This window comes from Zophobas morio, unplaced genomic scaffold (assembly GCF_036711695.1).
Source record: "Zophobas morio isolate AGI-343-1 ecotype UQ-CSIRO unplaced genomic scaffold, CSIRO_AGI_Zmor_V1 ptg000014l, whole genome shotgun sequence".
NCBI lineage: Eukaryota > Metazoa > Arthropoda > Insecta > Coleoptera > Tenebrionidae > Zophobas > Zophobas morio.
In genome coordinates, this window is record NW_026972119.1 from 23,952,922 (window position 1) to 24,207,577 (window position 254,656).

The 254,656-nt window shown below is 30.9% G+C and overlaps 5 protein-coding genes across 5 annotated transcripts; 4 read left to right on the forward strand and 1 right to left on the reverse strand.

The window, feature by feature from the left end:
- Positions 1-35,363: 35,363 nt before the first annotated feature.
- On the forward strand, positions 35,364-184,958 carry Psgef (Protostome-specific GEF). Its single transcript, XM_064055984.1, has 23 exons — positions 35,364-35,606; positions 44,311-44,514; positions 65,979-67,455; positions 73,239-73,297; positions 86,790-86,971; positions 114,812-114,866; positions 132,111-132,658; positions 132,718-132,949; positions 145,616-145,795; positions 146,069-146,437; positions 160,343-160,456; positions 160,504-160,714; positions 160,762-160,939; positions 174,525-174,648; positions 175,414-175,770; positions 175,820-176,188; positions 183,167-183,513; positions 183,562-183,718; positions 183,776-183,985; positions 184,067-184,335; positions 184,385-184,437; positions 184,507-184,535; positions 184,584-184,958. Exons 1-23 carry the CDS (start codon positions 35,364-35,366, stop codon positions 184,659-184,661), a joined length of 6,045 nt encoding a protein of 2,014 aa, XP_063912054.1. The 3' UTR covers positions 184,662-184,958.
- A 6,913-nt stretch (positions 184,959-191,871) lies between these two features.
- LOC135129048 (uncharacterized) lies at positions 191,872-193,975 on the reverse strand. Its single transcript, XM_064056127.1, has 2 exons — positions 192,180-193,975; positions 191,872-192,134 (listed from the first exon to the last, which is right to left on the reverse strand). Exons 1-2 carry the CDS (start codon positions 193,825-193,827, stop codon positions 191,893-191,895), a joined length of 1,890 nt encoding a protein of 629 aa, XP_063912197.1. The 5' UTR covers positions 193,828-193,975; the 3' UTR covers positions 191,872-191,892.
- Positions 193,976-194,007: 32 nt separating this feature from the next.
- Positions 194,008-195,098, forward strand: LOC135129049 (uncharacterized). Its single transcript, XM_064056129.1, has 3 exons — positions 194,008-194,090; positions 194,136-194,272; positions 194,317-195,098. The coding sequence occupies exons 1-3, from the start codon at positions 194,048-194,050 to the stop codon at positions 194,998-195,000; spliced, it is 864 nt and encodes a 287-aa protein (XP_063912199.1). The 5' UTR covers positions 194,008-194,047; the 3' UTR covers positions 195,001-195,098.
- A 6,353-nt stretch (positions 195,099-201,451) lies between these two features.
- LOC135128690 (myosin light chain 1) lies at positions 201,452-203,231 on the forward strand. Its single transcript, XM_064055704.1, has 6 exons — positions 201,452-201,542; positions 201,989-202,016; positions 202,228-202,368; positions 202,415-202,669; positions 202,740-202,792; positions 202,973-203,231. Exons 1-5 carry the CDS (start codon positions 201,540-201,542, stop codon positions 202,763-202,765), a joined length of 453 nt encoding a protein of 150 aa, XP_063911774.1. The 5' UTR covers positions 201,452-201,539; the 3' UTR covers positions 202,766-202,792; positions 202,973-203,231.
- A 9,317-nt stretch (positions 203,232-212,548) lies between these two features.
- LOC135129050 (myosin light chain alkali-like) lies at positions 212,549-213,387 on the forward strand. Its single transcript, XM_064056130.1, has 6 exons — positions 212,549-212,599; positions 212,645-212,672; positions 212,748-212,885; positions 212,940-213,110; positions 213,160-213,246; positions 213,296-213,387. The coding sequence occupies exons 1-6, from the start codon at positions 212,597-212,599 to the stop codon at positions 213,352-213,354; spliced, it is 486 nt and encodes a 161-aa protein (XP_063912200.1). The 5' UTR covers positions 212,549-212,596; the 3' UTR covers positions 213,355-213,387.
- Positions 213,388-254,656: the final 41,269 nt, after the last annotated feature.

The following is a 254,656-nucleotide window of genomic DNA, read 5'->3' on the forward strand; positions in this document are numbered from 1 at the left end:
TTCCGATTCTTGGTTTCATATTCCCTCAGATTTTCTTGGATTCTCTAAGATTCTTTCAGATTCTTTCCTTTTTTTAAAGATTCGTCCTTTCGCATTCCTTTGGATTCTTTTGTATTATTCCGGATGCTTTTGGAGAATTTTTTCCCGTTCTAAATATTCAGATCGTTTTAGAACCTTACAGATACTTTCAGATCCCTGCAGACTCTTCTAGTTTTTCCAGATTTTTCTAGATTTTTCGAGATTCTTTCAGGTTCTCACAGATTTTTTCCGAATTTCCTAATTTCTCTCAGATTCTTTCAGATTCTCTCATATTCCTTCAGATTCCTTCAAATTCTTTTCGAATCTCCAAATTTCTCTCAAATGCCAACAAATTTCTCCAGATTCGTTCAAATGCAATGAGATTCTTTCATTTTCGTTTTTTTTTCTCTTTGAGATTTTTCCATTTTTTTTATTTTTTACGATGCTTTCGGATTGTTTCCAATTCTCTGAAATTTTTTAAAATTCTTTCGAAGACACCGTAATGAATCCTCAAGATTCTTCCAAATTCTTCCAGCTTTTTTTTAGATTGTTCTAGATTTTTCTATATTCTTCGAGATTCCTTCAGATTCTTCCAGGGTATGTGAGAGAATCTCGAAGAATCTAGCAAAATCTAAAAGAATCTAGAAAAATCTAGAAAAGTCAGCAGGAATCTGACAGGATTTGTAAGGATCTGAAATAATCTGAACAGAACTGAAATGTTTAGAAAAATCTTGAGAATTTCTGATGGTATCTTTGAAAGAATCTGAAAAATTCGAAGAAATCTGAAAAAAATCTTGAATTCTCTCAGATTCTCAGAATTTTTCACCTTTCATATCGTTTCAGGTTTTTCAAGATTCTTCTCAATTCTTCGAAACAGCTAAGATCCATCTACCAAGTTAAGAATAACAACAATTTTTCACGTTTAATTTTAAAACATTAGAAAAAAAACTTGATGGATGATTTTGTTTCTCAGTTATATTTTAGTGACGAAGTTATCCCCAGTCATTTTAATTATACGTACCGCCACTGAACATTTGGCTGACAAAGACAGAACTAAAATCTATAGTTGTACTCTAATAATTACATGTCTTGATGACACTGGCGATACCACCCTTAGCTATCTAAAAAATCTAAATTACACACCGTGGGAATTTGTACGGTTTGACGAAAACACCCAGTTTTGATTGTCTAATTCACTAAATTTTCCATATTTTCTCCTACGACAACTGAATTCTTGCGAGTGAAGAAATCGGCGCAGTTCTGCTCATTTCACCCCTTGCGGAAATGAGGCTTATTACCATTATCCGAGTAAAAATCGCAACGCCCCATGAATGCCGGCTCTGTGGGCGCAGGCTAGAGCTGGGAAGTTGTCCATAAAGGAAGTTCACTCGAAATAATTTAAGAGCGTCAGATCTTTATTAAAACGTCAACCTCAAACGCCGCAGTAAATTAGGCGAACGCAAGTAATCATTCATTAGTTTTATGATTTAGTGGCGTGTTCGTTCGTATCACGTGTGTGCGTTGACGGGGTGAGTAATAGTACCGTTGGCTCGTTTACATAATTTGCGCCAATCAGCGAAGCGCTCTGTCTTGATGCGAACCTCTATTTATCTTGTCTTTTCGGTGTAGTTAAATGCCACATCTGTATCTGTCAGCGGGGCCCAACCATCCGGCTATATTTATAATAAAGGATAAATTGCGCGAATAGTTCGGCTGGGGTTAATAAAAGGAGAGCGGTGGACTGGACGGAGGTGCGGAGGACCACCGTCTGGTCGAACGATCGCACAATGTAAAAACCAAAGTTTTTTCGTTGTTTACGCTCTTTTGTGTGGATATTTACCAGAAATCTGCTTTCATGTAGTTTTTTATTGAATGTTTGTATTTTTCTGCTTCTTGGTAGTTTCTTCTATGACTATATTTTCTATTTAGTCTGCTGTAGTTTTATATAGTTGTTATAAGAGGTTTAAGGCATTGTAAATTTGCAAAATTGAAGAAACGAAAAATTTAAATTGAAAAAAAATATTAAAATTGGAACATGAAAAATTGTAAAAAGAAGAAAATAAAAAACCGAAACAAGAATCTAAAGTTTGAAGAAATGAAAAAATTAAAAATTGAGCAGTCAACAAATTCTAAATCGAAAAATTGCAAAATTGAAAAATTCTACCTGAGACTAAGTTGGTCACTGAAGAAACTAAAGAGACGAAAAATTCTAAAATAAAAACTGAAAAACTAAAAACTCGAAAGATTAATTGAAAAATCGGAATAATTGAAAAATCCAAAAATTGAGAAGATTGAAAAATTGAAAATTTGCAAAATTGAAGAAACGAAAAGTTGAAAAACTGCAAAATCAAGATCGAAACACTAAAATTAGAATAACAGAATAATTAAAAACACTTGAAATTTAAAATTGTAAAACCGAAAAATCTACAAAATTAAAAATTAAAAAAATAAAAAATCGTAAAATTGCGAAAACATAAAAATTAATAAAGAGAAAATCGAAAAATTGAAGAAACTAAGTACTGAAAAATTAAAAGTCGAGAAAAGAAATATTGCAAAAGTGCAAAACTGAAAAATGGAAGAAAAAAAAATTGAAAAATCGAAAAATTGCAAAATAAAAACCGAAAAACTAAAAAACAAATAATGTAATAACTGAAAATATGGAAAATTTAAAATTGAAAAGATAAAAAATCATAAAATTTCGGAAACGTAAATGCGAGGAAAGAAAAAATCGAATAATTAAAAAAGTCAAAAGTTGAAAAATCGAAGAATTGAAAAATTAAAAGAAAACTAATTAAAATTGAAAAATCTCAAAACGAAACCGAAAAACTAAAAATTGAATAATGTAGTAAATGAAAAATCTAAAATGGACAAGGTTTAAAACCGAAAGATGGACAAATTTAATATTGAAAAGATAAAAAATCTTAAAATTGCTTACAGAACATAAAAATGGAAAAAACATTAATTAAATAATCGAAAAAATAAAAAATTCAGAATTAAAAGAAATCGAAAATTGAAAAATTAAAAATTGACAAACGAAAAATTGAAAAATTGAACAACGAAAAAATTCAAAATTGAAAAATTGCGAAATAAAAACCGAAAAACTAAGAATCGAATAATAAATAATAAAATTTAAAATTGAAAAGATAAAAAAACTTAAACTTGCGTACAGAACGTAAAAATGAAAAAAGAATAAATTACATAATCGAAAAACTAAAAGATTCAGAAGTAAAAAAAATCGAAAAATTGAAAAATCAAAAATCGGAAAACGAGAAATTGGAAAATCGATAAACGAAAAATTGAAAAATTGAACAATGAAACAATTCAAAATTGAAAAATTGCAAAATAAAAATCGAAAAACTAAAAATCGAATAATGTAATATTTGAAAACATGGAAAATTTAAAATTGAAATGTTAAAAAATTTTAAAATTGCGTACAGAACGAAAAAATGAAAAAAATAATAAATTAAATAATCGAAAAACTAAAAGATTCAGAACTAAAAAAAAATCGAAAAATTGAAAAATCAAAAATCGTGAAATGAAAAATTGGAAAATTGTAGAATGGAAGAATTCAAAATCGGAAAATTGCAAAATAAAAACGGAAAACTAAAAATGAAAATTAAAAATGGAGAAATTGAAAAAATCAAAAATCGTGAAATTTCAAAAAGTAAAAATGAAAAAAAAGAGAAAATCGAAAAATTAAAAAATTCAAAGATAAAAAACTGACAAATTGAAGAAATGAAGCACTGAAAAATTAAAAGTCGAGAAACGAAATATTGCAAAAGTGTAAAACTGAAAAATTGAAGAAAAAAAAATGAAAAATCGAAAAATTCCAAAATAAAAACTGAAAAAGTAAAAATCGAGTAATGTAATAATTGAAAGCATGGAAAATTTAAAATTGAAATGATAAAAAAATCGAAAAATTGCAAAAACGTAAAAATGAAAAAAGAATACGTTAAATAATCGAAAAACTAAGAAATTCTAAAGAAAAAAATCGAAAACTTGAAGAAACGAATATTTGTAAAAAAACAAAAAACTAAAAAAATTGAAAAATAAAATATTTAAAAAATCAGAATAATCGAAAAATCGAGAAATTGAAAAATTCAAAGCACTGAAAAATTAAAAAGTTGAAAAAATTGACAAATTCTAACATTTTGTACTTTGCTCTAGTTGTGCAATAAACTAATTCTTATTCTTATTCTTATTCTTATTCAACTTTAAAAATTGAAAAAATAAAAACTCGTAAAATTTTGAAAACGTAAAAATGGAAAAAGAGAAAATCAAAATTTGAAAAAATTCAGAAGTTCAAGAACCGAAAAATTGAAGTAATGAAGAAATGAAGAACTGAAAAATTAAAAGGCGAGAAACGAAATATGCATTAAATAATCGAAAATCTAAGAAATTAAAAAAAAGAAAACAACGAAAAACTGAAGAAACGAAAAATTGTAAAAAAAACGAATAACTAAAAAATCGAAAGTTGGAAGATTTGAAAAATCAGAATAATCGAAAAATCGAGAAATTGAAAAATTGTAAACATTGACAAATTGAAAATTTGCAAAATTTAAGAAATGAAAAAAAGACCGAAAATTTAAGAAATGAAAAAAAACCGAAAAACTAAAAATCAAATAATGAAATAATGGAAAACAAGGAAAATTAAAAATCGAGATATAGAAAAATTAAAAAGTTAAAAAATCGAAAAACTGACAAATTTAAAATTTGAAGAATTAAAAAATCGTAAAATTCTGAAAAAGTAAAAATGGAAAAAGAGAAAATCAATCAACAATTTTAAAAAATTCAAAAGTTAAAAAACCGAAAAATAAAGAACTGAAAAATTAAAAGGCGAGAAACGAAATAATGCATTAAATAATCGAAAAACTAGGAAATTAAAAAAAAAGTGACGAAAAACTGAAGAAACGAAAAATTGTAAAAAAACGAAAAACTAAAAAATCGAAAGATGAAATATTTGAAAAATGACAATAATCAAAAAATCGAGAAACTGAAAACATTGAAAAATTGAAAATTTGCAAAATTCAAGAAATAAAAATTTGAAAAACTGCAAAATAAAACCGAAAAACTAAAAATCAAATAATGTAATAATAGAAAACACGGAAAATTTAACATTGAAAAGAAAAAATCGTAAAATTGCAAAAACGTAAAAATGAAAAAAGTATACATTAAATAATATAAAAACTTAAAAATTCCAAAGAAAAATAATCGAAAAATTGAAGAAACGAAGAATTGTAAAAAATGAAAAACTAAAAAATCGAAAGATGGAATATTTGAAAAATCAGAATAATCGAAAAATCAAGAAATTGAAAAATTTAAATCATCGAAACATTGAAAATTTGTAAAAATTTAAGAAATAAAAAATTGAAAAACTACAAAATAAAGACCGAATAATAATATTAATAATAATAATAATAATCGAGATACAGAAAAATTGAAAAGTTGGATAATCGAAAAACTGCAAAAATAAAGGGCCTAAAATTTCGAAAACGTAAAAATGGAAAAAGAGAAAATCAAAAACTTAGAAAGTTTAAAGGTTAAAAAACCAAAAAATTGAAGAAAGGAAGAACTGAAAAATTAAAAGCCGAGAAACGAAACATTAAAAAAAATGAAAATCTAAAGAAACGAAACATTAAAAAAAAAGGAAAACTAAGAAATCGAAAGATGGAATATTTGAAAAATCGAGAAATTGAAAAATTGAAAATTTACAAAATTTAACAAATTGAAAGTCGAAAAACTGCAAAATAAAGACCGAAAAACTAAAAATTAAATAATGAAATAATTGAAAATGGGGAAAATTAAAAATCGAGATACAAAAAAATTGAAAAGTTGGAAAATCAAAAAGCCGAAAAATTTAAAAATTGAAAAAATAAAAAATCGTTTAAATTTCCAAAACGTAAAAATGAAAAAAGAAAAAATCGAATAATTAAAAAATGGAAAAATTGAAGAAATAAAGAATTGAAACATTCAAAATCGAAAAATTGCAAAATAAAAATTGAAAAATGTAATAACTAAAAACATGGAAAATTGAAAATGGAAAAAAAAATTCAAAAAAAAATCGAAAAATTGAAGAATCGATAAATTGTAAAAAAGACAAAAAACGGAAAAATCTAAAGAAGGAATTTTTGAAAAATCAGAATAATGGAAAAATCGAGAAATTGATAAATTGAAAATTTGCATAATTTAAGAAACGAAAAGTTAAAAAATTGCAAAATAAAGACCGAAAAACTAAAAATCAAATAATGAAATACCTACTTAATTGAAAACACGGAAAATTAAAAATCGGGAAATTGAGAAATTGAGAAGTTGCAAAATTGAAATCGACATATGGGCAAATTTAAAAATTGAAAATATAAAAATTCGTAAAATTTCGAAAATGTAAATGGAATGAAAAAAGAAAAAATCGAATAACTAAAAAATCTAAGAATTGAAGTAATGAAGAATAAATACATAAAATTTGAGAAACGAAAAATTGCAAAACTTCAAAATGTAAAAACTGCAAAACAGGAACCGAAAAACTAAAAATCGAATGATGTAGTAATTGAAAACCTGGAAAATAAAAAATAGAGAAATTGAAACATCGAAAATGTCAGAATTGTAAAACCGAAAGATCGACAAATTTAAAATTAAAAACATACAAAATCTTAAATTTTATTTTTAATTGGTTATATCCAAAAAAATCCAAAAAATTGAATAAGCTCAAAAAGCCCAAAAGCCCAAAAAGTCCGAAGAATCCGAAAAATCCGAAGAATCAGACGAGTCCGAAGAGTCCGAAGCGTTCGAGGAGTCCGAAGAATCCGAAGAATCCGAAGAATTCGGAGAACCCGAAGAATCCGAAAAGTCAGAAAAGTCCTAAGAGTAGGAAGAGTCTAAAGAATCCAAAGAATCCAAAAAATCCAAAGAATCCAAAGAATCCAAAGAATCCGAAAAGTCCGGAAAGTCCGAACAGTAGGAAGAGTCTAAAGAATCCAAAGAATCCAAAAAATCCAAAGAATCCGAAAAGTCCGGAAAGTCCGAACACTAGGAAGAGTCTAAAGAATTCAAAGAATCCAAAGAATCCAAAGAATCCAAATAATCCAAAGACTCCAAGAAAATTCGAAAAATTCGAGAAATCCAAGAAATCTAAAAAGTCAAAAAGTTTAAAAAGTCCAAAAGATCCAAAAGAACATTGTAAAGTTTCGAATTTTCTATAAACTCTCTGTCTATTAAAGTTTATATTAATAACATTATTGCTAAAAGAAAACCCAAAAAATAAAAATCAAATAATGAAATATGTATTTGAAAACACGGAAAAAATAAAAATCCGGAAAATGAAAAATTGAAAAAATAAAAAAAAAGAATTGAAGAAACGAAAAATTGCAAAACTGTTAAAATGAAAAATTGCAAAACAGAAACCGAAAAACAAAAAATCGAAAACATGGAAAATTAAAAATTCAGAAATAGAAAAATCGAAAATGGCAAAATTGTAAAACCGAAAGATAGACAAATTTAAAATTGAAAAGATAAAAAATCTTAAAATTACGCACAGAACGTAAACATGAAAAAAGAATAAATTAAATAATCGAAAAACCAAAAAATTCAGAAGCAAAAAAATCGAAAAATTGAAAAATCAAAAATTGAAGAATGTAAAAATTCAACATCGACAAATTGCGAAATAAAAACCGAAAAACTAAAAATCGAATAATACCATAATTACATGGAGAAATTGAAAAAATGAAAAATCTTAAAATTGCGAAAACGTTAAAAAAATTAAAAACCGAAAAATAAAGTATCTGGGGGATGCCGTATTACCAAAAATATTGTTGTGGAGTTCTATGTATCCCTCGGGATTATCCAGTATATGGTAAAGTTTTAAGCAAAATTTGCCTGTTTATGGTCATCAAAAATTTGATGACGTGATCTCAGACTTTTGACAAGTAAACGATTTGAAGTTTATTCTTTCAGTTTAATTTTAAAATTCACATACTTATTTTTTTACCCAAAAAAGTGATAAATCTGTAATAAATTTAAAATTCTAGATTGTAGTCCGATTTTTTTAAATATACTGATTTATTTGGAAAAAAAGTAAATGAGTTACATTTTTAAATCTTAAACAGCCACTCATAAAAAAGTTTGATAAAATAATTAAAAGTTCAATTAAATATTTGTAAGCCCTGATCTTACACAAAATGAAAAATAGTTGGTTTTAATTTTTCGAAAAATAAAGTTATATTTAAAATAAAAAGGGCGGTAACTTGGAGGCGGGTCTACACTGTTGGGTGTTTCTGTATGTCCTTCAACATGCCAGTAAACTTGGCTTCGATTACACATTTAGCCTCCACCAGTAAACATTTTCCAAGTTTGTTGCCATCTGAAGAATTTTCCGCCTAGAACTGACCACATGAAAATTAAATTAAAACATTTTTTCTTTTGACAATCAAGCAAATCAAGTTCAGAGTGACCTGTTCCTGAGTGGGTAATCATTAATCAACTGAATTTGAAAAAAGCCGAAAAACATTCTGGCTCCATTTTCCGGTTAAGCATACTAGTACGATGACTCCTCCGAACGTATTTTTGTTGCAATATTTTTTGGTGACATTGTTCTGCGTCTATACTATTTTTGCATTTGGCTGTGTCTTCGGCGGACACGTGCATGTCCGGAACAGCCGCCTTGGCGCTGAACATAAAAGTTTTGGAACGCCCACTGTCGGTCTCTCGGACTACCAACAAAATCTGTCAACAAGTGTTTTTAGATGAATTGAATATCTCACAAAACCAGTAACATGTAGCATACTTGTTTGCGGCGTAACATCAAAGCTCGACGTTATCGGCCACTTTTTTCGGGCTTTTCATTGAGTTGCAAACGTCATTCTCATTTTCGAAAAAGTTAACACTCGCTTCGGGGGTGAGAGAAGTGGAATGTAGGTGAAATAATGGAGTGCAGTGAGTGGATGCGACTGAAATGGCACCGGTACTATGTTTCTGTTACGTTATTAATTTATGGTTTCGAAATGATGCGGGTATCTGTATTGAGGTTTATTGTAATAATAGCTATTTTTTGTTGGATGAAAGGTGTGCTATATTTTGTAAAAATTGGCACGTGCGGGGCCGGCTGCTAGGCAGTGTGCGGTTTCCATTTGCATGTATGTCTGAATAACATAATTATGCCAACGAACATCCATTTTTACGTTTACCTACTTACACAGCTTGTTTACACTTTTTTTAGAACTTACCTAGATACTAATTTAATTTATCGAATCTTAAAATGCATTTGACATATACAACATTGACACAGATGTATCGCGGAAAATCACAAATTTTCACTGAAAAATATTGGGATTTACACACCAAATTGGAATCCTTGCGCTAATTTTATTAGGGTGATGGAAATGTTGGTTGAGCTCCTTGTTAAATGCACAAATTGTGGTCAAAAGCCCAGTTAATGTATCTCGTTTGCTGAAATTTAGCACCGACAAAGTTGTTTAATGAGTAATAAATTGAGATAATTTTATGTGACAATAAATACTTAAGTGTGTGTAGAAGCATCCTTCAGTTATAAATGTTATTTATGACGAGTTAGTAGTGCATGCCGAAATAACATAAATAGCTAATCTGGCTAATGAATGGATTAATCAGACGTGGGAATTTTAATTGTTTTAGAACGTCAACTCAAAGCTTAAGGTCATGTCAAATAAAATAAATCATGTTACAACAGCTCAGCTTCCTTTGAAAAAAATTACCAACCCACAGTATTTTAAAATCAAAAATTTTAGCCTTTTATTAGCACAACTTTTTTGTTAATTTTTCAATCCACTTTCACTAGGCTTTTCTGACATGAAGGTATTTTTTTCTACAGCTATATTTAGTTCTGCTTTGAAACATGGCGAAAAACGCTTAATTCATGGTATTGTACATAACTGAAATTTCCCGAAGTTGTCGAAAAGCGTTTATTCTATTATACGAAAAGTGAGGTTAAGTTGTAGGGTTGTATCATTCCTCATTGTCAGCTGTCATCGATAAATTTTAGGTTTATTGTAGACATAATTTACTACGTTAAATGTTTTTTTTTAAGAAACATTCTATATATTTTACATATTTTATTGATCACTTAAGTTTTATAATGAAGTATTTTCCACAATTAAATTCGATAATTCGGAAAGTCCGAAAAATGGGAAAAGTCCAAAAAATCCAATGAATTTAAATAATCAAATAAAGTCCGAAAAGTGGAAAACGTCCAAAGAATCCAAAGAATTCAAATAATCCAAAGAATCCAGAGAATCCAGAGAATGCTGAGAATCCTGAGAAACCAGAGAATCCAGAGAACCCAGTGAACCCAGATAACTCAAAGAACCCAGAGAATCCAGAGAACCCAGGGAACCCAGTGAACCCAAAGAATCCAGAGTATCCAGAGAATCCCGAGAATCCTGAGAATCCCGAGAATCCAGAGAAGCCAGAAAACCCATAGAATCCAGAGAACCAAAACCACCCAGAGAATCCAGAGATCCCAGAGAATCTAGGGAATTTAGAGAAACCAAAAAATCCAAAGAATCCGAAGAATCCAAATAATCCACAGGATCCACAGAATATAAAGAATTCATAAAATACAAAGAATCCAGAAAATCCAAAAAATCCAACAAATCCAGAAAATCCAGAAAGTTCAGAAAATCTAGAAAATTCAAAGTCTAAAATGTCCAAAAAATCCAGAACATCCAAAAGATCCAAAAAATAAAAAACATCCAGAAAAACAAAAAAAAATCCGGAAAGTCCTAACAGTCCAAAATATCCAAAAGATCCAACACATCAACAACAATCCAAAAATTCAAAATATTCCATAGAATACAAAGAATTCAAACATATCAGAGAATTCAGTGAATCCAGGGAATCCAGAGAATCCGGAAAATCAAGTCAACCCAGAGAATCCAGAGAACCCAGAGAACCCAGAGAATCCAGAGAATCCAGAGAATCCAGAGAATCCAGAGAATCAACAGAACACAGAGAATCCAGAGAATTCAGAGAATCCAGAGAACTTAGAGAACCCAGATAACCCAAATAACTTAGAGAACCCAAAGAATCCAGAGAACCCAGAGAACCTGGGGAACCCAGGAAACCCAGAAAATCCAGAGAATCCAGAGAATTCAGAGAATCCAGAGAAACCTAAGAATCCTGAGAATCCTGAAAATCCAGAGAACCCAGAGAATCTAGAGAATCCAGAGAATTCAGAGCACCAAGAGAATCCAGAGAATCCAGAGAACCGAAAGAATCCAGAGAATTTAGAGAAACTAAAGAATCCAAAGAATACAAATAATCCAGAGAATCCAGAGGATCTTGAGGATCCAGAGAATCCAGAGAATCCGGAGAATCCAGAGAACCCAGAGAACCCATAGAATCTAGAGAATCCAGAGAATCCAGAAAACCCAGAGAATCCAAAAAATCCAGAGGATCCAAAGAATTCAAAAAATTCAGAGAAGCCAGACAATCCACAGAATCCAGAGAATCCAAAGAATCCTAAGAATCCTAAGAATCCTAAGAATCCTAGAAATCCAAAGAACTCACAGAATCCAGAGAATCCAGAAAATCCAGAGAATCCAGAGGACTCAGAGATGCCAGAGAATCCAGAAAACCAAGAGATCCAGAGAACCCAGAACACCCAGAAAATTCAGAGAATTCAGAGAACCCAAAAAATCCGGAGAATCCAGAGAATCCAGAGAACCCAGGGAACACAGGGAACCCACAGAATCCAGAAAATCCATAGAGTCCAGGGAATTTAGAGAAACCAAAAAATCCAAAGAATCCAAAAAATCCAAAGAACACAAAGAATCCAAAGAATCCAGAGAATCTTGCAAAGAATCCAAAGAATCCAAAGAATTCAAAGAATCCAAAGAATCCAGAGAATCATCCAAAGATTCAAAGAATCCAGAGAATCCAAAGAATACAGAGAACCCAGAGAACCCAGAGAATCTAGAGAATCCAGAGAATTCAGAGAATTCAAAGAACCAAGAGAATCCAGAGAATCCAGAGAACCGAAAGAATCCAGAGAACTTAGAGAGACCAAAGAACTGAAAGAATACAAAAAATTCAGAGGATCCAGAGAATCCAGAGAAACCAGAGAACCCAGCGAACCCAGACAACCCATAGAATCCAGAGAACCCAGAGAATCCAGAGAATCCAAAGAATCTAGAGGATCCAGAGAATCCAGAGAATCCAGAGAATCCAGAGAATCAACAGAACACAGAGAATCCAGAGAATTCAGAGAATCCAGAGAACTTAGAGAACCCAGATAACCCAAATAACTTAGAGAACCCAAAGAATCCAGAGAACCCAGAGAACCTGGGGAACCCAGGAAACCCAGAAAATCCAGAGAATCCAGAGAATTCAGAGAATCCAGAGAAACCTAAGAATCCTGAGAATCCTGAAAATCCAGAGAACCCAGAGAATCTAGAGAATCCAGAGAATTCAGAGCACCAAGAGAATCCAGAGAATCCAGAGAACCGAAAGAATCCAGAGAATTTAGAGAAACTAAAGAATCCAAAGAATACAAATAATCCAGAGAATCCAGAGGATCTTGAGGATCCAGAGAATCCAGAGAATCCGGAGAATCCAGAGAACCCAGAGAACCCATAGAATCTAGAGAATCCAGAAAACCCAGAGAATCCAAAAAATCCAGAGGATCCAAAGAATTCAAAAAATTCAGAGAAGCCAGACAATCCACAGAATCCAGAGAATCCAAAGAATCCTAAGAATCCTAAGAATCCTAAGAATCCTAGAAATCCAAAGAACTCACAGAATCCAGAGAATCCAGAAAATCCAGAGAATCCAGAGGACTCAGAGATGCCAGAGAATCCAGAAAACCAAGAGATCCAGAGAACCCAGAACACCCAGAAAATTCAGAGAATTCAGAGAACCCAAAAAATCCGGAGAATCCAGAGAATCCAGAGAACCCAGGGAACACAGGGAACCCACAGAATCCAGAAAATCCATAGAGTCCAGGGAATTTAGAGAAACCAAAAAATCCAAAGAATCCAAAAAATCCAAAGAACACAAAGAATCCAAAGAATCCAGAGAATCTTGCAAAGAATCCAAAGAATCCAAAGAATTCAAAGAATCCAAAGAATCCAGAGAATCATCCAAAGATTCAAAGAATCCAGAGAATCCAAAGAATACAGAGAACCCAGAGAACCCAGAGAATCTAGAGAATCCAGAGAATTCAGAGAATTCAAAGAACCAAGAGAATCCAGAGAATCCAGAGAACCGAAAGAATCCAGAGAACTTAGAGAGACCAAAGAACTGAAAGAATACAAAAAATTCAGAGGATCCAGAGAATCCAGAGAAACCAGAGAACCCAGCGAACCCAGACAACCCATAGAATCCAGAGAACCCAGAGAATCCAGAGAATCCAAAGAATCTAGAGGATCCAGAAAATTCAGAAAATCCAGAGAATCCAGAGAACCCAGAGAATCCAGAGAATCCAAAGATTCCTAAGAATCCTAGGAATCCAAAGAATCCAGAAAATCCATAGAATCCAGAGGACTTTGAGAATCCAGAGAATCCACTGAATCCTCAGAATTCTAGGAATCCAAAAAATCCAAAGAATTCAAAAAATCCAAATAATCCAAAGAATTCAAAGAATCCAAAGGATCCAAAGAATCCAAAGAATCCAAAGAATCAAAGAATCAAAGAATCCAAAGAATCCAAGGCATCCAAAGAATCCAAAAAATCCAAAGAATCCAAAGAGTCCAAAGAATCCAGAGAATTCGAAGAATCTGAATAGTCCAAAAAATCCGAAGAATCCAAACAATTCAAAGGATCTACAAAATACAAAAGATCCAGAAAATACAAAGAATCCATAAAATCCAGAAAGTTCAAAAAATCTAGAATATCCAAAGAGTCTAAAAAGTTCAAAAAACCCAGAACATCCAAAATATCCAAAAAATAAAAAACATGCAGAAAAACAAAAAAAAATTCGGAAAGTCCAAACAGTCTAAAATAGTAAAAAGGTCCAACACATTAAAAAAAAAATCAAAAAATCCAAAATATTCCGAAGAATCCAAAGAATACAAAGAATCCAAAGAATCTAAAAAATCCAAAGAATCCAAAGAATTCAAAAAATCCAAGAAACCCAAAAATCTCAAAATATTCAGAAAATCCAGGAAATTCAGAAGATCTAGAAAATATAGAAAATTCAGAAAATCTAGAAAATATAGAAAATCCAGAAAATCCAGAAATCCAGAAAATCCAGAAAATCCAGAAACTCCAAAAAATCCAGTAAATCCAAGGAATCCAAGGAATCCAAAAAGTTCGAAGTGTCTAAAATGTTCAATAAGTCCTAAACATTCAAAAGATGCAAAAGATAAAAAAACATTAAGAAAATCCATAAAATAAAAAAAATCCAAAAGGTCCAAAAAGTGCAAACCAACTGAAACATCCAAAAGATCAAAAAATTTATAAAAATATAAAAAATCCCACGAAATCCAAGAAACTCAAGAAGTTAATAATCAAAAATCTACTGTCCAAAAAATTAAGGATATCCAAAAATAACAAAAAAATTCAAAAAGCCAAAAAATGTAAAAGATACAAGAAATCCTATAATTCTAAACCGACGAAAAATCCAAAAACCCAAACGATCCAACGGCCCAAAAAAATATCCAAATAATCCAAAAAATCCGAAATATTCCAGAGTCCGAAAAATCCGAAAAATCCGAAAAGTCCGGAAAGTCCGAAAAGTGACAAAAATCCGAAAAATCCGAAGAATCCGAACAATCCGAAGAATCCAAAGAATCCAAAAAACCCAGAAAATTCAGAAAATCCATTAAAAGCAAACAAAAACACAGTAAATCTAGAAAATGTGGTAAATCTGTAAAATGCAGAAAATCCAGAAAATCCAAAAAATACAAGAAATCCAGGGATTCCAAGTTCTAAACATCCATAGATAAAAAACTTCCAGAAAATTCAGAAAACAAAAAATCCAAAAAGTGTAAAAAAACTTAAAGATCCAAAAAAATTCAAACGATCCAAGAACTTATAAAAATACAAAAAATTCCATGAAATCCAAGAAACTCAAAAAGTCAGTAGTCAAAAAAATCGAAACCATCCAAAAAATTAAGGTAATCAAAAAAAAATCAAAGAATTTAAAAACCAAAAAATCTAAAAAGTACAAGAAATCCTATCCAAACAATTCAAAAAATCCAAAAGATTTAAAAAATCCAAAAAATCCAAAATATCCGAAAAATTTAAAATATTCCAAGAAAATGAAAATAGCCAAAAAATTCAAACAAAAGAAGGAGAATTTTAAAAATCCAAGAAATCCAATAATTCGAAAAATCCAAAAAACTGAAAATAACGCAAAAAATCCAAAAAATCAGATAATAAAAACAAAGAAATTAAAATTGCCCAAACAATCTAAAAAATTGAATAAACTCAAATAAACCCAAAAACAACAAAAAAGTCCAAACAATCCAAAAAACCAAGGAAATCCAAAAAAAAGAAGAAACTCATGAAATCCAATCATTTTAAAATTTCATTTTTTTTTGTAAATATAAAATAACTAAATGGTACGACAAAATTTCGTATGTACCACTGGTACTGAAGTTTCCATACTACGTCATAACACCCTTGATACATAAATAACTAATATTCTCTCAGTAGGTTATATAACCACAGCTAATTTTTGAAAATCCGTTGCGACGTTGCCACGTTGTTTCGTTTTCCTTGATTTTGAAGAGATAAACAAAGGTGCGTACTTTACTCAGGTATTCATTAAATAAAATTTCAATATACAGAGTGTTTAAAAAAATCTGTAGACGTTACAATTTATCAACTTTAAATATAGAAAATATTGAAAAAAAAGGAAGAGAACAAAAAACAGAATAAGTTCAATTAATTAAATACAGGATGAATAAGATTTAATTTTATTTACATCACAACAAAATTACCCTTTCTTCCAAAAATAAATGATATTAATAAAAAATTAATAAATCCCTTTAAGTAGGCATTACTAGCAACATTTTGAAATGGTCTCAAGAAATTTTTAGTGGGAATGATCACACCAATCTAAAATTTCACAACAATCAGTCCAGTAGTTCCAACTTTTTCGTCTTCTAAGAACTACCGTGTTATCAGAAAGTAAAATTTACGAAATTTGTTTGTGAAATAATTAAATTAAACTTTCATTACCGAAATTACCTGAAATTAATTTACAAGTACTTAGAATATATTAGAAGGATTGAGCATTTAGTTTTAAAAACATTAAGAAAGAGACTTGGTTAAATTTAAGAACTGACATAATATCAAAGAGTTGCAACCTTTTCGCTTACCCTGAAATTACCTTCTTCTATTATCCTAGAGAAAATTCTACCTGCACTTTTTTGGGTGTCTTCAAACCGGTATCCACTCGTAAAAAATGATAGTAAACGGTTTTGCTATTGTCGCGGAACAAAAGACGCAGAATTTGCCTCTGTTTTTTCAAGCTGTGGGCTTCTAGTTAGCATTTTTTATAAACTCCCCTAGGCATAAAAACAATACTCTTTAAAAAAAATATCTACAACTATTTTATCCCCTTGAATTCCAATTACTTGTTTCAGGATTAATGATAATTTGCTCTGTGATTCATCTCAATAAGCCAAGTTTTTATTAGATTAAACAAATTATCAAAATCAGCTAGGAATTTTTTACTCAGAGCAAAAAACCGTTTCTTCCTCTTGTTCGTCCAGCGACCGCTCCGCTCGTTTGTTATTTTTTTCTTCTAAATAAATCGGCGCTTGGGTTTCATTTTTGAATAAAATCATTTGTAAAAAGCGGAATGTAAACATTGGCGTTTAATGTGAAGGCGCCAGTTCGCGGATCTGTTTGAAGTGGAAGCGAGGGCGACAGGTGCGGGGGTTCACCTGCTGCTTCTTGTCAATCCAACGTCTTTGGTAAACTGCAGAAACCCCACACCACATCACAGACAACGATGACTAATTACTACATAACATCCTTAGTACCGTAAAAAACGAGGATGAAATTTTTCAGCGGTTTGTTTGTGACAACTGCACCTCAAAATACGGACGAATCAAAGATTTGATTAATCGAACGGCGGCGGATCATCTGGGCTTAGATCGGGGTAACACGCTGGAGCGACACGTGGCCGCGTTATTTCCGACGGTAGTCGTATTTTCATAACACGCGTCCTGTCGACGCTAAATAAGTATTAATTTTCGAATTCGAATTAGTAGTAGTAGACTGGAAACTGCGAAAATACGACCGGGTGTTTTTGTGCTCAACTTTAATATATTTTCGAAATTAAATTATAGTTTATTAAAGTTGTTTTCCGACATTCCGGGAGCTTTATGGCTTATCATGCGAAGTCATGTCGAGTTTATGGCCGATAAAAATAGCGCAAAAATAGGTATTAAGAAAATATAATGTAGGATTACAGCAAACACATTTATTGCGGTGCGAACTTTGGTCTGCGATTTTGTGGTAATTAAATTTTCTAAAATTAATCTTGCTAAGAATATTTACCAAAAAGAACTAAAGCGGAACGCTAGATGACAGGCAAGTTTGAATTAATTGACTAATTAAATATTATTGATTATCATTAGGTTTTTATTAAGAAAAATATTTTTTTTGACAAAATTGCCGAAAGTTCCATAAAAACTTATGTTTATGTTGTGCTTGAAATTCAATTATTTTTTGAAGTCTTGAAAATTTCCAAAAAGGGGCCAAAAATTTCATAAGTGATATTGAGAAATTGAGCTTTTGATAAAATTGCTTGAAAATTCGCGGGGTGCTGATTCTTAAAATATAGCCTGCTTATGGTCCCGGAGCAACATTGTCGAAACATTCGATGTGAACATCAAAATTTTTGAAAATGTTTTTTTTTTATGAAACATCCTATATATTTATACATATTTTATTGACTTACTTAAGCTTTATAACGAAGTATTTTCCACATTTAAAATCGATAGTTATTGCATTTTTTTTCTTTTTAAAAGACACACCGACAAACTGAAAGAAAGAAGTCCATAGAATCTAAAGAATCCAAAAAATTCAAAGAATCTAAAAAATCCAAAGAATGCAAAGAATCCAAAGAATCCAAAGACACCAAAGATTCCATAGAATCCAAAGAATTCAGAGAATCAGAAGAATCCAAAAAATCCAAAGAATTAAAAAAAATCCCAAAAACCCAAAAAACTAAAAAATTCCAAAAATCTAGAAAATCCAGAAAATCCAGGAATTACAGGAAATCCAGAAAATCTAGAAAATCCAGAGAGTCCAGAAAATCCAGAAAATCAAGAAAATCCAAAAAATCCAGAAAATCCAGAAGATATAGAAAATCCAAAAAATCCAGCAAATTAAAAAAATGCAAGAAATGCGAGGATTCCAAAGAATCCAAAACGTTCAAAATGTCTAAAGCCTCCGAAAAGTCCAAAACATCCAAAAGATCCAAACGATAAAAAAATCCAGAAAATAAAAAAATCCAAATAATCCAAAACATTTAAAATATTAAAAATATTCCAAGAAAAACGTAAATCCAAAAAATTAAAGAATTTTAAACATTCAAAAAATGCAAGAATTCTAAAAATCCAAAAAATTTAATATATCCCAAAAAAGAAAAGTCCCAAGAATCTAAAGAATCCAAAGAATCCACAGAATCCATAGAATCCAAAAAATTCAAATTATCCAAGGAATCCAAAAAATCCAAAGAATCCAAAGAATCCAAAGAATCCAAAGAATCCAAAGAATCCAAAGAATCCAAAGAATCCAAAGAATCCAAAAAATCCAAAGAATCCAAAGAATCCAAAGAATCAAAAGAATCCAAAGAATCAAAAGAATCCAAAGAATCCAAATAATCCAAAGAATCCAAAGAATCCAAAGAATCCAAAGAATCCAAAGAATCCAAAGAATCCAAAGAATCCAAAGAATCCAAAGAATCCAAAGAATCCAAATAATCCAAAAAATCCAAACAATTCAAAAAATCCAAAAAACTCAAAAAATCTAAATATCCATAAAAACAGAAAAACCAAAATATCCAGAAAACTCAGAAAATTAAGAAATTCCAGAAAATCCAGAAAATCCAGAAAATCCAGAAAATCCAGAAAATCTAGAAAATTCAGAAAATCCAGAAGATCTAAAAAATCCAGAAAATCCCAAAAATCCAGAAAATCCAGAAAATCCAGAAAATCTAAAGAAACCAAATAATCCCAAAAAATTTAAAATATTAAAAATATTCCAAGAAAAACGTAAATCCAAAAAATTAAAGAATTTTAAAAATCCAAAAAAAGAATCCAAAGAATCCAAACAATTCAAAAAATCCAAAAAACTCAAAAAATCTAAATATCCATAAAAAAAACAAAATATCTGGAAAATCCAGAAAATAAAAAAAAATCAGAAATTCCAGAAAATCCAGAAAATCCAGAAAATTCAGAAATTCTAGAAAATCCAGAAAATCTAGGAAATTCAGAAAATCTGGAAAATCCAGAAAATCAAAAAATACAGAATTTTCAAAAATCCAAAAAATTCAGAAAATCCAGAAAAACCAGAAAATCCAGAAAATCTAAAGAATCCAGAAAATTAAAAAATGCAAGAAATCCGAGGAATACAAAGAATCCAAAACGTTCAAAATGTCTAAAACTTTCAAAAAGTCCAAAACACCCAAAAGATCCAAAAGACAAAAAACATTACAAAATCCAGAAAATAAAAAAAAAGTCCAAAAAGTGAAAAAGATCTAAAACATCCAAAAGTTACAAAAAATTCAAAAGATTAAAAAAAATTATAAAAATACAAAAAATCCCACGAAATCCAAGTAACTCAAGAAGTCAATAATCAAAAAAATCGAAACTATCCAAATATTAAGAAAATCCAAAAAAATTAAAGAATTAAAAAGACCCAAAAATTAATAAGTCTAAGAAATCCTATAACTCCAAACTGTTCAAAGAATTCCAAAGATCCGAAAGTTCCAAAGCTCCAAAAGATCCAAAAGATTCAAAGTTCCAAATATCAAAAAATCCAAAAAATTAAAAATATTCCAAGAAAAACGAAAATCCAAAATATTAAAGAATTTAAAACATCCAAAAAATCCGAGAATTCCAAATATCCAAAAAATTGAAAATATCCCAAAAAATAAAAAAGTTATCGGAAAATAAAATACAAAAAATTAAAATTGCCCAAAAAAGGAGATTCCGAATAATCCGAAGTATCCAAAGGATCCAAAGAATCCAAAGAGTTTGCAGAATCCAAACAATCCAAAGAATTGAAAGAATCCGAAGAATCCAAAGAATCCAAAAAACCTAAACACCAAAAACCCAACAAACCCAGAAAATCCAAAAATCCGAGCAATCCAAGGAATCCAAGGAATCCGAAAAGTCTAATGTCTAAAAAGTGCAAAAATTCCAAAACATCCAAAAAATAAATCCAAAAAATCCAGAAAGTAAAAAAAAATCAAAAATGTCCAAAAAATGCTAAAGAACTAAAAGATCCAAAAGATCCAAAAAATGTATATAAATACAAAAAATCCCACGAAATCCAAGAAATATAAAGGATCCCAGAAATCTTATAATTCCAAACAGTTCAACAAATCCGAAAGATCCAAAAGATCCAAAAGATTCAAATATCCAAACATAAAAAAATCCAAATAATCCAAGAAATTCAAAATTTTAAAAACATTCTAGGAAAAAGTACAATATCCAAAGAATCCGAACAAAAATATAAAAAATCAAGGAATTTTAAAAATCCATAAAATACATAAAATCCAGAATATTCTATAAATGCAAGAAATCCAGGTAATCCAAAAGGTCCAAAACATCCAAGAGATCCAAAAGATAAAAACATCCAAAAAATCCAGAAAATAAAAAATATCCAAAAGGTCCAAAAAGGGCAAAAAAATCCAAAAGATTAAAAAAAATCAAAAGATCAAAAAAAATTGTAAGAATACAAAAATTCTCACAATATCAAAGAAATTAAGAAGTCAATAATCAAAAAAATCCAAACTATTCAAAAAACTAAGAAAATCCAAAAAAATTGAAGAATTTAAAAAACCAAAAAATCTAAAATATTGCGAAGAGTTTCGACAAAGAATCCGAAAAATTCGAAGACTCGAGAAAATCCAGAGAATCTAGAGTATCCAAAAAATCCAAAGAATTCAAAGAATTAAAATATAGAAAAATCCAGAAAATCCAAGGAATCCGAAAGGTCCAAAAAGTTTAAAAAGTTCAAAACATCCAAAAGATTAAACACATCCAGAAAAATCCAGAAAATCAAAAAATCCAAAAAGTGCAAAAGAACTAAATGTTCCAAAAAAAATTTAAATGATCCAAAAATTTATACAAATATTAAAAAATCCAAGGAAATCCAAGAAACTCAAAAAGTCAATAATCAAAAAAATCGAAACTATTCAAAAAATTAAGGCAATCAAAAAAAAATCAAAGAATCTAGACAAACTTATGTGTATGTTGTGTTTATGGTCCCAGAGCAATAAAGAGTTTTAAAAAATACCAAAAAAGGACCAAAAATTTCAAAATTGAGCTTTTGATAAAATTCACAAAGAAATCAGGTATATTGATCTCGACGTGCTGATTCTTACAATATGACCTGTTTATGGTCCCGCAGCTGTCGAAATATTCCATGTGTACATCAAAATTTTTGAAAATTCTAAAAATTGCAAAAATATCATTGGCGATTGGAGAAATTGTAAGATTTTTTTTGAAGCCGAAAATAACTTCTGGAGGTCGAAATCTTCGAAAAAATATCCTTGGGTAATTTCTGATGATAGTCAAATTAAGATCAAAAATTTCATAAGTGGGTAGTGTTGGAAAATAGAGCTTTTGTTAAAGTTGCCTAAAAATCCTCAAATAATTCAGGAAAATAGTGATTTATAAAATATTACTCCTAGTATTTATGATTCCGGCGCAACATTTTCGTAATATTTGAATTGCATATTGGAATTTTTAAAAATTTTAATAATTGTCAAATTTCGTTAGCGGTTTTGGAGAAATGGAAGGATTTTTCGAAGAAATGAAACCGAAAATAACTTCTGGACGTCGAAATATACATAAAAATTTCTTTGGGTAATTTCTGAAGATGGTCGAAAAAAAACATTTCATACGAGTATATGAGGAGTATTGAAAAATAGAGCTTTTGTTAAAGTTGGTTAAAAATCCACAAATAATTTAGGAAAACAAATCTGGAGGTACTGATTCATAAAATATAGCGCGTTTATAATTCCGGGGCAACATTTTCGAAAAATTTGATTTTTATAGTATTGAAATTTTTTAAAATCGTAATAATTGCCAAATTTCATTCACGATTTTGGAGAAAGTGGTAAGATTTTTCGAACTGTTTTCAGGGACTTAGGACATGAAAAAAGCTGCAGTTCGATTACAATACATCTGTATTAATATCATTTTATCATAGAAAAGAGGAAGAATTTTGAATTGATGAATTTCTTCGTCGATTCTACCTGTCGACACAATACTGCGATAAAAGTCCTATTAATACTTTTTTAATGAGTTTGAAATAGACCGCGATTTTAATGCCGCTTTTACGGCTTAATCACCGTGTTTAACATCGATTTCCGAACACCTGAATTGCTTTCCTTTGTTAGACCGAATCGCGACTAGTTCCGGTGTGAAAATTCGGTTAAAATGTGGTCGGGCGAGTTTCGGAAGTGCGTTTCTCGTCTTATTATTTTCCAGTTCTGGTCGTCCGTATTTGTGTACGATATGGGAATATAATTGGCCGGACCCTGCACAATGCGCGAGAAACCAGGTATGGTCGCTAAATAGCCAATTTCCCTCATTATTTGCGGATTATAAGCATGACCGTTGATGTGCATAAAGTAAATACGTTGCAGGAATTCAATGTGAATGCGGCGTCTTTGCAACATGTGGTCCAGACTTTGTTGTGCGCTAACATCGTCATTTATCTTGCTTCCAAAAAAAGATGCTTGTCGGAGCTAAAATGGGATGGAATTAAAGGCTAATTAGGGCGGATTGTCTTAATTAATGGTGGTAGGATTTTTAAATTAAGTGTTTTGTTACGTCTTTGTTCGACGTTTGATAACTTTTTATTGCGATTTTGATTGCGAATTGCGACGAAGTGTTATTTTTATGTTGATTCCATTCCTCTGTTTAATAAATGTAAATTTTCCAACAAAATTTTGTGAATGAATGATTTTATTTAATTTTCGAAGGTTTTCGAAAATACATGAAATATTTCATATTTGTTTTAAAGTTGCCGAAAAATCTATAAAAACTTATGCTTTTGTTGTGTTTATGGTCTCAAAGCAACATTTACCAAATATTTGGTTTGAAATTCAATTGGTTTTTTAAATCCTAGAAATTGCCAAAAAGAGCTAAAAATTTCATACTGAAAAATTGAGCTTTTTTAAAGTGGCCGAAAAATACACAAATATTCAAGGATGTAGATCTCGATGTGCTGAGTCTTTATGGTTCAAGAGTAATATTTTCGAAATATTCGATTTAAACCTCAAAATTTTTGAAAATCCTAAAAATTTTCAAGTTTCATTGAGCGATTCTGAAAAAATGGTACGAATTTTTCTAGAAATAAAGCCGTAAATCATTTCTAGAAGTCGAAATCTATATAAAAATCTTTTTGGGTATTTTCCAAATATGGTCAAAAAAGGGTCCAAAATTTCATAATTGGGCGTATTGAAAAATTTACCTTTTGATAAAGTTGTCTAAAAATCCACAAAAAAATTCAGAGATATAGAATTCTACTTGCTGAATCGTAAAATATAGCGTGTATATCGCCCGAGAGCAAAATTTTCGAAATATGTAATTCGAACATCGACATTTTAAAAAATCCTAGAAATTGCCAAATTTCTTTGAGCGATTCTGAAATAATGGCAGGAATTTTCGGAGAAATAAAGCCGAAAATAATTTCTGGAGGTTAAATCTAGAAACAAATATCTGGGTAATTTTGAAAGGGACTGAAAAAAGGTCGAAAATTTCATAAGAGAGGAGTACTGAAACATTTTGAAAACAAATTTCTAAAAATTTTCAAAATTCTAAAAATTTTCACATTTCTTTAGGTGATTTTGGAAAAATTGTTGGAATTTTCGAACAAATTAAGCCGAAATTAACTTCTGGAAGTCGAAAACTATAAAAAATTTCTTTAGGTATTTTTCGAAAGAGAAATTTTGCCAAAAAATCTATAAAAAATTCTGGGGTGTAGATCTGTATGTAACGATTCGAAAAATATAACGTGTTTATGGTTCAAGAATAACATTTTCGAAATATTTCATTTAAACCTCAAAATTTTTGGATATCCTAAAATTTGTCAAGTTTTATTGAGCGATTCTGGAAAAATGGTAGAAATTTTCCTAGAAATGAAACCGAAAATAATTTCTAGAAGTCGAAATCTACATAAAAATCTTTTTGGGCAATTTCCAAACATGGTCGAAAAAGAGTCCAAAATTTCATAATTGGGCGTATTGAAAAGTTTACCTTTTTATAAAGTTGCCTAAAAATCCAAGAAAAATTTCAGATATATAGATTTCTACGTACTGATTCGTAAAATATAGCGTGTTTATCGCCCGAGATAAATCTTTGGAAATATTTGATTCGAATATCGAGATTTTAAAAAAATTCTAGAAATTGTCAAATTTCATTGAGAGATTCTAAAAAATGGCAGGAATTTTCGAAGAAATAAAGCTAAAAATAACTTCTGGATCTCTTTGGGCAATTTTCGAAAATGATTGAAAAAAGCTCGAAAATTTCATAAAGGAGAAGTACTGAAAATTTTTTAAAAAGTTGTCTAAAAATACACAAAAAATCTGGGATAAAAATGTCGACGTACCGATTGGAAAAATTTAGCGCGTTTGAGGTCCTGGAATTCGACTAATTAAACATCAAAATTTTTTTAATTCTAAAAATTTCCAAACTTGGCGAATTTGGAAAAATAATTGGAAGATACGAAGAAATAAAGCCGAAAATAACTTTTGGAAGTCGAAAACTATAAACAAATTTTTTTAGGAATTTTTCGAAATTGAAAACAGGTTAAAAATTTCATGAGGGTAGTGAAAAATTTTGAAAAAATTGCACAAAATTCCATAAAAAAATTCTGGAGTATAAATCTCTAATAAGAATAAAAAAAAGTGTGTTTAAGGTCCCGGAGTAAGATTTTGGAAATATTCGATTTGGACACTGGAATTTTTAAAATTTTAAAAATTACCAAATTTTTAAGGCAGTTTTCGGAAAATTTTAGAATAAATTAAGTTGAAAATTACTTCTGTGTACAAATCAGCAAATATTTCAAGTTTATAGATCTCGACGTGTTGACTCGTAAAATATAGCGTTTTTATGGCTCCGGAGAATATTTTCGAAATATTCCATTTGAACATCCAGAGTTCCTACAAATTGCCGAATTTCATTGAGAGATTCTGAAAAAAGGCAACAATCTTCGCAAAAAATAAGCCGAAAATAACTTCTGGAGGTTGAAATCTAGTAAAAATCTCTTTGGGTAATTTTCTTAAGTGATTGCAAAAAGTCGAAAATTTCATAAGAGAGAAATATTGAAAAATTTTGAAAAAATTGTCTAAAAATCCACAAAAAAATCTGGGATATAGATTTCGATGTACCGACTCGAAAAATTTAGCGTGTTTGAAGTTCCTAAACAAGATTTTGCAAATATTCGACTTGAACTTCAAAATTTTTTAAAATTCTAAAAATTTACAATTTTCATTAGACGGTTTTGGAAAAAGGGTTGGAATTTTCGTAGAAATAAAGCCGAAATAACTTCTGGAAGTCGAAAACTACAAACAAATGTCTACGAATTTCTCGATAATGAAAATGGCCAAAAATTTCATGAGGAAGGAGTACTGAAAAATTTTGAAAAATTGCCAAAACATCCAAAAAAATTCTGGAGCGTAAATCTCGATGTAAGAATTCGAAAAATAGAGCGTATTTAAAGTCCAGGAGTAAAATTTTTGAAATATTCGATTTGGGCATTGGAATTTTTGGAATTTTAAAATTTATCAAATTTTTTGAGGCGGTTTTAGAAAAATGCTAAGACCTTTAAAATAAATTAAGCTGAAAAAACTTGTGTGTAAAAATCAGCAAAAATTTCAAGTTTATAGATCTCGACGTGCTGATTCCTAAAATATAGCGTTTTTTATGACTCTGGAGAACATTTTCGAAATATTCCATTTGAACATCCAGATTTTAAAAAAGTCTATAAATTGCCAAATTTCATTTAGCGATTCTAAAAAAACGGCAAGAAATTTCGAGGAAATAAAGTCGAAAATAACTTCTGGAGGTTGAAATCTAGAAAAAATCTCTGGGTAATTTTCGTAAGAGATTGGAAAAAGGTCGAAAAGTTGGTAAGGGGGAAGTACTGAAAAATGGAGAAAAAATTGTTTCAAAATTTACAAAAAATCTGGTATATAGATCTTGATGTATCGATTCGAAAAATTTAGCGTATTGTAGGTTCCGGAACAAGATTTTCCACATATTCAACTTGAATATGAAAATTTTTTGAAATTTTAAAAATTTCTAAATTTCTTAAGGTGATTTTGGAAAAATGGTTGAAATTTTCGAAGAAATAAAGCCGAAAATAACTTCTGTAAGTTGAAAACAAACAAATTTCTTTAGGTATTTTTCGAAAGTGACTGAACATTTTTGAAAAAATTTCCCAAAAATTCATAAAAAATTTTGGGGTGTAGATCTCGATGTAACGATTCGAAAAATATAACGTGTTCATGGGACATCCTAAAAATTGTCAAGTTTCATTGAGCGATTCTGGAAAAATGGTAGAAATTTTCCTATAAATGAAGCCGAAAATAATTTCTAGAAGTCGAAATCTACATAAAAATCTTTTTGGGTAATTTTCAAACATGGTCGAAAAAGGGTCTAAAATTTTATCATTGGGCGTATTGAAAAATTTATCTGTTGATAAAGTTGCCTAAAAATCCACAAAAAAAAACAGATCTAAATTTCTACGTGCTTATTCGTAAAATATAGCGTATTCATGGCCTGGGAGCAAAATTTTGGAAACATTTGAGTACAATATCGGGATTTCCAAAATTGCCATAAATTGCCAAATTTCATTGAGGCATTCTGAAAAAGTGGCAAGAATTTTCGAAGAAATAAAGATAGAAATAACTTCTGGAGGTTGCAATCTAGAAAAAATCTCTTTGGGTAGTTTTCAAAAATGATTGAAAAAAGCTCGAAAATTTCATAAGGGAAAAGTACTGACAGATTTTGAAAAAATTGTCTAAAAATATACAAAAAGTCCCGACTTGAAGATCAACATTTTTTTAATACTAAAAATTTCCAAATTTCTTTGGGCGATTTTGAAAAAATGGTTGGAATATACGAAGAAATAAAGCCGAAAATGACTTTTAGAAATTTGAAAACTACAAAAACATTTTTTTAAGAAATTTTTCGAAGTGAAAAAAAACCAAAAATATCATGAGAGAGGAATACTACAAAATTTTGAAAAAAGTGCCCAAAAATCTATAAAAAGTTTTGGAGTGTAAATCTCGATGTAAGAATTCGAAAAATAAAGCGTATTTAAAGATCCGGAATAAGATTTTTGAAATTTTTAAAATTCTAAAAATTACCAAATTTTTTTAGGTGGTTTTGGAAAAATGGTAGGAATTTTCCAAGCAATGAAGCCATAAATAAGTTTTGGAGGTTGAAATCTAGAAAAAAAATCTCTTTGGGTAATTTTCGAAAATGACTGAAAAAACGTCGAAAACTTCGCCAAATTTCTTTAGGCGATTTTGGAAAAATGGTTTGAATTTTTGAAGAAATAAAGCCGAAAATAAGTTATGGAAATCGAAAACTACGAACAAATTTCTTTAGGTACTTTTCGAAAATGATTGAAAAAGGGCCAAAAATTTCATAACAGAGGAGTACTGAAAATTTTTGAAAAAATTGCCCAAAAATCCTTAAAAAATTCTGGATTTACCGATTCGAAAAATATAGCTTGTTTAAGGTCCCGGAGTAAGATTTTAGGATTTTTAAAAATTACCATATTTTGGGCAATTTTGGAATTAATTAACCGAAAAAATCTTCAGCAAAAATCGAAACATTTCGACGTGCTGACTTGTAAAATGTAGGTGTTTATGGCTCCGGAGCAACATTTCCGAAAAATTCCATTAGAACATCGAGATTTTTAAAAATCATAAAATTTTACAAATTCATTGAGCGATTCTGAAGAAATGACAGTAATTTTCGAAGAAATCAAGCCGAAAATAATTTTTGGATGTCGAAATCTACATCAAAATCTCTTTGGGTGATTTCCGAATGTGGTTGAAAAAGGGCCAAAAATAAAAGAAAAAACGAGTTTTTGATAAACTTGGCCTAAAAATTCATCAAAAAATCTGAGATATAAGTGGATCTCGAAGTGCTGATTAAAAAAATGAGCAAGATTTATGAAATCAAAATTTTCAAAAATCCTAAAAATCACCACATTTCATTTTTACGATTCTGGAAAAATGGTATGACTTTAAAAAAAAAAACGAACCAAAAATGAATCAGAAAAACACTAAAAAATTGAGTTTTCGGTGAAGTTATCTAAAATTCCACAAAAAATCCTCTCGATAACTTGAATCGAAAAGCATAATAAACATAGATTTTAGAACTATTCAGTTTGAAACAGAAAATAATTTATTTAAAAATTACAACAATAGTACTAGAAACTATATTAGACTAATGAAGAGAACTGCAGAAATGTATTTATTTTTTATTTTGAATTTAATATGTATAGAGAGATAGAAATAGAGGACAGGCAAACAGAAAACAAAATATAGGCAGGAAAACAGATAGAGAAAAAAAAGTATAGACGACACGGTTTTCGGGTACTTAAAATCGGCGTTTACATGACCAACTATACAGCGATTATGTACAAAATAATTCCGACTCGAGTGGAAAGGATTTGACTAGACTCATATTGTCTCAGTGACTGGATTCCACTGGCCGTGTTCCGATTTACGCTGGATATTTCGCGATCGAGGTTATTCTGGAGAGCCCATCGCGACTTCCGCTTCCAGGCTTTGTATGGGTTTATTTCGTAACAATGACGTGTAAACTTTAGTTTTTTTAATCAGATAGGGAGAAAAACGTACTATTCAATTATGATTATTCGACGATAAGTAGTGGAATTGATATTGGTAAAGTCCACTCGATCTTTTGTGCTCTTCCATCCCCAAATAGCGTCGCGCACAACCGTGAGAGTAAAATTCCTGGAAGCAGTGACCCGGAGAGCTCACAATAAGTCCGTCTCCCGTTCGCAAAGCGCTCGTTTAATATCAGCCAAAGAAAAAACTCAAAGGCTTACAAATTAGCCACAGGTGTACACGCCAGATTTCCTTCGCACAATTAATTTGTTTATAGTAAAATGCCGTACGTAATCCCGTCTAATAAATAACGCGGTTGCATGCCTCGCTGCCTCCCGATGCTAATTATTCTGCTCGAGAGCTCCGCATATGTCGAAGTCGAAATTCGACCGTTCGGCCCCGAAACGACCAACTACAATAATTAAAAGGCATGTTAACCCAGGGAAAGAGTTAATTCGCTTAACTCGTGACATATGTGATTTCGATTAGGAGTGCAGCCGTCCGCTACTGTTATTAATACGTTAAAGCGTGGAGGACGCGTGCTCTGGAAAAGCTCAACATTTATTGTTGTGGATGGTTAACGGGATGAGTAGTTCACGAATTACGCTCTGGGGACACTGCCAACCGTATTGCGACTAATAGCTTGTGTCATAAGCTATGACGATTGCTGGGCCAATTATTTTCGAACTAATTCACCGGTTTCGACAAAAACAAGTCGGGGAAACGGGGCGCTAATTATCGATGCGCATCTGGGAAGCTTTCGCTGGGTGTTCGAGTAGTGCGCGAATTAGTTTAATTGCTGGTGTCTGTTTTGACAGTTTGTGCGCTTAATTGTATATAAACAGTCGTGCTGCTTTATTTTAACAACGACAGTTTAACTTAAACTTGTCTACAAGTCGGTCGGAGCGACGAAGATCGATCACTTTTATTTTTTGATGGCTAGGACGCTGTGGAATTAGTTGAAACATCCTGTGCCATAATGAGCGATTCTTTAGGTTGTTCTACTCTAAAAACAAAAAAATATTGGTTTGTGAAATATGAATAAGAAAAAAAAAATTAGTCTACGCTTGATCGTTATGAATACTCTGAAGTACCGACGTACGTTTTCTGAACCACTGCCAATTGTGATCGTGAATTATTTTGCTCACCAGTTATCGATCGTCCATTATTGTGTACCGATTTCTGTATGTTTGTCTGTTTTCACTTGTCTGTCTTTTTTGTCGCTACTTGTTTTCCATTGTCTGTTTTTGTCTGTCAGTATGTCCTCGGACAATTTGTCTTCGAGACTAATTGATCTTTTACTGATTCGGGTCTCCTGAATAGGAATCCGGGTTCAGAATTAACTACTTAAATTTCTTTTAACTTTTTTTAATCGCATTTTTGTCACCTTTCTGTTGCTCTTTTGTCACTTTTTTATAGTTTTTGTCGCTTTTTGTTTTTTTGTTGTTGTCTTCTGTGATTTCCTTTTCCTGTTGCCTTTTTTGTCGTTTTTCTTCTCTTTATTAAAAAATTGATAATATCACTGATTACAAAATTTCATGTATTCGTTGTTTGAAGTTCAACAATTCAAACAACCTTATTTTAACTCGTATAGAAGTTATTACGACAAAAATAAAAATAGCAAAGTTAAATTTCGTAATTTATCCTTGAAACTGGATTAAAGTCTTTCTGGAGTGAAGGAAGTTCTGCCTGTATAACTTTTTTAGATCAATTTTTCCACTTTATCTGATTTTTAAAAATTTTGACTTTCAATATTTCACAAATCTTGCTCATTTTTTAATCAGCACTTCGAGATCTACATCGCAGATTTTTTTATGGATTTTTGGGCCAACTTTATCAAAAGCTTTTTTTTTCTTTTTTTACCTTATGAAATTGAGCTTTTTTCGACCATATTCGGAAATCACCTAAAGAGATTTTGATGTAAATTTCGACATCCAGAAATTATTTTCGGCTTAATTTTTTCGAAAATTCCTACCATTTTTCAAAAACGCACAAAGAAATTTGGGAATTTTTCGGGTCTTCAACAATCTTAATGTTCAAATCGAATATTACGAAAATGTTGTCCCGGGGCCATGAATACATTGTACGTTACGAATCAGCATGTCGAGATCTATAGACTAGAATTTTTTATGGATTTTTGGCGACTATAAAAAGCCAATTTTTCAATATTTCCCAGTTATGAAATTTTTTACCCTTTTCAACCACCTTCAGAAATTACCCAAAAAAAAATGTATTTAGATTAAGACCTCCAAAAGTTATTTTCGGCTTTATTTCTTCCAAAATTCCAACCACTTTTCCAAAATTGCCTAAAAAAATTAGGAAATTTTTAGAATTAAAAAAATATTGATGTTCAAGTCCAATATTTAGAAAATCTTGTTCCGGAACGTTAAACACGCTAAATTGTTCGAATCGGTACATCGAGATCTATATCCCAGATTTTTTTGTGGATTTTTAAACAACGTTTTCCAAATTTTTCAGTACTTTACCCTTTGTAAAAAATTTTCGACCTTTTTCCAATGACTTACAAAATTAGGATTTTTTCTAGATTTCGACCTCCGGAAGTTATTTTCGCCTTTATTTTTCCGAAAAATTCGTGCAATTTTTTCAGAATTGTTAAATAAAGTTTGGCAATTTGTAGGATTTTTTAAAACCAGTTATTCAAATGGAATATTACGACAATATTTTCCGCAGCCATAAAAACGCTGTCGGCACATCGAATTTTTTCCAGCTTAATTTATTCTAAAATTCCTATCATTTTTGCAAAACCGCCTAAACAAATAAGGTAACTGTTAGAATTTTAAAAATTCCAATGTTCAGATCGAATATTTCAAAAATCTTACTACCGATCCTTCAACACGTTTTATTTTTCGAATTCTTATATGGAGATTTACACTTCTGAATTTTTTTCAGGACTTCTCCCTCATGCAATTTTTGGCCTTTTTTCACTTTCGAAAAATTCCTAAAAAAATTTTTTTGTAGGTTTCTACTTCCAAAAGTTAATTTCGACTTTATTTCTTCGTATATTCTAACCATTATTCTAAAATCGCTCAAAGAAATTTGGAAATTTTTAGAATTTTAAAAAATTTTGATGTTCAAGTCGAATATTTGGAAAATCCTGTTCCAGGACCTCGAACAGACTAAATATTTCGAAGCGGTTTTCAAAATTTTTCACTACTGTTCTCTGTAGTTTTAGATTTCCAAAAGTTATTTTCGGCTTTATTTGTTCGAAAATTCCAACCACTTACTTTTCCAAAATCGCCTAAAGAAATTTGGAAATTTAAAAATCTTGTTCCGGATTCTTAAATACGCTAAATTTTTCGAATCGGTACATCGAAATCTTTATCCCAGATTTTTTGTGGATTTAAAGACAATTTTTTCAAAATTTTTCAGTTCTTCTCCCTTATGAAGTTTTCGACCTTTCTTCAATCATTTTCGAAAATTACCTAAAGAGATTTTTTCTAGATTTCAACCTCCAGAAGTTTTCGCTTTATTTCTTCGGAAATTCCTGCCATTTTGCGAGAATAGCCAAAATCAAAAACGGCAATTTTTGGAATATTTAAAAAATCGAATATAAGTCTCAATTTTTCCAAAATCTGGCTCTATTGCGACCAGCAGGGTATATTTTTCGGTTCAGCTCGTCCACACATATAGCCTAGAAATTTTAGTGGACTTGTAGGTAACTTCACCGAAAGCTCAGTTGTTCAAAAATTTGAAATTTTCGACAATTTCTTGAGGGATTGCGAAATTATTTAAAAAGTTTCTTTGGTTGAAATTGACCTCCAGGAGTATTTTTCGGCTTCATTTCTTGGAACAATCCTACGATTTCCCAGACTCGCCAAAATTATATGCAATAACTGAGATATTTTCAAAAATTGATTGAAAGTGAATATTTTGAAAATCTTGATCCGAGACCATCAACAGGTTATGATTTTTGATTCAATTTGTGTATATCCCAGAATTTTTTATGAATTTTTAACCAAATTCGCCAAAAACTGAATTTTTCAATATATGAAATGTATAAAATTTTTGACAATTTCCTGAGCACATTCGAAAATTGTTTTAAGAGTTTCTTTTTTTGATTTCGATATTCGGAAGTATTTTTCGGCGTAATTTTTTTGAAAATTTCTACCATTTTTCTAGAATCGCCAGAATGAAAGGCGGCAATTTTTGGGATATTTTAAGTATTCGAATTTGAAACTCAATTTTTCAAAAATCTTGCCATACACAGGGTAGGTTTTTCGATTTTGCTGGTCTATTTTCCAGAATTTTTAACCAACTTCGCCAAAAGGTCAATTTTTCAATACATGAAATGAATATAATTTTTGTTTTTTTTTGGGCATCTTTGAAGATTATTTAAAGAGTATTCTTGATCTCGATATTCTGAAGTCTTTTGGCGTCATTTTTTTGAAAATTCTCACCATTTTTCTAGAATCGCCAAAATGAAAAGCGGCAATTTTTGGAATATTTTAAGTATTCAAATTTGAAACTCAATTTTTCAAAAATCTTGGTCTGGAGCTATCTTTTCGATTCTGCTTGTCTACATTCCAGAATTTTTAACCAAATTCGCCAAAAGTTTGATTTTTCAAAACATTAAATGCATATAATTTTTTGAATTTTTTGAGCACCTTCGAAAATTATTTAAAAAGTTTCTATTGTTCATTTCGATATTATGAATAGTTTTTCGGCTTCATTTGTTTGAAAATTCCTATCATTTTTCTAGAATGGCCAAAATGAATAACGGTAATTTTTGAAATATTTTAAAAATTTTAATTTGAAACTCAGTTTTTCGAACATTTTTTAAAGATTTTCTTTAGTTGATACTGACTTCCGGGAATGTTTTTCGGCTTCATTTTTTCGAACATTTTTACCATATTCCCAGAATCGCCAAAATGACACTGTAGATACTGGAACATTTTGACAATTTGACTGAAAGTGAATATTTCGAAAATCTTGTTCTTTGTTTTAACTCATCCCACATTTGTTTGTGGACTTTTAAGCCAATTTTTGGGATATTTTAAAGATCCGAATTTGAAATTCTGTTTTTCCAAAATCTCGGTTTAGCACCATCAACAAGCTATGTTTTTCGATTCAGCGTGTTCAAAATGGGCATAAACATTATTAGTATTCTTTTGTGGGGGTAACACGAAATCTAACCAACGATAATTTTGACTTTTAAAAATGAAAATGAATCTTTGTTGAACATGTAATGTTTATTCTTTTAGTTTAATTTCACTTTTTCAATCATAAATTTTTGTGACTACGCCACCTTTACTTTTATTTACAAAGAACTTTTCTCAAGAGCATAAATTGTAAACATCCTTGTTGGGAAACACGTCAAGTCTGGCCTGAATGGGTACCGCCTGTAGCGTGGTATTTACAAAATCTCCTTTAACACCACTGGTGTTACATACATACAATATTTTACTTTGAGGGTATTGTGAGCATAAAATCTTCTGGTTAAAATTCAAAAAAATGTTAATTGTAGCAAGCCATTAAAAATAATTGGATCTAGATTTCCAACAAGAGTCCCAAAATCGGGGTGTGTCTGCTTATCTCCGGTGTGTAAATACGGTTTGACAAGAAAACATCCTTAGTCCAGCCCTTTCATAATAAGTGTAGTGTTACTTTTTATGCAAGAACTTGTCTAGGAGGCGAAGTACATTTCTAGACCACATGGCGTCCTGTAACAATTGTCGGTAATAAGCGTAATTGATGGGTGCTTAGGGCGTGCATTTGAAGATTGTAACAATGCTACTGTTACACTAAATACAAGGGTTGAAGATGTGTGCTACTTTAATAATCATACTAATTTGAAGTATTTGTGTTGGCTATATTTATTGCTCTTTTTGTATCACCTCTGACGTGGCGCCATAAACATCAACTCAAGGGTGCATTTAATCGTAATCAGGGAATTTTACGAATATGTACGACACCAAATTTTGTAGCTGAGTCCGCCAAAATTTTCATAAAAATCGCACCTCCCCAGTAACAGCCGTTCCGAGCTCCTGATGCGGAACTTGGGGTTCCTTCCAGATCTGCTCCAAATTTCTTTATCCGCATTGTCCCTTGCACAATTTTATCCGGCTTTCAACACAAAACTGGCAGTGCGTTATGGCAAATCAATATAAAAACACCTGGTCTTGGTTTCTTACGTAACAGTCCGTCTTTCATACCAGTCTGCAGTTCGTATTGTGCTCGGCACACAAAAGGATGTTTGTATCAGGGTGAAAATTCCGCCCTGAGTGCGCCAGGAGTTCGGAGGCGCGCCTCGACGCCGTAGTGACATTTCATCGTGAGAGAGTGGATGCAAGCGAGGAGAAGGAGCCCAGAAGGTCTTTGTCTGCAGCATGCGGAGGACCGAGAACCGGGTAGTCGGACGGCTGAAGAGAGAAACGAGCACGCGCCGTTGCATTTCCGTATGGACCTACATATCATTATCTCACGACGGAAATTTTGCTCGGGCCTATTGTCTGCTTTGAAGTTATTATCATTGAATTATTTTACACGGAATTACGGTTGTACCAAAGCGGGAAAGGACGTCGCCAAAGTACGAAGACAGATACAGAAATTTGAAGTTGATGGCATGGATTGAGGAAACACATTTTGGTGTTTCACGCCTTGTAACGTTCTGTACCTGGATAGGACAGTTTAAGGATTCCCATCAATCTTATAAGAAATTTCTTTACAAAATCTTGTTTTTACTTTTGTAAGGACAAGGCTTCACATTTTCGAAGAAAATTTCTAATTTTCGAAAGATTGAGCTTTCGTCGAAGTTATCTATTAATTCACAAAAAAATCTGGGTATATATGTATCTTGAGAAACTAAAACTTGGGTCCCTGATGTTTCTAGATTAAAATTTTCGAAATGTTGTGTTTTAGAGTCAAATTGTTAAGTTATCACAAAAATTACAATGTCTCATTTTTACGATTCTAGAAATATGGTAGGAATTTTCAAAGTAGTCAAGCTGAAAAGCACTTCACAAGGTCGAAATCATTAAAAGAAACGATAAACAATTAATTTTTGGGAGTGCTTAGGAAAATGTAAAAAAATTTGTATATTACGTTTATCGAAAAATTGAGCTTTTTCGAGATTGCATCAACATTCACAAAAAAAATCGAAGATATAGAAAAGCTGATTCGAAAAACTTGTTTTTTTAAGATCTCAAACCAAGATTTTTTAAATATTCAGTTTCACTAAAATTTTGGAAATCTTCGACAAAATGACCTTGCTATTTTGGCGTTTCTGGGAAAATTGTAAGAATTTTGGAAGAAATGAAGCCGAAAAACAATCAGCACTCACGAAAATCGATATAAACAGAAGGGACTTTTTAAATAATTTTCGAAAGTGCTCAGAAAATGATCGAACATTTCTAGTTTTCGAAAAATTGAACTTTCGTCGAAGTTATCTATTAATTCACAAAAAAATCTGGGTATATATGTATCTTGAGAAACTAAAACATAGGTCCCTGATGTTTCTAGATTAAAATTTTCGAAATGTTGTGTTTTAGAGTCAAATTTTTAAGTTATCACAAAAATTACTACGTTTCATTTTCAGGATGCTAGAAAGATGGTAGGAATTTTCAAAGAAGTCAAGCCGAAAAGCACTTCATAAGGCCGAAATCATTAAATGAAACGAATTAAATAATTTTTGGGAGTGCTTAAGAAAATGACAAAAATTTTGTACATTGCGTTTATCGAGAAATTGAGCTTTTTCGAGATTGCATCAACATTCACAAAAAAAATCGAAAACATAGAAAAGCTGATTCGAAAAACTTGTTTTTTAAAAATCTCAAACCAAGATTTTTGAAATATTCAGTTTTACTAAAATTTTGGAAATCTTTGACAAAATGACATTGTTATTTTGGCGTTTCTGGGAAAATGGTAAAAATTTTCGAAGAAATGAAGCCGAAAAACACTCAGCACTCACGAAAATCGGTATAAACAGAAGGGACTTTATAAATAATTTTCGAAATTGCTCAGAAAATGGTCGAAAATTTCTAGTTTTCGAAAAATTGAGCTTTCGTCGAAGTTATCTATTAATTCACAAAACTATCTGGGTATATATGTATCTTGAGAAACTGAATCATAGGTTCCTGATGTTTCTAGATTAAAATTTTCGAAATGTTGTGTTTTAGAGTCAAATTTTTAAGTTATCACAAAAATTACCATGTCTCATTTTTACGATTCTAGAAATATGGTAGGAGTTTTCAAAGTGGTCAAGCCGAAAAGCACTTCACAAAGTCGAAATCATTAAAAGAAACGAATTAAACAATTTTTGGGAGTGCTTAGGCAAATGACAAAAATTTTGTACATTACGTTTATCGAAAAATTGAGCTTTTTCGAGATTGCATCAACATTCACAAAAAAAATCGAAGATATAGAAAAGCTGATTCGAAAAACTTGTTTTTTAAAGATCTCAAACCAAGATTTTTTAAATATTCAGTTTCACTAAAATTTTTTAAATCTTCGACAAAATAATCTTGTTATTTTGGCGTTTCTGGGAAAATGGTAAGAACTTTCGAAGAAATGAAGCCGAAAAACACTCAGCACTCAGGAAAATCGATATGAACAGACGGGACTTTTTAAATAATTTTCGAAATTGCTCAGAAAATGGTCGAAAATTTCTAGTTTTGGAAAAATTGAGCTTTCGTCGAAGTTATCTATTAATTCACAAAACAAAATGGGTATATATCTATCTTGAGAAAGTAAAACATAGGTTCCTGATGTTTCTAGATTAAAATTTTCGAAATGTTGTGTTTTAGAGTCAAATTTTTAAGTTATCACAAAAATTGGTGTCTCATTTTTACGATTCTAGAAATATAGTAGGAATTTTCAAAGCAGTCAAGCTGAAAAGATCTTCACAAGGTCGAAATCATTAAAAGAAACGAATTAAACAATTTTTGGGAGTGCTTAGGAAAATGACAAAAATTTTGCACATTACGTTTATCGAAAAATTGAGCTTTTTCGAGAATGAATCAACATTCACAAAAAAAATCGAAGATATAGAAAAGCTGATTCGAAAAACTTGTTTTTTAAAGATCTCAAACCAAGATTTTTTAAATATTCAGTTTCACTAAAATTTTTTAAATCTTCGACAAAATAATCTTGTTATTTTGGCGTTTCTGGGAAAATGGTAAGAACTTTCGAAGAAATGAAGCCGAAAAACACTCAGCACTCAGGAAAATCGATATGAACAGACGGGACTTTTTAAATAATTTTCGAAATTGCTCAGAAAATGGTCGAAAATTTCTAGTTTTGGAAAAATTGAGCTTTCGTCGAAGTTATCTATTAATTCACAAAACAAAATGGGTATATATCTATCTTGAGAAAGTAAAACATAGGTTCCTGATGTTTCTAGATTAAAATTTTCGAAATGTGGTGTTTTAGAGTCAAATTTTTAAGTTATCACAAAAATTACAATGTCTCATTTTCACGATTCTAGAAATATGGTAGGAATTTTCAAAGTCGTCAAGCTGAAAAGCACTTCACAAGGTCGAAATCATTAAAAGAAACGGATTAAACAATTTTTGGGAGTGCTTAGGAAAATATCAAAAATTTTGTACATTACGTTTATCGAGAAATTGAGCTTTTTCGAGATTGCATCAACATTCACAAAAAAAATCGAAGATATTGAAAAGCTGATTCGAAAAACTTGTTTTTTAAAGATCTCAAACCAAGATTTTTGAAATATTCAGTTTCACTAAAATTTTGGAAATCTTCGACAAAATGACCTTGTTATTTTGGCGTTTCTGGGAAAATGGTAAGAACTTTCGAAGAAATGAAGCCGAAAAACACTCAGCACTCACGAAAATCGATATAAACAGAAGGGACTTTTTAAATAATTTTCGAAATTGCTCAGGAAATGGTCGAAAAGTTCATGTTCTCCAAAAATTGAGCTTTCGTCGAAGTTATCTATTAATTCACAAAAAAATCTGGGTATATATGTATCTTGGGAAACTAAAACATAGGTTCTTGATGTTTCTAGATTAAAATTTGTGAAATGTTGTGTTTTAGAGTCAAATTTTTAAGTTATCACAAAAATTACTGTGTTTCATTTTCACGATTCTAGAAATATGGTAGGAATTTTCAAAGTAGTCAAGCCGAAAAGCACTTCACAAGGTCGAAATCATTAAAAAAAAAACGATTTAATCAATTTTTGGGAGTGTTTAGGAAAATGACAAAAATTTTGTACATTACGTTTATCGAAAAATTGAGCTTTCTCGAGATTGCATCAACATTCACAAAAAAAATCGAAGATATAGAAAAGCTGATTCGAAAAACTTGTTTTTTAAAGATCTCAAACCAAGATTTTTGAAATATTCAGTTTCACTAAAATTTTGGAAATCTTCGACAAAATAACCTTGCTATTTTGGGGTTTCTGGGAAAATGGTAAGAACTTTCGAAGAAATGAAGCCGAAAAAGACTCAGCACTCACGAAAATCGATATAAACAGAAGGGACTTTTTAAATAATTTCGAAATTGCTCAGGAAATGGTCGAAAATTTCAAGTTCTCGAAAAATTGAGCTTTCGTCGAAGTTATCTATTAATTCACAAAAAAATCTGGGTATATATGTATCTTGAGAAACTAAAACATAGGTTCCTGATGTTTCTAGATTAAAATTTTCGAAATGTTGTGTTTTAGAGTCAAATTTTTAAGTTATCACAAAAATTACAATGTCTCATTTTTACGATTCTAGAAATATGGTAGGAATTTTCAAAGTAATCATGCTGAAAAGCACTTCACAAGGTCGAAATCATTAAAAGAAACGAATTAAACAATTTTTGGGAGTGCTTAGGAAAATGACAAAAATTTTGTACATTACGTGGATCGAAAAATTGAGCTTTTTCGAGATTGCATCAACATTCACAAAAAAAATCGAAGATATAGAAAAGCTGATTCGAAAAACTTGTTTTTTAAAGATCTCAAACCAAGATTTTTGAAATATTCAGTTTCACTAAAATTTTGGAAATCTTCGACAAAATGAACTTGTTATTTTGGCGTTTCTGGGAAAATGGTAAGAACTTTCGAAGAAATGAAGCCAAAAAACACTCAGCACCCACGAAAATCGATATAAACAGAAGGGACTTATTAAATAATTTTCGAAATTGGTCAAGAAATGGTCGAACATTTTAAGTTCTCGAAAAATTGAGCTTTTGTCGAAGTTACGAAAAATCCAACAAAAAAAAACGGTATATTGTCTCCACAAATTGGATCATAAAACATAACCACCTGGGTGTTTCAGAAGAAGATTTTCGAAATACTGGGTTTTAAAGTAAAATTTCTAAAATTATCTTAAAAATTATCGTTTTTCATTTTGACGATTTTAAAAAAATGGTAGAAATTTCGAATGATGTGACTCCGAAAAGTACTTCAGAGGATAGAAATCAACAACAAAACTCTTTAATTTTTGGGAATGTTAAGGAAAATGTCAAGAATTAAGTACATTTATTCAAAATTGAGGTTGAAGATGCCTAAAAATTCACAAAAAAATATAAGATATACAAAAACTGAATCGAAAAACAACCTTTTAATGGTCGCAGATCAAGGTTTTCTAAATTTTCAGTTTCAGTAAAATTTTGAAAACCCGATAAAATTACTAGATGTCATTTAGGAGTTTCTGGAAAAATAGTAGGAATTTTCGGACAAATGAAGCCGAAAAATACGTACGAAAGTCGATATGAACAGAAGAAATTATTTAAATAATTTTTAGAAATAATCGTAAATAGTTGAAAATTTCATGTTCTCGAAAAACTGGAGCTTTTAGTTAAGTTATCTAGAGCTCCATAAAAAAATTCTGGGACATAAATATATCTCGACAAACTTACTGGATCCTAAAACGTCGCCTCCTAATAATTCCACACCAAGGTTTTCGTAATATGGGTTTAAAAGTCAAATTTTTTAATTGTCCCAAAAATGACCTTATTTTGTTTTTACGATTCTAGAAAAATGTTAGGAATTTTCAAAGAAGCGAAGCCGATGAAAATCAAAATCGACAGAAATAATTAAATAATTTTTGTAAATGCTCAGGGAAACAAAAAATTTCGTACATTTCATTTGTTGAGAAATTGAGCTTTCAACGAAATTACTTAAAAATCACAAAAAAATTGGGATATATTTTTAAATTATCACTAAAGTTAACGTATTTCATTTAGATGATTCTAGGAAGATTGGTAGGAATTTTCAAAGAAGCAAATCCGAAAAGCTCTTCAGAAAGTCGAAGTCAACAAAAGAAACTCTTTCACTAATTTTCCAAAGTTGTCAGGAAAATGTCAAAAATTTCATGCATTTCATATATTGAAAACTTGACCTTTGGCAAAGTTACCTAAAAATCTATAAAAAATTTTGGGATATATATCTCGGCCAGCTGAATCAAAAAATATAACCTATTAATGGCTCCAGATCAAATATCTAAAAATTGTGTTTCAAATTCTAATTTTTAAGATTTCCCAAAAATTACCGTTTTTCGTTTTGATGAATTTTCAAAGAAGTGAAGCTTAAAAGTACTTCAGAATGTGGAAATCAACAAAAGAAATTTTTAATCATTTTAGGAAATTCTCAGGAAAATCTCGAAAATTACATTTCTGGAAAAATGGAGCTTTTTTCGTAGTTGCAAACAAAATTCATAAAAAAGCTGAGATCGGACCAAGATTTTAGAGATATGTATTCAGATTCACCAAAATTTTTAAAATATCCGAAAGAATACCGTAAATCAATTTAGCGTTTCTGGGAAAATGGAAGAAATTTTCAAAGAAATGAAGCCAAAAAACACTCACGGAAGTCGATATGAAATACTCCTACTTTAAATAATTTTCGAAAACTTCAAGTACTGGAAAAATTGAGCTTTTGGCTAAGTTACCTAAAAACCCAAAAAGAAAGTCTGGGGTATGTATCTCGACAAACTGGATCGTAAAACGTAGCCTCCTAATGGTTCTGGACTAAGATTTTCGAAATAATCAGTTTCTGTAAAAATTAAAAAAAAAAAATTAAAAAAATTACCATGTCATTTTGGCGTTTCGATATCAACCAAAGAAATTCCTTAAATGTTCGGGAAATGTCGAAAACTACAAGTTTTTAATAAATTGAGCTTCTGGGATATATATCTCAACAAACTGAATCAAAAAACGTGCTCTGTAATAGCCCCAGGCTAAGATTTTCGAAAAATTGAGTTTCAAATTCGAATTTTTAAAATATCCCAAAAGTTGCAGTATTTCATTTTGGAAATTCTAGAAAAACGGTAAAAATAAAAAAAAAATGAAGCTGGAAAACACTGAAATATCGAAATCAACACAGGAAGCTCTTTAAATATCCAATTTTCGAAGGTGCCCATGAAAATGTCAAAAATTTCATAGATTTCATGTAACGAAAAATTGAGCTTTTGGTGAAGTAGATTAAGAATTCATATAAAATTCTGGATAGATAAACGGAATCGAAAAAATAACCTGCTGATGATCTCCGAGCAAAATTTTGGAAATATTCAAATTAAGTCAATTTTTGGAAATATTTCAGTTATTACCACAGGCCATTTTGGCGATTCTGGGAAAACTGTAGAAATTTTCGAAGAAACGAAGCCGAAAACACTCCTGGTGGATATAAACAGAAGAAATTTTTTAAATAAATTTTCGAAATTACCTAAAATCTAGAAAAAATCTGGGATATATATATCGAGAAATTGAATCGTAAAACAAGCCTCCAGATGGTTCCGGATTTTTGAAATATTGGGTTCTGATTTAAGATTTTTAAATTATTACAAAAATTACGGTATTTCTTCAAAATTTCAAATTTCCGAAAAATTGAGCTTTTGGCGAAAAAAATCTGAGATCTCGAAAAACTGGATCCTAAAACCTTACCTTTTGGTAGTTCTAGACTAAGATTTTCGAAATATATATTGGGTTTTAAAGTCCCATTTTTAAATTATCCCAAAAATCACCGTTTTTCATTTTGACGATTCTAGAAAAATGGGAGGAATTTTAATGAAGCCGAAAAGCACTTCAGAAGGTACAAATAAAAGAAACTCTTCAAATAATATTTTTGAAAATACTAAGAAAAATGTCAAAAATCTTGGACATTACATTTATTGAAAAATGAGCTTTTTTCGAAGTTGCATAAAAAATCACAAAAAATCTAAGATATAGGCACAAAAGTTGAATCGAAAAACATAGACGATTTTATGGTCTCGGATCAAGATTTTCGAAATATTGAGTTTCAGTAAAATTTTGAAAATATCTGAAAACATTATCATATGTTATTTCGGCGTTTCAGGGAAAATAGTAGAAATTTTTGAAGAAATGACGCCAAAGGACCCTCCCATAGGTTAATATCAACCAAAGACACATTTTAAATAATTTTCGAATATGGTCGGGAAATTGTAGAAAATTTCACTTTTGAAAAGTGAGCTTTTCGGCGAAGCTACATATAAATCCACAAAAAATTCTGTGATATATTTATATCTTGACAAGCTGAATTGAAAAATATAGACTGTTGATGCCTCCAGACCAAGATTTTCGAAAAATTGAGTTTAAAATTTTTCTTCTTTTGGTTTTTCAATTTTTGATTTTTTTTAATTTCTCGATTTTTCAATTTTTGATATTTTTACTTTGAAACTTCAAGCTTGTGGTTTTCCGATTTGCAATTTTTCGATGTTCATCTTGAATTATTCGAATTTTTAATTTTCATTTCTTAACTTCTTCACTTCTTCGATTTCTTAATTTCAAAGTACATTTTTAAATGTTTTAATTTTTCGCTGCTTCAATATCACAATTTTTTGATTTCCCGATATTTAGATTTTTAAATTTTTAATGTTTCAGTTTCTCGCTTGTTCAATTTTTAGTTTAAAATTTTTCGAGTTTACGAGTTTAAAATTTTCAGTTTCTAGATATTTTAAGTTTTCGATTTTTCATTTTTTCGAATTTTAATTGAAGCTGAAAAGTACTTCAGAAGATCGAAATCAACAAATGAAACTTTTTAAACAATTTTCGAAAGTGCTAAGGAAAATGTCAAAAATTTCTCATACTTATTTAAAAAAAGCTTTTGGTGAAGTTACTTAAAAATTCATACGAAATTTATTCCATCATTAAATATCCACTGGGTGTCCAAAAATTTTACGAAAAAATTATTTTAAATCTAAAAAATCAGAAAAAAAAGAAAACAAAACCCTCTACTCTATCTTCGCGCCATTTTCTCCCCCACCCAACCACATCAACCAACCCCCAATCATCCGTTACATCGTCCCACCTCCAACCTCCCGCGACAGGTTTCGTCAACCTGTCGCCCGGACCTCCTCAGCACTCGGGTCCGCGTTTCGGTTGTCTCCAAGAGCAAAAATCGCGGGATCCGGGTGCATCCTGCCACTTCCACAAGGTCAGCTCTTGCATCGGTGGTGGGGAGTCGGGTCTTAAGCTGCGGCCTGTGCAACGCAGGGGGTGACAAGGGTCCAGACAACACGAGGTCCGACCAGGTACGTACCCCAGGTAAACGCAACGGCGCGCCAGACACTTGCCGGATGGGTTCGCGCTAACTTCGGCTCCGGTCTTGATGCCATTACGCTGCCATTTAAATGGAATAACGCGGGAGAAATGCTTTCGGCGAGATTTTGTGCTGCTGTGTTGTGTGTTTGTGGAAATTGGAAGTGTTTTTGGTAAGTGGAGAGGTGGCGGTTTTGGGGGTTGGGGGTTGGCGGCGGGATTGGGGGTTGGAGGTGTTGTGGGGACGGGTAGGAGATAACCTATATGTCAGAATACGGGTTCGTTTTTGAGGGAAAATTTTTAATGTTTATCGTTACGTTATGTATTTTTTTGTTTGTTTGTTTATTTATTTTGTTACATATTTTATAAATAGTAGGTACGTTGTTGCTAATAATAATTAATAATGATGTTGCTACTAGTCAAATGTAGAGTGTGTTGGATTTTCCGTTTATCATTATTTTTTTTTTTTTTGTGTGTGTGTTAAGTGTCTGCTTAATTAGCATTACCTACTTCAAACAGGAATTTACCTGTTGGCCTTCAAACTTCATTAGTTTAAATTCAAACGATGGTTAGTCCGAATCATCTGTCCTAATTTACACTTCTTCAGTCGTTTGGTTACACTTAGCACTTAATAGTCAAAATACACACTGACTGTCAAAATTTAAATTTATTAATTGCTTCTGGAGTGTTATATATATTTTGTGTCAGTGATATATCCAGCTTTTTCGAACTTTTGATGATGATCTTCCGTTTATTATTATCGACTTTATTTATTTTTACGTTTACGGCAGCTTGAATTAACGTAAAGAGCTTTTAGGACATTATTTTATTCATGAACTAAGATATTTCTTCAGACCAATTTGACTATTACCCATGAAATTCAGAATTTTAAGAAAAATTATTATATGAAGAGAGATCTTCAAATATTTAAGCATAATTAAGATATTATTATCCACTAAACAATTTCGTTAATTTTTGACGAGCATTTTCAAAACAAAGTTTTTTTTGTTAATTTTTACTTTTAACCCAATATTTTGACTTTTTTTGTGGATTTTTAGATAACTTTGTCGAAAGTTCAATTTTTTAAGAATTTGAAATTTTCATTAGTTTCCCGAGCATTTTTGATAACTATTTAAAAATTGCTTTTGTTGAAATCGAAGTTGGGGATATTTTCAAAATTTGGCTGAAACTGAATATTTCGAAAAAATCTTAGTCCGAGACCATCAACAGGTTATATTTTTCGAGACAACTTGTCTATATTCCAGAATTTTGTATGAATTTTTGACAAACTTTGCAAAAGCCCAATTATTAATATATGAAATTTTTGAAAATTTTCTGCGACCTTCGAAAATTATTTAAAATTATTTTTTGGCTTCATTTCTTTGAAAATTTCTAGCATTTTCGCAAAATCGTCAAAATAACGTATGGTGATAATTGAGATATTTTCAAAAATTGAATTTTTAACCAACTTTTTCAAAAACTCAATTTTTCAATAGATGAAACAATTAATAATGAAATATTTTACTACCGCTTAGATATTATTATCTACTAATCAATTTCGCTGATTTTTGATGAGCATTTTCGAAAAAAGTTTTTTTGTTAATTTCTAATTTTAAGAGTGTTTTTGAGTCTCACTTCTAACTAAACTCCTAACAATTTCTAGAATATTTTAAAAATTCGACTTTGAAACACCATATTTCGATTTTTTTGTGGATTTTTAGATAACTTCATAGAAAATTCAATATTTGAAGAACTTGAAATTTTCTACAGTTTCCCGAGCATTTTCGAAAATTATTTAAAGAATTTCTTTTGTTGAAATCGAACTCCGGGAGTGTTTGTCTTTTTCTTTTTTTCTGAAAATTCCTACCATTTTCCCAGAATCGCCAAAATACCATCATGGATATTTTCAAAATTTGACGGAAACTCAATATTTCGAAAAAATCTTGGTCCGAGATTATCAACAGGTTATGTTTTTCGAGTCAACTTGTCCGTATCCCAGAATTTTGAATGAATTTTTAACTAAATTTCCCAAAAGCTCAATTTTTAGTAGATGGAATTTTTCTGGGAGCTTCGAAAATTATTTAAAATTATTTTCCAGCGTCATTTCTTTGAAAATTCCTACCATTTTTCCAGAATCGCCAAAATGAGAAAACCAATTTTTGGGATATTTTAAAAATTCGAATTTGAAACCCTATTTTTCGAAAAACAGGCTATATTTTTCGATTCAGATTGTGGAGATATAAATGTCAGATTTTTTGTGGAATTTTAAGTAACTTTGCCGAAAACTCAATTTTTCAAAAACTTGAAATTTTGGACAACTTTACGAGTACTTTCGGAAATAATTTAAACAGTTTTTTTGGTTGATATCGACCTCGGGCAATGTTTTTCGGGCTCAGTACTCCGAAAATTTCTACAATTTTCCCAGAATCGTCAAATTAACATATGGTGATAATTGAGATATTGTCAAAAATTAACTAAAGTGAATATTTACAAATTCTTGGTCGGAGACAATCAACACGCCGAGTTTTTCGATTCAGATTCTCTGTATCCCAGAATTTTTTTTGAATTTGTCTATATCACAGAATTTTTTATGAATTTTTAACCAAGTTTTTCAAAAAGTCAATTTTTCAATATATGATAAAATTATTACATAATGAGATATCCTCAAGTATTTTAGTACATATCATTAAGATATTATTATTCACTAAACAATTTCGTTAATTTTTGACGAGAATTTTCGGGAAAAAGTTATTTTTGTTGATTTCTACTTTTTAGGCGTTTTCCAGCTTCACTTCTGACTAAATTCCTAACATTTTCTAGAATATTATAAAAATTTGACGCTGAAACCCAATATTTCGATTTCTTTTTTGAATTTTTAGATAACTTCGTCGAAAATTCAATTTTTTAAGAACTTGAAATTTTCAATATTTTCCAGAGCATTTTAGAAATTTATTTAAATAATTTCTTTTGTTGAAATCGAACTTCGGAAGTGGTTGTCTTTGTCGTTTTGCTTGAAAATTCCTACCATTTTCCCAGAATCGCCAAACTAGTATACGGAATATTTTCAAAATTTGACTGAAATTTAATATTTCGAAAAAATCTTGGTCGGAGACCGTCAACAGACATGAATTTTTAACTAACTTTTCCAAAAGCTCAATTTTTAATGTATGCAATTTATAAGATTTTCCTGAGACCATCGAAAATTATTTAAAATTATTTTTCGGCTTCATTTTCTTGAAAATTTCTAACATTTTTCTAGAACCGTCAAAATGAAAAAGCAAATTTTCGGGATATTTTAAAAATTCGAATTTGAAACTCAATTTTTCCAAAAAACCTGGTCTGAAAGCATCAACAGCCTATATTTTTCGATTCAACTTGTGGAGATATATATCTCAAATTTTTTTTATGAATTTTTAAGTAACTTTGCCAAAAAAGCTCAATTTTTCTAAAACTTGAAATTTTGGACAACTGTACGAGTACTTTCGAAAATAATTTAATAGTTATTTTTTTTTATTGATATCGACCTTGGGCAGTGTTTTTCGGGCTCACTACTCCAAAAATTTCTACAATTTTCCCAGAATTGTCAAAATAACAGATGGTGATAATTGAGATATTGTCAAAAATTGACTAAAAGTGAATATTTATAAAATCTTGGTCGAAGACCATCAACATGCCGAGTTTTTCGATTCAGATTGTCTATTATATCCCAGAATTTTTTATGAATTTGTCTATATGGAAGAATTTTTTTATGAATTTTTAACCAACTTTTTCAAAAATCTCAATTTTTCAATATATAAAAAATTATTACATCATGAGATATCCTTAAATATTTTAGTATCATTAAGATATTATTATCCACTAAACAATTTGGTTCATTTTTGACGAGAATTTTCGGAAAAAAGTTACTTTCGTTGTATTCTACTTTTTAGGCGTTTTCCAGCTTCACTTGCGACTAAATTTTTAACATTTTCTAGAATAATTAAAAACTTCGACGCTGGAACCCAATATTTCGATTTCTTTTGTGAATTTTTAGATAAATTTGGAAGTGGTTGTCTTTGTCGTTTTGTCTGAAAATTCGTACCATTTTCCCAGAATCGCCAAATTAGCGTAAGGAATATTTTCAAAATTTGACTGAAATTGAATATTTTGAAAAAATCTTGGTCCGAGACCATCAAGAAACACAAATTTTTAACTAACTTTTCCAAAAGCTCAATTTTTAATGTATGAAATTTATAAGATTTTTCGGAGGGCTTCGAAAATTAATTAAAATTATTTTTCGGGTTCATTTTTTGGAAATTTGATAGCATTTTTCTAGAATCGCTAAAAATAAAAAGCCAATTTTTGGGATATTTTAAAAATTCAAATTTGAAACTCAATTTTTCCAAAAAACTTTGTCTGAAAGCATCAACAGGCTATATTTTTCGATTCAGCTTGTGGAGATATATATCTCAAATTTTTTTTATGAATTTTTAGGTACCTTTGCCGAAAGCTCAGTTTTTCAAAAACTTGAAATTTTAGAAAACTTTACGTACGAGTACTTTCGAATATAATTTAAAGATATTTTTTGGTTGATGCCATTTCTTCGAAAATTTCTACCATTTCTCCAGAATTGTCAAAATAACATATAGTGATAATTGCGATATTTTCAAAAATTGACTGAAAATTACTATTTATAAAATTTTGGTCAGCGACCATCAAAGTCCGAGTTTTTCGATTCAATCTGTCTATATCTCAGAATTTGTTATGAATTTGTCCATATCGATTTTTTTATGAATTTTTAACCAACTTTTTCAAAAACTCAATTTTTCAATGTAAGAAACAGTTAATAAGTTAATAATCAAATATTTTAGTATCACTAATACATATATTATTATTATCTAATAAACAATTTTTTTCTTTTGTTAATTTCTACTTTTAAGAGCGTTTTTCGGCCTCACTTCTTACTAAATTGCTAACATTTTCTAGAATATTTAAAAGATTCAGATGTGCAACACAACATTTCGATTTTTTTGTGAATTTTTAGATAACTTTTTCGAAAGTTCAATTTTTAAGAACTTGAAATTTTCAACAGTTTCCCGAGTGTTTTCGAAAATTATTTAACGAATTTCTTTTGTTGAAATCGAACTTTTTTTCGGAAAATTTTCCCAGAATCGCCAAAATGACATACGCATTATTTTCAAAATTTGACTGAAACTGAATATTTTGAAAAAATCTTAACCCAAGACCATCGACAGGCTGTTTTTCAAGTCAACTTGTCTGTATAAATTTTTAACCAACTCCAAAAGCTCAATTTTTAATATATGAAATTTATAAAATTTTTGATATTTTTTTGAGCACCTTCGAATTTCTTTTGTTGATTTCGACATTCTGAAGTGTTTTTGGACTTCATTTTTTTGAAAATTCCTATGATTTTTCTAAAATCGCCAAAATGAAAAACGTCAATTTTGGGGTATTTGAAAAATTCGCCGAAAGCTCAATATTTAAACACTTTTCGACAATTTATACAGCACTTTCCAAAATTATTTTCCGCTTGATTTCTTCTAAAATTTGCATTATTTACTCAGAATCCTTCTTTCTCACTTCCAACTAAATTTATAACATTTTACAGAATATTTAAAAAAATCGATTTTGAAAGGCAATATTTCGATTTTTTGTGGATTTTTAGATAACTTGGTCGAAAGGTAAATTTTTTTAAGAAGCTGAAATTTCTTTTTTGAAAATTTTCGAAAATGCTCAAGAAAATGTCAAAAATATATTTCATATATTAAAAATTGAACTTTTGGCGAAGTTACTTAAAAATCCACAATATCATAAAATCTCGTCGATAAATCGAATAGAAAAATATTTTTTTCATTTTGGCACTTCTAGAAAAATCGTAAAAATTTTCAAAGAAATGAAACCGAAAAACAATTCAGAATATATATAGAAATCAAGCAAAGTAACTCTCGAATAATTTTCGAAGGTGCCAAGCAAAATGTCAAAATTTTTGTACATTTCATATTGAAAAATTGAACTTTTGGCAGTTGTTTAAAAATTCATAGAAAATTCAGCCATGTCGACAAGCTGAATTGAAAAACATAGACCGTTGATGACCCCAGACCAAGATTTTCGAAAAAGTGAGTATCAAATTCGAATTTTTTAATTAAGTATTCCAAAAATTGCCGTTCTTTATTTTATCGATATCAGAAAAATGGCGAAAACTTTAAATTAAAGCCGAAAAACACTTCAGAATATCGAAATTATAAAAAGAAAGTTTTTAAATAATGTTTGAATCTGCTCCGGAAAATGTCAAAAATTTCATACTGAAAAACTGAGCTTTGGACAAAGTTGGTTAAAAGTTGTGGTCTAGAATCAAGATTTTCAAAATATTTACTTTTAGTGAATATTTCAATTATAATGCGTTATTTTGTGGATTCTGGGTAAATAGTAGAAATTTTCGCAGAAATGAAGGCGAAAATCACCACCGGAGTTGATATCAAAGAAACTCTTTAAATAATTTTCGAAAGTATTCCAGAATTTGTCGAAAAGTTTTTGAAAAATTGAGCTTTCGGTGAAGTTACCTAAAAATCCACATCAATTCTCGGACACATGATATATCTCGGCTAGCTGAATCGAAAAATAAAGCCTGTTGATTGCTCCAGATAAAGCTTTTCGAAAAATTGTGTTTCAAATCCGCATTTTTTTTAATACCTACTCCAAAAATTGCCGTTTTTCTTTTTGGCGATTTTAGAAAAATGGTAGGAATTTTCAAAGAAATGAAGCCGAAAAACACGTCAGAATATCGAAATATTCAGTTTCAGTCAAATTTTGAAAATGTCCCGTATGTTATTTTGGCGATTTTGGGAAAATGGTAGGAATTTTCAGACATAAAGAAAAAGACAAACACTCCCGAACTTCTATTTCAGCAAAAACATTTTTTTAATAATTTTGAAAATCCTCGGGAAATCATTGAAAAGTTTTTAAAAAATTGAGCTTTCGACGAAGTTATTCAAAAATCCACAAAAAATCAAATATTGGGTTTCGAAGTTGATTTTTTTAAATATTCTAAAAAATATTTAGAAGTTAGAAAAAAGGATTTTAGGTAAATAGTTGAAATTTTCGAAGAAATGAACGTGAAAATCACCCACAAAAATTGAGATTCAGATTCTAATTTTTCAAACATCCCAAAAATTGCCGTTTTTCATTTTGGTAGAAGAAAATCATTAAATAATTTCGAAGGTACTCAGAAAAATATCAGAAATTTAATGTATTAAAAATAGAGCTTTTACACAAGTTTACTAGAAAAACATAAAAGAAATTCTTTAAATTATATCAAATTTTTTTTTGTTGGATTCGATATTCTGAAGTGTTTTTCGGATTTATTTCTTTGAAAATTTCTACCATTTTCCAAGAATCGTCAAAATTTGGGAAATTTTAAAATTTCGAATTTGAAACTCATTTTTTAGAAAATCTTGGTCTAAAGTAATATTTATAGATTATTATTTATCTATATTTTTATGAGTGGGTTTGCACACAACAACCCCCGTTTGATACGTGTTATTACGGTCGTTAAAATTAATCCGAGGGGTGTCTTCCGAAAAGCCCAATGACGTAGCGATTGCCTAATCAAAACTAGATCTTCCCGAATAACTTATCGTCCTCAAACGGGCCCTTTTGTCGTTGGAGGGGTCCCAGGAAAGAAACCTGCCGGACACAAAACCTATGGGAAAAGTCGACACGGTCCCGTGCAAGGGGCGATTTAACTTCAGCTTACCGCCCGAATCCGTCTTGCGAGGCAAGATATCGTGTAAAATTCGTTCCCCTAAATCAGTTTGACGTTTCGCGGCGTTAATTTGGCGCGTTTTTATGGCGGCGCTGTCCATTAATTTTGCCTTAATTCGAGGATAGTTGATACCGAGGCGATTATTAACGGTGATGGAAACGCGGCGGATTTGCACACAATGCAATCGAGAGCGCTTAATTAATTTAATTGGGCTGGAAATGGGCTACGTGTAGCCGAATGCGGGTTTAATGAGTGTTTGCTGACGATTTTTACGGTTATTAATTTCCCCGAGAAGGGTGGCTAATCTTGGTATCCTGTTTGGTAAATACAATTGTTACACTTCGGGGTAAATCCGCTCCTGAATAAATATTTGGGAGCCGAGAGTGGAAAAGAGATTTAAGCTCCGTGTTAAATATAATGGCTGCTTTTTGGTTTCAAAGACCAAGCAAATCGAGTTTTTTTAGTTCGTGTCGACTTTGTAACTTTTTTCACGCCAGAAATGGTAATAACGCAAATAATATTTGTGTTGATTGTCATATTATGCAATATCATTCACGTAAATCAGATAGAGTAAAGGGCCCAAGATTGATCCTTGTCTTTAAGTTATCATTCAGTGATTGATTTTTGTTTGCTTGATTTACTTAAATTCAACTTAAACAAAAAAATCTTGATATGGCTGAATTTTTTACGAATTTTTAAACAATTTCGCCAAAAGTCAAGTTTTCGTTACGTTAAAAATTTTGACATTTTGCTTGGCACCTTCGAAAATTATTCAAGAGTTGCTTTTGTTGATTTCTATATTCTGAATTGTTTTTCGGCTTCATTTTTATGAAAATTTTTACGATTTTTTTGGAATATCATAAAATGTCGGTCTGGAGGCTATATTTTTCGATTGAATTGGAATTGAAATTTATAAAAATAAATTTATCCGATTTTTTGTGTATTTTTAAACAACTTCGCCACAAGTTCAGTTTTTCAATATATGAAATTTTCTTGAACATCTTCAAAAATTTTTAAAAAGTTAAAAATTTCAGCTTCTTAAAAAATTGAACACTTTCCAATGTTTATCAATATAAAACCTCCTTTTTTTCATTTCCATCTAATCAGAATCTTAATCTTGAATCTTGGAATCTATAATTTAGAATAAAGAAATCCAGAGTCTAAAATCTTGAAATCTAAAATCTTAGAATTTAGAATTTTGGAATCCAGAAAGTTGGACTCTTGAATCTTGGAATCTAGAATCTTGGAACACAAAGTTTTGGAATCCAATATCTTGAAATCTGGAACCTCGAATCTAAAATTTCGGAATCTAAAACCATGAAATCCTGTAATCTATAATCTTGATATCTAGGATCTAGGAATCTAGGATCCTGAAATCTAGAATCTTAGTATTTTGAAACTTGGAATTTCAAAACTTAAACGTAGAACTTAAAATATATTACACATTAAGAATTCTGGATCATAGAATTCAAAAATTTGGTGCTTTCTAGAATCCTGGCGTCTGGAATCCGGAAATCAAGAATCTCTGAAATTAAGATATTAAAATCTAAAATCTTAGAATCTAGAATCTTGGAATTCAAAGCCTTGGAATCGAAAATCTTGAAATCTACAATTTGGACTTTCGGAATCTAGAACCTGGGAATTAGAATCCACTAATGTGGAATATCGGAATCTAAAACCTCGGAACCCTGTAATCCATAATCTTGAAATCTAGAATCTTGTAATCTATAATCTTAGAATCTAGGATTCTGAAATCTAGAATCTTAGTATTTAGAAGCTTGGACTCTGGAAATCAAGAATCTCGGAATTTAGAATTTTTGAATCTAGAATGTTGGAATTTATAATCTAGAATATTGGAATTCAGACTCCAAAATCTTGAAATTCAGAATCTTATTGGAATTCAGAATTTTAGGGTCCAAAGTCTTGGAATATAGAATTGGGACTCTCGGAATCTAGAACCTCGACACTAGAATCCAGTAATATACAATATCGGAATCTAAAACCTCAGAATCCTGTAATCTAGAATCTTAGAATCTGGGATCCCTTAATCTAGATTCTTGATATTTAAAAGCATGGAATTTCGAAACTAAAACGTAGAACTGACAATGAATTTAGAATTCTGGATCATAGAATTCAAGAATTTGAGACTTTCTAGAATTTTGGCATCAGGAATCTTGGAATCTGTAATCGAAAATACTGGAATCCAGAATCTAAAATCTTGGAATCTAGAATCCTGAAATTTTGAAATATCGGAATCCTGTAATCCATTATCTTGAAATCTAGAATCTCGTAATCTATAATCCTAGAATCTAGGATCCTGAAATCCAGAATCTTGGTATTTAGAAGCTTGGACCCTGAAAATCAAGAATTTCTGAACTTAGAATCTCAGAATTTAAAATTTTTTAATCTAGAATCTTGGAATTTATAAACTAGAATATTGGGATCCATACTCTAAAATCGTGAAATCTAGAATCTTATTGGAATTGAGAATCTTGGAACTCAGAATCTTGGAATCCAAAGTCTTGGAATCTAGAATTTGGGCTTTCGGAATCTAGAACCGCGAAATTAGTATCCTGTAATATAGAATATCGGAATCTAAAACCTCAGAATCCTGTAATCTATAATCTTGGAATGTAGAATTTCGTAATCTAGAATCTTAGAATCTGGAATCCTTAAATCTAGAATCTTGATATTTAGAAGCATGGAATTTCGAAACTAAAACGTACAACTGAAAATGAATTTAGAATTATGGACAATAGAATTCAAGAATTTGAGACTTTCTAGAATTTTGGCATCGGGAATCTTGGGATCTAGATTCTTGAAATCTGTTATCGAAAATATTGGGATCCAGAATCTAAAGTCTTGAAATCTTGAATCCTGAAATTTTGGAATATCGGAATTTAAAACCTCGGAATTCTGTAATTTTTAATCTTGAAATCTAGAATCTCGTAATATATAATCCTAGAATCTAGTATACTGAAATCTAGAATCTTAGTATTTAGAAGCTTGGACTCTGGAAATCAAGAATCTCTAAACTTAGAATCTTGGAATTTAGAATTTTTTAATCTAGAATCTTGGAATTTATGATCTAGAATATTGGGATCCAGACTCTAAAATTTTGAAATCTAGAATCTTATTGAAATTCAGAATCTTGGAACTCAGAATCTTGGGGTCCAAAGTCTTGGAATCTAGAATTTTGATTCTCGGAATCTAGAACATCGAAACTAGAATCTCGGTTATAGAATATGGGAATTTAAGACCTCAGAATCCTGTAATCCATAATCTTGGAATCTAGAATTTCGTAATCTATAATCTTAGAATCTGGGATCTTATAATCTAGATTCTTGATATTTAGAAGCATGGAATTTCGAAACTAAAACGTAGAACCGAAAATTAATTTAGAATTCTGGATGATTGAATTCAAGAATTTGAGACTTTCTAGAATTTTGGTATCCTGAATCTTGGGATCTAGAATCTTGGAATCTGTAATCCAAAAAAATTGGGATCCAGAATCTAAAATCTTGAAATCTTGAAATTTTGGAATATCGGAATCTAAAACCTCGGAACTAGAATCCAGTAATGTAGAATATCGGAATCTAAAACCTCGGAATCCTGTAATCCATAAACTTGAAATTTAGAATCTTGTACTCTATAATCCTAGAATCTAGGATCCTGAAATCTAGAATTTTAGTATTTAGAAGCTTTGACTCTAAAAATCAAGAATCTCTGAACTTAGAATCTCGGAATTTAGAATTTTTTAATCTAGAAACTTGGAATTTATAATCTAGAATATTGGGATCCAGACTCTAAAATCTTGAAATCTAGAATCTTACTGGAATTCAGAGTCTTAGTATTTAGAAGATTGGAATCTGGAAATTAAGAACCTTTGAACTTGGAATCTAGAAATTTTTAGTCTAGAATATTGGAATCTATAATATAGAATCTTGGAACTCAGAATCTTGGGATCCAAAGTCTTGGAATCTAGAATTTGGACTCTCGGAATCTAGAACCGCGAAATTAGATTCCTGTAATCCATAAGCTTGGAATCTAGAATTTCGTAGTCTAGAATCTTAGAATCTGGGATTCCGAAATCTAGAATCTCGATATTTAGAAGCATGGAATTTCAAGACTAAAACGTTGAATTCGAAATATATTACACACTAACAATTCTGGATTATAGAATTCAAGAATTTGAGACTGTCTAGAATTCTTGCACCTGGAATTTGGAAATCAAGAATCTCTGAATTTAGAATATTAGAATCCAAAATCTTGAAATTAGAATCTAGAATCTTGGAATTCAAAACCTTGGAACGCAGAATCTTGGGATCGAAAATCTTGAAATCTACAATTTGGACTTTCGGAATCTAGAACCTCGGAACCAGAATCCAGTAATGTAGAATACCGGAATCTAAAACCTCGGAATCCTGTAATCCATAATCTTGAAATCTAGAATCTCGTAATCTATAATCTTAGAATCTAGGATCCTGAAATCTAGAACCTTAGTATTTAGAAGCTTGGACTCTGGAAATCAGGAATCTCGGAATTTAGAATTTTTTAATCTAAAATCTTGAAATTTATAATCTAGAATATTGGGATGCAGACTCTAAAATCTTGAAATCTAGAATCCTATTAGAATTCAGAATTTTGGGGTCCAAAGGGTTGGAATCTAGAATTTGGACTGTCGGAATATAGAATCTCGAAACTAGAATCCCGTAATATAGAATATCGGAATTTAAAACCTCAGACTCCTGTAATCCATAATCTTGGAATCTAGAATTTCGTAATCTAGAATCTTAGAATCTGGGATTCCTTAATCTAGAGTCTTGATATTTAGAAGCATGGAATTTCGAAACTGAAACGTAGAACTGAAAATGAATTTAGTATTCTGGATCATAGAATTTAAGAATTTGAGACTTTCTAGAATTTTGGCATCTGGAATCTTGGGATCTAGAATCTTGGAATCTGTAATCGAAAATATTGGGATCCAGAATCTAAAATCTTGAAATCTAGAATCCTGAAATTTTGGAATATCGGAATCTAAAACCTCGAAATCCTGTAACCCATAATCTTGAAATCTAGAATTTCGTAATCTGTAATCCTAGAATTTAGGATCCTGACATCTAGAATTTTAGTATTCAGAAGCTTGGACTCTGGAAATCAAGAATCTCTGAACTTAGAATCTCGGAATTTAGAATTTTTAATCTAGAATCTTGGAATTTATAATCTAGAGAGAATATTGGGATCTAGGCTCTAACATCTTGAAATCTAGAATCTTATTGGAAATCAGAATCTTGGGGTCCAAAGTCTTGGAATCTAGAAGTTGGACTCTCGGAATATAGAACCTCGAAACTAGAATCCCGTAATATAGAATATCGGAATTTAAAACCCCAGACTCCTGTAATCCATAATCTTGGAATCTAGCATTTCGTAATCTAGAATCTTAGAATCTGGGATTCCTTAATCTAGAATCTTGATATTTAGAAGCATGGAATTTCGAAACTAAAACGTAGAACTGAAAATGAATTTAGAATTATGGATAATAGAATTCAAGAATTTGAGACTTTCTAGAATTTTGGCATCTGGAATCTTGGGATGTAAAATCTTGGAATCTGTAATCGAAAATATTGGGTTCCAGAATCTAAAATCTTGAAATCTAGAATCTTGTAATATCGGATCTAAAACCTCGGAATTCTGTAATCTATAATCTTGGAATTTCAGAACTAAAACGTAGAACTTGAAATGTGTAACACATTAAGAATTCAGGATCATAGAATTCAAGAATTTGAGACTTTCTAGAATCTTGGTATCTGGAATCTTGGTATTTAGAATCTTGAAATCTGGGAATCTAGAATCTCTGAACTTAGAATCTTGGAATTCAGAATCTTGTCTTCAGAAAATGTCTTGGGCATTAAGAATTTAGGTCATATATTTAAAGAATTTGAGAGTTTGTGTTTAAGATGCATTTTTTTTGGGTTAACGCATTTGACTGAAAATTCAATTTTTTATAAGCCTAAAATTGTGGATCTAATAATTCAGAATGGTAGCACTTAAGTCTTAGAATTTGGAATCTTGGATTTCAAAATCTTAGAACTCTTGGAATTCTAATTTTAGAATTTTTGTAAAAATTTAGACTTTACACTACTACCGATCTGACTTAATTTACCTAACAGAATTCACGTGATCTAAACTAACCTGACTTGACTTAGGCTGAACTTTTCTGACCTGACTAAACTGAACCCAATCAAATTAAGTCAATGAAATTCAAAAGCGAAAGTTAATTAATTATTGGTTATAAATGACTGTAGAAAAAGTTAAATTTAGCCCCACCCACCTACCCATTCTCTTTTTTTTTGTTTTCTGTAATAAGAAGTAAATCTTATAACAAAAAAGTTACAATTGCTGTTTTTCTACTTCTTTATAGCATAAGTTCTATTGGTTCCCACTAATTTTCCATAGAAAAATTAACTACCACCCACCCACCCCGCCTCATTTGACTGCTTAATTTTGTTACACCTAACACAAATAACTTTTGTCGTTTGAATGAGATAAGGGCGGGTGGGTGGGGCTAGTACGTGCTACGATAAGACTGATTTTGGCAAATTACATACCCTATAAAAATAAAGAGTGGGTGGGCGGGGCTAGTACTTGCTAAGATAAGAATGATTTTGGCAAATAACATATCCTCTGAGAAAATATAGAATCATTTGTGTTATCAGAGATCTAAAACTCTTCTAAAATTCCAGTTAAAAGCCAAACACTCGTATTAAAAAATGTACAATATCAATGTTCAGGTACACGTATTTGTAAAAATTCTAGAAACCCCCGATGTTATCTGGCCTTGTATCCCGTTCCCTAAACGCCAATAAAACGCTTTTTCATTACGCCGCACAATACGCACTCGAAATTTATGTTTGCTCCATAGGGGCGTACTCTGGTTTCGGGCCGGTCTCATTACACATACACGGAATTAGAACAAAACGACCCTCGTGCAGGGTCCTCGGACTCGAACTGGACAAGTCACAACAGTATCGATTTCGCCATAGTTTGTTCCATCAACATTTTTTCCACAGCCAGCCCCTTACATGTCGCTAATTTTGTAAAGCTCCCACCCCTGTCGCCTCTATGGCAATCGTTACCGTTCGTGAGAAAGTGATTGGTTTCAAAATATTCATACCTTTTTGTAAGTATTGTGTTATTTAAAATTAGATCACGTATTGTTAGCGCGCGAGGGTAAGAAGGTTAGGTCAGGTTAGCTTAGACGAGTCCTATCACCTGGTATTCTGTCGTATAACCCTCTTTCTTACGGAAGTCGCCATAAGGGCTCTTATTCCTTGAACGAGGACCGGAGGCTGCTGCACTATTGAAAAAAATACCCGAGAACAGTTGCAAAAACTGCACTCTTTTATTCCTTCCTTGCTCTTGCGGAACTGTCAAGATTTCCGTTATGGAGAGGATGGGATGGGGCTTACTCACACCCGACACGAAATTTCTTCATTATACTAACTTATCAATTAATTAATTTTTTTGTGACCAAGTGCGCACTTAAAGTCGTTAATTTAAACCAACTTACCGTAACAACAGGAAAATTTAGCAAAAGTTCCAAAAGTGCTTAGGGAGGCATCCGCCAAATTTCATGGTGCTTAAGGCACGTGTTTCTAACGTCTTCCACATGTTACAAATTTAAATTTACATATCTGAGACCCCTATCGAAATTGTCTTCGACGTTTTCGGCCCTCTAATAAATATTTATTTAAGTGTTTTACTGTTGTCGCACTCAACAGAACATTGAGTTAGTGTTAGAGGGTGCGACTATTTTTTTTTTAACTAATCGATTCTGCATAACGAGTTTCGACATGTTTCAACTCTATCCGTCAATAATAATTCAACGGGAATGGTACCATATGGCATGGGCAGCTACCATTACATCGAGATATCGCCGATTTAACTTCTATATGTAAATTTGTATCACGAAACGTTAAGTGCCATATGCCACAGGAATATTAATTGTACCGAAAACCGTACAGTGCATTTTAAACGTGCATGTAGATCGCTTATCTATAAAACGCATAATCCACCGGATTTATCCAGATTTTGGCTCTAATTTTAAATAAAAAAAATCTCCAACAGAATTTTTTTTCACTGTTGTAGATAATGTTATTATAGGACGAAGTTCCGGGGTGGGCATTTTAAATATTTGACTAGACAAATTAATCTCTTAAAGTCTCTATAATTTACTAACAGGTGTTGAATAGAACACGAATCACCTGTCTGAGTTAAAAATTCATTAATGTCGGGGTTGTGCTATTGAAATAAATGAGGAATAACAGTACAAATGGACGTTTTAGCAGCCGGTTACACTTCTGTGCTGTTGACTTGATTTAATGAGGGACGTTTGGAAATTTCACCCCTTTTGTATAATTTGTAAAATGTGAATAATATGGGAGTAAATGCATTTAAATGGGAGTGAATGGGCCAGCAGGTGGCTAGGAAGTGGATTTAAGGACAGCTGCGCTAAATCTAACATCAAACACCCACGGTCGGGGCAATTATATTAACTACCAGAATATTATTTGGGGTTTTTTAGCTAAAATAATTGTGTAATTTTTTTATTGGAGCGAAATTTGTCTGATTGTCGACCGACAATGGAATAATGTCGTCTGCAAATTTTGCAGAAGTAAATGTTAGTTAAATTTTGTAAAAACATTCTTCACTTGTAGTCTATGCATCCGTGTTGAATTTTTTTTTTTCTCAATTTATCAAATTTTCGATTCTTCGATTTTATTAAATTTTTGATGTCGCAATTTTCGGATATTTCAGTTTTATGATTGTTTAATTTTTTGATTCTTGTGTTTTCGAGTCTTTATTTTTTGTTTCACTTTTTCGATTTTTCAGATTCTTGATTGTTCAGTTTTTCATTGTTCGATGTTTTCGTTCCAGTTTCTCGTTCTCTTAAATTCTCAATTTTTTCACTTTAAATTTCTTAATTTTTCGATTTCTATTTATGGGATTTCTGTATTTTTCTGTTTTTGGACTTTTTTTATTTTAGATTTGACCATTTAAAATTTTTCAATCTTCCAATTTCTGTCTTCTGATTTTTCTACTTCTTGGTTTTACAATTTTCCTGTTTTTTATTTTCTCGATTATTATCGGTTTTTCAGTTCTTCGATTTTTCATTTTTTCGAATTATTAAATTTTAGACTGTTCAATTTCCAGATTTTTCCAATTTTCGATGTATAATTTTTCTTTTTAAGTATTCAATTTTTCAATTTTTTATTTTTCGACTTAGAGGTATCTGATTTCTGGATTGTCGGACCTCTCGACTTTTCGATTTCGTGATTCCTAGATCTTTTCATGTTTTGATTACCAGTTATAATTTTTAAATTTTTTGATTTCTAGGTTTTTCGATTTTCCAATTTTTCGATATTTTAGATTTTTCGGTTTACGATTTTAATTTTTTTGTGTTTAAATTTCTCGATTTTTCGAATATTCGATTTCTGGATTTCTCGATGTTTCAGCATTTCAGTTTTGGAAACTTAACTCCTGGATTTTACAAATTTTCGATTCTTCACTTTCTCAGTTTCTCAAAATTTCGATTTCTTAATTTTTAAAATTTTCGATTTCTTGATTTTTGGATTTTTCAGTTCTTCGATTTTACAATTCATCCAACTTTTAAATTTTAGATTTTTCGCTTTTTTGATTTATCAATCTATGAATTTTTCGAACTTTCAGTTTTAGGATTTTTTAGTTTTTCAATTTTTATTTTTTCGAATTTTAGGTTTTTCTTTCCATTTTAAATTTTTCAGTGTTTTGATTTCTGTATCTTCAGATTTTTCTACTTCCCTGTTTAACATTTTCCGGTTTTTTAATTTTTCGATTCTTAAAATTTTTGATTTTCTTACTTTTAAATTTTTTGGTTTAATTTTCGGATTTTTTAGTTCTTCGATTTTTCAATTTTTCAAATTTTCGGATTTTTCAATTTTTTTAAGTTCTTTGATGTTTTGGTTTCTCGATCTTTTGTTTTTTCGACTTTTCGGTTTTGGATTTTCCGGTTTTTCAAAATTTCGACTTTTAAAATCTTTAATTTTTACTTCTTCGCTTGTCGTCTACACATCCGTGTTGAATTTTTGTCCTGTTTTCAATTTTCTTCAATTTCTCAATTTTTGAAATTTTCGATCTCTTGATTTTTTTTAATTTTTGATGTCACAATTTTCGGATATTTCAGTTTTTTGTTTAATTTTTTGATTCTTATGTTTTCAAGTCTTAATTATTTAGATTTTTAATTTATTAATATTACACGTTTCTAAATTTTCGATTTTTCCATTTCTCATTTCGCGATTTCTCGATTTTTCAGTTTTTCAGTTCTCTAATTTTTCACTTTTTCGATTTTTCGGATTCTTAATTTTTCAATTCTTCGATGTTCGTTGTTTTCATTCCAATTTCTCGATCTTTTAATTACTCAATTTTTTCACTTTAAATTTCTCATTTCTTCGATTTTTCAATTTTTCATTTTTTTATATTTTCGATGTCATGATTTCTCCATGTCTGAATTTTTTTGGACTTTTTTTAATTTAGATTTGACCATTTAAAATGTTTCAATCTTTCGATTTCTCTACCTTCAGATTTTTCTACTTCTTGGTTTTACAATTTTTCTGATTTTTCAATTTTTTGGTTATTTAATTTTTTATTTTCTCGATTATTACTGATTTTTCAGATCTTCGAATTTTCAATTTTTCGAATTTTTCAGTTTTAGACTTCAAAATTTTGATGTTTCGGCTTCCTACATCTACATTTTGACCTTTCGATTATTCAACTGTTTAATTTCCAGATTTTTCAAATTTTCGATGTATATTTTTTAATTTTTCGACTGTAAGGTATCGGATTTCTGCATTTTCGGACCTCTCAGTCAAAAGTCTTTGTATTTCTTAATTTTTAAAATGTTTGATTTCTCGATTTTTGGATATTTCAGTTTTACAGTTATTTATTTTTTTGACTTTTCAGTTTTCGATTCTTCAATTTTCGATTTTTCAAGTTTTTGATTTTTCAGTTTTTCGATTTTAGATTTTTTCATTTTAAATATTTTAATTTCTGGACTTTTCAGTTCTTCGATTTTTCAATTCTTCCAACTTTTAAATTTTAGATATATTGGTCTTCGATTCATCAATTTATGAATTTTTTGAACTTTCAGCTTTAGGATTTTTCAGTTTTTCAATTTTTAAAATTTTGAAATTTTAGGTTTTCCATTTAAAATTTTTCATGTCTGTATTTTCAGATTTTTCGAGTTCTCGGTTTTACATTTTCTAGTTTTTCAATTATCGATTCTTAAAATGTTTTGCTGCTTTTCAATAGTTTGGTTTAATTTTTCGATTTCTCGATTTTTGGACTCCTCAGTTCTCCGATTTTTCAATTTTTTAAATTTGCGGAATTTGCGGTTTCTTGTGTTTTTTCGACTTTTCGGTTTTGGATTTTCCGGTTTTTCAAAATTTCGATTTTTAAATTCTTTGTTGTTTCAATGTTTCAATTTTTCGGTTTTTCGATTTGTCAATTTTTCGTTTTCAGAGCTTTTCAATTTTTGCATTATTGAAATTTTTACACTTTTCCATTTAAAATTTCTCAATGTTTTGATTTCTGCATCTTCAGATTATTCTACTTCTCGGTTTAACATTTTCCGGTTTTTCAAATCTTCGATCTTGAAAATTTTTTGATTTCATATTTTTCAATTTTTTGGTTTAATTTTTCGATTTCTCAATTTTTTATTTTTCAGTTCTTCGATTTTTCAGTTATTCAAATTTTCAGATTTTTTAATTCCTTCAGATTTATTGATGTTTTGGTTTTTGATGTTTGTTTTTTCGACTTCTCGGTTTTGGATTTTCCTGTTCTTCAAAATTTCGATTTCTAAAATCTTTAATTTTTCATGTTTTCGGTGTTTCGATATGTCAATTTTCGGATTTTTAAAATTTTCGATTTCTCGTTTTGAGTTTTTCAATTTTTGAATTTTTAAATTTTTCCATTTTTCCATTTAAAATTTCTCAATGTTTTGATTTCTGCATCTTCAGATTATTCTACTTCTCGGTTTAACATTTTCCGGTTTTTCAATTCTTCAATTTTGAAAATTTTTGATTTTCACATTTTTCAAATTTTCGGATTGTTAAATTTTTTCAGGTTTTTGATGTTTTGGTTTCTTGATCTTTGTTTTTTCGACTTTTCGGTTTTGGATTTTCCGGTTTTTCAAAATTTCGATTTTTAAAAGAGTTCATTTTTCAATTTTTCGAAATTTTGATTTTTCAATTTTCCGATTTTTTAAATTTTAGATTTTTCGATTTTTCAATTTTTCGTTTTCTTGGTTTTTTAAATTTTACGATTTTTGACATCTAGTCTTTCGATTTTTTTTTCTTGGGTTCTTGGGTTCAAATTTTCCGGTTTTTCAGTTTTTTGATTTTTCTTCGATTTTTAATTTTTGATTTCTCGATTTCCCAGTTTTTTAAATTCTCAAATTGTTAAATTTTAGATTTCTCTATGATTCTTAATGTTTCGATTATTCACTTTTTCAGTTTTTCGATATTTTAATTTTTCAATTTGTCGATTTTTGGATTTTTTAGTTCTTCTTTGTTTTTCAATATTTTTCAGCTTTTTGGTGTTTCTATTTCTCGATCTTTCCAATTTGGACTTCTTGGTCTTAAATTTTCCATTTTTTCAATTTTTCGATTTTTAAAATTTCCGATGTTTCAATTTTTCGTTTATAGAGATTTCGACTTTTCGATTAATCAACTGTTCAATTTTCAGATTGTTCAATTTTTCAATTTATAATTTTTCGACTTCTCGATTTTTCCATTTCTTCATTTTTCGAACTTTTCATCTTCCTATTTTTCGAAGTTTTGATTTTTTAATTTCCCGATTTCTCTTTTTTATTTTTCCGCTTTTGGATTTTTTAATTTTACATTTTTGGATTTCTCGATTTTACGATTTTTTGATGTTTCGATTTCCAGAATTTTAAATTTATTAATAAGTACTTATTTCAATTATTGCAATTTTCGATTTCCCGATTTTTCAAATTTTCAATTTGTTAATTTTTTTATTTTTCTATGTTAAATTTATCAATTTTTCAACGTTTCGATTATAAACGTTTTCAGTTTTTCCTTATTTTAATTTCTCGATTTTTGTAATTTTCAGTTCTTTTTTGGTTTTGAATTCTTCGAATTTTTAAATTTAAAGTTTTCAATTTCTCAATCTTTCGATTTTTCGATTTTTCGTCATATATTTGATATTGTGGGCATTTGTAGAAGTGGGATTTATTGAACTTGTACTTCAGGAGCGAGGAAAATTCTGTGGAAATACCTTTCGACCAATTTTTTATTTACAAAAAGAGCCATCCAGTAAACTTGTGTGTTTTTGCCACAAAATGTCCACATTTAGGGGTTATTTATTCACCGATGTGATCAAAGTTCCACGCTCCGAGACGCTTTCCTTTTATAGCATCAGCCATATCAGTTATCTACCGAAATAGTGACTGTGATGATATAGAATGGGGTCGTAAATATCACCGAAAGAAACCGCCGGCGATTTTATGTCCTTTATACGAGTGCTTTTATCGTTTTGTCTATTTGTGAGTCGATAGAAAACCACGTCTAAACAAAAAACCTCCGTTTGAAAATTTTTAATCTTCACTTAGTAAGTAACGAAATCTTTTTTATATTCCAGACCCCAACCATGTTGAAGTGGACTGTAATGGCGCGTCGCGACGCCGCCACCCCGCGCCGCTCGACGGCCGACCCCGCAACCACTCCCAAGCCCGCCAAACCCAAGCGCCGCCACTCCAGCGGCCACCGGCGCTCCGGCGGCCGTCGCCCCAGCCGCCTCAGCCTCGACCTGGCCATCGACAAGGAGAACCAGTTCACCTCCACCCCCATCAAGTCCTTCGAGCACCAGTTCGACGCTTTACGCGATGTGAGCAACCTCACCCCCCAGGACTCCGCCAACCGGCGCGTCCTCTCGGCCAAGAAGTGCCGCCGCAGCGCCTCCCCCTCCTCCCACAGGAAGCACAAGAAGAAGAAGCTGTGCCTGGACCCGGCGCACAAGGACCTGGGGGAGGAGCGCAACTTCTTTACGCCGTTCGAGAGCGTGGACTCCCATATCGGGGGGGTGCTGGTGGAGGGCGCCCATGGTGCCGTCAAACGAAGGGTGGAGGAGATGTACGGAGCGACGTTACCCACGTTCGCCATGGAGTACTCCCCGTGCGAGTGGAAGGGGTTGAGTCCCGTGGGGTACTTAGGGTTGGACCAGGAGGGGTTGTGCCCGCGCAAGAAAGCAAAAATAGAGCACGTAGGGGAGTTCCTCCACAAGATTAACACTGTGGAGGACGAAAAGCTGGAGGTCAAAGTGTCCCCTCTAGTCAAAAAGTTGGTGGATTTGAGGTTCAGTCAGTTGGGTTATGACTCCAAAGGTAACAATTCTTCACTCATCAATGACCTATCTCTAGACCAAATCGTGGACGCCATCCTCAACTCCTCCATCGAGAGCACGAAAGAATCCAAGTCGCAAACCCAAGAAGACAATCTGACTACTCAGAACGAACGCCACACTTCATTCGACTCGGGGTTCAAATCCACCACTGACTACTCCCACCACCTCGAAGGCAACTTCCAGTGTAAATGTAAAAAAACCTCCACCCCCAATCTCGTCCTCCCTGACAAGACCATCATCAACATCGACGAGACCTTCAACGAGCGTTGTGTCGACGACGCCATAAAACCACGAAAAAGAGCGTCTTCTGCCTCCCGAGATCCCGATAATAACCCCAAAAGAGTCAATTTGGAGGACGATATAAACTTCACCCTGAAGCGGCAGCGCTGTATTCGGCGTAGGAGGACCGACGATGAAAGGAAAACGAGTTCTTCTAGGGGCAAGATTACGCGGAAAACGGATTTGTTTGACGATTCGTTTGATTCGTCCAATATTGTGGAGGATAATGGGAGTACGCCGCTGAAAGTGGCGTCGTTGAATGAGACTTTTACGTTGACGCCTGTGGAGAATAACCGGAGGTTTCGGAGGTGTTTGTTGTTCGAGTCGCCCACGTCGTTGTCGGAGAGCGCGTCGACGGCCAATGGGAGTCTGCGGGAGGTGCGGGGGTGCATGGATTTGAATATACGCTGCGAAAACGATGACCTGTATGTTAATGGTGAGTGTACGATGGGGAGATTGGGGATTGTCTTGCTGTTATGGCAGCTTTCCAAATATTGTTCGAGGGTGATTTGCGTGCTTGGGGGTAGTTCATATTCGGGTTTATTTTAGAATAATCATTATTTACGAAAATAAACACAACGTTTTTTGTTCCCGAGCGTAAGCTATTGTTATTTAAATTTTATAACAAAAAATCAAAATTATGTAACATTTTCCAGGTTAACTTTGAAATTGCAATAGCGGATGCTTTGAAATCTTGCAAGCGTTTTATGGTCAGCGTATTGAAATTTTTTAATCAAAATTTATTCGTTTATTACCCCCCATTTTCGACTTCTCTATCTTCCGATATTTCAGTTTTACGATTTTTCACTTTAGTTTTTTAAAATTTAAGTTTTTGACATTTTCAAGTTTTAGATTTTTCGATTAATCGATTTTTTGATTTTTTACTTTTTGATTTCCCTATTTTTCGACTTACCCACTTTTACATTTTAGAATTGTTTGATATTTGAATTTTCCAATTTCTCGAATTCTCGATTTATCCATTTTCAAGTTTTCAAATCTTCAATTTTTCTAATTTTCAATTTTTCTATTTTTCAAACGTTTGGTTTTCCAATTTTTCGATTTTTCAAGTTTTCAGTTTCTCAATTTTCCTGTTTTCGATTTATTGATTGATCAATTCGATGTTTGAGTTTTGGCATTTTTCAACTTTTCGGTTCTTTCATTTTTTGGTATTTTAATTTTTGGATTTCTTAAATTCTAGATATCTCGTTTTTTTCATTTTTCAATTTTTCGTTTTTAAATGTTATATTTTTCAATTTTTCCATTTCTCGATTATCCAATTTTTCGATTTCTCATTTTTGGGATTTTTCAGTTTTTCGATTCTTCGGTTTTTTCGATTTTTTCAAATTTTAGATTTCTCGATTTTTTATTTTCGATTTTTTCATTGTCCGATATTTCAGTTTTACGATTTTTCAATTTTTAGATCTTTCAAATTTCCGATTCTTCAGTTTTTCGATTTTTAAATTTTTTGCATTTTTCAGTATTTCAGTGTTTGGTATTTCGATATTTTCGATTTTCCCATTTCTAGATTTTCAATTCTTCAAGTTTTGATTTTTCGGTTTTTCGATTTTTAGATTTTCAAATTTTCGGTTTTTTGGTTTTTTTGAATATTTCGTTTTATCTACATTTTGATTCTTGGATTTTTCGATTTTCAATTTTTCGATATTTCAATTTTTGATATTTCTAAATTTTCGGTTTTTCAATTAATGGATTTTTTGATTTTTTGATGTTTTCGACTTTTCTTTTTCTCGATTTTTTGACATTTAGATTTTTCGATATTTTGTTTTATCCCTTTCTCGATTTTTCGATTTTTCAGTGTTTCGGTTTATCGAAATATCATTTTTAATTTTCAGATTTTCAATTTTTCGAGTTTTCAGTTTTTTGAATATTTAATTGATCAATTTTTCGCTATGCGAATTTTCAAATTCTATAATTTCTATTCTTCATTTTTTCAATTCTTGCATTTTTCGACGTTTCGCTTTTAGAATTTTCGATTTTTCGACTTTCGATGTTTTCAACTTGTTTCTTTTTCGATTTTCCTATTTTTATACTTACGACTTTTCGATATTTCGAATTTTCGATTTTTCCAATTTTCACTTTTCGAAATTTCGAATTTTTTATTTTTGAAATTTCAATTTCAATATTTCGATTTTTCAAATTTTCGATTTCCCATTTTTTTTACAATTTTAGATTTCTCGTATTTTCGATTTTTCAGTTTATCGATTCTTTAATTTTTCGATTTTTCATTTTTTATTTTTAATTTTTCAATTCCTCAATTTTTCTAATTTTCATATTTCAATTTTTCAAATATATGATTATTTTCTATGTATTTTTCGATATTTCGAATTTTAGATTTTTCAAATTTTCAGTTTTCGAAATTTCTAATTAATTATCAGTGTTCGAAATTTCTAGTTTTTCATTTTTCGACTTTTCGCTTTTAGAATTTTCAATTTTTCGACTTTCGAGATTTCGTTTTATCTACATTTTTTTTTCTTGGTTGGGTGTTTCGATTTTTTAAAATCTCGAGTTTTTGATTTTTCGGTTTTTCGATTATTAGAATTTCAAATTTTCGGTTTTTTGGCTTTCTGGATTACTTGATTCATCGAATTTTCGATTTTAGACTTTCGAATTTTCGGTTTTTCAAATTTCGAAATTTCAAATTGGAATATTCGAAATATCAGATTTTCAATTTTTCGACTTTTCGCTTTTAGAATTTTGAATTTTTCGACTTTTGATGTTTCGTTTTATTTAGTTTTCGATTTTCAATTTTTTAATTTTAAATTTTTTGGCTTTGTTTTCTCGGATTTAAGTTTCTTCGAACATTTAATTTATCGAATTTTCAATTTTTCGACTTTTCGCTTTTAGAATTTTCGATTTTTTGGGTTTTTCAATTCTTCATAATCTCGATTTTCTAATTTTTAATTTTTCGTTTTTTCGATTTATAGATTTCCAAATTTTCGATTTTTCTACTTTCGAATTTTTGGATTTTCAAATTTTCAGTTTTCAAAACTCGAATTTTTAATTTCCGAAATTTCTAATTTATATATATCAATTTTTCAATTTTTCGTCATTTCGCTTTTAGAATTATCGATTTTTTGACTTTCGATAATTCGTTTCATCTAAATTTTGATTCTTGGGTTTTTCGATTTTCGATTTTTAAATTTTCAAATTTTCGGCTTTTTGGTTTCTCGGATTTTGTTTTTTTCGAACGTTTGAATCATCCAATTTTCGATTCTTCGGCTTTAGAATTTTCAAATTTTCAGTTTTCGAAATTTCGAGTTTTTGATTTCCCTTAATTTCTAATTTTCAATATTCGAAATTTCCAATTTTCCATTTTTCGACTTTTTGCTTTTAAGAATTTTCGATTTATCAACTTTCAATACTTCGCTTTATCTACATTCTTATTGTTAGGTTTTTCGGTTTTTTAAAATCTCGATTTTCGAATTTTTGATTTTCCGGTTTTTCAATTTTTAAAATTTCAAGTTTTCGGTTTTTTGGCTTTTTTGAATACTTGATTTATCAAATTTTCGATTTTTAGACTTTCGAATTTTCGATTTTTCAAATTTTCAGTTTTCAAAATTTCGAGTTTTTAATTTTCGAAATATCAGATGTTCAATTTTTCGATTTTTTGACTTTCGATGATTTTAGTTTTTTAATTTTCAAATTTTTGGCTCTTTGTCGGATTTAAGTTTCTTCGAACATTTAATTCATCGAATTTTCAATTTTTCGCTTTTAGAATTTTCGAATTTGCCATTTTTCGATATTTCACTTTTAGAATTTTTGACTTTTTGACTTTCGATATTTCGTTTTATCTACAATTTGATTCTTGGGTTTTTCAATTCATAAAAATATCGATTTTCGAATTTTTGATTTTTCGGTTTTTCGATTTTCGATTTATAGATTTTCAAATTTTCTATTTTTTTACTTTCGAATTTTTGGGTTTTCAAATTTTCAGTTTTCAAAATTTCTAATTTTTTATTTTCAAAATTTCTAATTTTGTTTGGAATTTTCAATTATTCGACTTTTCGCTTTTAGAATTATCGATTTTGTTTTTCGAGTTTCAATGATTCGTTTGATCTAAATTTTGACTTTTGGGTTTTTAAATTTTCGATTTTTAAATTATCAAATTTTCAGCTTTTTGGTTCCTCAGATCTTCGTTTTTGCGAACGTTTCATTCATCGAATTTTCAATTTTTCGAATTTAGAATTTTCAAATTTTCAGTTTTCGAAATTTCGAATTTTTACTTTTCCTAATTTCTAATTTTGAATGTTTGAAGTTTAAAATTTTCAATTTTTCGAATTTTCGCTTTTAGAATTTTAGATTTTTCGACTTTCGACATTTCGTTTTTTCTACATTTGGATTCTTGGATTTTTCGATTTTTCGAAATCTCTATTTTGCAATTTTTGATTTTTCGGTTTTTCGATTTCTATCTAAGATTTCAATTTTCGAGTTTGTTTTTTTCGATATGCCGAAATTTCAATTTGCTTCTTTTTCGATTTTCCGATTCTACAAGTTTTCAGTGCGTTGATTTTTAAAATTTTCGATTATCGAATTTTCAATTTTTTTATTTTTTCATTCTTCAGTTTTTGGACATTTCGATTTCTCAATTATTCAACTTTTAATTCCTCAGTTTCTCAGTTTCACAATTTTTGAGTTTTCTGATTATTCAATTCTTTAGTTTCCTGTTTTATTAGGTTTTTGACTTTTCAGTTTTTTGAATTTTCAAATTTTTGATTTTTAATTTTTTTCCTTTTCGGTTTTTCGTCTTTGCGATGACTCGATTTTTCAATTATTCGATGATTAAGTTTTGTGATTTTTCTATTTTTCGATTTTTCAATCTTTCTTTGATTTTTCAAATTCAAATTTTTGGTTTTTCGATTTATCAATTTTTCGATAGATGAGACTTCAGATTTTTCAATTTTTTAAAATTATGAATGTTTTGATATCTCGTTTTCTCGATTTTTCAATTTTTAATATTTTTAAATATTAGATTCTTCCAGTTGAAATTTTTAATTTTTTTTAGATTTTTCGGTTTCTTGATACTTCGATTTCTCAGATTTGGGATTTTTCAGTTTCACGATTTTTGAGTTTTTTTATTATTCCGTTTCTAATTTTTCAATATTTCCATGTTTCTATTTTTTTAATTTAAATTTTTTCGATTTTTCTGTTTTGATTTTTCGACTTTCGATATTTCGTTTTTTCTACATTTCGATTCTTGGATTTTTCGATTTTTCGAAATCTCTATTTTGGAATTTTTGATTTTTCAGTTTTTCGATTTCTATCTAGGATTTCAATTTTCGGGTTTTCGAGTATGTGATTTATTGAATTTTGAATTTTTCGGTATACCTAAATTTCAGTTTGTTTCTTTTTCGATTTCCCGATTCTACAAGTTTTCAGTGCGTTGATTTTTAAAATTTTCAATTTTCGAATTTTTGATTTTTTAAAGTTTCAATTTTTTAATTTTTTCATTCTTCAGTTTTTAGACATTTCAACTTTTTACTTTTCGATTTTCAATTTTTCTGTTCTTCAGTTTTTCGATTTTTCAATTATTTTACTTTTCGATTTTTAATTCCTCGAGCTTTCGATTTTCAGTTTTTAGATTTTTAATTTTTTTCTTTATTTGATTTCGAAAACATTCAATTGAATTCTTCAGTTTTCGATTTTTCAATTTTTTTGTATTTCGATTTGTCGATATTTCGAATTTTTGATTTGTCAAATTTTTAGTTTTTGAAATTTCAAATTTCGAATTTTCGAAATTTTGAATTTCCAAGTTTGGCTATTTCAAATTTTCAGTTTTCCGACTTTTCGCTTATAGAATTTTCGATATTTCGACTTTGGATATTTCGTTTGATCTAAATTTTGATTCTTGGGTTTTTCGATTTTTCGAAATCTCTATTTACGAATTTTTGATTTTTCTGTTTTTCGATTTTTAAGATTTCGAATTAATGGGTTTTCGAATATTCATCGAATTCTCGATTTTCCGATATTCGAAATTTCAATCTGTTTCCTTTTCGAATTCTCGATTCTTTGATTTTTTGACTTTCCGGAAAATTTTTTTTTTTTTGATATACGAACTTCCGATTTTTCGTTTTTTTATTTTCCGATTTTCCATTTTTCACAAAATCAAACTTTATAATTTATCTAAGTTCTTGAAATATCCTTATACCAATTTTTGATATAAATAAATACTTGAATTGACGTATAATTTTTGTATTTTTTCAGTAATTCGTTGCAAGGACCTCTTCAGGCCGGCCGGCAAACAAATCAACGCCTACGTGAAGGTGAGTATCGAAACCCCGTCTTTCAGGGGTAAAAATAGGTACCTCTATTTGGCCACGTCGGGCTCGAGTGCTCTTTGTTCATAATGGCGATATTTCACCGGGGTGACAGCTGCTCTATTAGAGCGGTTTTGATTGCGTTATTTGGCGCTATGTAAGTACGTGAAAACACTTTTGTTGGAAGATATCGCTCTAAGTGGTTACGTCCCGCGTTATTGTTATTGCAGTTACTCTCTTAAGGCGCCCTTTTTGCGTCTATCAACGCGAAACAAAAAAGCCCACGAAATGGAGCCATGCAGCACGAACGACGAATTTCTGGGAGACGGAAAAAACTGATACTCGATATTTTCACATAGCGTGCAGATCGGTAGACAACATCAGCTGGTGGGATATGTTTCTCAATGTAATTGCCGCTGACAGACTATCGGTTACGGCATCTGAAACTGAAAATATGCTCGGCTGGATTCAAGTCTGCGAGGCATGTTTTCATGTTTATTCAATAACATCTTATTTCCGATGTCAACTGTGGAGATGTAATCGGTCGTAATCGAAAAGGGGCGCTTTCGGAGGCTGTATTCGTCGGTTAACGTTGACTCTAAAGAAACGTAGTGCCCTCATATATTTTCTCGATTTTTAGGCGCCGAGCGTAAGACAAGTACGTGTCTGTCTGTCTGTCCGTCCGTCTATCTGTCCGTCGACTGTGTTGATTTTTATTAGATAGATAATGTTCGAAATTCCAAATTCAATAATAAATGTTATTTAAATTTTATAAAATAACGTATTCCCCACTTGTAGTTTATGAATCCGTGTTGAATTTTTACCATAAACATCCAGACAACATTTTACAATTTAGCTTTGAACTTGCAAAATCGAATGTTTTGAAATTTTGCCAACGTTTCCTGGTAAATCGTTAACCAAAATTTATCCGTTCATGAATTGATGATTCATCGTACAAACTATCAAATAATGTTATTCAAATGTTAAAAAGTAGTTTATTTTTTCTTGCCGATTTTTGGAAAAAAAAATCAAAATTATAGAACAAATTTTCGATTTTTCTGCTTTCTGAATTTTAGATTTCTCTGCTTTTCAGCTTTTGCATATTTCGATTTTTAGTTTTTCAATTTCGCCCATTTTCCATTTTTCGATTTTTTAGTTTTTCAATTTTTCGATTTTTCAACGTTTTTTATTTTCGATTTTTGACTTTCTCGCTTTTCGGTTTTTCGTCTTTTCGATTTCTCGATTTCGCAATTTTTCGACGATTCAGGTTGGGATTTTTGGGTTTCTCGATTATTCAATTTTCGATTTTTCAATTTGTGTGTTTTTCAGTTCTTCGATTTCTCAATTTTTCGATTTTAGAAATATTCGATGTTTTGGTTTCTTGATTTCTGGATTATTAAATTGTTCGATTTTTTAAATTTCAAGTATGTACTTCCACTTTAGACTTTTCAATTTTGCAATATTTTCATTTTTCGTTTTCTGAATTGTTGGATTTTTCGGTTCGATTTTTCAGTTTTACAGTTTTTCGAAATTTTAAATTTAGGTTTTTTCAATTTTCCCATGTTTTAAATTTTCGTTTTCTCAATTTTTCAACTTTTAATTTGTCAGTATCTCAGTTTCATAATTTTTGAGTTTTCTTTAATTTCCCGATTTATCAGGTTCTTGAATTTTTAAGTTTTCGATTTTTCAATTTTTCTGTTTTGATTTTTCGACTTCTCGATTTTTCAACTTTCGATTTCTCATTTTTTTATATCTTAGTTTTACTATTTTTAAGTTTTTTATCCAATTCTTTAATTTTTCGATTTTTCAGGTTTCTGACTTTTCAATTTTTGATTTCTTAAATTTCCGATTTTTGACTTTTGACTTATCGGTTTTTCACTTTTTCGATTATTCGATTTTTCAATTTTTCGATGACTAAGTTTTAGGAATTTTCTGTTTTTCGATTTGTCAATTTTTAGATTGCTAAATTTTTTAGTTCATCGGTTTTTCAATATTTTAGTTTAGTAGATTTTTCGGTTTTAGATTTTCCGGTTTTTCAATTTTTCGATTTTTCAATTTATCGATTAAGCCTTTCGATAATTCCGTTTTGGGATTTCGATTTTTTAAACTTGGGAAGTTTTGATTTCTCGTTTCCTCAATTTTCAATTTTTCGACTTTTTAAATATTGAATTTTTCATTTTATACTTTTTTAATTTTTCGATTTTTCATGTTCCGATTTCTTGATTTTTTAATTTTTCTATATATTTTATGACTGTCGAATTTTTAATTTTTTCGATTTTTGAATTTTTTTGCTTTAGATTTTTCAATTTCTTATCGGTTTATCAATTTTTCGATATTTGAGTTTTGGGATTTTTCAATTTTTTTAAATTTGGATGATTGGATGATGATTTTGGATTTCGATTTCTCGATTTTTGAATTTTTCGACTTCGTAAACATTAGATTTAACTTTGTATTTTTTTAAATTTTCGGCTTTTTAGAATTTTAATTTTTCAATTTTTGACTTTTAGGTTTTCACCTCTGATTTTTCGACTTGATCAATTTTTCTTCAGTTTTTTCGATTTTTCGGTTGTTCGATTTATCAATTAATCAATTTTTCGATGTGTAAGTCTTAGGATTTTTCAATTTTTCGATTTTGAAAGTTTTTGATTTTTCAATTTTGTAATTTTTTTAATCTTCGATTTTTGTCTGTTCTACTTTTCGGTTTTTCATCTTTTCGATTTCTTGATTTCACAATTTTTCGATTTTTAAAATTTTAGGTTACTCCAATTAAGATTTCTCAATTTTGCCATATTTTAATTTTTCGACTTTTCAATTGTTGGATTTTTCAGTTTTTCGATTTTTGATGTTTTGATTTCTCAGCTTTGGATTTTCCAGTTTTCCAATTTTTCGATTTTTATTGATTTTTCAATTTTTCCACTTTTTAAATCTTAGATTTTTTCATTTCATATTTTTTCAATACTTCGATTTTTAAATGTTAGATTTCGTTTTATATTTTTTAAATTATTCGGCTTTTTAGAATTTTATTTTTTCAATTTTTGACTTTTTGACTTTTAGGTTTTTCACATGCGATTTTCGGATTTTTTAATTTTGCAATATTTCGATCTTGGGATTTTTCATTTTTTCAACTTGATCAATTTTTTTCGATTTTTCGGTTGTTCGATTTATCAATCGATCAATTTTTCAATGTGTAAGTATTGGGATTTTTCAATTTTTCGATTTTTTAAATTTTTGAATTTTCAATTTTTTGAATTTTTTAATTTTCGATTTTTGTCTCTTCTAACTACTTTTCGGTTTTTCGTCTTCGATTTATCGATTTCACAATTTTTCGATGATTCAGATTTGGGATTTTTCAATTTTTCGATTTATTATTTCTTCGATGTTTTGATTTCCCGATTATTCAATTTTTCATTTTTCGATTTCATCAATTTTTCTTCGATTTTTCCATTTTCGATTTTTCGGTTGTTCGATTTTCTAATTTATCAATTTTTCGATATGTAAGTCTTCGGATTTTTCAATTTTTCGATTTTTTAAATTTTTGACTTTTTAATTTTTCGATTTTTGACTTTTCTATATTTCGGTTTTTCGTCTTTTTGACTTCTCGATTTCACAATTTCTCGATGATTCAGATTTCTTCGATGTTTTGGTTTCTCGATTTCCCGATTATTCAATTTTTCAATTTTTAAAATTTTAGGTATTTCCACTTTGGTTAATTTTTCAATTTTGCGATATTTTAATTTTTGGACTTTTCAATTGTTGGATTCAGTTCTTCGTTTTTTGGATGTTTTGTTTTGTCAGTTTTAGATTTTCCAGTTTTTCAATTTTTCGACTTTTCTCGATTTTTCAACTTTTTAAATATTAGATTCTTTCATTTGATATTTTTTCAATTCTTCGATTTTTCAATGTTTCGATTGTTGGATTTTTAAGTTCTTTAATTTTTGGTTTTAGGTTTTTCAATTTCTTGATGTTTCGAGTCCTCGATTTCTCGATTTTTCAGTTTTTCGACTTTTTAAATGTTAGATTTCGTTTGATATATTTTTAATTTTTCGATTTTTCAGTATTTTAATTTTTCAACTTTCGGTTTTTCGACTTTTAGGTTTTTGGTTTGCGATTTCTCGATTTTTTAATTTTAGAATAAATCGATTTTTGGGATATTTCAATTTTTCGATTTCATAAATTTTTATTCGATTTTTCCATTTTCGATTTCATCAATTTTTCTTCGATTTTCTCATTTTTCGATTTTTCGGTTGCTCGATTTATCAATTTATCAATTTTTCGAGTCTTGGAATTTTTCAATTTTTCGATTTTTTTAATTTCTGATTTTTCAATTTTTCGATTTTTGACTTTTCTATATTTCGGTTTTTCGTCTTTTTGACTTCGCGATTTCACAATTTTTCGTAGATTCAGATTTCTTCCATGTTTTGGTTTCTTTTTCGATTTTTTTTAATTTTTCGAGACTTCAGGATTTTAAATTTTCAATTTTTGATTTTTCGACTTTTAAGTTTTTGGCCTGCGATTTCTCCATTTTTTTATTTTACAATAATTCGACTTTGGGATTTTCCAATTTTTCGATTTCATCAATTTTTCTTCGATTTCTCCTTTTTTCGATTTTTCGGTTGTTCCATTTATTGATTTATCAATTTTTTGTTTTTTAAATTCTCGATATTTAGATTGCTTGATTTTTTAATTCTTCCATTTTGCAATGTTTCGATTTCTCGATTTTTCAATTTTTCGATATTTTCATACTTCGATTTTTTGTGTTTTGTAGTTTTCAGTTCTTCGAATTTTCAATTTTTTCATGTTTAAAATTTTAAAATTTTAGATTGTTCAGTTTTTTGATAATTCGGTTTCTCGATCTTTTGATCTTTCGATTTCTCGGTTTTAGATTTTCTGGTTTTTCAGTTAATCATTTGTCAGATTTTCGATATTTTAATTTTTCTATTTCTAGATGTTTGAATTTTTCACTTCTTAGATGTTTCAATTTTTCAATTATTTGAATTTTTAGATTTTGGATTTTGAATTTTTGATGTTTCGATTTCGCCGTCTTACGATCTTTTGGCTTCTTAATTTTAGATAAATTTTTCGATTTCTTTTTTTTTTTGGATTTCCCAGTTCCAATATTTCTTTCTAGTTTTCATTTTTCGAATTTTTAAATTTAAGATTTTTCAATTTTTTGATGTTTTGACTTCTCAATCTTTCAATTTTTCGATTTCTCGCTTTTAGATTTTGCGGTTTTTCAATTGTTCGATTTTTAAAATTCTTGATTTTTCCATATTTCAATTTTTTTATTTTTCGATTTCTTGATTTATCAACATTTCCAAGTATCCGATTATTCGACTGTTCAATTTCCAGATTTTCAATTTTTCGATGTGTCAATTTTATTTATTTAAAATTTTTTAATTTTTAATTTTTTTACTTCGGGCTATTTCGTTTTCTCGATTTTTCGACTTCTCGACTTTTCGAATTCTAGATTTTTTCATGTTTCAACTTTTCGATTTCTCGATTTTTCAATTTTTCGATGTTTTGATTTTTCAGTTGTATTTTTTGAAATTGTAAATTTCTCGATTTCTCTTTTTCTTTTTATTTTTTGATATTTCGGTTTCCCGATCTTTAATTTTTTAATAAGTACTTATTTAATTTTCCAATGTTTCAAGCTTTCAACATTCCAATTTTTGGAAATTTTCAATTTTTCAATTTTTCGATTTCATCAATTTTTCTTCAATTTTTCAATTTTCTTCATCAATTTTTCTTCGATTTTTCCATTTTTCGATTTTTTGGTTGTTCGATTTATCAATTTATCAATTTTTTGATATGTACCTAAGTCTTGGAATTTTTCAATTTTTCGATTTTTTTAATTTCTGATTTTTCAATTTTTGGATTTTTGACTTTTGTATATTTCGGTTTTTCGTCTTTTTGACTTCGCGATTTCACAATTTTTCTATGATTCAGATTTCTTCCATGTTTTGGTTTCCTCTCGATTTTTCAATTTTTCGACTTTTTAATTGTTAGATTTCGTTTTATATTTTTTTAATTTTTCGAGACTTCAGGATTTTAATTTTTCAATTTTTGATTTTTCGACTTTTAAGTTTTTGGCCTGCGATTTCTCCATTTTTTTATTTTACAATAATTCGACTTTCGGATTTTCCAATTTTTCGATTTCATTAATTTTTCTTCGATTTCTCCTTTTTTCGATTTTTCGGTTGTTCCATTTATTGATTTATCAATTTTTTGTTTTTTAAATTCTCGATATTTAGATTTCTTGATTTTTTAATTCTTCCATTTTGCAATGTTTCGATTTCTCGATTTTTCAATTTTTCGATATTTTCATACTTCGATTTTTTGTGTTTTGTATTTTTCAGTTCTTCGAATTTTCAATTTTTTCATTTTTAAAATTTTAAAATTTTAGATTGTTCAGTTTTTTGATAATTCGGTTTCTCGATCTTTTGATCTTTCGATTTCTCGGTTTTAGATTTTCTGGTTTTTCAGTTAATCGATTTTAAAAATTTTGGATTTGTCAGATTTTCGATATTTTAATTTTTCTATTTCTAGATGTTTGAATTTTTCACTTCTTAGATGTTTTAATTTTTCAATTATTTGAATTTTTAGATTTTGGATTTTGAATTTTTGATGTTTCGATTTCGCCGTCTTACGATCTTTTGGCTTCTTAATTTTAGATAAATTTTTCGATTTCTTTTTTTTTTGGATTTCCCAGTTCCAATATTTCTTTCTATTTTTCATTTTCCGAATTTTTAAATTTAAGATTTTTCAATTTTTTGATGTTTTGACTTCTCAATCTTTCAATTTTTCGATTTCTCGCTTTTAGATTTTGCGGTTTTTCAATTGTTCGATTTTTAAAATTCTTGATTTTTCCATATTTCAATTTTTTTTATTTTTCGATTTCTTGATTTATCAACATTTCCAAGTTTCCGATTATTCGACTGTTCAATTTCCAGATTTTTCAATTTTTCGATGTGTCAATTTTTTTTATTTAAAATTTTTTAATTTTTAATTTTTTTTTCTTTGGGCTATTTCGTTTTCTCGATTTTTCGACTTCTCGACTTTTCGAATTCTAGATTTTTTCATGTTTCAACTTTTCGATTTCTCGATTTTTCAATTTTTCGATGTTTTGATTTTTTAGTTCTATTTTTTGAAATTGTAAATTCCTCGATTTAATAAGTACTTATTTAATTTTTCAACATTCCAATTCTTGGAAATTTTCAGTTTTTCGTTTTTTTAATTTTTTTTAATTCTTCGATAAAAAAAAACTCGGATGTTCAAACTTTCAATACACCTTCCCTCAGTGTAAGTGATATCGGGTGACTATAATGCCCCTCAACATCGTCCAAAGTCCGGATCTGACACTTCCAGCGCAATGAAAAGTAATTACCGACCGAAGGGGTAATAATGACATAATAACGTCCGAGTCGGATACGGCGGGGCAAATCTGGGGTCGGGGTCGTAAAATCGGATTTACCAACGCTTTTTCTATCCGGGGGCGGTTCTAATTCCCCCCTTGCTTACTTTCGCCCGAGTCTTGCACCATTAATAAGGCGATTTGTAATCGTTGGGTCATCTAAAGCCGAGACTCGAATATCGTCACGATGACGTAAGAACAACCAGTGACGCAACTAATGATATCGATCCACCCCCGTTCCCTTGTGCCCTACTGGCCTCCGAACCATCCCGAATACCTAAATGGAATAAACATTTTCTCAGCTTCTCCGTGCCTGGCAAGCAAACAGCTTTACATATATTAGTTTATGGAAACATATATCTTGGCTTTTTATTACTACTACGTCCTGCGTTTACTGCGAATGGCCCTTTTACCGCACCTCCGCACAACACTAATTCAAAATTAAACGTAAGCGAAAATTATTTTTTCTTACGGGTTTAGTGAAATTGAAACACGGAAATAGTGGAGTTGAAGGCCTATAACTAAAAAACATCTGTGTGGAGGAGGCGGGGATTGACACACGTGTTGCTGGAACAGCCAATAGCGGAAGGGTATTTCCGCTCACGTGACTGAATTAAGTGTTACGATTGGGCGGTCGAGTACTGATCGTGTCTCGAGTTACAAAAAGCAGCAAGTCGCACATAAATGCGAAAACACGTTTTCTTGTGGAGTTTTTTTTATTCGGTTCGATTTGAATTTTATCCACACGTTTTCTGTTTTTTTGTACAAAAAAAAAACAGGAAAGTCTAAAACTGAAAACTCGAAAAATCAAAAGGCTAAGAAATCAGAAAATTGAAAAATCGATAAGTCGAAAAGTCAAAATTGAAAATTTAGAAAACTGAAAACTGAAAAATCAAAAAACCTGAAAAATTGAAAAATCGAGAATTCGCGAAATATTAAAATCAGAAAATCGAAACATCGAAAAGTTCAAAATCGGAAATCGAAACATCAAAAATCGTAAAATCGGAAAACTGAAAAATCGGGAAAACATTAAATTCAAAAAATTGAAAAATTGAATAGTAAAAATAAAAAAAGAGAAATCAAGGAATCGAAAAATCTAAAATTAAAAAAATCGAAAAATCTAGAAAATAAAAAGTTGAACATTCGAAAAGTTTAAAAACCGAAAAATTGGAAAAGCGAAAAATTTAAAAATTTAAAAGTTTCAAACAGAAAAATCTAGAAGAAGAAGAAATCAAAACATCGAAAAAATCTAATCTCAAAAATTGAAAAAACGAAAAATTGATACATCGAAAATGTAAAATCGAGAAGTCGAAAAGTAAAAGAGCAAGAAATCGGAAAATTGAAAACTCGGGAATTCGAAAAGTCAAAATCAAAAACCTGAAAAATCGAAAAATTGAAAAATCGACAATTTCAAGGATTGAAAAATTGAGTCGAGAATTCGCGAAATTTCAAATTAAAAAATCGAAAAATTTAAAAACCGAAAAATTAGAAAATTTCAAATAGAAAAATGTAAAATGAAAATATCAAAAAATTAAAAGTTTTAGGAATCGAACAATTGAAAAACCGGAAAATCTAAAACCCGAAGTCGAAAAATAAAAAGACCTAGAAATCAGAAATTTGAAAAATCGAGAATTAGAAAAACGAAAAACTGATGACTCAAAATCAAAAATTTAAAAATATCCATAAATTGAAAAATCAAAAACCTGAAAAATCGAATCATCGAAAATTTGGAAAATCGGGAAATGGAAACATCAACAATCGAAAAATTGAAAAATCGGAAAATTAAAAAAAACTGAAAAATTGTAAACTAAAAGTCAAAAAACGGAAAATTAAGCAATAGAAAATTCAAAAAGTCGAAAAACTGTAAAATCGAAAAATCGAAAAAATTAAAAACCGAAAAATTGGAAAATCAAAAAATTAAAATTTTTAATATCGAAAAATTGAAAAATGGGAAAATCTAAAACCGAGAAGTTCAAAAATGGAGAGACGAGAAAAAATGTCGAAAATTTGAAAAATCTAGAAATCGAAAAATTTCAAATGGATAAATCTAAAATGAAAATATTGAAAAATTGAAAAATTGTGAAATCAAAACATCGAACAAATCGCGTCCCAAAAATTGAGATATCGAAAAATTGATAAATCGAGAAATCGAAAAACTGAACAATCGAAAAATTAAAAAACCGAAAAATTGGAAAATTTTTAAGAAAGTTTTAAGAAAATCTAAAACCAGAAGTCGAAAAATAAAAAGACCTAGAAATCCGAAAATTTGAAAAATCGGGAAATGGAAACATATCAAAAATCGAAAAATTGAAAAATCGGAAAAATGTAAAATTCAAAAAATTGAAAAATTGTAAACTAAAAATCAAAATAATGGGAAATTAGGCAATAGAAAAATTTAAAATTCAAAAAGCGAGAAATGGAAAAACTGAACAATCGAAATATTAAAAATTTCAAGAATCGAAAAATTAGAAAACCGGAAAATCTAAAAGCGAGAAGTCGAAAACTAAAAGACTAAGAAATCGGAAATATGAAAAATCGAGAATTCGATAAGACGAAAAACTGAAAAGCCGAAAAATCAAAATTGAAAATTAAAAAAATGCAAAAATTGAAAAATCGGAAATTTCAAGAATTGAAAAACTAAAAGTCGAGAATTGGCGAAATTTCGAATAAAAAAATCGAAACGTAAATTTGAAAAATCGGGAGATAAAATCATAAATCGGAAAATCGGAAAAACGTAAGTAAAATTTAAAAAACCGTAAACTAAAAACCAATAAAAAACAGAAATCAAGCAATTGAAAACTCTAAAATTTAAAAAGTCGAAAAATTGGAAAATCGAAAAACCGAGAAATCGAAAAGAATCGAAAAATTTAAAAACCGAAAAATTTAAAATTTTAAATATCGATAAACTGAAAAATCGGAAAAACTAAAACTGAGAAGTTGGATACTGGAAAAGTCGGGAAAAAATGGAATAATTAAAATATCGAAAATAATTTAAAAATTCGGGAAATCGAAACATTGAAAATTTTCAAATGGAAAAATCTAAAATGTATAATCGAAAAATAGAAAAATTGTGAAATCAAGAAATCAAAACATCGAAAAAATCGAGTCCCAAAAATTGAGTTATTCAAAAATTGATAAATCGATAAATCGAAAACCCGAAAAATCAAAAAATTATAAGTTTTAAGAATTGAAAAATTGAAAAACCGCAAAATCTAATACCGAGAAGCCGAAAAATGAAAAGATTAAGAAATCAGAAAATTGAAAAATCGAGAATTCGAAAAGTCAAAATTAAAAATTGAAAAATCAAAATCCTGAAAAATCTAAAAATTGAAAAATCGAAAATTTCAAGGATTGAAAAACTAGTCGACAATTTGCGAAATTTCAAATTAAAAAATCGAAAAATCGAAAAGTTGGAAAATTTCAAAAAGGAAAAATCTAAAATGAAAATATAGAAAAATTGAAAATTGTGAAATCGAGAAATCAAAATATCGAAAAAATCGAGTCTCTAAAATTGCGATATCGAACAATTGAAAAACCGGAAAATCTAAAACCAGAAGTCGAAAAATAAAAAGGCCTAGAAATTAGAAAATCGAAAAATCGCGAATTCGAAAAGAAAAACTGAAGAGTCAAAATCAAAAATTTTTAAAAATCCAAAAATTGAAAAATTAAAAACTTGAAAAATCGAAACATTGAAAATTTGAAAAATGGGGAAATGGAAACATCAAAAATCATAAAATCGAAAAACTGAAAAATCAGAAAAATGTAAAATTAAGAAAATTGAAAAATTGTAGACTTGAAATCAAAAAATCGAGAAATTAAGCCATAGAAAAATCTAAAATTCAAAAAGTCGGAAAATTGTAAAATCGAAAAATCGAAAAATTAAGAAACCGGAAAATTGGAAAATCAAATGATAAAAAAATTTTAATATCGATAAATTGAGAAATGAGAAAATCTAAAACGGAGAAGTCCAAAAATGGAGAGATCGAGAAAAAATGGAGTAATTAAAATATTGAAATTTTGAAAAATCTAGAAATAGAAAGATTAAAAAATTTCAAATGGATAAATCTAAAATGAAAAAATAGAAAACATGAAAAATCGAAAATTTCAAGTATTGAAAAACTAAAAGTCGAGAATTCGCGAAATTTGGAATCAAAAAATCGAAACATTGAAAATTTGAAAAATCGGGAAATAAAATCAAAAATCGGAAAATCGGAAAAATGTAAGTAAAATTTTTAAAAACCGTAAACTAAGAACCAGTAAAATCAGAAATCAAGTAATTGAAAACTCTAAAATTTAAAAAGTCGAAAAATGTATAATCGAAAAATAGAAAAATTGTGAAATCAAGAAATCAAAACATCGAAAAAATCGAGTCCCAAAAATTGAGTTATTGAAAAATTGATAAATCGATAAATCGAAAACCCGAAAAATCGAAAAATTACAAGTTTTAAGAATTCAAATTTGAAAAACCGCAAAATCTAAAACCGAGAGGCCGAAAAATGAAAAGACTAAGAAATCAGAAAATTGAAAAATCGAGAATTCGAAAAGACGCAAAACAGAAAAGTCGAAAAGCCAAAATCAAAAATTAAAAAAATCCAAAAACTGAAAAATAAAAAAACTGAAAAATCGAAAATTTCAAGGATTGAAAAACTAAAGTCGAGAATTCGTAGAATTTCAAATCTAAAAATCGAAACATCAAAAATCGTAAAATCGAAAAATTGAAAAATTGGAAAAATGTAAAATTCAAAAAAACCAGAAATTGAGAAATCGAAAAATTTAAAGTTTAAAAAGTCGAAAAACTGAAAAATTTAAACATCGAAAAATTGGAAAATCTAAAACCGGGAAGTCCAAAAATGCAAATATCGACAAACAGTGGTATAATAATTATAATATCGAAAATCGGGAAATCGAAACATTGAAAAATTTCAAATGGAAAATTCTGAAATAAAAAAATCGAAAAATTGAGAAATCCTAAAGTGAGATATAAAGTATCGATAAATCCATAAATCGAAAAACCAAAAAAACGAGGAATTTCGAATAGACGAAAATTTAAAAATTCCGAAAGATGAAACCATCCAAAACTGAGTCACCAAAAAATTAAAAAATCAAAAATCGAATAATCCAAATATCGAAAAATTGAAAGATTAAGAAATGAATGAATGTTACGACAATTTGAAGTCTTAAAAGTGAAATATGGAAAAATTGATAACATCATAAATCCAAAAACCCAAATACCGTGAAATTATAAATCGAAGAACAATGAATTGAAAAATCCAGTCCAAGATTAAAAAAAATATTGAAAACTCGAAAAATTGGAAAGTCAAAAAACGATTAATCGGGAAACCGAAAAATCGAAAATTTAGAAACGTCATATCTTAAAAAATTAAAAAATCGAAAAAACAGCAAAAATTCAGAAATTGAAAAATTGAAAAATCGCAGAATTGACAATTTTTGAAAATTTTAATTATCAATACATACTTTTATTAAAAAAATCTGTAAAATTGAAACTTTGAAAAATCGAATAACTGAAAAAATGAAGAAAATAAAAATCGAAATCTTGAAGCATCGAAAACTGAAGAATTGAAAAATTGAATTAAAATTTACTGATAATTTTGTTTTTTTAAATTGTTTCATTTTTCTATTTCTTATTTTCGGCTTTTCAGTCTAATAAAACATGTTTCGGTTGTTCGTTGTTTCAACATACTTGAACTTAATAAATTAGTTACCTACTCAAAAAAACAGTTGTTATTTTTTGTAGGCCCAAATAAAGAAAAACAACGTGCCTTCAATAATAACCACAATCATTCTCACCTCAATTTTTTAACTTAGACCAAAATACAACGTCATTTCATAAATGTATTTGACATGTTTATATCTACGTATAACGACGATTATTACTCCACCATCGATCCTCGATAATCGACCCCCGCCTTGGCACAAACCCCTGAAACTAATCCAAACGACATAAAAGACGAGACTGTTATTATTGTGGAATCGTGATGACAAATCATGCACTAGAGCCGTCCAAGTGTCAGCCCTTGGATCGGAAAACTAGTGCTTAACTCCTAATCGATAGCCGGTTTCTTGCAGGTCGCCCTGAGTGATAGACTTGGAGATAACCGCAGGAAACGCAACGGCACGCTACAGCGGACCGCCGTCCAGGCCGACTCCACCAAGCCCTTCTTCAACCACGTCTTCAAGTTCCCGCTCCAGCAGGAGGGCTGTCAGAGGAGGTTGCACATCGAGGTCTGGCATCGGGAGCGCAGCTCGAGGTAAGGGCATCTCTTGATTTTGAGTTAGATGGTAGAAAGTCAAAAGTTTTGCGGTTGTGGTCAAGTGTGGCACGATTCGTTGCGGGCTAACTTGTACAGGACCACTGGAAGTTGGTAAATTATGGTAAAGTGGTAATGGGAGGAATGGGTGGTTTTTACTGAAAACGAGCATCAGGTTGAGCCAGATGAACACCAGGACGCTGTAACCGAGGCGCACGTGGAGTGGGATCATTGCGGGGAATGAACGCGATTGACAGTTTTGACAAACAGGGTGACACTTATTTATCAATTGTTCAGGGGTTTTTGATAAAAGTGGGCCGTGAATTTTTTTTCACGTTGGATAAAATGATTCATTGATCAAACGACTCGTCTGTCAGTGCGTGAAATTGACGCTCACTTAAGGTTGTTTTGCCACATTTATTGTTACTTAGAAATCATATGATCAAGTGCTAAATATTCGACCTGTGTTTAAAATCTAAATTTAAAAAATTCGAAAAATTAAAAAATAGAAAAATCGAAAAACTAAGAACTCGAGAAAATTAAAAAAAATCGCAAAATTTAAAAATCCTAAAACTGAAACATCGAAAAACAGGAAAATTGAGAAAAACTGAAAAGTTGAAAAATCGAAAATATAAAAAATTAAAAAAACTTAAAATTGAAAAACTGATGAACTGAAAAATCGAGACTTTGAGGTATCGAAAATAAAAAATTTAGGATCGCCAAATGGCAGAATTCCAAAAATTAAAAAATCAAAAATTTGAAAAATCGGAAAATTAGGAATTCAAAAATTAAAAAAATTGAAAAAACGGGAACTTGAAAAATCGAGAAATTGAAGAATCGAAAACGGAAGAATCGAAACTGAATTCCAAAACTAAATCGTCGAAAAACTAGAAAATTGAGAAACCGAAAAATTGAAATATGCGATGTGTTCATTTTCGATTTTTCGAATTTTCGATTTTCTGATCTTTCATGTTTCGATTTTCCATTTTTAGATTTTTAGATTTTTGTGTTCGTCAGTCTTTAGATTTTGCAGTTTATTTACTTTTGCATGTTTCCATCATTTTTCCTTTCGATTTTTTAATTTTCGAATTTTCGATTTTAGATTTTTCAGGTTTTTCATTTTTCAATTTTCGGTTTTTAGAATTTTCGATTTTTCCATTTTCAGATTCCGGTTTTTCGGCTTTTCGATATTTCGATTTTTTTCCCATTTTTTGACTTTTGAATTTTCCGGTTTTCAGTTTTTCACTTCTCGATTTTTCGAATCCCCTTTTCCCATTTTTTGATTTCTGAATTTTCGATTTTTCGGTTTTCCCATTTTTCAATTTTCAGTTTTTCAGATTCCAGTTTTTCAGTTTTTCGATTTTTCGATTTTTGTCCCATTTTTTGACTTTTGAATTTTCGATTTTAGGATTTTCGACATTACGAATTTTCGAATTTCAACATTTCGATTTTCGATTTTTCGGTTTCAATTTTTAGTTTTTCAAATTTTCGATTTTTTGAATTTCAGATGTTTTCCGTTTTTTTATTTTCGATTTTTCCAATAAGTGATACAGTGAATTTTCGATTTATCGTCTTTCGATTTTTCTGTTTTTTCGTTTTTATATTTTCGATTTTTCAGTTTTGCACTTTTAGATTTTCTATTTTTCGCAAAAAATGAAAAATCTAAATTACAAAATCCTAAAAAATAGAAAAACTGAAGAATTGTATAACTGAAAAATCAAAAAATCGAAAAATCTGTTTCGATTTTCGATTTTTCGAATTTTTGATTTTCGGATTTTTGAATTTTCGATTTTTCTTTTAGTTTTAGATTTTGCAATTTATTTATTTTTCCATTTTTCGATTATTTTGGATTTTGGATTTTAAAATTTTTCGATTCTCGATGAACGATTTTCCATGTTACAATTTTTCCATTCTTCAGCTAGACTTCAGTTTTATTACTTTTCTATTTTTCGCTTTTCGATTTTCCGCTTTTCAGATTTTTCAAGTTCAAATTTTCAGATTTTGAATTTTCCGGATTTTCAGATTTTGAATTTTCCGGATTTTCAGTTTTTCGATTTTCGAGTTTTAGACTTTTTACTTCTTTTATACTCCCTTTTCCGATTTTTTAATTTTTTGAATTTTCCGTTTGGCATTTTTTTTACTTTTCGAATATTTTACTCGATGTTTTCGAATTTTCAACATTTTGATTTTCGATTTTTCGGTTTTCTGATTTTTCAAATTGCTGAATTTACCATTTTTTTTTATTTTCGATTTTTCGAATATTTCATTCAATGAATTTTCGATTAATCGACTTCCGATTTTTCGGTTTTTCCGTTTTTAGATTTTCGATTTTTCAGTTTTGTACTTTTCGATCTCCTATTTTTCGCATTCAATTTCTTCGGTTTTCAAAATCAAAAAATCCTGAAAATAGAAAAATTTGAGAAATGTATAACTGAAAAATCAAAAAATCGAAATACCTAAAATTCAAAAAATTCAATTTTCCATTTTTAGATTTTTCCAGTTTTTAGGCTTTGCAATTTATTTACTTTTCAATTTTCGATTATATAATTTTTCCTTTTGATTTTTTTAATTTTTGAATTTTCGATTTTAGATTTTTCAGGTTTTTCATTTTTTAATTTTTGGGTTTTTCAATTTTTCCATTCTCGATTTTCGGTTCTTAGAAGTTTCGATTTTCCAATTTTTCCGTTCTTCAGCTGCAGTTTTATTACTTTCTTATTTTTCGCAGTTCGATTTTCCGCTTTTCAGATTTTTAAAGTTTCAATTTTAGGATTTTGGATTTTCCGGTTTTCAGTTTTTCACTTTTCGATTTTTCGATTCTCCTTTTCGCATTTTTTGATTTCTGAATTTTCGATTTTTCGGTTTTCCCATTTTTCAATTTTCAGTTTTTCAGATTCCGGTTTTTCAGTTTTTCGATTTTTCGATTTTTGTTCCATTTTTTGCCTTTTGAATTTTCGATTTTAGGATTTTCGACATTACGAATTTTCGAATTTCAACATTTCGATTTTCGATTTTTCGGTTTCAATTTTCAGTTTTTCAAATTTTCGATTTTTTGAATTTCAGATGTTTCGTTTTTACGATTTTTCAGATTAGTGAATTTCCGTTTTTTTTATTTTCGATTTTTCGAATAAATGATACAGTGAATTTTCGATTTATCGTCTTTCGATTTTTCTGTTTTTTCGTTTTTAAATTTTCGATTTTTCAGTTTTGCACTTTTAGATTTTCTATTTTTCGCAAAAAATGAAAAATCTAAAATACAAAATCCTAAAAAATAGAAAAACTGAAGAATTGTATAACTGAAAAATCAAAAAATCGAAATATTTATCTAAAATTCGAAAAATTGAAAAATCTGTTTCGATTTTCGATTTTTCGAATTTTTGATTTTTGGATTTTTGAATTTTCGATTTTTCTTTTAGATCTAGATTTTGCAATTTATTTACTTTTCCATTTTTCGATTATTTTTCATTTCGATTTTTTAATTTTTGAAATCTCGATTTTTCGATATTTCAATTTTTGGATTTTAAAATTTTTCGATTTTCGATGAACGATTTTCGATGTTTCAATTTTTCCATTCTTCAGCTAGACTTCAGTTATATTGCTTTTCTATTTTTCGCTTTTCGATTTTCCGCTTTTCAGATTTTTCAAGTTCAAATTTTCAAATTTTGAATTTTCCGGTTTTTCAGTTTGTAGATGTTCGAGTTTTAGACTTTTTAATTCTTTTATATTCCCTTTTCCGATTTTTTGATTTTTTGAATTTTCCGTTTGGCAATTTTTTTACTTTTCGAATATTACATTACATTATTATACATTTTGATTTTCGATTTTTCGGTTTTCTGATTTTTCAAATTGGTGAATTTACCATTTTTTTTTATTTTCGATTTTTCGAATATTTCATTCAATGAATTTTCGATTTATCGACTTTTCGTTTTTAGATTTTCGATTTTTTAGTTTTGTACTTTTCGATCTTCTGTTTTTCGTATTAGGGAGTAAAAAATATAAAAACTGAAGAATTATATAACTGAAAAATCAAAAAATTGAAATATCGAAATATCAAAAAAATCGAAAAAACGAGAATTCGAAATAAATTAAAAATTGTAAAAGTGAAACTTAAAATAAAAAAAAAATAAATAAATCGAAACGTCTAAATCGAAAAATTGAAAAAACAAAAAATTTGAATAATCAAAAATTTTAAAAATTGAAAAATTGAGAAACCGGAAAATTTAAAACTCCAAAAATTAAAATAACAACAAATCGAGAAATCGAAACATTGAAAAAGCGAATAACTGAAAACTTTTAAATGTAAAACCGAAGTAAATTTCAAAAACCGAGTAGTCGAAAATTGAAAATTTGAAAATCGAAAAATTGGAAAATGGAAAAACTGAAAAATCGAAAAATAGAGAATTTGCAATGGGAAAATAAAGAATCGAATCCGGAAATTTAGAAATCTAAAACTCAAAAAATCTTTTATTCAAGAAATCGAAAAATTGAAAACCGAAAAATTGAAGAATAGAAAACTGAACTAATGAATCGAAAAATTGGAAAATCGTTAAACTGAAATATCGGACAATTGAGAAATCGAACATTTAAAAAAAAGAAAAACGAAAATTTGAAAATTCGAAAAATTGAAAATCAAAAGTTTAAAAATTGAAAAGTCAAAAATTGAAATTGAAGAATCAAAAACGGAACAATCGAAAATTGAAAAATACTGAAACTGAAATGTAGAAATATTGATAAATATATAAATGAAAAAGCCGAAAAATCGAAAAAATGACAAATCTTAAAATGAAATTGAAAAATCGAGAAATCGAAAAGATGATAACACCAAAAATTTAGAAAATTGAAAAATTGAAAACAAAATCCTAAAAAATGAAAAATTTCAGGACTGTGTAACTGAAAAATCGAGAAATTACGGAATGGGAAAATCGAAAAATTGAAAAATTGAAAGAATTGAAACATCGAGAAAACGAAACATGGAAAGGTCGGGAAATCTAGAAATAAAAAAGTCGAAAAATTGAGAAGTAGAAATAGCCCAAAATAGAAGAATTAAAAATTGGAAAAGTGAAAAGTTTCAATTAAAAAAATTGATAGATCCAAAAGTGAGAAATAAAAATTGGGAAATTGAATAGTCGAATATTCGAAACGCCGAAATCTCGATAAACCGAAAAATCGAAAAGTCGGAAAACGTAAAAACCAAAAATTAAAAAATCAAAAATTTTAGAGATAGAGAAATTGAAAAAACCGGAAAATTAAAAATCAAGCAAAAAATTGAAAAATCTAAAATGAAAAAATCTACATTTTAAAAAATCGAAATTTGAAAAAATCGAAAAATTGAAAAAGCAAAATTCTAAAAAATAGAAAAATTGAAAAATTGAAAGAATTGAAACATCGAGAAAACGAAACATGAAAAGGTCGAGAAATCTAGAAATCAAAAAGTCGAAAAATTGAAAATTCGAAATAGCCCAAAATCGAAAAATTAAAAACTGCGAGCGAACAGCTTCACTTTAAAAAATTTGAAAAATCCAAAAATTGAGAAATAAAAAATCTGGAAATTGAACAGCCAAATCTCGTCGAAATCTGGACGAAAAAACCAAAAAATGAAAAGTCGAAAAATTTAAAAACCAAAAAATCGAAAAATCAAGAATTCTAGCAATCGAAAAATTGAAAAACCAGAAAAACTAGTACTCAGGCGAAAAATTAAAATTTAAAATGGAAAAATCTACATTTAAACAAGTCGTTTGGAAAGTCGAGAAATAGAGAAATCAAAACGTCGAAAATTTGAAAAATCGGAAAATGGAAAAATCCTAAAACTGAAATAGAGAAAAACTGTGAAACGGGAAAATCAAAAAATGGAAATATCGAAAAGTCGAGAAATCCAGAAATCCAAGTCAAAAAATCTATTAATCAAGAAGTGGAAATATCGAAAATTTAGAAACGCCAAATATTAAAAAATTGAAGAATGGAAAACTGAATTGAAAATCGTTAAACAATTGAGAAATCGAACATAAAAAAAATCGATAAACCGAAAATAAAAAAAATGAAAAAAATGCAGAATAAAAAAATTCAAAAATGCCACAACTAAAATATCGAAAAATTGAAAATCGGAAAATTGAAAAATTGAAAATCGAATTATTAAAAAATTTTAAAATTTGAAAACTGAAATATCAAAAAAATGATATATCGAAAAATCTTTAAGCCGAAAATTCGAAAATTCAAAGAATTAAATTATTGCAAAACTGTTCTACAATTTTGACTTTTTCTTTTACAAAAGTCTCGATGTCCAGGATAAAAATTCAATACGGATTCATAAACCACACGTTCTGGAGTACGTTGCTCTTTGACATTTAAATAACATTTACTCGACAAAATATAAATTTTGGTTAATTAATCACCATGAAAACTTAAAACGTTTGCTAGGTTTCAGTGCATTAGATTTTGCAATTTCAAAGTTAAAGTGTAAAATGTTTTACAATTAATGCGCGGAATTTTTTTAAGTAAGTCAGAAAAAATGAATCAGTTAACTTTATTGATTAATTTTTGAGAAAAATTGTCTGACCTGACCATGACCTGAATTCTTTCGATCGATTTTTCTTAATTCAAATTTGGTTCATAACGAAATCGACATTTCCAAGCGCCCTATCGCCAGTAAAATAAAATAAGACACCACTTCAACACATCCCTCTCTCGCCGTGCGTCAGGAGCACGAAAACAATTCCCAGCCCACATTTCCAACACAAACACCTCCACATATTGTTCTATCCACAAAAGCCTGGAAAAGAGGAGCCGCAGCAGCTGTAACGGTGTGCGGCTTCGGGGAAAATAATCCAGCTTTTTCAGGCGAACGAGAGCGAAGTTCGTTGCCAAAAATACCTGCAAAATGTGGGAACCGCTGTTCTTTTTATGATCTCGGTTTCGCAGGAACTGGTTTATCATTATGGCGATGGGTCATCAATCGGGAAGTTCGATATTTATGAACGCAGGTAATTGCTTAGGCACTGCAGCGCTCACCGTTAAACACCATCAGCAAATTGAAACAGAGAAAGGTCAAACCGTAAGTCGAAGAGCTAATCTGCATTACTTCCTGCTGTATTTCAGGCTAAGTGGCTTTTATGGCACGGGGCGCTGGAACGTGGCTTTTAGATTTGCCTGCGAGGTTTATGACACGAGTTCGACCAGGAAGAATAACAATTCGCCCTTGGAAGTAGATTTTATTGAGTCAGATAGTCATGAGTGGAGACAGAACAGCTGATTTGATGGTTTTGTGCTGAAAATATTAGTCGTTAATCAATTATTAAGGCGGTTTTTGCGTTAACTACGAAAGCGATTTGAATTTGGCGCGCTTTTGTCTTAACTGATGACGTAGGCGCCAAAGTTCTGCTACTCTCTAGATTATTTTTTTCGGTTTTTTTTTATAAAATTTGGCACACAGTTAAGTCTAAAGTGCAGTTTTGACATGGAAATGGTCGAAAATCATTTCGACAGAACTTCCCTCGCCCATGAAGTACAGCCCAACAAATCTCGTTTCCTTGAAAAATTATAACAATTTTTTGCGATTTTTGTTTTTTGATAACTTCTATGAAATAACACCACTGGCGTAAATAACACTCCCGCAATTTTTTTGGCTTGAATTTTTCAAGTCTTCAATTTTTAGATTTTGTCATTTTTCGATTTGAGTTTCTTAACTTTTTAATTTATATTTTTTTTATATTTTATCTTTCGATTTTATTATTGTTTTGAAAAATTGAAAAATAAGAATATTTGAATTATGGCAAAATGTAAAAATCGAAAAATCGCGAAACGGGAAAATCAAAAATTGATTAATCGAGAAATCAAAAAACCGAGAGATCGAAGATTTGAAAAACCGGATAATTGAAGAATCGTAAAACTGAAACATTTCAAAGGCGAAATTTCGAAAAATTGAATAATTGGAAAATTGAAAATAAAGAAAATAAAATGTTGAAAAATCAAAAATTTCAATGTCTGAAAAATTGAAAAACCGGAAAGTCTAAAACTGAGAAGTCGAATAATCGAAAGATCGATAAATCGAAACATCAAAAAATTGAAAAATTGAAAAATTCAAAATGGAAAAATCAAAATTTCAAAATATCGGAATTCAAAAATCGAGAAATCGAATAGAATAGAATTTTTCAGTTCGATTTTCGATTTTTCAATTTTTCATTTTTTTAATTTTTCGATTTTTAAGTTTTTGATTTTTCAATTTTTCGATTTTTTAAATTCAATATTTTCGACTTTTCGGTTTTTGAGTCTAGCTTCCATTTTTCAATTTTTCGGTTTTTTGGTTTTTCGATTTACTTTGATTTCTCAATTTTTCGACTTTTCAGTTGTAGGATTTTTCAATTTCTCGATTTTTCAAATTTCAAATTTTTAAAATGTAGATTTTTCCACTTGAAAAATCTGGGGAATGATTAACTGAAAAATTTAAAATTGAAAAATCTAAATTTTATATCGAAATTCAAAATTCGAGAAAAATCTAAACATCGAAACATTGAAAAATTAAAAACTTAAAAGTCTAAAAATTGATAAGTCGAAAAACTGAAAACTGAAAATTTGAAAAATCGATAAATCCTGAAAAGGTAAAATCGAAAAACTAAAATATCGAAAAGTAAAAAATCGATTAATTAGTTAATTAAAAACCGTAAACTTATAAATGCCAAATATTAAAAAACTGAAAAATCGTAAAACTTAAATATCGGAAAATTGAGAGATCAAAGATTTCAAAAATCGAGAAATCAAAAATTTTAAAAATCGAGAGATTGACGAATCGTTAGATTGAAATATATCAAAAGTGAAAGATCGAAAAACTGAATAATCCGAAAATTGAAAATCGAGAAAATGAAATATTAAAAAATCAAACATTTCTAAAATGAAAAATTTGAAAAACCAAACATCTAAAACTGAAAAATTCAATAACTAAAATAGAAAAATCTAAATTTGATAAAATCGGAATTCAAAAGTCGAGAAATCGAAAAAACGAAACATCGAATTTTGAAAAATTGAAAAATCGAAAAACTGAAAAATTGAGAAATCGTAAATTGGGAAAATCAAAAAATCGAGAAATCTGAAAGTCAAAAAATCAAGACATCGAAAAATCGTAAATTTAGAAATGTCAATTATTAAAAAATTTAAAAATTGAAATATCAGAAAATCGGGAAGACGGAAATTGAAAGAAGCAAAAAAATAAAATTTGAAAAACTGGGAATTGAATCGAAAAATGGGAAAATCCTAAAACTGAAATATCGAAATTTTTTTGCACTTTTCGAGTTTTCAAGTTAAATTTTACAGTTTCTCAATTTTCCAACTTTTAAAATTTTCAATTTTTATAATTTGTAAATTTTCAAGTTGTTTCCTAGTTTTCAGTTAATATTTTATTTTCTTAATTTTTTCTATTGTTCATGGTTATATTTTTTGTTATAATGTTATAATTTTTTGTTTTTTCAATTTTAGTTTCTAAAATTTTCCGATTTGCGATTTTTCAACTTTTCTATATTCTTTATAATATTTTTTCTCCTTTATTTTTTCAGTTTTTCGGTTTTTCGATTTGCAAATTTTCGGTCTCCAAATTTTCGATTTTTCCAATTTTAGATTTTTTATTTTTCGTTCTTCAGTTTTAGATTCTTCAATTTCATATTTTTTCAATTTTTCGTTCATTCAGTTCTTAGATTTTTAATTTTTTTTTTCTATATTTCAACTCTTTGGATAAAAAATGGAAAAATTGAAAAATAAAAAACAAAAAACGAAAAAGTATAAAGTGAAAACTGAAATATCTAAAAATTGTAAATTAAAAAACGAAACGAGAAATTCAAAAATTGAATAAATGAAAAATTAAAAAATCGAAAGAAACATTCAAAAAATAAAAAAACTGATAAAAGGAAAACCCGTGATATAAAATTGGGAAAATTTAAAAATTGGAAAACCACGGATCTGAAAAATCAAAGATTGAAAATTTGAAAAATTGAATAAACGAAAAATTAGACAATCGAAAGGAATATTTAAAAAATGAAAACATGATAAAAGGTCTCAGAAATTCCAAAAATTCCGGTTATTCCAAAAATCTAGAAATCCCAGAGATTCGAAAAATTCTAGAAATTCTGAAGTTTCTGAATACTTGGAATATTGAAGATTACAAAAAATCTGAAGACTGAAGATTCCGAAAATTCCGAGGATTATAAAGTTTTCAGAAGGTTCCAGAGATTCCAGAAAATTAAAAAATTCTGAATGTACCAAGACTTCAGATTCCAGAAAATCCAAAGATTCCAGATATTTCTAGTTTCTAGAAATTCCAGACATTCGAGAATTCTAAAGATTCAAAATTTTCTGTGTCTTAAGAGTGAAAATCGTAAAAAATCTGAAAACTTATTTTGAAGATTCTGAAGATTATAAATATTTCTAAGATTTGAAAGATTCTAAAGGTTCCGGAAAATGAAAATAACAAAGGGAAAATGAAAAATAAAAATCAAAAGTTGTGAAACGAAAAATTGAAAAATTGAAAAGTTGAGAAACTGAAAAATCTAAAATTGAATAAACGAAAAATTAGAAAATCGAAAGGTATATTGAAAAAATGAAGGACATGATAAGAGGTCCCAAAAATTCCAGAGATTCGAAAAATTCGTAAGATTCTAGAGATTCTGAAGTTTCTGAATACTTGGAAGATTGAAGATTCCAAAAAATCTGAGGACTGAAGATTCCGAAAATTATAAAGTTTCCAAAATTCCAAAAGGTTCCAGAGATTCCAGAAAATTAAAAAATTCTGAATGTACCGAGACTTCAGATTCCAGAAAATCCAAAGATTCCAGATATTCCTAAAGTTTCTTAAGATTGTGAAGGACGTAAAAAATCTGAAAACTTATTTTGAAGATTGTGAAGATTATAATGAAAATAAAAAAGGGAAAATGAAAAATAAAAATCAAAAGTTGTGAAATGAAAAATTCAAAAATCTAAAAATTGAAGGATCGAAAAATTGAAAACCAAATCGCAAAATTGAAAAATATTAAAACTGAAACATTTTTTTCAATTTTTCTATATTTAATTTTTCAGTTTTCCGATCTTTTAGTGTTGCAATTTTTCAATTTTACAATTTTGTCGATTCGGTAATTTTTCTATTCATAGTTTTTTTCGATTTTTAACTTCCTTGATTTTTAGCTTTTAGTGTTTCAATCTTTCATTTCTTCAGTTCTTCGATTTTCCACTTTTTCAATTTTTCAATTTTTTCCGACTTTTGGTACCACAAAAATGGAAACATTGCAAAATTGAACAAAAAATGAAAAACCAGAGAGTATAAAATGAAAATGAATGAAACAAAAAATGGAAAAATCGAGAAATTAAAAATTGAGAAATTAAAACATCGAAAAAGTGAAAAATCGGAAAAACGAAATATTGTAAAATCGAAGTATTGAAAATTAATGACTTCGAAAAATTGGACACAAAAGTGAATCAAGAAAAAGAAAATTAAAAATCTGGAAAATGAAAAATCGAAAAATAGAAAAATTAAAGATTGAGAAACCGAAAAAGCGAAAAATGAAAATTTCTAATATCGAAAAATTGCAAAACTGAAAAATTGAAAATTGAAATATTGATAAATTATTAAACCCAAACACTGAAAAATGGAAAAATTGAAAACACAAAGAAAATGAAAAAACGAAAAATTGTGATATCAAAAAATTGTACGAAGGTAATTAAATTCAGCTTTTTCGAAAAAATTTAACATTTGATTTTACGAATGTTATGTTCTTATGATTATTGATTAATTGCCTCATACATTAGTTTGTTTGAGTCACCCTGTAGAAGTAATTCTAAATCTATATAATATAAAATTTTTTTTTTTTTCAAAAATCTGGATGTCTAGGGAGTATCTTATTTTATAAAATTAAAATAATATTTACTAATGTAACTTTTGGTTAGCTTTTTACCATCGATACGATATTCTTAATGCAGGTATAAAATTTGACAACAATCGGTCCAGTATTTCTGAGATTATATGTTTAATGAAAATCCGGACAGACAGACAGACAGACGGACGGAAACGGGCGACCTATATTTTCGTCCTCTAGCTGTCATACAACATCGATAAAACTAAAAGTGGCTAGTCGACTAACGACCTCGATTACAACACTTCCCCAGCTTTCGCTCATTCAGCAAAAACCAAGCGCTTCGCTCCACTGTGGCGCGTCCGTCTCCGGCGGCATTAGCGCTTTTCAGGCCCCGAAAGCGTCCGTAAATCATCGTCGGCCCTCCGGAGCGACACCATCGCGCAGGCCCTTCGCCGGCCCGCGACGTGCCGTGGCGCAGTACGCAAAATCGCGGCCTCCGATCGATGCCAGCTTCGCGCTTTCCGGGAAAGCACACCGTCTTCTTGCGTTCTTGTCGGCAACGCGCCTTTCTCCGGGCGAGACGGAACAGCGAGTGGGCGTGGAGGAAGTTTCAGAGCGTCGCGTCCTTCGGCCGGACCTGGAGCTCGCCTCACTCGATGACCTCCTGCGGCGCTCCCGAGACGTGGCGGGACGACGCGGTCAGCGGGTTCGCAGTGCCAGTGAATCGTGGTGACGCGTGACGTTGCGACGGATCGAGATTAGTGAGTGTGGATGCACAAATTCGAGGGATAGGGTTTGTGGGGATCGGGCGACCAGGTCGATCAACAGATTGTCTTGCTCGCTCTGGGGGGAATTGGAGCGGAGTGTGGGGGACGGTCTTCGAGGGGGGGTCGTGGATGTCTTCGTGGCCTAGATCATGCAACTTGTTTACTAAATATACGCGATATTGATTCACGGGACTACACGAAATAAATTAATAGTTGATGGCGAGGATTAAAATTAAGAGGGGTCGGGAGATCGAGATGGTGGCTTGGGGGAATTTCCATGGGAGTTTTGTGGTGTAGCTTTTCATTGCGGATTGCTTCTGGGTCGGGAAATCTCGGTCAGAGTTCAAAAAGTTCAGCTGAAAATGTGCTATCAGAAAATCCTCTACATAAACCTTTTCAAAAATTACTGAAAATATTTTTCTATTTAAGGAAGGTATAACTACATATTAGGTAATATTTTGACTGTTTTCATTTGAAATCTTTCCACCCAGAACCACGTTTTAACTATATAAACTTTACCACGTTTGTTTATTCAAGGAACACTCGGTTTTTGAAAATTTTGGCGGTCTTTTTCCAACATCTAATTACTTTTTTCCCGAAAGTTGTGACTAAAAGTTGCCTAAATTTTGGTCTTAGTTAATGACCTCCAAAAATTATTTTCATGATTTTCAAAATTTGTAGGTCACGAAATTTTGACTTAGTTCTAAAGTTAAAAAAACACAATCAAGACCAAAATTCTATAGTTCTTTGACCTCTTCTTACAATCACAGTTTATTTTTGAAATTCCGATGCGACGTTGCCACGTTATTCTAACTTTCTTGACGTTTTTTAGCAAAAAAAATCGCAGTAGGGTTATTTTAAAAATCTGTGTTACAATATTTGATTTTATACAATTTTCAAATATCAATATCTAAGTTTTTTTTCAAATAGAATACACTATATTTTATTATTGCATCTTATTCTATTTTTTTTTCTTTTTTGTTAAGTGATAAAATTCAGGATGTTCTATTTAAAAAAATAGATTTTTTTTTTATAAACACTCAGTATACTAAACTTGTGCTTAATTGATACCACAAGAAAGCGCGTACTTTTGTTTATTTTTCCACAAAATATTGTAACACAGATTTTAAAATTAACCCCTTTGCGATTTTATTTGAACCCCTCAATCGCTAAAAAATTTCAAGAAAATTGGAATAACTCGGCAACGTCGCATCGGAATTTCAAAAGAAACTACAGTTATAAAGCCTAGAAAGAGACTAATGACAGTATGTATAATATATAGGGTGTTTCATTTAAAAAAACTAAATTGTGTGTTACGCATTAAAAACAGAAAGTAGGAGTTTATAAAATTATGGAATTAATTTTTAAAACTCAGTAAAAATAACTAAATTTTTTTTATTTTTTTGAAAAGTAAATTTTTATTTCAATTTTTCAGATCTGTTTACAAATATTGTCTGAAAGAAATAATATTGAACCGATTTTTTTATTGAAAATTTCGGAAAAAGTCGTTTTTTTTTAATTTTGGGGCCCGAACAAGGTTATACTAGTGCTGATTTGATCACATTAAAAGCCATGATTTTGGAGCCAAAAATATTGAAAATATTTAAATAAGTGTGTTGAAGTGATATCGGTTGTGCTTTAGAGGTGAGGGAAGATGAGTATGAAAGACTCACACGATACTCGATATACGAGTGAAAAAATTCCGCTAGTAGGCCATGAAATTTATTTGACCATAACTGTCACAAGTGTTGCCAACATCATTATTTTAATCATAAATTTCATGGGTTACTAGATGACTTTTTTAATTAAAATATACGGTTAAAAACAGCCGCGGATTTTGAAGATTTGTCTTTGATAGAAACTTCATCTTGTCACTTTATAGTCAGTTTGAAAGAGACAGAAATTATCAAAGACAAACTTTCAAAAACCCATGTTTTTTGCTCTCTCGGTAAATTCCAAAAGTAATATTTTTAGCATAGAGTTGTTCCAAATTTCAACCATTTATCTTTGAAAAAAAAACACCCTGTATGAATCAGTCTGGACTAAACGAAAAAAAAATTGAGATCTTCGTATGATCTATGGTTTCAAAACAAGTGAGAAGTTTTGGTTTTCAGAGTCATCTGATATCATGAGTATTTTTGTAGTGATAAAAATAATATAAACAATGTGGAAAAAATAAAAGTGACACGATTTTATAGTTTTATCCAGTATTTAAAAGAAGCAGCTATTTAGAAACTATCTATGACGTTACGACAATGCTATTCCATAATGTCCCGATTGTTAATTTCTTTAATTAATTTTTTATCTTTCTTTCCAGTTTGTCAATTCTTAAATTATTTTTTATTAATTTTTGAAGATAGAGTCAAAATTTGAGTTTCTATTAATTCAAAAATTTACATTATTAGAATTCTAGATACCTAAATTGTTTTGAGTAATTTTCATATAATTTTTGGAAAAAACCCGATATATTAAAAAACGTCGTAAGGTCCAATAGAAATAATTTTTATAACTCATTAAAAATGACTACAAATATTTTTATTTTTTTATTGATCTCTACCTAATCAAAAATTACTAAAAATATTCCATTAAACGAAAAAACTCGTGGCGGTGATTTTTGGATTTAAGAAACGTGAACTATTAGGTAATATTTTGACTGTTTTCATTTGAAATCTTTCCACCCAGAACCACGTTTTAACTATATAAACTTTACCACGTTTGTTTATTCAAGGAACACTGGGTTTTTGAAAATTTTGGCGGTCTTTTTCCAACATTAAATTTACTTTTTTTCCGAAACTTGCTACTAAAAGTTGCCTAAATTTTGGTCTTAGTTAATGACCTCCAAAAATTATTTTCATGATTTTCAAAATTTGTAGGTCACGAAATTTTGACTTAGTTTTAAAGTTAAAAAAACACAATCAAGACCAAAATTCTATAGCTCTTTGACCTCTTCTTACAATCACAGTTTATTTTTGAAATTCCGATGCGATGTTGCCACGTTATTCTAACTTTCTTGACGTTTTTTAGCAAAAAAAAATCGCAGTAGGGTTATTTTAAAAATCTGTGTTACAATATTTAATTTTATACAATTTTCAAATATCAATATCTTAGTTTTTTTCAAATAGAATACACTATATTTTATTATTGCATCTTATTTTATTCTTTTTTCTTTTTTGTTAAGTGATAAAATTCAGGATATTCTATTTAAAAAAATATATTTTTTTATAAACACTCTGTATACTAAACTTGTGCTTAATTGATACCACAAGAAAGCCCGTACTTTTATTTATTTTTCCACAAAATATTGTAACAGATTTTAAAATTAACCCCTTTGAGATTGTTTTTGCTAAAAAATTTCAAGAAAATTGGAATAACTAGGCAACGTCGCATCGAAATTTCAAAAGAAACTATAGTTGTAAAGCCTAGAAAGAGACTAATGACAGTATGTATAATATATAGGGTGTTTCATTTAAAAAAACTAATTTGTGTGTTACGCATTAAAAACAGAAAGCAGGAGTTTACAAATTTATGGAATTAATTTTTAAAACTCAGCAAAAATAACTAAACATTTTTTTATTTTTTTGAAAAGTAAATTGTTATCTCTATTTTTCAGATCTGTTCACAAATATTGTTTCAAAAAATAATATTGAATCGATTTTGTTCGTTGAATATTTCGGAAAAAGTCGTTTTTTTGGTTATACTGGTGCTGATTTGATTACATTAAAAACAATGTTTTTGAAGCCAAAAATATCGAAAATATTTAAATAAGTGTGTTGAAGTGACATCGGTTGTGCCTTAGAGGCGAGGAAAGATGAGTATGAAGACCCACACGATACTCAATACGCAGCTACCTCATTTGGTCATTCCACACGACTGAAAAAAAGTCCACTAGTAGGCCATGAAATTTATTTGACCGTAACTGTCGCAAGTGTTGCCAACATCATTATTTTAAACATAAATTTCATGGGTTACTAGATGACTTTTTTAATTAAAATATACCTACGGTTAAAAAAAGCCGCGGATTTTGAAGATTTGTCTTTGATAGAAACTTCATCTTGTCACTTTATAGTCAGTTTCAAAGAGACAGAAATTATCAAAGACAAACTTTCAAAAACCCATGGTTGTCTTTGATCATGTTTTTTGCTCTCTCGGTAAATTCCAAAAGTAATATTTTTAGCATAGAGTTGTTCCAAATTTCAACCATTTATCTTTGAAAAAAACACCCTGTATGAATCAGTCTGGACTAAACGAAAAAAAAATTGAGATCTTCGTATGATCTATGGTTTCAAAACAAGTGAGAAGTTTTGGTTTTCAGAGTCATCTGATATCATGAGTATTTTTGTAGTGACAAACATAATATAAACAATGTGGAAAAAATAAAAGTGACACGATTTTATAGTTTTATCCAGTATTTAAAAGAGGCAGCTATTTAGAAACTATCTATGACATCACGACAATGGTATTCAAAAATGTCCCGATTGTTAATTTCTTTAATTAATTTTTTATCTTTCTTTCCAGTTTGTCAATTCTTAAATTATTTTTTATTAATTTTTGAAAATAGAGTCAAAATTTGAGTTTCTATTAATTCAAAAATTTACATTATTAGAATTCTAGATACCTAAATTGTTTTGAGTAATTTTCATATAATTTTTGGAAAAAAACCGATATATTAAAAAACGTCGTAAGGTCCAATAGAAATAATTTTTATAACTCATTAAAAATGACTACAAATATTTTTATTTTTTTATTGATCTCTACCTAATCAAAAATTACTAAAAATATTCCATTAAACGAAAAAACTCGTGGCGGTGATTTTTGGATTTAAGAAAGGTGAACTATTAGGTAATATTTTGACTGTTTTCATTTGAAATCTTTCCACCCAGAACCACGTTTTAACTATATAAACTTTACCACGTTTGTTTATTCAAGGAACACTGGGTTTTTGAAAATTTTGGCGGTCTTTTTCCAACATCTAATTACTTTTTTCCCGAAAGTTGTGACTAAAAGTTGCCTAAATTTTGGTCTTAGTTAATGACCTCCAAAAATTATTTTCATGATTTTCAAAATTTGTAGGTCACGAAATTTTGACTTAGTTTTAAAGTTAAAAAAACACAATCAAGACCAAAATTCTATAGTTCTTTGACCTCTCCTTACAATCACAGTTTATTTTTGAAATTCCGATGCGACGTTGCCATGTTATTCTAACTTTCTTGACGTTTTTTAGCAAAAAAGATCGCAGTAGGGTTATTTTAAAAATCTGTGTTACAATATTTAATTTTATACAATTTTCAAATATCAATATCTCAGTTTTTTTCAAATAGAATACACTATATTTTATTATTGCATCTTATTCTATTCTTTTTTCTTTTTTGTTAAGTGATAAAATTCAGGATGTTCTATTTAAAAAAATAGATTTTTTTATAAACACTCTGTATACTAAACTTGTGCTTAATTGATACCACAAGAAAGCCCGTACTTTTATTTATTTTTCCACAAAATATTTAACAGATTTTAAAATTAACCCCTTTGAGATTTTTTTTGCTAAAAAATTTCAAGAAAATTGGAATAACTAGGCAACGTCGCATCGAAATTTCAAAAGAAACTATAGTTGTAAAGCCTAGAAAGAGACTAATGACAGTATGTATAATATATAGGGTGTTTCATTTAAAAAAACTAATTTGTGTGTTACGCATTAAAAACAGAAAGCAGGAGTTTACAAATTTATGGAATTAATTTTTAAAACTCAGCAAAAATAACTAAACATTTTTTTATTTTTTTGAAAAGTAAATTGTTATCTCTATTTTTCAGATCTGTTCACAAATATTGTTTCAAAAAATAATATTGAATCGATTTTGTTCGTTGAATATTTCGGAAAAAGTCGTTTTTTTGGTTATACTGGTGCTGATTTGATTACATTAAAAACAATGTTTTTGGAGCCAAAAATATCGAAAATATTTAAATAAGTGTGTTGAAGTGATATCGGTTGTGCTTTAGAGGCGAGGAAAGATGAGTATGAAAGACCCACACGGTACTCAATAAGCAGCTACCTCATTTGGTCATTCCACCCGACCGAAAAAAAGTCCACTAGTAGGCCGTGAAATTTATTTGACCGTAACTGTCGCAAGTGTTGCCAACATCATTATTTTAAACATAAATTTCATGGGTTACTAGATGACTTTTCTAATTAAAATATACCTACGGTTAAAAAAAGCCGCGGATTTTGAAGATTTGTCTTTGATAGAAACTTCATCTTGTCACTTTATAGTCAGTTTGAAAGAGACAGAAATTATCAAAGACAAACTTTCAAAAACCCATGGTTGTCTTTGATCATGTTTTTTGCTCTCTCGGCAAATTCCAAAAGTAATATTTTTAGCATAGAGTGGTTCCAAATTTCAACCATTTATCTTTGAAAAAAAAACACCCTGTATGAATCAGTCTGGACTAAACGAAAAAAAAATTGAGATCTTCGTATGATCTACGGTTTCAAAACAAGTGAGAACTTTTGGTTTTCAGAGTCATCTGATATCATGAGTATTTTTGTAGTGACAAAAATAACATAAACAATGTGGAAAAAATAAAATTGACACGATTTTATAGTTTTATCCAGTATTTAAAAGAAGCAGCTATTAACAAACTGTCTATGACGTCACGACAATGCTATTCAAAAATGTCCCGATTGTTAATTTCGTTAATTAATTTTTTATCTTTCTTTCCAGTTTGTCAATTCTTAATTTATTTTTTATTAATTTTTGAAAATAGAATCAAAATTTGAGTTTCTATTAATTCAAAAATTTACATTATTAGAATTCTAGATACCTAAATTTTTTATTTTTGTTTTGAGTTATTTTCATATAATTTTTGGAAAAAAAACCGATATATTAAAAAACGTAAGGTCCAATAGAAATAATTTTTATAACTCATTAAAAATGACTACAAATATTTTTATTTTTTTATCGATCTCTTCCGAGTGGCGATGACGTCATAAAAAAATTGAAAAGTAAATTTTTATCTCTATTTATTCTTCAGATCTGTCTACAAATATTGTTTCAAAAAAATAATGTTGAACCGAATTTTTCGGAAAAAGTCGTTTTTTTTTAATTTTGGAGACCAAACAAGGTTATATTAATGTTGATCTGAACACATCAAAAACAATATTTTTGACGCCAAAAAATTCCATATAATTAAATAAGTACATTTGAGTGGTATCGATTGTGCTTCAGAGGTGAGGAAAGATGAGTGTGACAGACCCACCCAATACTCAATAAGCAATATACCTTATATTCCATACGATTGTAAGAAAGTTCGCATCAAATCGTGCCGATATAATTATTTTAAAAATGTATTTCATGGGATACTAGACGACTTTTTTTTAATCATATGGTACATTATACCGAGAGAGCAATAAAAAATACGATCAAAGACAGTGGATTTTTGAAGATTTGTCTTTGATATAATTTTAGTTTTGTCAGGTTACAGTCAATTTTAAAGTTTGAAATGAAAATGTAACGATCAAAGACAAATTTTCCAAAATTTCGATACATTCCAAAAATTCGTCTTAAAAAAAGAACTAATTGTTAAGTGAAACACCCTGTATGAATGACGTCACAACAATGCTATTCAAAAATGTTCAAGTCGATAATTTCTTTAAATGATTTTTTATCTTTCTTTGGAATTTATCATTTTTTAGTTCTAAATAAGTATTTTATCGAATTTTTCACCTTTTATGTCAAAACTTGTAAGACTTTTCGGTTATCGCTTTAAGACCATAATTTCATTCTATTGCTTGTATTGTGATTAATGTTGGGTGATTTTTCAAAGTTTTTCAATCATGTTGTTATTAGTAGTGGAATAAATTCCAATTTTTCGATTCTCTTTCTAACTTCTAGCCATATTTACACATCCATATCCAACTCCCAACTTCTATTAACCCCGACGTATACTTTTTGCAAACCTAATTTATCCTCTCCCACCCCCCTGAAAAAATCGCTTCACGGCCTCGATCCCTCCCACCTCCCAGCCGTCTGAACCATTCAGAAAGACATCAATCTTGTCCCTTGACAAATTGATGGCCCGACCTAAATACGAGATGAAAAGCTACCGACTTATTATTTTTCTCCCAGATTTGAAAAGTGGGCCTCTTTTAGGTGTAATTTTTATACAGCAACCAAGTGCCATAGACCTTTGTGACTAAATGTATTGTGATTGTGACATTGCGGACTCCACGAAACGATGATTTTTGATAAAAGTGCAAACCGTGATCGCAGAACTGTCGAGCTCGTAAACAACAGAATGCGCCACTTCGCCTAGATGGAAAAAGTAAGTTTTGTCACGCGAAGCGGCGATGGCGTGCTGGGATTGTTGTAAATTCAGTCGGGGTTGATCAGTTTTTAGTGATGGATACGGAATCGTTGCTTAATTAAAGTGTTGCTTGGAAAGTCATGAATAAAAAGCGGATTCTAGGGCGAATTATGAAAGTTGTATTTAAAAAAATCCTAAAATCTCAAGTTTTGGGTTAGCAAAATGAAAGAACAAATTTTATTGCACAGCTAAGTACGTGCGTAGGTTTTAGAATAATTAACACACCCATTTACAGACAAGTTGTCTCCTGTTTTTCTAGGAAGAGCTTTGATGTGTTAAATACACCAAGCCCTCCTACAACTTTCTTTTCGAGTTCTCTTCCTGTGTCAATTAATTCGTGTCGGGTTTTCGTAAAGTGAAGCTCAAAAGTGTGAACGAGTTTTAAAAATTGTTTATCAGCTAGTATATTGTGCCATTTTTAAAAATGCCCAAGGTCAAATCGTCTTTAAAAAACAAAGAGCTTTTTCAGATAGAAAATGCCTAATTATTCTGTAAAGCCTGGAAAACTAGTTGTGAAAATAATTCAGGTGGTTGCCTGGCTGCAAGTCATAAATTAGTGGAAGCTTCGATTCTTAGAAAATTTCTACCGTTCTTTCAAAATTGTCAATTGAAATATAGCAATTTTTATGGTTCCATCAAAGTAGCTCGATATGAAATTTTCGTAAATAAAAAAGGAAGTTATTAATTTTTGTTTCACAAAATACAGTTGTTTTAGGGATGTACTTTATTGTTTTAATTTATACAAAGAAATGTTTCAAAAATTCGTTGATTTGAGACAAAAGAGAAATTAGGACAGCAAATAGTATAACAAAAAAGTTGCGACTAGCGCCTTTTTTTTTTTCTTTTTACACATCCTAGATTCTATCTTATTTCCACTCTCATCCCAGAGAAGAACATAATTAGCCCCGCCCACCCACCCTGTCTCTATTTCAGAGAATGACTTCCTGCGCTCTGAATAAAATGAATAATTTTATACTAAACAGAAATAAAATTAGTGGTTAGAATGAGAATAATGGGAGTGGGTTCTTGCTAAGATGAAACTGATTTTGGCAAATCACATACCTTCCAAAAAAATAGAGGGCGGGTGGGCGGGGCTAGTATTTGCTAAGATAAGACTGTTTCTAGCAAATCACATATATTCCAAGAAAATAGTGGGTGGATGGGCGGAGCTAGCATTTTATAAGATATGACTGATTTTGATACATTTTCGAAATTGAACTAGAGATTTTCTTGTAGATTTCGACATCCAGAATTAATTTTCGGCCTTGCTTCCTTAGAAATTCTTACCGTTTTTCCAGGATCGCCAACTGAAATATGGCAATTTTTACAATTTTTTTTTTAAGTGCACTAAATAAGAAATAAACCTGATAGCAAATAGTATAACAAAAAAGTTGTGGCTAGCGCCTTCTTGTTTCTCTTTTCATATCCTAAATTCTATTGGTTTTCATTCTCTTTCCACAGAAGGCCATAATTAGCCCCGCCCACCCGCCCTGTCTCCATTTCAGTGATTGATGTCTGCCCTGAATGAACTATACTAAACAGGAATAAAATTAGTCCTTAGAATGGGAAGAGTGGGGATGGGCGGGGGTAGTACTTGCTAAGATAAAACTGACTTTGGCAGATGACATAGTTTCCAAAAAAATAGAGGGCGGGTGGGCGGGGCTAGTATTTGCTAAGATAAGACTGTTTGTAGCAAATCACATACATTCCAAGAAAATATAGGGCGGGTGGGTGGGGCTAGCATTTTATAAGATATAACTGATTTTCACACATTTTCTAAATTGAGCTAGAGATTTTCTTGTAGATTTCGACATCCAAAATTAATTTTCAGCATTGTTTTTGTGGAAATTCTTACCGTTTTTCCAGTATCGTCAAATGACATATGGCAATTTTTACAATTTTTTTAAAATCCACAAAATAAGAAATAAATTTGATAGCAACTACTCCTAGTATAACAAAAAAAGCTGCGACTAGAGCTTTTTTTCTTCTTTTTTTACATTAGTTTCTATTCTCAATTCACAGAATATAATTAGCCCCGCCCACCCACCCTGCCTCCATTTCAGTGATTGATTTTATTCGCTCTGAATGAAATGAATGATCTTATATAGTAAGCAGAAATAAAATTAGTTGTTAGAATGAGAAGAATGGGGGTGGGCGGGGCTAGTACTTACTACGACAAAACTGATTTTGGCAGATGACATAGTTTCCAAAAAAATAGAGGGCGGGTGGGCGGGGCTAGTATTTTATAAGGTGTGACTGATTTTGACACATTTTCTAAATTGAGCTAGATTCTCTTATAGGTTTCGACATCCACAATTAATTTTCGGCCTTATTTTTTTGGAAATCCTTACCGTTTTTCCAGTAACGCCAATAGAAATATGCCAACCTAATTTTTTTTTTTTTAATTTCACTTAAGTCGTGTCAAGTGCATGAAATAAGAAATAAATTAGAAAATAGTAAAACAAAAAAGCTGTGACTAACGATTTTTTTTCACATCCTAGTTTCTATTACTCCATAGAAGAAAATAATTAACCCCGCCCACCCACCCTGTCTCCATTCCAATGATTGATGTCTGCCCTGATTGAAATAAATGATCTTATAATAAACAAAAATAAAATTAGTCCTTAGAATGGGAAGAGTGGGGGTGGGCGGGACTAGTACTTGCTAAGATAAAACTGGTTTCGGCAAATCACTTATCTTCCAAGAAAATTGAGGGTGGGTGGGTGGGCCTGGTATTTCCTAAAGTAAGAGTGTTTTTAGCAAATCACATATCTTCCAAGAAAATAGAGGGGGGTGAGCGGGGCGCCTTTTTTTCTCTTTTCATATCCTAGATTCTATTAGTTTTCATTCTCTTTCCACAGAAAGACATAATTAGCCCCGCCCACCCACCCTATTTCCATTTCAGTGATTGATGTCTGCCCTGATTGAAATAAATGATCTTACACTAAAAAAATAAAAAATAAGTCCTTAGAATGGGAAGGGTGGGGGTGGGCGGGACTAGTACTAGCCAAGATAAAACTGATTTTGGCAAATCACATATCTTCCAAGAAAATAGAGGGTGGGTGGGCGGGGCGCCTTTTTTTTGTCTTTTCACATCCTAGATTCTATTAGTTTTCATTCTTTTTCCACCGAAAGACATAATTAGCCCCGCCCACCCACCCTATCTCCATTTCAGTGATTGATGCGTGCCTTGATTGAAATAAATGATCTTATACTAAACAAAAATAAAGATTGTCCTTAGAATGGGAAGAGTAGGGGTGGGCGGGACTAGTACTTGCTACGATAAAACTGATTTTGGCAAATCACTTATCTTCCAAGAAAATTGAGGGTGGGTGGGCGGGGCTTGTATTTTATTTAGTAAGAGTGTTTTTAGCAAATCACATATCTTCCAAGAAAACAGAGGGCGGGTGGGCGGGGCACCTTTTTTTTCTTCTTTCATATCCTAGATTCTATTAGTTTTCATTCTCTTTCCACAGAAATACATAATTAGCCCCGCCCACCCACCCTCTCTCCATTTCAGTGATTAATGTCTGCCCTGATGGAAATAAATGATCTTATACTAAACAAAAATAAAATTAGTCTTTAGAATGGGAAGAGTGGGATGGGCGGGACTAGTATTTGCTACGATAAAACTGATTTTGGCAAATCACTTACCTTCCAAGAAAATTAAGGGTGGGTGGGCGGGGCTAGTATTTCCTAAAGTAAGAGTGTATTTAGCAAATCACATATCTTCCAAGAAAATGAGGGCGAGTGGGCGGAGCGCCTTCTTTTTCTCCTTTCATATCCTGGATTCTATTAGTTTTCATTCTCTTTGCACAGGACATAATTAGCCCCGCCCATCCACCCTATCTCCATTTCAGTGATTGATGTCTGCCCTGATTGAAATAAATGATCTTATACTAAACAAAAATAAAATTAGTCTTTAGAATGGGAAGAGTGGGGTGGGCGGGACTAGTATTTGCTACGATAAAACTGATTTTGGCAAATCACTTACCTTCCAAGAAAATTGAGGGTGAGTGGGCGGGGCTAGTATTTCCTAAAGTGAGAGTGTTTTTAGCAAATCACATATCTTCCAAAAAAATAGAAGGCGAGTGGGCGGGGCGCCTTTTTTTTTCTCTTTTCAGATCCTAGATTCTATTAGTATTCATTCTCTTTCCACAGAAAGACATAATTAGCCCCGCCCACCCACCCTATCTCCATTTCAGTGATTGATATCTGCCCTGATTGAAATAAATGATCTTATACTAAACAAAAATAAAAATAGTCCTTAGAATGGGAAGGGTGGGGGTGGGCGGGACTAGTACTTGCTACGATAAAACTGATTTTGGCAAATCACATCTTCCAAGAAAATTGAGGGTGAGTGGGCGGGGCTAGTATTTCCTAAAGTAGGAGTGTTTTTAGCAAATCACATATCTTCCAAGAAAATAGAGGGCGGGTGGGCGGGGCTAGCAATTAATAAGGTATGAATGATTTTGACACATTTTTAAGATTGACCTAGAGATTTTCTTCTACATTTCGACATCCAGATTAATTTCCGGTTTTGTTTTTTGGGACTCTTATCATTTTTCTAGTACTACCAATTGAAATATGACAATTTTTACAGTTTTTTTTTAAATTTACTGAAGTCATGTCAAGTGCACGAAATAAGAAATAAATTTGATAGCAAATAGTATAACAAAAAACTTGCGACCAACGACTTTTTTTCTTTTTTCGCGTCATAGATTCTATTAGTTTGCATTCTCTTTCCACAGAAGAACAAAATTAGCCCCGCCCACCCGCCCTATCTCCATTTCAGTGATTGATGTCTGCTCTGAATGAAATGAATGATCTTATAGTAAACAAAAATAAAATTAGTGGTTAGAATGAGAAGAGTGGGAGTGGACTGGTACTTGCTAAGATAAAACTGATTTTGGCAAATCACATATCTTCCAAGAAAATAGAGGGCGGGTGGGCGGGGCTAGTATTTGCTAAGATAAGACTGTTTTCGGCAAATCATATATCTATCAAGAAAATAGAGAGCGGGTGGGCGGGGCGAGCATTTTATAAAATTTCACTGGTTTTGATACATTTTCGAAACTGAGCTAGAAGATTTTCTTGTAGATTTCGACATCCAGAATTAATTTTCGGCCTTGTTTTATTGGAAATTCTTACTGTTTTTCCAGTATCACCAATTGAATTCTAGCAATATTTACAATTTGTTTAAAAATGTTACTTAAGTCATATCAAGTGTACGAAATAAGTAATAAATTTGATAGCAAATAGTATAACACAAAAGTTGCGACTAGCGCCTATTTTTTTTTTATTTTTTCTCATCCTAGGTTCTGTTAGTTTTTACTCTCACTCCACAGAAGAACATAATTAGCCCCGCCCACCCACCCCATCTCCATTTCAGTGATTGATTTTGTCCGCTCTGATTGAAATGGATGATCTTATACTAAACAGAAATAAATTTAGTCGTGAGAATGAGAAGAGTTTGGGTGGGGTTGCTACGATAAAACTGATTTTGGCAGATGACATACTTTCCAATAAAATAGAGGGTGGGTGGGCGGGGTTAGTATTTGCTAAGATAAAACTGTTTTTGCAAATTACATATCTTCCAAGAAAATACAGGGTGGGGCTAGCATTTTATAAGGAAAAACTTATTTTGGCAGTTAACATACCACCTAAGAAAATAGAGGGCGGGTGGGCGGGGCTAGCATTTTATTACATATCATTTTTTGCAACACTTATAACTTAGATAATACATATTTGGACTTAAACTACACATTTACGAATTAAAACTAACTATGTCGGTGTATTCTGTTACTCTATTAGCTAGCTATGTTATTCACTAACTAGTTACTATATTGGAAATTATTACAGTATTATTTACATTTATTATAATATGTTTTTCTAGATTTTTCGTGTCTATATTTACGCCATCTGAAAACTGTCCATCTAAAACTTTTGCTACATTAGTTACTCTAGTAAAATGCCCATTTTTACCAACGACTTAGTCTAGTTTTTTTGACTGTTTGAGCTTTATTGATATATTTTTTTAATTTTGTTAATCTTACACCAATTAATTCGTAGTTGGTATTTATGAAACTTAAGTTCTCGTATTGATGTCTGAGTTACGCTAGTTGAGTTTCTTTTTTCACAATTTTTTTTTGTGAAGAGGCGTTCTGCAGTTTTGGTCTATAAGATGTTTCTTTGTGAAATCTATCGAAATCTATAAAAAAAATTGAAAACAAATAATTATTTTTGTATGAGATACCTATTATTGACTGAAGTGTTGGATACTGCCAATAATCAAATTTATTAAAATTGTAGTTAAAATTAAAATGTTCACCAATTACCAGGAAAAATACAAAAAAAGATCCTAAAATTTCTCAAATTTTGACCCTAAATCTCGTTTTAATCGCCAATTTTGTCCTAGAGTCCGCTCTTTACATGAAGAGATTTTAGCAGACGCCGGGTTGACATTATCATGTGGTAAATTGATAAGGCTAATAGCCCCTGAACGTTAACAACCAGCTGGAAGCGGCCCCAAATTGTTCCAGGCGAATAGATCCAATCAAAACATCTGTATGGTAGGGTTAGTGCGGTGGGATTTATCAGTGGATATAACGCCTAAAGGCGGTGCATTTGCCCGTATACTCTGCATAATCGAGATTTCTATCGAAACAACGCAAACACGTTCGGAGGGGACCCGACTCGATAATCACCATATGCGGGTGGTCAACCAGTTTATTCGGGAGCCGAGGGACTGGTGTTATTGTTACAGTGGAGGGTGCTCGAATGCATCGATTGGGGCTCATTTAATATTGATCATTTCCAGTTCATTATTTTGCATTGTAAACACGCTTGTATTGTAATTTGAGGGATGGTGGTTTATAATGGGTGTTTGGTTGCAGGACCAGTGAGTTCTTGGGTTGTATGTCGTTCGATGTCAAACATGCATTTGAGAAGGTAAGTGTTTTATTATTGTGTTATTGTATGCATAGATGAAAAGAAGTGGAAGTGGCAATTTTTTAAAAGAAGTCGCTAAAATTTGAAGCGGAACAAAGCTAGAAAACGTCTTTCTGTTATTAGCTCTGATTCGTTTCACAAAGCTCAACGAGCAGGATATCTCGTAGCAGATCCTTCAATTATCCAAACACAGACATAAAATGTGGGATTTATTTTAACCCTCACTTTCTTGTCCTCAAAAATAAAACCCAATTTTCAGCTTCCTCTTGCAAAATCCCATGTCATGTTAACGAATTAGAGAAACTAGACAACAATTGTTTTCAGAATTTCAGAATAAGGCTTAATTCAAAAATCCAAAATATCCAAGGACGAGAAATTTGCTCCTCAAAGCTTTAAATCCAATTCTATAATCACGATTTTTCGACCAAACAAAGGCAAAATGTCATTCTCAGTTTAGAAAGTTCTGAAGAAGTCAACAAAATCGATAACCCACGTTAAAATCGAAAGAAAATTTTCTTCATTGTCAAAATTGGCAAATTTTCACAAGATTGTCTCTCCACATAAAACGTTCCGAAAATTTTAAAACATGATCTGCATGGTCTTCCAAAAATACACGAACAGAATTTTGCTTCAAACCCTAACTCCAGAATTAAACCTATCCAAAGACGAAAATTTTGATCCTCAAAACTTCAATTCGGTTCCTAAAGATCATGGTTTTTCCGAAAAATAAAGGAAATGCCATTGTCAATTTAAACACTTCTGAATTTATCAACAAAATCAAGAACCTATTTTACAATCGAAAGCAAAGAGTCTTCATTTTCGAAATCTGCAAATTGTCATGAGAATATTTTGCAAATAACACATTTCGAAAAATTCCGAACCTTCTCTTCAAAAAATTCACACAACAGTTTTGCTCCTCAAAGGTTCAAATCCGCAAATTTTCATGAGAATATTTGCAAATTTCGTTTTTCAAAAATTCGCAAATACGGTTTTGTTTTGAAAACAGGCCTACTTTCAAAATCAAAGCTATCAAAAGCCGAGAAATTTGTTATTTAAAGTATCAAATCCACAGTGCTCATGAGAATATTTGCAAATGACTCATTTCAAAAAATTCCGCCTGGTTTTCCAAAAATTCGCAAACAGACTTTTGCTTTGAAACATAATTCCAAAATCAAACCCATCGAAAAGCGGGTTGATAAGAAAATTTGCAAGTGACTCTCGAAAAATTTCAAACTTCGTCTGCATTGTCTGCTAAAAATTCACAAAGTTTGGCTTTGAAACCTAATTCCAAAATCAAACCTATCCAAAACGAGAAATTTGCTTCTAAAATCCTCAAATCCGCAAATTTTTAGAATATTTGCAAATAACTCATTTCGAAAAATTCCTAATCTCGTGTTTCAAAAATTCACAAATTGGGTTTTGCTTTGAAACCTAATTCCAAAAATCGATCCAAATACAAGAAATTTGCTCTTCAAAGTCTAAAATCCGCAATGTTCATGAGAATATTTGCAAATGACACGTTTCAAAAAGTTTCGCATAGTTTTCCAAAAATTCGCAAACAGAATTTTGCTTAGAAACCTATCCAAAGGCAGGAAAATTTTGCTCTTCAAAGTCTCAAATCCACAAATTTTCATGAGAATATTTGCAAATATATCATTTTCAAAAACCACGCATGATCTTGCAAAAATTCAAAGCGTTTTATTTTGAAACTTAATCCCAAATCAAAGCTATCTAACACCGAAAAATTTGCTCTTTAAAGTCTCAAATACATAAATTTTCATAAGAACATTTGCAAATGACCCATCTCGAAAAATTCAAAACTTCGTCTGCTAAAAATTCACAAATAGAGTTTTGCTTTGACACCTAATTTCAAAATCAAATCTATCCGAAGGCGAGAAATTTGCTCCTAAAAGCCTCAAATTTTCATGAGAACATTTGCAAATAACTCATTTCGAAAAATTCTTAATCTCGCCATTCAAAAATTCACAAACATGGTTTTGCTTTGACACCTAATTCCAAAAACCGATCCAAATCTGAGAAATTTGCTCTTCAAAGTCTAAAATCCGCAATGTTTATGAGAATATTTGCAAATGACTTATTTAAAAAAAAAGCCTCATAATTTTCCAAAAATTCAAAAATCTAATTACAAAATCAAAGCTATCCAAAGGCGAAAAATTTGCTTTTCAAAGTCTCAAATTGGCAATGTTTATGAGAATATTTGCAAATGAGTCATTTAAAAAAATTCCGCAACAGGAAAAAAAAATTCACAAACAGAATTTTGTTTAGAAACATATCAAAAGGCAGGAAATTTGCTTTTAAAAGCCTCAAATCCACAAATTTTCATAAGAATGTTTGCAAATAAGTCATTTTAGAAAATATCGCATAATCTTGCAAAAATTCACAGGTTTTTTTTAAACCTAATCCCAAATCAAAGCTATCTAAAGGCGAAAAATTTGTCACTTAAAGCCTCAAACCCTAAATTTTCATAAAAATATTTGCAAATGACTCATCTTGAAAAATTCCAAACTTCGCCTGCATGGTCCGCTAAAACTTCACAGACTTTGTTTTGACATTCTAAAATCCAACCTATCAAAAGCCGACCGAATTTGATCTTCAAAATCTAAAATTTGCAATATGTACGAGAATATTTGCAAATGACTTATTAAAAAAAAAAATCCTCATGATTTTCAAAAAATTCACAGTTTTGCTTTAAAACTTAATTAGATAGAAAATCAAAGCTATCCAAAGGCGAAAAATTTGTTTTTAAAACCGTCAAATCCGCAAATTTTCCTGAGAATATTTACAAATGACTCATTTCAAAAATTCCGCATAGTTTTCCAAAAATTCGCAAACAAAATTTTGCTTTGACATCTAATTCCAAAATCAAACCTATCCAATGGCAGGAAATTTGCTCTTCAAAATCTCAAATCCACAAATTTTCATGAGAATATTTACAAATAAGTCATTTTAGAAAATATCGCATGATCTTGCAAAAATTCGTAGTGTTTTGTTTTGAAACCTGATTCCAAATTAAAACTATCTAACGGCGAAAAAAGTGTCCTTTAAAACCTCAAATCCGCAAACTTTAATAAGAAAATTTGCAAATGACCCACCTCGAAAAATTCAAAACTTCGTCTGTTAAAAATTCGCAAATAGAATTTTCCTTTGACACCTAATTCCAAAATCAAACCTAGCAAAAGCCGAGAAATTTGCTTTTCAAAGTCTCAAATTCCCAATGTTTACGTAAATATTTGCAAATAACTCATTTCAAAAAATTCTGCATTATTTTCCAAAAATTTACAGAGTTTTGGTTTGAAACTTAATTAAAAATCCAACCAATCAAAAGCCGAGAAATTTGCTCTTTAAAGTCTCAAATCTGCAATGTTCATGAGAATATTTACAAATGACTCATTTCAAAAAATTCCTCATGATTTTCCAAAAATTCACAGTTTTGCTTTAAAACTTAAGTATAAAATCAAAGCTATCTAAAGGCAAAAAGTTTGTTTTTCAAAGCCTCAAATCCGCAAATTTTCATGAAAATATTTACAAATGACTCATTTCAAAAATTCCGCATAATTTTCCAAAATTTTAAGAAACAGATTTTTGCTTTAAAACCTCGCTAATTCCAAAATTAAAGCTATCTAAACTTGCTCTTCAAAGTCTCAAATTCGCAAATTTTCATGAGAATATTTGCAAATGACTCATTTCAAAAAATTCCTCATGATTTTCCAAAAATTCACAATTTTGCTTTAAAATCTAATTACAAAATCAAAGCTATCCAAATGCAAAAAATTTGTTTTTCAAAGCCTCAAATCCGCAAATTTTTCTGAGAATATTTACAAATGACTCATTTAAAAAAATTCCTCATGATTTTCCAAATATTCACAGTTTTGCTTTAAAACTTAAGTATAAAATCAAAGCTATCTAAAGGCAAAAAATTTGTTTTTCAAAGCCTCAAATCCGCAAGTTTTCATGAGAATATTTACAAATGACTCATTTCAAAAAATTCCGCATAATTTTCCAAAAATTTTAACAAACAGATTTTTGCTTTAAAACCTAATTCTAAAATTAAAGCTATCTAAACTTGCTCTTCAAAGTCTCAAATTCGCAAATTTTCATGAGAATATTTGCAAATGACTCATTTCAAAAAATTCCTCATGATTTTCCAAAAATTCACAGTTTTGCTTTAAAACCTAATTACAAAATCAAAGCTATCCAAATGCAAAAAATTTGTTTTTCAAAGCCTCAAATCCGCAAATTTTCCTGAGAATATTTACAAATGACTCATTTCAAAAAATTCCTCATGATTTTCCAAAAATTCACAGTTTTGCTTTAAAACTTAAGTATAAAATCAAAGGTATCTAAAGGCAAAAAATTTGTTTTTCAAAGCCTCAAATCCGCAAATTTTTCTGAGAATATTTACAAATGACTCATTTAAAAAAATTCCTCATGATTTTCCAAATATTCACAGTTTTGCTTTAAAACTTAAGTATAAAATCAAAGCTATCTAAAGGCAAAAAATTTGTTTTTCAAAGCCTCAAATCCGCAAGTTTTCATGAGAATATTTACAAATGACTCATTTCAAAAAATTCCGCATAATTTTCCAAAAATTTTAACAAACAGATTTTTGCTTTAAAACCTAATTCCAAAATTAAAGCTATCTAAACTTGCTCTTCAAAGTCTCAAATTCGCAAATTTTCATGAGAATATTTGCAAATGACTCATTTCAAAAAATTCCTCATGATTTTCCAAAAATTCACAGTTTTGCTTTAAAACCTAATTACAAAATCAAAGCTATCCAAATGCAAAAAATTTGTTTTTCAAAGCCTCAAATCCGCAAATTTTCCTGAGAATATTTACAAATGACTCATTTCAAAAAATTCCTCATGATTTTCCAAAAATTCACAGTTTTGCTTTAAAACTTAAGTATAAAATCAAAGTTATCTAAAGGCAAAAAATTTGTTTTTCAAAGCCTCAAAACCGCAAATTTTCCTGAGAATATTTACAAATGACTCATTTCAAAAAATTCCTCATGATTTTCCAAACATTCACAGTTTTGTTTTAAAACTTAAGTATAAAATCTAAGCTATCTAAAGGCAAAAAGTTTGTTTTTCAAAGCCTCAAATCCGCAAATTTTCATGAAAATATTTACAAATGACTCATTTCAAAAAATTCCGCATAATTTTCCAAATTTAAGAAACAGATTTTTGCTTTAAAACCTAATTCCAAAATTAAAGCTATCTAAACTTGCTCTTCAAAGTCTCAAATTCGCAAATTTTCATGAGAATATTTGCAAATGACTCATTTCAAAAAATTCCTCATGATTTTCCAAAAATTCACAGTTTTGCTTTAAAACTTAAGTATAAAATCAAAGGTATCTAAAGGCAAAAAATTTGTTTTTCAAAGCCTCAAATCCGCAAATTTTTCTGAGAATATTTACAAATGACTCATTTAAAAAAATTCCTCATGATTTTCCAAATATTCACAGTTTTGCTTTAAAACTTAAGTATAAAATCAAAGCTATCTAAAGGCAAAAAATTTGTTTTTCTAAGCCTCAAATCCGCAAATTTTCATGAGAATATTTACAAATGACTCATTTCAAAAAATTCCGCATAATTTTCCAAAAATTTTAACAAACAGATTTTTGCTTTAAAACCTAATTCCAAAATTAAAGCTATTTAAACTTGCTCTTCAAAGTCTCAAATTCGCAAATTTTCATGAGAATATTTGCAAATGACTCATTTCAAAAAATTTCTCATAATTTTCCAAAAATTCACAGTTTTGCTTTAAAACCTAATTACAAAATCAAAGCTATCCAAAACCAAAAAATTTGTTCTTCAAAGCCTCAAATCCGCAATTTTTCCTGAGAATATTTACAAATGACTCATTTCAAAAAATTCCTCATGATTTTCCAAAAATTCACAGTTTTGCTTTAAAACTTAAGTATAAAATCAAAGTTATCTAAAGGCAAAAAATTTGTTTTTCAAAGCCTCAAAACCGCAAATTTTCATGAAAATATTTACAAATGACTCATTTCAAAAAATTCCGCATAATTTTCCAAAATTTTAACAAACAGATTTTTGCTTTAAAACATAATTCCAAAATTAAAGCTATCTAAACTTGCTCTTCAAAGTCTCAAATTCGCAAATTTTCATGAGAATATTTGCAAATGACTCATTTCAAAAAATTCCTCATGATTTTCCAAAAATTCACAGTTTTGCTTTAAAACTTAAGTGTAAAATCAAAGCTATCTAAAGGCAAAAAATTTGTTTTTCAAAGCCTCAAATCCGCAAATTTTCCTGAGAATATTTATAAATGACTCATTTCAAAAAATTTCTCATGATTTTCCAAAAATTCGCAGTTTTGCTTTAAAACTTAAGTATAAAATCAAAGCTATCTAAAGGCAAAAAATTTGTTTTTTAAAGCCTCAAATCCGCAAATTTTCCTGAGAATATTTACAAATGACTCATTTCAAAAAATTCCTCATAATTTTCCAAAAATCCACAGTTTTGCTTTAAAACTTAAGTATAAAATCAAAGCTATCTAAAGGCAAAAAATTTGTTTTTCAAAGCCTCAAATCCGCAAATTTTCATGAAAATATTTACAAATGACTCATTTCAAAAAATTCCGCATAGTTTTCCAAAAATTTTGACAAACAGATTTTTGCTTTAAAACCTAATTGCAAAATTAAAGCTATCTAAACTTGCTCTTCAAAGTCTCAAATTCGCAAATTTTCATGAGAATATTGGCAAATGACTCATTTCAAAAAATTCCGCATGATTTTCCAAAAATTCAAAAACAGAATTTTGCTTTGAAACTTAATTGCAAAAATCAGTTCTATCCAAATATGAGAAATTTGCCCTTCAAAGCTTCAAACCTAATCCTAAAATTACCATGATTTAAACGCTCTTGAATACGTCAACAAAATCAATAATCTATTTTTAAAATCCAAACGAAAGTTTCTTTATTGTTCAAGAAATTGTCTTCCAAAAATTCGCAAACAGAATTTGACCTTAACACCTAATTCCAAAATCAAACCCATCCAAAGACCGAAAATTTGCTCCTCAGATCTAATTCTAAAATTGCGATTTTTCCGATAGCCATTTTAAGTTTAAACACTCCTGAATATGTCAACAAAATCAATAGTTTATTTTTAAAATCGTAAGGAATATTTTGTCGTTTGTTTCAATGTCGCATTACTAAAAATTAAAATTTTCTCAATAAAAAAAAAATACAGTACTAATAAGAGTTGAATGAAAACTAGTGGGTTTTGTAAGAAATTTCGTCCAATTAATGCTAGTTTTATCACACACATTTATTGACTATTGTGTGACATTTCGTGACCCAGACTCAAATTTACATCTACTTACTTTTCTGTCAGAGTTATAATTACCACAATACATTAATCAAATAATAAATACCTCACTGTAGATGAAATCAGTTAATATACAACCAGTATAAAAACCAATACAGTCTTCTACAAGGATCTGTGATGGTCCGTTGCTATTTCAGCTAATTGTCAACGACACACAACAACCGAAAGTTCCGACATTGTAGTGTGCATTCACCCTCCAGATCTTTTGACGAATGTCTGCGGATGTCCTTTTTTGCTTTAATGCATTATTCATCCAATTTTCTTATGTCACATTCGTAGACACATTTATCTCGAGCCTTCATCTAATAAACTCGGAAAGTGAATTTGCAGAGTACAAATGTTTGTTTCTGAGATTCATTCAATAAGATAATCAAGATGCGAAATTAAGTTCTAAAGTGTGATTCAGTCCCTGATTCCGGAAATTCCGTAAGTTTCAAGTGAGCAGGAAACTTTTATGTTGACATTAAGTTTATGGTTTATATATTCAGTGATAATTATTCAAGTGAGAACTTGGGGCGGCGTGCCTGAACACTGATTGTTAATTCTCGTGCTTTAACTGAAACACGAAACAAATATTAATTTTTTTTTTTTTGTAAGTATTTTGACTGAAATAATGCGTTCGTTTCACATAATAATTAATGAAGTTCGTTTCTCCCCACGAACGTTTATGTATCTCTAGACAATAGAGCAACTGTGTGTTCCCAGTGACACATTTCATTCCCGTAATAACTTATTTAACCAAACGAGTAGTTACGTTGCCATTTCTGCTTTTACCTCCCAAACAATGCCACTCTAACAATGCCAAGATTAAATATTGAGGCAGTGTAACACGCGTTATCGAACCGAACTCATGTAAAGTAATTGAACTGAGTTAGTTGAAATTAATAGCTGCTTACATAATAGTGTTACAACACGCAGTAAAAGCTCTCACCTGCGAAGATTTAACGTAGGACCTTGCGTGACGATGAAAATTTTAAACGCTTTTATTGATACTAATGGCTGTTATTAGATCGAGTTAAATTAAGACTTACGCCGTAACGCAATTTCACGCTTGTGCGAAAAAGAGGGACAATTGGTCATTTTATTGATTTTCCCGCTGGTTTTATTTTTAGGGTGTTTAGAATTTAATGGATTTAACTTTCAACAGGTCTTTGCGTTCCTACACATTGCCGTTTTGGAAATGGCAAAGGTGAAGGTGGTAGTAGAAAGTTTTACAATTTTACAAGAAAAACAGTTCGTGACGTGACAAGCCGACTTGAGTCATAAATTTTTAGCACTCGGGGCAGCTGTGGAATTGTTTCATTAAGTTAGAGAGGAGTAGTGGTTTGTAGCGGCATGCGACGTTTTCATTGTATGCAGTGGCTATTAATAACAAAGATATGTCCAGAGAGGTTAACAATCTACTAATACATACATATAATTAGCCTATTTATTTATAGTAAAACATAAAATTATTAAAACAAATACATCTACGTTAGAATATCATTTATAAACATATCGAAGGATAATGGATCTAATACAGAACCTTGGAGAGGGTGGAAACTATTTTAAAAATTTTGCGAAAATTAGAAGTTGGTTCATAATTTTTTGTTTCCATTTTTTCCACTCTTAAACGCCAGACAAATTTTGGAAATTTTCCATTTTTGGACAAAATATGCATCAAGTCGTCGATATCTATATCCCAGAATTGTTTGAGGATTTTTGGGCAACTTTGTATAAAGCTCAAATTTTGAATTTTTTAAAATTTTTGACATTTCTCGAGCATTTTCACAAACTTCGTAGATATTTTTTTGTTGATTTTGACTCACAGAAGTCATGTTCGGCAGCGTTTCTTCGAAAATTCCAACCACTTTTCTACAATCACCAAAATGAAATAAGTATGACTATTTCTGGGATATTTTAAAAATTTAAATCCAAAACCCGAAATTTCGAAATTTCAAAAATCTTAGTCCGATACGATCAACAGGCTGTTTTTAGATTCAGCTCGTCGTTATCTACATCCCAGGATTTTTGGTGGATTTTCAGGCAAAAGTTCAAATTTCGAAAATTTTTAACTTTTTCCGAGCACTTTCGACAATTACCTAGAGATTTTTTGTTGATTTTGACATGCAAAATTCATTTTCGGTAACGTTCTTTCCAAAATTCTAACCATTTTTCAAAACTAAGCATAGCCATTTTTGGAAAATTTTAAAAATCTAATTTTGAAACCGAAAATTCCGAAATTTCATTTAGAATTCAAATTTTTGACCTTCTTAGAGGACTTTCGAAAATTACGTAGACATTTTTGTGTTGATTTTAAATTGCAGAAGTCACTTTTAGTAACATTTTTTTGAAAATTCCAGCTACTTTTTCAGAATCACCAAAATCAAATACACGTATTTAGAAAATTTGAAATTACCGACATAGATTTTTGAAATTTTTAACCTTTTCCGAACAAATTCGAAAATTATCTGAAGCCAAAGTTTCTTCGAAGATTTAAGTCACTTTTCCAAAATCACGAAAACGAAATAAAAGGCATATAATATTTTTGAGATATTCAGAAAGATTTCAACAATTTTCCTCTGGGACATAATAACTATTTTTTTCGAATCAGCTCGTCGATATTTTTTATTAGAAGGATTCAAATTTTTGAAATCTTTGACCTTCTTTGAGGACCTTCGAAAATTACCAAAAGACATTTTTGTGTTGATTTTAAATTGCAAGTAATTTTTAGTAACATTTTTTTGAAAATTCCAAATATTTTTTCAGAATCACCAAAATCAAATATACATATTTAGAAAATTTAAATTTTTGTTTTGAAACCGAAATTTTCAAAAATTTTGGTGTGGGACCAGCAACAGACGATGATTTTCGAGTCAGGTCTTCAATGTCTAAATCCAGGATTTTTTTGTGGATTTAGCAAAGTTTGGCAAAAACTCAAATTTTCGAAATTTTTGGCCTTTCTCGAGCAGCTTCGAAAATGACCTAAAGATATTTTTGTGTTGACTAGAACTTGCAGAAGTGATTTTCGGCAACATTTTTTTTAAATACAAACCGCTTTTCCATAATCACCAAAATGAAAAGTTCAGTTTTTTGGGAAATTTAAAAAGTTTTATTTAGAAACCGAAAGTTTAAAAAGTTTGGTCTAGAACCAGAAATAGACTACGTTTTTCGAACGAGGTTGTCAATATTTGTACCCCAGAGTTTGTTGTGGATTTTTATGTAAGCATCTTTGCCAAAATCTGCAATTTTCAAATTTGTGAAATTTTTGAGCTTCTCCGAACTCGTTTAAAAATTATCCAAAGACATTTTTTTGTTAATTTTGACTTTCAGAAGTCATTTTTGTCAACGTTTCTTCGAAAATTTCAACTACTTTTCGATAATCACTTAAACGAAATTTAGCCATTTTTGAGATATTTCAAAAGTTTAGATTTTGAAACCGAAAATTTCAAAAATTTTGCTCTGGGACTAACGACAAACTTTGTTTTTCGGATCCGCTCGTCGACATCTATAACTATAATTGTTTGTTGATTTTTAGGAAAATTTCGCCAAAAGCTCAAATTTTTCAAAATTTTCAAATTTTTGACTTTTTCCGAGTATTTTCTAAATTTATCTAAAGATATTTCGACTAGTACAACTCAGTTTCGGGAACATTTCTTTGAAAATTCCAAACACTTGCATTTTTGAGAAATTAAAAAATATATTTAGGCCCCGGAAATTAAAAAAAATCTTGTTTTGGAACCAGGAACAAACTGTCTTCCCAATGAGCTCTTCGATATTCATATTTCACATTCTTTTGTGAATTTCTAGACAACTTTGTCAAAAGTTCAAAATTTCAAAATTTTCGAATTTTTTGACTTTTTCCAATGACTTCTAAAATTAAATAAGGCGCTTTTTGTTGATTCTGACTTATAAAAGTCATTTTTGGCACATTTTTTTGCAAGTCCTAAACACTTTTCCAAAACCGCCAAAATAAAATATAGTTATTTTTGGAAAAATTAAAACATTGTTTAGAAATATAAAATCAGTTCTTCGATATATATCTCTGAATTTTTTGGGAATTTTTGGACAACTTTCCACAAGCTCAAAGTTTAAAATTTTGGAAATTTTTGCTCTTTTCCAAACCAATTCTAAAATTATCTCAACGCATTTTTTGGTTGATTTCGACTTGTGGAAGTCATTTTCGGCAACGTTTCGTCGAAAATTTCAGCCACTTTTCCAGAATCACGAAAACGAAATTGGCCATTTATGAATTATCTAAAAAAAAATTATTTTGGAACTGAAAATTTCAAAAATCTTGCTCTGGGACAAACGACAGACTATATTTTGTCGAATCAGCTCTTCAGTATATCCATATCTCTCAACTTTTGCGAATTTTTATACAGCTCAAATTTTCAAATTTTTGAAATTTTTGACCTAATCCGAGCACCTTCAAAAATTACCCAGGCATGATTTTGTCGATTTCGACTTGCAGGAGTCATTTTCCTGCTACTTTCCCAAAATATCCAAAGTAAAAAATGACCATTTTTTGGAAATTTTAAAAATTTGGTTTTAAAACCGAAAATTTCCAAAATCTTGACCTTGGACCAGCAACAGGCAATGTTTCTCAAATCAGCTTATCGGTATCTATACCCCAGATTTTTCTAATAGATTTTTGGTCAACTTTGACAAAAGGCAAAATTTACAAATTTTTAAAAATTTTTACTTTTTTCCAGAATTTCCGAAAATTATCTAAAGACATTTTTTGTTGATTTCGACTTGCAGAAATTATTTTCGACAATATTTCTTTAAAAATTTTAACCACTTTTCTAAAATCACAAATTAAAATTGACTACTTTGGAGAAATTAAAAAATATATATTTAGAAACCGAAAATTAAAAAAATTTTGGTTTAGAACCCCCAAAAGTCTTTTTTTTTCGATGCACCTCTCAGTAATCATATTTTCGAATTTTTTGTCAATTTTTAGACAATTCAATTTTGAAATTTTTGACCTTTTCCGAGCCCTTTCAAAAATTTGATTTGTAAAACCGAAAATTTAAAAAAAATTTACCTGTGAACAGACGCAGGCTACTTTTCCTATCATCTCATCCATTTATATCCCAGATTTTTTCTATGGATTTTGGAACAACTTTGCCCAAAGCTTAAATTTTCAAATTTTTAAAAATTCTTACCTTTTCCCAGAATTTCAGAAAATTATCTAAAGATATCTTCCTTATTGATTTCGACTTACTGAAATCATTTTCGGCAACATTTTTTCTTTAATCCTAACCAATTTTGCAAAATCAAAAAATAAAATGTGACCTTTTTGGGGAAAATAAAAAACATATTTAGAAACCAAAAATTAAAAAATCTTGGTAGAACCAGAAACTGACTATATTTTTCGATTCAGGTCTTCAATGTCCATATCTCCGAAATTTTTGTGAATTTTTAGACAGCTAAAATTTACAAATTTTTGATTTTTTTTACTTTTTCCGAACATCTTTAAAAATTACCAAGACGTGATTTATTGATTTCGACAGAAATTATCTAAAGACATTTTTTTGTTGATTTCGACTTGCAGAAACCATTTCCGGCATTATTTCTTAAAAAATTCCAACCACATTTCCAAAATAACAAATTAAAATATGACAAATTTGAGGAAATTAAAAAAATATATTTAGAAACCGAAAATTAAAAAAATCTTGGGTTGCAACCCGTAAAAGGCTATGTTTTTCGATTCGCCTCTTCAATAATCATATCTCCGAATTTTTTGACAATTTTTAGACAGCTCAAATTTTGAAATTTCTGAGCTTTTCCGAGCACCTTCCAAAATTTTCGAAAAATTTAAAAAATTTGATTTCAAAATCGAAAATTTCAAAAATTTTGACCTATGCTTTTCATATCAACTCACCCATTTAGATACCAGATTTATTTTATAGAATTTTAGGCAACTTTGCCAAAAGGTTAAATTTTCAAAGTTTTAAAAATTTTGACTTTTTCCCAGAACTTCGAAAATTATCCAAAAATATTTTTTGTTGATTTCGACTTGCAGTCATCGTTTTCGGCAATATTTATTTAAAAATTGTTGGCATTTTTCCAAAATCACAAAATAAAATATGGCCATATGAATTTTTAGACAGCTCAAATTTTCAAATTTTTGAATTTTTTTATTTTTTCCGAGCACCTTTAAAAATTACCTAAACGCGATTTATTGATTTCGACGTTCAGAAGTCATTTTAGGAAACATTTCTCTGCAGATTCACTTTCCAAAAATCGCCAAAGTGAAAAATGACCATTTTGGGAAATTTTAGAAATTTGATTTTGAAACCTAAAATTTCAAAATCTTGACTTAGGACCAGAAACGGACTGTTTTTCGAATCAGCTCATCGATATGTATATATCTCAGATTTTTTATGTATTTTCAGGCAACTGCCAAAAGCTTAAATTTCAAATAAAAAAAAAATATCTTTTCCCGAAAATTATCTAGAGATATTTTTTGTTAATTTCAACCTACAGACAGCATTTTCGGCAGCATTTCTTTAAAAATTCCATCCACTTTTCTAAAATCACTAAATAAAATCTGGCAGATTTGGGAAAATAAAAAAAATATATTTAGAGGCCGAAAATTAAAAAAAAACTTGGTCTGGAACAAACTACGTTTTTCAGTTCAGCTCTTCAATATCCATAACCCCAAATTTTTTGGAAATTTTTAGGCAGCTCAAGTTCCCAAATTTTCGAAGTTTTTGACTTTTTCAAAGCGCCTTCAAAAATTACTTAGACATGATTTTGTCGATTTGGACATGCAGAAGTCATTTTCGGAAACATCTCTGTGAAAATTTCAACCATTTTACCAAAATTCTCAAACTAAAAATGACCATTTTTCGGAAGTTTTAAAAATTTGATTTTGAAACCGAAAATCTTGAAAAACTTAATCTGACACTAGAAACGAGTTACGTTTTTCAACTCAGCTCATCATATCTCAAAATTTTTCTTGATTTTTAGTCAACTTTACCAAAAGCTTTAATTTCCAAATTTTAAAAATTTTGACATTTTCCGAGAACTTCCCAAAATTATATAAAGACATTCTTTTGTTTATTTCGACTTTGTATAAATCATTTTCGGCAAAATATTTTAAAAAATTGCAACCAGTTTTCCAAAATCCCGAAACAAAATATGACCATTTTGAGGAAATTAAAAACAATATATTTAGAAACTGAAAATTAAAAAAATTTGGTTTGGAAAAAGCAAAAGGCTACGTTTTTCGACCCAACTCTTCCATATCCATATTTCTGAATGTTTTGTCAATTTTTAGACAGCTCAAATTTTCAAATTTTTGAAATGTTTGACCTTTTCCGAGCACCTTTAAAAATTACCTAGACATAATTGATTGATTTCGACATTCAGAAATCATTTTCGGAAACATTTCTATGAAAATTCCAATCACTTTTCCAGAATTGCCAAATTGAAAATGGCCATTTTTGGGACATTTTAAAAATTCGATCATGAAATCGAAAATTTAAAAAGTTTATCGGTATCTATACCTCAGATTTTTTTTAATACATTTTTAGGCAACTTTGACAAAAGGTTAAATTTTTAATCGGCAACATTTTTTTAATAAATTCCAACCACTCGTCCAAAATCAGAAAATAAAATATGGTCATTTTGGAGAAATTAAAAAAAATGATTTACGACCCGAAAATAAAAAAAAAATCTCGGTCTGGAACCAGCAACAGGCTACGTTTTTCGACTGAGCTCTTCGATATCCACATCTCGGAATTTTTTGTGAATTTTTAAATAGTTTAAATTTTCAAATATTTGATATTTTTGACCTTTTCCTAACACATTCAAAAAATACATGTACGTGATTTATTGATTTCGACAATCAGAAGTCATTTTCGGAAACATTCCTGTGAAAATTCCAACCGCTTTCCCAAAATTCCCAAATTGAAAATGGGCATTTTTGGGACATTTTAAAAATTCAATCTTGAAACTGAAAATTTCAAAAATCTTGACCTGGGACCAGAATTGGGCTATCTTTTTCAAATCAGTTTATCGGTATCTGTACCCTAGATTTTTTTTTATAGATTTTTAGGCAACTTTGGCAAAAAGGTAAAATTTTGACTTTTTTCCAGAACTTCTCAAAATTTTCTAAAGACATTTTTTTGTTGATTTCGACTTGCAGAAATCATTTTCGGCAACATTTTTTCTTTAATTCTAACCACTTTTGCAAAATCACAAAATAAAATGTGACCTTTATGGGGAAAATAAAAAAAACATATTTAGAAGCCAAAAATTAAAACTTTCTTGGTAGAACCAGAAACTGACTATATTTTTCGATTCATGTCTTCAATGTCCATATCTCCGAATTTTTTGTGAATTTTTAGACAGCTCAAATTTACAAATTTTTGAAATTTTTTACTTTTTCCGAACACCTTTAAAAATCACCCAGATGTGATTTATTGATTTCGATATTCAGAAATCATTTTCGGAAACATTTCTGTGAAAATTCCAACCATTTTGCCAAAATATCGAAACAGAAAAATGGCTATATTGGGGAAATTTTAAAAATTTGGTTTTGAAACCGAAAATTTCAAAAATCTTCACTTGGAACCAGAAACGGGCTATCTTTTTCAAATCAGCTAATCGGTATCTATACCCTAGATTTTTTTTGTAGATTTTTAGGCAACTTTGACAAAAGCTTAAATTTTAAAACTTTTAAAAATTTTGACCGAAAATTATCAAAGGACATTTTTTTGTTGATTTCGACTTGCAGAAATCATTTTCGGCAATATTTCTTTCAAAATTCCAACCACTTTTCCAGAATCACAAATTAAAATATGTATGACAATTTTGAGGAAATTAAAAAAATATATTTAGAAACCGAAAATTAAAAAAATCTTGGGTTGGAACCCGCAAAAGGCTGTTTTTCGATTCACCTCTTCAATAATCGTATTTCCAAATTTTTTGAAATTTCTGAGCTTTTTCCGAGCACCTTTCAAAATTTTCGAAAAATTTAAAAAATTTGATTTCAAAATCGAAAATTTCAAAAATTTTGACCTATGCTTTTCATATCAACTCATCCATTTATATCCCAGATTTATTTTATAGAATTTTAGGCAACTTTGCCAAAAGGTTAAATTTTCAAATTTTGAAAAATTTTGACTTTTTCTAGAACTTCCGAAAATTATCCAAAGATATATATTTTTTTGTTAATTTCTACTTACAGAAATCATTAATGGCAATATTTATTTAAAAATTGTAGGCATTTTTCCAAAATTACAAAATAAATATGGCCATATGTGGAAAAAAAAACTTATAAACAGAAAATAAAAAAAAATTGGTCTGGAACCTGCAATAGATTACGTTCTCGATTCAGCTTTTCAATATCCATATCTCCAGATTTTTTGTGAATTTTTATATAGCTCAAATTTTCAAATTTTTGAAATTTTTTATCTTTTCCGGGCACCTTAAAAAATTCACTAGATATGATTTTTGTTGATTTCGACTTGCAGAATTCATTTTCGACAATATTTCTTGAAAATTCCAACTACTTTCCCAAAATCACCAATTGAATATGGCCAGTTTTGGGAAATTTTAAAAATTGGATTTTGACATCTTTGGCAAAAGTTCAAATTTTCAGTGCTCAGTAGTAATAAAATATAATTAATATAATCAATAATTATGAACCATTAAATTGCTAGACTTATTTTACCGGCCGATGATTTCAAAAATAATGTCTCCTTGATATAGAATTTTCAGTTCTTGTGATATTTAATTTAATTTTGGTGTAGCGATTTCTTCTTGAAATTTAATTAACTTCCAATTGAAATAAAAAAACTCTTTTGGAAAATTGCCATCCACAAATTCAGCGCTTCGTCCCCGTGCCCCATCTAATCGCTCCCTCCTTCCAGGAAATCAGCGGTTCGTATCGTTTGCTGGCGCAGTCGACGGGACGCTGCCAGAACGTCCCGATAACCTTCGAAAGCCAACTCGAGGCGTGCGAACTGGAGCCGGAAGGCGCAGAAGAGCCCAAAATGTGCGAAAGCCAGTCGAGCGTGGAGGAGATCATGAGCCTGGACGGGCTCGACAACGACCTCAAAAAGGCAACGAGCAAAGCGATCCTCAGCGAACAGCAGAAGTACGCAGACGAGAACCTGTTCCTCCGCTACCTGGAACTCGACCCCATGGAAGGGCCCGAGGCCATCCCGGCCGCCATGCAGCGGAAGGCCACGGGCAACAAGAACGGCCGGACGCCCTTCACGCACACCAAGAAGCTGGCGAAGCCCCCGAAGTCCGGCTTCGGCTTCTCCGTGGTGTGGACGCACCCCCCCAGGATAGAGCGCGTCGAGAAGGGGCTCCCGGCGGACCGCGCCGGCATCCTCCCGGGGGACTACATCATCTTCGTCGACAAGCACAACGTCGTCATGATGCCGGAGATCGACATCTTGAATTTAATTAGGTATTATCATCATCATCATTACTACTTATTTATATTATGTTTATGTTTGGTGTTTCCAGGTCGTATGGAAGTCAATTAACCTTAGAAATATTTAGAAGAAACACATCAAAAAATGGTTCTGTGCCAAGTGTGAGGCGTTTGAATAGTACAGGGACTTGCAGCACGACTGGGCTTCCCGTGACCAGTAATTTGGTGCAAAGACGTCCTTCCACGGTCTGCTCCACTAATACCGCTTCCGTTGATTACAACCGGCGAAAACTACATTTACCTCAAGTTACTTTTAGTGCAGAGGTTGGTAATGGTGTAATTGTGTAGATTGCTAGGTGTGCAGCTTTGTCGTTTTTGGTTGAGTGGATGTTATCATCTCGTTCGAAATTCGCGGCCAGTAATTGAGTTTCTGTTGGTGGTACGGTTTAAGTTTACTTTTAGGGTAATTATTTTTAAGTTTTAGTGGTTTTTAAGTTATGCGTATTTATTTTAATTTATTTGTATTTGTTTCATCAAAGACGTCTATTTGTTTTTTATTCATAGTTATATTGTAAGTAGGCTTTGATTTATCATTCTTGTTGAAAAATTTTGTTTACGTTATTTCCTACGAAATACATGTTTGTGTTTATTTTTTGTTGTTTTATTTATTTATTTTTTTTTCTAAACGAAAGTTTCAAATAAATAAAAAATATGTTTGTGGTAGAGTAAGATAAGACTGATTTTGGCAGATGACATAGCTTCTAAAAAAATAAAGGGCGGGTGGGCGGGCCTAGTGCTTGCTAAGATAAGACGGAACAATATTAGAAGAGTGGTCACTAAAAAGAAGAGGGGGTGGGTGGACGGGGCTACTGCTTGCCTATAAAATAGAAGACTTTGTAGAAAAAAGTTAAAGTCAGCCCCGCCCACTTTCTTTTCTTTCTCCATTTCACTGACTTATTTTATCTACTGTTAAATAAGAAATGAATTATATTTTGACAAGAGGTAGAATCTAAGACTTCAAACGGGCTCAAAAGTTTTTTTTTATATTATGAGTAATGCAACGTTGCCTGAGAACTTGTTTGATCTACAGACCAGAACGCGTTCAGACCAATGTCGACTCTAAAGAGCAGTTATTTTAATGTTTTAGAAATATGCATTGTGTTCTACTTTGTATTAATTTTTGACATATTAATTATTAGTCACGATTTTTGTAGTTATTTTTCAATGATTGAAAAATAACTACAAGAAATTATCTAAGACTCAAAAATTTTAAAAATCAAAAAATTGAAAAAAACAGAAATTGAAAAGTTTCCATAACTGAGGAAACGAAAACTTAAAAAATCGAGAAATCGAAAAATCTGAAATTTAAAACAAGGAAAAATTAAAATGTAGAAAAATTGAAAAATCGAGAAATCGAAACTCCAAAATTTAAAAAACTGAAAAAAGTAAAAAATCGAAAAATCGAAAAATCCAAAATCTGAGACATCGAGAAACAGAAAAATAATGAAAGAATTTTAAAAATAGAAAAATTATAATACTGAAGAATTGAAAAATCGAGAAATGTAAAAATTGAAAAGTTGACATACTTAAAAATCGAAAAACCAAGTTGACAAAAAATCGAAACATAAAAAAATACCTAAAAATTAGAAATAAAAACAATTGAAAAATCTAAAAGTCAATGAAAAATTGAAAAATGGGGTAATTGAACAATCGAAACATCGAAAAATTAGAAGTCAAAATGTAAAAAATCGAAAAACCGAAAAATCGAAACAGAAAAATCCAAAAACTGGGACATTGAGAAATTGAAAAATCAATGGATCGAGAACTAAAGGAGTCGAAAAGTCGAAAAATTGAGAATCCGAAATAGGCCAAAATCGAAAAATGGAAAAGTTAAAAATTGAAAAATTGATAAATCGGGAAATTGAACAATCGAAAAATCGAAATGTCGGAATCTCGATATCTCCAGACATCAAAAATTTGAAGAGTCGAACATTTAAAATTTCGGATAAGAAGAAGAAGAACTGAAAGCTCGAGAAAACAAAAAATCCATAAATTTAAAAGTTGAAAAATTAAAATAACGCAAAGTTGAAAAATTAAGAAATCTAAGTATAAAACAGTCGAAAATCAAAATCAAAAATCAAAAAAAATCGAGGAATCAAAAAATCCAAATATCAAGAAATTGGAAAATCGAAGAATCGAAAAATCAAAAATTTGAAGAAATATCCAAAAATTGAGGAATTAGAATGTTTAAAAATTGAAATATGTATTTCAAAAATGAAAAATTGGAAAACCGAAAATTTAAAAATTCGGAAAACTGATAATTTGAAAAATAGAAGAACTGAAAAGTCGAGAAATCAAAAAATGTAGATTTAAAAAAATTTAAAAATTAAAGCATCGAAAAGTTAAAAAATTGAGAAATCGAAATATTAAACAGTCGAAAAACTGAAAAATCTAAACAGTTAAAAATCCAGAAGTCAAAATTTTAAAACTGAAAATTCACATAACTGAAAAATCGAAAAATCGAAAAACCGAAAATGAAAAATCAAATAATCAAATCGTCAAAAAATTCAAAAACTAAATATTAAACAGTCGAAAAACTGAAAAATCTAAAATTTCAAAAACGAAAAACAAAAAATCACAAAAGTAAAAAATCCAGAAATCAAAATTTTAAAACTGAAAATCACATAACTGAAAAATCGAAAAGTAAAAAATCGAAACGTCAAAAAATTCAAAAACTGAGAAATCGAGAAATCGAAAAATCAAAGGATCGAGAAATAGAGGAGTTGAAAAGTCGAAAAGTCGAAAAATTAAGAAACCGAAATAAGTCAAAATTGAAAAATGGAAAAGTTAAAAATTGAAAAATTGATAATCGAGAAATTGAGCAATAAAAAATCGAAATGTCCAAATCTCGATAAACCGAGACATCAAAAATTTGACAAATTGAATATTTAAAAATTTGGAAAAGAAGAAGAATTGAAAGCCCAAGAAAACGAAAATTCCAGAATTTTAAAAGTTGAAAAATTAAGAAATCCAAGTATAAAACAGTTAAAAACCAAAAATTGAAAATTCAAAATGTACAAAACAGAGGAATCAAAAAATCCAAATGTCAAGAAATCGAAAAGCCGAAAAACGAAAACACTGAAATATCGAAAAACTCAAAAATATGTATAGGAAAAATTGAAGAGTCAAAAATTTGAAAAATTCCAAAATTGGAAGAAATATCCAAAAATTGAGAAATAAAAAAATTGAAAAATTGAAATATTTTAAAAACGAAAAATTTTAAAATCGAAAATTTAAAAATTCGGAAAATTGAAGTATCGAAAAGTTGAAAAATTGAGAAATCGAATTATTAAACAGTCGAAGAACTGAAAAATCTAAAATTTAAGGAACGAAATACTAAAAATCCAAAAAGTCGAAAAATCGAGAAATCCAAGAATCCAAATACTGAAAAAATGAAAATTCAAGATATCAGACATCGAGAAATCGAAAAATAAGAGGATTGAAGAATTTTAAAAATTGAAAAATTAAAATATTGAAGAACTGAAAAATCGAGAAATGTAAAAATTGAAAAGTTGACATATAGTCTAAAAATCGAAAAACCAAGTAGACAAAAAATCGAAACAAAAAAATCGCAAAATCCCAAAATTGAAAAATACAAAATATCGAAATATTGAAAAATCGAGAAATCCGAACATCAAAAAAATACAAATTCGGATATCTAAAATTTAGAAAAGAAAAAACTGAAAAATCGAGAAATTGAAACACCAAAATTTAAAAAATTGAAAAATCAGACAACTGAACAATCGAAACATCAAAAAATTGAAAGTAAAATGTAAAAAATCGAAACATCGAAAAATTCAAAAACTGGGACATCGAGAAATTGAAAAAAAAAATGGATCGAGGACTAAAGGAGTCCAAAAGTAGAGAAGTCGAAAAATTGAGAATCCGAAATAGGCTAAAACAGAAAAATCTAAAAGTTAAAAATTGAAAAATTGGTAAATTGAAAAATCTAAAATTTAAAGCATTGACAAATTGATATATCGAAAAATTGAAAAATCGAGAAATCAAAACTCCAAAATTTTAAAACTGAAAAATCACAACTGAAAAATAAAATAATCGAAAAACCGAAAAGTAAAAAATCAAAAATAGAGAAATCGAAAAATCGAAAAGTCTAAAAATTCAAAAACTGAGAAATTGAGAAACCGAAAAATCAGAGGATCGAGAAATCGAATATTTAAAATTTCGGAAAAGAAGAAGACGAACTGAAAGCTCAAGAAAACGAAAAATCCAGAATTTTAAAAGTTGAAAAATTAAAATAACGAAAAGTTGCAAAAATTTTTAAATCCAAGTATAAAACAGTCGAAAAATTGATATATCAAAAGTTAAAAACGAAAAATTGAAAATTCGAAATGTACCAAATCGAGGAATCAAAAAATGCAGTAGTCAAGAAATCGAAAAGTCGGAAAATCAAAATACTGAAATATCGAAAAATTCAAAAATATGTATAAGAAAAATTGAAGAATCGAAAAATTGAAAAATTTCAAAATTGGAAGAAATATCCAAAAATTGAGAAATTAAAAAATTGATAAATTGAAACACTTTGAAAACTTGAAAAATCGAAATACATGTTTGTGTTTAATTTTCCTTGTTTTATTTATTTATTTATTTTTTTTTTTTAAAGAAAGTTTCATGTATGAGTTTAGTGTTATTTGTGAAAAATGGAAGAAATACGAATTTAAAAAAATAAATAAAAAATATGTTTGTGGTAGAGTAAGATAAGACGGATTTTGGCAAATGACATAGCTTCCAAAAAAATAAAGGGCGGGTGGGCGGGTCTAGTGCTTGGTAAGATAAGACGGAACAATATTAGAAGAGTGGTCACTAAAAAGAAGAGGGGGTGGGTGGGCGGGGCTACTGCTTGCTTATAAGATAGAAGACTGTAGAAAAAAGTTAAAGTCAGCCCCGCCCACTTTCTTTTCTTTCTCCATTTCACTGACTTATTTTATCTACTGTAAAATAAGAAATGAGTTATATTTTGACAAGAGGTAGAATCTAAGACTTCAAACGGGCTCAAAAGTTTTTTTTTTATATATTATGAGTAATGGAACGTTGCCTGAGAACTTGTTTGATCTACAGACCAGAAAGCGTTCAGACGAATATCGACTCTAAAAAGCATTTATTTTAACGTTTTAGAAATATGTATTGTGTTCTACTTTGTATTAATTTTTGGCATATTATTAGTCACGATTTTTGTAGTTATTTTTCAATGATCGAAAAACTGAAAAATAGAAAAGTTGAATTATCTAAGAATTAAAAATGTTAAAAATCGAAAAATTAAAATATTGAAAAATTGAAAAAAACAGAAGTTTCCAAAACTGAGAAATCGAAAACTTAAAAAAATCGAGAAATCTAAAAAACGGAAAGTCAAAAATCAAAAAAAAAGCAAACATTGAAAAATTAAAGTATAGAAAAATTGAAGAATTGAGAAATCGAAACTCCACAATTAAAAAAATTGAAAAATTCAAAATCTGAGACATCGAGAATTCGAAAAATAAGAGGATCGAGAAATCGAGGAATCGAAAAGTTGAGAAGTCGAACTGAAATTCCAAAATTTAAAAAATTGAAAAATCGGATAATTGAACAATCGAAACATCGTGAAATTGGAAGTAAAAAGTAAAAAATCGAAAAACCTAAAAATCGAGATATGGAATAATTCCAAAAATTGGGACATCGAGAAACTAAAGGAGTTGAAAAGTCGAGAAGTCGAAAAATTGAGAATCCGAAATAGGTTAAAATCGAAAAATCGAAAAGTTAAAATTTGAAAAATTGGTAAATCGAGAAATCCAAAATTTAAAACAGTGAAAAATTGAAATATCGAAAAATTGAAAAATCGACAAATCGAAACTCCAATTTGAAAACTGAAAAATCACATAACTGAAAAATCGAAAAGCCGAAAAATTCAAAAACTGAGAAATCGAGAAATCGAAAAATCAAAGGATCGAGAAATAGAGGAGTCGAAAACTCGAAAAGTCGAAAAATTAAGACACCGAAATAGGCCAAAATTGAAAATGGAAAAGTTAGAAATTGAAAAATTGATAAATCAAAAAACCGAAATGTTCGAATCTCGATAAATCGAGACATCAAAAATTTGAAAAATTGAGGATTTAAAAATTCGGAAACGAAGAAGAAGAATTGAAAGCTCGAGAAAACAAAAAATACAGATATTTAAAACTTGAAAAATTAAAATATCGAAAGGTTGAAAAATTAAGAAATCTAAGTATAAAACTGTCGAAAAATTGAAAAATCTAAAGTTAAAACCGAAAAATTGAAAATTCAAAATGTACAAAATCGAGAAATCAAAAAATCCAGAAGTCATCGGAATCCATCGAAAAGTCGAAGAATCAAAATACTGAAATATCTCAAAACTGAAATATTGAAAAATTCAAAAATATTACAAAAATTGAAGAGACTAATTGAAAAATTCCGAAACTGGAAAAAATATCCAAAAATTGAGAAATTAAAAAATTGAAAAATTGAAATATTGAAGAACTGAAAAATTGAGAAATGTGAAAATTGAAAAGTTGACATATACTTTAAAAATCGAAATACCAAGTTGGCAAAAAATCGAAACAAAAAAATCGTAAAATCGCAAAATTGAAAAATAGAAGTATTGAAAAATCGAAAAATAAAAAAATTTAATATATTGAAAAATTAAAATATCGAAAAATTGAAAAAAACAGAAATGGAAAAGTTCCCAAAACTGAGAAATCGAAAACTTAAAAAATCGAGAAATCTAAAAATCGGAAAGTCGAAAAATTTTTTAAAGCGAAAAACCAAGATGGCAGGAATTGAAACAAAAAAATCGTAAAACCGCAAAATTGAATAATCCAAAAGCCGAAGAATTGTGAAATAGAAATATAGAGAAGAACTGAAAAACCAAAAGGTCGAGAAATCGAAAAATCTGAAATTTAAAACACTGAAAAATTCAAATATTGAAAATTTGAAAAATCGAGAAATCGAAACTCTAAAATTTAAAAAACTAAAAAATTGAAAAATAGAAGAACTGAAAAGTCGAGAAATCAAAAAATCTAGATTTATAAAAATTGAAAAATTAAAGTATCAAAAAGTTGAAAAATTGAGAAATCGAAATATTAAACAGGCGAAAAACTGAAAAATCTAAAATTCAAGAAACGAAAAACTAAAAATCTAAAAAGTAAAAACCAGAAGTCGAAAAATCGGGAAATCCAAGAGTGGAAATACTGAAGAAATGAAGTATCGAAAAATTCAAAAATCCCAGAATTGAAATAAATCAAAAAATTGAGAAATTAAAAATGTGAAAATTTAAAAATGGAAAAAGCAAAACACCAATCTCGAAAATTGGAGAAACTGAAAAGTCGAAAAATTGAAGAACTGAAAATTTAGAAACGTCAAAATTGTGAAAAATTTAAAAATCAAAATATTTCAAAATCGTAAAATTGAAGAGGAGAAAAATTGAGAAATCAAAAAATCGAAATGTCCGAATCTCGCTAAATCGAGACATCAAAAATTTGAAAAATCGAGAAATCGAAACTCCAAAATTTAAAAAACTGAAAAAAGTAAAATATCGAAAAATTGAAACATCGAAAAATCCAAACTCTGAGACATCGAGAAATGGCAAAATAAGAAGATAGAAGAATTTTAAAAATTGAAAAATTAAAATATTGAAGAATTGAAAAATCGAGAAATGTAAAAATTGAAAAGTTGGCATATACTTAAAAATCGAAACACCAAATTGACAAAAAATCGAAACAAAAAAATCGTATAATCGCAAGAGTGAAACATAGAAATACTGAAGAACTGAAAAATCGAAAAATCAAAAAATTAAAATATCCAAAAATCGAGAAATCCAAACATCAAAAAAATACTTAAAAATTAGAAATAGAAAAAATGAAAAAAAACGAAAAATCGAAACAGAAAAATTCAAAAACTGGGACATCGAGAAATTGAAAAATAAATGGATCGAGAACTAAAGGAGTCGAAAAGTCGAAAAATTGAGAATCCGAAATAGGCCAAAATCGAAAAATGGAAAAGTTAAAAATTGAAAAATTGATAAATCGGGAAATTGAACAATCGAAACATCGAAATGTCGGAATCGCGATAAATCGAGACATTAAAAATTTGAATAGTCGAACATTTAAAAATTCGTATGAGAAGAAGAAGAACTGAAAGCTCGAGAAAACGAAAAATCCACAATTTTAAAAGTTGAAAAATTAAAATATCGAAAAGTTGAAAAATTAAGAAATCTAAATATAAAACAGTCGAAAAATTGAAAAATCTAAAATTAAAAACGAAAAATTGAAAATTCAAAATGTACAAAATCGAGGAATTAAAAAATCCAAATGTCAAGAAATCGGAAAATCGAAGAACCAAAATACTGAAATATCTCAAAACTGAAACATCGAAAAATATCAAAAATATTCGAAAAATTGAAGAATCGAAAACTTGAAAAATTCCGAAACTGGAAGAAATATCCAAAAATAGAGAAATTAAAAAATTGAAAAATAGACATATTTTAAAAATCAAAAATTGGAAAATCGAAAATTTAAAAATTCGGAAAAGTGAAGTATCGAAAAGTTGAAAAATTGAGAAATCGAAATATTAAACAGTTGAAAAACTGAAAAATCTAAAATTTAAGAAACGAAAAACAAAATCCAAAAAATCGAAAAATCGAGAAATCGAATGAATCGAAAAATTCAAAAGTCCCAGAATTGAAAGAAATCCAAAAATTGAGAAGTTAAAAATGTGAAAAATTTAGAAATCGAAAGAGCAAAAAAGCGGTCTCGAAAATTCGAAAACTTCAAAAATTGAAAAACTAAAAAAAGTAAAATATCAAAAACCGAGAAATCCAAAAATCGAAACATCGAAAAACTCAAAATCTGAGACATCGAAAAATCAAAAAATAAAATAAGAGAATCGAGAAATCGAGGAGTCGAAAAGTTGAGAAGTCGAAAAATCGAAAAACTGAGAAACCGAAATAGGCCAAAATCAAAAATCGAGAAATTTAAAAATTGAAAAGTTGACATATACTTTAAAAATCGAAAAACCAAGTTGGCAAACATCGAAACAAAAAAATCGTTAAATCGCAAAATTGAAAAATAGAAATACTGAAGAACTGAAAAATCGAAAAATTGAAAAATCAGAAAATTTAAAACATTGGAAAATTAAAATATCGAAAAAAAAATTATAAATAAAAAAACAGAAAAATCGAAAAATCGAGAAATTGAAACTCCAAAATTTAAAAAATCGAAAAATTGGAACATCGAGAAATTGAAAAATCAATGGATCGAGAATAAAGGAAAAGTCGAGAATTCAAAAAATTGAGAATCCGAAGTAGGCCAAAATCGACAAATGGGAAAGTTAAAAATTGAAAAATTGGTAAATCGAAACATTTAAAATTTAAAACTGAAAAATCACAACTGAAAAATCGAAAAACCGAAAAGTAAAAAATTAAAAAAACCGAGAAATCGAAAACTCGAAACGTCGAAAAATTCGAAAACTGGGACATCGAGAAATCGAAAAATTAGAGGATCGAGAAATCGAGGAGTCGAAAAATCGAAAAACTGAGAAACCGAAATAGGCCAAAGCCAAAAAATTCGAAAAGTTAAAAATTGAAAAATTGATTAATTAAAATTTAAAAAAGAAAAATTGGAAAATCGCACAATTAAGAATTCGGGAAATGTAAAAATTGAAAAGTTGACATATACCTTAAAAATCGAAAAACCAAGTTGGCAAAAAATTACAACAAAAAAATCGTAAAATCGCAAAATAGAAAAATAGAAATATTGAAGAACTGAAAAATCGAAAAATCAAAAAATTTAAAACATTGCAAAATTAAAATATCGAAAAATTAAAAAAAACAAATTGAAAAGTTCCCAAAACTGACAAATCCAAAACTTAAAAAATCGAAAAATCTAAAAATCGGAAAGTCAAAAAATTTTTTAAAGCGAGAAACCATGATGGCAGGAAATCGAAACAAAAAAATCGTAAAACCGCAAAATTGAATAATCCAAAAATCGAAGAATTGAAAAATAGAGATATAGAGAAGAACTGAAAAACCGAAAAATCGAGAAATCGAAAAATCTGAAATTTAAAATACTGAAAAATTCGAATATTGAAAACTTGAAAAATCGAGAAATCGATACTCCAAATTTTAAAAAATGAAAAAAATAAAAAAATCGAAAAACTGAAAAACCGAAACATCAAAAAAATCAAAATCTGAAACATCGAGAAATCGAGGAGTCGAAAAGTTGAGAAGTCAAAAAATCGAAAAACTGAAACCAAAATAGGCCAAAATCAAAAAATTGAAAAGTTAAAAATTGATAAATTAAAAATTGAAAAAAAAAACATTTTGAAAATGGAAAATTTAAGAATTCGCCAGTTAGAAAATGAAGTGTAGAAGAATTGAAAACTTGAGAAATCGCAAAATCCAGAATTTTAAAAATTTAAAAATTAAAACATTGAAGAACTGAAAAATCGAGAAATCAAAAAATTAGAGGATCGAAAAATCGAGGAGTCGAAAAATCGAAAAACTGAGAAAACGAAATAGGCCAAAGCCAAAAAATTCGAAAAGTTAAAAATTGAAAAATTATTAATTAAAATTTAAAAAGAAAAATTGGAAAATCGGACATTTAAGAATTCGGGAAATGTTAAAATTGAAAAGTTGACATATACTTTAAAAATCGAAAAACGAAGTTGGCAAACATCGAAACAAAAAAATCGTTAAATCGCAGAATTGAAAAATAGAATTACTGAAGAACTGAAAAATCGAAAAATAAAAAAATTTAAAACATTGAAAAATTAAAGTATCGAAATATTGAAGAATCGGGAAATCTAAACATCAAAAAAATACAAATTCGGATGCCTAAAATTTAGAAATAAAAAACTGAAAAATCGAGAAATGAAACTCCAAAATTTAAAAAATTGAAAAATTGGAAAATCAGGTAATTGAACGAACGAAACATCGAAAAATTGGAAGTAAAAAGTAAAAAATCGAAACATTGAAAAATTCAAAAACTGGGACATCGAGAAATTCAAAAATCAATGGATGGAGAACTACAGGAGTCAAAAAGTCTAGAAGTCGAAAAATTGAGAATCCGAAATAGACTAAAATCGAAAAAACGAAAAGTTAAAAATTGAAAAATTGGTAAATCGAAAAATCTAAAATTTAAAACATTGAAAAGTTGAAAAATTGAGAAATCGAAATATTAAACAGTCGAAAAACTGAAAAATCTAAAATTTAAAAAACGAAAAACTAAAAATCAAAAAAGTAAAAAATCCAGAAGTCAAAATTTTAAGACTGAAATATCACATAACTGAAAAATTGAAAAATCGAAAAGTAAAAAATCAAAAAATCCAAACGTCGAAAAATTCAAAAACTGAGAAATCGAGAAATCGAAAAATCAAAGGATAGGGGAATAGAGTCGAAAAATGGAAAAAACTAAAAATGGAAATATTGAAAAAATGAAGAATGGTATAATTAAAAATCCCAGAATTGAAAGAAATCTAAAAATTGAGAAATTAAAAATGTGAAAAATTTAGGAATCGAAAAAGCAAAAAAGCAGCCTCGAAAATTCGAAAAACGGAAAAATCGAAAAATTGAAGGCCTGGAAATTTAGAAACGCCAGAATTGTGAAAAATTGAAAAATCAAAATATTTCAAAATCGTAAAAATGAAGAGGAGAAAAATTGAGAAACCGTAAAACTGAAACATTGGCAAATTGAGAAATCGAAAAATAAAAAAATCGAGAAATCGAAAATTTGAGGAATGAAAAAATTGAAAAAGTCCAAAATTGAATTATTGAAAAATTGTGAAATCTAAATTTGAAAAATCGAGATATCGGTAAGCCGAAAAACTCTAATATCGAGGATAAAAATTCATAAACCACAAGTTCAGGACTATGCTATTTTTTAAGTTCTAAATTATTGGTAGCAAGTTTAGCATGTCAGTTTCTTGTTATCAATTTTGATGGCCAAAATTTGAATCCGACATCAAGTATGCCAACCTAAAACTTCAAATATACTGCAATCCTGACAAAAAAATCACAAACATTAATATGTAGTCACTCGGTATTTTTCTTAAAAAAAAAGAAAAGATAAACAGGTTAATAGCATTCTGTTTTCGATTGTTATAGAATATGAAAAAGTCACTTCATAACTTTGTATAATTTTTAACATTCCACATGTAAGTTTTTGGAAAAAAGTCTAAAAAATACAACAAAATTTTACAGTTTACTTTAGAAACTACAAAATCGACTTCTCCTAAAAACTTGATAACGTCATCACTAAATTTTATTAAAAAAGTCTTATTTGAAACATATAAAACATACAAACAAATTTTTTAGTTGAGATTGTAGTACATAATTCAGCCTCGGTTTAGTTTTTACCGTGACTTTTAATACAGAGTTGTTTTGGTGGTTGCCTATCTGAAGAAACTATTTTTGCACCACAACATCATGTTTTTGGCCATCATATACAAGTTTTCTAGAAAAAAATATATATTTCGAACCATTTCGAAGCATTTATTAAAATCTGTAGAAAATGTAACACATTTATCGAAAATCTACTAAAAAAAATTTCTTATCGAACGTGAATTAGGGAATTTGTTGCAATCGGGTTCATTTAGCAAATGATTAAAAAATTTCATATTTTTTGATGTTTCGCAGTTTCTGGCATACGAAAAAGTAGATGCTTCGTTCTATCTGTTCCTACGCCTTTTTTTAGAAAACGAAAGGATCTCGGGGCTCCATAACTTCCATAGTGTTTTTTTTTAAAGAAGGTGTTTTTTAAACAATATATTGGTATTATTCATTATTAGTTATTTGGTTATAAATTCAACCTCAGTTTTACGTTTCATTAATGATAAGAATTGTGACAGAAATGGACTTCATGTTAATTTTAAGGTTTATATTGTATCTTTTTGAACCTGTAATAATCGTGTAATCTTTTTAACCAGAAACCCAGCAACAATCAGGAAGAGAACCGAAGGAAAGCCATGTATCAACTAATTAGTAAAGAACAACAGTACGCAACAGGGTTACAATTCGCTATAACGAGGTTCGTGTCGGCGCTGGCCGAACGAAAAGACTTAATAACACCTGCTGAACATAAAATACTCTTTCAAAATTCGGAAGAGGTGAGTAGAAATTCCGTTGTCGTTTCCCGTGGAAGCAACCTTGTAAAACTGTACCGTAAAACGAGTGCCCGTAAAAATTTAAAAAGGTTAGCTCTTTCCTCCACTTTTCATCCCATAAAACTTTTACACTAGTCTCAGAAGTACGCGCTGGGATGAGCAGAATAAGGCGTAGCCGCATGCATTCTCGCGCTAAAATACCCACCCACTTCTTCGATAGATTGATGTTTTCGGGGCTGATTTCTAGTACCGACAATAACGTCAAACAACTTGCAGATTCTTAGGATAACTGAAGATATATTAGATATATTAATTCACGAAGACGGAGATCCGCACTTTCACACTTTCATTCGGACGTATCAGGTGAAGGTGAACGAAATCACGACGGCGTATCGACGATATTGCTCAGGAATTAAAAAAGCCGATTGCGTGTTGGCGAATAAAACGAAAAACTCCACGTCGGATTTTGTTAGATTCCTACAGACTCCTTCGATTCCCAGAAGACGGCCCGATATCACCACGTTTATTCACAAACCGTTGGAGCACTACAGGGAGGTGCTGAAAGCGTTCACTGTAATACAGAGTAACACTAAACCCAATCATGCAGACTATACTGTGATAAATCAAGTTGTGCACAGTCTGCAGGTAATAACGTCAGGAATGTTAAGTTTAGTTCTAGTACAAGATTAATTACAGTTTACACAGCAGCAACTCATTGTTTTAATCTAGCACCAGCTAGCACCATTATTTTCATAACTAGACCACTCTGCAAATATTAAAAAATAATAAAAAAAAACAAAAAAATGCAGCCCCAACTTTTTTCCTTTAATGGTAAAAATCTGTAGACTAATAGTTTGGTGCTAACACCGACTGGATTCATTAAAAAAATGTGTTTTTATTAAATAAAATCATAGCTCTAAAATTTACATTAATAAATATTATTTCAATTTTATAAATTAAGATACTCGTTCACATATGGTTTATGGTTTATAAATGTGTGTTCAGTTTTTCCCTAGACATCCAGATATTTCGAAAAAATCAAAAACTGATGACGTCATCTTACAATTCCGTCCAATAAATGTGCTTTAAATTTTGTAAATTAGCATGCTCCTGCATGTGTGATTCACGAACTCATGTTGAGTTGTTACTCTTGGATCCAGATTTTTGGAAAAAAAATCAAAATTTTATTACAATATTTTACAATTTAACATTGAAATTGTAAAAATCGAATGCTGTGAAATTTTTGCAAACATCGTAAGGTTATTGGATATATCTATATTTTTTCCGTTGGTTATTATTTCCATTAAATATGTATATTTCATAATGTCCACACTTGTGCGGTGTGTCAACTATGCCACTAGGTTATTATTATTACCAAACGAAAATCGCAAACTCAAATTTTATAATAAATATTTTACAGAAATGAGATTTGTTCTCGGGTCGCCAATTTTTCGTGTTTTTTTTTTGGGATGTGAAACCTCGGAGGTTCGAACTGTATTTTTTAAGAAGGAGAATGTTAAACCTTCTCGGGAGTTCCAATAGTTTTTTTTTTTAAAGAAGATAAAATCTTCTCGGGTGTACTTTTTTTTAAGAAAGTGAAATTTTCTCAGCGGCTAACTGTTTTTTTTTTTAAGAAGGAAGATTGTGAAACATTTCCGGGAGTCCAAATGTCTTTTACTAAGAGTATGGAACCTTCTTGGGGCCACCAACTAATTTTTTTAAGAATGTGAAACTTTCTCGGAACCCCCAAGTGTCTTTTTTTTCAAAAATGTGAAATCTTTTCGGGGGCTCTAACTGTCTTTTATAAAAAGGAAAAATGGAAAACTTTTCGGGGGCCCAGTTGCCTTTTTTTAAAGAAGGTGAAATCTTCCCAGAGGCTCTAACTTTTTTTTAGAAAGAAAGAATGTGAAACCTTCTCAGTGGTCCCAACTGTCCTTTTTCTAAGAAGGTGAAATCTTCTCGAAAGCCGCAGTTGTTTTTTAAGGATGTAAAACCTTCCCGGGGCCCCCAATTGTTTTTTTAAGGATGTGAAACCTTCTCGGAGCCTCGAATTGTCTTTTTTAAGAAGGAGAATGTTAAACCTTCTCGGGTGTACTTTTTTTAAGAAAGTGAAATTTTCTCAGTGGCTAATTGTTTTTTTTTAAGGAGGAAGAATGTGAAACATTTTCGGGAGTCCAAATGTCTTTTACTAAGAGTATGGAACCTTCTTGGGGCCCCCAACTCCTTTTTTTAAAAATGTGAAACTTTCTCGGAACCCCCAAGTGTCTTTTTTTCAAAAATGTGAAATCTTTTCGGGGACTCTAACTGTCTTTTTTAAAAAGGAAGAATGGAAAACTTTTCGGTGGCCCAGTTGCATTTTTTTAAAGAAGGTGAAATCTTCCCAGAGGCTCTAACTTTTTTTTAGAAAGAAAGAATGTGAAACCTTCTCAGTGGTGCCAACTGTCCTTTTTCTAAGAAGGTGAAACCTTCTCGGAAGCCCCAATTGTTTTTTAAGGATGTGAAACCTTCTCGGAGGTTCGAACTGTCTTTTTTAGGGAGAATGTTAAACCTTCTCGGGAGTTCCAATAGTCTTTTTTTTAAAGAAGGTAAAACCTTCTCGGGTGTACTTTTTTTTTAAGAAAATGAAATTTTCTCAAGGGCTCCTACTCTTTTTTTTTTAAGAAGGAGGAATGTGAAATCTTCTCGGGGCTCTAACTGTTTCTTTTAAGGAAGAATGGAAAACCTTTTCGGGGGCCAGTTGTCTTTTTTTTTTAAAGGTGAAATCTTCTTAGGGGCTCTAATTTTTTTTTAGAAAGGAACAACATGAAACCCAGTTGCTCCCAATTGTCCTTTGTTTAAAATGCGAAACCTTCTCGGGAAGCCCATTTGTTTTTTTTTTCTAAGAGTGAAACCTTCTCGAGGAGCCCAATCTTTTTTTTTAAGGTGAAACTTTCTCGCGAGCTCTATGAGTTTTTTAAGCAGGAAGAATGTGAAACTTTCTAGGAGGTCCTAATTGTCTCTTTTTTTAAGAAGGTGAAACTTTCTCGGGGACCCAAAAAATCTTTTAAAAAATTGAAGAACTGAGAAATCGAAAACCAAACAAATTGAAAATTCGAAAACGAACATCGAGAATTCGAAAATCTAAGAATCCAAAACCGAAAAAATAAAAATTCGAAAATCGAAAAATTCAAGAATTGAAGTATAGAAAAAACGAAATATCGAGAGTCAAAAAATTACAAATTTAAAAATTCAAAAAATCAAAAATCGGAATGTAGAAAGATTGCAAATTCGAATATCGAAAAGTCTAATAAACGGAAGATTGGAAAAATTGAAACGCTGAAAATTCAAAAAATCAAATCGAAAATTCGAAAAAAAAAGAAAAAAATTTAAAAACCCAAGGATTGAAAAATTGTGAAAGATCGAGAAATCGAAAAGGAAACAAATTGAAAATTCGAAAAATTCAATGTATCAAATATCAAAAAAAAAAAACGAAAATCTAGGAAATCAGAGAAATGAAAATTCGAAAATCGTGATTTCGACAAATCCAAGAATCAAAATAGAGAAAAAAATTAAATATCAAGAGTCGAAAAATGGAAATTCAAAATTTCAAAAATTGAAATTTTGAAAAATCAAAACATGAAACGATCGAGAAATTAATCGATAAACGGAAAAATCTTAAATTAAATATCGTTAAGTTGAAAAATCCAGAAATAGAAAAATTCCCAAAATTGAAGTGTTGAAAAGTTGAGAAATGGAATGCTTAAAAATTGAGAAATCGAAAAATTGAAAAATCGACCTGAAAAATTAAAAAACGAGAAATACAGAAATCGAATATTCTAAAATAAAAAAAACTGAAACTCGGAGAGTCGAAAAATTGAAAAATCTCAGAACTGGAAATGTAGAAAAATTGGGAAATTGGCAAATTGAAAAGTGGAAACATCAAAAAATTAGAAAATCGGAAAATTGAAAAACCGAAAAATCGAAAGATCGAGCAATTGGAAAAAAAAACATCGAGAAATCGAAGCATCAAAAGATCGAGAAATCTAAAGTGGAGGAGTTGAAAATTTGAAAAATCTGGACATCTGAAAATCTAAAAATTATTAATTTAAAAAACTGTAAAATGTGAATTTAAAAAAAATGGAAAACTTCAAATCGAAACATCGAAATTGCGATAAATGGAGAAGTGGAAAAATTGAAGAAGCGAAAAACTCAAAAATCGAGAAACCGAAAAATTGAAAAATCAAAAATCCGAAAAATTGAAAATTTAAAAACTGACAAATTAAAAAATCGTAGAATTGAAATATCGGAAAATAGAAAAATAGAAAAATAAAAAACTGATTGATACTGATTGATTGATTGAAAATTTTAAAAATGTAGAAATTGAAAAATCCTAAAAATGAAATATCTAAAAATTGAATCGAAAAATTGAAAACAGAGAAATTGAAAAATTGTACATTCAAGGAACGGAAAAAATTGAAAATCGGGAAATTGAAAAACTCCAGAACTAGAAATGTAGAAAAACTGAGAAATCGAAAAATTGAAAACCGAAAAATCGAAACATGGAGGATTTGGAAAAAAAGAAACATCGAGAAATCGAAAGTGGAGAAGTGAAGAATTTAGAAATCGGGATATCGAAAAATATTTAATTTTAAAAATTGAAAATTTAATTTTAAAAAATCCAGAAATTGAAAACAAAACATCTCGATAAACCGAGAAATCGAAATTTTGATAAAACTGAAAAATCGAAAAAATAAATAAAACGAAAAAAGTAAAATTTAAAAAACGAAAAATTGAAAAATCTAAAAATTGAAACATCAAAAAACGGGAATTGAAGAAATCGAAATAACTAAAATATCAAAAAATTGAAATATCTCGAAATATTGAAGGATCGGAAAACGCAGAAAACGGGAAATCGACAGGTCGAAAAATTGAAAAATCAAAAATCCGAAAAAAATCTAAAATTTAGAAACGTCAAAAACTGAAAAATCGTACAACTGAAATATGAGAAAAAAGAAAAATCGAAAAATAAAAAACTCGTGGAATGGAATTTTTTAAAAGGTGAAATCTTCTTAGGGGCTCTAATTTTTTTTAGAAAAGAACAATATGAAACCCCGGTGCTCCCAATTGTCCTTTATTTAAAATGCGAAACCTTCTCGGGAAGCCAATTTGTTTTTTTTTTTTCTAAAGGTGAAACCTTCTCGAGGAGCCCAATCTTTTTTTTTTAAGGTGAAACTTTCTCAGGAGCTCTATGAGTTTTTTTAAGCAGGAAGAATGTGAAACTTTCTCGGAGGTCCTAATTGTCTCTTTTTTTAAGAAGGTGAAACTTTCTCGGGGACCCAAAAAATCTTTTTTTTTTTAAGGTGAAATAATCTTCTCAGGGCCACTAAATATTTCTTTTAAGAAGGAATAATGCAAAACCTTCTCGGGGGCCGCAATTGTGTTATTTTTAACAATTTAAAACCCCAACAGTATTTTTTTTTAAGATGAAACCTTCGGAGCTCCAAGTGTCTTATTTTTCAGAAGGTAAAATATTTTAGGGGCTACAATGTTTCCAATTGTCTTTTTTTTAATAAAGTGAAATCATCTCGGGGTTCCAAACTCTCTTTTTTAAAAAAAGGTGAAATCTTCTCGGGGACCCCAACAATATTTTTTTTTAAAGAAAGTGAAACCGTCTTGGAGGCCTCAGGTGTCTTATTTTTAAGAAAGTGAAACCTTCTCGGGGGCCCCATTTGTTTTTTTAAGAATGTAAAACCTTCTCGGGGTCCCCATTTGTTTTTTAAGGATGTGAAACCTTCACGGAGGCTCGAACTGTCTTGTTTAAGAAGAAGAATGTTAAACCTTCTCGGGTGTACAATTTTTTTTTAAGAAGGAGGAATGTGAAACCTTTTCGGGCCTCCAAATATCTTTCACTAAGGGTGAAACTTCTTGGGGCCCCCAAGTGTCTTTTTTGACACATGTGAAATCTAATCTTCTCGGGGGCTCTAACTGTCTTTTTTAAAAGGAAGAATGGAAAACCTTTTCGGGGACCCGGTTGTCTTTTTTTTTAAAGAAAGTGAAATATTCCCAGGGGATCTAACTTTTTTTTAGAAAGGTAGAATATGAAAGTTTCTCGGAAGCCCCAATTGTTGTTTTTTAAGAATATTAAACCTTCTCGGCGTCCCCCAACTGTTTTTTTAAGGACGTGAAACCTCCTCGGAGACTCCAACTGTCTTTTTTAAGAAAGAAAACGTGAAACCTTCTCGGGATTTCCAATAGTTTTTTCTTAAAGAAGGACAGGTGTACAATTTTTTTTTAAGAAAATGAAATTTTTTCAGGGGCTCTAACTGTTTTTTTTAAGAAAGAGGAACGTGAAACTTTTTCGGGACCCCCAAGTGTCTTTTTTTTTAAGAATGTAAAATCCCCTCAGGGGCTCTAACTGTTTTTTGTTTAAACGAAGAATGGAAAAACTTTTCGGGGGTCAGTTGTCTTGTTTTTTAAAGAGGGTGAAATCTTCTTAGGGGCTCTAATTTGTTTGTTTTAGACAGGAACAATATGAAACCTTGGTGCTCCCAACTGTCCTTTGTTTAAGAAGGTAAAACTTTGTCGGGAATCGCATTTGTTTTTTTTTCTAAGGGTGAAACCTTCTCGAGGAGATCAATCGTTTTTTTTTGAAGTGAAACTTTCTCAGGAGCTTTATGAGCTTTGTTTAAGCAGGAAGAAGGTGAAACCTGTTTGGTGACCCAAACGATCTTTTTTTTAAAGAAGGTAAAACCTTTTCAGGGGCACTAAATATTTTTTTTAAGAAGGAAGAATGTACAATCTCCTCGGGGGCCACAAGCGTCTTATTTTTAACAATGTAAAACCCCAAAAAGAAAATGAACCTTCTCCGAGGCTCCAAGTGTCTTATTTTTAAGAAGGTGAAACCTTGTCGGGGGTCCTAATTCTCTTTTTTAAGGTGAAATCTTTTCAAAGGCTCTGTTTGTTTTTACAGTGGAAGAATATGAAACCTTATCGGGAGTTCCAATTGTCCTTTTTTTAAGAATCTGAAACCTTCTCGAGGTCCCAAGTGTCTTTTGTTAAAAACGTGAAATTTTCTCGGGGGCAATATATGTATTTTTAAGAAGGAAGAATGTGAAACCTTTTCAGGGGTCCTAATTGTCTTTTGGTTTTTTTTAAGAAGGAAGAATGTGGAACCTTTTCGGCGATTTTTAAAGGACTCTATGTTTTTTTTACAGGAAGAATGTGAAATCTTCTTGGAGGTCCTAATTGTCTGCTTTTTTAAGAAGGTGATCTTTCTCGGGGACCCAAACAATTTTCCCTTTTTTTTTTAAAGAAAGTGAAATCTTCTCAGGACCACTAAATATTTTTTTTACGTAAATAGGAAGAATGTAAAACCTCGGAGGCCCCAAGTGTCTTATTTTTAACAATGTAAAACCCCAACAGTATTTTTTTCTAAAGGAGATGAAACCTTCTTTGGAACTCCAAGTGCTTTATTTTTCGCGAGGGTGAAACATTATTAGGGACTCCAATGTTTCTAATTGTTTTTTTTTTTTTTTTTAATAAAGTGAAATCATCTCGGGGATCCAAACTCTCTTTTTTTAAAAAAAGGTGAAATCTTCTCGGGGACTCGAACAATGTTTTTTTTTTAAAGAAGGTGAAACCTTCTCGGGGTCCCAAGTGTCTTATTTTTAAGAAGATGAAACCTTCTCGAGGGCCCCAATCATTTTTTTTTTTAAATAAAGAAACCTCCTTGGGGATCCCAACTGTCTCTTTTTTAAGGGAAAACCTTAAAATGTTTTTTTTTTAAGAATGTGAAACTTTCTCTTGGGCCCCTATTGTATTTTTAATAATGTGAAACCTTCTCGGAAGCCCAAACTCTCGTTTTTTGAAAAAGGTGGAACCTTCTCAGGAACCCCAACAATATTTTTTTTAAAGAAGGTGAAACCTTCTCGAGAGCCTCAATTGTTTTTTTTTTATATAATGTGACACCTTCTCAAGGGTACAAACTCTCTCTTTTTTAAAATAGATGGAACCTACTTCGGAACTCCAAGTGTTTTATTTTTTAGAAGAAACATTTTAGGGGCTCCAATGTTTCCAATTTTTTTTTTTTTTTTAATAAAAAGAAATCATCTCGGGGATCTAAACTCTCTGGTTTCTAATTGTTTCTAATAGTTTTTTTTTTTTTTTTTTTTTTAAATAAAATGAAACCTTCTCGGAGGTTCAAACTGTCTTTTTTAAGAATCTGAATTCTTCTCGGGATCACAAGTGTCTTGTTTAAAGCGTGAAATCTTTTCGGGGGCTCTACGTGTATTTTTAAGAAGGGAGAATGTGAAACCTTTTCAGGGGTCCTAGTTGTCTTTTCTTTAAAGAAGATTAAAAACTTTTCAAGGGCTCTATTGGTTTTTTTAAAAAGGAAGAATGTGGAACCTTCTCGGCGGTCCTAATTGCTTCTTTTTTTTTAAGAAGGTGAAACCTTCTCGCGAAGCGCATTTGTTTTTTTTTTTAAAGGTGAAATCTTATTGGGGGATCCAATTGTTTTTTTAAAGGGGGTATATGGTTTTTTTTTTAAACAGGAAGAATGTGAAATCTTCTCGGAGGTCCTAAATGTCTTTATTTTTAAGAAGGTGAACTTTCTCGGGGACTCAAATAATCTTGCTTTTTTTTAAAGAAAGTGAAATCTTCTCATGGCCACTAAAGATTTTTTTTAAGAAGGAACAAACCCCAACAGTATTTTTTTTAAAGAAGATGAAACCTTTTTCAGGGTTCCAAGGGTCTTATTTTTCAGAAGGTGAAACATTGGAGGGGCTCCAATGTTTCCAATTGTTTTTTTTTTTTAATAAAGGGAAATCACCTCGGGGATCCAAACTCTCTTCTCGGAGGCCCCAAGTGTCTGATCTTTAAGAAGGTGAAACCTTCTCGGGGGGCACAATTGTCTTTTTTTTTTAAATAATAAAGAAACCTACCTTCAAGGGAAAACTTTCTCGGGGGCCGCAAGTGTCTTATTTTGAAGAAGGTGAAACCTTCTCTTGGACCCCTATTGTTTTTTTTTTTTAAATAATGTGGAACCTCCTCTGGAGTCCAAACTCTTTTTTCTTAAAACATGTGAAACCTTCTCGGGGACCCCAACAATACTTTTTTTTAAAGAAGGTGATACCTTCTCGAGGGTCCCTATTGTTTTTTTTTTTAATAATGTGAAACCTTCTCGGAGATCCCAACTGTAAGGGAAAACCTTCTCGGGGGACCCAATGTTTTTTTTTAAGAATATGAAACCTCTCGGGGGTCCCAATGGGTTTTTTTAATAATGTGAAACCTTCTCGAGCGTACAAACTCTCTTTTTTCTAAAAAAAGTGAATCCTTCTCAGGGGTCTCAAGTGTCTTATTTTTAAAAACTTAAAACATTCTCGGGGGCCCCAAGTGTCTTATTTTTAAGAAGATAAAACCTTCTCGGGGGTCCCAATTGATTTTTTAAGAATGTGAAACCTTCTCGGGTATCCCAATTGTCTTTTTTTTTAAGGGAAAACCTTTTCGAGGCCCCAATTTTTTTTTTTAATGTGACCCCTTGTCGGAGGCCGTAAGTGTCCTATTTTGAAGAAGGTGAAACCTTTTCGGGTGCCCCTATTGTTTTTTTTTAATAATGTGGAACCCTCTCGGGGATCCAAACTCTCACTTTTTAAAAAAACTGAAACCTTCTCGAGAACCCCAAGAATATATTTTTTAAAAAGGTGAAACTTTCTCGGGGGCCATTTTTAAAGAAGATGAAACCTTCTCGGGGGCCCCAAGAATCTCATTTTTAAAAATATGAAGCCTTCTCGGAGGTCCCAATTGGCTCTTTTTTAAAAAGGTGAAATCTTCTCGGGGGCCTCAAGTATATTATTTTTAAGAATGCGAAACCTTCTCCGAAGCCAAGTGTCTTTCTAAGATTGTGAAACCTTCTCGGGGACCTAAACAGTTTTTTTAAGGTGAAACCTTCTCGAGGTTCCCAACTGTCTTTATTAAAGTAGGTGAAACCGTCTCGGGGGCCCCAAGTGTCTTATTTTGAAGAAGATGAAACCTTCTCTTGGGCCCTATTGTTTTTTTTTTTTAATAATGTGAAACCTTCTCGGGAGTCCAAACTCTCTTTTTTTAAAAAAGGTGAAACCTTCTCGAGGGTCCAAACTTTCTTTTTTTAAAAAAGGTGGAACCTTCTCGGGAACACCAATTGTTTTTTGTTTAATATTCTGAAACCTTCCCGGTGGTCTGTTTTTTAAGAGGAAACATTCTCGGGAGCCTCCATGTTTTTTTAAAAGAATGTGAAACCTTGTCGGGGTTCCCAAATTGTTTTCTTTAAGGTGAAACCTTCTTAAGAACCCTAACTGTTTTATTTAAGGATGAATCTGAAATGTTCTCGGGGGTTTCAGTTGTTTTTTTTTATAAGAATATGAAACCTTCTTGGGGGCCCCAATTGTTTTTTTTTAAGAATGTGAAACCTTCTCGGGGATCCCGACTGTCTTTTTTTTAGGGAAAACCATCTCGGGGCCCCAATGTTTTTTTTTTTAATGTGAAACCTTGTCGGAGGCCGTAAGTCTCTTATATATTTTGAAGAAGGTGAAACATTTTCGGGTGCCCCAGTTGTTTTTTTTTTTTTAATAATGTGCAACCTTCTCGGGGGTCCAAACTCTCTCTTTTTAAAAAAACTGAAACCTTCTCGACAACCCCAAGAATATATTTTTTAAAAGGGTGAAACTTTCTCGGAAGCCAATTTTTTTTTTATTTTAATATGAAACCTTGTCGGTGGCTTCAAATTGTTTTCTTTTAAGGTGAAACCTCAAGAGTTCTAATTGTATTTCTTTTAAGAAGGAAGAATGTGAAATGTTCTCGGGGGTCCCAGTTGTCTTTTTTTTTAAACGTGAAACCTTCTCGGGGGCCCCAACTATCTTATTTATAAGAATATGAAACCTTGTCGAGGTCCCCAACTATTTTTTTGGATATAAGGCCTTCTCGGGGGTCCCAATTGTCTCTTTTTTTAAGAATGTGAAACCTTCTCGAGAGCCCCAATTGTTTTTTTAAGAAGGTGAAACGTTCTCGAGGAGCGCAGTTGTTTTTTTTAACGTGAAATCTTCTCCGGGACACCAACTGTCTTTTTTAAGAATATGAAACCTTCTCAGGGCCGAAAGTGCCTTATTTTTAAAAAGGTGAAACATTCTTGGGGGCCCCTTATTTTTCAATAATAAAGAAACTTTCTCGGGGATCCCAACTGTCTCTTTTTTAAGAGAAAACCTTCTCGGGGGCCCCAATGTTTTCTTTAAAGAATTTAAAACCTTCTCGAGGGTCCCAATTATTTTGTTTTTTAATAATGTGAAATATTATCGAACGTACAAACTATCTTTTTTTAAAAAGGTGAAACCTTCTCGGGGGCCCCAAGTGCCCTACTTTTAAAAAGGTGAAACCTTCTTGAGGGCCCCAATTGTTTTTTTTTAATAATGTGAAACCTTCTCGGGGGCCCCAATTGTTTTTTTTTTTAATAATGTGAAACCTTGTCGGCAGCCCCAACTATCTTTTTTTATGGGGAAACCTTCTCGGGGGCCTCAAGTGTCTTAATTTAAAGAAAATGAAACCTTCTCGGGGGCTCCAATTGTTTTTTTTTTAATAATGTGAAACCTTCTCGGGGGTCCCAACCGTCTGTCTTTAAGAGGAAACCTTCTCGGGGCCTCAATGTTTTTTTTTAAAGAATGTGAAACCTTGTCGGGGCCCAAATTGTTTTTTTCTAAGGTGAAACCTTCTTAGGAACTCTTAACTGTTTTTTTTTAAGAAGGATGAATCTGAAATCTTCTCGGAGGTCCCAATTTTTTTTTTAAGAATATGAAACCTTCTCGGGGGTCCCAATGGGTTTCTTTAATAATGAGAAACCTTCTCGAGGGTCCAAAGTCTCTTTTTTTAAAAAAGGTGGAACCTTCTCGGGGGTCTTATTTTTAAGAACGTAAAACCTTCTCGGGGGCCCCAAATGTCTTATTTTTAATAATGTGAAATCTTCTCAGGGGTCTCAATTGTTGTTTTGTTTTTTTTTTTAATAATAAAGAAACCTTCTCGGGGATTCCAATTGTCTTATATTTAGGGGAAAACCTTCTCGGGGGCCTCAATGTTTTTTTTCGAGATTGTGAAACCTTGTTGGGGCCCCAAGTGTCTTATTTTGAAGAGGGTGAAACCTTCTCGGGAGACCCAATTGTTTTTTGTTTAATAGTCTGAAACCTTCTCGGGGGTCCCAACTGTCAGTTTTTTAAGAGGAAAGCTTCTCGGAGCCTCAATGTTTTTGTTTTAAAGAATGTGAAACCTTGTCGGGGCCCAAATTGTTTTTTTATAAGGTGAAACCTTCTTAAGAAATCTAACTGTTTTTTTTTAAGAAGGATGAATCTGATATCTTCTCGGAGGTACCAATTGTTTTTTTTTTAAGAATATGAAACCTTCTCGGGGGTCCCAATGGGTTTTTTTAATAACGTGAAACCTTCTCGAGGGTCCAAACTCTCTTTTTTTAAAAAAGATGGAACCTTCTCGGGGGCCCCAAATGTATTATTTTTAATAATGTGAAAACTTCTCGGGGGTCTCAATAAGGTGAGGCCTTCTTGAGAACTCTAAATGTTTTGTTTAAGAAGGATGAATCTGAAATAATCTCGGAGGTCCCAATTGTTTTTTTTTTTATAAGATGGAACCTTCTCGGGAGTCCCAAGTGTCTTATTTTTAAGAACGTAAAACCTTCTCGGGAGCCCCAAATGTCTTATTTTTAATAATGTGAAATCTTCTCGGGGGCCCCCATTTGTTGTTTTTTTTTAAATAATAAAGAAACCTTCTCGGGGATCCAAACTGTCTTTTTGTTTAGGGGAAAATCTTCTCGGGGGCCTCAATGTTTTTTTTTGAGATTGTGAAACCTTGTTGGGGCTCCAAGTGTCTTATTTTGAAGAGGGTGAAACCTTCTCGGGGGACCCAATTGTTTTTTGTTTAATAGTCTGAAACCTTCTCGGGGGTCCCAACTGTCAGTTTTTTAAGAGGAAACCTTCTCGGAGCTTCAATGTTTTTGTTTTAAAGAATGTGAAACCTTGTCGGGGCCAAAATTGTTTTTTTCTAAGGTAAAACCTTCTTAAGAACCCTAACTGTTTTATTTTTAAGAAGGATGAATCTGAAATTTTCTCGGAGGTCCCAATTGTTTTTTTTTTAAGAATATGAAACCTTCTCTGTCGTCCCAATGGGTTTCTTTAATAATGTGAAACCTTCTCGAGGGTCCAAACTCTCTTTTTTTTTTTTAAAGATGGAACCTTCTTAATAACTCTAACTGTTTTTTTTTTAAGAAGAATGAATCTGAAATCTTCTCGAGCGTCCAAACTCTCTTTTTTTAAAAAAGGTGGAACCTTTTCGGGGGTCCCAAGTGTCTTATTTTTAAAAACGTAAAACCTTCTCGGGGGCCCCAAATGTCTTAGTTTTAATAATGTGAAATCTTCTCTGGGGCCTCAATTATTGTTTTTTTTTTTAATAATAAAGAAACCTTCTCGGGGATTACAACTGTTTTTTTTTTCGGGAAAACCTTCTCGGAAGCCCCAAGTTTTTTTTTTAAGATTGTGAAACCTTCTCGGGGGCCCCAATTGTTTTTTTTTTTTGAACAATATGAAAGCTTCTCGTGGTCTTCAATTGTTTCTTTTTTTAGGCTTCTTGGGGACCCAAACAGTATTTTTTAAAGAAGTTGAAACCTTATCAACGGCGACATTTGTCTTAGTTTTAAGAATATGAAGGCTTCTTAGGGTCCCGATTGCCTTTTTTTTTTAAGAATGTGAAACCTTCTCGAGGGCCCCAATTGTTTTTTTTAAGAAGGTGAAACCTGTGACTAGTTCAGTTGAAAAATCACTCATAGATAGTAGGCGTTGGAATATCATTTGACAGAAGCGGCATATCTGTTCTTATAACATATAACATACATCAGGTTATGTTTCCGTCAAATGCATATTTTTCATCACTGAAGGTTGTCACAATTCTCTTATTTAAAATTTATAATTTTCCAAAGAAGCAGAACTTCGACCAGTTTTTTTGGTTGTTATAAAGATTTAACAATTTAAAAAAAATAAACAAATAAAATATACCATTTCCGTGAACTAGAAAGTATGATTTAACAGAGTCAAGGTTTCCTTAGAAATCTCAAAAATTTTAAAATTTTCGGTCTTCGGAGTTAAATTTGATTTACTTGGACGACAATGAAGACTTCAACAACCACGGCCATATCAACAACATATGAACAACATGCTATCATAACCTCAGAATTTTGAAGACAGATTAGAATCCCCCTCGGGAAAACAAAAGGCTCTTATTTCAATAGGTGCTAGCTTTTGAGTAAAATTCGTTAACTTGGTGTTGCCAATTCGACGTATGCCTTTCTCAGGTAGAATAATCTTGTGTCTTGTATGGTCACGCTTGTGTAAGCTGAACTTAATCTCACCAGCAGACCAGCTGGACGTCATACAACTTGTCTGACTTAATCAAAAATCGCCAATTTAATTTCGAAAATGTACACAGCTGATCTGCTTCCGCAACCCACAATACACCTCAGTCTATAATTTGGCCCGCCGTCATTTTCAGCTTACCTACAAAGAAATAACAGTAGAAGCAGGTCTCATGGAACCAATGGGCGAAGGCAGACCGCTTTTAAGTGTACAAGATTTAGAAAATCGATTAGTTTTTACCAAGTGCAAAGTAAGTTCCCGAACGAGCCACCACCCCCAAAAACCTGTCACTTTTAGCCTTTCGTGTTAAACAAACCTGGTCGCCAATGGATATTCGGCGGTGATTTAGGAAGAGTGGAAGGACGCAATGTACGACAATACTGGACGCTTCTATTTAGCGACTTACTATTATTTGCCAAAGTGTCTCGAGATCGCGTTTTATTTATTATAGAAGAACCGTTACCTCTAGCTCACATAACCGACATGTTCTTCAACGTTAGGAAAAAAGGTTGCTCGTACCCTTTTGTCGGGGATGCACTCATCCACTTTTTATAGATACCGAATTTAGGATAACGGTAACACCTGGTGGAAGACACGCGAGCAGCCCCACGGTGCACTGTGGCCCCGACCTAACGCGAACGCCCAAGAAGAACGCTGGTAAACGAACGGTAGTGTTAAGGGCGCCGACGACAGAAATGAAAGCTGTTTGGCAAAACCTTCTACAGAGACAGATGTAAGTTCGTTTAGTGTAGTAGCACTGTTCTAGCACACTCACAAGTAAGAGTTTCATCGATCTAATGACGTTATACTATAGTTTGTCATAGTGTATCCATAAAGTTTTCTTAAGTTTATTTAGATTAGAAGATTCAATGCATGTTGGTAAAATTTCATAGTTTAGTTATTATTATTATTAGAGATTTCTAGGCAACAGAATGCGATGGTATAAGTTGGCCCCATTAGTTAAAACCCTCGAAAAACTATTATAAAATAATGAAACACGAACGATTTTTTGTTGCTTTTTTAACAGTTAGAGAACGGTATTTAATCTTAAGGGTTTTGTCGACTTATTGAATAAAAAATAAACTTGCGTGGTCGCGTGTTAACATGCTTATTTCGGAACTGACGAGAACTGAACCTAATCCATTATGGTTATTAAAATTTATTATAAGTTATTTCTGACGGGCTATTATTCAGTTTACTTTGTTGGTGGTTATTACGTGGAGGTGTGTGGACTTTTAGGCAGAAGTCAACATTGTAAAGGGTTTAAAGACTCGCTGTCACGGGACAACAGATGTTAATTTCGCATAGAAATGGTTTCTAGTTTAAAACTCAAATTATTAAATTGCCTATTTCGTTTGACAAAATGAAAATTATTATGAATAGTAATACCACTAGGGATGGAAACATGTTTTTTACAAACTAGAGGCGAAAATGCGGAGTAAAATACGAAGTGGTCGATTAAATTAACAATGTTTCAACAAACTGAATTGTTTTTAATAACTTCACGTTTGTAGGAAAACGGTTGTCGGTTTAAGTATGACATATTTATCCTTATCATATTTAAACAGTATAAGTGCTTCAGTTACAAGAGTCGCCCTTGCTCCACGTTGGCCACCAACGAGCGAATTTCACGAATTTTATGCAACTTTGCTGGCTCTAAATATTTGAATTCTTTGGCCTGGATCGTTGATGCTCAGCAAGAACCACGGGAAGGTCTGGAGCAGGTCTTGCCGGGAAAGGACAGGGTTAGGATTGGTTAATGAGGAAAAGAACGTTATACAGTACAGTACAATAGAAATACAATATACAATACAGTTACAATAGAGGATACACTAGAGCTAAAATACAGGATACAGATACAATACAGTTGCAAGGACATACAAAATCAAAAGAAATCTAGCACCAAAAATCGAGACAAATGAATACCCAAGCAAGCACACCCGATGGAACTCGCAACGAAATCTATAAGATCGCAGTACTCCCACGCCCAAGAAAGGAACGCAGCCGATAAATCCAAGGCCGTCTTACGTCTTAGAGATGCAACCCAGCGTCTAACGGCCGACAAAACCCTCCAGGGCGAAGAGCTTCTGACGACATGCAGAAATCGAATTGGGAACCAAAGGATGCACTGTTGCAAAATTAATACCCAAGCAAGTACACCAAGAAAACAAACAAAACATTTACACCACTGTTGCGAAGTTAAGTTAGTAACACATACAATATACAATACAAAATGGTTCAATTACAAAAGTTACAATATACAAAGTGCTCCACTTTTGCCACCAAAGAGCGATGACTCTGATCGCTCGTTGCTGTTGCCCGGCAAGAACCAAACAATACGAGGAGGCTGGAGCGCGTCTCGCCATGAAAAGAGAGGATATTCTAATGCCGTATTTTATGGATGCTGAATGCCGTGATTTGATGCATATTTTAAAATAAATTAAAAGAAAAATCGGTAATTTTTGAAAAAATGTCCTTTGTGTTCACAACACCAACGCAAAGTATTTTCAGTAATATTTATTAACAATAAATTACAAATTCTCAAAGATTTGTTGCTTTTACGCCAAAACGACACGGCGATGTTGTCGCCATCAGATCGAAATCAAAACTGAACACAAAGGACCGAAACAGTGACTTTTGCTCAGGCAGTTCACCTGACAGTGACGTCATCGTACGCCATGATGAGATTGCAGAAATTATTTTTCATATTTTAGCCGGAAAATTGTACATTCTTGGGGTTAATTTAACGTTGTTTAAACAAATTCGCTTGTTTTTAATGACTTCATGTTTAAATATAATTTAGTCTTGCAAAATTTCCCAAAAATTAGGAAATTTGTCAAAATACGAATCGCGGACGCCGATAAATTAATAGTCAAATAGTACTTACTTTGGTTTCAGTCCTTTTTGGAAAAATATCCACATTCCGTCGAGTTCAGAGCACCAAAACAGCACATTTTCAACAATATTTATTAGAAATAACTTTAAAATTCGTGAAAACGTGTTATTTATATACTTAAACGACACGCCGAAGTTGTCGCCATCAGATCGAAATCAAAACTGAATACAAAGGTGCGAAATAGTGACCTTTATACAGGTAGCTCACGTGACAGTGACGTCATCGTACGCCATGATGAGATTGCAGAAATTATTTTGCTAATGTTAGCCTGAAAATTTCACATTTGTGAGGTTAGTTTAACGTTGTTTAAACAAATTGAAGTGTTTTTAATAACTTCATGTTTAAGTATGATTTAGTCTTGCAAAATTTCCCAAAAATTTAGAGATTTGTCAAAATACGAATCGCGGACGCCGATAAATTAATACTCAAATAGTACTCACCTTGTTTTCAGCCTTTTTGGAAAAATATCCACATTCCGCCGTGTTCAGAGCAATAATACAGTTCATTTTCAACAATATTTATTAGAAATAGCTTTAAAATTCGCGAAAACGTGTTAATTTTACGCCAAAAAGACACGCCGAAGTTGTTGCCATCAGATCGAAATCAAAACTAAACACAAAGGAGCGAAATAGTGAACTTTGCTCAGGCAGCTCACGTGACAGTGACGTCATCGTACGCCATGATGAGATTGCAGAAATTATTTTGCTAATTTTAGCCGGAAAATTGCACATTTGTGGGGTTAGTTTAACGTTGTTTGAACAAATTGAAGTGTTTCTAATAACTTCATGTTTAAGTATGATTTAGTCTTGCAAAATTTCCCAAAAATTTAGAGATTTGTCAAAATACGAATCGCGGACGCCGATAAATTAATACTCAAATAGTACTTACCTTGTTTCCAGTCCTTTTTGGAAAAATATCCACATTATGTCGTGTTCATAGCACCAAAACAGCACATTTTCATTAATATTTGTTAGAAGTAACTTTAAAATTCGAGAAAACGTGTTATTTTTACACCAAAACGACACGCCGAAGTTGTCGCCATCAGATCGAAATCAAAACTGAACACAAAGGTGCGAAATAGTGACCTTTATACAGGTCGCTCACGTGACAATGACGTCATCGTACGCCATGATAAGATTGCAGAAATTATTTTTCTAATTTTAGCCGGAAAATTGCACATTTTCAGAGTTAATTTAATGTTATTTAAACAAATTTACTTGTTTTTAATCACTTCATGTTTAAATGTTATTTAGTCTTGTAAAATTTCCCAAAAATTTAGAGATTTGTCAAAATACGAATCATGGACGCCGATAAATTCAAATTCAAATCGTACTTACCTTGTTTTCGGTCCTTTTTGGAAAAATATCCACATTCCGTCGTGTTCAGAGCACCAAAACAGCACATTTTCAACAATATTTATTAGAGATAACTTTAAAATTGCGAAAACGTGTTATTTTTACACCAAAACGACACGCCGAAGTTGTCGCCATCAGATCGAAATCAAAACTGAACACAAAGGTGCGAAATTGTGACCTTTATACAGGTAGTTCACGTGACAGTAACGGAATCATACGCCATGATGAGATTGCAGAAATTATTTTTATCATTTTGGCCGTAAATCGCACATTTTTGGGGTTAATTTAACGTTGTTTAAACAAATTGAATTGTTTTTAATAACTTTATGTTTGAATATAATTCAGTCTTGCAAAATTTCCCAAAAATTTAGAGATTTGTCAAAATACGAATCACGGACGCCGATAAATTCACATTCAGGTTGTACTTACCTTGTTTTCGGTCCTTTTTGGTAAAATATCCACATTCCCTCGTGTTCAGAGCACCAATACAGCACATTTTCAATAATATTTATTAGAAATAACATTAAAATTGACGAAAACGTGTAATTTTTACACCAAAACGACACGCCGAAGTCGTCGCCATCAGATCGAAATCAAAACTGAACATAAAGGAGCGAAATAGTGACCTTTATGCAGGTAGCTCACGTGACCGTGACGTCATCGTACGCCATGATGAGATTGCAGAAATTATTTTTATAATTTCAGCCGGAAAATAGCACATTTTTGGGTTAATTTAACGTTGTTGAAACAAATTGAACTGTTTTTAATAACTTCATGTTTAAATGTTATTTAGTCTTGCAAAATTTCCCAAAAATTTAGAGATTTGTCAAAATACGAATCACGGACGCCGATAAATTAATACTAAAATCATACTTACGCTGTTAACGGTCCTTTTTGCAAAAATATCCACATTCCGTCGTGTTCAGAGCACATTTTTAGCAATATTTATTAGAAATAACTTTAAAATTCGAGAAAACGTTCTATTTTTAATTCGAAACGGAGCTCCGAATGCTCGGATGTTGCTGCCACTAGACCGAAATCAAAACTGAACGCGAAATATAGAAATATGTGACGTTTGCGCAGGTAGCTCACGTGACAGTAACGTCATCGAGATTGCCAAAATTATTTTTCAAATTCAAGCTGGAAAATTGCAAATTTTTAGGGTCAATTTAACAAAATTTCAAGAAATTGAATTGTTTTTAAATAACGTAACGTTTTTAGGAGAGCGGTTTTAGGTTTAATTACGACATATTAATAATTATCATTTTTAAACACTGTAAATAATGTTAATTACGTTTAAATATTATTTAAATTTTGCAAAATTTCCCAATAATTAAAGATTTTTTCTAAATTTTAAAGATTTGTTCGACAAAAGAAAACTTGCACAGAGTAATAACTGTAAAGGCTGATTACAGAGTTTTCAGATAAGGTTATGTTTGTTTTCCGATTCACGAATGATGGGTTGCCTAAAATACAGGGGCGAAAACTTTTAATCAAAGAAATTAAAAATATTTCCGTAGTTTATGCCAATCTGAAAAGTTTTTGGTCACCCGATATCACTGTTACATTAATACTTACCAGTTGGAACTATAAATGCGCCACTGATCGATGTACTGCTGTAGATAGACCGCCACTGTAGTGGTTCACTAATAAATGTCATATCCCTTACCAACTTTGGAACAACACTAATAGTAATAACACACCATTGCACTAGAGCTGGAATGTTTGTGTCCTAACCTTATTTTCATACTGAAATGTGGAACTTTCAGTGCTTATCACTCGTGTCATCAAGATTCAGAAGAATGAAGTCCAAGTAGCAGCCTAATTTAAGAAGTTCATTGAAAATTTCTTCATAATATCCAAATTCGTATTTCCTAAAATGTTTGGTGTTAACATTGTGACAACCCAAACATTCCGTCTTAAATTGACATGTGAAGAAAAAAAAAATTTAAAGCCTGCGAAAAATTCAAAAATTCAAAATTTGGCTTTGGCTGTGATCGAACTATGTCAATTTCATTCTAAAGCACACCAAAAATACCCACATCTAGCATCTTTTGTGCAGATGGCGCGATAAATCCCGCCAGCTCGACTAGGAACCGCGCACTCCGCGTGTAATTCTTATTTGAGATTAATATTGGACATCCAATAATTTATATGATGGAAACATTCATCAACGAAATATTTACATAAAAAAAAACTAGCGAAGATTTATAAAAACAAAAGATCTGGTGTGAAATAAACATGTGAAGATAAAATATTACGTGAGGTTAGAAGTAAGCCATGAAAGTTTCAATTTAAATTATACAACAAAGCAAATTACTGAAGTTAAAATTCTGAGATAGAGAAATATTGTACGAGATGAAATTTGCAAACGATTCAACAATTATGCCACACTTTATCAACTCAATTTTTTTTTGCAGTTTTTCAATTCTACAATTTTTCAGTTGTTCCTTTTCAATTTTTCGATTTTTTACGTTTTGGATTTCTATTTTTTGATTTTTCAATTTTTTTTATTTTCGTTTTCTGGATATTCTCATTTTATGCTTTCTCAATTTTTCGATTCTTATTTTGTTCCTATTTTCCATTTTTAAATGTATCGTTTTTCAATTTTTCGATTTTTAAATTTTTCAGTTTTTCGGCGTTTAAAGTTTTTCTGGTTCTCGAAATTTAATTCTTCATTTCTGAAATTTTTCGGTTTGCAATATTTCAGGTGTTCAATTTCAAATTTTTTAATGCCAGGGTTTTTTAACTTCAGAATTTTAGGATTTTTCATTTCGTAAATTTTTCGATTTTCCAGATCTCAATTTTAATTTTTCGCTTTTTAAATTTTTCGATTTGCAATGTTTTAAGTGTTTAATTTCAAATTATTTTATGTTAAGATATTTTTACTTCAGAATTTTTCCATTTTTCATTTCTTCATTTTTTAGACTTTTCCATTTCTCGATTTTTCAGATTTTGTTTCTTTAATTCTATAGTTTAATTTTAAATTTAATTAAATGAAAAATGGAAAAATTCTAAAATCGTAAAATTGCGTACGGGATTTTTTTTATTACTACGATTTCATATTTAAAATGAAAACTAGAAAAATTGCAAATAAAAAGTTGAAGAAACAAAAAATTGGAAAATGAAGAAACTGAAAACCTAAAATTGCAATTAAAATATTGAAAAAAAAAATTGTAAATAAAAAAAATTGAGAAATTTCACATTAAAAAAAGAAAAGTTATAAAATCAGAACATTGAAAAACCGAAAAATTGAAAAAATTATGAAAATAAAAAACCGAAACGACCAATTGCAAATCCAAAATTTGAAGAAATGAAAAATTGAAATCCAAATATTGAAAAACTAAAAATCAAAAATTTGAAAAGTCCAATAAATGAAAAAGTGTTAAAGTCCAATAATTGAAAAGACGAAGACTCTAAAATCGTAAAATTGTAAGCTAACTAGTAAAATTGCAAATCAAAAATTGGAGAATCGAAAGATTGAAAATCGAAGAAATTAAAAATTCTAAAAGTTGAAAAATAAAAAAATTGAAAACCGAAATACTGCAATTCAAAATGTTGAAAAATCCAAAAATTAAAAAAAGAAAAACCGAGACGAAAAATTGAACCCATGAAAAATTGAAAAATTGAAAAATCAGAACATCGAAAAAATGAAAAATTGCAAATCGAAAATTTGAAGAAATGAAAAATTGAGTCAAAATTTGAGAACAAAAAATTTGCCAGTCAACTAATTAAAAAATCCAAATTGAATTTTGCACAGTTTTCTACGGTCTTTTTCCACAGTGGGGCAACGTTAGGTTAATTTTTTATTTTAAGATTTTTCAGTTTCTCATTTCCTGAAGTTCTCGATTTGTACTTTTTGGATTTTACAGTTTGTTCAATTTCTCAGTTTCTAGATATAGATATTTATTAATTTTTGGTTTTTTCAATTTTTCGATTTTCTAAAGTTTCGATTGTTTAATTTCTCGGTTTTTCAAATGTTTCTTTAATTCGACAGTTTAATATTAAATTGAATTAATTGAAAAATGGAAAAATTCTAAAATTGTAAAATTGCGTACGGGATTTTTTATTATTATTATTATTTCATATTTAAAATGAAAACTAGAAAAATTGCAAGTAAAAAATTGAAGAAACGAAAAATTGGAAAATGAAGAAATTGAAAACCTAAAATTGCAATTAAAATATTGAAAAACGTAAAAATTAAAAAAATTACGAAATCCCGAAACCAAAAATTGTAAATAGAAAAACTGAAAAATTTCACATTAAAAAAAGCAAAGTTATAAAATCAGAACAGTGAAAAACCGAAAAATCGAAAATTTGTAAAGTCCAATAAATGAAAAAGTTTGAAAGTCCAATAATTGAAAAGACGAAGTTTCTAAAATCGTTATATTGTAAAAGTTTTTTTTTAATTATAATTATTAGTTTATATTCAAAATGAAAACTAGAAAAATTGCCCATCACAAATTGAAGAAACGAAAGATTGAAAATTGAAGAAATTAAAAATTCTAAAAGTTGAAAAATAAAAAAATTGAAAACCGAAAAACTGCAATTCAAAATATTGAAAAATCCAAAAATTAAAAATAGAAAAACCGAAACGAAAAATTGAACACATGAAAAGCTGAAAAATTGAAAAATCAGAACATTGGAAAAACGAAAAATTGAAAAGATAAAGAAAATAAACCTAAGCGAAAAATTCCAGATAGGAAACATGAAAAATTGAAAACCGAAAAATTGCAAATTGAAAAATCAAAAAATTAAAAAATTTCCCATTGAAAACAGAAAAGTTACAAAATCAAGATATTGAAAAACCGAAAAATTGAAAAATAAATCCAAATTGAAAATATTCACATTGAAAAATAGAAAGTTTCTAGATATATTTATTAATTTTTGGTTTTTTTAATTTTTCGATTTTTTTAAATTTCGATTCTTTAATTTTTCGATTTTTCAAATGTTTCTTTAATTCTACAGTTTAATTTTAAATTTAATTAATTGAAAAATGGAAACGTTCTAAAATTGTAAAAGTGCGTATGGGATTTTTTTAAATTATTATTTCATATTTGAAATGAAAACTAGAAAAATTGCAAAATAAAAAACTGAACAAACGAAAAAATGGAAAAGAAGAAATGAAGAAACGAAAAATTGGAAAGTGAAGAAATTGAAAACCTTAAATTGCAATTAAAATATTGAAAAATCGAAAAATTAAAAAAATTAAGAAAACCAGAACCCAAAAATTGTAAATAGAAAAATTGAGACATGATAAAATGAAAAATTGCACAATTGCAGATCCACAAATTGAAAAATTTCACATTGAAAAAAATTGCATTTTGAAAAATCAAAAAATTGAAAACCGAAAAATTGAAAAATCCAAATATAGAAAAACTAATAATCGAAAATTTGAAAAGTCCAATAAATGAAAAAGTTTTAAACTCCAATAATTCAAAAGACGAAGATTCTAAAATCGTAAAATTGTAAAAGTTTTTTTTAATTATAATTATTAGTTCATATTCAAAATGAAAACTAGGAAAATCGCAAATCAAAAATTGAAGAAACGAAAGATTGAAAAATGAAGAAACTAAAAATTCCAAAAGTTGAAAAATAAAATAGTTGAAAACCGAAATTCTGCAATTCAAAATGTTGAAAAATCCAAAAATTAAAAAAAAGAAAAACCGAAACGAAAAATTGAACACACGAAAAACTGAAAAATTGAAAAGATAAAGAAAATAAGCCGAAGAGAAAAATTCCAAATTGAAAAATCGAATAATTGAAGACCGAAAAATTGCAAATTGAAAAATCCAAAAATTAAAAAATTTCACATTGAAAACAGAAAAGTTACAAAATCAAGATATTGAAAAACCGAAAAATTGAAAAAATAAATCCAAATTGAAAATATTCACCTTGAAAATAAAAAGTTTCTAGATATATTTATTAATTTTTGGTTTTTTCAATTTTTCGATTTTTTAATTTCTCGATTTTTCAAATGTTTTTTTAATTCTGCAGTTTAATTTTAAATTTAATTAATTAAAAAATGGAAAATTCCAAAAATTGTAAAATTGCGCATGGATTTTTTTTTTAATTATTATTATTTCATATTTAAAATAAAAATTAGAAAAATTGCAAATGAAAAATTGAAGAATCGAAAAAAGGGAAAAGAAGAAATGAAGAAACGAAAAATTAGAAAATGAAGAAATTGAAAACCTAAAATTGCAATTAAAATATTGAAAAATTGAAAAATTAAAAAAATTAAGAAAACCCGAAACCAAAAATTGTAAATAGAAAAATTGAAAAATTTCACATTGAAAAAAAAACAAATTATTAGATCATAACATTGAAAAACCGAAACGAAAAATTGCATTTTGAAAACATGAAAAATTGGAAAATCAAAAAATTGAAAACCGAAAAATTGAAAAATCCAAAAATTGATAAATTTCACATTAAAAAAAGAAAATTTATAAAATCAGAACATTGAAAAACCGAAAAATTGAAAAAATTATAAAAATTAAAAACCGAAACGACCAATTGCAAATCGAAAATTTGAAGAACTGAAAAACTGAAATCCAAATATTGAAAAACTAAAATTCGGAAATTTGAAAAGTCCAATAAATTAAAAAGTTTGAAAGTCCAATAATTGAAAAGACGAAGATTCTAAAATCGTAAAATTGTAAAAGTTTTTCTTAATTACATTTATTAGTTCATATTCAAAATGAAAACTTGGAGAATTGCAAGTCAAAAATTGGAGAAACGAAAGATTGAAAAATGAAGAAATTAAAAATTCTAAAAGTTGAAAAATTCAAAAAAATAAAGAAAATAAACCGAAACGAAAAATTCCAGGTAGAAAACATGAAAAATTGAAAAATCGAAAAATTGAAGACCGAAAAATTGCAAATCGAAAAATTGAAAAATCCAGGAATTAAAAAATTTCACATTGAAAACAAAAAAGTTACAAAGTCAGGATATTGAGAAATCGAAAAATTGAAAAAATAAATCCAAATTGAAAATATTCACACAGAAAAATCAGAACATCGAAAAGCTGAAAAATTGCAAACCGAAAATTTGAAGAAATGATAAACTGAATTGAATTGAAAATAGAATCAAAATTTGAAAACTAAAAATTTGCCAGTCAACAAATTAAAAAATCCAAATTCAATTTTGCCACAGTTTTCTACGGTCTTTTTCCACAGTGGGGCAACGTTAGGTTAATTTTTTATTTTAAGATTTTTCAGTTTCTCATTTCTTGAAGTTCTCGATCTGTACTTTTTGGATTTTATAATTTGTTCAGTTTCTCAGTTTTTAGATTAATTTTAGGTTTTTTCAATTTTTTGATTTTTCAAATGTTTCTTTAATTCTACAGTTTAATTTTAAATTTAATTAATTGAAAAATGGAAACATTCTAAAATTGTAAAATTGCGTAAGGAATTTTTTTTTATTAGTATTATTTCATATTTACAATGAAAACTAGAAAAATTGCAAGTAAAAAATTGAAGAAACGAAAAATTGGAAAATGAAGAAATTGAAAACCTAAAATTGCAAATAAAATATTGAAAAATTGAAAAATTAAAAAAATTAAGAAAACCCGAAACCAAAAATTGTAAATAGGAAAATTGAGACATGATAAACTGAAAAATCGAACAATTGAAAACTAAACATTAGCAAATCCACAAATTGAAAAATTTCACACTGAAAAAAAGACAAATTATTAAATCAGAACATTGAAAAACCGAAACGAAAAATTGCATTTTGAAAACATGAAAAATTGGAAAATCAAAAAATTGAAACCCGAAAAATTGAAAAATCCAAAAATTGAAAAATCCAAAAATTGAAAAATCCAAAAATTGAAAAATCCAAAAATTGAAAAATTTCACATTAAAAAAAGAAAAGTTATAAAATCAGAACATTGAAAAACCGAAAAATTGAAAAAAATATGAAAATAAAAAACCGAAACGACCAATTGCAAATCGAAAATTTGAAGAACTGAAAAACTGAAATCCAAATATTGAAAAACTAAAAATCGAAAATTTGAAAAGTCCAATAAATGAAAAAGTTTCAAAGACCAATAATTGAAAAGACGAAAATTCTAAAATCGTAAAATTGTAAAAGTTTTTTTTTAATTATAATTATTAGTTCATATTCAAAATGAAAACTAGAAAAATTCCAAATCAGAGAAGCAACAAAAGATTGAAAAATGAAGAAAGTAAAAATTCTAAAAGTTGAAAATCCAAAAATTGAAAAAAAGGAAAACCGAGACGAAAAATTGAACACACGAAAAACGGAAAAATTGAAAAATCAGAACATTGGAAAAACGAAAAATTGAAAAAATAAAGAATATAAACCGAAACGAAAAATTTCAGATAGAAAACGTGAAAAATTGAAAAATCGAAAAATTGAAGACGGAAAAATTGCAAAATCGAAGAATTAAAAACTTTCACATTGAAAACAGAAAAGTTGCAAAATCAGGATATTGAAAAACCGCAAAATTGAAAAAATAAACCCAAATTGAAAATATCCATATAGAAAAATCATAATATCGAAAATCTGAAAAATTACAAATCGAAAATTTAAAGAAATGAAAAATTTAATCAAAATTTGAAAACTAAAAATTTGCCAGTCAACAAATTAAAAAATCCAAATTGAATGTTGCCACAGTTTTCTATGGTCTTTTTCCACAGTCGGGCAACATTAGGTTAATTTTTTATTTTAAGATTTTTCAGTTTCTCATTTTTGAAGTTCTCGATCTGTACTTTTTGGATTTTACAATTTGTTCAATTTCTCACTGTCTAGATATATTTATTAATTTTGGTTATTTCAGTTTTTCGATTTTTCAAATGTTTCATTAATTTTACAGTTTAATTTTAAATTTAATTAAATGAAAAATGGAAAAATTCTAAAATTGAAAAATTGCGAATGGGATTTTTTTTAATTATTATTATTTCATATTTAAAATGAAAACTAGAAAAATTGCAAATAAAAAATTGAAGAAACGAAAAAATGGAAAAGAAGGAATGAAAAAACCAAAAATTGGAAAATGACGAAATCGAAATCCTAAAATTGCAATTAAAATATTGAAAAATCGAAAAATTAAAAAAAATAAGAAAACCCAAAACCAAAAATTGTAAATAGAAAAATTGATACATCATAGACTGAAAAATCGAACAATTGAAAATTAAACATTTGCAAATCCACAAATTGAAAAATTTCACATTGAAAAAAAGACAAATTATTAAATCAAAACATTGAAAAACCGAAACGACCAATTTCAAATCGAAAATTTGAAGAACTGAAAAATTGAAATCCAAATATTGAAAAACTAAAAATCGAAAATTTGAAAAATCCAATAAATGAAAAAGTTTTAAAGTCCAATAATTGAAAAGACGAAGATTCTAAAATCGTAAAATTGTAAAAGTTTTTTTTTTAAATTATAATTATTAGTTCATATTCAAAATGAAAACTAGGAAAATTGCACATCAAAAATTGAAGAACCGAAAGATTGAAAAATGAAGAAATTAAAAATTCTAAAAATTGAAAAAAAAAATTTAAAAGAGAAAAACTGCAATTCAAAATGTTGAAAAACCCAAAAATTAAAAAAAAGAAAAACTGAAACGAAAAATTGAAAAATTGCAAACCGAAAATTTGAACGAATGAAAAATTGAGTCAAAATTTGAAAACTAAAAATTTGGCAGTCAACAAATTAAAAAAATCCAAATTGAATTTTGACACAGTTTTCTACGGTCTTTTTCCACAATAATTAAGAAGTGTTATGATGTAACACTTAAGTATTGGCATCCAGAAACGTTATTCGAAATTAGATGAACAAAGACGCGCCCTGACTAAGTGAATTTCATGAAATCTCCTTATCTAAACAAATCTAATGTGTGTTGTAACCAATTAACGATTAAAATCCTAACATGAACTGTGAATTTAGAAACACTGACGATGATGGGGCCAATTTATCAGGTTATCGCAATTAGATTTAAATTAGTGAAAGTAAGAGATTTAAAAGTGTTAGATCGTTTCCTTTAGGGTGACTTTATGGATATTCTGTAGAACTGATAGTGTTGTTGTTGCGCACGCAGCTTCCACGTAAACGCGGGCATGGACGGCAGCTCATTTAGCAGCCCGTTAGAATCTCCCGACGCTCCAATAACCTCCTCCGTGGCCACCTTGCAGTCTGCAGAATCGCTCTCCTTCCGTCGGCAGGTGCGTCTGTGTAGCGGTCACTGCAGCGAACCAGTAGATACCTCCTGCCTACCTGCACAAGTCCGCAACCCGCCACACGAGCCCCCCTCACTGCCCACGCAAACGTCACTGACCAAGACTCCAGACACCCCATCCGCAAACATATCCCCCCAGTCGTCGTCAGAGCAGTCTCAGGCTTTCACCTCGCATTTCACCTCCGAAAGTAGTTTGTTGCCGAAATTCCGTTTGCCCGAAGAACCGCAATCCCCCTCCGCCATCCTCACTCCGTCAACGGAGGTCTCATCCGACGCTGATGCACACAACTCTGAGGACATAGACTTTTTAAAATTTGACGAGGATCCGTGGGATATCACGAATTTCGATTACGATTTGAGTAGTCTGAACGTTGACGGGATGTCGACCAAAAGTTGCCAGTCCAATTAAAGTATAGACGAGGTTTATACTTTATAGACAATCTGACTTGAATGTGCCATCAGTGTTTTCCTTTGCTAAAGCACTTGTACCAAATCGACTGCCTCTTTCATAAGTACTTTTTATTGAACTATTTATGTCTAAATTCAAGAGATATACATACTTCGTTAGACAGTTGGTTTTATAGTAGTTAAAGTCTAGATTGAAATTATCTATATTGTTACAGAATGTAATTTATACAATTATATATTTGCAAATAAAAGCTTTAGTTATTACATTCGCTTTTTTATTTCCTTTTTGCCATTTTAGGTTGACCACCAGTTTGAATTAATCTAAACGCTGACCATTTTTCAGACTCCACAAAACATAAACGAAAATACAGAAATGCAAAAGCAAATAGACGCCCTTATAGAGCATAAGTGTAAACAGTTGAGCAAAAATAATAGCGGGAAAGGTAATGCTATTCATTTAGAAAAGTGGATGAAGGGGCAGCTCGACGCCGACATTGCTGACGAAGCAGAACTCGAACCCCTCTCCGAAGAATGGACCGAGGAAATGTTGCGCAAACGGTCGCAAGAACTACAACTGATTGACTCGCAAGGAAACATTACTTTCCGCAACGAAACGCGACGAAACGAGAGCAGATGCGACGATCTTAACCTATCTGACCACGACCAAAGTCCGTCCAAAAGTACAACCACAGAGAGTCAAGTGAGTCCACATTGTCGTCTTCAACCGTTTCTAACCTCTTCGGTTCCAGGTCACCGTGCGCTCAAGCCCCCTAGTGCCAGAAACTGTGCCAGTGTGCCGACAGTGCCATAAAAATTGCCTTCCAGCCGTAAACAACAGCGCCAAAAATGCAAACCAACCGAACAACCACAATAACACGGAAAATAGGTGTCAGAGGGACGAAAATGATAATAAGGAGGAAGACGATTGGAGGCCGTTGCTTCTGATGGGGCTAAGCGCGATTAATCCAGCCGCTAGTCTGGTCAAACTGGACCCTTTTTCCGCACCTATACCGCAGATCAACGTGGCGCCTCCTACTCCAGAGAGTTCCACCAAGACTACGAGCACCGCGGAGCAGAAGATCAGGGACGCGGCCTGCAACTGCCGCAGTAAACCCGAAGTAATTAAAGGATACGTTAATTTGGTTCCACAATTTTCAGTTTTTCTAGCGTTTAATTGAAATTTCTCAATTTTTTTGGTTTTCTAGCTTGTGAATTTTAATATTTCGATTTTTCTTTTCTTAAATTTTTCAATTTTTCAACTCCTATATGTTTTAATTCTTCGTTTTTCCTATTTTTCCAATTTTTATTTTTTCATTTTTCAATTTTTCCGTTTTTCAATTTGCAATCATCCGAGTCTTCAATCTTAGAGTTTCCAATTTTTCAAATTTTCAATTTTTCAGGTGTCTATTTAAAATTTTTCGATTTCTCAGTTTCTGGCTTTAAATTTTTCTATTTTTCGTTTTTTTTTCTATTTTTCCGTTTAAAATCTTTTAATTTTATCACTTTCCAACTTTTCGAATTTTCAGTTTCTTAATTTTTTCGGTTTTCGGTTTCCCGGTATTAAATATTTAGATTTTTTAAATTCGGGTTTTTGAATTTTTCATTTCTTGAATGTCTAGTTATTTAATTTTTCGTTTTTTAAGTTTATGTATTTGTTCGTTAATTGTTTTTTAATTTTTCCGTTTTTTCAGTTTTTGGATTTTTCCGTTTCTCGATTTTTGATTTTACGTTGTATCTATCAAGTTGATTTTTAGATTTTTTTGTTTATCGAGTTTTCAGGTTCTCGATATTTCATTTTTTCAATTTTTCGATTTGTAATTGTTCAGTTCAATTCTTGGATTTTTCAGTTTTTGGGTTTTTCAATTTCTAGAGATTTTAATTTGCAATTATCCGATTCAATCTTAAAGTTTTCAATTTTTCAAAATTTTTAATTTTTCAGGTTGTCATTTAAAATTTTTCGATTTCTCAGTTTCTTTTTGGTATTACAATTTTTGGATTTTCCAATTTTCCATTAGCAATTTTTCAAATGCTCAACATTGAATGTTTCAATTTTTCGATTTTTTAGTTTCTTCGTTTTAAATTTTTCAATTTTACCACTTTTCAACTTTTCGAATTTTCAATTTCTCAATTTTTAATTTTTTCGATTTTTCAAATTTTTGGTTCCTCAATTTTCAGTTTTTCTATTTGTAATTTTTCTAGCGTTTAATTAAAATTTCTCAATTTTTGGTTTTCTAGCTTGTGAATTCTAAATATTTCGATTTTTCTTTTCTTAAATTTTTCAATTTTTCAACTGTTATATGTTTTAATTTCTAAAAATTAAAACATATAAGAGTTTTCCTATTTTTCCAATTTTCATTTTTTCTTTTTTCAATTTTTCCGTTTTTCAATTTGCAATTATCCGAGTCTTCAATCTTAGAGTTTCCAATTTTTCAGGTTTCTATTTAAAATTTTTGGATTTCTCAGTTTCTGCCTTTAAATTTTTCTATTTTTCGTTTTTTTCTATTTTTCCGTTTAAAATTTTTTAATTTTATCACTTTCCAACTTTTCGAACTTTCAGTTTCTTAATTTTTCGGTTTTCGGTTTCCCGGTTTTAAATATTTAGATTTTTTAAATTCTAAAAAGATTTTTCAATTTCTAGAGATTTTAATTTGCAATTATCCGATTCAATCTTAAAGTTTTCAATTTTTCAAAATTTTTAATTTTTCAGGTTCTCATTTAAAATTTTTCGATTTCTCAGTTTCTTTTTGGTATTACAATTTTTGGATTTTCCAATTTTCCATTAGCAATTTTTCAAATGCTCAACATTGAATGTTTCAATTTTTCGATTTTTTAGTTTCTTCGTTTTAAATTTTTCAATTTTACCACTTTTCAACTTTTCGAATTTTCAATTTCTCAATTTTTAATTTTTTCGGTTTTCAGTTTAACAAATTTTTTCAGTTTTCTAATTTTGAAGCTTCCTATTTTTCATTTTTCAGTTTTTGGATTTTTTCGTTTCTTGAATCCTCATTTTACGTTTTGTCAAGTTTGTGATTTTTAGAGCTTTTTGTTTATCGATTTTTCAGGTTCTAAATATTTTGTTTTTAATTTTTTGAATTTTTCGATTAGTAACACTTGCTTTCTTCAATTTTTGTGTTTTTCAATTTCTGGATATTTTAGTTTGTAACCACCCGAGTCTTCAATCTTAAAGTTTTCAATTTTTCAAAATTTTAATTTTTTACGTTATCATTTTAAATTTTTCGATTTCTCAGTTTCTGGCTTTATAATTTTTCTATTTTCCAATTTTTTGATTAGCAATTTTTCAAATCCTCAACATTAAATGTTTCATTCAATTTTTCGATTTTTCAGTTTCTCGGTTTTAAATTTTTCCACTTTTCAACTTTTCGAATTTTCAATTTCTCAATTTTTTCGGTTTTCAGTTTTCCGGTTTTAAATATATACATATTTCGATTTTTGAACTTTTGAGTTTTGAATTTTTCGATTTTTCAATTTTTCATTTCTGCAATCCCTACTAATTTAAATTTTTCGTTTTTTTTAATCTTTCGATTTTTCAATTTTCCGTTATTAAGTTGTTGGATTTGTTTGTTTCTCGTTTTTTAATGTTTCGTTTTTCGAATTTTTTGATTTTCAAATTTATTTCAGTTTATGTTCATTTTGTAGCTTTCTATCTTTCATTTTTCCGTTTTTTCAATTTTTGGATTTTTTCTCGATTTTTGATTTTACGTTTTGTCAACTTTCTGATTTTTAGATTTTTTTGTTTATGGATTTCTCAGGTTCTCGATATTTCATTTTTCATTTGTTGAATTTTTCGATTCGTAATTGTTCAGTTCTTGGTGTCTTCCATTTTTGAGGTTCTGAGTTTCTGGATATTTTAATTTTTCGTTTATACAATTTTTAGTTCTTCCAATTTTTCGATTTTTAAAATTTTCAATTTCTCGTTTCTCCGTTTTAGATTTATCATTTTTTCCATTTTTCAACTTTTGGAGTTTTGAATTTCTTGATTTACCAGTTTCTTCGTTTTTAATATTCTTATTTTTCTACTTTTGGGTTTTTGAATTTTCCAATATATCAATTTTTCGTTCTTTAATTCCGACATATTTTAATTTTTCGTTTTTCCGAATTTTAAAAATTCCCGTTTCTCAATTTTGAATCTTTCGAGTTTTCAGTTTTTCAATTTTTCACTTTTTGGATTTTTTTCGTTTTTCGATTTTCGATTTTACGTTTTATTCAATGTTTGAATTTTCGGTTTCTTTAGTTTTAGATTTTTCAGATTGTCGATTTTTCATTTTTTATGTTTGGAATTTTTTGATATGCAATTTTTCAATTTTTGATGTCTTCAATTTTTGGGTTTTCGATTTCTGGACATTTTAATTTTTCATTTGTCTAATTTTATTGTTTCCTCAATTTTTCCATTTTTCGCTGTCTCGATTTGAATTTTTCAAGGGTGAAATTTAAATCTTTCAGTTTTTCAAGTTTTTGATTTTCCAGTTTTTTCAGGTTTTTTCAATTCTAGAATTTTTTGAATTTTGAGTTTTTTTCAATTTTTCAGTTACTGGTTTTAAATTCTTCGAATTTTCAGTTCCTTTATTTTTAATTTAATTTTCCAAATTTTTAACTCCTAGATATTTTAACTTTTCGTTTTTCCTATTTTTTTATTTTTCCAACTTTTATTTTTTCATTTTTCGGTTTTTCGGTTATCCAATTTGCGATTTTCCGAGTCTCCAATTTCAAAGTTTTCAATTTTCCAAATGTTCAATTTTTCGAGTTTTGGGTTTTTCATTTAAAATTTTTCAATTTTTCATTTCTTCAATTCCTAGATATTTTGATTTTTCATTTTTACAATTTTTCGAACTTTTTATTTCTCAATTTTGAATATTTCGGGTTTTCAATCTTTCATTTTTTCAATTTTTGGATTTGTTCGTTTCTGTATTTTTGATTTTTTGTTTTATCCAAATTTTGAATTTTCGATTTTTTTAGTTTTATATTTTTCAGACTGTCGATTTTTCATTTTTCATCTTTTGAATTTTTCGACATCCAATTTTTGAGTTTTTGGTTTAACCAATTTTTTAATTTTTCGATCAGCAATTTTTCAAATGCTTAACATTAAATGTTTCGATTTTTCAGATTCTCCCTTTAAAATTTTTCAATTTTTGGAATCTTCAATTTCCCGATTTTTCAGACTCTGGGTTTTTGAATTTTTCGATTTTTCAATTTTTCATTTCTTCAATTTTTAGATATTTAAATTTTTTCCCAATTATGAATATTTCCATTTTTCAATTCTCCGTTTTTTAGATTTTTGGATTTGTTCGTTTCTAGTTTTCTAATTATTCGATTTTTCAATTTTTTTTATTTTTCATATTTTTCAGTTTCTCAATTTTGAAGTTTTCTATTTTTCATTTTTCCGTTTCATCAGTTTTTGGATTTTTTCGTTTCTCGATTTTTGATTTCACGTTTTGTCAAGTTTCTGATTTTTAGTTTTTTATTGTTGATAGACTTTTTAGGTTCTCCATTTTTCATTTTTAATTTTTTTTAATTTCTGGAAATTTTAATTTTCCTTTTTTCCAATTTTTACTTTTCCATTTTTTTTCGATTTTTCATTATTACAATATTTCGAATTTTCCATTACTCAACTTCTTTTGACTTTTCAATTTTTCAGTTTTTAGGTTTCCCAATTTTTTCGTTTCTCGATTTTTGATTTTTTGTTTTATCCAGTTTTTGAATTTTCGATTTTTTAAATTTTACATTTTTTAGCTTGTCGATTTTTCATTTTTCATCTTTTGAAATAAGGAATTTTTCAGTTTTTGGTTTCTTCAATCTTTGGGTTTTTCATTTCTGGACATTTTAATTTTTCGTTTTTCTAATTTTTCGTTTTCTCAATTTTTCCATTATTCCCTTTTTCGATTACAATTTTTGGAGCGTCCAGCTTTAAATTTTTTAAAATTTAAAGTTTTAATTTTGCAATTTTTCCATGATTCAAGTTTTCGTTTCCTTCAGTCGTTCGTTTACAGTTTTTCAATTCTACAATTTTTCCAATTTTGAATTTTTTCCAATTTTTCAGTTACTGGTTTTAAATTTTTCGTTTTTTCGGTTTCTTGTTTTCTAATTTTTCGATTTTTAATTTTTCTGGAATTTTAAATTTTCTATTTTCAAGTTTCCGTTTTTTCAATTTTGCAATTTTTCAATTTCCCGATTTTTCGGTCTCTCGATTTTCCAATTTTGTTTTTATTTGATAAAATTTTGAATTTTTCTACTTTTCAACGTTTGAATTTAATTTTACAATTTTTAGATTTCTCAATTTTTAATTTTCTGATTTTTCAATTTCTCATTTATTGAATGTTTCGATTTGTACTTTTTCGATTTTACAATTTTTAAATTTCCAGATATTTTAAATGTTTTTGGTTTTCCCATATTTTCGATTTCTCCGTTTTTCGATTTTTCAATTTTTTTACTTTAATGTTACATTTTTACAATTTTCCGGTTTATAAACCTTTACATTTTTTTTTTCAATGTTTCAATTTATCGAGGTTTTCATGTTTATATTTTTAATTTTTCGATTTTTTAATTTTACAATGCAATTTTTCGACTTTACATATCATTTTTCCAATTTTTGATGTATTAATTATTCGATTTTTAATTTTTCGAATCAGTTTTACAGTTCTTTAATTTTTTAGGTTACATTTTTTAGTTTTTTCAATTTGTCAATATCTTGATTTTTCTTTTTTTTTAATTTTGCAGTTTCCCTATTTTTAATTTTTCGGCTTTACAGTTTCTCGATTTTTAATTGGCAATTTTTCGAGTATTCAATTATAATATATTCGATTTTAAACTTTTCAATCCTTAATTTTTTCTATTTTTCGCTTCTTAGTTTTACGATTTTCCGGCTTTTTCGATTTCTCAATTTTTAGTTTTATCACTGCACTTTCGCATTTCTTGAATTTTTCTATTTGTACTTTTTTTATTTTACAACTTTTCGATCAATTTTGTAATTTTTCAGTTTCTCGGTTTTTAATTTTTCTATTTTTTATTTTTTGTTGAACCATATTTTCAATTTTTCATCTTCTGGATTTGTCAATTTTGTTTTTGTTTAATTTTACAATTTTTCGATTTTTAAATTTTTGAATTAAATTATCCGATTTTTCAATTTTTTGATTATTAAGTTTTTCGCATCTTTAACTGTAGGATTTTGCAATTTTTCGCTTTTTCAGTTTTTAATTTTATGATTTTCTATTTCTATTTCTTGAGTTTTTCAATTTTTCTAGTTCTATATGTTAATTTTCCAATGTCTCTATTTTTAATTTTTCGATTTTTCAGTATTTCAATGTTTCGATTTCACAGTTTTTCAAATTTTCATTTACTGAATATTTAATTTTTTTTTATTTTCCAGTGTTTTGATTTTCCAATATTTCGTTTCTATAATTTTACGATTTCGCAATTTTCCAGTGTATTAATTTTTCTATTTTTCAGCTTTTTGATTTTCAATTTTACAATTTAACAATTTTTCAAATTTTCGCATTCTGGATATTTTAATTTTACTTTTTTCCAAAGTTTCAGTTTTTTCAGTTCCTCAATTTTCAGATTTAAAGTTTTTTGAGTATTCAATTTAAAATTCTTCAATTTTTCGATTTTTGAATTTTTCAGTTTTTCAATTTCTCATTTCTTGAATTTTTCGATTTGTACTTTTTGCATTCACTGCCAATTTTTCTATCGTAGATATTAATTGTTCGTTTCTTCCAATTTTGGATTTGTCAGTTTCTTGATTTTTAATTATTCGTTATTCCTATTTTTAATTTTTCAATTTTGTTTTTCTTCAATTCTACAATTTTTCAATTTTTAGATTTTTGAAAGTTTGAATTTAATTTTTCGATGTTTCAATCCCCTGATTTTTGAGTTTTTCGCTTCTTTAATTTTACGATATTGCAAATTTTTCGATGTATCAATTTTTTTTTAATCGAAAATCGGTCAATAAAAAAACTAACAATATTCGAATCTGCGCCAGTTTGAATTTGCCGCCACTGTAATCATCTCTGATTGGTCGCCACACATTCTCTTAATCCATCCTCATAATTAAAACCCCACCCTAACCAACCATTTTCTTCCAGCTCAACAACCTGGACTTATCAAACGAAGTCGACATCTCCCCCGACGACTCCCCCCAAACTGAAGAACATCCATATCACTCCCTAAGTAGCTCTAACCTAACTCTTCGAAGATTCGGCACCGTCTCCAGCCTAGAACGCCTAGGAACCGACGAACACGAAGACAACTGGGACGACCGATGCTCGTCCGAAGACGAAAACCAGGAAGAAAAAGGAATAGACAACGAAGCGTTCTACCACTCTTCGATCAGAAGCTGGACAGCGAAAGCGGGGTCCTTCGTGGCAGAGAAAATGTCTTTTTTCGAACGTTTAGGGGAAGACTACAGAAACACGGGAAAATTTTTTGAAAGGTTTGACTCTTCAGCAAACTATTTTTGTTTTTTGATTGTGGATTTCAGGTATTTGAAGACTGCGGAAGCCACTGTTAACGGAGAAGATTTGCAGGAGGACGAAACGTCGGGGGCGACTTCGGGTGAGGAGATTTGGGGAACGCCTACTAGTGGTGGGGAGATGGAGGACCCTTTGAGTTCGCCTAACTACGAAGGGAAACAATCGGTATGGTGTTCAATTGTTGTCTGTTATCAATGGTAAAAGTGATTTGATAATTTTTAGCCTTATGATGGTTCTATATCGTCTGACAATGGTGACGACACCGAGTTGATGATGGACGAGCTTCTGATGACCCCACCTATCAGCGGAGCCATAATGCGGGGTCTCCTTCCCCGGCGGACCCTCGAGCCCCTCATCGAGGAGGACTGCTCCGAGAGCTGCTCCCCCAGCTCGTCGGGGACCCCCACCGAGCCTTCCGTGTCCCCAGAACAGGTAAATATTTAGAAAAATTGAGTCCCCCAGCTGTGTTCAAGTATGGAGTTTCAATATAATTTTTGCTTACATTGTGGGCAGGGCAACGGAACTGGAGATGTTGCTGACACATGTTCGACTGCTGTAGAAAACAAGATCGGGACGCCAAATCCAGGAAGGACGGGAATGGGATCAGCTGTGACGTCGGGGACGACTGTTGTTCCGAAGATGCATCGGTCCGAAAGCTACCGGCGGATCATCGAAGCCGCGGAGGACGACGAAGAGGACAGTCTGGGCTTTTTCAACCGGTTCAAGCCAACAGTGAAATTCATAAATATTGAGCGAGTACCTAGGGCAAAGAGCGTTAAAATGTAAGACGCTGGCGGTTGAATGATGTTTGAATTGACTCAACGGTTTCAGTTTTGAGTTTTTCAACATGCGGAGGGGTAGAATCCACCAGACCATCCCAGAAGGTAGACAATTAATTAAAATATTTAGTAAAGAGGGTACAGTTTCAGATAATGTTCCTACGTCTTATTCAGAGAAGCCTCTGTCTCCCAGACGACTAAAAGTAGGTGAGGGTGTTCGATTGGGCTTTGTGAATAGGTGCTTTTTGCAGGATAAGCAGATGGACCGACGGTTTTGGAAACAGTTGAGCAGACGTCGCGGCAACAAAATGGCGAATTTGCCGGCCTAAATTTTTCTCAAAAGTTCTCACTGATCACAGTTTCGTCATTTCAAGCTCAACTCACGTGATATTGGTGCTTTGGATATAATGTGCAAACGTTTCTCGATTATCAAAAGTTTTGCTATTAACTAATTTTGGCTTAATCATTGGCACTAACAATAGTTGTTATTGTGTAAATAGCTTGAAACGTTATTCAATTTTTATAAACTATTTACTATAGTTAAACTAAAGAGCATCGTTTCTATTGAAAGTATTTTAGTCGTAGGAATCGATTTAAAGCAGGGGGTGTAAAGTAGCTAAAAGAAATCCGTCACATTACATTTGTGATAATTACAATTTTGTATATTGTTGAAAATAAACTTTAAAAACTAACTTTATTGCCAATTTTTACACGACCTGACTCCCCTAAACTCCCCAAATCAAGCAAAAAAAAGAACGAAAAAATTATCCACCAGTTGAAAATGATAGCAAATCTTTTTTTCTTTCTCTTTAAGAGTTCCTCAACTTCGACTATCGTGATCTCGGTTTTAGTCCCCTCTTCCCCTCTGACAAGGTGTCTTAATTGTAATCAATTTTTTTATTTTCGAATAATCCGTTTTTCCCAATTTTCCGAATTTTCGCTTTCTGAATATTGTTGTCGGATTTTTCAATTTCCCGATTTTTATTTGTTTAATTTTTCAGGTATTCGCTTTTTTACTTTTTTTAATTTATTCGATTTACAGTTTTCCAAGTGTTCAGTTTTATATGTTTCAAGTTTTCATTTTTAAGTTCTTGATATTTAATTTTTCGTTTGTACCTATTTTCGATTTTTTGTTTTTCTGTTTTCAATTTTTTTTAATGTTGACAATTAAGCGATTTTCGATTGATAAACGTCTAAATTTTTAATACATTTAATTTTTCAAAGTTTACATTTTTCGATTTTTTATTATATCATGCAATTTTTAATTTTTCAGTTTTTATATTTTTAAATTTTTGAATTTTTCAATTTTACGATTTTAAAATTTTTCGCTTTTACAATAATTTTCCGATTTTACAATTGTTCGATTCTTAGGTTCTCGATTTTTTAATTTTTAATTTTATTAATTTTTCGACTTCCAATTTTTCAAGTAAGTATGTATTCAATTTAAAATTTTTCAAATTTTTTGTATTTTGAATTTTTCAATTTTTTATTTCATCAATTTTGTGATATTTCAGTATCTAAATTATATTAATTTTTCGTATTCCCTACTGTTCGAGTTTTCAGTTTCCCAATTTTTAATTTTTCAATTTTATATTTTTCGTTCCTCAGTTTTTAGATTTATTAATTTTTAATTTTTCAATTTTACGATTTTCGAATTTGTCGTGCTTTTAATTTTACGACTTTATAATTTTTCAATTTTTCAGTGTTTCAATTTTTTTTTTCGATCTGGCTGCTTTTAGATTTTTAATTTTTCGATTTACAATTTTTCAAGTATTCAATTTCAAATTTTCAGTGTTTCAGTTTATTATCTTTCGAATTTTTCAATTTTTTATTTCGTCAATTTTTCGATTGTCCAGGTCCTAGATTATGTAAATTTTTCATTTTTTCAATTTTTGGGTTTTTCAGTTTATCGATTTTTAGTTTTTCGGTTTTTAATTTTTTGTTTTTTAGATCCTTGATTTTCAATATTTCATTTCCTCTGTTTTTCGATTTTTCAGTTTCTTAATTTTCTGTTTTCCACATTTTTCAATTTTTTAGTTTCTCAATTTTTTTTCTTTAATTACACAATTTTTCGACAACATTTTCTTCATTTTCAATACTTAGATTTTTCAATTTTTGATGTGATTGTTGGTTTCCTCGATTTTCATTTTTTTAATGTTTCCGGTTTACATTTTTTTTCTTGTATTCCAATTTTTCGAATTCTTACCTTCTGGGTATTTTCATTTTTCGTTTCCTAATCTTTCAATTTTTAATTTTTTGGAATTTTAAATTTTCCATTTTTGAGTTTTTCGTTTTTTTTTAATATCTCGATTTTTCAGTTTTTCGATTTTCAGTTCTTCAATTTTTCAATTAATTAATTTGTTTAATTTTTCGGTTTGCAATTTTTCAAGTATTCAATTTAAAATCTATCATTATTTCGATTTTTCACTTCGTCAATTTTTTGATTTTTTAATTTTTAGACTTCCTAATTTTTCGTTTTGTCATATTCCCATTTTTCAGTTTCTCGATTTTTCAATTTTGTGTTTCTTAATACAATTTCTCAATTTTTTATTTTTGCATTTTTCGTTTTTCACTATTCCGATTTTTCATTTTCTCAATTTTTGATTTTTCTATTTTTCAGTTTTTTCGAGCTTGCAATTTTTTTTCGTTAATTTTACAATTAGGCAATTTTTGATTTTTAAACATTTGAATTTTTCATATTTTCAATTTTTTAATTTTTCCAGTTCCCAATGTTTCCAATTTTCTCTTCTTCGATTTTCCAGTTTGTCGATTTTTTAATTTTTGATATTTATTATTGTTTTTTGCAATTTTCCATTTCTTCAATGTTTTCATTTTTTAACTTTTGAATTTTTCAGTTTTATTTCGTCGATTTTTCGGTTTTTGCACTTCTAGTTATTTATGTTTAATTTCTTGTTTTTTCAATCCTTCGTTTTTTCAGTTTTTCAGTTCCTAATTTATTAGATTTTTTAATTTTTTTAAGTTTTTAATTTATCGTTTTCCAGATTTTCAATTTTCCAGTGCCTCGATTTTTTTTTAATTTTACAATCATTAAGCAATTTTTCATTTTTAAACTTTTGAATTTTTCGATTTTTTAATTTTACAATCCATTTTTCGACTTTTCAGTTTGTCGTTTTTATAATTTTTGATATTTTAATTATTGTTTTCTTCAATTTTTTATTTATTTGATATTTTGGCTCACAATTTTTTCAGTTTCTCTATTTTAAATTTTTCGTTTTTTTAGTTTCTCAATTTTTTAAGTAATGAATTTTTCTCAATTTTACTACCCCTATTTTTCGTTTCTTTAATTTTACGATTTTACAATTTTTCGGTTTTTCAATTTCTAGAATTCCAAATTTTTCGTTTTTTCAATTTTTCCGTTTTTCAGTTTCACGATTTTTCAATTTCGTGTTTCTTAATTTGTTATTTTTTGAGATATTCATTTTTCGTTTTTCACTTTTCCGATATTTCAGTTCTTAATTTTTGGTTTCTATATTTTTCAGTTTCTCGAGTTTTCAATTTTTTTTCTTTAATTATACAGTTAAGCAATTTTTCGATTTTTAAACGTTTGAATTTTTCATATTTTCAATTTTTTCAATTTTTTCAGTCCCCAATGTTTCCAATTTTCAATTTTTCGATTTTTTAAATTTTACAGTGCAATTCTTCGATTTTTCAATTTTTGGTATTAAGACCCACCACTGACCCGGAAATGACCGGTATTCAGGCAAGACTTCTATCATTACGGGTACTAAGACCAAGTAATGATATGCATTGATTAGATATTTATTATTGTTTTTTGCAATTTTCCATTTCTTGTTATTTTGGGTCACAATTTTTCAATTTTTCAGATTTTCGATTTTTAATTTTTAATTTTTTTAATTTTTCGATTCACAATTTTTCAAGTTTCATTTGCAAATTTTTCAATGTTTTCATTTTTTAACTTTCGAATTTTTGAGTTTTTATTTCGTCCATTTTTCGGTTTTTGTACTTCTAGTTACTTGTGTTTAATTTCTTGTTTTTTCAATCCTTCGATTTTTCAGTTTTTCAATTCCTAATTTATTTGATTTTTTGATTTTTCGTTTTTCATTTCCTTGATTTTTAAGATTTCCTTTCTCCATTTTCGTCTATTCAAATTTTGGATTTTCCAGTTTCTTAATAGTTTTCCAGATTTTCAATTTTTCAGTGCCTCGATTTTATTTTATTTTTTTTTAAATTAAATTTCAATAAGCAATTTTTCATTTTTTACACCTTTGAGTTTCTCAATTTTTCGATTTTTTAATTTTACAATCCAGTTTGTCGGTTTCGTAATTTTTGATATTTTAATTATTGTTTTCTTCAATTTTTGATTTATTTAATATTTTGACTCACAATTTTTCGATTTTTCTCTATTTTAAATTTTTCGATTTTTCAGTTTCTCAATTTTTGAAATATTGAATTTCTCAATTTTACCATTTCCCAATTTTTCGTTTCTTTAATCTTACGATTTTACAAGTTTTCGGTTTTTCAATTTCTAGGCATTTCAATTTTTCCTTTTTTCGATTTTCCGATTTTTTGGCTTCTTGCTTTTTCATTTTTCATTTTTCAGTCACTCTATTTTTAATTTTTCGATTATTAATTTCAATTTTTAATTAGTATTAATTTTTTGTTTTTCCAGTTTTTCGATTTTTTAGTTTCTTAAGTTTTCGTTTCTCCATATTTTCCATTTTTCAGGTTCTCGACTTTTCGTTTTTTTAATATTACGACGCAATTTTTCTAGTTTTTTTTTTAATATTTATTTTGTATATATTTTTCTTTTATTGTTCAACTCTACAATTATTTGTTGACCTGTCTATTTCATCTTTTGATCTATCATTTTAAGTTTTCTTTCTTTCAGTTTTTCAATTATTAATTTTAATTTTTAATAATATCAATTTTTCGATTTTTCAGTTCCTGAATTTTTCAATTGATGTTTTTTTTTTCACTCAATTACTTTAAATGTTTTCTATTTTTGGGCTTTAGAATTTGTCGTTTCTTTAATTTTTCAATTTTGCATTTTTTGTAGGTTGAAATTGTTCAGTTTTTTATTTTTTCGATTTTCCAATTTTTAGACTTTTGAATGTTGGAATTTTAGCAATTTTTTTCGATTTTTCAATTTTTCAATTTTATAATGCAATTTTTCTAGTTTTTTGAAATTAATTTTTAATTTCTTCAATTTTCCGACCGTACAATTATTTGATTTGTCAATTTCGAATATTCTAAATTTTTTTTTTCAAGCAAATATGGATTTTGCAATTATGGGGCAAAACCTAATGGCACAATGGATATTTCTTTATACAAATTTTTCATTTAAACATGTTTCACGTTAAGGGAAGAAGTCAAAATGTAGGCCCGCCCACCCGCCCTGTCTCAAATGTGATGATTTTTTTTATTCGCCGTGAGCTAATGGGGCGAATATAAATATATTCGCCCCATTTTCGACCATTTTCGAAACTTAACTAACCAAATACATTTTGTTGTAGATTTCGAGCTCTGCAACTCACTTTCGGCATCCCTTTTCTATATCTTAAACCGTTTTTCCAGTTTCGGCCACTAAATTATAGCAGATTTTGGAGTTTTCCAAAAAGTTGCTTTTAAAACCGAATATTTCAAAAATGTTTTTCCTTTTTTCAGTTTTTCGATTTTTCATTTTACAATTTAACGATATTTAGCCGTTTGGATTATTCGACTGTTCAATTTCCCGATTTTTAAATTTTTCGATTTTAGGATTTTGGGCTATTTCGATTTCTCGATTTTTCAACTTTTCGACATTTCGATGTATAGATAGATCTATAGATTTTCCAATTTTTCGTGTTTTTAATTTAGCGATTTTTGAATTTCTCGTTTTTTTTAGTTTCTCGATTTTAAAATTTTCAATTTTTCAGGCTCTGCAGTTGCAATTTTTATTTTTTTTTTAATTTTTCGATTTACAATTTTTCATCTATTCAATTCCAAACGTTTCAATGTTTTGGCTTTTTAACTTTTGAATTGTTCAATTTTTCATTTCGTTAATTTTTCGTTTTTTCAGTTCTTCGATTTTTCACTTTCTTCATTTTTAATTGTTCGTTTATCCCTATTTCCGCTTTTGCGGTTTTACCATCTTTGAGACTCTCAATTTTTTTGTTTTTCCATATTTTCCGTTTCAGTTTCTCGATGTGTCTTTAATTTTATAATTAGGCAAATTGTACGATTTTCCAATTTTTCGTTTTTTCAATATTACAATTTTCCATTTTTTTTTAAATTAATAATTTCACGGTTTTTTGGCTTCTCGATTTTTCACATTGCTGGTTTTTAGTTTCTCCATTTTGAATTTTTCAATTTCTCAGTTTATCGTATCTTTGATTTTACGATTTATTAGCAACATTTCAGTTTGTTTTTCAGTTCTGGATTTTTCAATTTTCCCTTTTTTTAAATCAATGATTTTACAATTTTTCGATTTTTGAGCGTTGGAATTGGTCTATTTGACAATAGTTTTCAAAACCCTACTGGTGTTTTATTTTCGGATAAATTTAAAGAAATCTGGTGTTTAGTTGCTGGATGAACTTGAAAAAATCTTTTGAGTTTTTAGTGTTTTATTTTTTATCAAATTGAAAAAATTCATGAGTGTCCCAGTGTTTTTTTTTTAATTCGGGGGACTCTTGATGCATTATTTTGGGAGCCCATAAAGAGTTTTTTTTTGTAAATTATGTATTTAAAATAATTTTGGGGGACTATTTTTGGACAATTTTGACCTGACCTGTTTATGCGTTAATTTTAGGACCCCGTTTTTTTTTTGAAAGTGCGTTAGAGCCTCTAGTGCCTTTTTTTATAATAATTTAATTAAAGTTCTTAGAGGATACGTCATTTGCTAAAATCAGTCTTAGCAGGTACTAACCCCACCCACCCGCCTTCTCTTTTTCTGAAGGGTACCTCATTTGCCGAAATCACTCTTATCTTAGCAAGTACTGATCTGCCCACCCTCCCTCTGTTTTCGTACAAGACGTCTCAGCTGCCAAAATCAGTTTTATCTTAGCAGGTACTAGCCCCACCCACCCACCCTGTCTTTTCTTGTAGGATATGTCATCTGCCAAAATCACTCTTATTTTAACACTTACATTTTTTAATAATTCAATTTGTGGTCTCAATTTTTACATGATCTCGATTTTCAAATTTTTCATTGTTCAATTATTCGTTTTTAAATTTTTCCATTTTCCAATTCTTTTTTGATTGTACAAATTTTTCAGTTTTTGATTTTGGAATTTTTAGATTTCTGAACGTGTAAATTTTTAAATTTTTATTTTTTATATTTTTCTGTTTTTGTAGTTTTCAACTTTACGGTACAATTTTTGGTGTTTTTTGCTGTTTGAGATTTGTTTTAATATCAATTTTTCATTTCTACAATTTCCCGAGCCTACAATTTTTTGGTTTGTCAATTACGGAATATTTTGCTTTTTATTTTTTCCATTTTTCAATTATCAATTTTAATTTTTGATTTTTCAGTTCGTTGATTTTGAATTTTTTCAATGTTTCGATTTTAATTGCAAAAATAAACTCTCAAAACTACCTTTATTACCAATTTTTACAGACTTCACACCCCTGCAGCCCCTTTAAAAGTTCCTCAACTTCTCCAATCGTGATCTCTGTTTCAAAGAACTTCTGCCCCTCTTTCCCCCCCTGACAAGGTATCTTGATAGTAATCTTGTCGCTCTTCGTCTGTCCGTTCGCCTTCGCCTGGTTCCATATATTCTTCCACAAAACGTCCTTCTGATTCTGCTTCGCCTTCGACACGATCTTCAAAAACTCTTGCTTCCCTACAAACTCCCGTTACTCAAACCCTCCGAAACACACATCCTCACCTAAAGCCTCTCCTGGTTCGACATTATGGTGCGCCGACTCCTTCCTCCACGACGACAACTTCGGATTCACGTACGACACATCAATATTCTTCTTCTCCTCCCTCCTTTGATGCGATTTAACCTTCTCGCCACTCTTCTGCGCAAACTCCGGAAGCACCGGCCCGAAGCTAACTTTCTCGCGCTTGGGGTAATCGTCAGTCAAAAATTTCGCCTTGGGGTCGATCTGCGCGTTAAACACCTTGGTGTTCATGCGCTTCATGAACTTCTTCAGGTGCTCGGTGTCGTACTTTTCGCTTTTGACCGACCCCTTGAGCTTGGTGGTTTCGGCCGAGCTTTTGTCGCTGAGGGCGAGCTTGCTGAGGATGTCGGTCAGAAGAGTGACGATGCGGTTTTTGAGGTCGGCGCCGGGTCTGAGGACTTCTTCGCCCCATTTCCAGACGTAGCCCCCGTAGGCTATGTGGTCGTCGGTGAGGGTGGATTTGTCGTTCTTGGTGAGTCTGCGGCGGTAGGTTACGTTGGTGTTGCAGCACTGGATGCTCTTGCTTAAGTGACGGGTTTTTTCGATAGGTTTGGGACTAGGTGGTTTTTGGGGTTTCTTTTTGTCGCGACAAGGCATGGAAATGTCGCTTCTGGATTTGAAGATTTTCGGGGAGAAGTTTGTGACCATTTTGGTTATAATTTTTTTGAAGTAGTCTTTCGGGACGACGCGTTCTTCCTGAGCTGCGAGTCGTTCCTCTAGGAGCTTCACACGGTTGGAGAGGTGTTTGATGTAGGCTGATTCGTCGGCTTTAGGTTTCCAGTTTTCGACATTGGCAACGTCGACTTTGGTGCGTTTTTTTCTGGTGAAGAAGGAAGAGTGTTGGGACGGGGATGGCGATTCGCTTAGTTCGTTGAGGAGGGGGTGCTTTTGGCATTCCATGAGTAACCCGACGATGCCACAGTTTTCGCATAGACACCTCCCTTCGACTTTATCGCCTTTTCCTAGAACGTTGTCTCGGTTCTTGGAGAGGATAAGGGACCTGAGGTCGTGCGGTGCCTCCATTCGGTATACCGCTGGACTCACTCTATGTGGTATTTGACTAGTTTGTGGACTCAATCGACTCGGTTTCTTCCTTCTCGAGTACATGTATTCTTCCGAAGCTGTAGCGTCAAACGTCGTCTGACTAATCACCAGATTGATGTCTTGCATATCCGTGATTCTGGTTTCCACGTTCTTCAACGATCTTCGGATTTCGCAAAATAGAGGTTCCACAGACTCAGCGATCCCTATGAAGTCTTTTCGTTCCAAATCATCTACCGGAGCCGTGGGGGAAATCCGGTCCCTATATTTAGGAAACTGTTTCCTGAAGGGTTGACGATGATTGCTAAACTCGTCGTGTTTGCGTATCTTGATAATAGTATCGTCGTCCTTCAACTTATCCATGACCTTCTGCTTCTTCCTTCTTTGTTTCTCCATCGAAGAAATCAACTTGCGTACTTCGTCCGCTCGTAGCGTGTTCGTCCTATGGGTACCGAACGCCTCGAACTCCTTGGGCTTGACCACGGTCACATCCAACAAAGCCGAACGACATCTTTCAGGGTTAGACAATATCTTCTTGGAAGCAGGGTCCACTTGGACCTCCAGACAAAGCTCCACATCCTCTCCCATCTCGACCAGACGAAACGACGCAAAACATTGAACACCAACACTTAACGACGTGAATTTGAACAGCTTTCATTGCTACATATTCAGAATTTTGCTTGGAATTTATCTAGCCGAACGCCAAAAAGAAAACGTCACTTAATTTCCGTGACGAAATTAGTCAACTTGTCAAACAATTGACGAAAACTTGACAATTCGTGGTTTGAAACTTGAAATTAGCGTGAAAATGTCGATCGACACGTCGTGTTTCACCCTGCCTCCGGAGAAAGGTAAATCTCGAACCTGGCAATCCGTCACTGAGTGCGGTGTTTCAGAGAGCGGAGGCGGCGAAATGAGCCGCTGCAAGCCGCCGCCGTCGGGCGGCTCCAGCTCGGCGCACTTGATCGTCTCGGAGATCATGTGCGAAATCGTCGACAACGCCTTCGAAGTCATCATGGCGAAGAGCCTCCAGGTAACTATACCCCGACTCGACTCTCCCTCACGCCGGTTTTGCAGCCTCCCAAAGTCGACAAGATCACTCCAAACGTCGTCGGTGACATTTTGGAAAATATCCTCGCGCCGGCATCGACCGGGGTGTCAAACGAGAGCTACCGTCATGACGAAACCGCCTTGCTAGACGACGAAATCAAGCAGATTATCAAAGAGATGAAATACCCGCCCGAGCAGAAGAGTATCATCTGCACGCAAGGCGTGGGGGATCAACTGGGGGACAAGACCGAAGTGGCGCCGGATAGAGTGTTGGCAGAGCCGGTTAAACGCAACACGCTGGAGAGGAAGAATCGCCTGACGAACCTGGTGCGGAACTCCAAGCAGATGCTGTCCAAGCTGGTGGCGGCCGAAAACGAGAACGAGGTGAGGATGACCAAGTCGGAGGAGATCCACGAGAAGCTGCTGAAGGTGATCGATTTGGAGGGGGACGAGCATTTCGTGGAGCCGGGGAGCAGCGGCGCTTCGGGGATCCTGCACATGCCTTTCGAGGCCGGGATGGACATGGTGGATTTGAGAAGCAGCGGGCCGTTCGAGGGCGAGGAGGCGAGTGGGACTGACGCCACGGTGGTGGTAGACGACAGTTCTGTCAGTAAAATAGAGAAGAAGGGTTTGGGTGCGCACAAGAAGAAGTGGAATTTTGGGGCGAAAATTATGAGATACATCAAGAGGAACAAGGATGACAAGAAATGAGAGGAGTAGCTGCGATTACACATTTACAGGTTTTTTCAATTTTCATGTATTAAATTATTTATAGATTTTTCCAAATGTAATAAACTTTTTCTATGTAATGGAGGTTTTTTTTTGTTAGGTGAGTCAGTCTTTCAGGTCAGGTTTAAAAGTCATTTTTTATAAATTACAAAAATTGCGATTTTACAATGGGCGATTCTAGAAAAACGGTTTAAGTTATCGAAAAAAGTTAAGTTTGGAAAATGGTTGAAAATGGGCCGAAATTTGAAAAAGTTTTCCAATTTTTCGATTTTCCAATTTCCCGATTTTTCAGTTTTTCCATCTTTTAATTTTTATTTTTACAACTTTCCGATTCACAAATTTTCAATGTTTTGAATTTCTAACTTTGAATTTTTATTTTTTTTATTTCGTCAGTTTTTGGGTTTTTGCATTTCTAACTTATGTCAATTTGCTGTTTTTTCAATACTTCGATTTTTCAGTTTCTCAATTCCTCAATTCTCCATTTTTGATTGTTTTATTTTTGGTTTTCAGTTTCTTGATTTTTAATTTTTATTTTTCTTTTATCGTTATTTTCGTTTTTTAGTTCATCGAATTTTCAGTTTCTGATTTTTTTATTTTGTATTTTTCGTTTTCAGTTCCTCGATATTTCATTTTTTTTCCTTAATTTTACAATAATTTGGAATTATTAAAATTTTCATTTCCTCAATTCTTGGATTTTTCAGTTTCTTGATTTTTTATTTTTTGATTTTTTCGTTTAGCGTTTTTTAATTGTCCCCTTTTAGGTTTCTTAATTTTTAGTTTTTCTACAATTATTTGAATTTTCAATCTTTCTCAATTTTTCAGTTACTAGTTTTAAATTTTTCGATTTTTCAGTTTCTTGAATTCTAATTTTTCGAATTCTTGCTTCTTGAGTATGTACAATTTTCGTTTTTCCAATATCTTGATTTTTTAATTATCCGATTTTTCATGTTTTCGATTTTTAATTTTAATTTGTTTAATGTTTCGATTTGCAATTTTTCAAGTGTTCAGTTTCAAATTTTTCATTATTTAATTTTTAACCTCTGTAGTTTTCAATTTTCACTTCGCCAAGTTTTCGATTTTTCAATTTCTACGAATCCAAATTTTTCTTTTATTCAATTTTCCCACTTTACAGTTGCTCGATTTTTCAATTTTGTGTTTTCTTAACACAGTTTCTCAATTTTTTATTTATTGGCTTTTTTTTCGTTTTTCACTCTTTTTTTCAATTTTTTAACTTTTTCATTTTTTTCGGTTCCCAATGTTTCCATTTTTCAGTTTTTCGTTTTTTTGATTTTACAATGCAATTCTTCGAACTTTCAGTTTGTCGATTTTTTAATTTTTGATGTTTTAATTATTGTTTTTTTTTCAATTTTCCCTTTCTTTGGATGACTATTTTTCAGTTTCTCTATTTTCAATTTTTCGATTTTTCAGCTTCTTCATATTTAATTTTTAGTTTTGCAATTTTTCGAATTTCAGTTGAAAAGTTTTTAGTTTTTGGATTTTTCAATTTTACGATTGTACAATTTTTCGATTTTCCAATTTCCCGATTTTTCAGTTTTTCCATTTTTAAATTTTTATTTTTACAACTTTACGATTCACAATTTTTCAAGTATTCATTTACAAATTTTCATTGTTTTGAATTTCTAACTTAGAAATTTTATTTTTTTTTATTTCGTTAGTTTTTCGGTTTTTGCATTTCTAATTTATGTCAATTTCTTGTTTTTTTAGTCCTCCGATTTTTCAGTTTCTCAATTCACCATTTTTGATTTTTTTAATTTTGGTTTTCAATTTCTTGGTTTTCCTGCTTTTCGATTTATCAGTTCCTTATTTTGTCGTTTTTCCATATTTTCTATTTTTTTCAGTTTCTCCATTTTTACATTTTTGTTACAATGAATATATATTTTTCCTGTTTTTCTTAATGTATTAGTATTCTTTGAACAAGACGATACTCAAAAACATATTTTTAATTTCTTGTAAACAAGTAAGTATTTTGCAGTTAAGCTCCACCCCCTTGGCTGACGACGAATAAAAAAAATCATCACATTTGAGGAAGGGCGGATGGGCGGGCTTATATTTATTCTTTTTGTTTGGATATGTATAGACTTCTTTTCACAACATGAAACTTAAAACATGTTTAAAATGGAAAATTTGTATAAGGAAATATCGATTGTGCAATTAGGTTTTGCCCCATTATCCCAAATTCCGTATTTCCTTGCAAAAATGTACAATTTTAACCATGTCTCACGTTTCGTGTTGTGAAAAGAAGGCCATGTACATTAAGAAAAAAAAGGCAAACTATAAGCCCCGCCCACCCGCCCTATCTCAATTCTGATGATTTTTTTATTCGTCGTGAGCTAAGAGGGTGGAGCTTAACTGCAAAATACTTACTTTTTAAAAGAAATTAAACTTAAGTAATCGTGTTATACAAAGAAAACTCAATGTATTACTTAAAAAAGAAAACCAAAAGAGAAGTCCCACCCGTTCCTCTCGATCTCAATCGTTATGAACTTTTCATTCGTTGTCAAATCGGGGAGCGGAGCGTAATTGCAAAATTGATATTTCCCATTCCCTATACAAATTTACCGTTTTAAACAGGTTTTAAGTTTCTTGTTGTGAAAAGATGACTACACATATTAAGAAAAAAAAGGCAAAATGTAAGCCCGCCCACCCGCCCTGTCTCAAATGTGATGATTTTTTTTATTCGTCGTGAGCCAAGGGGGCGAAGCTTAATTGCAAAATCTGTATTTCCCTACAAAAATTTACCATTTTAAACGTGTTTTAAGTTTCTATCAATAAAAAAAATCATCACAATTGAAATAGGGTGGGTGGGCGGGGTTTATATTTTTCTTTTTCTTCTTGATGCACATAGTATTCTTTGAACATCAGGCTACTCAAAAACATGTTTTTAATTTCTTTAAAGAAGTAAGTATTTTGCAGTTATGTTCCGCCCTCTTGGATGACGACGAATAAAAAAATCATCTCAATTGAGATAGGGTGGGTGGGCGGGGTTTATATTTTTCCTTTTCTTCTTGATATACATAGTATTCTTTGAACAACAAGCTACTCAGAAACATGTTTTTAAGTTCTTTAAGGAAGTAAGTATTTTGCAGTTATGTTCCGCCCTCTTGGATGACGACGAATAAAAAAATCATGACAATTGAGATAGGGCGGGTGGGCGGGCTTACATTTGGCTTTTTTTTTAATATGTGTAGACTTCTTTTCACAACATGAAACTTAAAGCCTGTTTAAAATGGAAAATTTGTATAACGAAATATCAATATTACAATTAAACTCCACCCCAAGGTCGCAAAATCCATATTTCCTTGCAATTATAACCATAAGTTTCGTGTTGTGAAAAGATGACCATGTATACTAAGAAAGAAAAAGCAAAATATATCCCCGCCCACCCGCCCTATCTCGATTCTGATGATTTTTTTTATTCGTCGTCAGTCAATGGAAGCTTAACTGCAAAATCCATGTTTGCCAATGAGAAACTACCATGTGAAATATGTTCTTAAGTAATCGTGTTATACAAAGAAAACTAAATATATTACTTAAAAAAGAAAACCAAAAGAGAAGTCCCACCCGTTCCTCTCGATCTCAATCGTGATGAACTTTTCATTCGTTGTCAGATCGGGGGGCGGAGCGTAATTGCAAAATCGATATTTCCTATTCCCTATACAAATTTATCGTTCTAAACAGGTTTTAAGTTTCTTGCTGTGAAAAGATGACTATACATATTAAGAAAAAAAGGCAAAATGTAAGACCGCCTACCCGCCCTGTCTCAAATGTCATGATTTTTTTTTATTTGTCGTGAGCCAAGGGGGCGGAGCTTAATTGCAAAGTCTGTATTTCCCTACAAAAATTTACCATTTTAAACGTGTTTTAAGTTTCTATCAATAAAAAAAATCATCACAATTGAGATAGGGTGGGTGGGCGGGGTTTATATTTTTCCTTTTCTTCTTGATATACATAGTATTCTTTGAACAGCCGGCCACTCAAAAACATGTTTTTAATTTCTTTAAAGAAGTAAGTATTTTGCAGTTATGTTCCGTCCCCTTAGCTCACCACGAATAAAAAAAATCATCACAATTGAGACAGGGCGGGTGGGCGGGCTTTCATTTTGCCTTTTTTTTCAAATTTCTGTGGGCTTCTTTTCACAACATGAAACTTAAAACATGTTTAAGATGGAAAATTTGTATAAGGAAATATCGATTTAACAATTAGACTCCACCCCATAGTCGCAAAATCCATATTTCTTTGCAAAAATGTATCATTATAACCATGTTTTAAGTTTCGTGTGGTGAAAAGATGGCCATGTATATTAAGAAAAAAAAAAGCAAAATATACGCCCCTCCTCTCGCCGTATCTCAATCGTGCTGAATTTTTCATTCGTTGTCAGACCAAGGGGCGGAGCCTAATTGCAAAATCCGTATTTCTCTACAAAAATTTACCATTTTACTTGTGTTTTAAGTTTCTAAAAACGAAAAAAATCATAATTGAGATGGGGTGGGTGGGCGGGGTTTATATTTTTTCTTTTTTTCTTGATGTACATAGTATTCTTTGAACAACACGATACTCAAGCATGTTTTTAATGTCTTGTAAAGAAGTATTTTGCAGTTAAGCTCCACCCCATTGGCTAACGATGAATAAAAGAAATCATCACAATTGAGATAGGGTGGGTGGGCGGGCTTACATTTTGCCTTTTTCTTCTTACGAGGTGTAGACTTCTTTTCACAACATGAAACTTAAAACATGTTTAAGATGGAAAATTTGTATAAGGAAATATCGATTTTTCATTTAGACTCCACCCCACAGTCGCAAAATCCATATTTCTTAGCAATTATAACCATGCTTTAAATGTGAAAAGATGGCCATATATATTAAGAAAAGAAAAAGGCAAAATATAAGCCCCGCCCACCCACCCTATCTCAATTCTGATGATTTTTTTTATTCGTCGTGAGTCAATGGAAGCTTAACTGCAAAATCCATATTTGCCTATGTGAAATTACCATGTGAAGTCCCACCCGTCCCTGTCGATCTCAATCGTGATGAATTTTTCATTCGTTGTCAGACCGGGGGGCGGAGCGTAATTGCAAAATCGATGTTTCCCATTCCCTATCCAAATTTACCGTTTTAAACAGGTTTTAAGTTTCTTGTTGTGAAAAGATGACTACACATACTAAGAAAAAAAGGCAAAATGAAAGCCCGCCCACCCGCCCTGTCTCAAATGTGATGATTTTTTTATTCGTCGTGAGTTAAGGGGGCGGGGCTTAACTGCAAAATACTTACTTTTTACAAGAAAGACCTACATATATATTTTGTCTTTTTTTCTTCATATACATAGTATTCTTTGAACAATACGATACTCAAACATGTTTTTAATTTCATGTAAAGAAGTATTTTGCAGTTAAGCTCCGCCCCTTTGGCTGACGACGAATAAAAAAAGTCATTACAATTGAGACAGGGCGGGTGGGCGGGCTTACATTTTGCTACGATCACTTACCATGTGAAATTTCATTTTTGAAAAAGTTGTTTAAAAATTCACAACAAATTTTGGAATCTAGGTCTCGAAATGTTCAGTTCAATTTCAATGAGTGATCATCGTTTTGGAGAAAGATCAAAGAAAAATACAAAAAATGAATGAAATAAAAAATTATGCCAAGAATATTCCAAGAAAACCGCATCCAGGGAACAAGATTCCTAGAATTTCAGGAGAAAACAACTAGTTAGAGTGCTAGGAAGACGAAAAGAAGATAAATTTCAAAACTTTTTCTTCAATTTATTCCATTTTGGAGACGCTCGTCCTCAATTCCACGTTGGTATGGGTTTAAATTTACATAAAATGGGAGTCACTATTATCATGCCGTTTTAACAAGGTTGTACAAAAATATTTTCTCGTGACTCACTCTCGTAACCGAATCCGCGAGTAAAAATTTCAATGAAGAACGAAACTTCAGTCATTGTTTTCTAACAAAACACAGGAAACGCCAACTGATTACCCATCATAAACCTGTCTATAAATCTTTCATCCCGCGGGAGTTATTTCAGCACCTAGTCAATTCCAACAATACCGTAATACACCGCAGATTTGTTTTTGAATGAAGACCCTCAAGATCCTCGATCTATTTCAAGCCCCTCCTGACGTCACCCCAGCCCGATTCCTCCCCAGACTGATTAATGTTTACCAATTAAGTATTTGCTGCCAAATTTAGCACCTGAAACATTCTTCAGTAATGTTCTAAATCCATTTGTTCTTGACCACTCCCACCCTCCGAAGCGCGTATTTTGGGATCTCTTTCTGGAGCAGGCGGCGTTGGCACCGCCACGCCGCCGGCTTCACGATTTCGAACGAACCGTCGCCTCCGGTGTTGCCAAAGTTAGAGCCGTCCCAGGCCCAAGAAGTAGGCTTCAGTTACAGAAACAGCAGCGCCATCTACACATATAAAACAAGAGACCCACCGTCCTCCGAGCCCCACTTCTGGTCCATTTACTAGAAGGCAAGTTTCAGTTACATCATCACAATGGTAAGTACATGCAACGTTAGTGCACGCAATTTGAGTGTAATTGAAGCATGCAAGCCGATAAAGCGACCGTCGGAGAGCCTGCCTATGCTAGAGCCTTTAAGTACTGGAAGCAGAAGATTCAGAAAGCGAAAATAGTAGATATCGTTCTTTAACGTCCGAATCATGCATTTCCATTCCAGATTACGCGGTTATATCATAGGTAGTGAGTGTATTAGTGTTTCCATGTTGTAAGGTGTACCATCCTTCTATGTGTGCTTTCTTCGTAGATTTGTCTGTGTTGTTGTGTTCGTTGTTTAACTTTTGTCGTAAATTGTGTTTAGGTGTACCTTGAGCTCGTCTAACAGTCCCCGTCTCGTAGATAACTCGTTTGTCGTGTCCATGTACCGTAAAAACTAACCCTAACCCAAAACTGGTGCTCTTTTACTAAATTTTTTTTCGTGTTACAGGCTGATCTTAGCGCCAGGGATGTCGAAAGTAAGTGGGAATACAATAATTTCGCCGACATTGCTAACGAAACACACGGTTCAGTCTAATTATAACCTAGAACTTATATGGCCACACTCGCATCTGGTCTAAATTTAGCCCCCATTGACTTCTAAATTTAGAACCGCGCTTCGCTATCACGTTTTTCCGCGATTCGTAATAGTAACCCAATTTCGAAACTTGTAACTAATTCCATTGTTAGGAGCGAACTTCGTGTTCTCCATTTACGACTTCGAGGGCAATGGTACCGTGGATGCCGTCAACCTGGGCGATATGCTCAGGGCGCTCAACCTCAACCCGACCTTGGCCACCGTCGAGAAACTAGGAGGAACCAAGAAGAAGAGTGAGTGACTAGGAGTGTCTAAGCGGTTTTCAGTGTTTCGTTCCAGACGAGAAGAAACTCAAACTGGACGAATTCCTCCCCATCTTCAGCCAAGTGAAAAAGGACAAAGAGCAGGGTACCTTCGAGGATTTCCTAGAGTGCTTGAAGCTGTACGATAAAGAAGAGAACGGTAAAATGATGGCAGCTGAACTTGCCCACACCCTCCTCTCTCTTGGTGAGAGGCTAGAAGACGCAGAAACCGACATCGTACTTAAAGACTGCATGGATCAAGAAGATGAAGATGGCTTCATCCCTTACGAACGTAAGTTGAGCACAAACACAACCCCGTCGAACTAGATAGATTAGAAATAAGCATGTTTTGCGACTTTCAGCATTCCTCAAAAAGATGATGGCGTAAGAAGCTAAAATTAAGTTTTATTTTTGAGTAAGTAGGAATTTTTGCGTACTCGTCGCCATGGCTTCGCAATGGATTCTGTAATGCTTCGCTGGCTTGTGGTTAACATTTACAGGGTTTTCGCTAAGTTGCTGAACCTGCTCTTTATTTTGATTTTTGAAAAACTGTACTCTTGAAGATCTTTTTTAACTGGTTTGTTTGTCTGTGCAGCACCTTGAGTCACCGTGCGTTCCACTTTTGGCCAATCAGTCTCATTGAACACCGAAGCCATCTCGCACGCTATGGGCACTACCAACCGTGGCCGTATTTGGAGATTTTTGTAAAAAAAATCAATCTTGTTAATAACTGTAAAAATACATTTTACTTTTCGTTATTGTATTATTATTGTCACAAATTATGTAAAATACCAACAAAGTTTCAATGAAACTGACAATAAAAGTAACACAAAAATAAACAATTTACACGCAAATTTTGTTTTGTTGGATAAGTAAGACTTAAAAAAATCCGAAATAAAAATTTCAAAATATCGACTAAGTTGCTTTCACTGTCCTGATTGAGCTGTAGTGTAGGTGGTTTAACAAGCAAAAAGTTGGAGCTTCCTTGTAAATTAAGCTGAACGGTTTTAATTAGGACGTGCAACCTCTGCACAACTTTAATTACTTTTAAAACGTCGGTGCTTAATTACCTGTTAAATATCGCGCAAAGGTGATCTTCATTAGACTCGTCGGTATTTATAGTCTCTGCTTTGTTCTTATTTTATAATGAAATCGGTAGTTTTAGACACATTTTTTTCCAAGAATTTCTAAAAATACGTTGCTAATTTTGCTCGTCGGAATCTGCTGATGTCTGAAACTTGAAATTTCCATCTACAAGAATAGTTTTTGTTGACAATTACAAACAATCAGAATTGTCTTTTTTAATTGGAGGTCCGTAATGAAAGCTTTAGTAGGAATCCAAGTGACTCGTGGTGGTTATTTTTATAACTGTAATAATAATAGAAAGAATGTTGTGGGTGATTTAGATAGGCAACCAACATTGCTCCATAATTTAGATAACAAGAACTATTTTACTTTACAGTATCGCGCTTTCACAAATATGCAATTAGACCGACCACTTTTTCTTGCCAACTGGAGGTTTAATCAGTTTCAATTATTTAGTGCCGTTACCGTTTCAATATTGACGGTTTTTAATATATAAATCATTCTAAAGAACAAAAATATATAACGCCTCGAAGCACATTTTTCGAAGGACTAAGATCAAAAATGTCTTCTGGTGGTTGAAATCTACAAAAAAATTACTTCAGGTACTTAATTCAAATTTTTGAAACTTTTTTGGAAAAGTTATCTAAATATTCGCAAAAACTTCTGGAAAAATGATCTTGACGTCCTGATTCGAAAAATATAACGTGTTTGTGATCCTGCAACAAGATTTAGAAATACTTGGTTTGGACATATTTTTTTTTAATTTCAAAAATTGCCAAATTTTATATTGCCGATTTTGGAAAAATCCTAGGAATATTCAAGGAAATGAATCCGAAAATAACTTCTTAAGATCAAAATCTATCAAAATAACCCTTCAGTTAAATTTTCAAGGGGACAAAATGTCTAAAACTAAAAATTCTATTTTTTGTAAAGGATTTTAGAAGTGTTCGGTTCGGAAATGATTTTTTTTTATTCTAAAAGTTGTCAAAGAAATGAATTCGAAAATAACCTCTGGAGGTTAAAATGCACAAAATATCTCTTCAGGTAATTTTCAGTGGTCGAAGAAAGGTCGAAAATTGAAAAATTGAGTTTTTGTCTGAATCCAAAAAAATTCCAGATAGTTGACAAATTAAGCAGAGCATTTTTTTTTATTGAGCACAACTTCAGACAATCAAAAAATTATGACTAAAATTATAAGCAAATTTAGTTCTTTTAGAGAAAATAATCTGAAGTCGATTTGGAAAGTGGTTTTAGAAACACTCGGGTCCAAAGTAAATTTTTTTGCAAATTCCAAAAATGCCATTTTCCGTATTTTACTTTAAAATTTTTTCATAAGGAGAGCTGAAAAATTTAACTTTTTGGAAGAGTTGTCTAAAATTCTCAAAAATTCTGGAACCTAAACCTAGAAAAAAGTAGCGTGTTTATGAACCCGGAACAAAATTTTAGAAATATTCGGATTATAAATATTTTTTTTTAATTCTAAAATTTGCCAAATTATATATTGCCGATTTTGGCAAAATCCTAGGGCTATTCAAGGAAATGAATCCGAAAATAACTATTTAAGATCAAAATCTACCAAAAAAACCCTTCAGTTAATTTTTCAAAGGGACAAAATGTCTAAAATTAAAAATTCTACTTTTTAGAAGTGTTCGGTTCGGAATCTTTTTTTTTTATTCTAAAAGTTGTCAAAGAAATGAATTCGAAAATATCCTCTGGAGGTTAAAATGCACAAAATATTTGTTCAGGTAATTTTCAGTGGTCGAAGAAAGGTCGAAATTGAAAAATTGAGTTTTTGTCAAAATTGTCTGACCAAAAAAATTCCAGATAGATGACAAAAAAATCATACACAAATTTAGTTCTTTTAGAAAAAATAGCCTGAAGTCGATTTGGAAAGTGGTTTTAGAAACACTCGCGTTCAAAGTAATTTTTTTGCAAATTCCAAAAATGCCATTTTTCCGCATTTCACTTTAAATTTTCATGAGGAGAGCTGAAAAATTTAACTTTTTGTAAGAGTTGTCTGAAATTCTCAAAAATTCTGGAACCTAGACCTAGAAAAAAAGTAACGTGTTTATCATCCCGGACATTTTTTTTTTTTTTAATTCTAAAATTTGCCAAATTATATATTGGCGATATTGGAAAAATGCTAAGAATATTCGACGAAATGAATGCGAAAATAACTTCTTAAGGTAAAAATCTACAAAAACTTGAAGTCAATTTTCGAAGGTAGTCGAAAAAATGTGGAAAATTAAAAATTGAGCTTTTTGGAAAAGTTGCCTAAAAATTCAAACAAAATTCTGGGTCATAAATCTCGACGTGATGATTCGAAAATGTATCGTGTTTTGATTCCAAAATAAGATTTTAGAAATATTCACTTTGGGAATAAATTTTTTTCAAAATTCTAAAAATTACCGATTTTAGAAAAATGTTTGGAGTTTTCGAAGGACTAATACTAAAAATAATTTCTGGATGGCGGAATCTACGAAAAAATCTCTTCAGGTAATTTTAGAAAGTGGTGGACAAAAAGTCGGACTTTTTTCCACAAAAAGTACTAAAAAATTTGGCTTTTTCAAAAAATTGCTTAGTTATTAAAAAAATCTGGGAGGTAGATTTCACTTCAAAATTCTAAAAAATGGCAAAAATTTACATTGGCGATTTTGGAAAAATGCTCCGAATATTCAAAGAAATTGATAAGAAAATAACTTCTGGAGGCCAAAATGTACAAAAAAAATTCGTTAGGTAGTTTTCGAAGGTGGTGGAAAATCGAAAAATTGACCTTTTGAGCTTTTGGAGAAATTGGCTAGATCTAAAAAAATTCAGATTTGTCGAAAATCCTGGAATAATCTTGAAAAATGAAAGAATCGTATTTATGTTGTGTACAAATAGTAAGTCGGTTAAGGTAAACAAAAATATTTGGTTTCGAAGACAATTTTTTTACCAATCCCAAAAATATAATTTTCCAAATTTCACATCGGTGATTTTGGATAAATGTTAGAAATTTTTGAAAAAGCAAAACCTAAAATAACTTACGGGGGTCGAAATCTACGAAAAAAAAAATCTCTTCGGGTTATTTTAGATGGTTGAAGAAGAGGTGAAAAATTGAAAAATTGAACTTTTTGGAAAGTTGTCTAAAAATTCACAAAAAAAATCTAGAACATTGATTTCAACGTGGTGATTCGAAAAATAAAGTGTGTTTATGGTTTCGAAGCAAGATTTTCGAAGCATTCAGTTTGAAAAATCAAATTTTATGATTGTCAAATTTTACATTGGCGATTTCAGAAAAATGCTACGAATATTCCAAGAAATGAATTCAAAAATAACTTCTTAAAGTCCAAATTTACAAAACAATCTCTGATAATGTCCGAAAGTGGTTAAAGAAAGGCCGACAATTGAACAAATGGGCTTTTGGCAAAATATAAAAAAATTCCACACAAATTTGCCATTTTTTCATATTTCACATTGGTGATTTTGGAAAAACGTTAGAAATTTTTGAAAAACTAAAACCAAAAATAACTTGCGGAGGCCCAAATCTACGAAAAAATCTCTCCAGGTAGTTTTAGAAGGTCGAAGAAAAGATGCTTTTTGGAAAAGGTGTCTAAATTCCCAAAAAAAATCTATAGTGCCAAATTTTATATTGGCGATTTCAGAAAAATGCTACGAATTTTCGAAGAACTAAAACTAAAAATATTTTCTGAATACCGAAATCTACGAAAAATTCTCGTTCAAGATTCTCGAAATTTTGTCTGAAAAACAAAATTTTTCAAAATTCTAAAAGTTGCTAAACTTTATATTGGCGATTTTGAAAAAATTGTAGGAATATTCCAAGAAATGAATCCGAAAATAATATAGTGACTCTGTTATGCAAAAAATCCAAAGTCGATCGGGAAGTTGGTTTTAGAAATATTCGGCTTTGAAGTTTTTTACAGATTCCAAAAAATGCCATATTCCCAAATTTTACATTGACAATTTTGAAAAATTATTAGAAATTTTCGAAGAGCTAAAACCAAAAATTATTTTTGGGGGTCGAAATCTAGAAAAAAATTTGTTCAAGTATTTTTTAATTTCATTCAAAAGATGGGAACTCGACAAATTCTAACATTTAAAAATCGAAAAATTTTAAAATCGTGAAAGTAAATAAACGAAAAATTGAAAAATCGAGAAACCAAAAAATTTTAAAAATTAGAAACTGAAAAAATCGGAAAGTAGAAAATATTAAAAATTAAAATATATAAAACGAGAAATAATGAAAAATGGAAAATTCGAAAAATTGAAAAATTCCAAAACTGAAAATCGGTAGATTCAAAATCGAGAAAGTGAAAAAATGAAAAATTGAAATAATGAAAAATTAAAAATCGCACTCAAAAAATTCAAGAAATGGAAAGTTGACACCTTAAGTTGAAACAGTGAAAAATTTAAGAAACGTTTGACAAAAATTGAAAAATTAAAATCGAAAATGACAAATCAAAAAATAGAAAAACCGAAAAAATAAAAAAAAATAAATATTGAAAAAACTAAAACCGAAAAATTGAAGAAATGAAAAACTGAAAATCGAAATCGAAATCAAACATTTTATAATTGAAAAATCGATAAATTAAAAATACAAAAAATTGAAAATAAAAAAAATTAAAATGGAGAAATTGAAAAATCAAAAGTTAACTGTAAAATCGAAAAATTAAAGAAATGAAAAATGGAAAATTCGAAAAGTTGAAAAATTCAAAAGCTGGGAACTCGAGAAATTCTGACATTTAAAAAACGAAAAATTCTAAAAACGTGAAAGTGAAAATACGGAAAATAGAAAAATCCAAAAAATTTGACATTGAGAAACTAAAAAATTGAAAAATGGAATAAACGAAAAATTGAGGAATTGCAAAGTCGTAAAATTAAAGAAACAAAAAATCGAAGAATTTAAAAAATTCAAAATTAAAATATATAAAATAGAGAACTGAATATGGAAAATTCGAAAACTAAAAAATTCCAAAACTGAAAAATCGGTAAATTAAAAATCGAGATAGTGAAAAAATGAAAGATTGAATTAAGGAAAAATTAAAAATCGTTTACTCAAAAAAAGGAGAACGGAAAAGTTGAAACACCGAAAAATCAAAATCTAGAAAATGACAAATCAAAAAATTGAAAAATCGAAAAACTAAAAAAAATATTTAAATATTGAAAAAACCAAAACCGAAAAATTGGAGAAATGAAAAACTGAAAATCAAAAAATTGAAAAATGCAGATGATAAGAAATCAAAAATTGTATAATTGAAATATCGATAAATTAAAAATACGAAAAATTGAAAATAAAAAAAATTAAAATGGAGAAACTGAAAACTCAAAAGTTAATTGTAAAATCGAAAAATTAAAGAAATGAAAAATGGAAAATTCCAAAATTCAAAAGCTGGAAACTCGAAAAATTCTAACATTTAAAAAGTGAAAAATTCTGAAAACGTGAAAGTGAAAAAACGAAAAATCGAGGAATTGCGAAATCGTAAAATTAAAGAAACGAAAAATTGAAAAATCGAGAAACCGAAAATTTTGAAAAACTGGAAGCCCAAAAATTCGGAAAATTTAAATATATAAAAAAGAGAAATGAATACGGAAAATTCGAAAACTGAATAATTCCAAAGCTGATAAATCGGTAAATTAAAAATCGAAAAACTAAAAAAATTTAAATATTGAAAATACCAAAACCGAAAAATTGGAGAAATGAAAATCTGAAAATCGAAAAATTGAAAAATGCAGATGATGAAAAATCAAAAATTTTATAATTGAAAAATCGATGAATTAAAAATACAAAAAATTGAAAATCAAAAAAATTAATATGGAGAAACTGCAAAATCAAAAGTTAATTGTAAAATCGAAAAATGAAAGAAATGAAAAATGGAAAATTCGTAAAGTTGAAAAATTCGAAAGCTGGCAACTCGAGAAATTCTAACATTTAAAAAATGAAAAATTCTATAAACGTGAAAGTGAAAAAACGGAAAATAGAAAAATCCAAAAAATTTGACATTGAGAAACTAAAAAACTGAAAAATTGAATAAACGAAAAATCGAGGAATTGCGAAATCGTAAATTTAAAGAAACAAAAAATCGGAAAATTAAAAAATTCCAAATTAAAATATTTAAAGAAGAGGAATGAATATGGAAAATTCGAAAACTGAAAAATTCCAAAGCTGAAAAATCGGTAAATTAAAAATCGAGATAGTGAAAAACTGAAAAATTGAAATAATGAAAAATTAAAAATCGTTTATCAAAAAAATGGAGAACGGAAAAGTTGAAACACCGAAAATTAAAAATTTAGAAAATGACAATTCAAAAAATTGAAAAATCGAAAAATTAAAAAAATTTAAATATTGAAAAAACCAAAACCGAAAAATTGGAGAAATGAAAAACTGAAAATCGAAAAATTGAAAAATGCAGATGATGAAAAATCAAAAATTTAATAATTGAAAAATCGATGAATTAAAAATACAAAAAACTGAAAATCAAAAAAATTAAAATGGAGAAATTGAAAACTCAAAAGTTAATTGCAAAACAGAAACATTGAATAAGTGAAAATGGAAAATTCGAAAAGATGAAAATTTCAAAATCTGGGAACTCGACAAATTCTAACATTTAAAGATCGAAAAGTTCTAAAATCGTGAAAATCAAAAAACCGAAAATTAAAAAATCCAAAAAATTTCAAATTGAGAAACTAAAGAATTGAAAAATTGAAAAAACGAAAAATCGAAAAATTGCGAAACCGAAAAATTTGAAAAACTGGGAACTAAAAAATCGGAAAATTGAAAAAATTAAAAATTAAAATATATAAAAAAGAGAAGTGAAAAATCGGTAGATTCAAAAATGCGAAAAAATGAAAAATTGAAATAACAAAAAGTTGAAAAATTGAGAAATCAAAGATTTGAAAATCGGAAAGTTGATACACCGAAAAATAAAAGAAACGTGAAACAAAAGTTGAAAAATTAAAATCGAGTAAATGCCAAACCAAAAAATGAAAAAACCGAAAAACTAAAAATCGAAAAATTGAAAAATGCAGATGATGAAATATAAAAAATTTTATAATTGAAAAATCGATGAATTAAAAATATAAAAAAATTGAAAATCAAAAAAATTAAAATGGACAAATTGAAAAATCAAAAGAAATGAAAAATGGAAAATTCGATAAGTTGAAAAATTCAAAAGCTGGGAACTCGAGAAATTTGAACAGTTAAAAAATGAAAAATTCTGAAAACGTGAATGTGAAAAAACGGAAAATAGAAAAATCCAAAAAATTTGACATTGAGAAACTAAAAAACTGAAAAATTGAATAAACGAAAAATCGAGCAATTGCGAAATCGTAAAACTAAAAAAACAAAAAATCGGAAAATTAAAAAAATTCAAAATTAAAATATATAAAAAAGAGAAATGAATACGGAAAATTCGAAAACTGAAAAATTCCAAAGCTGATAAATCGGTAAGTTAAAAATCGAAAAACTAAAAAAATTTAAATATTGAAAATACCAAAACCGAAAAATTGGAGAAATGAAAAACTGAAAATTGAAAAATGTAGATGATGAATCATCAAAAATTTTATAACTGAAAAATCGATAAATTAAAAAATACAAAAATTTGAAAATCAAAGAAAATAAAATGGAAAAACTGCAAAATCAAAAGTTAATGGTAAAATCGAAAAATTGAAGAAAAGAAAAATAGAAAATTCAGGAAATTGAAAAATTTAAAAATTAAAATATATCAAACACGGAAATTAAAAATGGAAAATTCCAAAGATGTAAAATCGGTAGATTAAAAATCGAGAAAAATGTAAAATTGAAAATAAAAAATCGTGCTCAAAAAACTGAAGAAATGAAAAGTAAAGAAACGTTTAACAAAAATTGAAAAATCAAAGTCGAGAAAATAAATAATACATTTTGAAAAAACTAAAACCGAAAAATTGAAAAATGCAGGTGATGAGAATTCCAAAATTTTATAATTGAAAAATCGATGAATTAAAAATACAAAAAATTGAAAATCAAAAAAATTAAAATGGAGAAATTGAAAAATTTATTTGTAAAACCGAAAAATTAAAGAAATGGAAAATGGGAAATTCGAAAGCTGGGAACATGAAAGCGAGAAAACGGAAAATAGAAAAATCTAAAAAATTTGAAATTGAGGAACTAAAAAATCGAAAAATCAAGAAACCGACAACTTAAAAAATTAATATATATAAAAAAGAGAAACGAATATGGAAAATTCGAAAAACTAAAAAATTCCAAAGCTGTAAAATCGTAAATTAAAAATCGAGAAACTGAAAAAATGAAAAATTAAAAATCGTACTCAAAATTGAAGAATTGAAAAGTTGATACACCGAAAAATTAAAAAAACGTTAAACGAAAATTGAAAAATTAAAATCGAGAAAATGACAAATCAAAAAATTGAAAAATCGAAAAACTAAAGAAAATGAAAAACTGAAAATCAAAAAATTGAAAAATGCAGATGATGAGAAATCAAAAATTGTATATTTGAAAAATCGATAAAGATGTATCGATGTATAGTTTTCACAGTCATTATATTTGTTAAATTTTGTTAAATTTAGGTATATTTACTCAGGTTATTTTGTTTTTTTTTTTTTAACTTTTATTTATTTTTACGTTTATATTTAATTTTTATGTCCTTCTGGATCTTTTTGTTTCACTATTAATTGTATGTATCTAAAGGGGTATCCCGTTGAATAGATAAATAAATAAATAAATAAATAAATAAATAAATAAATAAATAAATAAATAACTAGATCATTAGAAAATGTAATTTTCTGTTTATCATTTTTTTCTTTAGAAAAAACATTCCATAAAGGCAACATCTTAAAACTAAACATTATATTTATATATTTTTTTTCCAAAATTGATGCACATTAAACATATGACGCATCTAAATTGCTCTGCGAAATAGACTGCTAAGAAATGACTATTCTCGTTACGCTAATGCAGTCGTATTAAATTGCAATTGCGTTTTTTCGACCGGACTGCAACCAATGAAAAGTGCCGTACCGGCAATCTAAGGGACTGATTTAGATAAAGATAGGTGTGCTATATAAAACATCAGGATGACATTATTGAAGCCTCATTCGTCGCGCATCGCCAAGAAATCGCAGCGAAGCGTATTACACAATGGTAAGTTTAAATTTTTTTTATCTGTAATAACTCGTAATTTTGCAGGCGGATCTAAAACCGAAGGAGATAGAGGGTAAGTCTTTAAACAACCAAAAAAAAAAACACACACACACAATGTACCAAACTTGAAACCATCAACCTCAAACAGACGCAGAATGGGCCTACGACATCTTCAAAGGCATGGACGGCCTCGTCGACTCCACCTCGTTAGGAAAATGGCTGAACGCCCTGGACGTCAACCCCAGCGTGGCCAGACTCGAAAAGTTCGGCGTTGCCAAAAAAGTGGGTAAGTGTCATCGTTCCACGTTTTCGATTCGACCAAACACGGCGCTTTTCACAGACGAGAAGAAGTTCAAACTCGACGAGCTTTTGCCGATTTTCAGCGAGTTGAAGAAGGAGAGGAAGGATCAGGGTTGTTACGAAGACTTCATTGAGTGTCTGAAGCTGTACGATAAAGCGGAAAATGGAAAAGTGGCGGTCGGTGAATTGAGTCACTCGCTTTTATCTCTGGGTAATTGCAGGATGAGTTTTATATTTAAAGTTGACTTTGTTTCGTTTAGGAGAAAAGTTAACGGACCACCAAGTGGACGAGGTGTTCGAGGATTGTCTGGATGAAGAAGACGACGAAGGGGAGATTGAATATATACGTAAGCGGTTGTTTGGGTTGATTTTGTGGGTTTAAATGGGGTTTTGTAGCGTTTTTGAGGCGAATGTGCGGGCTGGACCCTCCAATACCACCCAAGAAGAAGAAGTAAGATGTGTCGGTGGTGTGAATATGATCTGTCAAAAAGGGATGCAGATAATAAAGTATAAGCTTTAAAGATGTTTTATTTGTGTTATTAAAGTCCTACTTCACATTCTTGCATGTTATAAACACTGAAACTATCTAAAGTCCCAACAAATTTTAAATAACATGCTTAACGCAAAGTAGGCAACCAAACATACACCTGAATCTGATCACTGATCAGTGATCCGAGGTTGCTTTGACAATTAAAAATTTTCATTTCATTTCCACTTGTGATTTTTTTGTCAGGTTGGCAACATATTTAAAATTTTATGATGGCAAACTTGATGACAAAATTGAAATTTGGGGCACCAATTCAGTAGCTGCTATCTCATTGGCCTTTAGGCACACTTATGTCAAACTCGACAACTATATTTGACATGCCAACATTTCTGCCAACAATTCAGAATTGCCAACCCAAAAATTTGCTTCGATCCTTAATACTCACCCGGTACTTTTTAATTTTTCAATTTGTCAACATAAAAAAAACTAATTTATTAAAAAACTATGTATAATTTTCACTAATTGTGACCAAGAAAATTTTTCTCTGATACATGTTAACACGATTTTACCACGATGGGTCCTCGAAAAATCGAAAAACCGAAGAAATAACAAAAAAAAAACTGAATACATTCTTGAAAATTTCAAAAGCTGAAAACTCGATAAATTCAAACGTTAAATCGAAAAATTATGGAATCGTAAAACTGAAAAAAACAAAAATTGAAAAACGCATAGAATTAAAATTTGAGAAATTGAAAAGTTGAAATATCCAAAAAACTGAATAATCGAGAAACTGAAAAAGCGAAAATTTGAAAAATTCGGGAAACCAAAAAAATCGGAAAATCAAAAACCTGAAAATTTAAATATACATATACATAGAAATTGGACAAAATCGAAAAATTAAAAATCAAGAAAGTGAAAAATTGAGAAATTGAAAAAATAAGAATTAAAACATTGAAAAATTGTAGACTCGAAAAACTGAAGAATTTAAAAGTCGAGAAACTGAAAACCCAAAGATTTAAAGATCGGGAATTTAAAAAATCGAAATATTAAAAAACGATAAATAAACATAGAAAATTTAAAAATCGAGAAAGTGAAAATTCAAAAAATTTGGGAACCGTAAAATTAAAGAAATGAAAAATTGAATAATTGAATAACTCAGAAGCTATGAACTCGTGTCTACCTTTTAAAAATAATTGAAAAATCGATAAATTGAAAATACGAAATTTAAAAAATCAAAAATTAAAACTGAAAAATGTAAAATTTAAAAATCGAGAAAATGAAAAGCCGAAGGACACAGAACGCAGCACGAAATACGAAGGACGAAGGACGAAAAAGACGAAGGACGAAAAGTACGGGAAGGTCGAAGGACGAAGAGGACGAATGACGAAAAGAACGAAGGACCAAGGACGAAGGACGAAAACGACGAAAAGGACGAAAAACGAAAAACGAAGGACGAACGACGAACGACGAAAAGGATGAAGGACGAAAAGGACAAAGGATAAAAAGAACGAAGGACGAAAAAGTCGAAGGATGAAGAGGACGGAAAGGTCGAAGGATGAAGAGGACGAAGGACGAAAAAGGCGAAGGACGAAAAACACGAAGGACGAAAGATCGAAGGACGAAAAGGACGAAGGACGATAAGGACGAAGGAACAAGGACAGAGAACGAAGGATGAAAAGGAGGAAGGACGAAAAGGACGAAGGACGAAAATGACGAAAAGGCCGAAAGAGGATGAAAAAGGACGAAAAAGGACGTAAAGGACGGCAAAGGATGAAAAAGTACGGAAAAGGACAAAAAAAGACGACAAGGAACGAAAAGGACGAAAAAGGACGAAAAGGACGAAAGAGGATGGAAAAGGGCGAAAATGGACGAAAAAGACGAAAGAGCATGAAAAAGAACGAAAAAGAACGAAAGGAACGAAAGGGACGAAAAAGGATGAAAAATTACGAAAAGGACGAAGAAGGACGAAAAATGACCAAAGAGGATGAAAAAGGACGAAAAAGACGAAGAAGGACGAAAAGGACGAAAGAGGATGAAAAACTACAAGAAGGATAAAAATTACGAAAAGGACGACAAAGGAAGAGAAGGACGAAAGAGGGTGGAAAAGGAAGAAAAAGGACCAAAGGTACGACAAAGGATGAAAAATTACGAAAAGGACGAAGAAAGACGAAAAAGAACCAAAGAGGATGAAAAAGGACGAGAAAGGACGAAGAAGGATCAAAAGTACGAAAGTGGATGAAAAAGGACGAAAAGGATGAAAAATTACAAAAAGGAAGAAAATGGACTAAAATGGACTAAAATGGACGAACAAGGACGAAAAGGACCAATAAGCACTAAAAGGACGAAAAAGGACAAAAAGAACGATGAAAGACGAAAGGGACGAAGGATGAAAAAGTACGAAAAGGACGAAAAGGACAAAAGACAACGAAAAAGGACGAACAGGACGAATAGGACGAAAAGCACGAAAAAGGACGAAACAAGACGAATAAGGACGAAAAAGGACAACAAGGACGAATTAGGACGAAAAGAACGAATAGAACCAAAAAAGGACGAAAAGGACAAAAAGGACGATAAAGGACGGAAAGAACGATAAGGACGAAAAAAACGAAAATGACGAAAAAGGGCGAAAAAGGACGAAAAAGGACGGAAAGGACGAAAAGGACGGAAAAGGACGAAACGGACGAAAAGAACGAAAAGGACGAAAAAGGATGGAAAATTACGAAAAAGACGAAAAAGGTCCTAAAAGGACAAAAAGAACGAAAAAGGACGAAAAGGACGAAAAAGGGCGAAAAGGACGAAAGAGGATGAAAAAGGACGAAGAAGGACGAAGAGGACGAAAAAGGATGCAAAATTCACCAAAAGGGCGAAAAGGGACAAAAAAGCACTAAAAGGACGAATAAGGACGAAAAAGGACGAAAAGGACGAAAAAGAAGGAAAGGACGAAAGAGGATGAAGAAGGACGAAAGAGTATGGAAAAGGACGAAAAAGGACGAACAATGATGAAAAATTACGAAAAGGACGAAAAGAACGAAGGAGGACAAAAGAGGATGAAAAAGGACAAAAATGACGATAAAGGACGAACAGGACGAAAAAAGACGAAAGAGATGAAAAAGGACGGAAAAGGACGAAAGAGGATGAAAAAGGACGAAAATGGACGAAATAGGATGAAAGGAAAAAAATGAACCAATAAGGACGAAATAGGACGAAAAAGGACGAATAAGGACGAAAAAGGACGAAAAAGGACGGAAAGGACGAAAAAGACAGAAAAGGGCGACAAAGGATGAAAAATTACGAAGAGAATGAAAAAGGACGGAAAGGACGAGAAAGGATGGAAAATTACGAAAAGGACCAAAAAAGTCGTGAAAGGATAAAAAAGGACGAAAAGGACGAAAAAGGACGAGAAGGACGAAAAAGAACGAAAAGGACGAAAGAGGATGAAAAAGGACGAAGAAGGACGAAGAGGACAAAAAAGGATGAAAGATCACGAAAAGGGCGAAAAGGGACAAAAAAGGACTAAAAGGACGAATAAGGACGAAGAAGGACGAAACAGGACGAAAAGGACGAAAAAAGGAACGAAAAGGACGGAAAGAACGAAAGAGGATGAAAAAGGACAAAAATGACGAAAAAGGACGAAAAGGACGAAAAAAGACGAAAGGGATGAAAAAGGACGGAAAAAGACGAAAGAGGATGAAAAAGGACGAAAATGGACGAAATAAGATAAAAGGAAGAAAATGAAACAACAAGGACGAAAAAGGACGAAGAAGGACGAAAAGAACGAAAAGGACGAAAAGGACGGACGAAAAGGATGAAAAACGAAAAGGACGAAGGACGAAAATGACGAAAAAGAACGAAGAAGGACGATAAGGATGAAGAGGACGAAGAGGACGAGAAAGGACGAAAAAGAACGAAAAAGGATGAAAAAGGACGATAAAGGACGAAAAAAGACAAAAAGAACGAAAAGGACGACAAAGGATAAGAATTACAAAAAGGACGAAAAAGGACGAAAAGGACGACAAGGACAAGGACGATAAAGGACGAAAGAGGATGAAAAAGACGAAAAAGAACGATGAAGCACGAAAAATGACGGAAAAGGACGAAAAGAACGAAAGGGGATGAAGAAGGATAACAAAGGATGAAAAGGACGATAAAAAGACGAAAAAGGACGAAAAAGGACGAAAAGGACGAAGGATGATAAGGATGAAAAACGAAAAGGATGAAAGATGAAAAGGACGGAGGACGAAAAGGACGAAAAAAGACGAAACAGGACGAAAAGGACAATATAGACGAAGAGGACGAAAAGGACGAAAAAGACGAATGAGGATGAAAAAGGCCGAAAAAGGACGAAAAAGGACAAAAAGGACGACGAAGGACAACGATTACGAAAAGGACGAAAAAGGACGAAAAGGACGACAAGAACGACAAGAACGAAAAAGAACGAAAGAGGATGTAAAAGACGAAAAAGGACGATGGAGAACGAAAAGGTACGAAAAAAGATGAAAATTACGAAAAGGACGAGAAAGGACGAAAAGGACGGAAAAGGAGAAAAAGGACGGAAAAACACGAAAAGGACGAAAAAGGATGGAAAATTACGGAAAGGACGAAAAAGGTCGTGAAAGGACAAAAAACTACGAAAAGAACAAAAAAGGACGAAAACGACGAAAAAGGACGAAAAGGACGAAAGAGGATGAAAAAGGACGAAGAAGGACGAAAAGGACGAATAAGAATGAAAAATCACGGAAAGGACGAAAAAGGACGAAAAGTGATAAAAAAGGACGAATAGGACGAACAAGGACGAAAAAGGACGAAAAAGGACGAAAAAGGACAAAAAGGACGATAAAGAACGAAAAGGACGAAAAAAGACGAAAGGGATGAAAAAGTACAAAAAGGATGAAAAGGACAAAAAGGACGGGAGAGGACGAAAGAGGATGAAAAAGGACGAAAATGGACGAAAAGGACGAAATAGCATGAAAGGAAGAAAAAGAACCAAGAAGAACGAAAAAGGACGAAGAAGGAGGAAGAAGGGCGAAAAGGGCGCAAAGGACGAAAAGGGCGAAGGACGTAAAATATGAAAAACGAAAAGGACGAAGGATGAAAAGGACGAAAAAAGACGCAAAAGGATGAAAAGGACGACAAATGATAAAAATTACAAAATGGACGAAAAAGGACGAAAAAGGGCGAAAATGAACGAAAAGGACGAAAATGACGAAAAACGACGAAAAGGACGAAAAAGGATGAAAAAGGACGAAACTGGACGAAAAAGGACGAATAGGACGAAAGGGGACGAAAAGGACGAAAGAGAATGAAAAAGGATGACTAAGGACGAAAAAAGACGAAACGGACGAAAAAGGACGGAAAGAATGGAAAGGACGAAAAGGACGAAAAAGGACGAAAAGGAAGAAAAAGGACGAAAAGGACAAATAAGGACGAATAAGGACGAAAAGGACGAAAATGGACGTAAACGACGAAAAAGGACGAAAAAGGCCGAGAAAGAACGAAAAGGACAAAAAAGGACGAAAAGACGAAAAGGACGAAGGAAGAAGAACGAATGACGAAAAAAAACGAAAAGAGGACGAAGGACGAAGAGGACGAACGACGAAAAATGCAAAGAAGGAAGGACGAAAAAGACAAAGAACGAAGGACGAAAAAGACAAAGAACGAAGGACGAAAAGGACAAAGGACGAAGGATGAAGGACGAAGGAGAAAGTGCGAAGGATAAAGGACTGAGGACAAAGACCATGGATAAAGCCCTGTGGATAAAGGATAAAGGACAAAGGATCAAGGATAAAAGACGAATGATAAAGAATGATGGATAAAGAATAAATAATAAAGAACATAAGGGGCAAAGGGCGAAGTTGGATGAATGGGCGGCGAGGAAAGAAATAGTAAAGACGTAGGTCTAAAAACCAAACATAGGATAAAGGAGAAAGGAGAAAAATTCTGAATGATGGATGTACGATCAAGAATAAAGAATGAAAAATAAAAAACAATAGAGTCAAAGAGCGAAGGGCGAGGATCAAGAGACGCGGAACAATGGACGAGCAACGAGTGATGAGGGATCAAGAATGAAGCACAAATAACAAAGGACTTAAAAAGGAAAGACAAAAGACAAAGGACAAAAAACTTGTAAAGGAGGACAAAGCAAGAATGAAGAATAGTGTATGAATGATCAAGGATAAAGAACCAAAAAGGGAATAAGGGAGAAGGTATAAGGGATAAAGGCTAAAGTATGGAAGATAGAGAATAGGGTCTAAATCTTCTTTATCTCTATCTTCTGTCTGGAATTGAAAAATAGAAAATTTAAAAATCGAGAAACTCAAAAAACGAAAAATAAAAAATGAACAATCAATATATCAAAAATTGAAAAATCGAAAACGTGAAACACCAAAAAAACTGAAAGATTCAAAAATGAAATCGATGAACTGAAACATTTTAAATTGTAAATCGAAAATGTGAAAAATAAAAACTGCTTAATCTTAAATTGAAGAACCTTTCAGAATTGAAAAATCAGTGCTAAAAAATTTTCAAACATTACGGTATAAATAAACACAATAAATATTCGAATTTATGCCCGTTTGAATTCGACGCCCATGTGTTTATTGTAATTGGTCGGCTCGGTTGCAAAAATTAACGTATACATTCCAAGGTTGTAACTTGTAAGGTTGGTTACACTGTGCTGATCGGGTTTTTTTTTCAATACGGTTGACAGCGCGAGATTTGACGTTTTATATATTTACTCAAGTTCACCCAAGTTTTCCCCCATTTTCCCGAAAAAACACCGTAGCAAAAACCGCCTTAAAATTCGCAGCCCAATTTTCCGCCAACCCCCCTTTCCCGGAAGCGCCGTCACGCATCATTTCCATAATTTCCCGGCATCGCTCCGAGCTTTCACCCCAGCACGCAGCCGCGAGCTTTCATCTCGCGAGATTCGATCGAACCCCCTCGGAGCGCTGCAACCAGCCTCTCGTTCGGAAGGAAAAGCTTGTTTCGTGCCCGAACGTAAACAATCGCTGACACTCGTCCGATGCAAAGCTTCGAGCGAATTAGAAGGTTCGTGCTATCTATAACGCGATAATAAACGCCTGTTAAGCTCGCGCTCTTCCTGCTCCTGGGCTTTCACGTTCTGCCGCCAGGAAAGTTCGAACCGAGAAAGCGAAAACCGTGGCGGAGTGACTGTGGAGTGCAAGTTTTCGAAAAATGACCGACGTGCGTACGAACGGTGCTCATGTGCCTGAGAAAATTCCGGGAGATAACGCTCCGGGAAACGCAGGTGAGGAAAAAGCTTGAAATTAAGAAAATCGGGCTGAAATCGAGAAGGAGGTGCGATTTGGAAAAAAAATAGGGTGCGCTTTAAGCGCACCACACCGCCTATTTATTTTTTTTTATTATTAATTGTTACATTTATGTGATTTATATGTGTGTGTTTTTTTGTAAACAAGTAGGTATACTAGAGTGTTTTTTTTTTCTACTGGGAGTGTTTGTTACTAAGCGCCGGTTAATTAAAATTTATTAATAGTCCGCGTTTCGCGCTATTTTTGCTCCGTTTTTTTTCCCAGTCAGTTTGCCTCCAAAATGTTGGTAAACAGGTGACTTCTCGTGCTGAATATTCAGACAAACATATGTTGCGCAATGAAGTGGATGACATCAGATGAACAACATTGAAATAAATTAACGCATAACGTAGGGAACGGTTGCATAATTACGCACTTGAGTGCCATTATCGGGGTATCAGTTTTTCTATGTACTGATAAAAAACGGCTAAATTGTTTAGTACCTACACGAAATTATTTATAGGTGCGTAGGTACGCTTTTCTAATTTTAGTTTTCCAATATTTTTGAGCATAGGTACAATAACCTGCTTGTGAAGTTCAATATTCTATGATTTATGGATTTGGTTTAACGATTTTATTTTTTTATTGGACAAATTCATTGTTAATACATAATAAAACACAAGAAAATTTGTTTAATACTTTGTTAGACGAGCTGAGTGGGTGTACTTTTTTTTTTCAAATGTGTGCTTAAAAATATAGTTATTATTAATGCTTTTCCTAAATTTTCTAATTTCAATCTTGAGTCCTTAGAAGACAAAATATTCGTATATTACATAGATAATAAAATAAATTATTTTGACTCACATTTTTATGATTTTTTTCAATATTTTTTAATGCAATTATTAATTTTGACACTATACTTTGTTTGAAAAAACGCTTAATAATGTTATAGTTATTAACGTTATTCAATCGGAATTTTTGTTTCTTGTAAATAAAAACAAATACGAATTTCGCCAATATTTTTCAAAAAATAGCACACCATGATGTATTTTTTCTGTTCCTTGAAAATTGAAAAAAATATTTAAATATATTAGAAAGACCTGTTTCGATTCAGATGTAGCTATTTTTAGTCTTAGTTTTGTTTTGACGAATTTTGCAAATATTTTTTCAATTTTTCGGTTTTTAAATTTTTTAATTTTTCACTTTTGCAATGTTTTCGTTTATTGATTGTTCAATTTCTCCATTGAGTTTTTCGATTTGTCGATTTTGTTTAATTTTAAATTTTTCGATTTTTAACGTCCCGATCTTCCGATTTTGGGCTATTTCGATCTCTCAACTTTACGATTTTTGGACTTCTTGACTTTGGATATATCGACTTCTCCATTTCTCGATTTTTTGGCTTCGATTTTTCGACTTTTCAATTTTTCAATTTTTCAAATTATTTTCAATTTTTCGATATTTCGGTTTGGAATTTTTCAATATTTCGGTTTTTCGGTTTCTCGATTTTTAGATTCTTCAATTTTTCTTCGATGTTTCAGCCTTTCGATATCTCAGTTTTGGGATTTTTTGATGTTTCGATTTTTTAATTTTTCGATTCTTCAATTTTTCGACATTTTAATTTTACATTTTTCAATTTTTGACATTTTTCGGTTTCTCAATTTCTCGAGTAATCGATTTGTTGCTTTTTCAACTTTTCAATTTTCGGTCTTCTCGATTTTTCGGTATTTCAGTTTCTGGATTTTTCAATACACGATTCTTGGATTTTTTGACTTTTTGCATTCACGATTTTTTACTTTTTCTAGTCTTTAAATTATCGATATTATGATTTCAGTTGTTCGATATTTCAATTTTTCGAATTTTGAAATTTAAAACTTTTCAGTTTTTTTAATTTCTTGGTCTTTCGCTTTTCGCACTCCTCGGTTTTGAAATTTTGTGATTTTTACAATTCTTGACTTTTCCAATTTTTCGGTTTTTAAATTTTTTAATTATTCAGTTTTGCAATGTTTTCGTTTATTGATTGTTCAATTTCTCGATTGAATTTTTCGATTTATCGATTTTGTTTAATTTTAAATTTTTCGAATTTTAACGTTCCGATTTTTCGATTTTGGGCTATTTCGATTTCTGAACTTTACGATTTTTCAACTTTTCAATTTTTCAATTTTTTTAATTATTTTCAATATTTCGATATTTCAGTTTGGAATTTTTCAAAATTTCTGTTTTTCGATTTCTCGATTTTTAGATTCTTCAATTTTCCTTCGATGTTTCAGCCTTTCGATATTTCAGTTTTGGGAATTTTTGATGTTTCGATTTTTTCATTTTTCGATTGTTCAATTTTTCGACATTTTAATTTTACATTTTTCAATTTTTGACGTTTTTCGGTTTCTCAATTTCTCGATTAATCGATTTGTTGCTTTTTCAACTTTTCAATTTTCGGTCTTCTCGATTTTTCGATATTTCAGTTTCTGGATTTTTCAGTACACGATTCTTGGATTTTTTGACTTTTTGAATTCTCGATTTTTTACTTTTTCTAGTTTTTAAATTGTCGATATTTTAATTTCAGTTGTTCGATATTTCAATTTTTCGAATTTTGAAATTTAAAACTTTTCAGTTTTTTTAATTTCTTGGTCTTTCGGTTTTCGGACTCCTCCGTTTTGCAATTTTGTGATTTTTACAATTCTTGATTTTTCCAATTTTTCGGTTTTTAAATTTTTTCATTTTTCAGTTTTGCAATGTTTTCGTTTATTGACTGTTCAATTTCTCGATTGAATTTTTCGATTTATCGATTTTGTTTAATTTTAAATTTTTCGAATCTTAACGTTCCGATTTTTCGATTTTGGGCTATTTCGATTTCTCAACTTTACAATTTTTCGACTTCTCCATTTCTCGATTTTTCGACTTTTCAATTTTTCAATTTTTTAAATTATTTTCAATTTTTCGATATTTCAGTTTAGAATTTTTCAATATTTCGGTTTTTCGATTTCTCGATTTTTAGATTCTTCAATTTTTCTTCGATGTTTCAGCCTTTAGATATTTCAGTTTTGGGATTTTTTGATGTTTCGATTTTTTAATTTTTCGATTCTTCAATTTTTGCGACATTTTAATTTTACATTTTTCAATTTTTGACGTTTTTCGGTCTTCTCGATTTATCGATATTTCAGTTTCTGGATTTTCCAATACACGATTCTTGGATTTTTTTACTTTTTGCATTCTCGATTTTTTACTTTTTCTAGTCTTTAAATTGTCGATATTTTAATTTCAGTTGTTCGATATTTCAATTTCTCGAATTTTGAAATTTAAAACTTTTCAGTTTTTTTAATTTCTTGGTCTTTCGATTTTCGGACTCCTCGGTTTTGCAATTTTGTGATTTTTACAATTCTTGATTTTTCCAATTTTTTGGTTTTTAATTTTTTTAATTTTTCAGTTTTGCAATGTTTTCGTTTATTGATTGTTCAATTTCTCGATTGAATTTTTCGATTTATCGATTTTGTTTAATTTTAAATTTTTCGAATTTTAACGTTCCGATTTTTCGATTTTGGGGTATTTCGATTTCTCAACTTTACGATTTTTCGACTTCTTGACTTTGGATATATCGACTTGACGATTTTTCGACTTCTCCATTTCTCGATTTTTTGGCTTCGATTTTTCGACTTTTCAATATTTCAATTTTTTAAATTATTGTCAATTTTTCGATATTTCAGTTTGGAAATTTTCAATATTTCGGTTTTTTGATTTCTCGATTTTTAGATTCTTCAATTTTTCTTCGATGTTTCAGCCTTTCGATATTTCAATTTTTCGACATTTTAATTTTACATTTTTCAATTTTTGACGTTTTTCGGTTTCTCAATTTCTCGATTAATCGATTTGTTGATTTTTCAACTTTTCAATTTTCGGTCTTCTCGATTTTTCAATATTTCAGTTTCTGGATTTTTCAATACATGATTCTTGGGTTTTTCGGTTTTCTGATTTCTCGATTTTTTACTTTTTCGAGTCTTTAAATTGTCGATATTTTAATTTTTCGATTTTTCAGTTCTTCGATATTTCAATCTTTCGAATTTTGAAATTTAAAATATTTCAGTTTTTACAATTCTTGATTTTTCGATTTTCCAATTTTTCAGTTTTTAAAATTTTTAATTTGTCAGTTTTTCAATGTTTTCGTTTATTAATTGTTCAATTGCTCGATTGAATTTTTCGATTAATCGATTTTTTTTATTTTTAACGTTCCGATTTTTCGACTTTTTGGTTTTTCGATTTTTCGAGTTTACAATTTCTCATTGTTCAGATTTTTTATTTTCTCGATTTTTTCGTTGTTTCAGTTTTGGAATTTTTTCGTTTCTTCATTTTTTCAAAATTTTCAACCTTTTAAATTTTGGATTTTTCCATTTCTCGATTTTTCAATTTTTCGATACCTATTTCAATTGTTAATTTTTTTAAATTCTAGATTTTTCGATTACTCTGTCTTTCAATTTTTTAACCATTCAGATTTGGATTTTTCGATTTTTAAAATTTTAAAAATAATAAAAATTTTCCAGTATTCCTTTACCTAAAAGTTCTTGTTATTATGGTGAAAACTCGATTTTATAAATAATAATAATGATGTATTTTATTTAAAAAAATGAACACTTTTTTAATAAAATCAATTTTCAAATATTGTTGTTAGCTTTAGATCAGCTAACCCTTTTGGTGATGTTCGACGAAAACTATGACCAATATAAAAAAGGCATTTGCATTTTCAAAAAAATGTCATGTTGTAGTGGATTTGTGTCCATTGAAAATTGAAAAAAAAAAAATTTAAATTTGGTTGAAAGATCTCTATAGATTTAGATTTAGCTATTTTTATTTTTAAAAATTACTCCGATCTAACTAAACGACATTTCTTTTATCTTTTGTTAAGGCCCCAAGTGTCATTTAAAAAAAAAATTATGAAAAAATCTCGAGTGTCTTTTTCAAAAAATTATGAAAGAATTTCCGAGACCTCGAGTGTCTTTTATAAAATTAATCTCGGAGGCACCCAATGTCAATTTCAGGTGATCTAGAAGACCACGAGTGTCTGTTTTAAAAAGATTATTAAAGAATCCCGGGAGCTGTGAATGTCTTCTATAAAAAGATTGTCAAGTAATCTCGGAAGCCACAAGTGTCTATTTTAGATGATTCTAACACAATTTCGGAAGCCACGAGTGTCTTTTTAAAAGATTGTTAAAGAATCCCAGGGACCCCTAGTGTTTTTTCTAAAAAGATTTTGAAAAAATCTCGACTGCCTATTTAAAAAGATTTAGAAAGAATCTCGGGGTTTTTTTGTGTTTTTTTGAAAAGATTATGAATGAATCTCGAAGGTCACTAGTGTCATTGTTAAAAAGATTATTAAAATATCTTGGGAACCGTGAGTATCGTCTTTAAAAAGAAAGCCACAACTGTCTGTTTTAAATCATTACGGCACAATTTCGGAAGCCACGAGTGTCTTTTTAAAAAGATTGTTAAAGAATCTCAGGGATCCCTAGTGTTTATTCTACAAAGATCTTGAAAAAAAAATCTTGAGATCTTCGAGTGCCTATTTAAAAAGATTATGAAAGAGTCTCGGAGATTTTTAGTGTTTTTTGAAAAGATTACGAACGAATTTCGAGGGCCACTAGTGTCATTTCAAAAAATATATATTAAAATATCTCGGAAGCCGTGAGTATCTCCTTTAAAAAGATTGTGAAGTAATATTGAAAGCCACAAGTGTCTGTTTTCAATTATTACGACATAATCTCGAGGGCCACGAGTGTCTATTTTAGTTGATTCTAACACAATTTCGGAAGCCACGAGTGTCTTTTTTTAAAAAGATTGTTAAAGAATTTCAGCAACCCTTAGTGATTATTCTAAAAAGATCTTGAAAAAAATCTTGGGGTGGGGGCGAGTGCTTATTTAAAAAGATTATGAAAGAATCTCGGGGATTCTTAGTGTTTTTTTGAAAAGATTATGCAAGATTCTCGAAGGGTACTAGTGTCATTTTTAAAAAGATTGTTAAAATATCTCGAGAATCGTGAATATCTTCTTTACAAAGATTGTGAAGTAATCTTGAAAGCCACAAGTGTCTGTTTTAAATGATTACGACACAATCTCGAGGGCCACGAGTGTCTATTTTAGTTGATTCTAACACAATTTCGGAAGCCACGAGTGTCTTTTTAAAAAGATTGTTAAAGAATCTCAGGGACCCCTAGTATTTAGTCTAAAAAATCTTGAAATAGATCTTTGGAACCTCGAGTGCCTATTTAAAAAGATTATGAAAGAATCTCGGGGATTCTTAGTGTTTTTTTGAAAAGACTATATAAAGGAATCTCGAAGACCACTAGTGTCATTTTTAAAAAGATTATTAAAATATCCTGGGAAGCGCGAGTATCTTCTTTAAAAAGATTGTGAAGTAATCTCGGAAGCCACAAGTGTCTATTTTAAATGATTATAACACAGTTTCGGAGGCCACGAATGTCAAAAAAGCTTATTAAAGAATTTCAGAGACTCTTGGTATCTTTAAAAAAAATCTTGAAGGAATCTTGGGGGCTCCGAGTGCTTATTTAAAAAATTATGAAAGAATCTCGTGGATTCTTAGTGTCTTTTTTGAAAGGAATAGAAGGAATCTCGGGGGCCTCGAATGTCTTTTTTAAAAAGATTATGAAAGACTCAATTTCGGGGGACTTTGAGTATAAATAAAATTGGTCAGATTTTTTTTAACTATTTTTACTATTAAAAATTAATTTATTAATTAAAAATTTAACCGTACTTAAAAATGAAAACAAAAGTAATTCAAAGTAAAATAAGTCCCATTACTTGATAATCTGGTCGATTATTCACATCTTACGATAATCATGAAGTCAAAACTTGGCCTTCTTCTAAAAAAAATGATGAGGTAATCTCAAAATATTGTTGAGTTAATCTAATCTGAAATCAGTACACAGTTCACAGTTTTAATTTAACGCATTTAATAATACATCCGATTTTACAACACGATTTATTTTTATATTTCCTTGTCCACCCCAGAAAAAAAATAAATGTGCAAACACTCTTGAGTAAATGTTAAAAAAATTAAATTAAAGGTCGTCAACTCTATTTTTGAATAAAAACGTTCTCTGATACAGCCTAGTACACCCAAGTCCAAATTTAGTACACTTCGACCCTTAACAGCCAAACTTCTCCCAAATTGGAGCAATTAGGCGTCTTGCCGAAAATTTCGAACAAAATAATGTAAGCAAAAACTCCGCAACTGAAATTATTGCCGTGAAATTTATAAAGTGGTGACAACTTGCCGCTATAAAAAGTTCTTTCGTGCGCATTCAGTTCCCTGAAAAAATAAATGGCTGCTGTTAAATCAAGGTAAATCCAGATGTAATCCCTCCCACAGCAATAATTTTTCGATGAATTATGAAGTCGAAACTTAAAATAGACGTCGACTTGTTAATCAATAACAATTAACATTCGAACATAAAGTATCATTGATACTTTAGTGGCGATTCGCTATTTCAGTACTCTGCAATATATAAATAAAAATTTGAAATAGTAATAGTTCAAGGTTGCTCAATTATTAATTACTTGTCAGGATTAATGACACAAAGCATCTCAGTTTGGAAAAATGATCATGCGGTTTTGACTGAAATTGCTTTTAATTTATTTATCAATTTAAAATAGCGTGTTTAATAGAAAGGTCATTCCGATGAATGCGGTTTTAATTTTAAAAATCGAGCTATGCAGGTGTGCAATTTTGATAAATGTCACATTTAGAGACAAATTAATCCTCTAAATATCTATTCATAAATGGCAAACTGCACGCACTGATGTAACCAGTCTTCAAATAAAACTTGATGGCGTGTGACATTTTGCTGAAAAATTTCAAAAATCTAGGCCGTCATTACCGAACGATAACAAGTACAGGCTGGCACATTAAATTAATGAATAGCGAAAAATGGGTTGCTAATCATCGATCCATCGGATATTAGTGTTTAAAATATTGCAAACTGTTTCAGTTCAGCGCAGGTGAGACTCCGCTTTACGCCGAATAAAAATGAGTAAATAAATATTGCGTAAAAAATAAAGATAGGTGCTGGCGTAATATGCAAATGTTTGCTTGGGAAGAAAGTTGTATTCAAGCCAAACAAACGCTAGATTTTTATGGCTGTTGTACGATAAGGCGAATTAGTACGGGTTTTGTTTTGGCTGGAAGCGGGTTAATTTTGGTTTCGAAGCGGTGAGTTATATTAAAAAAAAGAAGTAGTGTTTTTTTATTAAAGATTGGTATCCTTGAACTGAAAAAATTAAAGGCGCCAAAATTGCTACTACTAAAATCGTTTAACCTTGTAGTTATTGTTTAAAAAGGAGCGTATTTCCGGTGTTTGGTTTAAGAAATTTAAAATTCGTTTGAACAATTTTTGCACAGATTTAAAACTATTTTTTTGATTTTTTTTTTCTTGTCGATTAAAATAAAGTTCAAATTATTTAATTATGGTCTGATCTGGCCACTTTTTATATAATTCGTCTTACCTCATGCCCCAGAAATTCCCTAATCACTACAACCTTGAAAAATTGGGTTACAAATGTTCGTTGTCATTCGCTTGGATAGCGGAATTAATTAATCAACTCTTTTCTAATGGATTCTTCAGGTTTTTATGCGCTCTGGTTTAAAAATTCTTTCAATTTGGAATGTTTAACACGTTTTGGTTGTCCTTAATTAATGTAGTTGTTTCTTTCAAAAGTTAAAGGAAATTTAAGATTACTAAATTTTTAATTTTAATTTTTGTGTTGATTTTTAATTAACCTCCAAGTGCGATAGAAAATTTGAAGAACGGCATGTCCGGTTTTGTTATACAGGGTGATTAAAAAATGGCGCACAGACTCAACTGCACATTAATAAGTTAGCAAATTAAGTTCGAAAAAAATTAGAAAAGAAGATAAAACTTTGGCCCCAAGGATTTTTCTATTTACTTTTTTTTTGCTCACCCTGTATAAATAAACACCATTACAATTTTTGAGTATCTGTCAAGGTATTCACGTAGAACTTTTCACATCAACATTAACAAAATAAACTAACATTATTCATACAGTTATCTTTTTGAATCATCCTGTATAGGCATTTCTGAAAAGTGCAACTATACTATTACAGGATGAGCAATTCAAGGTCTGTTTTCAATATTTTAGTAATAAAATTTCCAAGTCCGTTGTATCATATACTAGTGAAATTATAAATTTCATAGTTAACCCTTTTTATTATTTTTTTTTTAATTAAATACATATTTCTAAGACAAAAAAAGGGCTTAATATTTCGAGATGACGTCATCAATTTGTAACGAGGATAAACGAACAAGGTTGGGTTGAAATTTTGTTGTTAATTTATTTCTAATTACTCTACTGGAAATTTTGAGTGTGTTTTAAGGCCACCATATATTATATTACTGCGTTTTATTCTATTTTTGTTGTGATAGTTACTGCAATTTTTAATTTTTTTAAGAGACTCATAGACATATCACAAAAATGAGGACAAAAAAAACAACTAATATACACTAATAAAACACAGGGTGTTCCACATTGAAAAAACTGAAACATCAAAATTTGAAAACTGTAAAGTTATAGATTCTTTTATAAACTCTGTATATTAAAATTTGATTTAGTTGATGCCACAATAAAGCGCGTATTTTTAATTATCCTTTCACAAAATATTGAAAGACACAATATAAAAATAACCCTATACCGATTTTTTTGTGAACTCTTCCATTGTCAAAAAATTTGAAGAAAATTCGAGTATCCTGGCAACGTCGCATCGGAATTTCAAAAGTAAACTGCGGTAGTAAAGCTAAAAAAACGTCAATCAAAATATGTAAGAATATATAGGGTGTCTCAACTAAGAAAACTAAGTTGTGTGTTACGCCTACAGAACACTGTGTACATTTAAAAATAATTTTAAATAACCGTGGCCTATGACTTTTTTTCTTTTTCTAATAATGAGTGGGATACCGAGAACCTTGCTCTTAGTGACTCACCCTGTATACTCTAAATGATCTCTCTTTAAGTTTTATTTTATAGCTATAGTTTCTTTTCCATTTCTTCCAGAAGATAGAGGGCGGGTGGGCGGGCCTAGTACATACTAAGATAAAACTAATTTTAGCAGATCACATACCCTCCAAGAAAATAGAGGGTGGGTGGGCGGGCCTAGTACATGCTAAGATAATACTAATTTTTGCAGATCACATACCCTCCAAAAAAAAATAGAGGGTGGGTGGGCGGGCCTAGTACATGCTAAGATAATACTAATTTTGGCAGATCACATACCCTTCAAAAAAAATAGAGGGTGGTTGGGCGGGCCTAGTTCATGCTAAGATAATACTAATTTTGGCAGACACATCCTCTAAGAAAATAGGGGGTGGGTGGGCGGGGCTAGTACTTGCCAAGATAAGATTCAATAATATTAAGAGTAGTCCCTAGAATGAGGAGGGTGGGTGGGCGGTCCTAGTACATGCTAAGATAATACTAATTTTGGCAGACACATCCTCTAAGAAAATAGGGGGTGGGTGGGCGGGGCTAGTAGATGCTAAGATAATACTAATTTTGGCAGACCATATACCCTCTAAGAAAATAGAGGGTGGGTGGGCGGGGCTAGCACTTGCCAAGGTAAGATTCAATAATATATAGTAATAAAATACAGGGTGTTCCATTTAAAAAAACTGAAACATAAGTATTTAAAAATTGTAGATTTCTAGAATTTTTTATAAGCACTCTGTACATTAAAATTTGTTTTAGTTGATACCACAATACAGCGGGTACCTTTATTTATCTTCCAAAAAATTTCAAGAAAATTGGAATAACGTGGCAACGTCGCATTCGAATTCCTAAAGTAAACTCTGGTTGTAAAGGAAAGGATAATCAAAATATGTAAAAATATGCCGGTGTTCCACTAAAAAAAATGTCTGCTACGATTTAAAAACAACACTCTGTATAGTTGACTTTTTTTCTACTTCTAATAATTAATAAGTTTATTTTCTAAATTTCGATTCGACGTTGCCAAGTTATTCCAATTTTCTTGAAATTTTGTAGCAAAAAAATCGCAATACAATTATTTTTAAAATATGGTTTACAATATTTTGTGGAGAGATCAATAAAAAGGTGCGCACTTTATTGTGGTGTAATTAAAATTGAATTCTAATATACAGAGTGTTTCCATAAAAAAATAATTATATACTATTATTTTCAAACGCTGTGTATATTAAAAGTGTATTAAATGATATCATAACTAAAAATGGCATAACGTGGCAACCTCGCGTTGGAAAAAAAATTAAGAAGAGGCTAATAAAAATATGTAAAATAGGAGTATATATTTTAAGTGAGGTGATAAAAAATCCAACCCAAAAGTGTTAAAAAAGGAATAAAAAAAAGTGTCAAAACGCCCAAAAAATGACAAAAAATGTAATTAAAACACACGACCAAAATTTCGACAAGATTTATATAGATCAAAAAAACGAAGAAACTCAAGAAATCCATTAATTCCAAAATCCAAAAAATTTTAAAAATCCAAAAATCGAAAAACCCAAAAATCCAAAGAACCAAAAAATTCAGGAAACACAAACCCTATAGAAAGTACATAAAAGGCTGTGGATCTATATTTTTGTCGCTTACCAGCACCTTGATTTCTTTTTCATGGTTTCAATTCGAGGAAATAAATTAGTCCCTGGAGTAAATGCAACCATTAAAAAAGGTGAAAAAATGATTGTTTTGTGTTATTTGAAGTTTATGCCCTTGGGCGACTTATTGGCTAGGCCCTCGAGTCTCTAAACTATCATAATACCCTTGATACATAATCAACTATCATCTTATAACTGAAGTGTTTATGCTTATTTATGCTTAGTTAATGGTTAGGTTTTTAAAGTAATTTGAAAAAGTCTAGGGGGCCCCTTGTGTTTTTTTTTTTTGAAGCATATAATTTGAAAGAATCTCAGGAACCCCCTGTGGATTTTGTTTTTGAAGTAATTTGAAAAAATCTTAAGGAATCCTTATGTTTAGTTTTTGTATTATACAGTTGAAAAGAATTTTAGGGACTCCTTGTGTCTGATTTTTGAAATGTTTTTAAAAAAAACCAGGAAAACCATTTATTTTATTTTTGAAGTAGTTTGAAAGAATCTCAGGACCTCTTGGGTTTTGTTTTGGAAATAGTTTTAAAAAATCTCGGGAACCCCTTTTATTTGGTTTTTGAAGTAGTTTGAAAGAATCTCAGGGACTCTTTATGTCTGATTTTTGAAATAGTTTTTAAAGAATCTCAGTGAATCCATTTGTCTTGTTTTTGAAGCAGTTTGAAAGAATCTTTGGATCCCTTTTCTTGTTTTTGAAGTAGTTTGAAAAGATTTAGAAGACCCCTTTTATCTGGCTTTTGACGTAATTTGAAATAATCTGGGAGATCTCCTGTGGCTCTTGTTTTTGAAGTAATATGAAAGAATTACGGGGATCTCTTGAATTTTGTTTTCGAAGTGGTTTAAAAAAAATCTCGAGGACTCTTTGTGTCTGATTTTTGAAGTAATTTGAAAGGATCTCGAAACCCCTTGTGGGGATTTTTTGTATCTGGTTTTTGAAAGAACTTCGGAGACCAACTGTGGGTTTTGTTTTTAAAGTAATTTTAAAGAATCACTGAGACTCCTTAAATTTTGTTTTCGAAGTAATTTAAAAGAATCTCGATAACTCCTTGTGTTTGTTTTTTGAAATATGTAGTTTGAAAGAATCTCTCTGGGATCTTCTGTGGGTCTTGTTTTTGAAGTAATTTGAAAGAATCTTGGAGAGATATTACGTTTTGTTTTTGAAGTAATTTTGCAAAAATCTCGAGGACTTCTTGTATTTGGTTTCTGAAGTAGTTTGAAAGAATTTCAGAGACTCCTTGCCTCTGTTTTGAAGTAGTTTGAAAGAATCGCGGAGACCCCTTGGGTTTTGTTTTTGAAGTAAGTACATATGTAGTTTTAGAGAATCTCGGAGACTCTTTGTGTCTGGTTTTTGAAGTAGTTTGAAAAATCTCAGGAATTACTTTTTTTTATTAACTAGTTCCAAAAAATCTCAGGTATCCTTTGTGGGTCCTGTTTTTGGAGTAACAATTTGAAAAATCTCTGGGACTTCTTGCGTCTAGTTTTTAAATCAGTTTGAAAGAATCTCGGGAACTCCTTAGGATTTTTTAAGTAGTTTGAAAAAGTCTCGCTAAACCCTTTTATCTGATTTTTGAAGTAGTTTGAAAGAATTTCAGGAACCACTTCGGTATGGTTTTTGAAGCAGTTTGAAAGAATTTCGGAGATCTCTGTTTTTTTTTTAAGTCGTTTGAAGAAATTTCGGGAACTCCCTATAGGTCTTGTTTTTGAAGTAATTTTGATGAATCTCTGGCATCCCGTCTCTTGTGTCTGGTTTTTGAAGTAGTTTGAAAGTGTCTCTGGGATCCTTTTTGTTTTGTTTTTGAAGTAGTTTGAAAGAATTTCGGGGACTTCTTGCGTCTGATTTTTATAGATTGAAAATCTCAGGGACCATTTTTGTTTTTTTAACTGCTTCCAAAAAATTTCAGGTAACCCCTGTGGGTCCTGCTTTCGGAGTAATAATTTGAAGGAATGTCGAGAACTCCTTAGGTTTTTTTTAAGTAGTTTGAAAAACCAGCGGACCCCTTATATCTGGTATTTAAAGTAATTTAAAAAAAATTTAGGGAGTCCTTGGGTCTGATTTTTGAAGTAGTTTGAAAGAATTTTCGCGATCTCTTGGTTTTTTTTGAAGTAGTTTGTAAGAATTTCCGGAATTCCCTCTGGGTCTTCTATTTGAAGTAATGTTGAAGAATCTCGAGGACTCCGTGTTTAGTTATTGAAGTGCTTTGAAAGTATCTCGAGGACCTCTTTTGTTTTCTTTTTGAAGTAGTCTAAAAGAATCTCTTTGAACCCTTATTTTTCTTCATCAAAATAATTTGAAAGAATCTTGAGGCCCTCTTGTGCTTGGTTTTTGAAGTAGGTTGAAAGAATCTTGGGCATCTCTTGTGTTATTTTTTAAGCAATTTGAAAGAATATCGGCAACCCCTTTGAGTTTTGTTTCTGAAGTATGTAGTATGAAAGAATCTCAGGAACTCTTTGTGTCTGGTTTTTGAAGTAGTTTGAAAGAATTTCGGGAACTCCCTATGGGTCCTGTTTTTGAAGTAATTTTGATGAATCTCTGGCATCCCATTCCTTGTGTCTGGTTTTTGAAGTAGTTTGAAAGTATCTCGAGGGCCTCTTGTGTTTTGTTTCTGAAGTAGTTTGAAAGAATTTCGGGGACTTCTTGCGTCTGATTTTTGTAGTTTGAAAATCTCAGGGACCATTTTTGTTTTTTTAACTACTTCCAAAAAATCTCAGGTACCCCCTGTGGGTCCTGCTTTTGGAGTAATAATTTGAAGGAATATCGGGAACTCCTGAGGTTTTTTTTTAAGTAGTTTTAAAAAGTAGCGGACCCCTTATATCTGGTATTTAAAGTAATTTAAAAAAATCTTGGGAGCCCTTGGGTCTGATTTTTGAAGTAGTTTGAAAGAATTTTGGGGATCTCTTGGTTTTTTTTGAAGTAGTTTGGAAGAATTTCGGGAATTCCCTCTGGGTCTTCTATTTGAAGTAATGTTGAAGAATCTCGAGGACTCCTTGTGTTTAGTTTTTGAAGTGCTGTGACAGTATCTCGGGGACCCCTTTTGTTTTCTTTTTGAAGTAGTTTGAAAGAATTCCGAGGACTCCTTGCACCTGGTTTTTGAAGTAGTCTAAAAGAATTTCTTTGAACCCTTATTTTTCTTCATCAAAATAATTTGAAAGAATCTTGAGGGCCTCTTGTGCTTGGTTTTTGAAGTAGGTTGAAAGAATCTTGGGCATCTCTTGTGTTATTTTTTAAGCAATTTGAAAGAATATCGGCAACCCCTTTGAGTTTTGTTTCTGAAGTATGTATTATGAAAGAATCTCAGGGACTCTTTGTGTCTGGTTTTTGAAGTAGTTTGAAAGAATTTCGGGAACTCCCTATGGGTCTTGTTTTTGAAGTAATTTTGATGAATCTCTGGCATCCCATCCCTTGTGTCTGGTTTTTGAAGTAGTTTGAAAGTATCTCTGGGATCCCTTTTGTTTTGTTTTTGAAGTAGTTGCAAGAATCTCGAGGGCCTCTTGTGTTTTGTTTCTGAAGTAGTTTGAAAGAATTTCGGGGACTTCTTACGTCTGATTTTTGTAGTTTGAAAATCTCAGGGACCATTTTTGTTTTTTAACTACTTCCAAAAAATCTCAGGTACCCCCTGTGGGTCCTGCTTTTGGAGTAATAATTTGAAGGAATATTGGGAACTCCTGAGGTTTTTTTTTTAAGTAGTTTCAAAAAGTAGCGGACCCCTTATATCTGGTATTTAAAGTAATTTAAAAAATCTTGGGGAGCCCTTGGGTCTGATTTTTGAAGTAGTTTGAAAGAATTTTGGCGATCTCTTGGTTTTTTTTTGAAATAGTTTGGAAGAATTTTGGGAATTCCCTCTGGGTCTTCTATTTGAAGTAATGTTGAAGAATCTCGAGGACTCCTTGTGTTTACCTTTTGAAGTGCTTGGAAAGTATCTCGGGGACCCCTTTTGTTTTCTTTTTGAAATAGTTTGAAAGAATTCCGGGGACTCCTTGCACCTGGTTTTTGAAGTAGTCTAAAAAAATCTCTTTGAACCCTTATTTTTCTTCATCAAAATAATTTGAAAGAATCTTGGGACCCTCTTGTGCTTGTTTTTTGAAGTAGTTTGAAAGAATCTTGGGCATCTCTTGTGTTATTTTTTAAGCAATTTGAAAGAATATCGGCAACCCCTTTGAGTTTTGTTTCTGAAGTATGTAGTTTGAAAGAATCTCAGGGACTCTTTGTGTCTGGTTTTTGAAGTAGTTCGAAATATTTCAGGGAACTCTTTTGTTTTCATGGACACCTGTGGGACCTGTTTTTGGGGTAATTTGAAAGAAAGTCGGGGACTTTTTTTGAAGAATGTTGGAGATCCCTTTTCTTGTTTTTGAAGTAGTTTGGAAGAATCTCGGGAACCCCTTGGGTTTTGTTTTTGAAGTAGTTAGAAAAAATCTCGGAGATTCTTTTTATCTGGTTTTTGAAGCATTTTAAATGAATCTCGGAGCCCAATTATGAGTACTTGTTTTTGAAGTAATTTGAGAGAATCACAGGGACTTCTTTGATGTTGCTTTTGAAGTAGTTAAAAAGAATCTTGTAGATTCCCTGTGGGTCTTGTTTTTGAAGTAATTTGAGGGCTTCTTGCGTTTAGTTTTTAAAGTAGTTTACAAGAATTTCGGGGACTCCTTGTGTCTGGTTTTTGAAGTAGTTTGAAAATCTGAGGGCCCATTTTTTTAACTAGTTTCAAAAATCTCAGGTACCCCCTCTGGGTCCTACTTTTGCAGTAGTAATTCGAAGGAATCTCGGGGACTTGATTTGTTTTGTTTTTGAAGTAGGTTGAAAAGATCACAGGGACGGCTTGAGGGTCTTGTTTTTGAAGTAATTTGAAAAATCTGGTAAACCCCTTGGGTTTTGTTTTTGAAGTAATTTGAAAGAATCTTGAAATCTGCTTGGTTTTTGAAGTAGTTTGAAAGAATCTTGGGGACGCCTTGTGTCTGGTTTTTGAAGTAGTTCGAAATATTTCAGGGAAATCTTTTGTTTTCCTGAACACCTGTGGGATCTATTTTTGGGGTAATTTGAAATAATGTCGGGGACTTTTTTTGAAGAATGTTGGAGATCCCTTTTCTTGTTTTTGAAGTAGTTTGGAATAATCTCGAGAACCCCTTGGGTTTTGTTTTTGAAGTAGTTAGAAAAAATCTCGGAGATTCCTTTTATCTGGTTTTTGAAGTATTTTAAATGAATCTCGGAGCCCAATTGTGAGTGCTTGTTTTTGAAGTAATTTGAGAGAATCACAGGGACTTCTTTGATGTTGTTTTTGAAGTAGTTAAAAAGAATCTTGTAGATCCCCTGTGGGTCTTATTTTTGAAGTAATTTGAGGACTTCTTGCGTTTAGTTTTTGAAGTAGTTTACAAGAATTTCGGGGACTCCTTGTGTCTGGTTTTTGAAGTAGTTTGAAAAACTGAGGGCCCATTTTTTTAACTAGTTTCAAAAATTGCAGGTACCCCCTGTGGGTCCTACTTTTGCAGTAATAATTCGAAGGAATCTCGGGGACTTGATTTGTTTTGTTTTTGAAGTAGGTTGAAAGGATCACAGGGACCCCTTGAGGGTCTTGTTTTTGAAGTAATTTGAAAAATCTGGTAAACCCCTTGGGTTTTGTTTTTGAAGTAATTTGAAAGAATCTTGAATTCGGCTTGGTTTTTGAAGTAGTTTGAAAGAATCTTGGGGACTCCTTGTGTCTGGTTTTTGAAGTAGTTCGAAATATTTCAGGAGACTATGTTGTTTTCGTGGAGACCTGTGGGTCCTGTTTTTGGGGTAAATTGAAAGAATGTCGGTGATTTTTTTGAAGAATCTTGGAGATCCCTTTTCTTGTTTTTGAAGTAGTTTGGAAGAATCTCTGGAACTCCTTGGGTTTTGTTTTTGAAGTAGTTAGAAAAAATCTCGGAGATTCCTTTCATCTAGTTTTTGAAGTATTTTAAATGAATCTCGGAGCCCAATTGTGAGTACTTGTTTTTGAAGTAATTTGAGAGAATCACAGGGACTTCTTTGATGTTGTTTTTGAAGTAGTTAAAAAGATCCCCTGTGGGTCTTGTTTTTGAAGTAATTTGAGGGCTTCTTGCGTTTAGTTTTTAAAGTAGTTTACAAGAATTTCGGGGACTCCTTGTGTCTGGTTTTTGAAGTAGTTTGAAAATCTGAGGGCCCATTTTTTTTAACTAGTTTCAAAAATTTCAGGTACCCCCTGTGGGTTCTACTTTTGCAGTAGTAATTCGAAGGATTCTCGGGGACTTGATTTGTTTTGTTTTTGAAGTAGATTGAAAGGATCACAGGAACCCCTTGAGGGTCTTGTTTTTGAAGTAATTTGAAAAAAATCTGGTAAACCCCTTGGGTTTTGTTTTTGAAGTAATTTGAAAGAATCTTGAATTCTGCTTGGTTTTTGAAGTAGTTTGAAAGAATCTTGGGAACTCCTTGTGTCTGGTTTTTGAAGTAGTTCGAAATATTTCAGGAAACTCTGTTGTTTTCCTGAACACCTGTGGGTCCTGTTCTTGGGATAAATTGAAATAATGTCGGTGACTTTTCTGAAGAATGTTGGAGATCCCTTTTCTTGTTTTTGAAGTAGTTTGGAATAATCTCGAGAACCCCTTGGGTTTTGTTTTTGAAGTAGTTAGAAAAAATCTCGTAGATTCCTTTTATCTGGTTTTTGAAGTATTTTAAATGAATCTCGGAGCCCAATTGTGAGTACTTGTTTTTGAAGTAATTTGAGAGAATCACAGGGACTTCTTTGATGTTGTTTTTGAAGTAGTTAAAAAGAATCTTGTAGATTCCTTGTGGGTCTTATTTTTGAAGTAATTTGAGGACTTCTTGCGTTTAGTTTTTGAAGTAGTTTACAAGAATTTCGGGGACTTCTTGTGTCTGGTTTTTGAAGTAGTTTGAAAATCTGAGGGCCCATTTTTTTAACTAGTTTCAAAAATCTCAGGTACCCCCTGTGGGTCCTACTTTTGCAGTAGTAATTCGAAGGAATCTCGGGGACTTGATTTGTTTTGTTTTTGAAGTAGGTTGAAAGGATCACAGGGACACCTTGAGGGTCTTGTTTTTGAAGTAATTTGAAAAATCTGGTATACCCCTTGGGTTTTGTTTTTGAAGTAATTTGAAAGAATCTTGAATTCTGCTTGGTTTTTGAAGTAGTTTGAAAGAATCTTGGGGACTCCTTGTGTCTGGTTTTTGAAGTAGTTCGAAATATTTCAGGGAACTCTTTTGTTTTCGTGGACACCAGTGGGACCTGTTTTTGGGGTAATTTGAAAGAAAGTCGGGGACTTTTTTTGAAGAATGTTGGAAATCCCTTTTCTTGTTTTTGAAGTAGTTTGGAAGAATCTCGGGAACCCCTTGGGTTTTGTTTTTGAAGTAGTTAGAAAAAATCTCGGAGATCCCTTTTATTTGGTTTTTAAAGTACATATTTTAAATGAATTTCGGAGCCCAATTGTGAGTACTTGTTTTTGAAGTAATTTGAGAGAATCACAGGGATCCTTTGATGTTGTTTTTGAAGTAGTTAAAAAGAATCTTGTAGATCCCCTGTGGGTCTTGTTTTTGAAGTAATTTGAGGGCTTCTTGCGTTTAGTTTTTAAAGTAGTTTACAAGAATTTCGGGGACTCCTTGTGTCTGGTTTTTGAAGTAGTTTGAAAATCTGAGGGCCCATTTTTTTTAACTAGTTTCATAAATCTCAGGTACCCCCTGTGGGTCCTACTTTTGCAGTAGTAATTCGAAGCAATCTCGGGGACTTGATTTGTTTTGTTTTTCAAGTAGGTTGAAAGGATCACAGGGACCCCTTGAGGGTCTTGTTTTTGAAGTAATTTGAAAAATTTGGTAAACCCCTTGGGTTTTGTTTTTGAAGTAATTTGAAAGAATCTTGAATTCTGCTTGGTTTTTGAAGTAGTTTGAAATCTTAGGGATTACTTTTGTTTTTTTTTTGTTTTTGCAGTAATAATTTAAAGAAATCTCAGGAATATCTTGCGTATAGTTTTTGAAGTAGTTTGAAAAAATCTCGGGAACTCCCTGTGGCTCTTGTTTTCCAAGTAATTTGAAATAATCTCGAGGTCCTCTTGTGCTTGATTTTTGAAGTAGTTTGAAAGAATCTTGAGGACATCTTGTGCTTGATTTTTGAAGTAGTTTGCAAGAATCTCGGGCACCATTTTTTTTTTAACTAGTTTCAAAAAAATCTGAGGTACACCCTGTGGATCTTTTTTTTTTTTGAAGTAATTTGAAAGAATGGTGGGAACCCCTTTGTTTGGTTTTTGAAGTAGTTTAGAAGAAGAGATGTTTATAATTGTGGTTTATGAGTTACTGACTAAATTATCCCCTCCAAAACTTTGATGACATCATCGCAAAAATTTCCTAAGTAAATAATGACATTTAAATTTGTAAAATAAAATGCGTCTACTGTGTGGTTTAGCAATACTTACCAGTACACCCATAGGTTTTATTTAATTTTCTAAAGGAAAAAAGTGACAAGATTAAATAAATATAAAGAAAAAAAAATGTGATAGTTTTTTTTAGTTTGAAACCGGCTTTAAAAGTGAGGTTATGAATTGAAACGATCATTCAATGTGACAGATGTGGAAACCATGTTGCCAAAGTTAAAATTTCCCTTTTTGTTGATGAAAAACTCGCAAATAAGCAACTTTTGTCAATATTTTAGCGCGTCCTTGCCGCTTATTGTCGCGTCACAAACCAAATGAATGGGAACGTGTCCCAGCATTCGCAGCATCGCTAATATAGATTTTAATAGATTAATGGTGCCGCTTGTGTAATCCGTCCCGAATTTGATCCCAGAGGAGCGTCCAAACTTAACACCTCCTAATTAGCCGGCATTTTTTCGCTGCGCCGGCTGCAGCATTTTTGCAAGCAATTTGCCCATCACGTCATGTGGGTGCGGTAAAATTAAGACAATCGTAGGCTTGATTTATTGTTCACTTAGAATCTAAGCGTAATTACCCAGGGAGCAGTTGCTCCTCTGCCTCAGCTTATTACGTCCCAGCTTCGTAAATACGGCAATTGCCAATTGTTATTGATTGAATAATAATTCTGTCCCACGATCACCCGCCACTTATCGTCGAATTACGGCCTCAGACCGGGCAAAAGTCTAGAAAAATAACCCGCGCAACAATTACCATTATTTTTAGACCGTGAGTAACGTAGCGAACTTATCACTTGCACCGCTGCAAGGCCGCGACTTTACAATGGTAATAATGGGTTTGTGTTTGTACAGTTCTTATCAACCGTACTCAGAAATGGGTTCATCTTTCGCAGAACTTATTGCTTCCTCTTTAATAATTATGTTAGGATTGTCTGCGAAATGTCACGAGTCAAGGATATGTAGGTCGCAATTTCGATCGATGCAGTAACGCTTTATCAGTGCCCTAGGCGAGAATCATTTTTCTACGGCTGCATTTCTTTAATTTGGAGGCGACTGTCGGACGGGATTAATGGCTTCGATTTTGGCACGGCGGCCTGTTACGAAGGAGCTGACTAAGCAAAATTGCAAAACTATCCCATTACGAAAATAAAGCCGATGTACCTGCTTGTTAATTTAAAAATAGGATGGAGAATAAAACACATTTCCGAAAATAAGAAGTGCGTGTGTCGGGATGGCGAAGACGTTGGGGGAATTTAAATTGAACGGTGGATGAGTTGGCGCTTTTTGTGGAGGTTTCTTTGTTGGTTGTGAGTCGGCGGGATTGGTTTGAGGTTTCGGGGATAGAGGGCGCGAGGATAGCGTTATCAGTTTATCAGTTCGGCGGCGCGATCAAAGGGGACGGTGGGTTTCTGACACGGTTTTAATGATTGTCGGAGTTATTCGGCAATTTTGGAGTGAAATTAAGTATTATTTTGAAATTTTTGATGATTTTTTTTCATTTTTCCATTAATTGTTAAGTCTGGAATAAAACATGTTTTAGAAGGGGAAGCATTCATTACTGGGAGGATTTCTTATCTAAATTGGGTGATCTGGGTTCAAAACCTAAAATCTGATAGTTAGTACCTGATGGATGATCTACAGTAGTTTAAAACTAATGGCTTATTATTAAATATCAACAAATACAAAGTAATCAAATTCTCTATGAAGAAAATCTCTGATCCTCCTCATTTTATAAAAAATAAAAAAACTGGGAGCTTGAAATTGGACTTTACCATTACCATAATCAAATCCGAGGAAATAAATTACTTCTTCTAGGGCAAATAAATGCAACCATAAAAGAATGTGCCAGGATGACTTTTTTTATAAATTCAAAAACTAAACGGTAAGACATAAAATAAAATTGTATGTAATTGAGACGATTTGTGTAAGAAATATTTTATACACTTTAAATGTGATTTATGTTTTTTGGGTTTTTTGGATCTTTTCATTTTTTGACTTTTTGAAGTTTGGAATTTGTGGATTTCTTGAGTTTCTTGAATTGTTTTTGAATTCTTCTGTTTTTTGAGTTTTTTGGATTTTTTGATCGTTTTTTGGACTTTTGGGACTTTTTGGATTCTTGGAATTAGTAATACACTAAGTAATAGTTGGTTTCCAGCCGAATGCGTGTTCTGTTGACGTTATTATGGCACTATTATTAATGACCTAGGGTATTATTTGGTCAATAACGAACCTCAAATCCACGTCATTATAGATCAATAATAAAACGCTAAGCCATAAAATTTTGTATCTATCACGGGTATTATTTGTTCTACCCTCGGGCATAAATTACTTCATAATACCCTTGAAACATAAATAACTATAATGTGCCTTAGATTATGGGTATCGTGATGACATTGAATTCTTAAAATTTCGTGTTCTGCCTTTAAACATAATTTAAAATCTGTAATATTAATTAACTTTGAAAATGGTTCAGCAATGAATAAGGCATTATTATTATTACTGTTATTATGAAGTAGTTTGAAACCATCTTGGGGATCCATTGTCTTGTTTTTGAAATAAATTGACAGAATCCCAGGGACCCCTTTTTGTTCGTTTAAACCTAGTTTGAAAGAATTTCGGGGAATCCTTATATCTGATTTTTAGAGATTCTCAGAGGCTTCTTTTCTTTTGTTTTTGAAGCAGTTTGAAACAATCTTGGGGATCCCTTGTTTTGTTTTTGAAATAATTTGAACGAATATCGGAATCCCTTTGAGTTCAGTTTTTGAAGTATGTAGTTTGAAAAAATATTGGGGACTCCTTCAAAAACCAGACATAAAAATGTCTGGTTTTTGAAGTAGTTCTAAAAGTCTCAAGGGAACTCTTTTGTTTACGGGGACACCCTGTGGGATCTGTTTTGGAGTAAATTGAAGGAATCTCGGGGAATTTCTTGTTTTGTTTTTGAAGAATCTTGGATATCCCTTTTCTTGTTTTTGAAGTATATTGAAAGAATCACAGGGACTCGTTGGGTTTTGTTTTCGAAGTAGTTTAAAAGAATCTCGAGAACTCCTTATGTTTGATTTTTGAACTATGTGTTTTGAAAGAATGTCGAGAACTCCTTGTGTTTAGTTTTTGAAGTAGTTTTGAAAGAATCTCGGGGACCCTTTTGTTTAATTTTTGAAGTAGTTTGAAAAAATCTCGCGGACCCCTTTTGTTTTGTTTTTGAAGTAGTTTGCAAGAATCTCGCGGATCTCTTGTGTTTGGTTTTTGAAGTAGTTTGAAAAAATGTCGGGGACTCCTTGTGTATGGTTTTTGAAGTAGTTTGAAAATCTCAGGAACTACTTTTGTTATTTTTGAACTAGTTCCCAAAAATCTCTGTGGGTCCTGTTTTTGGGGTACTAATTTTAAAGGAATCTCGGGGATGCTTTTTGTTTTGTTTTTGAAGTAATTTGAAAGAATCTCGAAGAACCCTTTTATCTGGTTTTGAAGTAGGTAGTTAGAAAGAATCGCGAAGGCCCCTTGTGTTTTGTTTTTGAAGTAATTTAAAACAAGACTCGTTGTGTCTGGTTTTTTGAAGTAGTTTGAAAATTTCAGGGATCACCTTTGTTTTTTTAACTAGTTCCAAAAAATCTTAGGTCCTCACTGTAGTTCCTATTTTTGGGGTAATAATTTAAAGGAATCTCGGGGACCCCTTATATTTTGTTTTTGAAGTAGTTTGAAAAAGTCTCGCGGACCCCTTTTATCTGGTTTTTGAAGTAGTTTGAATGAATCTCTAGGATAACTTTTGCTTTGTTTTTGAAGTAGTTTGCAAGAATCTCGAGGATCTCTTGTGTTTGGTTTTTGATGTAGTTTGAAAAATTTTCAGGGATTTCTTTTGTCTGGTTTTTGAAGTAGTTTGAAAATATCAAGAACTACCTTTGTTATTTTTGAACTAGTTCCTAAAAATCTCAGGGATCTGTGGGTCCTGTTTTTGGGGTACTAATTTAAAGGAATCTCGGGGATGCTTTTTGTTTTGTTTTTGAAGTAATTTGAAAGAATCTCGAGGAGCCTTTTTATCTGGTTTTGAAGTAGGTAGTTCGAAAGAATCGCGGAGGCTCCTTGTGTTTTGTTTTTGAAGTATAGTTTAAAATAAGACTCGTTGTGTCTGGTTTTTGAAGTAGTTTGAAAATCTCAGGGACCACCTTTTTTTTAACTAGTTCCTATTTTTGGAGTACTAATTTAAAGGAATCTTGGGGACTCCTTATGTTTTGTTTTTGAAGTAGCTTGAAAATCTCAGGAACTACCTTTGTTATTTTTGAACTAGTTCCAAAAAATTTCAGGTACCCTCTGTGGGTCCTGTTTTTGAGGTATTAATTTAAAGGAATCTCGTGGATGCTTTTTGTTTTTCTTATTTGAAATAGTTTAAAAGAAGACTCGTTGCGTCTGGTTTTTGAAGTAGTTTTTAAAGACTCTCAGAGACTCTTTTTCTTTTGCTTTTGAAGTATAGTTTGATCCGGGAACTCCTTGAGTTTTGTTTTTAAAATATGTAATTTGAAAGAATCTCGGGAACTCTTTGTGACTGGTTTTTGAAGTAGTTCGAAAAATCTCAAGGAACACTTGTTTTCGGAAGGAATCTCGGAGACCTTTTTGTTTTTGAATGATGTTAGAAATCCCTTTTCCTGTTTTTTAAGTAATTTTGGAAGAATCTCGGGGACCCCTTTTGTTTTGTTTTTGAAGTAATTAGTAAATATCTCTTCTTTTAGCTGGTTTTTGGAAATAGTTTAAAAGAATCTCGAGGGATCCTTGTGTTTAGTTTTTGAAGTAGTTTGAAAGAATCTCAGAAACCCCTTTTGTTTTGTTTTTGAACTAAACTGCAAGAATCGCGAGAATCTCTTGCGTTGGTTTTTGAAGTAGTTTGAAAATCTCAGGGACCACTTTTTTTTCTTTAACTAGTTCCCAAAAAATCTCAGGTACCCCCTGTGATACCTGTTTTTGGGGTACTAATTTAAAGGAATCTCGCGAACCCCTTTTATCTGGTTTTTGAAGTAATTTGAAAGAATCTCGGGGACCCCTTTTGTTTTGTTTTTGAAGTAGCTTGAAAAAATCTCGCGGACCTCTTTTATCTTGTTTTTGAAGTAATTTGAAAGAATCTCGGGGATCTCTTTTGTTTTGTTTTTGAAGTAGTTTGCAAGAATCTCGAGGATCTCTTGTTCTTGGTTTTTGAAGTATGTAGTTTGAAAAAATTTCGAAGACTCTTTGTGTCTGATTTTTAAAGCAGGTTGAAAATCTCAGGAGCTACCTTTGTTATTTTTGAACTAGTGCCAGAAAATCTCAGGTACCCTCTGGGGGCCTGTTTTCGGGGTACTAATTTGAAGGAATCTCGGGGGATGACTTTTGTTTTGTTTTTGAAGGAGTTTGAAAGAATCTAGGGATGGCTTTTATCTGGTTTTTGAAGTAGTTTGAAAGAATCTTGAGGACTCTTTTTGTTTTGTTTTTGAAGTAGTTTAAAAAAATCTCGAAGACTCGTTGCGTCTAGTTTTTGAAGTAGTTCTTAAATACTTTTAGAGACTCCTTTTCTTTTGTTTTTAAAGTATAGTTTGAAAAAATATCGGCAACTCCTTGAGTTTTGTTTTTAAAGTAAGTATGTTGAAAAAATCTCGGGGACTTTTTGTATTTGAAGTAGTTCGAAAAATCTCAGGGAACACTTTTGTTTTCGAGGATCCCCTGTGGGACCTGTTTTTGGAAGAAATCGCGGGGACCTTTTTTGTTTTGTTTTTGAACGATCTTGGAGATCCCTTTTCTTGTTTTTGAAGTAATTTGGAAGAATCTCGGGGACCCCTTGGGTTTTGTTTATGAAGTAGTTAAAAAATATCTCGGGGACCCATTTTATCTGATTTTTGAAAGTAGTTTAAAGAATCTCGGAAACCAGCTTGTTTTTGAAGTAATTTCAAACAATCACAAGGATTGCTTATATTTTGTTTTCGAAGTAGTTTAAAAGAATATTGAATGTTTCATTTTTGAAGTATTTGGCAAGAATCTCGAGAACCTCGTGTGTTGGGTTTTTGAAGTAGTTTGAAAGAATTTCAGGGACTCCTTGCGTCTGATTTTTGAAGTAGTTTGAAAATCTCAGGAACTACCTTCGTTATTTTTGAACTAGTTCCAAAAAATCTTGGGTACCCCCCGTGGGTTCTGTTATTGGGGTATTAATTTAAAGGAATCTCGGGGATGGCTTTTGTTTTGTTTTTGGAGTACTTTGAAAGAATTTCGGGGACCCCTTTTATCTGGTTTTTGAAGTAGTTTGAAACAATCTCGAGGACCCCTTTTATTTTTTTTAGGGTTTTTTTTAATTAGTTTGAAAGAATTTCGGGAACTCCCTGTGGGTCTTATTTTTGAAATAATTTGAAAGAATCTCGATAACCTCCTCTGCTTGATTTTTGAAGTAGTTTGCAAGAGTCTCGAGGACCTCTTGTGTTTAATTTTTGAAGTACTTTGAAATCTCAGGGATTACCTTTGGTTTTCTAACTACTTCAAAAAAATGTCAGGTACTATTTCTGGACTAGTAATTTGAAGGAATTTCAAGGATTTTTTGCCCCTTGTTTTTGAAGTAGTTTGAAAAAATCTCAGCCCTTTTGTTTGGTTTTTCAAGTAGTTTGAAAGAATCTCGGGGACTTCTTGCGTCTAATTTTTGAAGCAGTTTGAAAAAATCTCCAAGACTCCTTTTGTTTTGTTTTTGAAGTATGTATATAGTTTTAAAGAATTTCGGGGAGCTCTTAGGTTTTTTTTAAATACTTTTAGAAAATCTCGCGGACCCATTTTATTTGATTTTTGAAGTAGTTTGAATCTCCGTGAATCCTTGTGTCTGGTTTTTGAAGTAGTTTGAAAATCTCAGGAACCACTTTTGTTTTTTTTACGTAATTCCAAAAAATCTCAGGTATCCCCCGTGGGTCCTAGTTTTGGAGTAGTAATTTTAAGGAATCTCGGGGACCCTTTATGTTTTGTTTTTGAAGTAGTTTGAAAGAATCTCAGGGACTTCTCGCTTCTAGTTTTTGAAGCATGTAGTTTAAAAGAATCTCGGAATCCCTTGGATCTGGTTTTGGGAGTAGTTTGAAAAAAACTCAGAAACCCCTTGGATTTTTTTTTTTGAAGTAGTTTGAAAGAATTTCGGGAACTCCTTGTGGGTCTTGTTTTTGAAGTAATTTGAAAGAATCTCGAGGATCTTTTTGCTTGATTTTTGAAGTAGTTTGAAAGAATCTCGAGGACTTTTTTGTTTTGTTTTTGAAGTGGTTTGACAGAATCTCGGGGACCCCTTTTATTTTGTTTTTGAAGTATGTAGTTTGAACGAATCTCGGGACCTCCTGTGGGTCTTGTTTTTGAAGTAATTAGAAAGAACCAGGAGGCATCCCTTTAGTTTTGTTTTCTATATGGTTTAAAAGAATCTCGAGGGTTCGTTGTGCTTGATTTTTGAAGTAGTTTGAAAGAATGTCGGAGACCCTCTATGGGTCTTGTTTTTAAAGTAATTTGACAAAATCTCAAGGACCGCTTGTCTTTAGTTTTTGAAGTAGTTTGAAAGAATATTGGGGCTCCTTAGGTTTTTTAAGTAGTTTGAGAAAATCTCGCGGGCCCCTTTTATCTAGTTTTTGAAGTAGTTTGACTCTCGAGGATTCTTTGTGTCTTGTTTTTAAAGTAGTTTGCAAGAATTTCTGGGACTGTTTCTGCCTGATTTTTAAAGTTGTTCAAAAATCTCAGGGACCATTTTTATGTTTTTTGAAATAGTTTCCAAAAAATCTCAGGTACGCCTTGTGGGTCCTGTTTTTGGAGTAGTAATTTGAAGGAATCTCGGGAACCCTTTATGTTTTTTTTTGTTTTTAAAGTAGTTTGAAAGAATCTCGGATTTTTTTTAAGTAGTTTGAAAAAATTTCGGGAATTCCTTGTGGGTCTTGTTTTTGAAGTAATTTGAAAAAATCTCGAGGACATCTTGCGTCTAATTTTTGAAGTAGTTTGAAAAAATCTTGCTTTGTTTTTAAAGTCTATAGTTTTAAAGAATTTCGGGGATCCCTTAGGCTTTTTTTAAGTAGTTTGAAAAAAATCTCGCGGACCAATTTTATCTGGTTTTTGAAGTAGTTTAAAAGAATCTCGGGGACTCCTTATGTCTGGTTTTTGAAGTAGTTTGAAAATCTCAGGGACCATTTTTGTGTTTTTTAACTAGTTCCAAAAAACCTCTACCCTCTATGGGTCCCGTCTTTGGAGTACTAATTCAAATAATCTCGAGGGCTCCTTGTGTCTTGAATTTTGAAGTAATTTGAAAGAATCTCTGGGGATGATTGTGTCTTGTTTTTGAAGTAGTTTGAAAGAATCTCGAGGACTCTTTTTGTTGTGTTTTTGAAGTGGTTTGACAGAATCTCGGGGACCCCTTGTGTTTGGTTTTCGAAGTATCTAGTTTGAAGAAATCTCGTGACATCCTGTGAATCTTGTTTTTGAAGTAATTTGAAAGTATCAGGGGGGTCCCTTGAGTTTTATTTTCTAAATAGCGTAAAAGAATCTCGACAATTCGTTGTGCCTGGTTTTTGAAGTAGTTTGAAAAGATCTCGGAGACCCCTTGTGTCTGGTTTTGAAGTAGTTTCAAACAATTCAAGAACAAAAATATAATTGAAACATTACCAATTTTGTGAATTTTCTCGTTCTTCTCGAGATACATAGCCATAAACAGAGCAAAAAACTTCAAGTGTAGTACATTTGATTGCAGACCAATAGAAACATATCCACCTTCCTTAAACCCAAAAACTAAGCACCCCTCGTACGAAAAATCGTCAAAATCACATTTTCGCGATTTATTTACGTTTTTAGGACACGCAAAAGTTCAAGAAAAAACCCAGCTCTAAAAGTCAATATCGCTGTCTGCGCTTGTTACTTTCACTTCGTGCATGGAAATGGCAAATTGTCAGTGATTATGATTAAGTAGAAGCCCCTAAATAATATGACATTCGCTTAAGTAGAAGGAAGATATATATTATCTAAATTTCCGCACAAAAAGCTCCGTCGTAAATAAATTACACAGCGCGTTCTGCCTCTTCGCAGCCAGCAAACTTCATCGGACAATGGGTTTTTGATACGAGAAATTTTTTACAAAGTACTAAATTTAAAGTCAACGTTTGCTGCCTCCAAACATTGCCTTGCACTCGCGTGATCAATACGAAGAAGATTCAGCATGCAATAATTGATTGATTTGGCTATTTTTGGAATATGTGTATAATGAAACGACGACAAAAAACGGAACTGCGTTAAAAAAATACGCACACTATAATTATTAATTAATCTTATCGTTGACAATTAATGTAAGTACATATAAATAATAATTATTGTAATAGCGAACAAGGTACCCACATTTACATCTGAACCCGTTAGTGCAACGATAATTTTTATCGTTTCATTAGCACTTGAATTATAGGGGATTGAGACAGGTCAATTTGCATGCACATATCACCACACAAATTCTTTACTTGTTGAAACAAGAATCCTTTGTGGCGTCTAGCTACCATAAATTACGTTTTTGTGTTTTTGTTTTTGAACAGAGTCCTCCAACCACCTTGTGCTTTGTCCTTATAGATTGGTTAGTTTTATCCATACTGGCAGCATCGATTAAACCCGTCCCGAAGGACTCTCCTTTGTTTGCGTTTGAGCGCCTCTCGTGACCCATGAGAATTGTCCTCCCCCGTGTGAAATCAGAACTAATAAAAAACGAATTGTTTCAAGTTGACTTGTCATTTTTTTCTAGATTTAGAGGCTATTTTAAATAACTGGCTGTTATTCGTTTAATAAAAATGATTTTGTCAAGTTTAATTTCTTAGTCGGAAGGATAGTGTGTTTAACGATTGTGCTGGTCCATTCGCTTGTATTACGTCATGTGAGGGGCGTGGCCAAGTTTTAACCTATTACACTGAACACAATGCATGGATTGATTTCGGAAGCTTATTCGACGTTGTTTTCATCAGCTGAATATACCGAAGGAATGAAGTTTGCTCCATAAGCAAACTTCATTTCAGAGTTAATCGACTGTCTAAACAGAGATTAAAGAGGAGGAGCTACTGCAAACTATTTATTGACATACAAGAACGGTCTTTTACGCCATTAGGTACCTAAGCAATATGATTTCCTTTTAGATTTTATCGCGCTGTATGTATACATCAAATGTGAATACTAATATTTGTCAAAAACGGAAAAAGTTTGGAGACAAGGGAGCAAGTTCGAACGTGACCCGAGTTAAGTTGGTAACATTTGATATTTGCTGCTTTATTTGTGGATGTCTCTTTCGTCATGCTTTAGTGTTGCCTCCACGCCTTTGTGAGGCGTAATTGTGTGAAAATTCATTCTGCTGAATACTGATAGCATTCTTAAGGAAAAAAGTTCGGAGTTTCCGCTTTGTGGAAGACATTCACCGAGTTTTGGCGTTGTGTTCACACAATGCCAATAAATTTAACTTCGATTTTACAATGTTTCCTTAATCAACTACACTTAAGGACGTGTTTTTATCAGCACGTTTAAAAAAAAATTGTAAACTCAATTTTCCTGTTTTCTTTGCCTTAGTAACTAAACTTATACAAAAATGTACCATATAATCGAATAAAAAAGTCATCTAGCAAACTTTGAAATTTAATGTTAAAAAAATTATGTTGGCAGCACACGTTCTTTGTTCTATGTGAAAGTTACTGTCAAAGAGCAATGCCAACATCAAGACAAAACTTGATGACCTGACATGAACTGAACTGCTCTGACCTGGCTTGATTATTAATAAAATGACATAACCTGATCGAATCTGACTTGATCAATCTATAATTTATAACTAATACTGACCTGACGCAACTAGATTATTATTAATAACCATAAAATAAAAAAAAAAAATAAAAATAATAAAAATAAAGACTGACTTCACCTGGCCCAATCTGACTAAATCATTAATAAAAATGATCCAACCTGACCCAATCTATCCTGACCGGATTATCATTACAAATGATCGAACATGTTTGAACTGACATGACCTCATTAATAGCAATGATCTGACTTAAACTAATCTGATCCGATCAGATTATTAATAACAGTGACCTGGCATGATATTAACTAACCTAAAGATCTCCTCTTGTCTGAGAATGAAATGATTTAAGGTGGAGCTTGTGCGAGCGGGAGGAGTTTGTTTAACAATTGATCAATTTTCTCACCAACGGTTGAACGAATTTGCCTAAGATTCTTATAAAATAATAATGTTATTAATTAACAGAATTAAGAGTAGTCACCAGAATGAAGAGGGGGTCGGTGGGCGGGGTCATCGCTTGCTTATAAAACACTCAGTAAGGGAAAGTTAAACTTAGCCCCGCCCACCCACCCATCCGTCCTCTCTTTTTTTCTTCTGAAATAAGAAATACATTTTTTATACAAGAAATTACTTTTCCTTTTTTGTATAAAAAGCTACCATTAGCGTTTTTTTACGTTTTACATATCCTAGATTCTATTAGATTCCACTCCCATTCGACAGAAGAATATAATTAGCCCCGCCCACCCACCCGCCACCGTTTCAGTGATTTATTTTAACTGCACAGAATAAAACTGATTTTGACAAATGACATTCCTTCCAAGTCAATTGAGGGCGAGTGGGCGGGGCACCTTTTTTTCTCTTTTCACATTCTAGATTCTATTAGTTTTCATTCTCTTTCCACAGAACATAATTAGCCCCGCCCACCCACCCTATCTCAATTTCACTGATTGATGTCTGCTCTGAATGAAATCAATGATCTTATACTAAACAGTAATAAAATTAGTCCTTAGAATGGGAAGAGTAGGGATGGGCGGGACTAATATTTGCTAAGATAAAACTGATTTTGGCAAATCATATTCCTTCCAAGAAAATTGAGGGCGGGTGGGCGGGCCGCCTTTTTTTTTTCTCTTTTCACATCGTAGATTCTATTAGTTTTCATTCTCTTTCCACAGAACATAATTAGCCCCGCCCACCCACCCTATCTCAATTTCAGTCATTAATGTCTGCTCTGAATAAAATTAATGATCTTATAACTAAATAGAAATAAAATTAGTCCTTAGAATGGGAAGAGTAGGGATGGGTGGGACTAATATTTGCTAAGATAAAACTGATTTTGACAAATCACATTCCTTCCAAGAAAACTGAGGGCGGGTGGGCGGGCGGCCTTTTTTTCTCTTTTCACATTCTAGATTCTATTAGTTTTTATTCTGTTTTCACAGAACATAATTAGCCCCACCCACCCACCCTGTCTCAATTTTAGTGATTGATGTCTGCTCTGAATGAAATGAATGATCTTATACTAAACAGTAATAAAATTGATCTATAGAATGGGAAGAGTGGGGATGGGCGGGACTAAAACTTGCTAAGATAAAACTGAGTTTGGCAAATCACATACCTTCCAAGAAAATAGTGGGCGGGTGGGCGGGCCGCCTTTTTTTTTTCTTTTTACATCCTAGATTCTATTTGTTTTCATCCTCTTTCCACAGAAGAACATAATTAGCCCCGCCCACCCACCCTATCTCCATTTCAGTGATTGATGTCCGCTCTGGATGAAATGAATGATCTTATAACTAAACAGAAATAAAATTACTCCTTAGAATGGGAAGAGTGGGTGTGGGTGGGACTAAAACTTGTGAAGATAAAACTGATTTTGGCAAATCACATTCCTTCCAAGAAAATTGAGGGCGGGTGGGCGGGGCGTCTTTTTTTTTCTCTTTTTACATCTTAGATTCTATTGGTTTTCATTCTCTTTCCACAGAAGAAAATAATTAGCCCCGCCCACCCACCCTATCTCAATTTCATTAATTGATGTCTGCTCTGAATGAAATGAATGATCTTGTAACTAAACAGAAATAAAATTAGTCCTTAGAATGGGAAGAGTAGAGATGGGCGGGACTAATATTTGCTAAGATAAAACTGATTTTGGCAAATCACATTCCTTCCAAGAAAATTGAGGGCGGGTGGGCGGGCCGCCTTTTTTTCTCTTTTCACATCACAGATTCTATTAGTTTTCATTCTCTTTCCACAGAAGAAAATAATTAGCCCCGCCCACCCACCCTATCTCAATTTCAGTGATTGATGTCCGCTTTGAATAAAATTAATGATCTTATATTAAACAGTAATAAAATTAGTCCTTAGAATGGGAAGAGTAGGGATGGGCGGGACTAATATTTGCTAAGATAAAACTGATTTTGGCAAATCACAAGAAAATTCAGAGCGGGTGGGCGGGGCGCCTTTTTTTTTCTCTTTTCACATTGTAGATTCTATTAGTTTTCATTCTCTTTCAACAGAACATAATTAGCCCCGCCCACCCACCCTATCTTAATTTCAGTGATTGATGTCTGCTCTGCATGAAATGAATGACCTTATACTAAACAGAAATAAAATTAGTCCTTAGAATGGGAAGATTGAAGGTGGGCGGGACTAATACTTGCTAAGATAAAACTGATTTTGACAAATGACATTCCCTCCAAAAAAATTGAGGGCGGGTGGGCGGGGCGCCTTCTTTTTTCTCTTTCCCCATTCTAGATTCTATTAGTTTTCATTCTCTTTCCACAGAAGAACATAATTAGCCCCGCCCACCCACCCTATCTCCATTTCAGTGATTGATGTTGCTAAGATAAAACAGATTTTGGCAAATCACATTCCTTCCAAGAAAATTGAGGGCGGGTGGGCGGGCCGTCTTTTTTTTTCTCTTTTCACATCCTAGATTCTATTAGTTTTCATTCTCTTTCCACAGAACATAATTAGCCCCGCCCACCCACCCTATCTTAATTTCAGTGTTTGATGTCTGCTCTGAATGAAATGAATGACCTTATACTAAACAGAAATAAAATTAGTCCTTAGAATGGGAAGATTGAAGGTGGGCGGGACTAATACTTGCTAAGATAAAACTGATTTTGACAAATGACATTCCCTCCAAAAAAATTGAGGGCGGGTGGGGGGGGTGCCTTCTTTTTCTCTTTCCACATTCTAGATTCTATTAGTTTTCATTCTCTTTCCACAGAAGAACATAATTAGCCCC

Coding starts and splice junctions, on each gene's coding strand:
- Psgef (XM_064055984.1), top strand. CDS start 35,364: ATGCAAGCGAGGAGAAGGAGCCCAGAAGGTCTTTGTCTGCAGCATGCG. Junction 44,515..65,978: donor ACAACACGAGGTCCGACCAG/GTACGTACCCCA, acceptor TTTATATTCCAG/ACCCCAACCATGTTGAAGTG. Junction 114,867..132,110: donor TCAAACATGCATTTGAGAAG/GTAAGTGTTTTA, acceptor CCCTCCTTCCAG/GAAATCAGCGGTTCGTATCG.
- LOC135129048 (XM_064056127.1), bottom strand. CDS start 193,827: ATGGGAGAGGATGTGGAGCTTTGTCTGGAGGTCCAAGTGGACCCTGCT. Junction 192,135..192,179: donor CGAACCAGGAGAGGCTTTAG/GTGAGGATGTGT, acceptor GGGAGTTTGTAG/GGAAGCAAGAGTTTTTGAAG.
- LOC135129049 (XM_064056129.1), top strand. CDS start 194,048: ATGTCGATCGACACGTCGTGTTTCACCCTGCCTCCGGAGAAAG. Junction 194,091..194,135: donor CACCCTGCCTCCGGAGAAAG/GTAAATCTCGAA, acceptor GCGGTGTTTCAG/AGAGCGGAGGCGGCGAAATG. Junction 194,273..194,316: donor TCATGGCGAAGAGCCTCCAG/GTAACTATACCC, acceptor CCGGTTTTGCAG/CCTCCCAAAGTCGACAAGAT.
- LOC135128690 (XM_064055704.1), top strand. Junction 202,369..202,414: donor AGGAGGAACCAAGAAGAAGA/GTGAGTGACTAG, acceptor GTTTCGTTCCAG/ACGAGAAGAAACTCAAACTG. Junction 202,670..202,739: donor TGGCTTCATCCCTTACGAAC/GTAAGTTGAGCA, acceptor TGCGACTTTCAG/CATTCCTCAAAAAGATGATG.
- LOC135129050 (XM_064056130.1), top strand. Junction 212,673..212,747: donor AAAACCGAAGGAGATAGAGG/GTAAGTCTTTAA, acceptor AACCTCAAACAG/ACGCAGAATGGGCCTACGAC. Junction 213,247..213,295: donor AGGGGAGATTGAATATATAC/GTAAGCGGTTGT, acceptor GGGGTTTTGTAG/CGTTTTTGAGGCGAATGTGC.